This window comes from Hippopotamus amphibius, chromosome 8 (genome assembly GCF_030028045.1).
Source record: "Hippopotamus amphibius kiboko isolate mHipAmp2 chromosome 8, mHipAmp2.hap2, whole genome shotgun sequence".
Lineage (NCBI taxonomy): Eukaryota > Metazoa > Chordata > Mammalia > Artiodactyla > Hippopotamidae > Hippopotamus > Hippopotamus amphibius.
The window spans coordinates 72,977,320-73,208,100 of record NC_080193.1 but is presented as its reverse complement, the minus strand read 5'-3'; the positions used below and the strand labels follow the sequence as shown (position 1 = coordinate 73,208,100).

At 44.1% G+C, this 230,781-nt stretch overlaps 1 protein-coding gene across 4 annotated transcripts; it reads right to left on the bottom strand.

The window, feature by feature from the left end:
* Positions 1-27,956: 27,956 nt before the first annotated feature.
* IQCA1 (IQ motif containing with AAA domain 1) lies at positions 27,957-197,289 on the bottom strand. Of its 4 annotated transcripts, none has more exons than XM_057744335.1 (19): positions 196,999-197,289; positions 187,162-187,486; positions 183,663-183,782; positions 181,726-181,917; positions 179,211-179,282; positions 157,942-158,147; positions 129,693-129,777; positions 122,549-122,677; positions 108,655-108,730; positions 100,921-101,027; positions 100,659-100,757; positions 80,158-80,225; positions 77,058-77,140; positions 69,188-69,295; positions 64,959-65,158; positions 51,216-51,302; positions 40,930-41,107; positions 34,358-34,596; positions 27,973-29,171 (listed from the first exon to the last, which is right to left on the bottom strand). In XM_057744335.1, exons 1-19 carry the CDS (start codon positions 197,007-197,009, stop codon positions 29,043-29,045), a joined length of 2,514 nt encoding a protein of 837 aa, XP_057600318.1. In that variant the 5' UTR covers positions 197,010-197,289; the 3' UTR covers positions 27,973-29,042. The 4 variants fall into 4 exon arrangements, 3 of the variants coding, with proteins under 3 accessions (XP_057600319.1, XP_057600318.1, XP_057600317.1); XM_057744334.1 differs by having other exon boundaries at positions 27,985-29,171; positions 108,655-108,733; positions 196,999-197,272; XM_057744336.1 differs by lacking the exon at positions 100,659-100,757 and having other exon boundaries at positions 27,957-29,171; positions 108,655-108,733; positions 196,999-197,273.
* Between the last annotated feature and the right edge of the window lie 33,492 nt (positions 197,290-230,781).

Sequence of the window (230,781 nt, the reverse complement as noted above, 5' to 3'; positions counted from 1 at the left end):
TGGGATTATTTACTCAAGTTGAAGGGACGCACATCTAGTTACAAAAATATCTCCCTCCCAGGTAAATGCTGAACAGAGATGTGTGCACATTCCCACCAACAGGCATGTCAGGAATATTCATAGCAGCATTGTTCATAATGCCTCAAACTAGAAACAATCAAGCTGTCCATTAACAGTAGAATGGATAGGTAAACGGTGTTCCTGCAACGGAAAAGATGTAGTGATGAAGGGAATGTACTGCAGTCACCTGCAACAATGCTTGACTCTCACAAACATAGTGTTGAATAGATGAAAGTTGCCTGACACAAAAGAGTGAATTCCATATGACATCACTTACTTAAAGATTAAAAAACGGGTGAAAATAAACTACAGGGATCGAAGTCGGGATGGTGATTGCCTTTCTAGCAGAGAGAAGAGCGAGAAGTTGGGAAATTTCAGTTCATGTTTTACTTCTTGAACTGGCTGGTGGTTATGGGGGTGTTAGTGATGATTTATTGAACAGTTGTATGTGTGTGTGTGTGTGTGACGTTCTCTGTATATATCTTATACTTTGTAATATAAAAAAGATAAAAATAGACTGTTTCAAAGAAAAAAGCAACTGAAACAGCTACCAGACAGATATATCAGAGGAGCTTTTGAAGAGAGTTTCTTCAAACTCTGAAACCTAAAAAAGACCTGATTTGGGGGAGGTGTAGGATGGGTGGAGGAGTGCCCCAGACAGGTGATGAGCAAGACCTTCCACTGCGAACCTCAGCAGGCTCCGTGGAGACTGCCCCAGGGTGGAGGGTCCCTTAGCTCACCTTGCAGACCCCATGTGCAAAGGTCAGCCTGTCACCCAATGAACACCTGGTTTCAGTGATATTTGGTGTCCCCACGATTTTCCAGTCATTCTGATTTTCCCCTCAGTGACTTGTCAGTTGTGGGAAGCTCACTCTTAGTAGTCTGGGTATCCACAAGCCCACTGAAAAGAGAACTCCTACAAATCAATTAGGAAAAGGCAGGCAGCCCAGTAGAAAAATGGGCAAGAGACTTGCTGTTGGATAACGGTGTAAACAACAACAACAACAACAACAACAACAAAATCCACTTCTTGACCAAGATACAACTGGACAGAAATCAGTAGGAAATTGCCCCATGTCTTGGGAAGGATAGATGTGCTGTCCACTACTGTATAATAAACACATGGATGTAGCAGATACATATGGCACTTTGTAGCATGTAAATCAACAACATACAGATTTTTCAAATGTCCGTGTTGTACGGACACATGTTCATATCCAAGGTCATATGGAAAATATTAATAAATTTCCAATGAATGTATTTATATTCTCTGATGGCAAGTGAATAAAAAGAAAATATAGTAATATCCTCAGAGAAGCAAAAATCATCAAAGCATTTTGATATTAAAAACAAACAAAAGCAAGTTTTATGTGAAGAACTCACAGGTTATAGGAGAAATCAAATGAGTGATCAGAAATTGTTTCAAATGACAATGAGGGCCCCGCATGACAAAATTTATGGGAGGTGGCCAATGCTACCCTCAGAAGAAAATTCACAGCCTTCAATGCTTCTATTATGAAACAAGAAAGAAGATAAAGGAATTAAGCATTCATCTCAGCACAGAGAAAGTAATATAAAAATAAAACCAAGAAAGCAAGAAGGGAGAAGTAATAAATTTAGAAAATTATGAAATAGAATAATTTAAAAAATAGTTAAGATGATTTAAAAATTCAACATTATTTTGGAAAAAGACATGAAAAAATCTCTAGCAAAAGGAGTAAAATCCAAGAGAATAAGCACAAATACATAATCTTAAGGGAAAAGAGACTGTAACTAGATAAGGAATAGAATTTTAAATCTTCAAGAAAATATATTTTAATTTGTCTGAAAGTCTTCATGGAATGGGTGATTTTTCAGGAAAATAAAAAGAAACAAAAGCAAAATAAGGAAGTAGAAAACCACAGTACATTGATTTAGTCCACAAAAGCAAAAAAAAGGTCAAAATAAAAGCCAAAATAAAACATAACAAACATAATAGCAATCACAGCAATAAAAACAAACAAAGCTAGACTGGTATCAATTCCAAATATAATTGCAAAAATTCTATGTAAAACACCAACAAATCAAATCCAGCAACGTGTTAGAAGAATAATACATATGACCAAGTAGAGTTTGTTGTAGGATTGCCAAATTTGTTTAGTTTTTAAAAAACATCTACTAATATATTTTATCTCATAGTATGCCAAAACAATGTGATCATCTCAACTGATATTAAAATAATATTTTATAACATCTAACATCTGTTTCTTATTAAAATTTATAGTAAACTATATCAAAAAATACTTTGTTACATGATAGAGATTATCTTTCTAAAAATAACAACCAACCTCATATTTATTGCTGAAATAGAGATTATTTTTTACTAGTCAAGAACAAAACAGGCAAGCTAACCTCGTCTTATTACGTCTTCCACGTCTCAGTTTGGAATTAATTGAGAGGCGGCGTCAAGCAGATGGGGCCCAGAGTGTCAGCTTCATGACTGATACAGCCAGCTGAAGTTGGTGGCTTTAGATCTGAAGCCAGAGGAGCTTGCTAGCAATCCCTGAATTAGGCCACGTACCCGGTCCCTGGCAGCTCTGACCCTCCTTTCCCCACTCAGGCCCAATGAGGACTGACCCTTCCCAGGAAGCAGAGAGACCACAGGGTACCCTCCCCTCAGATAGGCAGACCCCAGATGAATCCAGAAGGGGCTAATTCTTGCTCCCAGAGATACCAATAAAGTGCTCCTAGAGTCGAAGATATGAGATTAGCAGGAGGCAGAAGCATCGCATGAGTACAAGTTCTGGTGGATGGAAGCACGAGGCCAAGAAAGCTCTAAGAGTATTCTACACCCTTCAACAAGTTTAGCCAATGTGATAAATCAGGAAAACAAATGTGAACAATAAGTATTAAAAAAAAATTAAAATGAACAGCCATTATCAGCAGATGATATGGTTATTTGGAAAATCCAAGCAAATCAACTGAAAAAATGTGAATTAGAACTTATAAAAATATTCAGTAAGCTAGCCTATGGCTCTTCCCAATAAAAAAATTAATAACTTTTCTATATACCAGCAAAGTTAGAAAATTGGACAAGGTGTAGAGGATAGAATCCTGGAAAAATAAATTCACATCAATGCTAAGGAAATTCAATGAGAGAAGAATGTTGGGAGAAAATCTGCCTCATCAGATGGCATAATACAGGGTAGAGCACCAATAATTCTTCTAAGTGTGATAGCAGAAAAAGATTCCATGGAAGATCAATGGAAGAGAGTAGGAAGCTCAAAAACAGAAACAAGAAATAGGTTTGGATTATGAAATAGTGGCATTTAATTCACCAGAAAAGGAAGGATTTTCAATAAATGGAGTTGGGACAGCTGGAAAAACAAAAAGTGAAATCTGTCGTGTTATGCACGAAAAGAAGTCCCAGATGATTAAAAAAGTAAAAAAATGAAAATAAAATCATATCACCACTAAAGGAGAATATAAACACATATTTTTATCATATTGGAGAGAGAGCTCCCTGAATATTAAAACAAAGGCAGAATCTAGAAGAAGATAGATTTGCTCAAACAAGCAATTTGAAATTTCTAAATATAAAAAAGCCCTAAAAAAATGGTAAGAGCACTTGTGAGAAATATTTCAGAGGATTGAACCTTCACAAGTAAAGGGCTTCTTACTATTCAATAGGCACAACTCCAAGTCTCCAATGGCAACAGGGGCCAAGGACATTTATAGCCATTGCACAAAAAAGAATAAAAATGCCAATAAATCTCTTAAAGTGATGTTAAACTTCACTAGTATTCAGAAGAATGCAAATTAAAGCCAGATATTAAATTGACAGTGCTTTAAAAATGTGCATTTTTGTGTGTTGAGGTGACTTTAGGGAAAGGGGTATTTACTTACGTTTCTGGCAGATTTATAATTACCAGAGGACAGAATGTTATAGCATGATTTTATTTTTGGTAAAGTATATATGAAATTATGCTCAGAGAAAGATTGGAAAGACAGATTCCAAATGTTAACAGTGATTATCTCTAAATGAGTATTTTTAAAAAATCTGTGCTTTCTACAATAAAATGATACTTTTGTAAGCATGCTGAAAAAGTACCCCCCCAAACAAGAATTCAAATATAAGAATAGTTTAGAAAACTTTGAGGAACACGTAAAAGATGGAACTTTCATAGAAGGTGCAAAGCAACGGTGATTAGTGGTGTGGTACGGGTGTGAAAAATAACAGAGGAGAAGGTCAGAATTAGTTCTCCGTGGTTGCTAGATCTGAAAATTGTTAAGCTGAAAAACTTGTATCATTTGGAGGATTGCAAGCCATTTCTGTGGTGGGTTATTTCTTTGGGCGGGACCACTTGATGAGCCCCTGCCAGTTGGAAATAACCCAAATATCCAATTAATAGGGAATTGGCTGAATAAATTATGGTACGTGGATTCAATGGAGTTCTGCAGAGCCATGCAAATATGTGATGATAGAATATTTAATGGCATGGAAATTTGTTTACAGCTTATTGTTAAGTGAAAATCTGGTTTCAGAGTTGAATGCATGTCGTTATCCAATATTAGTGAAAAAATAAATCCCTGTATTTATTTACTTAAAGATTTGAAGGATGTATTTTATTTTACTCTGTTTACTTATCTACATTATATTTTTTCTATAATAAGCATCTATTTCTTTTATAATAGAATACGTAATAGATGTAGCTTCTATACACTTTATATAAAAATGTAAAAAAGGAGAGCATGGTTTTCAGGTTAGCAAGACTCAATTATAAAATGACTAAAGGAACCAATACATCCAAGACAAAGTCAATTGGGCAAAACGCTTACAGGGGCCTCTTGTTAAAGGAAAAAGACCTCTGGGCTCTGGACTCCAAATAGTAAAGACCCATAGGCAAAACCATCTGTTTTGTGAGAAGGAAGCTTGAGGCCTCCCTGGCCAGTGCCATGAAATACTCGAATGCTTTTACTAGCTCTCTAGACTTATTCTAAGGAATTGGTCTACTTGACTGTGGAGGCTGAGAAGTGCCATCCTCTCTGTAAGCTGGAGACCCAGGAGGGTTGGTAGGGTAGCTCCGGCCTGAGTCCAAAGACCCAAGAACCAGGAGAACCAGTGATATAAGTTCTAGCCCAAGGGAAGGAAAAGACCAATGTCCCAGCACAAGCAGTCAGGCAGAGAGAACAAATTGTCTCTTCCTCTGCCCTCTTGTTCTATTTGAGTCCTCAGTGGATTGGACAAGGCCCACCCACGTAGGGGAGGGCCATTGGCTTTACTCAGTCTTCCAATTCAAATGCTAATCTTCTCTGGAAACACCCTCACCCATATACCTAGAAATAATGTTTAACCAGATACCTGAACACTCTGTGGCCCAGTCAAGTTGACACATAAAATTAACCATCCCAGGGAGAGACCTGTAATTGTGTGAGATGGCAGAGATCTGAACATGTTTATATTCTAAGAGGTAAAAGCTTATAGAGAGAGAACTATTGTCAGTACTTTAGGAAAGGGAATAAATGAGGGGCAGATGAGCTGGTCACCAGAGTGAGTTGGGGGCCTGGCCTCCAGCGGGAACAGGAACACACCTGATGCTGGAGGGAAGGAGAAAGGGACAGAGGTCCCAAAGACAGAGGAAAGGTTGTCCCCAGGTCCAGAAGAGCAAGGGAGGAGAGCTAACAGTGTCTTTTCTTTGAAATAAGAGTCAAAGTCATTTGCTGGGGCGTGGGAGAGATGATTGGGGTAAAGAGCTTGAACACAGCAGTGAAAAGTAGAAATATCTGGTGTGGTTGATGGGTGAGGGAGTTGACGACTAGAAGATCTGTGGATGGTATGCAGAGCCCATGAATTTTGGTGGCATCTGCAGTAGGGGAAGCTTCGTGCTCTGAGCGCATGCATCACACATCTTACTCTTCTCTGATCTATCTCAAGAGGTTAAGGAGAAACATAGCCTGTCTTTTATTCATCCTTAATCCAAAAGAATCATCTTGGTGAGCCCCTGTTGCAGGCTACAAAGGCTTGTAGAACAAGGTGTCTGGTTCTGGGAACAACTGGACAAGAGTAGGTAATGAGGAACTGGATCAGCTTGGGCATCAGCGGTGGTAGTGGTGGTGGGGAGAAGACTTCTTGTTGTCGTACCCAGAGAGTTCATGGGCAGGTGGCTTTTGAATTGAGTCTTAAGGAATGGGCAGAATTTTATTAGGTAGAAAGATTCCCTCCCAGATGGAGAGAAGAGAGAGAGCAAAGGGCGATGGAGGGACCGCCGGGTGTGTAGCCGCCAGAAGGAGTGGAAGTGATGCTGTGGGAAGGGGACATGGGTCAGCATCCAGGGGTTTAAATGCCATGATGCCCAACTCCTGAAGTTTTTTGGAGGCAGCTTATGAAATGACCAGGGTGGCATTTAAGGAAGATTAATTTGCCGTAGTTTATAGAGAAGCAAGGGGGTGTCTAGGAACAGGGAGAAGACTCCAGTGTCAGACATCTCAGAAGAGGGGCTAATGAGTGGCAAAACAATGAGATTAAACAATCCATGTGATTATGCATCGAAACTTCTAATTTTAAATCCAGCACCCTAATTAAGCATAAATTATTTTGCCATTCAAATGTATTCTGGCTTGTAGCTCCCTCTCCGTTGGTGGCGAGATGGGAGGAGGGAAAGGGGAAGCAACCATAAGTCAACAATCAGAATTATCTGTGGTGTCTACTCAAGAGTCTGAGCGCACGCAGCCGTTCGCAGGTATCTTGTCTTCCAGTGGTGCTCGCCATTCACCATCCTAGCCGGTTTCTCCCTTTTCTAGGAGGTTCCTGTTCCTGGAGGTGGACTGTGTTCTCAGGCGGTGACTGGTTCTCAGTGTGGCTCCCTCAGCCCTCCCCAGGTCTTCAGCCTGCAGGGTCCAGCTGGAGTACAATATGGGAGGGTTCAGGGGTCTCTGAGTCTAGAGTAAATGAGGAGCCCAGTATCACCAAGAAGAATTTCCAGGTGCCAACCAAGGTCACCTGGGACACTCAAGGCGGTGGGTGGCCATGTCCAACTGGGCAGGGAAATGAGCAACACCACTGAGCCTCCGTGGTGGTTCCCAAGGGGGAAGTTGGGAGGAATCAACAGAGGGAGCGCAGAAAGGAGGGGATGCTGGTTTCACACAGACATGTAAGAGCAGCCCGGGTGTTTGAGAACGTGTAGTTCTGCAGAGATGTCATTTTCCCTCAGAGCCGTGGGCTGCGGGGCTAACCTGTCATGCAGTGGTAATCCCATTGCCTCGCCCGTCCTGGCAGCCGGATGACACCACGACTGGGGCGAGGAACACGTGCGTGGGAAGAAGAGAGGGCTCACTCTCCTGGTACCTTGCTGGATGGCCTGGAGTGGAGGGACCCAGACCACCCATCGCTGAGGATAACTCTCCCTGAGTGGGAGTCCATCACCTCTGAGCTGGGGCCACCCACATGCGGAGGTCAGTGCAAAATAGACAGGCATCGCATTTAGTAAATCTGTTAAACAGAGAAGTGCCTTCTCTGTTCCTGGACACTAAGAGGATGGAGAGTGGAGACAGTAAAACCACGTAATTCCTCCTCTCTAGGCTTTATGTGATGGTTGACAAGACAACTAGACAACTAGTTGTGAATCTAGAAACATTTTTAATGAACTGTGTCAAAGGCAAGGGTGATCGAACAGTGGAGGAAGGTAGGGAGAGAGTCATGCAGATATCAGAGCGAAGCGCTTTCCAGGCTAACCAAACAGCAGGTGCAAAGGCCCTGAGCAAGGAAGAGGCGAGGTGTGTCTGGAAACAGCCAGACTGCCACTGGGCTGGAGTGTAGTGACATGAGGCACGGATGGGGGCTAAGTCATGAAGGAACTTAATGGTCTTTGTAACAATGTTGGATCTTCTGCTCGGGGAGATGGGAAGTTATTGGAGCAGAGAGATGACTCACCTGCCTTAGCTGCTGTGCTCAGGGTGGGCTTCAGGGGTCAAGGGTAGAGCCAGTGAGACACCTAGAAAGTTATCACAACAATTCAGGTGCACATTGATGGCTTGGACCAGGGCAGTAGCCATGGATGAGATGAGAGGAAGTTGGACTCTGGATATATTTTGAAGAGAGAAGAGTCAGGGTTTCCCGATGGAACAGACGGGACAGAGAGAAGAAGAGGAGTCAAGGATGAATCGAGGGTTTGGGGGAGGGGCAATTAGGGGATGGAGTTTCCAGGCGCTGAGCTGGGGGAGACCTGGGGAGAAACAGGTTTTAGGGGGGAAACCAGAGTTGATTTTGGGCTTGTTAAGTTTGAGTTGCCCATTATGCAAGGAAGGTGTTCAGTTGGCAGTTGGAGATACACCCACCATCTTTGGTCTGAGGAAAAGGTAAGAGATAGGAACTTGTGCGTCGTCAGCATTTGGAAGATATTTGGGGCCTTTCGATGGGATATTACCCAGGGAGAGAATGACGAGGGAAGAGAAGTCAAGGACTGGGCATCTGGGATAGGAAGACAAGGAGGAGGAAGGGAGACAAGGTTGACTGATAGGAAAGCTGCCTGGGGGAGCCGTGGGGAGAAGGGACGCTGCCTGGGGGTGGAGAGCCACGAGCCCTGGGCTGAGGGGTCGTCCTTGGTCTATTTCATTCCAGTCTTGGGGGGCACTTTGCTACCTGGAAGCTGGCAATGAGCACATCAGTCCACGAAGGCTGCTGTATCACCACTGGAAGGAACTGCAAGAGACGGTGCAGGGAATTGTTGAACCAGGTTTCTACCTGGGGATTCACACAGAACCAGGGAAAGTGAATCGGTCACCCTCCCACAAAAGAAGAAATTGCCCTCAAGTGGATATTAAAAAAAAAAACAACTCAACTTTCCTGAGGTATAATTTACATACGATTCCCTCATTTTAAGTGTATAATTAAGTTTTGACAAACGTATTCAGTCACGTCACCACACCACGACTGAGCTAGAGAACGTTTTCATCGCCCAAAAGACTCAGGGGGAAATTAAAAAGCTTCCCCACCAGCCCTCATCTGCTGCTGCAGACTACTTTTGTGTCATGTCCTGGCACCTTGGTTGGTGCAGCTTAAAGGCCATGGAGCCTGAAACCAGCGGCCAACTGAAGACAGCAGTTCACAACAATTCTGGATCTGAATAGTGCAGAAAGAAGTGGCTCACTGTATCACCTAAAGCCCACATGCAGTACCTTGCTTCCCAGGTCTGGTTCAGGAAAGCTCCCCACGGTGAACCCGAAGAGGTTGACAACCTTTGTGAAAGGACAGGCTTGTCCCCTTTGCACTGCGTACACGTCAGACCCACACACACAGAGGAAGGTGTGTGTGGTGGGGCTGAGGGTTGTTGGAGGTCCAGGTACTCGGCTCTGTTTTTGACTGACCTCGTCCCCCTCCCTACTCGGGGGGCGGAGTTGGAAACCCTCCGCTGGCTGAAGGAGAGGCCCATGTCCAGGGCTCCCTGACCAGCACAGGCCACCCCAGGGGAGCTGGGTGAGGCTGTCTTAGGGATGCTGAGAAATCTGCTCACAGGTCCTCCATCCATTCTCTGGTGGGAGAAGGACCAGCGTTGGGGAGAGGAGTGGGAGAGGTGACTTCTCAGCAGGGACTACTCACAGAACTGCCCACAGGGGCTTTCTCTCCAGTGGCGGGCTTCTCAGCAAGTGGCTGCTGAGCCCAGCCGCCCAGCAGGGGGAAGCAGTGGCCAGAAGCCCGTCCTGCTAACCTGCCTCCTGGTGCGGTTACTCCCTGGGCGCCGCGCACGCGGAGCTAAGGCCTGGTAAGAGTGACTCTGACATGGTGACAGGGCACAGCCCCCAGGATGCCGTACACCCACTTGTGAAGGAGGAGCAGGGTTAGCGGCGAGAGCTGGGAGCACAGGGAGCTGGGATTTACATTCAGTTACCCTGAGGTTGGGCAACACCTCTTGCCGTCTCAGTCTTTGGAGCTGGTCCAGGTCAGCATCTTCCAGCCATGTGCCTTGGGAGGTAATTGATTTTTCTGTGCCTCGGGTGTCTCATCCGTGAGATGGGAGGAACATAGCACTTTCTTGTGCATTGATCCACAATGTGGGCCATGGCAGGGATGCAGTCAATGTTCCTTTTGTGATTATGTGAACGTCGTTTGGTGAGGCATCAACTTGGTACGCCGAGGGTACAGCATCAGGACCACGTGACCGTGGGTGTGAGCTTTGTGAGGGCAGAACTTTCTCCCCCTTTCCTGCAGAGCACAATGGACCTATTTGCTGACAGCTCAGGCACCTGACACAGGTGAGAAGTCAGGTGTTTTCTCCCAGGGCTCTGACCGTACTAACAACCTCGCTGGGGGCCTGGACCATGTAATAAACGAAGCACAAAAAGCCCAAAGCTGGATGGAGGACAGAGGGCAGTGGCCTGGGCCTGTCCCTTCCTGCTGTCATGTGTGGTGTCTTTCCCCGATTGGGCTTGGAGTAAACCATCTTTAGGGTCCATTCTCGCTAGGAAGCCTTTGCTATCTGAACAAAGTTAATGCTTAGAACCCCCTAAGGCAGAGTCCACCAGCTATGGTGGAGATAAGAAAAAATCAGCACATCTCTCCTCTGCCAACAAGGCCTGAATTTCCATTAAATTCCTGCTCCAAAGCCAGTTCTTCCTGCTGCTCTGAAGGCGGAGGAGTGTTGCCAGTGGACCTAATCTAGCTGGACCCAGCTGCTGGCAAACAGGAAGATGGTCTTTGCTTCCCAAGGTAATGAGAACCAGTTGCCAATTTGCTACACTTTGTTCTTTCCTGGAGGTTTGTGGAATTAAAACAAGGCTGCTTCTGAGCCGACCTGGAATGGTCACCGGGAAGAGGAGAGCCAAGTGTGTCTGAAAGTAAAGAACCCATCTTTTCTTTTCCTTTTTAAAAAATTGTGGGAAAATATACATAACATGAAATTTGCCGTTTTAACCATTTCTAAGTGTATAGTTCAGTGGCTTCAAATACATACACACCATTGGGCAACCATCACCACCATCTTCTCCAGAGCTTTTTTCATCTTCCCAAACTGCAACTCCGTCCCCATTAAACACCAACTTCTCACTCTCCTTCCCCCAGCCCTTGGTAACCACCCTTCTACTTGCTGTCTCTGTGACTTTGACTCTGCTAGTGACCTCATATAAGTGGGATCATACATGATTTGTCCTTTGGTGACTGGCTTGCTTCACTCAGCTTAATGTCTTCCAGGTTCATGCATGTTGTAGCCTGTGTCAGAATTCCCTTCCTTCTAAGAACCGAGCTATGTTCCACTGCATGTATAGACCGCATTTTGTGTATCCCTTCATCCAGCAGTGGGCACTTGGGTTGCTTCCACCTCTGTGGCTACTGAGAATCATGGTGCTGTGAACACAGGTGCGCCTGCAATGAGCCGCCCTGTGCCTTTCACTGTGGACCCCCCCACCCCTGCTCAGAGGGGCTGCTGGATTCCCTAGTCCCAGTCCCGGGACGTCTCTCAAACAAAAGCAACTCCGATCTGTTTGCTTTCTGGAATGCCCAGCTGTCTTCCAGAATGCTGCAACACAGAGAAGAGAAGAAATGATTGCAGGCTGCAAAAGTGTAAGCCAGGGGCTCCCTAATGTCCATTTTCAACCAAAATAGAATCTTAGCACGCTGCTCACAGCAGCATGCATTAGAGTCAGCACTGGGTATTAGGATGTGGTCCGAATCCTAAAGGAGCTTCTAGGATGCTTTAGCCCAATTATGAACACTCCACCCCCACCTTCAAATAAGAACAGGCATTAACTTGTTGAAGAGCATTGTATGGAAATATCCTTCTGGAAGCTTCTGAAATCTGGCAGAAACCGCTGGGGCTTTGGCTTCTGTGTTTGGATGCTCTTCCTGATGATGATTGTTTCACCGATTCAGCTGATATTTATGGTCATTTCTGCAGGTCTTCCCATGAGTGTTTGAGGAGGTGGATCTCCCAATTATTATTATTTTTTTTTTGGCAAGGATGCATGCTTCCTATTCCTCTAAAAGCAGCACTGAGTCTTTTTTTGTTTAATGGTTTATTTATTTATTTATTTATTATTTATTTATTTTTGCTGCATTCAGTCTTTGTTGCTGTGCACGGGCTTTCTCTATTTGCAGTGAGCAGGGGCTACTCTTCTTTGTGGTGCACAGGCTCCTCATTGTGGTGGCTTCTCTTGATGCGGAGCATGGGCTTTAGGATCACAGGCTTCAGTAGTTGCAGCATGTGGGCTCAGTAGTTGTGGCTCGTGGGCTCTAGAGCACAGGCTCAGTGGTTGTGGTGCACAGGCTTAGTTGCTCCTTGGCATGTGGGATCTTCCCAGACCAGGGATTGAACCCACGCCCCCTGCATTGGCAGGTGGAGTCTTAACCACGGTGCCACCAGGGAAGTCCCAGCACTGAGCTTTTACTTAATCAAATTTAGTTAAAAGGAGGGAAAGTGGGCAAAAGACACGAAGAGCTGTTTCACGGAAGAGGAGACCCAGATGGCAAATAAGCACACAAAAAATTGTTTAGCGTGAGTAGCCACCAAGGAAATGCAAATGAAAGGAAATGACAATGAGATATCGCTGCTCACCTATCAGAATGGCTAAAATAAAAAATAGTGGCAACACCAAATGCTGGTGAGGATGTGGAGAAACTGGATCCCTCACCCTCGCTGCTGAGAATGTAATATGGTGTTGCCTCTCTGGAAAACAAGTTGACAATTTCTTATAAAATGAAACACGTGATTTTTCATAGACTCAGAAATTTTACTCTTGGGCATTTATTCCAGAGGAATGAAAACTTACGTTTACACAAAAACCTGTACTCAAATATTCATAGCAGTTTTTTTGGATAATAAGCCCCAACTGAAAAAAACCCAAATACAAATATTTTCTTACATTTTGTGTCTTTTCAGTTTCCCTATTTTTTTTAATAAATTTATTTTATTTATTTATTTATTGGCTGCATTGGGTCTTCATTGCTGCACACGGGCTTTCTGTAGTTGCTGAGAGCGGGGGCTATTCTTCATTGTGGTGTGCAGGCTCCTCATTGTAGTGGCTTCTCTTGTTGTGGAGCATGGGCTCTAGGCACATGGGCTTCAATAGTTGTGGCACATGTGCTCAGTAGTTGTGGCTCATGGGCTCTAGAGCACAGGCTCAATAGTTGTGGCGCACGGGCTTAGTTGCTCCGTGGCATGTGGAATCTTCCCAGGGCAGGGCTCGAACCCGTGTCCCCTGCATTGTCAGGCGGATTCTTTACCACTGCGCCACCTAGGAAGTCCCAGTTTCCCTATTTTTAGAAGATATTTTAAGGGCATTTGTTTGTCTACTTGAAAAGCCACAGAAAAGCATCAAAATGTAAAGTCATAACTTTCGAAACTTTAGATTCTTAGACCTGAGAATGAGTTGTGGATTGGTTAGATGCCCAGTTTTAGGGACAAAGAAACTGAGGTTTGGGCAGAGTGAGTCTTGCCAAATGTCTGTACACACCTATTAGTGACAAAACTGAGCTTGTACTGGGGCCTTCTTCCCTGTTCTGTGTTCTTTATCCTCATCTTTTTTTTCTTTTTGTTTTTGTTTCTTTGGGTAAAGCATAGATCAACTTTCATTTCTTACTAATTTAACAATGTTCCTTTTGCTGATAATCATTTTTTCTATCAGTGGGAAGGCTTTGGAAATGCTTTTCTATGTCTAGTCCTTTATGCAAACAATACCTTGCTTCCTGCCAGGCCTAAAATCAAAGGCTCGCAAAGTATTTTCCACTTGTCTTTTAGTGTCTTCATTGAGTTTTCACATAAGCACACATGACTTTGGCCTGTCAGGACTAGTTCCTGGAACATTGTGTTACCACATTTTGGTAAATCTACATTTTATTTTTTGGTTCATCTACATTTTTAAAAAAACCATCGGTTTCTTGCCTTTTGAAAATCAGAGAAAATTGTGGGCATCATGGCCACGTGACGAATGGCCAAATGGCCACATGATGGGCAGCATTTAGGAACCTCCGGGACAAAGTATCCAACACGAGTCCTGCTTAATCAACTGCCCACCCCTGCCCAGCATGTTTGGTCTGACAGCATCTGCAGGTGTGATGGATTTGCTTCCTGATGGCAGAAAACCAAAGGTGACGGCCCCACATGGTCCCTTAGTTGGTTTATTTCAGGTGTACCAAACCTGGGTGCTCAGGCACAATTTTCTCTGACCTGCCTTCTTCCTGATTTCTGGTGTGTAAGCAGTGTCTAGAACAAAACATCTGAAAACTTATGTACATTTGGGTCACATGGGATGTGATAAACTGCAGATTCTGATCCCCTAGGTCTCGGGTGGAGCTCTATTCCTAACATAGTTTTCAGGGACCAGCTGCATCAGTATCGTCCGAGAGCTTGTCAGAAATGCAGAATCTTGGACCCGAATCCTGACCTACAGGCAAGAAATCTGAGTATTAACAAGATGCTCGGGAGATTCAAGTGCACATCCAACACAAAGAGGGGCTGCTAAGGGATGCAGCAGTGCGGCCACTGCCGAAGCCCCGAGCTGCAGGTGAAGAGCCACAGACAGCACCTCCACCAAGGTTCTGCCAGGAGCCTTTGTGAGCACTGGTACGCGGGGAGGTTCTTTAAGGCCAATCTGGATCATTCAGGCTTTTGCCTTTCAGGCCACCGTGATGACCCACCACCGCTCCTTCCTCCTTCCCTTCCCCTTCCTGGTGGTCTGTTTCCTGATTGCATAAATACCTACCAACGCTGCTGTTGTCCACCGTGAACTCTTCCTGGTTAATAGGCATCTGTTTTGTGCAGTGGGCCTTCTCCCCACCTTATAAGCTGTGTTCTCACTGAAATCCCAGGGACGCCCGGCACAGATGGGGTCTGGCAGGCAGGGTTTGAGGACATTTTATTGACCTCCAGCTGCCTAAGGCATCCTGGAGGTGGCCACATGACAGCAGCATCCCTCCCCTTCACGGAAGTCAGGGCCTGGACTCTGGGGTTATGTGCAGGGAGAGAGGCCATTTGGCTCATAGAATCTTCGGAGAGTTTATTGACCTAATAATGCCAGCGGGACAGCTGGGTGAAAGCACCGTGGTGTCCCCATCCTGTCTCCAAGAAACCAACTTTCAAGGAGGTTTTATTGGCCCCAATATACCATCTCCTCCATTCTCCCAGTTTGGCTTCCTCTTATCACCAAGACAATCTCCATTCCACAGGGATTCACCAAGGCAACAGGAAGGAAGGCTTTGAAAAATGCATTCTATTCAAAGGGTCTTAGCTCTCCCCTCCACAGTCAATGGAAGTCATTAGGATTTAACATTCCCAAGTTACACATGTCAGCTGAGATGTGCGTGTGTGTATGTGCATCTGGATACGGCAGCGATGGTGGTTTAAGGTAAGTGTAACAGCCAAATTCTAATGTAATTGGCCAAGGCAAACAGAAAGTAATGGGCAAATACAGATTTATTTAGCTTCGGGCATGGCTTGATGAATTTGCAGTTCCGATAAGGAGAGAAGGAGAAGGAGCAGATGTCAAGTTTTCTACTTTTTTGCATTTTGTCCAAATCCATGTGAATATTAAGCCTGTCTGGTTAATATCACATTTCTTGAAATGTTGGGTCTTTGCAGCCTTAACTCACTACTATTACTCTATGTGTGAATTATCAGAGAAGTGAAAACAAGTTACATCCCCTTCCTCATTGAATAACCCCCTCCCATCCTGCATCCCATTTTCTCCACCGTTACAACTCACATGGCTGTGATAAAGTGGGAACATCTATGGGGGGATGGGGGAGTGAGCTTGCAGTGGAGTCTGCACCTGACCATCAGAACTGTTTGTCTTCAAAGGTGGGTCTTGTCCCATCCCCACCTTGTGCATGCAGGGCTGCCCACTTGAAGCAGGACAGTCCCTTAGGATGTTTGGACTCAAGGGGAAACATTTAGATGGATTCATCCATCCCTGGATTCGCTGTGCTGAAGATTTGCCTCTTCCATGTCTTGCGTGGGAATAGCCCCTATAGAGCGACTGTCTCAAGCATCTCCTCTGTGTCCTGCGGTCACCAGTCAGAAAAGCACACGGAAGTGTTCAGCACCACCCAGGAGGGAGCAGTGGGTACAGGCAGAGGCTGGTTAATGCAAGTCTCTGCCCCTTGAGCCAGCTGCCCTGTACAGCACACTCCATTTTTTTGAGGGACCCTTGCTAAAATTCTATTTTAGAGTATATTTTTAAGCCTTACAGTGCATTGTCAAGATGGTGACTTCCTATCCCTTGTAGTTTGAAAGTCCCCTCCCCATCACTTCATTTTTGAAAAAAAAATTGTTTCATTTTTGAAAGAATGCAACATGAGATCTGCTTTTTAAAGCACATGGTATAGTCTTGTTGATTATAGTTATGATACTGTGCACCACGTCCCTAGAGCCAATCCATGTTGCTTCATTGAAATTTATACCAGTTGATTAGCAGCTCCCCATTTCCCCCTCCCCCACCCATTGCCTCCTTTTGACACAAATCCAGATGTTTGCCAGCGATCCCACTCAGCGTCAGCAGAAGTGCTATCCTCTGCAACCATCACAAGCAGGACTAAGGTGTGCACACATGCCCAGCTCCCTGTAACAACCTTCTAGGGAGCCGCCTTCCAGAGGTGTCCTGCCAGTGAGTGCAGGGAATGGGAATCGGATTGAAGCACTTTCCCTGCTCTGCTCTCAAGGTATTTGGAATTTACTTCAACCCTTTTCTGACAATGGTTTCCTTGCCTTTCCTCTTTCCCTTTGTGTCTGCTGTGGTAGGAGGCACTGGGCCACGGCAACACCAGCATCATGGCCTGCCTGCCTTCCCATTGGTAAGTGACCCCAGAGAGGGCAGAGCCATGGCAGCGCTGGGGCCCCTCCGAAGGCATCTGCAGATGTGGATGATTCAGGGAATGTCTCCAACAAGGGCTAGCTCTCCCGACCTTGCTCCCACCTGCCCTCTGCCAGTTTCTATGATGACAAATGATTGACAGGCATCCTTTGCTGGGGGTGTCCATGACCCAGGGGACCTCACTCCTGGAGGGCTCACAGGAGGCCGCAGCCCTGTGGTCTATGATTTTCACTCCCCTCTACTTTCTACTTTCTATGTGGGTGAAAGTTTGGCCCAGCTGGCCCATTTTTGAGAATCTACCAAGCAGAAATGGATGAGGCGCTGAACAAAGCTATGCGTGAGAGGACAGTTGTTGTGGCATGATTGCTGTGGCCCAGAGGGTCAGCTGTGTGTGGTCAGCTGATGCTAATATTGCTGTGATGATATGTTGGTCCGTTGCAGGGGGACAGCCAGCAGCAGTCTTCAGGGTCCATCTTTTAAGCCAAAGTTGTGGTCTTCCCAGGCAGACCCCGGCCAGTGATAATGATACAATAGAAGAGCTTAGTGACTGATGACCAGGCGAAACACACAAGGAGGATGCCAGAATCTCACTTGCACTGTTTCCTGTCAGACAAGTGAGGGCTTGGCTGGGACCACAGGACCAGGCACAGTCAGCTGAGACCACCCCCACTCCCCGCCCCAACTCCGTTCTCTGCTCCAAGCTCCCCCGGCAGCCAGGATCCACCTTGGGCCCAAGTGCATCCAGTGCTCAGTCAGCTCACACTTGAGAACCGCCTTCATCACGAGGTTGATAGATGCCTGTGCCCCGCACAACATAGGTCCAAAGGAATTGCCAGTTCACTAACTGTCTCTTCTCACTCATGGTCATACTTCCCTCCCTTTTCTACATGTACTTGTTCATCCCTGAGATGTTCTGTGGTCCCAAGGGAGAGACCACCCTGTGATGGACATTGCCTGTGAACGTCTGCAGAATAGATGAGATGGCAGGGACAGGCTGAGGGGTGGAGGCCTCCAAGCAGGCAAAAATGGGCATTCTTTAAATATTTGTACATTTACTTACTGAAGGTGGTAGAATAGCTTATATTCTATTAGTAAACAAATACACTTATTCATAAAATGACATGCTGCCATCTTTATATTTAGAATAAGATTCTTGGCATGTCTTGGAGGTAACAGAGCACACTCCCAACCTGGAAGTGACCAAGAGCAGTGCCTGCAAATCTCCACTTGAGGGCACTGTGGTTCCAGTGTTGTTCTGGTGTCCCTTTCAACTGGACCCCTGGGCAGGTGCCTGACTGGTCCGGCTCTTTATCAGACTCTCAGTGTGCTCCTTGAGGAACAGGAGAAGTTTCCATCCTCATCAAGGATGAAGGCCTTAAGTCACGTGGCCAGCTCGTCTGTGCTGACTTTGCACAGAGAGCACTGGATGCCCTTGGCCATTGGAGGAGAGATGCTAGTGAGAATCTCTGCAGGGGCAGTGAGCCCTCTGCTGCCGTCCATGCATGGGTGCCTGTTCCAGTTTGATTCCTTATTGGTGGGAGAGAGGCTGGGCCCACCTTCCTCCTAGAGCCGAGGATCTGAGGTGGAGGGCCCTTGGGCGCTGCCTGAGAACAGCCTGGCCTGCAGCAAACACACCACCCAGCCTCGGACAGTGAGCCCACGAAGCAGCAGTAGAATCTGGTGTGGTCTGGTTGTCATCTTAGTGTTAGTTGACCTATCATGCCTCCTTTTCCCAGGGCCAGGAGAGACGGCAGGAATGGGCTTCACCAAGGTCAAATGTAGCCCCAATCCAGATGTGGAGCCTTTGAAGGATGGCGCAGGCCAGTCTGTAGGTGCAGGCTGAGCCCAGACAGCCCTGCAGCTCTTCCCCCACTGGACACAGCACCACGGCGCTACAGGGACAAACTCAAAACCTCTTCATTCCAGGTCCCATCAGCTCATTATCATAGCATTATTTAATCCCGGCAGCACAATAATCCCTTCCCTGTGTAGGTGTGAGCATGTATTATGCAAGATTCAAAGTCACTTGATGCCATGAGCAAAGTAAAAAAGACTCTCTGCATAGGGCAGAAATAATTTGCAAGACCAACTTGGGGTAGAGGGTTCTCAAATGAACTCCAGTGGTCCCACAGCTTTCAGAGGGCCAGGCAGGCACCCCCTTTGAAGAGCTGCGTAACAAAAGGCCCTGGCTAGGGGCATTATAATTTGCTCCAACCAGTTCCAAAGGACTTCTATTTTCAATGATGTAAAGAGAAATACTAATGTCACAGGACGTGGGCATTGTGCTTAGTATAAATACACACACAAAAGCTAAGCGAGGGTATTTTGGATGTCTTGTTGGGGAGGATGTAATTAAATTTACCTTTGAGGACCCTTTGAAGTCTGTGGCTCACTGTTTTATATAAAGGTACCGTTCCCCATCAGCTCATCTGTCACTTGTAGAATTCTTGCAAATTGAGAAAGTTGCTGAGGCAGAATCAATTAGTTTCCACTTGGAGTAAAATCTATCTTTCAGGAGGGAGGATGGCATCCCTGCTCTGGCTGAGTTGAGCATGATGGTCACCTGTGGGGGTGACGTGCTGTGTCTGGTGAGCCGTGGGAGACCCCAGGACCGGGTGTAGTTCTGGGCTCTGAGCACGGCACCCCCGTGTGTGTCACGGGGAGACCGAGGTTTCTGATTGGCATTTGCTTCTGCTCAGGCCCAGCCCCACTAGGGTACCACCCAAGGAGACCTCCCTGCCGCTCAGCCCCAAGAACATGGGAGCCTGGCCAGCAGGGAAAGTGCCACATCTCACTGGGTGGATGGCATTGGAAGTGGCCCGAGTGTGCCACACCCAGTGCAGAAGTGCTGCAAGTGGGCTTCTTTTTTTTTTTTAATCAATTAATTTTTTATTGAAGTACAGTTGATCTACAGTATCATGTTTGTTTCAGGTATAGATTTTTTTCAGGTTCTTTTCCCTTATAGGTTATTACAAAATATTGAGAAGAGTTCCTTGTGCTATACAGCAGGTCCTTGTTTATAGTAGCGTGTATATGTTAATCCCAGCCTCCTAATTTATCCCTTCCCCCCTTCCCCCTTTGGTAACAATAAATTTGTTTCCTATGTCTGTGAGTCTCTTTCTGTTTTGTAAATAAGTTCATGTGTATCTTTTTTTTTTGATTCTACAAATAAGCGATATCATATGGTACTTGTCTTTCTTTGTCTGGCTTACTTCACTTAGTGTGATTAAACCCATCCATGTTGAGCAAATGGCATTATTTCATTCTTGTTTTATGACTGAGTAATATTCCATTGTGTATAATATCACATCTTTATCCATTCATCTGTTGATGGACATTTATGCAAATGGGCTTCTAAAGTGCTGGTAACACCTCCCCTTCGTATCCTGGATGGTGAACAAAGTGCCTTTTTGTACTTGTGTCATATACCTCAATAGAAACACAAATGTGACTCCCTCTTATGGATATTCACATTTTGATAAAAGACTATTTGAAAGTTTTCTATCAAGAGAACGACTCTCTAATGGCAATTTCAGGTGGTGAGAGAGATGGGATTGTCCAGAAGGGGATATTCATTTATCTTCAGTGTTTTTGCTTGGAAGCAAAGATTCCTGACTTCATACACTTGAGTCCACAATTTAATAATTGGAGACAATTTTTCATGTTTCCATTTGTGGTAGAAGCTGGGCACACAGCTCACCTATGTTTCTCCCCCTCTCCTGCAATTGAGCATAGCCGTGTAACTGCATGGTGACCAAGGAAATAGACCTGATATATACACTGTTGCAGGCCTGGCCCCTACAACTTTTCCACTGGTCCTCTCCGCTCTCCTCCACCTGGATAAGCTATCAGGGACTTCACACAATAGAAGTTTCTTAGTCATTTGGAGTCCACTTAAAGGTGAGGGAGGACTTCTCCCTGAATTCACCCAGGTCCTCTCCTGCTCTTCTGGTGGATTGTGTGTTCTAGTGCAGATTGGGGGAGGACTGAAAACAAACCATGTCAGGTGGTGATAAACAAAGTGTGGTTAATACAACATGATGAAGCTAGGAGGACAGAGGGGCAGGCTGGGAGCTGCTGTTGGAGACGGAGTTGACTGCCGAAGCAGGGCCAGCAAGATGCTAGGCTGGTGCCCAGAGCTCACTGCTGCCTGGAGGATGCAGAGACCTTCCGGGGGGCCGCTCGAGGGGTGCCAATGTGGCCTGAGTAAGACAGGGTCATAGGCCAAGGATCAAAGACAAATATTGCCCCTGTTCTCCAAGATGAGGGCGCCCTCTGATCAGACAGGGCTCCAGCTCTAAGCTGTAACCCTGGGACATAAAACCAGCCAGGATGCTTGGGGAATCACTTGTGGAGTGAATCTGACCTCCACCTGTTTACCTTCTTCATTGGCACAGGGTCTGGTTCTCTTGGGATAAAACCCTTGGCGCTCTGCTCCATTTGCTGTGTGATGCTAAACATTTGGCTGCAGGTGGAGGAGTTTGCCTTGTGATATTTTGGGTGCTTTCTCAAGGATGTGTCTGGAGTCCAACTGTTTGGGAGTCAGGGTGACCCTGGTCATGGTTTTCTTATCACCAATGACCCTGATGACTGTCGTGGGTTAAGGCTTACAGATCCCTCATCACTGGAATGCTTCTGTCCTAAGAGCAATAGGAACTCAGAGCCAGAGGGATATTTACGAGGTTCACCCCAGATCTTTTATAGATGAGGAAGCAAGCATGGCTCCCTGGGGGTCCCCAGGACAGGCCCCACATCACCCTGTGTTCAGCTTCCTTTCCGAAACTCTGAGTAGCATGTGTGAATCTGCTGGTGTCAGGGAGCAGCTCTGTGTGACTTTGGGAAGACCGTTATCCTCTCTGAGCCCCACTTGGAAAATGGGGAGTCTGGTTTTGGTCTGCTGTGGATGCACTGTAGCCTCTCCCATGTTGCCCTCCTGCTCCACGTGCAGCTGGGAGCCCTGGGGGGTCTGCGTCAGCCTTTCCTGCCCCAGCTGGGGTCTCCTCGGCTCCCTTCCGCGAGGAGCAGGAAGCAGATGTTTTCATGAAGCACTCACTTGGTGTAGACAGTAAACACACTGCTCTGAGCCCAGGAGCACCTGCAGGGACGTCTCCCCATTTGCTGTGCCCCAGTGCTCGCTGGTCCCCTGGTGGGGAGGCCTGAGGCTCAGGGATGCGGAGGTCACGGGCATCTGCATCAGCCCTGCTGAGGAAAGGGGGGCTGTGGAAGGGTGTGTGTATAGCACGTGTGTCCATGCGTGCATGCATGTGAACATGTGCATGCCTGTAGGGTGTGTGTAGCATGTGTGTAAATGCGTGTATGCATGTGAATGTGTGCATGTGTGTGGGGTGTGTATATGTTTATAGGTGTGGGATGTACATATATGTGTGTATCTGTGCATGTGTGTTTATATGTCTACAGGTGTGTTTAGGTGTGTGTGCATGTGTGTGTGTGTGTGTGTGTATGCGTGGCTGGACTGGCCCAAGGTCGCCCAGTTCATTTATGAATTTGGACTCAGCCCAGCCCAACCTACAGGGCTTTCCAAGAAGCCACAACCCTCGTCACAGACGCTGGCTGATCTCCTTACAGACGGGCCGGGAGAGGTCCGAGGACAGGTGGGAGCGAGGCTACCCAGGGCTCTAGAGATGGAGCCAGGCGTATCCTGGCGGGATGATGGCGGTCCACCAGACCCCCAAACTCACCCAACAAGGGAAAAAGAGCTGAGTGAAAGGGTTGTGGGTGAGTGTGGTGGGGGACCTGCAGAGTCCAGGATTCTGCGCGGCTCCCCCCCAACGCCGGCTTCTCCCAGGACCATGTCCGCTGGCCCTGGGCTCCCCCCTCCCCTCCCCTCCCCCACCGCCCTCCGCCGCAGCGCTGCACCGCCATCTCCCACAGGTGGGGACCTCCCCTGTGCACCTGCTCTGCCGGTCACGGAACAGCAAGCGTTGCTCACGGAGACCTCCCTTGGTGCCCGGCACTGCGCTGGGTGCACTGGTCACTCCTCACAGCAGCCCCGCAGGGTGGAGACCAACTGCCTGCCCGCTGAAAATGCAGAGGGGGGCAGGGCCAGGAAGGGTGAGAGCTGGGGAGACTGGGCTTGGGTGAGTCAAGGGCTTGGCCCTAAGCCACTAGAATTGACTGCAGAGAGCGAATTGCTAAGATGCTTAACCTCTAGGCCGAAAGGAAGAGCAAGGCACTGTGCCTGTTGCCACGGGGAGGAACTGGGCTAGCTGCCTGGGTGAAGAGAGAATCATCCGACCACAGTCCAGTGCATGGGGGAGGGAGACGGCAGGGTGGACGCCGGAACTCCTGGAGGCAGACTCCTGGGCCCCTGTGTGCCTCCCCAAAGCCTGATGTGAAAAGTGCACTGCGGAATGTCTACCAGGCAATAAACTCACACTGAGTGCACCCCATGTGCCAGGGACCCTAAATACAGTATCTTAGGTGGTTATATGGGCCCTAAGTGTAGCCGTTTTGAAGAACTAAGGAATCAGACTGACCTGCTCTGTATTCACGGAGTCTCAGCTTCTCCATCTGAACAGTGTTCCTGCAGGGACGAAGCCAGACAGCCGTAAGCCGGATCCCTTGGACTAGGTTCTAGGTTGGGTCCCAGGTCCCCATGCCCTTTGCACAGATCTGGCCCCACACATTCATTGCGCAACTGTTTTGTTGATGTCCCCTCCCCCACTAGACTGCAAAGCAGCTCCCTTGGGCATCTCGGTGTCTGGCACGTAGAAGGCGCTCGATAAAAGACTTGGAGAATGTATCCCACATCAGTGCGAGGCTGCAACCATGTCTTCTAATCACCTGGGATGGTTAAGAGGACCACGTGTTGGCAAATGAGTGATTCTAATGGTGGGCCTCTCGGGTGCTTGGTGACACATATTTTGGGCCAAACTCCCTTCAGTTTTCCAAACCTCACTGTTGAGGTAGCTGCCAGTTCAGTTCCAAGCCCACGGATCTTTGGTGGTTCCTCTGCTTTTGTTAGTGTCATCCATGCCTCTCTTATGTTGAAATCCTCAGACTTGCAAGGACATCAGAAGCCACTTCTCTCAGTTGCTCAGGTCCCTTAGTGTTATTAATGGCTGAAAACAGTATCACTCTTGTGAAACAGCCCTGCCACACTGACCACAATTATTGCCTTCATATCACATGTGGATGGAGGATTAGGAAGAGTCTCATAAGTAGCTTCTTCAGCATTAGGGTGTCTTAAACTTGCTAGTTCCGAATGGAGGTGTTTGTTTAAGGCCTGATGGTCTCAGAAATATCTTCGAAGGGACGCTGTGTTACCCGTCAGTTGTTCTGGACCTGGGACCTGCTGGTTCCTCAGGGCACGCCGGGGGCAGAGCCACTGAGAGTTTTAATTCCACTTTAATCAGATTTCATTCCACAGAAGCTCCCTTAATGAGGGTTAATGACATTAATTACTGTCCGCTTCACTTAAGATCACACTCGAGAGGAGCTAATTGTCACGTAATGACCCAGGAAGAGCTCAGGCTCCAGCAGAACTCCCAGGAAGTGTCTGTTTCCCTTTCTTTCCCCTAGTCCCTCTGCCTTTCCACCCCCCACACACTCTTATTTTCCTTTCCTCCCATCAGGGCTGTCATTTCTCCTGTCTCTGTGTCAGGTAAGAATAGGAGTTGCAGCACATGGCTGCATCACTTTCCCAGGGGGACCTCGGGTTTTAAACACGGATCGCTGACAGACTTACAGTTTGATGAGCTGCCCAGAGGATGAGGACGTCGTGAGCACCTTCCTACAGGACAGGTGAGCGAGCGCCTGGCATTCTGGCAAGAATGACCCAAATTAAAAATGCACAGGTAGGGCTTCCCTGGTGGTGCAGTTGTTAAGAATACACCTGCCAATGCAGGGGACACGGGTTTGAGACCTGGTCTGGAAATATTCCACATACCTCGGAGCTACTAAGCCCGTGTGCCACAACTATAGAGCCTGCGCTCTACAGCCCGAGAGCCACAACTATTGAGCCACGTGCCACAATTACTAAAGCCCACGCACCTAGAGCCTGTGCTCTGCAACAAGAGAAGCCACTGCAATGAGAAGCTCTCACACTGCAATGAAGAGTAGCCCCCACTTTCCTCAGCTAGAGAGAGCCTGTGCACAGCAACGAAGACCCAACACAGCCATTAAATAAATAAATAAATTTATTAAAAAAATGCACAGGTCATTTGATCCAGTAACTTCTTTTTTTAAATTGAAGTATAGTTGATTTACAATGTTAATTTCTGCTGTACAGCAAAGTGATTTTTCACAGGATGTTGAATATAGTTCCCTGGGCTATACAGTAGGACCTTTCTATTTATCCATTCTATATATACTAGTTTACTTCTGCTAACCCTAACCTCCCATCCCACCCCTCCCCCATCCACCTTCCCCATTGGCAACCACAAGTCTCTTCTCTATGCCTGAGTCTGCTTCTGTTTTGTAGATAAGCTCATCTGTGTCATACATTAGATTCCACATGTAAGTGATAGCATGTGGTATTTGTCTTTCTGCCTGACTTATTACGATAACTTCTAGGTCCACCTATGTTGCTGCAAATGGCATGATTTCATTCTTTTTTTATGGCTGCATAGTATTTCATTGCCAGTAACTTCTTTCTCAGGGATTTTTCCCACAGGTTTTTCCCTGTACATGTCCACAAAGAAGCATGTATAAAGGTGTTCATAGCAGGTATTCATTAAAGGTATTTGATGGAATAGCAAAGGGTGGACACAATCTAAATGTCTGACTGAGAGTGGACTGGTCAGATAAATTATGTTATATCCTCCAACTGTTACATAGCTAATATAACATGAGCCCAATCTGTGTGTGCCGATATGAAACAATACCCAAGGTATATTATTAAGTGAAAAGAGCAAGGGGGTAGAACAATATATATGATATGTTATCATTTGTGTAAAAAAAGTGAAAAGTGTTTTTGTGAGCGTTTGTGCAGGAATCTACCCATCCACGGACACACACAGAACAGGAGGCCATGGTACAAATACCATAAAGCACTGTGCTACAGCTTGTCAGGCTCTTGTGCAGTTTGCAGTGACCTGCAAGGGGGCGCACTTGGTGCAGAGTTGAGGGCACCTGTGAGCCAGGCAAGGCCAGTTGGGGTGGGAGGACATCGTGGTTCTTGGTAACCGGGGGAGCTGGCTGATGGGAGCCACGTGGGACAGAGTGAAACCCTAGTGCTGGAAAGGGCAGGGAGTCACAATTTGGGAGAAAACAGAGGGACCAGTGGAGATCACATCTCAGTGTGAATGTGCCCCAAGAGAGTGAGCCTATAGGGACGATATTTAGGCCACCTTTACCAACTTTTAAGACTCAAGTTACGCCAAAGCTGCACTGTTCAATATGCTAGTCACTCTAACCACATGAGGGCATTTACATTTATTTTTAAGTTTTCTATTGAAGAATAGTTGATTTATAATGTTGTGTTAGTTTCAGGTGTACAGTAAAGTGATTCAGGTACATATAAATATATATATTCTTTTTCAAATTCTTTTCCATTATAAAACATTATAATATATTGAATATAGTTCCCCGTGTTATATAGTACGTCCTTGTTGTCTGTTTTATGTATAGTAGTGTGCATCTGTTAATCCCAGACTCTTAATTTACCCCCTCACCTGCCCATTTGGTAACCCTAAGCTTGTTCTCTCTGTTTGTGAGTCTATTTCTTTTTTATGAATTATTTTTTAATAAGGTTTACCTACACAGGGTTGTATGGCTTCTGAAAAGTGTGCTTGTCATCATACTCAGACCAAGTCAAGTGGTGGTGTCCACAATCAACATTTTTATGATGCTTACTTCTTTACAATCAAGATTTTCATCGCTTTACAATCCAGATCCTATTATTCTGCAATGAACACCAAACCGTAAAGCCCTGAATGTCTCGTCTTGGGTCAAAACCAAGGGTCTGCTCCCATGACATGTGAAAGGGTCTTGGCGGACCACCGTGGAGGGATGAACGTTTCACTGCTCTCTGAGCTTAGGGTGGGGAGTCTGCCCACCTCTCAGGCCACTCTGAGCCTTGGCTAGACACAGTCTGGGGTGGGTAAGGGGAGGGCAGACGGACAGCCTGTAGAAATTGGGGTTCCTTTGGTATGAAGAGGCAAATCTGTGGCGGGGCACTTGGAAAGCGGAGTTTGTTCAAGAGGATGGACTCTGAGCGAAGGTTTTCCCATTTGTACAGAGAATATGCAGAGCACGGGGGCCTAGGGCCATCTCTTTCTGTCCTAATTTGTGTGCATGTCCTGAACAGACACAGGCTGAGGGGTATGTGCTGCTGCCCAGAAGACAGCTGGGAGCCACTGGTAGTTTTGGGCATTAGAGACCTAACCCACTGAAAATCCCTGGAAAGCCTGGAGATCTAGCTTGGTCTATGGAGTAGGAGATTGTACGACTTTCAGTGGTGTAACCAAAAACTGCCCAATAGTTAATTTGAATTAAATTTAATTAAACTTACCCCGGTAAATTTAAGTCAGTTTGTCTCCTTCCTCTGATTGTGTTTCCCCGCCATTTAGAAGTGGGTTACTTGCTGTCTTCCACCAAGGAATCCTTCACATTCTTACAAAATCAAAATTTACCTTTTGACCCTCACCTTTCTACTCTTTAATCTTGTTCTTTCTTAGCACTTCTTACTTCTTTATTTAGAGTTTCTCCTCTCCTATTTTTACCCCATTTTTTGGGCCACGCAATGTGGCTTGAGGGATCTTAGTTCCCTGATCAGCAACTGAACCCAGGGGCCACGGCAGTGAAAGTGCCGAGTCTGAGTCACTGGACAGCCAGGGAAGTCCCTACCCATTTTTATGTTGTGGTTTTCATCTAGCCATTGGCCTGCCAATGTTCCAGTGCTTCTCACGAGCAGTAACCTGGGAACTGAGAGGCAACGACTTAGTCCCAGTGTTCCAAACATTAGCTGTGTGACCCTGTGCCTTAGTTTCCCAATCTTTAAAGTCAGAAGATTGAAAGCATTAATTAATTAATTTATTTTTTAATACTTACATAACCTTTAATATACATCAGGTATATTTTAATCATTTCACATGTATTAATTCACTTAATCCTCACAACAAAACTATGAAATTGGTACTATCATCAGGCCCTTTCTTAACTGAGAAAAAGCATGCAAAAAACAGTGGGCCAGGATTTAAACTGGCAACCTGTTTCTTTATGCCATTTTCTTAAAAACTATAAATACTTTAAGTAAAAAAAAAATTTGGGCAAAAATTCAGTAACTGAAACATTTTCTCAGTGTTTACAATAAATATCTATAGGAATTATCCTGGTAACTATACTCTAAGCATAGCTTAAAGAATGACTTAATATATTCATGTAAGTCATTAATCAGGATAATTATTCTCTAAATTTCCAAATGAAGTTACTCTCTAAACTGACCTCGTTTTCTGAAAATAGCAAAAGCATAAAGATTCGCTTTTTCTTCTTCTTTTTTTCCAGCTCTTTATTGGAGTATAATTGCTTTATACTGTCATGCCAGTTTTTGCTGTACAACAAAGTGAATTAGCTGTATTTATACACATATCCCCATATCCCCTCCTTTCTGAGCCTCCCTCCCACCCTTCCTATCTCACCCCTCTAGGTCATCACCAATCACCAAGTTGATCTCCCTGTGCTATGCAGCAGCTCACTAGCCATCTATTTTACATTTGGTAGTGTGTATATGTTAATATGAAAGCATTAATTTAAAAGATCTTTTTTAGCTCCAGCAATCAAATTACTGAGTCAGTTCAAGGAAAACAGTTTTTATTCCATTATATAAAATATATGAATAGAGGAAAGAATTAATTTATTAAAATATGTGCAAGATAATATACAGTATATATGGATTAATAAAAAGCTAGCAGTACTGATGACAGACTGAATTTACTAGTTGTCAAGTTAGAATGTCTTCTATCAAAATTTAAATCTGGCAGTTAGTACTGATGAGATGATGTGTCCGCCAACTTGGAAAGATTGTGGAGTGTGTGGAGAATGAGTTTTGGTTATATACAAACTTTATATAGACTAAGAAACAATTACGAGCTCTAGACACAATTGTTATGGACAACAAACTTGGTGGTCAGCCTACAAAGATCTGAGCGAGGGCAGGGCTGGTGGACTTGGGGCATCAGTGTGGGTCTTCAGACTGGTCTTCCCTGGCGAGTCGGGGCCACTTGCACCCCTGGCTTCTCAGAAAGGCATTACTTTTTCTTTTTCTCCTTTTTCCCTTTCTTCTCCTTCTTTTTTCCTTTGTCCTTTTCATTTTCTTTGTTACCTGCCATTAATGCCAAGGCTCGCTTTTTACCCATGGGGGTCTTGGCGTACCAGTCCTGAAATCAAACAGATGTTTAACGAAATTGAGTTATTTGTAGTGAAGTGGATGGACCTAGAGTCTGTCATACGGAGTGAAATAAATCAGAAAGAGAAAAACAAATACCGTATACTAACTCATATATATGGAATCTAGAAAAATGGTACTGATGAATCTAGTGGCAGGGAAGGAACAGAGACACAGATGTAGAGAATGGACTTGAGAACACAGAGGGGGAAGGGGAGGCCAGTACGTAGTGAGAGAGTAGTATTGACATATATACACTACCAAATGTAAAACAGATAGCTAGTGGGAAGCTGCTGCATAGCACAAGGAGATCAGCTCGGTGCTTTGTGACGACCTAGAGGGGTGGGATGGAGACGGTGCGGGGGAGGCTCAAGAGGGAGGGGATATGGGGATATATGTATACATATAGCTGATTCACTTTGTTGTACAGCAGAAACTAACACAATACTGTAAAGCAACTATACCCCAATAAATATGCATTAAACAACAACAACAAAAACAGATGTTTAGGAAAATGTCAGAATGACATGAATTCACTAGTATGCCCTTAAAAATAAAGGAAAGCTCAAGGAAAGGAAGAGGGAAGCAGCCATTTAACGCTGGGCATTTAAAGTATGTTCAATACGAATTGTTTCTACGTGGGTTTACCAGACTGTATTGCTATACAATTTGAAACTTCTAGCTCCAGGAGTTCACAGTTAAGGAGGACCACTGGCCAGATCTAACCAATGAGCTTTCCCAAGTAGGTCACCTGACTTCCTGGGACTCTCAGTCTCTCTAGGAGGTGTGGGTTTCTTGTAATGTGAAAGGCTCCCCATGGTTCAGACAAGGCCACCAGCAGCTGATTGAGGGAGACTGCTGAAAACATGGCAGGAATACTAAGCCAAAATACCCCCAAAGCACTGAATGATTGCAACTGGCCCTGTGGTGACATTTTCTCACATTTATTCCAAATCTGAAAAAGACTCTGGTTTACAAGCTCTGTGGTTATAATAGTTCATTGAATAACTATGCCATAAGTTATTTATCAATTCTCCTATTAATGGACATATAGGTCATTTCCAATTTTTTGTTATTATGAACAGTGTTGAAATTCACAATTTCTGTATCTCCTTATATACCAATGAGAAAACTTCTCTGGGGCGTAGACACAGAAATAGAATTCCTGGGGTGTAAGTCATGAGCATCTTTATTTTTACTCTATATTTCCAAACTGTGCTCTGAAGTGGTGTGTGTAGGACACTCTCTCGGTCTTTGCCTTAAAATGTCTTTATTTTCTCCCATCTCTTGGATGCTAGTTTAGCTGGGTATAAATTTTAGGTAGACAGCTGTTTTTCCTCAGTACTTTGCAGGTATGCTCTCACTTTCTTCTGGTGTCTACTGTTGCCAAGGAGATGTCTGATTTCCCAATTGCTTCTTCGCAGGTAATCTGGTGTCTTAAGACTGGCTTGTTGCCTTGTTCTTCGGTTCACAATAATGTATGTAGGTGTACATTTGTTTTCATTTGTTCTGCTGGTCATGCAGTTTGTTTTTAACCTAAGAAGTCATGTCTTTAATTCAGGAAAATTCTTAGCAAGTATTTCTTCAAATAATCGTTCCTCTGATATTTCTTCTATTCTCCTCTTCCAGAACTTCTATTAGTTGAGTATCAATGTCTTCAAAGGTTCTTACTTGAAGTTTATAGATTTTTCTTTTTATTTTTCTGTGCTGCCTTCTAGGGGTGCTCCCTGTGACCATCCTCCAGTCTGCTAGTTTGTTCCTTGATGACGTCGAGTTTAGAGTTCACACCTCTTTTATTTTTTGACTTTTTATGTTAGTGACTCTATTTTTCATTTGTAAGCTCTTTGTGATTTTTTCATAATTATCTGTTTTTATTCCATTTCTGCCTATCTTTGTTTTAAAACTTTGTGTGCATCTCTAATGGAAGTTATGCCTTCATTTTTTTCTTGAACATCTTAATTATGTTACTGTAAATGTTTTTGTTTAAACTATTGTCTTCTGATCATTTTTGTTTGAAGACTGCACTTAGCACTAGATTTCCTAAAACGTTTTGGAATCTTAATTTTCAGATAAATTTTGGTCTCTCTCATTATGCCTCCCTCCTTAATAGTACTGAAGTTGCTTCCACGTGGTTCTCTAAACCCACATCCAGAACCAGGTCTTAGAGGATGTTTAGAAGCTAATGCTCCTTGGTGATATTGGGGTATCTGTCATTTTATCTTCCACAACTCCTAATCTTTTTTGGTTTTCTATCCCTTATTCCTCTTTGTGCTACATGCCAGGCAGCTGCTTTTCCCTGTGTTTGAGACTTATCTTTGTTTCTGGCACTTGGGGATTTTCTCATTCTTCTTCTAAACGTTGGCTCACCTTTCAATGTAAGGTGAGGTGGCCAAGTACTTACGATGATGGACTCCTAATTTACTGAGACACAGTATGGAATATACTAAATAAAACTGGCTTTGGAGTGAGGTTTGAATTTCAGCTCTGCTCCTTTTAAGCTGTGTGACCTGGAACAAGTCATTTTGCCTCTTGTGGGGGTGTTTGATTTTGTTTTTGGTTTTGTTTTGGCTGCTGTAGCAAATTACCACAAACTTAATGGCTTAAAACAGAACACCAATTATTGTACAGTTCTGTAGGTCAGAAGTCCAAAATGGGTCTCACGGGGTTAAAATCAGGCTGTCTGCCGGTTGTGTTCCTCTCTGGAGCTCCAGAGGAAAGTCTGTCCCCTTCCTCCTGTAGTCTCCGGAGGCCACCTGCTCTCCTGGCTGGTGGCCTTGCCCCCAACTTGAAGTTGGCAGAGTTGGGCTCCCTGGAGGCCCAGTGTGTCCTCACACTGCCATCTGTCTGGTTCCTCTTCTCACGCCCTCTTCTAAGTTTTATGACTACACTGGCCTCATGGGGATAATTCAGGTAATTTGGCCTAAGGTCAGCTGATTAGCATCCTTACTCCATCTGAAACTTTAGTTCCCCTTTGCCATGTAACCTAACATATGCCCAGCCAGGCTCCAGGGACTTGGGTGTAGACCTCTTTGGAGAGCCATTATTCTGCCTGCTACACCTCATTATAACTCAGTTTCCTCATCTTCAAAATAGAGGAATGGTGAGGTCTAACTGAGTTAGCAGGGTGTCTGGAACATAAGTAGTTATAGGTATTAGCTAACACTATTATGACTATTACATCATTATTATTCAACATTTTCTCCATCATGTCCATGGTGCAGGTACATATGTTTGAAGAATCTGCAAGACCTCAGTCTGACACACTGTCAGAAGCACAATTAGGTGACATTTCTCAGGGCGAAAATGATAGACCTGATTACCAGCAACTGTGGCCATGGAAACACATTACTGGGCAGAGTGACAGTTTCATGCCATCTCTCCATCTGCTCAATCCAGTTGCCACTAAACAAGTTAACTGAACATCTAGTGGGACCAGGCGTTGTGCCGAGACCTGGAGATATGACAGGAAGCAGAAACGGATGCGGGGAATGGGGTTAGTGGTGATGGTGGTACAGTGATTTCATTTCCCTGAAAACTGAAAAGTGATCAAACGTGCCAAGAATGGCTGTGAGAAGCATATGCGTTCTGATCCCAGGTTATAACATGGTAGCACTTCCTCCTTTTGATTGGTATGATTGGTTCCAGTTACTGGACTTTAAGCACCTATAACAGAAAAACTTTTAGAGATCGTTTCGAAAAGTTAAAAACCCAGCTAAGAGAAAGCACAGATTTTAACACCTAAACCCAGCTCCTCAAAATAAGGAGGAACATTATTATTTTAGAAAGGAGAAAAAACCTGGGAATTTCTGAAAAGAATATATCTCCTGAAGAGGATAAATATTTGCGATGAACACTAACAGGGTTTAAACAGTGAACAAGTATGCTGATTCAGACACTTGGCAAAAACCCCAGCTTGGAGTGGAAAATATTTCTTTTGAGTTTTGCTAGAGCAGGGGGTCAAGAAACTATGGCTGACGGGCCAAATTTGGTCTGCTGTCTGTTTTTGCAAATAAAGTTTTATTGGAATTTGGTCACACTCAGTCATTTACATTCTCATCTGGATGCCTTTGCACCTTGATGAGGAGGTAAATGGTTGTGATAGAGACCGCGTAGCTCTCAAAGCTTAAAATATTTGCTCTCTGGCCCTTTTGGGAAAAAGTCTGTCAACCCTTGTGCAGATCATTATTTCGGGGGTCAATATTGTGACTTTTCAGTCTTCAGTGAAGCGTCAGCAGCAAAGCAGAAGGCAAACAGTTTCTAGAGTTGGTGGAAAAGTGACACACTGTAGAGGGGATTTTCCTAATCCCAAGCAGGCTTTTGGAGATAAGAGGCTTGAATGGGAATTCCAGCTCTTTCTGCTGATTGCACAGCCAAGATGGTGGTAGATATAGTTGCATGGATACAATTTTCCTTCCTTTCATCCCAGTTGGCCAAGAAAACTACCTTCAGGTACGGGAAGAGGACACAACTTTACTCATTCTTATTAAAAGGATTTGGAGGGGTGCCTGCTGGCCTGGGCCTTGGGGACGAGGGCTCTAAAATTGACTATGCTTGGAAAAGGCACATCACTCTGGCCTAGTTCTCTTCCTCCTCTATCAAGGGATTTGGAAGAGTTCATTCTCAAAGTTTCCTCCAGATCTAAAAAATTCTGTGAACATATTAGAGTGTGTTCAAAAATTAGAAAACTAAATTTTGGTGAATTTTCTTGTGATTTCTATCACAAGCGCACTGAAAGATGAAGTGTACCAGAGCAAGTATGGGGCAAAACCAGCACTGGCTGGAAGTACACTGTTTAGGGAATGTTTTTCTCCATGTAAAACTTGTTCCATTACGTGAATTATGAAGTAAAAACCAATAAGAAACCAAGAGAGGTGTGTGTGCGTGTGTGCGCGTGTGCGTGTGTGCGTGCATGTGCAAATCCAATGGCTTTGAAGCTGCTACTCAATTCTGCAATTTGGCTGTTCATTTATAAGGTCATGGGTCACAATTTTCCTACAATTTGGAAGACATGTGCTTTACTGCTAAGACCAGAAAGATACTGTGGCCCCCAAATTTCGAGTTTCCAAATTTTACTGGATATGGCAGAGTTCAAATGCATGAAACCCAGGAGATCGGAAGGAAGAGGTGACATGACAAGTGTCTGCTGCTGAGACCTGGCCAGACAGGTGCTGAGTTTACCTTAAAGCTCTCCTCTTCCTCTTGGTAGACGGGACTCATGCTGGTGAGAGACGCGACGAACTCGAGGGCGGTGAGCGGCTTGTGAGACTGCTGCCGGACTCTCCGCTCTGTGAGCACCTCCTTCACCACCTGGACAATGTGGCCCTGGGTGAAGCCGTCAGTGATCTTCGCCAGGCAACTGACACTCAAGGCACCTGTGATGACTCCGCCATTGCGCTGAATGATCTCTTTCCACAAAACTTTTGTGTCCAAAACGATGGAAAAGACAGAGAACAGGAGTCAGAGAGCCCAGCATTAACCCAGTTCCCGGGACAAAGCTGCGTCCCACCAGGAAAGGAGAGCACAGGAGGGCTGCTCCAATGTGTAATTCAAATGAGCAGGAGGCTATGGAACCAAATGCTTTGCCCCGAGAGATTTTCAACCACGAGGGGTGCACACAGATGGCCCTGAGGTCTACAGATCCACAAGGCCCTTGGGAATCGACAAGGAAAAATTTTAAAAGGGCCAGTATAGTTTTAGGGTGATACCTTCAAAGATGTTCAAAATCTTCCCAAATTGGAAATTTACGTGGGTGTCTACGGCATTTGGCTAAGTAGCAGTTTGACGTGTTTGAATTATAATTGTCACTTCTTATGTGATTTTTATATGTGGAGCTGGAACACAGAGTCCAATTTCCATCAGCCACTGCAGGGCTTGGTTCCCAATGGGTGTAAGACACTGTACCACACGTCCTATTAGATAGAGCAACTTGACCCTTATTCTCTGCCCCCAACAACGGCAAACATGCACAGATTCACAGATGTGCCAGATGGGTGTCCCGTTGTTGTCTGGCTCAGTGGGACCTGGGGTAACTGGGAGATTTCACTTAGAACACAGGGATGCTGTGAAGATGAATGATGAAATGATTCCTGATGTTTCCTTAACCTTAGAGACAGGATGGTCTCCCCTACAACATTTGAGACAAGATTACACTTTGAGAACTACGTCCATTCTGTCAAGAGAGGTTCCAGGGAAACAGGTGAGACTTGCTGTGACTTGTTTAGTTCTACCCAGACAGTGAGGAAGGGTGCGGGCAGGAGCAGAGCCAGCCCCAGCACTGCGAAGCTCTGGCCAGATGTCTCTAGAGCATTTTGACCTTCTTTGAGGAACATCTGAAACAATTTTTAAAAAAATGAAGATGACTGCCTGATCTGAGCACTGTCAGGTGTGTGAAATGACTACACCATCCAAAAATACTTAATGAAATAGAAAGGTCCAATGACTGTCAAGGGATAGAATGACCCGGACAGTAACTATGACCCACATCAGAGAGTCTGGTTTTGGGGCCAGGAGTTATTCCAACAATTCGCTTCCACTGTCCTCCTTGGTGGGGGATCCTTGGCCCCACGGTGAGCTGAGATGCTGGAGGGGTACATGTATCATGGGGCCTGTAGTGTCTTCCAACAGTGGAAAGTCAGCTGGCAAGGGCTGGGAGCCGCAGGGAGAACAGCCAGGGCCGCAGGGGCCCCCAAATTGGCCTAAAGCAACATCTACCCCCTGTGTCTACACTGGTACTTCCTTAGTGGGTTTATTTGAACTTGAACCCACCTTAGGCTTACCTGTAAAAATGGGGGTAAAAAGACTTACTTCTCAGGCTGCCGTGAGAAATAAGGACAAGAATGTATAGAAAGGACTTGGAAGGAATTGTTCTGGTGTGTGGTGGGCACTTTATCCTCTGTAGCTTCATTACTGTTATTCCTGTAATTTTACTACTATTAAGTCATTCCACTTTGTACCAAAGTTTCCCAATACTCACTAAAACATCAATTATATAAGCTAACACAAAATAAACTACAGAGCATTTCTAAGCATATTTGTGTAAAGACAGATTGGAGTCGGGGAGGATTACCCTTATCTAGATACAACTGTCGTGGAGTTAGGAATCAGAAAACACAACCCGTGGTAACAATACACAACAACGACCAGATGCCACCATCCCTTGGGATCTAGTCTGTCTCCTGCCCACATTTATAACACCTAAAAGACGTGTGAACATGTCTGAGTGGTGACTCTGGGAGCTGAGAAGGTAGCGCGTTTTATGGGACAGTCACAGGGGACAACCCCTAAAGCTGAGGACCCAGTAGATACCCCAGGCTGGGAACCCGGAACAGCTTCAGACTTGGGCACCCATGGACGAAATTCCTACCTGCAGAGTGGAGGGGACCAGTCAGTGGGCAAACAGTGAGGACCAAGGGCTCCCCAGTGACAAATACTCAGCTCTCTCTCCTGCCTCCCTGTTAAGCTATGAAAGTCACAGCCTCCCTATATTTTAACATGAGAACCTCTACAAGCAAAGACTCATTAGTAGCGATGCAGACATTGGGATTGACATATACACACTACTATATATAAGATAGATAACCAACAAGGACATACTGTATAGCACAGGGAACTCTACTCAATATTTTGTAAAAACCTATAAGGGAAAAGAATCTGAAAAAGGGTATACATATATACATACAACTGAATCGCTGTGCTGTACACCTGAAACTAACATGATATTGTAAATCAACTATACTCCAATAAAAAAATAGTGAGGCAAAAAAAATGACAACTACTCTGGTAGTTGTGGACGTGTGGACACCCTACTGACGTTGAATATGTATGATACTCATGTAGAGTCTTGGTTAAGATTCATCAAAGTACCTAAAACATGGATGACTTTCCCAAGCGCATCATTTTTTAATAGCAGTGCAGTCACAGCTACGGTGGGACTGGCCCACGTGCTCCGAACCATCTCCAGATCCAGAGGGCAGGAAAGAGAATAGGGCTTGACTTCCTTCTCATGTTTGATGAACTAGACTCACTAGCCTTTAAGAGGACAGCTTCTACTGCTTTTACAAAGCCACCAGATCATGGGTTCCTGGCCCTTGAACAGCTGCTCTGGGGCACAGAGGGGAGTCAGGTGCGGAGGGAGCCCCAGCCTGGTGGCTCATGGCGGTGCGAGCCCCATAGCCAGCCCTGGAGCCACTCGCAGGCTGCCAAGTCTGTGGCGCAGCAGCGCGGGGTGGGGCGGGGGGACACAGAAACTCCACAGGCTTGGGGGCTGGCAACGGGCACGGCGCTGAGGACCGGGGCCAGGGCTCTAAGACGGCCGAAGGCCGCTGTGGGGGTCTCTGGACCGAGTGCCACATTGTACTTTCCTCTCTTGGGTGCAGAGGGGTCCTCAGTTCTTCAGACTAATGTACGTCCCCTTCCCCTTCTCTGGACTGAAAGGAATCTGGTCTTTGGGGCCCCCTCTCTGCTCTTGGCATTCCAAACTGGTGCCATCCTGGTGACTGCTTGAGATGACATAGTCTCCTAACATTCATTTTCACTTGGGATTTTGCAAAAGCACAAGAGGGTGAATAATATGATTTGGATGAGCTTCTGGGCTCTGCAGTCTAGAATTCCGGAAAAATCGAAAGGCATGGGCTGGACTCCTCTGAGCAGACAGTGGTGCAGGGTGGGGGGCCTGTGATGAATTGGGTTATTAGTGGAACAGACCCCCGGGAAGAGAGGCGAGAGGAGGAAGCATCAGGAATGTGGAGAGAAGGAAGCCCAAAGGGATTTCTGGGGACTGGACACGGCATTAATCAACCTGGGGGTGGATTTTCTTTGCAGGGACATTTTGAAGGAAACAGCTTGATTTGGGAAAGGAGGTAGATATTGAATTATATTTGGTAAACCTTAAGGACCATGTTTCCTCCGGCTGATCCACCCTTCTCTTCTCAGCCCTGTCACTCCCCACACCGCCTCATGGAGTCTGAAGAGCTGGATGGTGAGGGCTGCATGCACCTTGGGCGCTCCGCTGCCCGCAGACACATGGACAAGCAGGGGCCCAAGTTACGGATTTGCAGCCCCGGCTTTATGGGCTGCAAGAGAGTATTTTGATCACTGCAAAGACAGGCATAGTCTTTCTTTAAGATAGATGTCCCGGCCACTGTGGCTATGATAACTTCAAGGTCACTGGAGGAAACGCTGGGCAGCATTTATGATGTTGGCGAGAATGGCGGCCTGAACAAATCATCCACAGAGAAAGAATTATGTGAGACGCGTGTGGCTGAGTGGACAGAGCCCTGGGCCCAAGAGGACGGCCGCTGCAGGTTTATCATCCGCCCACAGGTGAAGGGATGCTTCCTCCTTCCTTTCCCACGATGCTGCCGTGAGGGGATTCAGGTTGGAATCTGTCATGTGATCTGAGTCCCTAGAGAGGCCTGGCACTTTATCAAAAGAACACAATTGTCTTTGTTATCCATCAATAGCTTCATTTTTAAAGGGCCTGTGGTTTTGTCAAACCAGAGAAACTGTTCAATCCAAAGTCAGGAAAAATGTTCTAGCCCCCGAAAATTAACAATACTCTACCTTATTCCATTAAGACAGCTTAAAAAGTACATATGATACAGAGAGAGAGAAAGACAGAGAGACAGGGAATCTAACCACGGGGCACCAGAGTGGGAAAGCTCTGATGAGGCTGGGAGCATGGAATCCTCCACGATGACTCTCGGTGGGCAGAGAATGCTGGTGCGTCCCCATCTCTGTGCTGACTCCTTCCTTGGCTAAACTACACATGCCTGCGCCCTTGAACCCTGGTGGGGCCACGTGAGTCATTCTGGCCAATGTGGGTAGAAGAACTGTTGGCCCCTCCTGGGTCTGGTCCCTAAATCTCCTGGGAGACCATTTATACTATCTTTCTTCCTTTTCCTTTAATGCTGGCTGGTTGCAAAGAATCCATGGAGGGCTTGCAGGACCTGAAAGGTGGAGAAGCCCCTAGATGGATGGAGAAATAACCGGGCCCAACGTCTTCCCATGCTTTGCATATAACATTGATTTATGAAGTCAGGATCACACTTAAGACAGAAATGAGTGCATATTGCAAACGGAGTGGCTAATAAGCTAAGAGGTTCTAATGTATGGGGAGTAAAGCAAATCACAATAACCAGGAGCTTAAGATCAACCAGAAAGGGCCGTATATCTGCTCTGTTTTGGCGGTGCTATTGTGACTAGTGAAGGATTAATAGAAACCAAGTCTGACCTGATAGTTTTTATTATTCTCATCAGTGCTAACCGCTGCTACCACCACCTCCTCTACCATGACCACCACTGTGACCACCAGCATCTCCGTCACTTCCAGGCTGCAGTCACCATCACCACCATTTCCAACACCAACACCACCACTACCATCTCTAAACCAAATCCACCACCACCACCGCCACTGTGGGTGGCCAAGATGACCCCTCGACGAGTTGCACCTCTGGTATTCACACGCTCTGTAGTGCACTGTCTTTGAAGCTGGGCAGGCCTTGTGACTTTCTCCTGACTAGTAGAGTGCGGTGGAAGCGGCTCCACGTGACTTCTGAGGCTGGGTCACAAGAATCCCTCCAGCTTCTGTCTGAACCTCTTGAAATGTTTGCTCTTAGGATGCTCCCTCTGGGGATCTAGCTGCCATGCTGTGCAAGGCCATAGGGAGGGGCCAGGTGTAGGAGGTCTGGTCACCAGCCCCAGCTGAGCTCCCAGCTGACAGTCAGCAACGACTCCAGTTGTTGAAACACCTCGAGGAGAACTCCCCTGCTGAGCGCAGTGGCCCCTCAGAACCACGAGAGGCATACTCTGTCGTTTCAAGCCACTGGGGAGTCTGTCACAAGCAATAGAGAACGGAAACCACCACCAGCACCACTGCCAGCCCCCTGTGCCATGTAAATATTCCTCCCCTCACCACCATCACCACCTTCTCCCCCTCCCTCTCCTCCACCACCACCCATGCTCCTGGGGAGCTGAGATCGTGCTGGACATCCTAGCCATCTCATATAAGGGTCACCACAGCCCTGTGAACTAAACAGTTCTCCTACTTTACAGATGAGAAAGTGGAGGCTCAGAAGGTCAGCCGACTTGTCAAGGTCATTGGCGGTCCAGTGACAGAGCCGGGATCAGAACCAGGTCTCGGCAGAGCCCACATCTCACGGCTCTTCCCAATTTCACTGCACTGCCTCCCAGGGTCACTTTTTTATATTGTTCCCATTTAAAAATAGGTTTCAAAAGAAGTGGATTTTGAATCTGTTTATTCAGGGAAAAAAATGGAAAAAAGTAAGCTCTTGTTGTATTTAGTGTTTAAGTAAATCAACATTCTCTTGGACTAATATTTTGAAACCGGAAAAAAAATCAACCTGGTGAAAAGAAATGCTGTTGTATGAGAAAGACATTGCCACCAGGGGGACAAGATGAGTGACCCTAATCTACCTGTCAGAAGAAAAATTCGCACCCACAAGGGCTTTTGTCTCTTTCAGGGCTCAAAATAATAATCCCTGTCCAGTTTCCTTTTGTCTTGGGTAAAAGGAATTATGTTAGCAGAATAGACATGTATGTTTTGCTCTTCTGACCTGGTTTTACGTTTACAGCTTGGAGTTCAGCTGACGTCCCAGTGTACTGGGACTTACATCACCTTCTGATGGTCACTGGGTGACAAAGGCCACCCTCCTGGCTCCACACGTCTGCAAGCCCACACCGGATGGCCCGGCCTCGGTTACTGCACACTGGAAGGGGTGAGGGGTACTTGCCGTATCTGGAAGCATAGTCTGGTCTGGGAACCAAAATAATTTTTTGGTAAACTTTGCAAAAAGGTTGAAGTTCAGCATCAAAAGGCCGCTGTGTTGTCCCCACAATCAGAATCCTGTCGTCCGGTTTCAGGAGTTTCAGGATTTTGGGAAGCTGGTTTTTCAGGCGTTTAGGTTGCATCTGGAAGAAAGAGAGAGGGGAAAAAAATTTGAGCCCGCACATAGAAAAAAAGAGTTAAGAACTAAAGAAAATCTAGCTTTGGATGCACTGTGGTACACATTTGTTAAAGTGATTTCAGGCCTCTGATGAACACACTTTCCTTGAGTCTCTTCTGGGTCGGGTCTCGGGACGTGGTTCCTGGGTTGTGTGGTCTGAACTGCTGGTACTTCCTCTCCTTGAATCTGGTGTTCAGATTTGGAAAGGGGGAAGGAAGGAAGCACCTGACCGAACACTGTAGCGTCTTAACCCTGAGAATGGGACACAGGGCGGATTTCCAAGCGGAAGGAAGCTGGCTGGGATTGAGAATGTGTTTCTAGTGCATTCCTCTGAGCTGTTTTGAAGGCGAACTCAAGATTTCCTTTGCTGATGGCTGTGACAGTGAGGACAATGAGGACCAGGGCCTGGATCTCAGATCTGGAAACACCCAGTTACCTAAGAGTGTGAAACTTGTCTCTGAAGCAGTCTGGATGTAGCTTGAACCTGTATTATTTCAGTATAACCTCAGCACTTATGAGGGACAGGAGCAAGATGTGAGGTATCCAAGGGAGGATGACTTCCGGCCTCTGGGGGGGGGGGTCAGATTTGGCCATGTTGCCATGGCAACACATGGGCTTTAAATCAACCAGGACTAGTGCAGCAAGAGAAGAGGAAGCGGCTGGGGTGATGGGGGCCTCTACAGAGATGCCCAAGCACAATCGGGGCCTTTTTAGCTCCCATTTGGCTCAGGGGCAATTGAGCTAGAGAGTTAAAGATTCCACCCATCCAGGGCTTTTCTGGAACTGCCCCAGCACCTGTGAGCTACTCTATAGAGACGAGGTCACCTGTTGCTTGGCCCTGTGTGTCCTGCAGGAAGGGGCTGGTGACATCTAGCGAAGGGAGTGGGCATGGGATAAATTCCACGCTCAGGAATAAAAGTGAACGGCAGGGAACTGGAGGCGCAGAGGTGACAGAGCTGTGTGTGGTTGCAGGGCCTTTGAGACAAAACACTTGTGTGCTGGGGAATGTGTTCCTGGGAGGTCCTTTGTCTGCCCTGTGGAACTGGGAGTCAGACCTGGGACGGCCAGCCTGCTGGGCAGAGGCAGGGATGGTGAGGGTAGGAGTGCAGCCCGCAGGGCAGGTGCGAGCCCGGTGGGTGATGCCGGGGAGGGAAGCGGGAGGGAAGGGGCTGTGGCCGTGCTGGGGCCCAGTGTGAAGTCCCTCCTTCCTTCCCCTGTTTGACCAGCAGAAATGCCCAGTTCCATGTCCAGGTTGATGAGGTGCAGGGAAAATACTGGATAAGAAAGGGCAAGACCCTGGGCTGAGGGGCCATTGCCCAGTAGGAAGTGGCAGAAATCTTTGGCTCCAATGAGGCACGAGGTTGGGGGCTTGCCTTGACCTTCCGGGACAGGACAGCTTCTTCCTTCCCAGCCATCTGCCTTGCTCATGACCTCTTCAGTAGTACTGGTAGCATCTACTGCGTGCTTCCTGTGTTCCAGGGGCCTCGCTCGGTGCCTGAAGTGGACGTTCTCACCTAATCCTCGGGGCCGCCCCAGGAGCGGGACCCGTCCTCCTCCTCACTCAGGAGATTCTGGCCTGAGGCACAAGGAGGCCAAGTGAGGTCCGAGACCCAGAGTTCACGAGTGGGACCCCGGCTGCCAGCGTGGAGGCAGTGACTCCAGAACCGTGCTCTTCCCCTTCCTCTGGGGGCCCTGCCTCGCAGCGGGGATGTGCTGGGGGCCTTGCTTGCCTCCCTCCCCCCACCCCCTGAATTCCCTTCCTGTGTAGGGGCCTATAGCAATTGAGGGCTGCAGAGGAGACTTAAAATACCTATCTACTATTATTATTATATTATGTTATATATTATTATATTTATATCATCATGGTATAGATCAGCTTTACTGAGATATAACTCACATACCATACAATTCACCTATTTAACACGTATAATTCTCCAAGAAAATTAAAATACTAAAAAAATAAAGTGTATGATTCAGTGCTTTTCAGTATATTCACAGAGTTGTGCAACCATCACCATGATTAATTTTAGAACATTTTCATTTTCTTTTCCCCCCAAAGACCGTACCCATCAGCAGTCACTGCCCATTTTTCCCCAACCTCCTTCTCCAGTCCTCAGCAATCACTCGTCTACTTTCTGTCTCTGCAGATTTGTATATTATGGATATTTCATAAATAGAGTCATTCAGTACGTGTGTGTGTGGCTTCTTTCACTTAGCACACCCTGTTCGAGGTTCACCCATGCTGTGGCATGTTCTAAAACTTCATTTTAATTAATGAATGATACCCATTGTATGATTATGCCACATTTTATTTATCTGCTCACCAGATGATGGACATGTGGGTTGTTTCTACTTTTTGGTGCTTGTGAATAATGCCACTATGAGCACTTGTGTACAAGATTTTGTATGGACTAATGTTTTCATTTCTCTTGGGTATGTACAGAGGAACTGAATTGCTAGGTCATATGGTTACTCTATATTTAACTTTTTAAAGAAATGCCAGACTGTTTTCTAAAGTGTCTGCACCATTTTCCAATCCTAGCAGAGAGCAGAAGATTTGTGTCTCCATACCCTTGCCAACACTTGTTATTGTCCGTTTTTCTTATTTTCTCCTTTTATTTAGCCGACCTAGTGGGTGTGAAGTGGTACTGCATTGTGGTTTTGCCTTGTACTTCCCTGGAGGCTAATGATGTTAGCATCTTTTCATGTGCTTATTGACCATTTGTAAATCTTCTTTGTAAAAATGTGTATTCAGATCCTTTGCCCACGTTTTAAAAATTGGGTACTTTGTCTTTTTATTATGGAGATATAGGAATCAGTTACATGTTCTAGATACATGTCCCTCATCAGATGACTGATTTGCAGATATTTTCTCCCATTCTGAGTTGTCTTTTCACTTTCTCGATGATGTCCTTCACAGCAGAAAAGTTTTCAGTTTTGAGGAGGTTCAGTTTACGTTTTCTTTTGTTGCATGTGCTGATGTCGTATTTAAGACACCATTGCTTACTCCAAGGTCATGGGATTTGTGTGTCTGTTTTCTTCTAAGGTTTTACAGTTGTAGCTCTTGCTTTTAGGTCTGTGGTGCCTTTTTGGTTAACTGTGTGAGGTAGGGGTCCAACTTCATTTTTCTGCAGGTGGCAATCCAATTGTCCTAGCATTTGCTGAAAAGACTATTCTTTCTCCATTGAATTGTCTTGGCACCTTTGTCAAAAAAATCAATTTTTTGTGAATGTGATGGTTTATTTCTGGACCAGTTCTATTCCACTGGCCCAAATGTCTCTCCTTAGGCCAGTACCACACTGTCATGATTTATGCAGCTTTTCAGCAGGTTTTGAAACTGGAAAGTGTGAATCCTTCAACTCTGTTCTTTTTCAAGATGTTTTGGCTATTTTGTGTCCCTTGAATTTCCATACGGATTTTAGGATCAGATTGTCAATTTCTGCAAATAAGCCAGCTGGAATTTTCATGGGGATTGTGTTGAATCTATAGATCAATTTGGGGATTCCTGCCATCTTAATAAGTTTTTCAATCCATAAACATGCTGTGTCTTTCTATTTTGCAAGGTCTTCATTAGCTTTTTTCAACATTGTTTTTGTAGTCTTCAGAGGAGAAGTCTTGCACTTCTTTTGTTAAGTTTATTCTGATTTTTTGGATGTTATTATAAATGGAATTGTTTTCTTAATTCTGTTTTTTCATTTTCATTGCCAGTGTATAGAAATAAGTTGCTTTTTGTATATTGATCTTGTATCCTATCCTGCAACCTTCCTGAACTAGTTTATTAGTTCTATTACTCTTTTAGTGAATTCCTTAAGGATTTTCTATATACAAGATCATGTCATCTGCAAATATAGTTTTATTTCTTCCTTTCCAATATGGATGCCTTTTATTTAGTTTTCTTCCCCAACTGCCCTGTTGAGAATCTCCAATATAATGTTGGATGGAAGAGGTGATCTTAAGGCGAAAACATCCAGTATTTTACCATAAGGATGATGTTAGCTGAGGATTTTTTGTAGTTGCACTTTATCAGGCTGAGGAAGTTTCCTTTTCTTTTTCTTTTTTAAATCATGAAGGGGTGTTGGATTTTGTCAAATGCTTTCCCTGCATCTGTTGAGATGATGGTGTGGTTTCTGTCCTTTATTTTAACGATATAGTATATTACATTAATAGATTTTTGGATGTTAAGCCTGGGATATATCCCACTTGGTCATGGTGTATAATCCTTTTTCTGTGTTGTTGGATTCAGTTTAGAAGAGACTTTTTTGTAATGTAACTCACAGCAGAGAAAGAGATAGGATTTTTACAGTAAAATAAATCCCACAGGCTGGGCCTGAAGCCAGACCACCAGGCAGCTTCCAATCATTTCCTCCTGCACTCACAGGAGTCCAGAGCCGGCTCAGCTCCATCAGGAGGGAAAAAGGGCCCTGCAGGACTCCACTCAGGAAGCACTAGTGGGGTTGGGGACCACAGAGGAGCTTAAAAGAGGGCAAAGCACAGGAGAGGGATGACCCAGAATGAGACTCCCTCAAATCCCGGAAATGGGCATAGGGATGGAAACCTGCTCCTGAAGGGGCTGGTCCCCAACCCCCACCCCAAGTCTTTGCAGAAACCTGCCCTTGCTCAGACCCATGGCGCTGGGCTGCCTGGGATGTGGAGGTGTGTTTGATGGGCCTTGACTTTGCTACTGAACTTCCCTTGGGGGCCAGGCTGTGTACAAAAATGAAAAGCTCAAGGAAAAAACTCTGTAATAACAGGCAGATGATGTAACAAATGATTCAGTGCACAGGCTTTGGGTCAGACAGATTTGATCCCAGTCTTGGCTCTGCTCCTAACAGATGTGTGACCTGGGGCAGGTTACTCAACTTCTCTGAGCCTTAGTCCCTGCATCTGAGAAATGTGAGTAATCATGGGTCCTAACCTGGAGGGATGCTGTAAGGAGTATATGGCATAATGAGTCTGTCTGATAAGTGCTTGAAATATAAATGCTGATAGGAAATCAATGCTAGGTCCCTCTATTGAAGAGTAAGGTTTTTTTTTTTTTTTAATAAATTTATTTATTTTTTTACTTTATTGGCTGTGTTGGGTCTTTTTTGCTGTGCGCGGACTTTCTTTTAGTTGCGGTGAGTGGGGGCTACTCTTCGTTGTGGTGCACGGGCTCCTTATTGCTGTGGCTTCTCTTGTTGTGGAGCACGGGCTCTAGGCGCGTGGGCTCCAGTAGTTGCAGCACATGTACTCAATAGTTGTGGCTCATGGGCTCTAAAGCACAGGCTCAATAGTTGTGGCGCACGGGCTTCGTTGCTCCGCGGCATGTGGGATCTTCCTGGAGCAGGGATCGAACCCATATCCTCTGCATCGGCAGGCAGATTCTTAACCACTGTGCCACCTAGGAAGCCCTGAAAAGTAATGTTTTTAAAGGGGGGAGTCAGAAGGTCTGGGGGCTTTCCGATTTGGAGGAAACTAGCAATATTGCCAACGGAGCTGAACATGACGGTGTAAAGAGCACCCAGTTTCCATTGCACTGGATGAGACACTAATTGCTCATCTCTGAGAAGCTGCCTCCTAGGCCTTGTGCCACTGAGGAAAGCCCTCTCCTGAGATTCTGGAAGAATATTCCTTATAGGAATATCTAACCCTGTGCCAGGAAAATATCCACTGCATGTACACAAGGTTTGGAGAGTTTGGAGATATTCAGAATTCATTTTACCAGGGTGGATCCAAAGCTCTCTTATGAAAAGTGGTTATGCTAAAAAAAGTAACCCTTTGAAAAGGCAGGAGGAGGAGCAGGGTGATGTGGGAGGTGGTGATGGAGGAGGAGTCTGGACAGGCTCTGCCGGAACTGGCAGCATTGTGGGGGAGGCGTCCCATGAGTGACTGCATCCGAGCCTCAAGGGAAAGCTGCAGGCTGGGGATGGAGTGGGGGCACTCATTGGTGTAGGTGTGATGTTTGAAGCTACAAGATGGTGCCCAAGAAGGGCGAGGAGAGAGAAAAGGTCCATGGGCTTGGGATGGAACCTCAGTGAGCGCCAGTGTATTTAAGGGGTGGGTAGAAGTGCATGGAGGAGACACAGAAGAAAGTGTTGGCAGGGTCTGAGGAGACCAGGAGAAGGTATGGCCATGGAGGCTAAGGGAAGATAGAGTTTTACAAACTGGGGCTCACTGGCGAAATGGATTTCAAAGAACTTTGTGCGAGCAGTTTCCATGGCACTAGAGAGCAACAAGTGGACAGCAGTGGGCTGAAGAGTGAGTGGGGATGGAGAGAATAGATGAGCCTTTTAAGAAGCTTTATAGAGAACAATGCAAGGTCGTGGGGGTGACTAGGGCATGTGTGGGGTGCACACGGAGCTCCCCAAAGACTGCAGAAGAAGGACAGATCCCAGGACCCTGGTGAGGCTGGAGACTGCCACACTGTGGGGGCAGAGACACGCTTACAAGGTCTGCCCCCATCCCAGCAGCCTGGTTGCCATGGTGACAGTGGTGCAGTCCTGCCTGTTCTGAGGCAGGAGGTGATATTGCTGTCTGTGTCTCCTGACAATGGGAGGGATGACCGAACTTAATTAGCCTGTTTGGATAACAAATGTTGATCCTGGGCCGCGTCCAGAGTGACATGTTCGCCGATGGCGAGTCCCATTAGGAAGGGATGCAAGTGAAAGGTGAGTCCGTTCAGCCAGCACTCCCCTGCACTTGGGCCACCCCTGCTCCGGTTCAGAGCCACGTCCATTATGCACGAGACCCGTGTGCTCATCCATCATGCCAGCCAACATCCCCACCATCACCTGGCAACCTTCTCAGCTGCCGCCCCTTCTGCTGGACCTGCCAGCCCCGCACCAACCTTATTATTGTGGGCAATTTCAAATTAGTGTCTAACATCCTTGCAGCAGTTTCCATTTGCTTTTCTGCAGCCAGCTTCACCAAGCCACAGCAGCAGCCAGCGCTTCCCTCGTGGAGGCCCTATGGTGATGTGCGCAGGGCTTCTGCTAGATGGAGTCACGAAGGGTAATGGAGCAGAAAATGCAGCAGCAGCCCGGCTTGTCTCATTCCTTACTGTGCTCACCTCATACACCTCCAGCCTCGGATGGTGGAGAGGATGGCCCTCCTCCCGGGAGGGGAGGGAGTGGATGCTGTCCAGGCATCTGCCTGGTCCCTGGGGGCTAGGTGTTGAGGACAACGTGGGAGGCAAGGTTGGTACGGGGTGCAGGGGACTCCAGACCCTGGCATATCTGGCTCTAAAACCAGTGGGCGCCACGGGCAGTCTTCAGGATGCGGTTTGGAGTAGCTGGGGGTTGAGGCGGGGAGGAGGGAGGACGCAGGTGTAGTAGAAGCTCGGAGAGCAGAACAGGAAGCCAGCGCTGACACTGGAGCTGCATCCAGGTGGGGAGAGGGGTCCTGCATCTGAGTCCCAGCGTTGACCCTTGACCAGCTGTGCGCCCTCTTCGGCCTTCGTCCTCTCCTATAACACAGGGGAAGGCTGCCTCCCTCCCAGAGTTGCTGGGAGCTTCCTGACCTACGCATTGTGCCCTGGGGCCTCCCATGCCTGTTGCAGCATCCCTAGGGGTGGCTGTGCCCGGGAGCTCTGCACCCAGGAGTGATGGCTGCCGCTTGGCCTTCTCTGTTGCCTCGCTCCTTAGGATGGGCCGAGCCTCCACATTGTACCTCCTAAAGGGCCTTCACTCAGAGGTGGGGGCATCGAGGGTGGAGTTAGTCATTGCGGGTGAGAGTTTTTTTCAAGGAGTGTTCCTGGAATCCCTCCTATCCCCTGGACAGCTGCCAGGAGTGCTCTGTGTTGTGGCTGTGGGTGGTGGTTTCTCTGCAGGTGGACATTCTTCTCTAGGTCTCAGTGCCTTTGGGATCAGAGAAGCGTTTGGGATGGAGGCCAGGGTGGGTGGTAGAAAGGATGTCAGGTTCCTGGATGGCCAGGTGATGCAATGTGGAGCCGACTGTGAAGCCTCCTCGTGCCTCTTGTCTGTGGGTGCAGCTGCTGCCCTTGGCATTTGGTGGTCACCTTCAGAGCGTGGATGTCCAATGATCATGGCTGCCTCCGGTCCTGGTGGCTGAGGGACTTGGGTAAGGAGAGAAGTCAGAGACTGGGGGTGGGGTGGGGAGGAGAGGAGAGCTGGCCCAGCACTGGCCCCAGAGTCAGGAAGGCAGCGGGAACGGAACGCGGCAGCCCTGCCCTCCCAGGGGCTGGCCCGGGACGTGCAGCAGGAGGATGGCCGCCACGCGCTTCCCTGGCCGGGGCACTGGAGCCGGGGCCCCCGCACTGCGGGAGGGTGTGCGTGCCCCTTGCAGCTCTGTCTGTGCCTGGGCTGTCTCAGGCCCCCAGCTGGCCTCATGGACATTTGGAAACCCGGGACCTTTCTGCTTCTATTCATCTGGTGTCCTGGGATTTTCCCAGGTTGTGATTCAGTCTTCAGTGCAGTTAATTCCCTTGATGGATGGCAGACTCTTCTGATGCAGAAGGGGACAGAATAAATGTCTGATTTGCCCACCAAAGGCCTTCATTTTCTACTGGAATAAGACTGGTCAGTGACTACATTTGTGGGAATCAGAGACTGTGCTGGAGAGAACATCTCGGGGCCAGTAAGAAAAGGGCCAATTCAGGGGAGGGTCCTGGAGGTGCTCCTTTGTTGGCTCCCTGCCCCTTCACAGCGACTCCCCTTATGGGAGGCGTCTACTGAACCCACATTTCATTCCCTGCCGTCAGCGAATGGCAGGCCCCAGGGCCCCTCTGGCTCTCTCCCACGGGCGTGTCCATCCCTCTTACTCTCCGACTCAGATGTACAGATAAGCAGGCGTAACTGTTGGTGACAAACTGACAGCTCAAGGTGGTCGTGGGAGAGAATCTGAGAGGAGCTTCATGAACTCAGGCTGTTCTCTCTGGAGCCCTTTAATTAGATAGTTAAGGAAGTGGAGGCTCAGAGAGGTTAAATAACGTGCTCAGGGATACACAGCCAACTAAGATGAAGGGCAGAGCAGGCCTGGAACACACATGGCCTGAACTCTCATTCTCCAGGCTGACGTCCAGTGGGAGAGCCTTTGCCCATTAACGAGACTAAGCTTCCGATGACGTGGAGTGAGTGACACGGTGGATTAAACACCGCATTGCGTCTCTCTTTAGATTTATTGTAGCAACTGCCGCCTTCGAGTTCTCATGTGTGTGGACTTTTTTAAATTTAATTTTTCATTTTATTATTTTTATTACTTTTTATTGGAGTATAGTGGCTTTACTATATGTGGACTTTTTAAAATGAAGCAGCTTCGCCAGCAGAGGGAGCTACCTACCAGATCCCCAGATTAAATAATAAATGAGTCCTCAAGAGTTTCTAAAATGACAGGGCAATCAAGGCTCATTTGGGGAAGAAAAGATTGAGCTTTCATTCTTTATCCAATCATCTCTACCTGCTAAAAATGGTGCATAATACATAAGGATCAAAAGTGATTAAAATCCTTATGAACTTAATCAGAAATTCACCGTTAACCACTATTTGCTTTGGTGCAAATTGATGTGGAATAACAATCATGTGTATCTGCAAATTTTTTTTTAACTTGTGGGAAATTTGCTGGTGATTTGTGGGGGAAGTACGGGGGAGGACAGCCATTGAAAGGAGAGAAAAGGAGGAAGGAAGCAATTGACGGAGGGCTCCCCCGGGGCCCCGAATGCGGGGTGCTTGGTGGTTCTGTGGACCGTCTTTGTTCATAAATTTCAGGCCTTTTGCTGTTTATTATGATGAACAATAGGAAAGCCTAATAATAACTCCTGTGTGCCATTTGCTATAACTGAGCGGAGTTCTCTCAATTGTTTCTTATCCCTGGATCCTAGGTTTGGGTTTAACGCTCCCCTCCCCCCTTCTCCATACTTTCTTTCCTTTCTTCTAAATTACGCCTGCCTCGTAAAATCACACACTGGATCCTTTCAAATGCAGACAGGAGCTTAGGGCAGAGAGCTGGCTCCCCTCCAGTATCTTTCCTCCCTTGAGAAAGCAAGACCCATCTGAAAAATCGAGGTAGCCCCTGGTACCCAGCCCCTTCGGAGGAGGGAAAGGGCCACATTAAGAAACAACGGGGAGGGAAGCCCTCACCTTCCTTTCGGCGCTGGGGACTTTTTTGTAGAAGGTTTTCTCGGTGTCTCCGATCCACACCACGGAGGGCTGGAGCTGGCGGGCCACCTGCAAGGAGAAGGGAGAGGCTTGCTGGTAAATGCATTTCCTTCTGGGGAGCACACTTGACCCCCGGGGAACAGCAGGATTTGGCAGCCCCCAGGGCCGGCTCCGGGCTGAACCTCCTTCACGGCGGGATGGGGGCGCTGCCCCGCCCTCTCCCACCTGCGGTCGGGATGCACCGGGGGGTCTGTGCGCTCCGCTCTAGGAACCCGAGCCTCGACTCAGTTTGGCTTGAAATAGGCCAATAGGTTCCTGCTGCAAACAAGGGGAATTGGGCCACGAGTTTGAATAACAGCCTACGCCCCGCTCCCACGTCGATTCAAGTTTGCTCATCACGAGAAATAGCCGTTTCAGCACCAGGGCCCCAGTGATGCCATTTGTTCGTCTCCGTGTGGCTGCGCCTTTGTGGCCGTGGTTTCGTCTGGAAGGTGGCTCTGAGCCCCTCCAGGGCGTGTGGGGCTTCGCAATGGTGCTAGGACTTACCGTGGGCCCGTGGATAATTGCCACACACCTAACAATCTCTTCAAAGCGCCCCCATGATAGCGGAGTTCAGGTATTTTTGCAACAATTTGTGCTTTGTGCAAAATTGTGACACATAAAAGCCGTCTCCAGCTACAGCGAATACAGTGTTATGTACTCCTATTTTTATATTTCTTTAAACATCATTAAGGCAGCAGGTATGATTTTTGAACCAAGGCAGACATTTAATAAATGATGGAAAAGTCACCGGGAACACTGGCTGAGTCTGCTTCCACCAGCACTAAGTACCAAGGGAAGCAGATTATGCGCATTCAAAGACAAAAGGGGATTCAGCTTGATCCCCGTGCCAGTCCGACCCCCGGGCTGGCTGTATTCCAGTCCCACACACGCCAGGGTGTTCAGAGAGGAAACGGTACCAGCCAACTACTCTTTGGTTGGCGTTATTCTTTAGGCCCCGAGCCACAGAGCTTAAGAATTCAGAATCGCAAGTTTCAATCCCAGTACCTGAGGCAGCTTGGTGTGGAGCGATCAAAATGGTGAGCGAGCCAGGCCCTGGCCACACACGTTGTACAGGGCATCACGTGCAAGGTCACGGCCAGCACCGACCAGTACTTCCTCTGCTTGGAGGACATGACCTGTGATAACTCATTCGAGCTCACTACAACCCCACGAAGCAGGTCTCGTTATTATCATCCCTGTTTACAGATGGGGAAACTGAAGCTCAAAGACGCTACATGACCTGTCCAAGGTCACACAGCTAGCAAGTGGCAGACGCAAGGCCAGGCTGATGCCTGCTGGGTCTGTGCTGGAGGCATGGCCTCGTCCTCAGGTCCCCTCACTTCCTCACGCCAGACACTTTGGCATCCTGCCTTGCCCCACCTCCCACATCTAACCAGCCCCAAGTCTACCCATCCCCCCTCCTAATCTCTTTCAATCCCATCAGTGCATCCATTCTCTCTGTTCCTGACTTTAACCCCCAATTTCTCTCCAGTTGGCCTGCCCACTGCAGTCAGAGGGACCTACTCAAGTGCCTGAGGGGCAAGCTCCGAGGAACCATTGTTCTGCTAAAAGCTATTTTGGGTTTAAGTCAAAAGCTTCCCTACTTCCAGCTCCTAAAGAAAATAAGAAAATGAGATACTGTGTATAAAAGGTTTTCAACTTCTCAAAAAAAGATACGTTATACTAACAAAGGCAAAAATCTTATTCTTTTCAATCCCTCTTAAAAATCTTGCTTTAGAACGGAAACCAATGAAAGCGCAATTTTCACATAAACAGTTGTCTCCTGTCTCAGGTTAACTCATGTGCTCACCAAGGCGGCAGACTGGCCTCTCCTGTGTCCATCTGGCAAACAACAGATTTTCCATGGCTTCTTATTTGTGTGCCTCTATTCTCTTGATCCAGCTGTGCTTAATGGGAATTGCAGATGTGAGTACCGAGTATTTCAGTGTTCCTTTTCTCTTTCTGCTTTTAATAAGGTAAGCTATATAGATGGACTTGAAACACAGGTGTCTTATTAGCTTGTGATAGTTTTGAAAGCAGCAGTCTTATTTCTAGCACCTTATTTAAAGTTGTTTTGAAAACCTGGCTACACCATTCCACTGAATGTGAACACTAAGGATTGTTCCCTGAACTTGAGTGCTCTTTCCGAGCAGTGGGGGAATTCCGCACTTCCTGTGTTTCTAACGTGCACCTGTGAAGGAATTCCTTCCTCAGGACGGTCACCTGCTCTGGGGCTCCCAGGGCTATGTGGAGGGCCCAGGTGGCCACGTGGTTTGGAAGGGCTCAGTGATCATCAAATGAGCAGAAAACATTTCCCAGGTGAGTTCTTTGATGATAACAATACAAAAATACAAAGAATGGTTATTCGCAAGTTGCCTTGAGATCTAGGACACCACCACTACTCCCTCTCCATGTACCACATGCGGAGCCAAGCGTGTCCCACCTGACTTCCCTTTATACATAAGGTGCCGAGGAGGAGAGAGAGGCCAGTAAAATTCCTCCTCTCCCAGCACAGAAAAGTGTGGAGCCTAGAGTCAGCCCGACACCCCCCCCCCCCCACCCCGCCAGCACTGTCATCAAGGCAGCAGGCTGCCACATTGCCATGGAGACAAGATGCCTATTCCAAAGCATCTCCTTACCCTTGGCCTGTGTCCTCCTCTATCACCTTTCACTCCAATAGGAAGAAGGGCTCTATAACCATCGTCATCTTGTCCTCCAGCACGTGAATACTTCCCTGACCTGCCTCGGTGGCGAGCTGGTTAGGGGACGCCTGGTGACCCTGCTCAGTTCTGGGTGGATAAGAGAGGCACAGAAACCTGTGCCCTCCCAGGCCAAACACCTCTCCCTCCAGGAAGAATGGAAGGAACTGAGGCTCTTTTCCTTGAGGAAAAGAAGACTCAAGGGGGCAAGTAACTTGTTTTCAAATAGCTGAAAGGCTATCATGGGGAAGAAAGCCTAGTTTTATTACTTTGGGTCCAGCATGTAGAGTGAAAGCCATTCTCTCGTTTTTCATTCACAAAACATTGATAAAGGGGCTCTGATGTGCCGGGCGCTGTGCTAGGTGCTGTGGTCCCTGACTTGAAGGAGCCCACCGATAGAAGGGGAGGGCAGATGTGTGGCTGGGAGGGTGGCCCAAGGAAAATGGGGTGTCAGCAAGGACCACTGATGATAGAAAGAGGGAGAAATGGATGAGGGATTAAGTAGGAGTGGAGACTGCAGACGAAGGTTAAAGCAGATGGAACTTCCAATGGTCTCTAGAAAGGCCAGAGCCTGGGGAAGGGGATGCATCTGTCATGCTCAGAACGGGAGCCAAGGTGCAGGGCTAGGTGTGCCTGCGTAGGGCTGCTTGGGGTTGTTCTGGAAGGTGCTGCAAAGGCCTTGGCCAGGCTACGGAGTTTGCTTTTATCCTGGAAGCTGTGGAGGGGCTGTAAGGGACTTGAATCATGACTGTTGATCCTGGGTGTGTTACAGAAAGATCCCTCTGGTGGGGTGTGACGCATGACTGTTCCCCGGAGACTGGGGAAGAGGTGGGGGCGTGTGTGTGGAGGGCATGGTGAGAGGTGAGGCTGGAGGCAGGGAGGGGGTTAGGAGGCTTTTGGAGGAAGAGGAGGTGAGATTTGGAGCAGAGGAGTGGCGGGAGGGCAGGAAATGGGTGTGAGGGGTATTTAGGATCTGCCAGACCTGGTGATGGTTGGGTAAGGGGTGAGGAAACAGAGGGTATCCAATGCTGGGAGGCCTGCAGGACAAGAGGACGATGGCTCAGGAATCCAAGCAGGGGACTAGACGAGGCATGAAATGATGAGGTCAGGTTAGGCCACAGGAGCCTGAGGGCAGCTGGGTATCCAGGCAGCAGGGCTGACGGGTTTGGGGAGCAGGAGGGGGGGCTGGAAAGGGCTCTGAGGTTGCAGCAGAGCTGTGGGAATGGATGGAGGGGATTCCCAAGGAAACAGGGAGAGGAGAGGAGGCCAGACCAGGGCTGCAGAGTGGGGACCACAGGGTGAAGACGTTGAGGGAGGAGAGAAGGAAGAGAAGCCCCGGAGAGAACAAAAGGGCATAGAGGAGGGGGCCATTCCTGGGGCCCAGGGAAGGCAGGGGGCAGCAAGGGAGTGGGCGACGGTGGCCAGTGCTGGCCCAAGGGTCTGGCAGCCAGGAGGTCACTGGCGGCCCTGGCAGGGTATGGAGGGGACAGAAGCCAGGTGACAGGGCCCTAAGGAGTGCATGGGACAGAGACAGGAAACGTGGGCAGAGTTTAGAGACAGCACTGGGTGGGGAGGTAAGGCAGGAGAGGATGACCTTGAGGGTGTGAAGAACAATCTCGTGTTTGCAAGTATAAATGTCAAGAAAAATCTGTAAAGATAGGAAAGGTCTGACGAGTCGTCCTCAGTGGAGGTGGCAGGGGGTGTGTGCCTGTCTGAATATATATTCTGAAATTTTTACCAACCAATGAAGCTTTTGCATGACAATAAGATAGGACCGAATTTCTGGGCCACACGTTTCCAAGGCTCAGCCTTGCCTGCCTGATGCCTGCGTAGACGTGCTCTAACCCTCCGGCACCTGGCTGGCCCACAGCCATCCTTCCTCCTCCCCATGGCCGTGCAGCAGGGAGGGTGTCTCCCCTCAAGGTCATCCTCTCCTGCCTTACCTCCCCATGCAATTTCACTTCGTACGAAATTTCTTTCTTTGACATTATTTTAAAAAAAGGAGCTTCAACATTTATTGATCTAACCCCTGGTTTTTGAACATTTGGATGGCTTTCCACCTTCTTGCTAAACCAAACAGCACTTAGATGGGCGCTTTTCGGTCCATGAAGCCGCTACGTTGGAGGACCTGCCAGCTCTTCACGTTCTCACCCGTGCGGTCCACTTGCCTTCCTGGAGGCCTTCTGTTCACACTCTCTCCAGCCACAAACAGAGGATCTGTTTTTCTACTCTCTTTTTCTCAGCGAGTATGAACAATAAAAAACTCTTTGCCAATTTGTTAATGAAAAATGGTATCCTTTGCTCTTTTAATTTTCATTTAGCAATGAAAAGGCTTCATTTAAATTACCCACAGATAGTTTGAGGTCATGGGCAATTAAATGTAATTAATTCATAATAGAACTTTTCAAATGTTACAGGGGATAGTTTATTTCAGCCGCCAGTAGAGGGCTCTGCAGTCCTATTGAATATCATTTCTGGAATAAAAATGCGTTTCTACCAACATGTGCTTTTTCAAATTCCGGGAAGGTCTAGCAAACAGTTACTTCTCCATCCATGTGAGTTTTATGGATTTGATCTTTTGTATTCTCCAAAGAAATGCTGTCAAACATCCGCCATTGGAATTAGATTCTCTTGGGTTGGGATACAATGGCTCAACAATGAAAACCAGTTTGTGTTTGGCACGCTTGAATTACTCATTAGATCTGCCCAAATGACCCTTGGAAGCTTTGGAAGTTCTTTCTGAAAGGGTCCTATTTTGCTGGCCATAGAGAACCCCAGGAAAACCCAGCTCCTTTTTTCAGTGGTTGGGTCTTAGTTTACCAAACTGAAAGGACCATCCATCCACCTACCCATCCATCCATCCGCCCTCCATCCATCCAACCCACATAGATTTGTGGAGCATCTGTGGTGGAAGGCAGGGAGGTCTGGGAAACATGGTCCCTGCCTGCAGAGTGTGTGGCCTCCTGTGTCTGAATGGGAGCTACTGGGCAGTCAGGCAGCGCCAGCAAGGTGCTGCCACGCTGGGGAGGAGCGGGGGGTGGGGGGGGTGGGGGGCAGGATTATTGGGGGGAGGGTTACTTTCCCGAACTATAGTCACTTGGATTCTAGTTCCATATTTAATCTATGAAGACATTATGTTCTCTATTTCCACAAATGATATTTTAAAAATTTTTATTTCCTTGCATTATCTTTTATGTGATCCTAGGAGTTACTTCAAGTCCTTACTGGGTGTGAGTTGGGATAAACTGTGAATGACAATCACAGAAAGAACAGAGGTGGATTAAAAAGTCAGGAGTCTGGCTGGGCTGACCCTGTACGGGAAGGAAGGTAAACTGAGGCAGAGGAGAGGACCAGGAGCGAGCTGGGAGCACAGACACAGCTGATGGACTGTGGCAGGTGATGTGGGGGAAGCAGGCCAGTGCTGGTGGCAGAAGTCCCCTGATACCATTGCTGACTATTGGGCGGTATTTGAGGGGATGGTGTCAGGATGGTGACAGGCGTAGGCCTTACAGATCATCCGGACTCTCCCCGGATCCCCTCCTCGCAGCCCACTCCCAGCTACACTATAAATAACATTCACGCCCATCGGCCCAACTCTGCCAACTTTGTGAGCACAGGGGTTAACGCCTGGGTGCAAGGCCATGCTCATCTTCCCCAGGCACCTTCTAGCCAAATTTAGGGCACCCCCTGCTCTAAGTGTTTCCAAATTGGTTAAAAATTCTTTAACGCCTGTGACATTGACCCCGTCCCCATTACCCACCATGAACGAGAGCAGATGCAGCCATGTTTATGTGACTTACAGGCCACAGCGTGTTTCCGCACACCTCACCGCAGATGGCGCCCGGGACATCTGCAGTCAGGACCACACCACCTCCCCCAGCTGCCCATCCTCTGTGGGGGCGTGGGGATGCTTCAACTGCTGCTCAGTTTTGCTGTGGACCTAAAACTGTTCTAAAATGGAAAGTCTATGGGAAAAAAAAGGTTTTGATGCCAGCGTGCGTTCCCTTCCTCCATCTCCGCGACCTAGTGGGAGGGGACCCGGCTTTCTGACAGCAGCCCACCCAGGGCTCACCGGCACCAGCCCCCAGTTCCTTTACTGCCACACCTGACGCTGCACCAAAGCAGCTAAATTCTGTTTCTCTCTTTCCCTGTCCTCTCCCCTCTCCTCCCTCACCCCCTTCTCTCATTTGAGCAGCTGTTTTGGGGGGTCAGGTGTAGGTCTTTGCTTAACCTTATTCAATTTTACCTTGTAAAGGTGGGACTAACATATTTATTACATTTATTACACACCTGTGTGTGTTTTTTTAAAGATCATCCACGAATAGCCACGATGTCTTTGTCCGGGTTATGAACCAGGAGACGTCTCCACAGAACCGTCATCCGCTGACTCTTGGGCCAGCTGTTTACACCAGCACATCTGGGCAAGGTCCCTTGGCCAGCTGCCACAGGCCATTGGCTGTGAGCCCAGCATGGAGTCCTGGTGGGTGGTGCTGAGGCACGAGCAGCATCTCGGCTCCTTTTTGTCTGGATTCGCAGGCCAGTACAGGCCACGTCGCCTGGACACCGGCTGGGCAGCCTCATTAGCCCTGTTCTCTTAAGCCTCCCTCTGAGTCCAGCCCTCAGTGGCCAGATCTCCTACAAAGGGGGAAAGGGAGGGAGCAAGGACCTCAGGGAGCGAGGGACCGTCTCCCCCAGAGCTCAGGAGGAAGATGCTCTGCCCTGGCCTGCTCTCCGGGGCACCGCTGGCCTCCCCTCCGCCTTCTCATGGGCGGCCTGGAGGGTCGGGGTGGAGAATCAAGAGGGCGCGGGGTCCCGCAGGAGCTGCCAATGAGACGCTACAGCTTCCAGTTTCTTCACCCTCTCATGCTGAAACGTCCCCGGCTGACACTCTGGCCCAGGAATAGCCTTGCCCTCGGGCCACCACGCGGGTACAGCTCTCACAGGGCCGGCAGGACACAGCCCTCACGCCCCCAGAGGCCAGCTGGGGAGAAGGTGACGGCTTTGGAATCAGACTGAGGCTTAAATCCAGAGGCCAGCCCCTTACTTCCCTTCTATTTTTGGTCAAATTAAGCACTCTTGAGTCTCAGTTTTCTGGTCTGTAAAATGGAGACATTAATTCCTGCTGCATCAGGGATTGTGGCAATTAAATAGAAAGTGTGTCTAAAACTCCTGGCCAGACGACAAGAGTCTTCCCTCCTTCTCCACCATAAATGCCCGAGGAGGCTGGCGCCCTCCTTGATAACTTCTTTTGTCCACAAAACACCTATTAAATATTAATCATTCATCCCATGTTTCTTAGTTGTTAGCTATATTTCTAATAGTTCCTAGGTAAATAGATGTATATTGCTTTCCACATACAGCTTTACTGGAGGAAAATTTTAAATAACAATTGTTAACTTGTACCATAAAAGCGGTTGTTAAAGGAACACAGAGTTATTGTGTGTAAAATAAAGGAACCCTCTCAAAATAATGAGGACAAAATAGATTTGAATTCATGTTTGGGAAACAGATCAGAGACTCGTTTTACCAGCGTGTTTTCACATGCACAGGGTGTTGTGGGAGAAGTAAACACCTCCAGCCAGACGTGAAATTATGATGTTTCCTAAGAGTTGCATTCTTTGCTCTGCAGAGATTAATTCGGTCAGAGGAATTCTTCATAAGAAGACATGGTGAGTAATTGGGCTCTTCTGTTACTTCATCTTCTCCAGCAAATGCCTCAGGTCCACATTCCGTGGCCCTCAAGCTGCTACGGCCCCGACCCATGTAACAGGACTGCACCGGGGCTTCCTGCCACTGATTTACCAGCACAGGCATAAAATTCCGCTTTCCTTTGGTTAATTAAAAGCAAATACCTCTTTGCAATGCAGATAGCTGCTCTGTCAGTCCTGCCAGGGCACAGAGGCCCATTGCACGTGATTTTTAATTGAATGGCTTCCACTCCCGAGACCTCTGGGTCTTTCATTAATCAGTTACATACACAGTAAAGGTGAAGCTTAATGAGGTGTGTGTCAGGCCCTCCGACGTGGAGTGGCCTAGTGGACGCACGTGCTCTTCCACATTCTGATAATCCAACATCCAGCATTTAGTGCAAACGTCATGTCAGTTTGCAATGATTCTAATTGATGCAAAGATAGCTTGTCTGATATCAAGACAAACCTCTCAGCAGAAGAAGCAAGTAATTTCTTAAGAGTGAGAACATCACAATCACGTCCTTGGCTCTGTCCTAGAGGATGAGGGACTGAACCATTCGGTGGGCGGAGAAGAGCAGCTTAATTCAGAGGCTGAGTGATGCACTTAGACCTGGAGCCTGTGCATGAGACTGAGCGGGTTCACATCACGGCACTGAACCCAGGAAAATCACTTAAATGCTTTGTACCTCAGTTTTCTCATCAGCAAAATGGGGATAACAATAGTGTTCACCTCATAAGGTTGTCGTGAGGAGTGAGTGAGTTAAAACAGAGAAATGTAATGTCTGTGATATATAGATCTTCATGAAATGCCAATATTTTTACACTCGTGCTTCTTTGGTTATTTGACAATGTCAACAAAATTCAGGATTTAGAATGAGCGCATTTAGGTGTTCTTTTGGGCAAGAGGAAGGGTTTCTTTTACTTTTCCTCTAAAAAACTTAGTGCTTTGAGCTTGGTGGTGAAGTACACAGAGGCCACAAGTCAGGTTGCTGGGCTTCAAACTCCACCTCACCTTCAAATTCTTGGGTAACCCTGCAAGTGTGCATGCATGGGGGAGGATTCCAAGAAGCTCAGTGGAAAGCAACAGCTGGAAAACTAAAATAACTGATATATATATATCTTAGCTTCTGCCAAGTTAAATGAGCTTGGCAAATACCTCAAGCTTTCCTTTTACACCTCAGAGGAAAGACAAGGTTCCAGGACTAAGGGCGAAATCAAAATAGACCCACACTAACGAAATGGAAAACAAAACCTCTGCAAATTCAAGCTGATCAGCCAGCAATTTAACTGCCTGTTATAACCAAGCCTAGCATGCTTCAGGGTGTCAACAGCTATCATCCACAATGTCTAATGTACAATAAAAAATTAGTAGTCACATGAAGAAAGAGAAATGTGACACATAGTCAAGAAAAAAGCAGTCAAGTAGAAACAAACCCCAAGATGACACAGTATTGGAATGAGCAGAGAAAGACTATAAGGCAACTACTGGGTTCAAGGACTTAAAAGAAAAGACAGCTACACCTAATGAACAGATGGAGAATTACAACAGAGAAATAAAGGTCTATAAGAATAAACAAATTTAAAGCCTAGAACTGAAAAGCAAAATATCAGAAACACACAAAAATAATCCAAAAGCTACGTTTAATAGCAGATTGGAGATAGTAGAAGAAAGGGTAGGTAAACTTGAATATAGATTAATAGAAATTATCCAATGTGGCAACTAGAGAGACAGAACCTCAGTGACTTGTGAAACAATATCGAGCAGTCATATATATATATATCTCAGAAGGAGAGGAGAGAAAGTGGGGCAGAAAAAATCTTTGAGAAAACAATGGCCCAAATTCCCCAAAATTGGTTTAAAACATATATTTACAGTTTCAATGAGCACAGTGAGCCACAAGCAGTTAAAGCACAAAGAACAAACAAATATCTAGACATATTATAGACAAATGAATGAAAACAAAGATAAAGAGAAAATCTTATAGTCATTCAGAGAATACTGACACATTACACACAAGAGATGAATAATTCGAATTTTTGACAACTTTTTGTCAGAAATAATGAAGTTACAGAGATAATGTAATAACATTTTTAAAGTACTGAAAGAAAAATATGTCGACCCAGAATTCTATATCCCTCGAAAATATCCTTCAAAAATGGAGGCAATGTAAAAACATTTAAAAATAAAATGAAAGCTAAGAAAATTTGTTGGCAGCAGACCTGCACTAAAAGAAATGTTAAAGGAAGTTCTTCAGCTGAAAGGCAAGAGACACCATATGGAAACTTGGATTGACAGAAAGGAGTGAAGAGCACTGAAAATGGTAAATATGTGGATAGGTATAAAATACTAAATTTTCCCTCCCAATTTCTTTAAAAGGCAAATGACTATCCAATGCAAAAATAGTAACACTCTCTTGTGTTGCTGACATTTCTAGATGTAAAATATATGATAAAAACATAAAGGACAAGGGATAATAAATGGATTATATTGTAAGACTCTCACATTTTAAGGCAAACAGTGTATTAACTCCATGTAGACTGTGATAAGTTAAAAATGACTATTGTAATTTGTAGAGCCATCACTGAAAAATAAGAGTCATTGCCAGAAAGACAATAGAGGAATAACATGCTAAAAGTACTGAGTTAACCCAAAAGAAGGCAGGAAAAGAGAAACGGAAGAATAAAAAAGAAAAGGGACAAATGGAGAACACAGAGCAAAGTGGGAGACCTGGCTCAACCATGTGGATGGCTGTAAAGGGGGCAAACGCTCTGCAGATGTTGGCAGACTGGATAAGAAAGCAAGAATCAGGTACGTGCTATCCACGTAAAGGCACTTTCCCTCAAAAGACACTGAAAAGAAAGAGTATAAAGAAAGCTGGTGTAGCTCCATCAGTATCAGACTGGGTAGACTTCAAGATAAGGAGTATTACTAGAAACAGAGAGGGACAGTTCATGATGATAAAATGACACGCCAGGAAGACATAACGTCCTAAGTGTGGCTACATCTCATGCACACCAGAGTTTCAGCCCACGGGAGGCAGCAACCGACGGAACTAAAAGGAGAAATAAACAATTCCACAATCGTAGCTGGAGGTTTTAACACCCCCCTCAGGAACTGATAGGACAAGTAAACAACAAAAACATTAGAAAATGAAAAAGCAAGTCAGAGAATGAGAGGAGACATTTGCAATATGCGTGTCCCACGAAGAACTTGTATCTAGAATATACAAAGAACTCTTCCAAATCTCAAGACCAGCAGTCCAGTGAAAAGTAGGCAAGTGACTTGAACAGATATTTCAAAAAACACGTTTTACAAGGACAGAAAGCACATGAAAATGGTGGTGATACAGTTGTATCTATTTTTTTCAAAGTTCACACTTGAAATGCATATATCAGATCTGTATGTGTCACTGTATATAAATTTTTTAATGATTTTTTAAATTAATATTATTTATATATGTATTTATTTATTTGCAGCCTTTCTCTAGTTGCGGCAAGTGGGGGCTACTCGTCGTTGCAGTGTGTGGGCTTCTCATTTCCGTGGCTTCTCTTGTTGCAGAGCACAGGTTCTAGCTGCGCAGGCTTCAGTAGTTGTGGCACATGGGCTTAACAGTTGTGGCTTGCGGGCTCTAGAGCACAGGCTCAGTAGTTGTGGCGCACGGGTTTAGTTAGCTCTGCGGCATGTGGGATCTTCCCAGACAAGGGATTGAACCGTGTCCTCTGCACTGGCAGGTGGATTCTTAACCACTGCACCACCTGGGAAGCCCTATAAATTTTACCTTAATAAAAATAGTGCAGGAGGATCAGGAAGAGACGGGTCTAGGTTTGAACCTGGCTCAGCCACTTGATCTCGGTGACCTTGGGCAAGTTACTTAACGCCTCAGGGCCCCAGTTTCTTAATCTGTAAAATGGGGATGAGAATGAACTCTTCCCTGGGCTGCTGTGAAGATTCAATATGACGACAGAAGACGTGGGACACTTAGTGTGTACGAGGCGCTCTAGTAAACAGCTTGATGCTCGCTGTTCATTCCTCACCCTCCTTCTTCTTCTTGCCTCCCACCTCCTCGAAATTCTCTCCCCATGGTTTCCTTCAGGACAAGCAAGGGAGGAAAGCAGTGGGGGGAAGTCCTACCTTGTGCAGGGTGGGGTCCATGTGGCTGAGAGAGAAAACCCCGCTGCCATCCCTTCCTCCCTGGGGCTGTTAGAAGGAGATGGAAAAGGAACCCTTCCTATGAGCGGTTGCTTGTGTGTAACCATCTCCACTGAAAGCAGATGCAGAGCTAACATCCAGCCCCAAGTACCTGACAGTCCTTGCTATGTGTACATTTTGATACAGTAAAAGCCAGCTTATTGGGCATTCTAGCAACTAAAAGTGAACTGAACAGCCTAAGGACAACCTTTAGGGACTCAACCAAATGGAAATGAAATCCTGGGAAATTTTAATATCAACTATAAATATTCAGTATCAGAATGCAGAATGCTCTAAAACTTGGTAATCCCCATGTGTACATATGTATATTGTGTCTCTATCTATCATCTATCTATCTATCATCTATCTATCTATCATCTGTCCGTCCATGCATCCATGCATCCATGCATGCATCCTTCCATCCATCTTCATCATCATCCATCACTATCATCATCTGTACCTAAACCATATCAGGGAACCATTGCCTTTTGGGCTGACACAGCATCTCAGTATCATTTGGTTTGACTCCTTTGTTTCAGTGACGATAAAGCAGAGACCCAGGGCGGTGGGGAGCTTGTCCAAGATCATAGTACTGGGTTGTGTGTGCACCTTCCTCTAGCATTGGAATATAACTGAATAATATTTACACTATTGTGGTCACCTTAGCTTCCTGTGGGTTTCTCCTTTACTTCCTGTGAGAGACGCTGACATGCAATTCATGCCATGTGAGAAAGAATACCCCCCATTGCAAATATCTGATGCCAATACTGGAGGGAGTTGGGCTGAAAAAAGATTTCATTTTTAATGAGATGTGTGAGCATTTCAGGAGAGATTCCTGTGGCAGAAGGAGGCTGGTATGAATGGCACTGTAGGATGCTTGCGCAAAGGATGAAGCTGTGTCTGGTTGTTGGACACTCAGCCAGATGCCATAATAAAGTAATTTACAGGAGGACGCAATGGGGAAGTTTAAGAGAGATGTGCACGTCAGCCTAAGGAAATGACCTGCAAGGGTCTGTGCTAGTTGGCTTACAGAAATTAACTGCAGCATTTGCAAATGTAACTGAAAGGAGGAGGAGAACCAGAGACCAAGAAATGAGATAAATACCTTGAAGACGACATGCAGCATCATCTGGAGGCCAGTTTTGCCCGGGTACTTCCCGGCAATGTTCGTTGCAGACAGGTTGAAGAGGTTGGCTCCCGTTTCGGTACAGATGGCGTGGACCAGCATCTTCTTCCCTACCCCAGACGGCCCGGCCAACAGCAGGGATTTCACCAAAGGAGCTTTCTCATGCACTGCTGCAGAACCTAAAAAAGGCAGACACAGAGGCTCTGAGATCCCGCCAAGAAAATAAGTGGTTCTCAGACGGGGATTCCTCAAGGCCATGACTCCACGGCCTGACCCCAGTCTCGGCAACAGTGATGGATGTGTGGAGGGCATTTCTCACCAGGGGCACGCCTCCTGTCTCAGCTGGGTCGGGGACACCTTTGATTTGTATGTCAAGGTGGGGCTGTCGGGTCTCCTTGGGTGTTCAATACATTGCTTCTCTCTCACCCCTCACCCCAGCATTCCCCCCCAAACTCATAATTTTAAAGAACGTTCCTGCAATAACTAACCTCTGGCATTTGGGGGGAAGGAAGCGGGGGTTTCTCTGCTTATCAGCAGCAGCACTACACCCTTTGAAGGCTTGGGAAGAGGAATGTGAGACGGATGGGAAGATGCAGGGGGCAAAGGGGAGAAACCAAGATCCAGGTGGTGGTAACCTGGATTCTTTTTTAATTTTTATTTTATATTGGAGTATAGCTGATTAACCATGTTGTGTTGGTTTAAGGTGTACAGCAAAATGATTCAGTTACACATATACATGTACTTATTCGTTTTCAAGTTCTTTTCCCATTTAGGTTATTACAGAATATTGAGCAGAGCTCCCTGTGCTATGCAGTAGGTCTTTGTTGGTTTCTTCTCTCCTGGTTTCTAGGCTGTCGGTAGGGGCAGAGTCAACCCAACCCTTGATGATAAAGGACATGACTTATTAGGTCACTCAGAGGTCCCTGCCCCATGCTCTCAACCACATCGCCCGTCTCCTTTGAGCCCAGACTGGGACTCGGGCTTGACTTCTTCCTTTGTCCTGAAAATGAGCAGAGCACATGTCAGCACTAAGTAATTACAGAGTGAAAGGAATGAACTCCCGTAGGGGCTTGTGACCTGACCATTGGCTATCACACTACTTTGCTTTTGGTCAACTGCTGGGCTCTTTTGGATCAGCTGTAAATATATCAATATCCTAATTATTATTGTGCTTCTCTTTCTTTTTTCTTGTGTGATTGATAAGACATAGGGAATTAACCTAATCATTAGAAACAATTTTTATGGTTACTTGGAAAGTAGGTTTGAGCAAGTTCTCTCTAAAATGAAGCTAAACAGGCACACTTCCTTTGTGGTTAGTGAGGGAAATGGTAACATGTTATGGTGACGCTGACCCCATTTTCCACGACAGCAGAGAGATGCCATTCTTCCTGTCTCCCGTTCAACACCTGGATACTGAGGGCTCAGCTCGTGGCCCCGGTTGGGGGCCATTGGGGGTTCCCATGTGGGGAAGAGACAGGATTTGCTGTAAACAGTTTATGGCCAGGAGAGAAGCTAAACCTGAGAAGTAACTAGAAGGGGAGGAAAACAGTGCTAAGATCCATGAGAGACACAGAGATTCAGGGAAGAAAGGACTTCCCACTTGGGGGATGAGGGGGATGGGTGGGGGTGGCTCAGGTGCCCAGGGAGAGGGGCCATCTGAGCCGTCTGGTGGAGCATGGGCAGAGTTGAAGGGGCATCTGGGAAGGATGCATGTGAGGGGCACGCAGTGACCACAGCCTGGAATGGGAGGTCAGGTGGGTCCTGGGTGGGGGGCAAGGTGGCCGGGGTCAGCAAGCAGGTGGGGCAGAGAGTGGTGCCAGCCGCCGGGGTCCCTGGAAGGTGATGAGGGTTAGAGTGGCGGCCAAAGCCAGGGGGCCAGGAGAGGTCCCGGAGGGGGCGGGGAGGGGAGAACAGTGCTACGGACAGAACTGGGGGAGGGGCAGCAGGAGGGAAGGGGCACCGGAGGAGGAGACCCAGAGGACATGTCATCTACTCCAGGGACGTGACTTTCCAGAAGGCAAGGGGTGGTCACCAGGGTTGCATAGAGGTGGAGAGGGTGGTCCGGGAAGGCCTCTGCACTGGGGCCTCGCTGGTCTCTGGACAGCTCATCAGATGGGAGGGCAGGGAGGGGCCAGGGAGTTGCTGGGGACACAGCATCCATGGCTCTAGCTGCCCATCTTGCCTTTAAGGGCAGTTTGAAAAATTGCCTAGAATTGCTAAGAGACAGAGGAAATGTCCAGGCTTTTGTGCGTTCATCCTTTTCAACGTTTGGAGGATTACAGACTCACAAGGAAGCCAGTGTTTTGTGTGCTAAACCCAGGTCTGCCCCTTCCAACCCCGGACTTGGAGAAAGTTCCTCAACATCTTGGAAAGGCTTACTCATCTGTGAAAACAGTTTAACGTCCATCTCTGCTGGGAAATGAAAGTGCACATAAAATGCAGCTTCTGTTCCATGGGCACCTCCTCCCTTCCTTTCTCCCTCCATGCTGCGGGACAGTGATATTTCCGGGGTGGGTGTGAGTGGGTGAGCACTGACCAGATGCTTCCTGGGCATCCCTTGCCTCCCGGGGGGCTTGAAGGTTCACACCTGGTCCTGGGAGCCCTGGCTGAGGCTCCTGGAACCCTGGAGGCCGGTGGGAGCTCTGCTGCCTGGTGGGGTGGAGAATGGCCTCGCAGTATGTGCTCAGCGCCCACAGCCGAGTGGCCGCCTTGGCTAGTCCTGGCAGTGTGACCTGATCAGACCAACAAGCATGTTCCCTTTTGTAACCAGATGTATGAAATTTAGACGAAGCCCTGGTAGGCTGCCACGTGAGCATACTTCTCTGTCTGACTTGTTTGCACATTGGAAACTCATGAACAGGTCACGAGGACAAATGCCCTGCTGGCTCTGGACTCTGGGGAGGTCAGCCACTGGGGGGACTTCAGGTTTCTTATTGACAAAAGGAGGGTCTGGGAGGGATGCTTCCCGGGCTTGCTTCTTCCGGAACCCTCAAGGCAGTTTTGGACACGATATCCATCACCTTGTACCTGCCGGCCGTGGATGCAAACATACCACACACTCATTTGTGAGGATTTCCCTTAAAATCTTGTCATCTCTTGGTGCTCTTGGCACTGCTGCCTTCTATTACTCTGTGATGAGGTTTGAGGGCTAATCTGTTTATTTTACTCACATAGACCCCATTAAATATTGTACACTGATTTCGATGACCCCCAATTATGTTGACCCTAAAGTATTATATATTTGTTTATGTTATATCTGTATTTTACTCATGTTGACCCCTATTCCATTTACTGCTTCTGACATGAAGTTGAAAGAAGAATGAACTACTTCTTGCCAGCAGGTTTAAGTTCTTAAGTCAAAGTGGAATACGGAAAGAAGTGTCCAAACAATTCCCACCTCATTTTAAAGCAAATTAAACAAACAAAACGCGATTTCTAGTTCAGGATGGTCATCAGAGCGGGGCCTGGCTGGAGTTCCTGCTCCTGCCCCAGGTGACTCAGGTCATACACATACCAAAGGCATGAAAACAGAAATAAAAGATTGACATGTACATGCTGTTATATTTAAAATAGATAACCAACAAGGACCTACGGTATAGCACAGGGAACTCTGCTCAATGTTATGTAACAACGTAAATGGGAAAAGAATTTGCAAAAGAACAGATGCATGTATATACATAACTGAATCACTTTGCTGTATACCTGAAACTAATAAGCAAAAAAAAGTGAAGGAGAGCAGCAGGTATCGGTTATGGAGGGCCCTGACTTTCCTGCAGACTCTGGTCTGTCTGTCTGAACAATCATGATTTAACCTCAGTGGAAATTAGCAGAGCCTTGATTCTTTAGATCCACGAAATACACTTCCACTGACTCCTGAAGGGCTGGCTCTGTTAAGGACCCAGTGACAGAGCCTGTGTGTGAAAGGTAAGCCTAACCTCAGCCTTTGTCTAATTTGGTTACTTTGAATCACAGGTGCCTGCTTTGGCTATCATCTCTCCAGATGGCGGCTGTCAGGACCTTCAGTCCAGAACATTAACTAGACATTCAAAGGTGCTATAGAGGTACTTCCTGGGCAGTACTTTTCTGTGCTCCAGGATGCTCTAGCCCAGCAGAATGACCCTCACTCACAATTCTCAGCAGGAAGAGTTAAGCCGCAATGCACGTTGACAACAACCAGGAAGGCACAACAGGGCAGGTGGAGTCCTCACCTAGTGGCAAGATGCCGTACAGGGTGATGAGCTGTCGGACATCCAGGAGAGAAGGCATGGGTTCTATGGACAGCTGGCGGAGAGTGGTCCCCAGGTAGCTGTACTCACCTGGGGAGAAAAGAAACAGAGGACAAATGGATGGGAAAGAACACTGGTCTGAGCTGCATCATTTGGACACTTGCAAAAGTGACACAGAATACAAATTTAATATTTCTGAGCAAATATAATTGTATTATGGAGAGTCATTATGAAGAACTTCTCACATAAAGGTTTAAAGGAAAACTCTCCAGCCACAAAAACATTTCTATACTCACTACAACAACTGGGAATTATGCTGCATGATACTAACCTCCCAGTATTCTAAAAAATAACCTTTGAATGCTGAGTACATGAAGAGCAAAGGTCTTAAACACAGGACATACAAAGTAGACTAAAATATGGTAGGTTTGGTTTAATTTCTGTTCCAAGAGATTATGTCTAACATTTGCACGAACTTCAAAAATAACTTTTTTAAGATGGATGTGAAATTTGTACTGGAGCATGTAAATCTGAACCTGAAAGGCAATCATTTGAAAGGAAGGGTCTGAGTCTAATTTAGGATAAATAGAAACACCTCCTTTCGAGGGTGATATTCAGTAACATTTTTATCATTTTTAAAGGATTACCAAAGGAATAATATCGAAATAAATCTTTACAGGTTTAATTAGAAGGCATCAAAGAGCTTAATTGTAACTAGTCATAAATCTGACGCATTATTTTCTAACTAATTTAGATAAGGTCACCAAGAAAATTAGTTTGGCCGCCATCATTTGTCATGAGGATGGACTTTCACATGCTCATATGATTCTCTCTTGATTTGTACCTGAATCTGAAGGAAAAATATTCACTAAACGAATCACAATCTCTTGGTGTTTTTTTTTTCCCCTGACTTTCTTTTCATACCGTACGGATCTTGCAGAGCTTTCGATGTTATACACACACAACAAATACCTTCATGTGTGTATGAAAACACTGAAGAAATACATCTATGTGTCTATGAAATCCTGAAAATATCGAGGGCTTTAACGCATTTTCAAATGCTAAGAAAATGAGAGTTAAAAGCCAGATAATGATTGCTGTTTTGTTGTGGGGGACAGCCTTTCAAAGCCTCCATGTGAAAAAAAGTCCTTGGCAAGGGCAACAGTCTTGGTGAGGGGAATGAGTGATAATGAAAGCCTCTATTACAGCTTCCAATCCCCATGCTTTTTAATGAGCAGGTGATAAATAGAAGAGTGGTTAATTTCACCTTCACTAGAGCAGGAAGGGAACCTGCAGTCACCGTTACATCCAGCACTTATTGCTATAAACATGACATTAGAGGGGCCATGAAAGTGACCCCATTTTCCTGCTTAAGTAAATCCAAGTTAATACCCAGATGCACCATATTTTCTAGACCCAATGTGACAAATGAAGTTGAACTGGTGGACGTTGGTTCCGACAGAGGAAAGGACCCTTTGCCAAGTGAGGAGGCTCGTTGTGAAAGCGTGTTACTATGCTTTGCTATTGCCCAGCATGGAAGCCATAAGCCCTTCCCAAGGACTCGTTCAGAATTTAGAGACTTCAGGGTTCCCCGTACAGAAACCAGGTCTTCCAGGAGGGAGGGAAGAGGGAAACAGTGGATGAAAAGGCGATGGAGATAGAAGCCATGGATGAGGGCAAGGAAATCTAGGACAACAGCAGGAAAGAAACAGGACTGTGTTACAGGTCAGATTGTGTCCCCTTAAGATCCGTATGTTGAAGCCCTAATCCCTCAGTACCTCAGAATGTGACCTTATTTGGAAACAGGATTATTGCAGATGCAATTAATTAAGCTGAGGTTATCAGGGTGGGTCCTAATCCAACATGACTGGTGTCCTTTATAAAAAGGGGAAGTATGGACACAGACACACACACAGGGAGAAGGTCATGTGAGGATGAAGGCATAGATGGGGGACATAAAGCAAAAGCCAAGGATCACCAAAAACTGCCAGCAAACCACCAGGGGACAAGACGAGGGATGAGAGGATGAGGTCAGTTTAGGCCACATGAGCCCCAGGGTAGCTCAGCATCCTGGCAGAGGAGGATTGATGGGTCCAGGGAGCAGGAGAGGTGGGGGCTTGAAGGGGCTCTGAGGCTACAGCTAACAGATTCCCTCTTAGAGCCTCCAGAAGGAACCAACATGCTGACACCTTGGCCTTGAACTTCTGGCCTCCAGAACTGGCAGAGAATAATTTTCTGTTGTTTAAGCTGCCCCTGTTGTGGTACTTGTTACAGCAGTGCTAGCAAAAGAACACAGAAGGAGGAACCAATTGTAGAGAACAGGATTATACAAGCACACTTAAAAATGAGAAATAAAAAATATTTAAGAAATCAAGTTGGAATCAGCTTCTAACATTTCCATTATATCCCACACAGCATTAAAAAGAGAACGAAGTACAGACAATTTATAAAAAATAACAGCTTCTTAAAAAAGTTATCCAAAGAAAAGGAGTGAGAGAACACAGGAGACCTCAAGACAGCAGACGATGCTTGTAGGTCTTGGGGCCTCCCACCAGCATCAGGACTTGCCAGCCCTGTCCCGGGCACTGCCAGGGCTGCGCAGAGCATCTTCTGATGACAAGCACGGTGATGTGTGCTACATGGTTACAATCCAGGTTCCTGACTTGTTTATAAAACTTATGTTGGATGCAGGCTGTGCAGTTTCCAGAATGAGGCTGATGGAGAGAATTCTCAGGTTAACTTTTTGTTGCAGCAGCTCTGCCAAGGTTATGCACCATGGGGCACATGTGTTTCAAAGCTTCACTTGTTTTTCATGTCTACGTCAAGTCTTCGAAGGTGGGATTTGGGGGAACGTGTTGAATCTTCTTATTCTTCGGGCATGCACTGGATGCCAAGGAGAACATGAGAAGCACTGGCCCTGGCCTGGGTGCCAATGTTCCCCCAGACGCAACAGCTCCTGAGCCATGGGCAGCACGGGGTAGTTTAGGGGAGTATTCACTGTGTTTGTTCCCCTGTATCTTCCCCTCAAGCAGCGGCCGGCCTCGGTGCCTCATGCTTCTGCACAGGGAGGGAGGGACACAGAGGCACCAGGAAGGCACGCGCCCTCTTGCTGGCAAACCCTGAGCCAGGGGAAGGCCAGGTGAGAGCACCACCCCAGCAATACGGGGAGACAGCTAGCTGTGTCAGTGTGGCCTCGAGTGCTCCATCTCCTCACTCACTGAGCTGTCACAGCGATGCAGTGAGGCGGTTGCTCTCATTATCCCCATCATTGTGGAAGCTGAGGCACAGAAAGATTACAGAATGGACAAGCATCCCGGGGGGTGGGAGCTTCAGAAGGAAGGAGGCAGGAGACATGCTAGCCTTGGTGGGAGAGCTGGTCAGTGGGAGAGCTGGTCAGTGGGCACCAGACCTGTGTCCGGGTGGTTCGGACGATGAGGGAGCAGGGGAGAGAGCCCCTCGCTGACAGAGGGTCCTGCCAAGACATGAGTGGCCCCTGCAGGTACTGGGGGGTCTTGGAAGGCACTAGTGCCCAGACGGCATCTGGGCATCACATGAGAATTGGGGACCTTGATGATAACTGTGGCTGGGGTGGGGGGGGGCTCGTAAGAAGGACTGAATTTGAATAACCTTGGCAGTTTAGCAGTTGTGATGTTAAATTGATATGATTTAAAGAATAAGGAAATGTGCCATTTCTTGCATGTCTGAGCTTGTGATGGGAGCTGGCTTCTGGGCATGGGGCCAGTGCTGGGAGCTGGGCAGGTGTGCAGAGGCAGAGCAAGGAAGGAGCAGGGGTGGGAGGAGTTGGGGGCTGGGCCTTGGGGGAACTGGACATTATGAACTCGAGTTTCCTGTCTTCCAAGTCTCTTTCAGCCCTAAACTGCTGTGATTCTAGTGAGTGAGTGGATTTCAGTGGTGTTTATAAGAGAGGAATTACAAGTCTTGAGTCCCCCCAAACGACTCTGTGTCCCAGCAGTGCTGAGCAGGGCTGGAGGTGACTACAGGGTTCCTGGGCTGCCACGGATGATGTCCAGACCATGCGGCCACATTCTGTGTCTGAGGGTCTGTGCTCTGTCCCCGCCTAGATGGGGAGTAGGTGAGGCACGGCCAACACTTGTCCTGCCCTGCTTGTCTGCACGGAAGGTAAAAGTAGTCTGGGCCAGGAAAGGAGAAGGGGAAATGCCCAAAGTTTTTCTTTTCCCTTTTTACTTTGAATTCTGGTATTTTCATTAGAATACATCTTGGTGTTGGTCAACTGGAGTTGATATTCTCACATAGAAAGTGTGATCATTCATTACATGGTTTGCATTTCTGTTTTAGGAAATTTTTCATGAATAAAAATTGTATTTGCTCTGTTCCTTTGCTTTGGTTTTCCTCTTCAGGGATGTGTATTCCCTTTGCCTGCCTTTAGGATTTGTTACTTTCTTTTGAAACCTTTTAATCTTGTTCTTCATTTCTAGTTTTATTGAAAAAAATTTGTCTTTCATATTTCATTTCTCTTAAAGCATGGTTTGTTGACTTCCTTCATTCTTATATTCACTGTAATTCAGTTTTTTCCTAAAACGATTTTTTCCCTTTATTTAAAATATTCCTTGAATTTTTGTCCAACTCATTTTTTTTTTAAGCTCTTTATTGGAATATAATTGCTTTATACTCTTGTACCAGTTTTTGAGGTACACCAAAGTGAATCAGCTGTATTTATACATATATCCCCATATCCCCTCCCTCCCACGACTCCCTCCCACCCTCCCTGTCCTGGCCCACTAAGGCATCACCCGTCATCGATGTGCAACTCATTTCTACATTTTTCTTTCTTTCTTCCTTTTTTGAAAAAATATTTATTTATTTATTTGGCTGCTCGGGGTCTTAGCTGCAGCATGTGGGTTCTTTAGTTGCAGCATGTGGACTCTTAGTTGTGGCATGTGGGATCTAGTTCCCTGACCAGGGATTGAATCTGGGCCCTCCCCATTGGGAGCAGGGAGGTCTTAACCACTGGACCACCAGGGAAGGCCCATTTCTGCATTTTTCTAATTCCATTTTATGTATTCTTGCATATCTTCTTTAATTTTCTTAATGTTTATTAGATTGGTTTGAAGGAGTAGGTTCCGCTATGTCTGCTTTGCCGGCCTGTCTTTTCGTGATGTTACTTTGCTCCTTATTCTTTCTTTTTTTATAGACACTTTGCATGGGCTTTGACCTTGAACTCTTCCATTGCTTAAATTTATATGTTTAGAAGATAGTGTGGGCCAGGGTAGCTTTTAAAATTTCATAGACCCCCCTCTTCTGTTGTTTTCATTTGCTACCAGCATGGTGGCTTGCTTTTCGAGATGTCCTGGTTCTTTTCTCCTCCCCCAATCTATTCTGGACCTTTTCTCTCCCTCATCTCTAGTTCCTATTCAACTGTGATTCTACTCCCAGCAGCTTCTTCTCAGTATAAGGCCCTGTCCTGGAAGGGTTGCTTTCGAGAGTGTCTGAAGGTTGGACTCTTCTCGCCTGTTCATACTTTCTGATTGTATCCATTTTCATGCATCTGCTGTTGAAGTGAGCAAACCCCTCCCAGTTCCAGCTGCAGTTACCACTTTGATCTGCTGTGCTTTCCAGCAAGTGCTGGCTGGCTATTTTGGGGTTCTTCTGTTTTTTGTCCCCAAAGGCTTGTACTTTGGGCTTTGAGGGGAAACCTGGTCAATTCATTTTTGTGTAAATGTCCACAGGCTTTTGCCTTTGCTCTCTAGTTGCTTTGTCTATTTTTACGTGGGGGTCTGGGAAGACCCACTGCCATCTTTTCAAGCTAAGGATCTTCACTGGGAAAAATAAGGAAAACACAGAAAAGACCAAAGGGAGCCAACACTTGTGGCAATCTGACTGATTTTGCTAGACTGGGTCATTTCCATTTGAGGTCACTCTTAAGAGGCTGATTTCACTCACTTTGACCGCAGGCATCTTCAAGATGCTGCCTGGAAACTGACAAAGAGATCAGTGAGAAAGTCCAAGATGGGTAAGAAATCAGTGAGAAGCTAGAAATATGTCCATTAATTCTTTGAGACTCTACCATGTGCCAGGCACTGTACTAACACTAGGAATTCAATGATGGCAAAAAAGACATGATGTGAAGGGAGAGACCAGACAAGGAGAGAGAGAGAACTCAGAGATCCTAATCGTAAGTAAAGAGACAGGGTTCTGCTAAAAGTGTTATTTTTTCATATGAACAGGATTAACAGAACATAAGGCAATCCAAGAGAAAACCCTGCAGTACTTGAATAAGAAACATAAAATAAATAGAAACCCAATGCACATTCCAATACATATTCTGGTAAAATCTTACACCATTAGGAAATATGAAGGCTCCTCCAGGCCCCAAGAGGGAAGTGTGGCTTTATTTCAAAGGGATTAAAGTGATCATTTTTTGATCCAAGGGAAATGTCAGCCTTTTTTGCTCCTGCAGGCCAAAATTGGGTCACTGTAAACACTGGAATGAATAACATGGAACCGGTTATAATATAATATAAAAAAGAGAGAATTCATGCGTCTACACTGATAGATTGTCTACACTACAATTTTAAAAGGAGGGTGGGAGGGAAGTTGCTCCAGGAGAATGGCACCTAATAAATATGGAAGAGGAGATAGAAATAGAACATTCCCACTTTACACCCACCATAGCAATAATCGATGCAGGCAGAAGTTATCAGTGGATGCTAAAACCCTTAAGGTGGTTGGGAACATAATCTCCAGAGCCCCAAATATTCCCCACTAATTATTCATTGATTACAAAGGGGGAAATGGAGCTTTACGATGCAGAAACCTGGGGAATAGCACCTTCACTGTGATTAAACTTAACAGCACCAATGATGCTACAAAGCGTCATCCTGTGCCCCCAATGTGAAAGGCTGAGAAGGACACAATCTTACCTACGGTTTTCCTGTAAAAAATGTTTAACATGAATCCAGTCAGGAGGAAACCATTAAATCAATTCAGCTGAAGGATAGTCTGTAACACAGCTCAGACTCTTTAAGAATGTCAGTGTTATGAAGGACTGAAAAAGCCTGTAAATTGGTGCAGATTAAAGGAATAAAAGGGGACTAAAAAGATATGACCAACACATCCATGAGCCCTGACTGGATTTGGGACAGTTACAAGGGATGTTATTTATTAGGACTACAGGGAAAATTGATTATTAACTAGATATGACCTAATGGTAACAGTATGACATCAATGTTTAATTTTCTGATTGTGGTTATCTTTTCATGACTATCTTTTCATGAGATGTCCTCAGTTGACTGTAGATACATGAAAGTGAAACTGATACCTGCATTTGGATGGTAGGAGTATGATGAATCCTAAGCTTTAAATATGTTTTCAGGTCCCCATGGTGTTTTTTAAACATTAAGAGAAAGACATTAGCTGAAGATGGTGATAGCAGAAGTCCCTTCTCTTTCCTCCCAGCTACTCCTGTGGTGGCCCCTCGATGGAATTCTGGAAGGAATTTCTCCTGTAAGGACTCTGTGTTGGAAGAACCAGGGGCCACCCACTAGGGCATTTTGATAACCTTGAGAGCATGAACAATTCTTCATTTCCTCAATTCAGCTTAAGCCAGAAAGAATGCCCCAAGGAACCTGGCTAGTGGGTTTGGAAACCTGCTTCTACCACATTAGGGGAGAGAGCTGGACCCACCAGATCACAGTGCAGAATGAACTCAAATCAATTCAATCCAACAAACATTTACCACCAGGCGCTAAGGGTCAGATTTTAGGTTGGATAAAAACACAGATGAAACGTATTTCCAGCTGTTGGGTGCTGAAAACGCAAGAGGTGATGTGCATATGTGACACATACACACGTTATTCTTTGTGTACTTTACCAATGTAATCAGAGAGGTTGACTTTCAGAGCCTGGATCAGCAAGCCTTCTTCCACGAGTTCCTTATACAGAGATTCGAGGGTCCTGGGGATAAAGCAGACCATCTTTTCTGTGAGCAAACACATCAGATCAGCAGTGTTGATGTCAGTCATCACATATGCAGGGAACTCTACCAGATCTCATTCAATGTACTTTGTATGTTGCATATAAATGGAGTTTTGAAGCGTTTCTACAATTTGGGGGTACATTAGGTTCTTTAAAAACAATACTTGCACTCATCCATGGGTCTATCTGATGTTTCCCATTAATAAGAATTATATCTTTGGGCATCGGAGACCAGCTATAACTCCTGCAGCCTTTCCTTTCAACAGCCTCCATGATGGCACTAATATGAATTAGAAATTACCCACTAATAGTAACGTAACCGGCCCGTAATTATATATTCAGTTAGCATCTGCAAGCTGTAGTAGATCATTAATCCTTCGTGAAATTGATGTTTTCTTTTAACTCCATAGCATAATAGTTTAAAAGAAATATCTATAAAGAACAAAGGCTTATAAGGGAAATCATTTTAATATGAAAGACAAAATGTCTAAAGCTGTGAGTGTAATAATTTTTTAGGAGGATGTTATACTCTTCCATAGTGTTTACAGATGACAAAACCTCATCTCTAAGGGGGCCTTGGGCATGTAGCCAGTATGCTGGTAATTTATCCTAATTGAGGAAAAAAATAGAGATAGTATCCCACTTAATGAATGGAACTCCCAATGAAATTAATTGGGGCTCGGCTTGCTGGAATTCAGATAGCTCACGCTCAAATACTGTTCAGCATAGGCCTTCGAGATGTTTTATCTTTTCCCTCTTCATTTTTTGGGCCCTTATGCTTTGTTTCAGTCCCAGTCTTCCTTTAGATTGAAGAATTGTAAATATAAGCATGTTTAAACAAACTGTTTGACTGTTCTATGGTCCAAGTTAGTGTGATTAACAGAGACTCAAGAACCTCAGTGAGATTCAAGCCAATTACCGCTGGGATAGACGTTAATTCAATGACGCCAGTTTTTGGTTGACTGAAATTCTATTGCATCGAATATATTTAAAATAGTGTGCCCTCAGCTGAGAATTAAGAAATGTTTAATTGTAATGGAATTTGGAGTGATAGTATCTGACCTATCTCAAGGAAGTATCAACTGTAGTGTTTTAACTTGAATATTTAATACAAACATATGCATTAAAATATTAACATAGAATTGAATAAGATATTCTAAAAATAGTCAAAACTAAATATCTTAAGAAGCCTGGAACACAAACTTATATTTGGATGTATCCAGTGAAATAAACTCTTGCTACAGAATAAAAAATTTCAATTCTAAAACTATCTTATCAACTATGATAAAAATACTGATTTAAGGTTTACACTACCCAGATGAGAGGAAACAGAAGTTGTCTTACAGTGTCTCAGTGGAGAACTAGCCCACTTACTGAATCCCACTTAATGAATAACATAGAGTCTTTAAAATTAAAACAATAAGTCTTCCAGGAATGAGATGACCAGATATTTCTGTATTTGGGGCATAAAAGTGAATAAAATTCTACTGGTCTTTCTTCATGTCACTGGAGAACTGCTTGTGGCCCATTTATGACAGTTCAACTGTAAAGAAACACATGCCGAGAACACATTCATCGTCTAACAGACGTAGTTCAGGAGGCGCACGTGTGTGCTCCGTGTTGTTAGAGCAGAATTTTATTCAGTCATGCGATCCTTTAAATGCAGAGATTGTGAATGGGTAATTTCAACTTAGTGGTCAGCTCGTTTTGGCAGATTTGAGTTTAGCTCTGGGTGGTCATTCAATACGACACTTAGCAGGATCTTCTTCTCCTGAAAGACTGATGTAAGCACACAGGAGAAAAGTGGCGTATGAAAGTCGCTAAAAGACAGCTGTGGCCCCGCGTGTAGGCAGGGGCTGGACCCTGCTGCAGGGAAGGGACTACGACGTCCCCTGTGTCCCCAGGAGGCGTCAGTGTTGGTGCATCAGTAGATGGGTGCCTCCCCAGGAACAAGGTGCCCGAGTCTCAGAATGCTGCCCAGGTAGCGGTCAGCCACAGCTCTTGACCTTGAATTTTTCCCCAAACAATGGAACCTCAAGTGAGGAAGCCTGCAGCTTCTCCTTCTAGGGATGTCCTGTGGGAGCCTTTTCTCCCCAGAGCCAAAGCCCACACCCAGGCCATCTCTCTAGGATCTGCCTGCCAGGGCCCCGGGCATGTGCACCAGCTCTGGGGTGCTCTGGGCCCCACTTCTCCTGTGGGTGGTTCCAAGCTGGCTTCCTCTCTCGTGGGTCTTCTTTCAAGTAGAGTTTGGGATGGTATCAGCACACCCAAAGGGGAACAAGGGAACACCCCAAACAGGGAGCAACACCTGTTGCCCGTTAACAAATACATGGGAAAAAAGATACACGTTCAAAATGATTTCTGACATTCACTTACTAGGGATTTTAACTAACTTCCTTGAAAAGGCTTGAAAACCTAGGCCCTGCTTATTTCTAATGTTAAAGCACTGAAGGCCATTTCAGCTTAAAGATGAGCATTTACAATTATTATTGAAGTTCAGCCAATGAAGCTCAAGGAAATGGAAGTATCCCTTTACAGTGAGACAAACCCGCATCCTTTGCTTCAAGGAGCATTTATGAAGGGCCTCAGCGGACCGGGCCCAGGGACGGGCACGTAACATGAAGTGTCTCTGCCTTTAAGGACCGCGGTCTCAGTATTCCCTCAAAGGCTGGAGCAGGATGCTAGTCCTCAAAAAACACTCTTGAGAACCCCACGCATTTTAAAACTTAAAAAAGTCACATGGCCTCAGAAGTGATGGGGCCTTGAGTCCACCTTCCGGGTCCCCCACCTCTACCGTGTCTCCCCAGTGGAGGATGCCGGCCTGCGTGCAGGCCTGCAGAGAGGTCCCTGCCCTTTCCCCCGCCACACTCCTCCAGGATGAGGGGGTGTGGTGTACAGAGCTGGGGCGGGGTGCCTTTCCCAGGCCAGGCTGAGGACTCGGGCCACCTCCCACGTCTTCTCTGGGGTGCACTGCCACTCCAGTGTGCACCCCTCACCTGTCAGCCGTCAGGTCTTTATCCTTCTTCCTCATTTTCCCTTTCTTGCCTTTCTTCTTTTTATTTTTCTGGAAGAAAATGGAAAAAATCCCAACCATTTAGTAAAAACAAGCTTTGTGAAAACAAGAAAAATGACCTCTAGAAAGTAGCTAAGGAAGCTGATTTTAGGTGGTGGTGTCAGGCAATGGGAGGTTGGAAGTCAGTCGTGGTGCATGGAGCTGCAACACTTACTCATGAATAGAGGGGACTGGGACGTGAGGCCGCCACTCTGAAACCCGCATGGGCCCTGAGTCCCAAAAGGCCCTGACCATCCTGGTTCTTCTGGGCCCTGGGAGGTTTGCTACAAAGGAAGAGCACAGGCAACCAGGCTGTGCTCGTCTTCGGTGTCTGATCATCTCTCTGTTAGCATCTGGACCAAACCTAGAGCCCGAGCCAGGCAACCATCCACCTCTGGTTCCCTGAGGCCTCTGCGCCCAGATCCTTGTGATGGCTGGAGGGCAGTGCTCAGAATGTGGCCCCTTAAAGCAGTGCTCATCGCTACACTATTCTGTCTAAAATTCCACTGCACCTCCCCACTGCCCGCAGGATAAAGTGAGAATTCCTCAGCCTGGCCTTTATCTTCCTTTGCTGTCTCATCCTCTATCTTCTCAGACGATTCATGTTCCTGTCACACAAGACTCCCTCCAGGCTTTTTCCTTCCCTTCCCCCCTCCCTCCCTCCCTTCCTTCTTTCCTTCCCTCCTTCCTTCCATTTTTATTGGAGTATAATTGCTTTACAATGTTGTGTTAGTTTCTGCTGTACAATGAAGTGCATCAGCTCTATGTATACATATATCCCCTCCCTCTTGGACCTTCCACCCCCCCATCCCACCCATCTAGGTTGTCACAGAGCACCAAGCTGAGCTCCCCGTGCTATACAGCAGGTTCACACTAGCCATCTATTTTACACATGGTAGTGTATATATGTCAAACCCAATCTCCCAGTTCATCCCACCCTCCCCTTCCCCTCCGTGTCCACACATCCGTTCTCTACGTCTGTTGTCTCTATTCCTGCCCTGGAAGTAGGTTCATCTGTATCATTTTTCTAGATTCCACATATATGTGTTAACATATGGTATTTGTTTTTCTCTTTCTGACTTACTTCATTCTGTATGACAGACTCTAGGTCCATCCACATCCCTACAAATGACCCAATTTCGTTCCTTTTTATGGCTGAGTGATATTTCATTGTACGTATGTACCACATCTTTATCCACTCAGCTGTCAATGGACATTTAATGCTCCATCCTCTTTCAATCCTCCATTTCCCCATTCATTCCATGCTTTCATTTATTATTTTTATTGCAGCATAATTTATGTGACGTATACCCACATCAGGTTGATGAACTTTTTACATTTGATTTTTACATTTAACCATATAACCACCACCCAGTTTAAAATACAGGACATATATTTGCCAATCCTGAATACTCTCTCATGCTGCCTTCCAGCCTGCAAATAACCATCCCTCTGACCTCTCTGCAGATTCGCATTGCCTGTTCTTGGACATGGAATCTTACAGTATAAGCTCTTTTATGTCTGGCTTCCTCCAATCAGTATTACGATGACAAGATTCACATATGCGGTTACATGTGGCTATACTTCATGTTTTTCAGCATTTTGAAAGTTAAAAATTTTATTTTGAGATAACTGTAGATCACATGCAGTTGTAAGAACGGATATGGAGAGATGTAACCTTTAGCGGGTTTCTCCCAAGAGTAACATCTTGCAGGACTGTCTCACAAGGTCACAACCAAGATATTGATTTGATGCTGACACAGTTGAGATGCAGAACGTTTCCAATACCACAAGGATCCTTCAAGTTGCTCTGTGAGAGCCACCCTCACTTCCCTTCCACGGCAACCCCAGCTTCACTAGAAACCTCTAATCTGTTCTCTATTTCTACAACTCTGTCCTTTCAGGAATGTTCTATCAGCAGAATCATAGCATATGTTACCTTTTTGTTTTTCACTCATCATAATTCTCAGGAAATCTGTCCAGGTCATTGTATGCATGAATAATTCATTCTTTTTTTTAAATTGCTGTTTCTAGTTTGGGGCTATTATGAGTTGAACTCATAAACTCATAAATGCTCATGAGTGCAACTGCTGGGTTGTATGGTACTTGCCCGTTCAGTTTTTTAAGAAATCTCAAATTTTGTGCAGAGTGGTCATACCATTTTACACTCCCACCAATCATGTAAAAGTGATCTAGTTTGTCCCCATCCTCTTAAGCAATTGGTGTTGCCATTGCTTTTATTTTAGCCATCCTCATGGGTATGAAGTGATTTCTCATTTTTTTTAAAAAGTATTTATTTATTTCATTGTGCTGGGTCCCAGTTGCAGCATGTGGGATCTTTTAGCTGCAGCACATGGGGTCTTTTAGCTGTGGCATGTGGGGTCTTCAGCCACGGCATGCGAACTGCTAGTTGCGGCATGTGAGATCTAGTTCCCCAACCAGGGAGCGAACCCAGACCCCCTGCATTGCGAGTGTAGAGTCCCAACCACCGGACCACCAGGGAAGTCCCATCTCTGTGGTTTTAATTTGCATTTCTCTAACGGCTAATGATGTTGGACATGTTTCCTATGCTCATTTTCCCTCTGTACATTCACTTGGGTGAAATGTCTCCACGTCTTTTGTCCATTTTATAATCAGATTATTTTGCTTTCTAACTACTGAGTTTTGAGAGTTCCTTGTATGTTCTACATGCTAACTCTTCATTAGATATGTGCTTTACAAATATTTTGTCCCCATCTGTAGCCTGTCTTTTCACCCTCTTAACAGGGTATTTCAAGAACATTTTAAATTTTGATAACGTTCAAATTTTCCTCTAACACATATGTGCTTTTGATTTTAACTCTAAGAACACTTTCCTAGCCTTAGATCCCAAAGATTTTCTGCTGTATTTTGTTCTAAAAGTTATAACTTTACATTTTCCATCTAAGTCCATGATCCACCTTGAGTTAATTTTTGTACAATACCTGAGACTTAGGTCAAGGTTCATTTTCTTTTTTTCTTTTTTGTCTGTAGATGTCCAGTTGCTCCAGCCACCATTTATTGAAAAGGTTATCCTTCCTCCCTTGAATTGCATTTGCATCTTTGTCAAAAATCAGTCAGGCCTATTTGTATGAGCCTATGTCTGAGCCATCTGTTCTGTTCCACTGATCTATGGTCTAAACCTCTACTGAAAGCAAACAGTCTTGATTACTATAGCTATATAATGAAACCTGAAATTGGGTAGATGGATTCTTTTTACTTTATTGCTCTTTAAAAATTGTTTTAGCTATTCTAGATTGTCTTTCACTATAAATTTTAGGATAATCTTGTCTATGTTTATAAGCTATCTTTCTGGGATTTTGATAAGAATTAGGTTAATCTTGTATATTGAGGTGCAAAGAATGAACATCTTTGCAACATTCTGTCTTTCAATCTATGTGCACAGTATATCTATCTGCTTAGACCTTCTTTGATTTCTTTCGTCAGCACGGTAAAAATTTAACATACAAGTCCTATACATGTTTTGTTAGCATTACACCTAAGTATTTCATTTTTGAGTAATTTTAAGAGATATTGTATTTTTAATCTTGGTGTCCATCTGTTCGTTGCTAGTAAACAGAAATACGGTTGATTTTTATATGTTCCCCTACAACCTTGCTGAACACACTTTTTTGCTTCTAGGAGTTTCTTCGTAGATTCCTTGAGATTTTCTAAATAGATAATCATGTCATCTGCAAGTAGGGACTGTGTATTTCTTTCACTTCCTTTGCTTGCCCTATTGCACTGGCTAAAACGTCTAGCATTATGCTTAATAAAAGTGCAGTGAGTGGACACACTCGCCTTGTTCCCAGTCTTAGAAGAAAAGCATTTAGTCTTTCGCTGTTAAATAAAAGGCCAGCTGTAGGTATTTTTGTAGATTCTCTTTATCAAGTCATGGAAGTTCTCTATCCTAATTTTTCTGAGAGATTTATCATGAGTGAGTATTAAATTGGGTCAGATGCTTTTTCTGCATCAATTGATAAGATTATGTGATTTTTTTCTCCTTTAGTCTGTTAATATAGTTGATTCCATTGTTGATTTTCAAATATTGAACTAGGGTTGCATTCCTGGAATAAATCCCCTTTGGTCATGGTTTATAACTCTCTTTATTGTTGCATTCTATTTGAAAATATTTTGTTAAGAATTTTTGCATCTATATTCATAAGGGATATTGGCCTATAGTTTTCTTTTTTTTGGTACTGCCTTTGTCTGGTTCTCATTTAAGGGTAACACTAGCTTGTTATGAAATGAATTGGGAAGTGTTTCTTCTTCGATTTTCTGGAAATGACTGTGTAGAGCTGGTGTTAATTTACCTTTGAATATTTGGAAGAATTCTCCAGTGAAACCATCTGGCCCTGGAGATTCTACCTGGGGAATTGTTTTAATTACAATTCAACTTCCTTAATAGTTATTAGGGCTAGTCAATTTACCTATTTTATATTAAATGAGTTGTAGTAGTTTGTATTTGTAGGAATAGTCTGTGCATTTCGTGTAAGTTGTCAAATTATGTGTGTAGAGTTGTCTGCAGTACCCCTTTATTATTCTTTTGATGTCTGCAGTCAGTAATGGTACCTCGTGTTTCATTCCTAACATTGGTAATATGTGACTTTTTCTTTGTCAGACTTACTAGAGGTTTGTCAATTTTACTGATAATTTTCAAAGAGCCAGCTCTGTTTCATTGTTTTTCTGTTTTCAATCTTATTGATTTCTGCTCTCTATTGTTATTCTTTCTGCTCACTTTGTGGTTTTTTTTCTCTTCTTTTTCTAGGTTCTGAAGGTGGGAGCTTAGATGATGGATTTGAGCTTTTTCCTCTTTTTCTAGTCTATGTATTTAAGTGCTATAAATTTCCCTTTCAGGACTACTTTATTTTTGTCCCAGATATTTTTGATATCTTGCATTTTCATTTTCATTATATGTTTTGATCTCTCTTGTTTCTTCTTTGTTCTATGAATTAGAGATGTGCTGTTTAGCTTCCAAGTGTTCAGAGATTTTCTTATTATTTTTCTGTTATCGATTTCTGGTTTGATTCCACTGTGGTAGGGGAATGTACTCTTCATGATTTCAACTCTTTTCAATATGTCAAGGTCTGTATAATGGCACAAGATAAGGTCCATCTTGGAATACATTCTGTGGGCATTTGCAAAGAATATGTATTCTATTTGTGGGGGTGGAGTGTTCTATAAATTTCAATTAGACTCTCTTTGTCAATGGTGTTGTTGGGTTCTTCAATATCCTTGCTGATGATTTTCTGTCTAGTATTCTATCAATTCTTGAGAATGAATCCAACTATAATTGTGGATTTGTCTGTTTTTCTTTTCAGTTCTATTGGTTTTTGCTCCCTATATTTTGTAGGTCTGTTGTTTGGTGTATGCACATTTAGGATTAATATGTCTTTGGTGGATTGGCTCTTTTATCATATATAAGTTCTTCCCTAACTTTGATAATTTTCTTGGCTCTGAAATTTACTTTATGTGACACACGAATAGCCATTCCTGCTTTCTTTTGATTGTTTGCATGATGTATTTTTTTCCATCCTTTTACTTACAACCTGCTTATATCATTATATATCAAATGAGGTTCCTGAAGACAGCATATAGTTGGGTTATATTTTTAAATCTACTTTGCTACTCTGTCTTTTAATTGCTGTATTTTAGACTATTTACATTTAATGTAATTATTGATATGTTAGCACTTGTCTACCATTTAATTTTATTGTTTTGTTTGTTATAGGTTTTTGCTTTTTCCTGTAATCCTGTGGGTAATTTGAACTTTTTTAGAATTTCATTTGATGGTGTTCTTTGAGTGTATCTCTTTGTATACTTTTCTAGTGGTTGCTCGGTGTGTTACATTATACATGCACAGCTTATCAGAGTCTACTCATGTCACTTTTTTTTTTTTTTTAATTATTATTTTATTTTTTTTTTTTTTGGGGGTACACCAGGTTCAATCAACTGTTTTTATACACATATCCCCATATTCCCTCCCTTCCTTGACGCCCCCCCCTCGATTCCCCCCCACCCTCCCTGCCCCAGTCCTCTAAGGCATCTTCCATCCTCGATTTGGACTCCCTTTGTTATACAACAACTTCCCATTGACTATTTTACAGTTGGTAGTATATATATGTCTGTACTACTCTCCCGCTTCTTCTCAGTTTCCCCTTCACCCCCCACCCCCTCCCATACCTCGAGTTCTCCAGTCCATTCTCTGTATCTGCTTCCCTGTTCTTGTCACTGAGTTCATCAGTACCATTTTTAGATTCCGTATATGTGAGTTAGCATACAATATTTGTCTTTCTCTTTCTGACTTACTTCACTCTGTATGACAGATTGTAGTTCTATCCACCTCATTACATATAGCTCCATCTCATCCCTTTTTATAGCTGAGTAATATTCCATTGTATATATATGCCACATCTTCTTTATCCATTCATTTGTTGATGGGCATTTAGGTTGCTTCCATGTCCTGGCTATTGTAAAGAGTGCTGCAATAAACATTATGGTACAAGTTTCTTTTGGGATTATGGTTTTCTTTGGGTATATGCCCAGGAGTGGGATTACTGGATCATATGGTAGTTCTATTTGTAGTTTTTTAAGGAACCTCCAAATTGTTTTCCATAGTGGCTGTACCAACTTACAGTCCCACCAACAGTGCAGAAGAGTTCCCTTTTCTCCACACCCTCTCCAACATTTGTTGTTTCCAGACTTTGTGATGATGGCCATTCTGATTGGTGTGAGGTGATACCTCATTGTGGCTTTGACTTGCATTTCTCTGATGATGAGTGATGTTGAGCATCTTTTCATGTGTTTGTTGGCCATCTGTATGTCTTCTTTGGAGAAATGTCTATTTAGGTCTTCTGCCCATTTGTGGATTGGGTTATTTGCTTTTTTGGTATGAAGCTGCATGAGCTGCTTGTATATTTTGGAGGTTAATCCTTTGTCCGTTGTTTCATAGGCAATTATTTTTTCCCATTCTGAGGGTTGCCTTTTAGTCTTGTTTATGGTTTCTTTTGCTGTGCAAAAGCTTTTAAGTTTCATGAGGTCCCATTCGTTTATTCTTGATTTTATTTCCATGATTCTAGGAGGTGGGTCAAAAAGGATGTTGCTTTGATGTATGTCAAAGAGTGTTCTGCCTATGTTTTCCTCTAGGAGTTTGATAGTGTCTGGCCTTACATGTAGGTCTTTAATCCATTTGGAGTTTATTTTTGTGTATGGTGTTAGGAAGTGTTCGAATTTCATTCTTTTACATGATGCTGTCCAATTTTCCCAGCACCACTTATTGAAGAGGCTGTCTTTTTTCCATTGTATACTCGTGCCTCCTTTGTCAAAGATAAGGTGCCCATATGTGTTTGGGCTTACTTCTGAGTTCTCTATTCTGTTCCATTGATCTTCCTTTCTATTTTTGTGCCAGTACCATACTGTCTTGATCACTATGGCCTTGTAGTATCGTTTGAAGTCAGGAAGCCTGATTCCACCAACTCCATTTTTCCTTCTCAAGATTGCTTTGGCTATTCGGGGTCTTTTGCGTTTCCATACAAATCGTAAGATTTCTTGCTCTAGTTCTGTGAAAAATGCCATTGGTAATCTGATCGGGATTGCATTAAATCTGTAAATTGCTTTGGGTAGTACAGTCATTTTCACGATGTTGATTCTTCCAATCCAGGAACATGGTATATCCCTCCATCTGTTTATGTCATCTTTGATTTCTTTCATCAATGTCTTAAAGTTTTCTGCATACAGATCTTTTGCCTCCTTAGGCAGGTTTATTCCTAGGTATTTTATTCTTTTGGTTGCAATGGTGAATGGGAGAGTTTCCTTAATTTCTCTTTCTGCTCTTCCGTTGTTAGTGTATAGGAATGCAAGAGATTTCTGTGCATTAATTTTGTATCCTGCTACTTTACTAAACTCATCAATGAGTGCTAGCAGTTTTCTGGTAGAGTCTTTAGGGTTTTCTATATATAGTATCATGTCATCTGCAAAGAGTGATAATTTTACTTCTTCTTTTCCAATTTGGATTCCTTTAATTTCTTTTTCTTCTCTGATTGCTGTGGCTAACACTTCCAAAACTATGTTGAATAACAGTGGTGAGAGTGGACACCCTTGTCTTGTTCCTGTTCTTAGAGGGAATTCTTCCAGTTTTTCTCCATTGAGAACAATGTTGGCTTTTGGTTTGTCATATATGGCTTTTATGATGTTGAGGTAATTTCCTTCTATGCCCATTTTCTGGAGAGCTTTTATCATAAATGGATGTTGAACTTTGTCAAAAGCTTTTTCTGCATCTATTGAAATGATCATATGGTTTTTATCCTTCAATTTGTTGATATGATGTATCACGTTGATTGATTTGCGTATATTGAAGAATCCTTGCATCCCAGGGATAAACCCCACTTGATCGTGGTGTATGATTTTTTTAATGTGCTGTTGCAGTCTGTTAGCTAGTATTTTGTTGAGGATTTTTGCATCTATATTCATCAGTGATATTGGTCTGTAGTTTTCTTTTTTTGTGACATCTTTGCCTGGTTTTGGTATCAGGGTGATGGTAGCCTCATAGAATGAGTTTGGGAGTGCTCCGCCTTCTGCAATATTTTGGAAGAGTTTGAGAAGGATAGGTGTTAACTCTTCTCGAAATGTTTGATAGAATTCGCCTGTGAATCCATCTGGTCCTGGGCTTTTGTGTGTTGGGAGATTTTTAATCACTGCCTCAATTTCTGTACTTGTGATTGGTCTGTTCATGGTTTCTATTTCTTCCTGGTTCAGTCTTGGAAGATTGTATTTTTCTAAGAATGTATCCATTTCTTCCAGGTTATCCAATTGATTGGCATATAGTTGCTTGTAGTAGTCTCTCATGATGTTTTGTATTTCTGAGGTGTCCGTTGTTATTTCTCCTTTTTCATTTCTAATTCTGTTGATTTGCATCTTCTCTCTTTTTTTCTTGATGAGTCTGGCTAATGGTTTATCAATTTTGTTAATCTTCTCAAAGAACCAGCTTTTAGTTTTATTTATTTTTCTTATGGTTTCTTTCCTTTCTTTTTCATTTATTTCTGCTCTGATCTTTACGATTTCTTTCCTTCTGCTCATTTTGGGGTTTCTTTGTTCTTCTTTCTCTAGTTGTTTGAGGTGTAAGGTTAGGTTGTTTATTCGATCATTTTCTTGTTTCTTAAGGTAGGACTGTATTGCTATAAACTTCCCTCTTAGAACTGCTTTTGCTGCGTCCCATAGGTTTTGGGTTGTTGTGTTTTCGTTGTCATTTGTTTCTAGATAATTTTTGATTTCCTCTTTGATTTCTGTAGTGATTCCTTGGTTGTTTAATAGTGAATTGTTTAGCCTCCATGTGTTTGTATTTTTTGCAGTTTTTTTCCTGTAATTGATATCTAGTCTCATGGCGTTGTGGTCTGAGAAGATGCTTGATATGATTTCAATTTTCTTGAATTTGCTGAGGTTTGATTTGTGACCCAAGATGTGATCTGTCCTGGAAAATGTTCCGTGTGCACTTGAGAAGAAAGTGTAGTCTGTCGTTTTTGGATGGAATGTCCTATAAATATCAATTAAGTCGAGATGGTCTAATGTGTCATTTAAAGCTTGTGTGTCTTTATTTATTTTCTGTTTGGATGATCTGTCCATTGATGTAAGTGGGGTGTTCAAGTCTCCCACTATAATTGTGTTACTGTCGATGTCCCCTTTTATAGCTGTTAGCATTTGCCTTATGTATTGAGGTGCTCCTATATTGGGGGCATAGATATTTACCATTGTGATATGTTCTTCTTGGATGGATCCCTTGATCATTATGTAGTGCCCTTCCTTGTCTCTTTTAATAGTCTTTATTTTCAAGTCTAATTTGTCTGATATAAGTATTGCTACTCCAGCTTTCTTTTGACTTCCATTTGCATGGAATATCTTTTTCCATCCCTTCACTTTCAGTCTATATGTATCCCTTGGTCTGAAGTGGGTTTCTTGTAGGCAGCATATAGAAGGGTCTTGTTTTTGTATCCATTCAGCCAGTCTGTGTCTTTTGGTTGGAGCATTTAATCCATTTACATTTAAAGTGATTATTGACATGTGTGTTCCAATTACCATTTTCTTAATTGTTTTGGGTTTGTATTTGTAGGTGTTTTCCTTTTCTTGTGTTTCCTACTTAGAGAAGTTCCTTTAGCACTTGTTGTAAGGCTGGTTTGGTGGTGCTGAATTCTCTTAACTTTTGCTTGTCTGGAAAGCTTTTGATTTCTCCCTCAAATCTGAATGAGATTCTTGCTGGGTAAAGTATTCTTGGCTGTAGGTTTCTCTCTTTCAGGACTTTCAGTATATCCTGCCATTCCCTTCTGGCCTGCAGAGTTTCTGTAGAAAGGTCAGCTGTTATCCTGATGGGTTTTCCCTTATATGTTGTTTGTTGCTTTTCTCTTGCTGCTTTTAATATTTTTTCTTTGTGTTGAATTGTCGTTAGTTTGATTAATATGTGTCTTGGTGTATTTCTCCTTGGGTTTATTCTGTATGGGACTCTCTGTGCTTCTTGGACTTGGTTCATTATTTCCTTTCCCATGTTGGGGAAGTTTTCCACTAGAACCTCTTCAAATATTTTCACAGACCCTTTCTTGTTTTCTTCTTCTTCTGGGATGCCTATAATTCGAATGTTGGTACGTTTAAGGTTATCACTGAGGTCTCTGAGGCTGTCTTCTAGTCTTTTTATTTTTTTATCTTTTTCCTGCTCTGTGGCGTTTATTTCTTCCATTCTATCTTCCAACTCACTTATTCGTTCTTCTGCCTCAGTCATTCTGCTGGTTAGAGCATCTAGAGTATTTTTAATTTCAGTTATTTTGTTATCCATTGCTGTTTGTTTTTCTGAGTTCTTATGAACTGTTTCTTGTACTTTCTCTAATTTGTTATCGAGATTTTGTATCATTTTTACTATCATTACTCTAAATTCTTTTTCAGGCATTTTTCCTATTTCCTCCTCATTTATTTGGTCTTGTGGGTTTTTTTCCTGCTCCTTTGCCTGCATGGTGTTTCTTTGTTTCCTCATGGTTGTCCAAGCTTTTGGGGTTGCTTGTCCTGGTGATAGAGGTGTTTATAGAAGACTGTCCAAGCCTCAGACTAATGTCCAAGTATTGGATTAGACGAATATTCAGTCGGCTATGTCAGGTTCTCCGCAGCCCTTTCCGGTGTCCGAGGCCGTCTGCTGGTGTTCAGCTGGTTCTCTGTGGGAATGACTGCGTCCTGTCATGTCACGTTTTGAGTGAAGTAGAAAAATCTTAATTCCCTTTACATGCTTTTACCCTCCCCCTGTCATTTGTAATATTGTCTTAAATATTTCTTCTGCATCATTGAGAACCATGTCAAACAGTGCCATAATTTTTGCTTCAATCAAATAACATAATTTAGACAGGGAAGAAAAGCCTATTCTACTTAAGTATATTTTTGCTTACCAAGCTTTTTCTTCCTTTCTGATGCTCCAGGCTTTTGGTTTTTTTTTTTTTTTTTTCTCTTTTCTTTCCATTTAAAGAAGTTCCTTTAGAAATTCTCTCAGGGTGATTCTGCTGGTGAAAAATTCTCTTAGTTTTCCTTCATTTGAAAATATCTTGATTTCCTTTTCACAGTTGAAGAATATTTTTGCTGGGTATAGATTCTGGTTGGCAGTTACTTTATTTCAGCACTTGAAAAAGTATTGTGCCCTTTCTTCCAGTCTCAGTTTCTGGTGCGCAATCCATAGTCATTTACGGTGTTTTTCTCCTACAGGTAAAGGGTCATTTTTTTTTTCCTCTGGCTGCTTTCCAGATTACTTCTTTGCCTTCAGTATTTAGAAACGTATTTATGATGTGTCTCAGGTCAGATTTATTTGCATTTATCCTGTTTGGGATTCATTCAGCTTCTTGAATCTGCAGGTTTATATCTCCTGTCAAATTTGGGAAGATTTCAACCATTCTTTCTTTAAGTGCTTTTTCAGCCTCATCTTTCTCTTCTTCTGAGATTCTGAAGATATAAATATAAGCTTTTTTTTTAATAGTCCCATAGTCCCTGATTTTATGTTTGGTGTTTTTTTAAAGTTGATTTTCTCTGTTGTTCAGATTGGGTAATTTCTATTGTTCACTGATTCTTTCTGCTCTGTTCTGTCTGCTCTATTCTGCTGCTGGGCTCATCCAGTATTTTGGATACAGAACTTTTCAGTTCTAAAATTTCTATTTGGTTCTTCTTTATATCTTCTACTTTTTGTTGAGGATTTCTGGTTTTGTTTTGTTTTGTTTTTGCATCTAACAGCTTTATAATCATTCACTGAAGCAATTTAATCATGGCTGCCTTAACACGTTTGTCAGATAATTCCAGCGTCTCTGACGTTTCAGACTTGGCATCTATCATTGGTTTTCTTTCAGTCTGATATCTTCCAGGTTCTTGTATGATGAGTGACTTTCAATGAAACATAAACATTTTGTATTACGTAATGAGACTCTGAATTTAATTTAAATCTCCTGTTTTAACTCTGACATTGCTCTGGCAGGGGAAGGAAATAGTGTGTGTGTGTGTGTGTGTGTGTGTGTGCGCGCGTGCGTGCATGTTGTGCTGTTATTGCCAGGTGGAGGTAGAAGTCTAGGTTCCCCACTCTATTGTGGGTAAGGGCTCTTTATATTTCTGGATGGGGCTGGGAGATCTGGCTCCTCATGTGGTCTCCGCTGACACTGAGGTGAAGGTGGCCTTGTTACCACTGGAAATTGGTGAAACTCTTGACTCTCCACTAGGCCTCCCCTGATCCACCCCAGCAGGGAGGGAGAGGCGCCCTTGTTATTGCTGGTTGGGGGTGGAGTCCAGATAGATTCCCCATGTGGTCTCCACTGACATAGTGGATGGAAAAGCTTCACTACCAAGGGGCAGGGATGAAGGTCTTGGTTCCTTATTTGGCCTTCTCTGACACCACTCCAGTGGGGGTATTGGGTTGTGTCCCACATCTTCACAAGGAAAGAAGTCTAGGCTCCCCATGCAGCCTTTGCTGGTGTGCACTGGAGGTGTCTGGATGGTGCAGGGTGTTATTATCTGAAGCCTGCTTTGTCTGATATTGAGTTACACTAGCTATCTTTTGGCTAGTGCTTTGATGGTTTATAGTTTACCATCTATAGTTTACAGTTTATTTTCAACATAACTATTCTTTATGTTTAAAGTGTGTTTCTTATAAATAACATTTTTTCCAGTCTGGCAATCATTGTGGTTTTTTTTGTTTGTTTGTTTGTTTTTAAGAACATTTATTGAGATAAGTTAGCAGACAATAAACAGCATATATTTAGAGTGTAAAATTTGGTATCCCAATCTCCCAATTCATTCCCCCCCAACCCTTCCCACTTTCCCCACTTGGTGTCCATGTGTTTGTTCTCTACACCTGTGTCTCTATTTCTGCCTTGCATTTCTTCTTTCATAGTTGTTAGCATTTGCCTTATGTATTGAGGTGCTCCTATAGTGGGTGCATATATATTTTTAATTATCTCCTCTTCTTGGATGGATCCCTTGATCTTTATGTAATGTCCTTTCTTGTCTCTTGTAACATTTTTTATTTTAAAGTCTATTTTATCTGATATGAGTATCGCTACTCCAGCTTTCTTTTGATTTCCATTTGCATGGAGTATCTTTTTCCATCCCCTCACTTTCAGTCTGTATGTGTCCCTAGGTCTGAAGTGGGTCTCTTGTAGACAGCATATATATGGGTCTTGTTTGTGTATCCATTCAGCCAGTCTGTGTCTTCTGGTTGGTGCATTTAGTCCATTTACATTCAAGGTCATTATCGATATGTATGTTCCTAGTACCGTTTTCTTAATTGTTTTGTTTTTGTTTTTGTAGGTCCTTTTCTTCTCTTATGTTTCCTGCTTAGAGAAGTTCCTTTAGCATTTGTTGTAGGGCTGGTTTGGTGGTGCTGAATTCTCTCAGCTGTTGCTTGTCTGTAAAGCTTTGGATTTCTCCATGGAATCTGAATGAGATCCTTGCTGGGTAGAGTATTCTTGGTTGTAGGTTCTTCCCTTCCACCACTTGAAATATATCATGCCACTCCCTTCTGGCTTGCAGAGTTTCTGCTGAGAAATCAGCTGTTAACCTGATGGGAGTTCCCTTGTATGTTATTTGTCATTTTTCCCTTGTTGCTTTTAATAACATTTCTCTGTCTTTAATTTTTGTCACTTTGACTACTATATGTCTTGGCGTGTTTCTCCTTGGATTTATCCTGCCTGGGACTCTCTGCGCTTCCTGCACTTGGGTAGCTATTTCCTTTCCCGTGTTAGGGAAGTTTTCAACTATAATCTCTTCCAATATTTTCTCAGGTCCTTTCTCTCTCTCTTCTCCTTCTGGGACTCCTATAATGTGAATGTTGGTGCATTTAACATTGTCCCAGAGGTCTCTTAGCCTGTCTTCAGTTCTTTTCATTCTTTTTTCTTTATTCTTTTCTGCATCTGTGGTTTTCACCATTCTGTCTTCCAGGTCACTTATTCGCCCTTCTGCCTCAGCTAATCTGCTATTGGTTCCTTCTAGTGTATTTTTCATTTCAGTTTTTGTGTTGCATATCTGTTTGTTTGTTCTTTAATTCTTCTAGGTCTTTGGCAAACTTTTCGATCTTTGCATCCAGTCTTTTTTCAAAGTCCTGGATCATCTTCACTATCATTATTCTGAATTCTTTTTCTGTAAGGGTGCCTATCTCTTCTTCATTTAGTTGTTTTTCTGGGGCTTTATCCTGTCCCTTCATCTGGTACAAAGTCCTCTGCTCTTTCATTTTCTCTGTCTTTCTGTGGCTGTGGTTTTCAGTTCCACAAGACGAAATACTGCTGATACTGCTTGATACTGCTGTCTGCCCTCTTGTGGAGGAAGCTATCTAGGAGCCTCCTGTGTGCTTCCTCATGGGAGGGACTGATGGTGGGTAGGGCTGGGTGGGCGGAGCTCAGTAAAGCTTTAATCCAATTTGGTGGGCAGAGCTCAGTAAAACTTTAATCTGCTTGTCTGCTAATGGGTAGGGCTGTGTTCACACCTTGTTGGCTGTTTGGCCTGAGGCCACCTAGTGCTGGAGCCCACAGGCTCTTTGGTGGGGCTAATGGTGGACTCTGGGAGGGCTCACACCAATAAGCACTTCCCAAAACCCCTGCTGCCAGTGTCCCTGCCTCCTTGGTGAGCCACAGCTGCCCCCCACCTCTGCAGGCAACCCTCCAACCCAGCAGGTAGGTCTGGTTCAGTCCCCTGTGGGGTCACTGCTCCTTCCCCCTGGGTCCTGGTGAGCACATTTTTTTGTGTGCCCTCCAAGAGTGGAGTCTCTGTTTCCCCCAGTCCTGTGGAGGTCCTGCAACCAAATCCTGCTGGCTTTCAAAGTCTGATTCTCTGGGGATTCCTCCTCCCGTTGCTGGACTCCCAGGTTGGGAAGCCTGACGTGGGGCTCAGAACCCTCACTTTAGCGGGTGGACTTCTGTGGTATAACTGTTCTCCAGCTTGTGAGTCACCCACCCAGCATTTATGGGATTTGATTTTAACGTGATTGCGCCCCTCCTACCATCTTGTTGCAGCTTCTCCTTTGTCTCTGGATGTGGGGTGTCTTTTTTGGTGAGTTCCAATGTCTTTCTGTCGATGATTGTTCAGCAGTTAGTTGTAATTTCAGTGCTCTTGCAAGAGGGAGTGAGCGCAGGTCCTCCTACTCTGCCATCTTAATCCTATTGATCAATCGTGTTTTAAGTAGAACATTTAGTTCACTTACATTTCATGTAATTATGGATTAAATTAATTGAATTTAATTCTATCATATTCATATTTGCTTTCTTTTTATTATTTATTATTTGCTTTTCTTTTTATTCCTATTTTTCCTTTCCTATATTCTTTTCATTAATTATTTTTAATTTTTCTACTTATCTTCACTATTACTTTTCTGCTATACATTTTAGTATGATTTAAAAATTAAAAAATACATCATTAGTTTATTACAATTTACCTTAAATTAACTCCTTATGGTTCCCTGAACAATGCATTAATCTCACAAGTCCATTTCCTCCCACCCACCTTTTCTGCTGCTGCTGTTATATATTTTATTTGTATATATGGTATAGACCCTTATTCTTGCTTTAAAAACCAGAATATTTTAAGAATAGTTAGCCTTTTATATTAACCCAAATTTTATATTTTTAAGAGTTGATCATTCCTTCTTATACTTCTGTTCTCTCATCTGGGATTATTTTCCTTCAGGCTGAAGAATATCCTTTCAGTATTTTCAGATTATGGGTCTGCTGCTGGTAAGTCAAATCAGATTTTGTTTGTCTCTATTTTACTTTCATTTTTGAAGGATATCTTCACTGTGTATAGAATCCTAGGTTGGCAGTTATTTCTTTCCAATCTCTAAAGATGCCGTTTACACTTCCTTCTGGCTTCCATGGTTTCTGTTGAGAGACTTAGTAGTTTTGTTTTTTGTTATCCTGAAGGAAATGTGCCTTTTAAAAAAATCTAGTAAGATTTTGCCTTTTATCTTTGACTCTCAGCATTTTGGCTGCGATGTGTCTAGATGTGGTTTTCTTCATAACCATCCTTCTTGGACCTCAGTAAGGTTCTTGAATTTGTGGCTTTGGTATTTCACCTGATTTGGAAAATTCACAAGCATTACTTTCTCCTATATTGCTTCTGTTCCATTCTCCTCTTTTGGAGCTAATTCTAATTGCACATATGTTACAACTTTTGACCATGTCTCAAATCTTTCTTCTTCTCTGTTCTGTTTTCTAGTATTATTTTTTCTGTACTTCAATTTGAATTTCCTATTGGCTTGTCTTTAAGATCAACCTGCCTTTTGCTATGTCCACACTGTTGTTAAACCAGTTAGAAGACTTCTTAATTTTGGATACCACAGTTTTAAATTGTAGAATGTTCATTTGTTTCTTTTAAAAGCAGATTCTAAATTTCTATTTAAATACAGCATATTTTTTTTCATTTATATATGCTAGCACTCTGGGGAATGCAAAAAATAGAGCCAGTCAAGAATTTTATCCTCAAGGAGCTTCACGGCCACTTCAGGAATTCCTATGTCCTTAAACTGTTTTTGTGATTAGAACAAGAGAGGAACTTGAGACAGAGAGATGGCCTCTGAGAGACAGGGCCTCATTCAGTGATGTCATAATGGGGGTGACAGCACATCTAGGGTTGATTCACAGTCCTGCATATCTGGAAACTTGTTTTTGTCAGTACAGACTCTTTGTCTGTCTTGTTCTCTCTTGTATCTCAAATGCCTTGAACTGTACCTGGCATTTAGTGCTCAATAAATACTAATTAAATGAAACAATTATTGAAGACGATCTGTCCCCCAAGATCTGATTTTGGATCTCTAAATCACAAGAGAAGGTGGAACAGACTGCAATGTAAGTAGATTAAATTATAATGTGAAATATAATTGCCAAGGGAAACAGATTCTGTAGCCTTCTCTCTGGTAAGGAAATGAACATGAAACCACAATAACTCATCAGAAGGTTGCTTGTTGAGTATAGAATAAGCAAAGGAGGTGGCTGGATGCTCTGAATTGCTACTGATGCAATACTGTGACATCTTGAGGCACTTATTTAGCCTATGGGGTCAATCTGCATAGGATCTAGATTTGATGAATTAATTCATTCAATAATATGTGCTGAGGACTTGCTATGTGCCAGAAAAGGTTCCAACAGTGAGTAGAAAAGACAGTCACATAGTCTCTGGGCTCATGGCCCTTCAGTAGATTTGGAAAGGCAGATACTAACAAAATGATCTAACCAGTAAATATAACACTAAAACTGTGATAAAGCACCAGGAATACATAGTACATAGTATCAAGTGTATGTAGAGCAAACAGACTTACTCTGGAGGTCCTAGAAGGCTCTCCTGAGGAAGAGGGGCTTGGACTGAGATCCTAGGGAAGAGTACAGATTAACTACGCTTGGGATTGAGGGTGTGAGAGTACAGACAGTTCTTGAGAGAACAGCATATGCAAAGGCCCTGTGGTGGGAGGGAGCACAATGTGTTTGAGGGACAAAGAGGAAGGTCAGGGTGCTGGAGTGTAGCCAGGGAGGGAGAGGTAGGTGATGAGCCTGAAGAAGAGGACACTGTCGAGGTTGGTCATGGCCTTGTAGGCCTGGCAGAAGATTGTCATCTTTATCCTTGGGGGAATTGGGGTGTTATTGAAGGGTTTCAGCATGGAATGCTAAGGTCATGTTTATATTTCTAAAGGAGCACTCAGGCTGCTATATAATCTCTGACCAAGTCACTTTCTCTGGATAATGCTGGAATAATACTGCCATATTCTATCCATCTGAGTCTTTTTTCATGCTCAAGTTTTCCCATTCCTCTTCTGCTAATGGTCTTCTTAAAGAGGGGATTTAGTATAGCTAATTAAGTTTCAGCTTATGAAATTAAATCATATATATGTCTCCCAAGGTCACCTGGATTGGAATTTTGAGAACTCAAAACTCTACAGTTACACAATTACCATCAAGCTATTGGGGTACCCTGACTGCATCTACTGTGTGTTCAACCAGTTTAATTCCAAGAGGGAAATTCACAGCGACCCCACCCTGTGACATATCATGAGTTCGGATATGGTAAGGGCAGACACGAGGCTGTAAGGAGTGAGAGGGGGCAGCAGTACACTTGGGCCAGACAGATGATCAGCTGTTGGGTAAGAGGAGGAAGCCTGTTCTCAGCTGGAGGGGCACAGTCACCTCCTGTCTTCATTTCCTGTTTTGTTTGGCTTGATTTCTACATTCAGTCAATAAAGCATCACTTTTTGAAGACAGGAAATTCATTAATAGGGTCACCAGGTAGCATAAACAGGTGCTCTCACCTATTGATGAGGGAATAGCCTACAGAGAACCCTCATCAGCCTACAGTGATGGAGCCTCAGAAGAGGCCCACGAAGGACATTTGGAGTCAGAGTTAGACTGTAAAACTATAAACTGTAAAATCAACACAAAAGGTATCGGGATAGAGCCACTGTAAAGACATCATACAGCCACTGGGCTGGCAAAACTAGTCACTAATGCAGCAGGGAGTGTGACAAACTCTGAGAGCATGCATGAGTCCCAGGAAGGGTTGATGGGCCATGGAAACTCAAGAAAGCCTTCAAAGGGCAAAGGCTGCCCGCACCCCTGCCAGCTCCTCTGCCTGGAGCATCCTGGATCAAAATGGACCACATTCACAACACTTCTGACACCAGATATACGGGGGTTTCCCCCACCAAGCAATTTTCTGCAACACCAGCTGGGGGGCCCTACAATGTAATTCAATTCTGACACTGTCTACCTGTAGATAAAGTCAGATCCCACAGGTTCAGGGTGATGTTCCACCAGACTGCTCCCACTTCCCACTTCAGATGCCAGTCTCCAAGTCCAGGTTGTCACCTGTGTTTCTGACCAACTGGTTGTAAATCCTGGGTTCCCACAAACTCCTCCTCAGGTTGGATTAATCTGTTAGAGTAGCTCACAGAACTCAGGGAAACATTGACATCTACCAGTTGATTAAAGGATATGGCAACAGATACAGAAGAACAACCAGATGAAGAGGTGTGTAGGGCAAGGTCTGGGAGGGTCCTGAATGCAGGAGCTTCTGCCCCTGTGAAGTTGGGGTGCATCACCCTCCCGGTATGTGGATGTGTTCACCCACCCGGAAACTCTCCAAACCTCACTATTTTTGGGGTTTAATGGCAGCTTCCTCATGTGGGCTTGATCAGGTATTAACTCCATTTCCAGCTCTTCTCCCCTCTCTAGAGGACGGGAGTGGGGGAAGCTGAGAATTCCAGGCTTCTACTCAAGGCTCGGTCTTCCCTGCAACCAGCCCGCACCCGGGAGCTGTGCAGGTATCCACCCAGCACTGCCTCACAGTAACAAAAGATGCTTCCAGTGTGCTCATCCTTTAGGAATGTACAAGGGTTCTAGGAGCTCCCTGCCAACTGCCAGGGGCAGGGACCACACATGTGTTTTCTATTATCACACAGGACCCTAACACATGAATATCGAATACTGGGATCCAACTGGCTGCTCTAAACCACTGTGAGACGGATGGGTGGCAACTTAAAATTCAATTCATCGCATTCCCTGACTCACAGAGAACCTACTGATTGGCACCGGCCTCCCTTACAGACAGATCTACAGGGAGAGACGGGAGGGCATCTGAGGCACACGCCCCAGCTCATCCAGTAATTCTCATCCTACCTGCGGGGCTTGGGTACCACGGAGCTGCAGTGATGGTGGTGGGGAGGTTATTCCCAGACTGTTGGATTTATCCCTTTTATGAGCCCACAACCCTGAGGGCTAAATGGTGGATGGAGGTAAGTGCATCAAAGGCAGGCACGTTTCCTGGCAAAGCAGCCTGGGGCAGCCCGGGTTCGAGGGCAGCATGCCTGGACAGGCCACCGGCCGTGGGGGCCGGGCTCCTGGCTCCTGGTCACAGTTTGGATCTGCCCTCTGCCTCCCGTGTGCAAGCACCACTCACCTTTTTACCTTTCTTCCTTCCTGTTTTGACTGACAATTCCTTCTCTCTGTTTACAGCTAGTTTTAAGTTTTTTAGTTCCTGTCTCATCAGCTCGTCAACCTAGGTGAATACAAAAGACGCTACATTTAGATGACTTGCATGCCTTGTGTTTTCTTTGTGAAGTTAAAAGTAGCTTAAAGTCCGGGTAGGTTATTAACAGGAAGCTGTAACAAAGCACTGCAGTGAATGACTTACTAAGACTACAACATAAAAGCAGGTTTACCTGCACCCTGATCTCTGACTCTAGTTCTTTCCGTTTGTCCTCCTTGATCAGTTCAGGATCGTAGTTCTGTGGGAAATTCCACGATTCATCTTGATTCTTCCACAGGTCTGTACTCCAGAAGGATAAAGAAAGAGAAAGTGAAATTTTTTTCAGCTTAAAGACTAACGAATGCAGTTTTGTGAGATATAACACAAGCTCCATTTTCTACCCTATGTCCTTCTCTTCCACTTCCCAAACAGATGAATTGTGCCTGTATAACATCTAAAAAATAAAGAAGAAAACTGCTAATGTGAAAAGATCCAATAAAAAAGTATGAAACAAACAGTATTCATCCATATGATTATAAACATGTCAAAATAATGTTAATTGTGGTATATCGATACAATTATAGGTGACTGTTTTTATAATATGTTTTACATTAATTTTATTATTCAAATGATTCACTACAATAGGAGAGATTTTGTTGCTAGTTGAACTTACTAGTGACTTACCCTGGCCTCTATTAAAAGCCAACATTGAACACTCAAGTACCCATTACTCACCCTTAATTCAACAGCTGTATTTTTGTATTACTTTTTGGATGTTTTTGAAATCATACACATTTTACATTTCCCTTTGCCTTACCCTGGCAGTTAGAAGGATGGTTGGAAAAATGTGACCCTAGAGGAAATAAGGGTAATTTTGTATCACTGGAATAAATGGAAATAAGCTGTTTTCTCAGAAGGGGAATTCCAAATGTGCACAGAAGTGTAGATCACTGGGTCCTGGCCATGGGACTGGGGGATCTCCCAGGGCAGACAGGAGTTGTCTGTTTGGGAAATGAGATCTTTTCCTTGAATTTGTGTTCAGAAGGTGATGGAAAACATGCTGGAACCAGATCTGCAACCACCACCCAGCTGGGCCTCTTCACTGGGAACTCATCCCTGGAGCACTGATGCTGTTCAACTTGGGGAGGCAACTGATGCCATGGGGCCCAGGCGGGGGCTTCCCCACCTCCATCCATCTGACATCAGACCATGGCTTGGGAAGAAAGTGGGTTGTGCGGGGCCTGAACGACAGGTGGTGAGTGGCGGGACGGAAACTTCTCAAGCACAGCCTCCCCTACGAGCACCCACAGGGTTCTGAGACTGGCCGGGACTATGTCCCCCGACACAGCTGACCAACAGGCAGGGAGTGGCGCTCACGCTCAACACGTATCGGACAGTTACAGTCGCAGGCAGGCGGGTGCACAGGCAGCAAGAGGTGGCAACCGTGAAGGTGCAGGGCAGAGAAGATGCTTGGAGAGTCAAGTAAGCAAACAGACGAGCACGAGGGTGGGATCTCTACGTAAATCACGGAGGCAGGGGATGAGCAGAAGCTACGAGAAAGGAGGGGGAGAGGACAAGACGTGGTGCGAGCTGGCAGATCCTGGGGAGGCGGAGCAAAGGGCGATGAGATGCAGATGCAGATGCACAAGAACCGGTGACGGGGCAAGCGCATCTCCCCAAGGCCTCGGCCAGATGGAATCCCCGTCAGGTGGATCCCCATCCTACCGCCTTCCAGCTGCTGGTCTCACGGTCTTCCCTCTATCAACAACCTCCACCTCCCGAGGGGCGAGGAACCAGGCAGCACAGTGGCTGCTCTAAAAACACTTGTGCCCAGAGAGCACATGCAGGTCCTCGAAGTGGGAGTGACGGATGCCGAGGATCAGTGGGCCTGTCCTCTTAGAGGGATCCGAGTCAGGACCCCGCAGGACACAAGTGGAACAGGACAGGACTTGGGTACGCAACTTCCAGTTTTCCAGAAGTGTGGGTGGGGTCCGCAAGCCACAGGCTGGAGACCCTGACGCTGCTGCCAGAGGCTGGCGTGGAGATTTCTGGAAGCGGAAAGGGTCATCACAAGCTGCTGGACACACACAGGCCAGGTGGGCCCGGCTCCCTCCATGGACAGCTGGCTGGGCAGAGGGGTCAGGCTGTCTGCATTCGAGGCCCGGCAAGGGCTCTCGGGCTCAGTGGCCTCCCACCAGCCAACCGAGGGCAGTGTGGCCTGAATGGGGCCAATCTTTGGCTGGTCACAGCCTGTGCTGGGAAGGTAGGAAGGAGAAATCTACAGGTGATGCAGTTTCAGGGGCAGATTTTTGAAAATAAGGATGATGAAAGTACCCAAATCTTTTCTAGGGTGGCTACTGCGGATTTATAAGAAATAGACAAGAAATACATCATAGAGGGGATAAAACTTTCATAGAATTGACTCACCCACACACCTTTCCCCGGCACGGCGGCTACGCAAGAGGTGGTCCAGCCACTGGGGCTCAGACAACGGGACGGGATGATGGGGCAGGAGCAGTTTGGGGCTGTGCCTCCTTGGATGCCTGTCTGAGGGCAACCTCAGAGGTGAGGGTCAAAGTTCAAGGGGAATCATCACCCCGATGGGGCAGGTATTTAGCCTGGGACTGAAGTGTGAACGCCAAGGGGCAGAAGACCCAAAAAAGGCTGATGGGGACCACGTGTGACAGGGATGGGCATACAGGAAATGGCTGGAAAGCTGGGCCCAAACTTTCATTATTTTAAATAATCATTTCCATGTTGAGTGCCAGCGGGAGAGGTCTAATCTGTTCATCAGAGTCAGCGCAAGAAAAATATGCATTGGCCACGGTGTGCATATCATCCCATCGATGTGGAAAAATGATGTAAGTCATAAATATTTGAGTGTTTCTTCTTTGGCCTGAAACGCCCCCTAGAAGGGGGATTCTGAGATGAGCTTGTAGGTGTGAGGACAAGAAGGTACAGCTAGTTCATGGGCGTGAAGGCAACTGCTCCTTCTCTGTACATTTTCTGAAATTTACATAAGATTCAACTGTGGAAAACTCTGAAATGTAGGAATAATATAATGCTTCTTTTTATGGTTTAAAATAGTAAGTTTTCTCCCTTGAAAATACTATAACTGTGTTAAAACGTGCTATTTGCCAATAACAACTCTTTTCTAATGGATTTTCCCCTTGGATGATGACTAAACCTTCTCTCACAGCAAAACCCACCTGTTTCACTAAGATCTTTTAGAGCAAAACTGCTTTGTTATTTAAAGGAAGCTACTTTACTTTTTCACGGGATAGATTTAGAAGGACCAGGAAGCAATGCATTTCATAATAAAAGGAACATGGAACATTCAACAGAAAAGAAGACAAGACGTGGTTATTTATGTAAAAGCAAGGGCACCTTGTGACATTCGCATTCTGGAGCTGTAACTATTTTACAGATAAAGCAGTTCAGAGCAGCCTTTGCCAGTTTCACCTCTTGTTGACGTCGATGGACCTAGTTTTCCACTGCAACTTTGCTTTTCTCATGACACTTTAGCACAGGGCACTTCTCAATCCGCTCAAGAATTTCATGGACATTTCTAAATGCAGGAAGCTATTCATGGCTCTCAAAGGAAAACAACTCCCTGCTCTTTCCTACAGCAGAGAAAGAGCTTTTATCCCAGAATGGGGAAAGCAGGGCTGAGACAGTATTCACACGTTGAGGGATGACAGAGGAGGGAGCTTTATCTCAGTGATTAAAATGCTAATGTTTCATTTGAGAGGAAAAACTTTTGATTTTTACGAAAAGAATTCTCAGATGAAAACATTTAATTTCTGTAAGTTACCGAAGACCTGGCACGTAACACATCAAATGCCCCAATAGCCAACTAGGAAAATCACGCTTCACGTTTCCTGCTCCTGAGTGGCTTGTGTTTTCTTAGCCTTCATGGAAACAGATATTACACACAAGGCATGGGTCGTTTCAAGAGCTTTCTTGGGAGGGTTTGCAGGCTTCCCGTGGGAACATTAAATATCCCCCAGATTAATTTCTGTTTTTATCAAAATAATGCATGCACCTTATTTTAAAGTCAGAGTATGAAAAACAGTATAATAAAAAACTCTGCCTTCCAGTTACACCATCCAATGGCATTTATTCCTATATTCATTCATTCAAAAATGCATTGAATAGATTCAAATTTATTTGTAAATCTGATTTATTCATAAAGTATGAAATTCATGCCCTAGCCTCGTGGATGTGGTGCCTCCCTTGCGGGGAGACAGCAAACAGACACACGGAAGTCAGGGAGCTGAGTAAAGTGGGGTCAGGGTAGGCGCAGGCGAGGCGGGAGACTGGTACCCCACATGGGTCTCCAGGAAGGCCTGAAGGGACAAGCATTCCAGGCAAAGGGAACAGAAAATACGACAGCCCCGAGGTGGGAGTGTGAGCAGCTAGTGGGAGGAAGAGCACAGGGCCCACGGGAGGGGGTTGTGAAGCGGTCTAGCTTCACGAGGGCTCTTCTAGCTGTTTCTCTGGTCCTCTCCTAATGTCTGATAACACGCTTACACCACAGTTTCTTGATTCGTCAGTTTCAGACGTGAGCTCCGGACTCTCTTAAGGTAGGTGAGGATTTTGCTCTCTCCCACTTTTCTTTCTTTCTCCACTTGCTACATCAGAGGCCAAGAGAGCCAGGCCTTCCAAATCCTGAGTGTGAGTGCAAGACAATATTGAGATGTACCCAGCACCTCAAACTCCCCCTCCTCCCCCAGCTGCCCCTTTCAGGACACCCTGGAGCACAGGCTCCACCACAGTGAGAGAGTAACAGCAAAATGAAGGGGTGACAGTCAGGAAAGGCAAAGGAAGCCCCAAGGAGAACAGCTGGCAGGGCTCCAGAAGGGAGGTCGTCAGAAGAAAAGGAGCTGGCCAATCACCTGATGCGTTCGAAGGCCTGGAAAATTATCTCCAAGGCCGGTGACAGACACGCAGAATATGAAACAAGAGACTGTGTAGAGATCAGTACGTAACATCACGTGACAAATGGCAGCTCTTCTCTTGGACACAGCCCTGAATTCTGGGGGACCGCAGCCAGGCCTGTGGCTCTGCAGCGTGGACCACTGTGATTCCTGGCTGATGCCTCGGGGGTGGCTGCAGCCAGCCTAACAAGCCACCCAACCTGTGCCACGGTCCCCACTCATCCTCTGCCACATCCCCTGGTGTGTCCTGAGCCTGCTGGTGGCACATGCCAGCTTCGTATCTCCAGGCTGGCATTGCACCTGCACACTGGAGGCCACCAATGTTTGCTGAGTGAATACATAAGTGAATGGATGTTTCCAGAGTGAATGCTTGGCACCATTGTTCATTAAAGAGCTGACATTCTTATGTCGGTGGGAATGTAAGTTGGTGCAGCCACTACGGAGAACAGCGTGGAGGTTCCTCAGAAAACTAAAAATGGAATTACCATATGATCCAGTAATTCCACTCCTGGCCATATATCCAGACAAAACTATAATTTGAAAAGATACATGCACCCCAATGTTCATTGCAGCACTATTTACAATAGCCAAGATATGGAAACAACCTAAATGTCCACTGACAGATGAATGGATAAAGATGAGGTACATATATACAATGGAATACTACTCAGCCATAAAAAAGAATGAAATAATGCCATTTGCAGCTACATGGATGGACCTAGAGATTATCATACGGAGTGAAGTGAGTCAGAAAGAGAAAGACAAATACCACATGATATCACTTATGTGTGGAATCTAAAATATGACACAAATGAACTAATCTTTGAGAGAGAAACAGACTCACAGACATAGGGAACAGACTTGTGGTTGCCAAGGCGGGGGAGGGATGGACTGGCAGTTGGGGATTAGCAGATGCAAACTAGTATACAGGATGGATAAACAGCAAGGTCCTACTGTGCAGCACAGAGAACTATATTCAATATCCTGGGATAGACCATAATGGAAAAGAAAAAGAAAGAGTTGATATTCTCAACTTGAATGAAGGCAGGTCTTCTATCAGTATCTGCTGATCAGGGGTAAGTGATGTTCTCCTCTCCTGGTTGTTGTAAAGATAAGTGAGATGGGCATGAAAACACAAAGCCTTCCATGTCTTGGGCACCTAATCAATGTTAATTTACCCTTTGACCTCCTTCCTCCCCAGTTAAAGCAGTCGCCAAATCCTGCCGAGGTCATCCTATCCCTGTGCTTCTGCCTTCGTTCAGCATCTCAGGCAGAGCAGGGTCCTTGCCACCGGCGGTAAGTGACAGAATTTCAGGAGGTACACGGACATTCTTTTCTTTTCTTTTTTTTTTTTTTTTGGCTGTGTGGCATATGGGATCTTACTTCCCTGACTGGGGATCAAACCTGGACTGCTGGCGTAAGTCCACAGACATTCTTATTTTATAGAACCAGCATATAAAACCTGCAACAACTTTGATATAGTTGCTGAGGATGAAGCTCAATTAATTGGGGTAAAAACTGTGAATCATTAAAAATAGATATTAAGTAAGTAATAGTACCAGTGATGTCCAGGTAAGACCAGAATTAGGAAGGAGGCACACCTGTGACTGAAGTCTGGAAATATTCTACTTCACACCCTTATTGCATTTTTCAGGAATTTCCAAATAACACTAATGACCAGGGTCTCCTTGGCAGGTCATTCTGTGTTGGGATTTATATCGAGGGTGGAGTAGAACCAAAAGAACTGGGTAAACATTCCAGTAACTTGTAATGAGAATATCTCAAAGGCCAATTCATACACTTGCTGAATGAGCCAGATTACACTCTGCTAAGTAGGCCAAACACGGGACAAAAGAATTAGGTGTCAGTGTTCAGGCACACGTCTTAGTCTAATAGGATTAAAACATTTTACTGTACATACGGCACTGATTTTCTTAATTTAAACAATCCAGGGAAAATCCTTCTTCCCTTTCATTCCTAGCAAGAGACTGTTCAGCTGGAGCCTTAAGGGTTTAAAACAGAATAGAGGTTTAGATTATGTTCTCATCTTGCTCTTTTACCAGCTATGTGCCTTGAAGCCACCCAAAGGAAATTTATTTTATTTTACTTTATTTTACTTTTAAGCTCTTTATTGGCGTATAATTGCTTTACACTGTTGTGCCAGTTTCTGCTGTACAACAAAGTGAATCAGCTGTATTTATACACATATCCCCATATCCCCTCCCTCCTGCAACTCCTTCCCACCCTCCCTATCTCACCCCTCTAAGTCATCACCAATCATTGAGTTGATCTCCCTGTGTTATGTAGCAGCTTCCCACTAGCCATCTATTTTATCTGGTGGTGTATAAAAAAAGTAAAAATAGAACTACCATATGACTCAGCAATCCCACTACTGGGCATATACCCTGAGAAAACCATAATCCAAAAAGATACATGTACCACAATGTTCATTGCAGCACTATTTACAATAGCTAGGACATAGAAGCAACCTAAATGCCCATCAACAGATGAATGGATAAAGAAGATGTGGTACATATATACAATGGAATATTACTCAGCCATAAAAAGGAATGAATTTGAGTTATCTGTAGTGAGGTGGATGGACCTAGAGCCTGTTATACATAGTGAAGTAAGCCAGAAAGAGAAAAACAAATTCCGTTTGCTAACATATATATATGGAATCTAAAATATGGTATTGCTGAACCTAGTGACAGGGCAAGAGTAAAGATGCAGATACAGAGAACGGACTTGAGGACATGGGGCGGGAGGGGATGGGCGAAAAGGAAGCTGGGGTGAAATGAGAGAGTAGCACTGGCATATATACACCACCAAGGGAATTTTAAAAGAGAGATGGACAGATGGTCTTGGCTGTGAACTGCATGTTTGCAACCTCTTGTGATGGGCACCAAATTCTACCCAGCAGAGGCTGAGGCCACAATGGGTGGACAGGGACACCTCAGTCACCATGCCTATTCTGCTAAACTGACCTTTGTATACGTTATTTCCTTCCTCCATTGTATGAAGAAAAACACTCGGTGACATTTTCCACCCCTCATCTTCTTCCTGCTAAAGCAGAATAGTACACTCATTACTTACAGGCATAGTTTATCTGTTGTGATCAGACAGTAAAAGGTGCATAACTCTTGGCTGTTGTGACTGTGGAAAAGCACAGACTCTTTTCTGGTTTATGGGGCGAAGGTCCAGCCCCTCATCTGTCCACCTGGGCAGTTTCCCTGCTGACCAGTCTGAGCAGGAAGTGCTGTGTCCATTGACCAGGGCGGGGATGGTCTGGATACCTACCGCAGCCTGCGGGCTCAGTGAGAGGCTATCCTGACTCAGTCGCCTCCCTGGGGTATCCATCCTGAGTCTGGTCCTGTCCACTGATGCTCTGCTCCTTCCTGGCTCCAAAAGCTGATGCCCACCTAAGTCCTGCCACCTCCTTCACCATGTTCCTGTGACCAAGCTTCGCTGTCTGTGTTCTGCTCTGCCACTTGTCAGGTCGCGGCTTCTAGGAGCACCCGGGCTGTTCCTTTCTTTGCTTGCCTGTCCCCTCCCTGGGCCAGAAAGCCAGTCCTGAGCCCCAGACTGAGCTGGAGGTCCTACCGGCCTCCCTGCCCTAGGCCCCCACTGCAGAGAGAGCCCGGCCATGCCATCCTTGGTCCCTGCTTTCTCTGTGCAGCCAGACTGGAGGTGCAGGGACACTGATCACTGCAGGCGGAGGAGGCTCTGCCCCGACCCCCAGCAGAAGCCCCCTCTGCCCTACATCAACAGGGCCTGGCTGTTCCCAATCTTGGAGAACCAGACCTTGCAAAGCCCATCTAACACTTCTGGGCAATGATGTTTATACCGTATTAAGAGCCACACGCCCGATGACATGGTTATTGTCGCCCCACAAAGGGCAAAAGGAAGGATGCTTGTCTACATTATGTCCCTGAGGAGTCTTCCAAAGCCCTCGATGTGCTCTCTGTACAGCCGGGAGGAGGAGCAGCAGTAAGGTGGTGAGCATCTCTGGTGAGTCTGGGCACAGGACATGCCCCCAGGCGCCACATGCTGTGGTTGGCCAGTGCCCGTGTACCAGATCCTTACCTACCTCTCCTCCCCTACTCCACGTGGCAGTCGGGAAGACACATGAAACGAGAGCTCACAAGAGTGGTGAGAGCTCCCAGGAGGAAGTCAGGGTGGTGGGAGGACTCTCACTCCCTGGCGGGGCGGGGGGTGGGGGGCGTCACGGAAGACCTGCCTGAACCACAGCTCATGAAATATACAGTGGCTGCGGCAGCCACGTCAGGAGGCCACCCGCCTGGCAGAACCTGGGAGAGAACCTGGGCCCAGAAATCCAGGGCGCTCCAAGCCTATGGAGCAATTAACCCACCTTCCAGGACCCGAAGGAGATCAAAGCTCACAAGGGAAGGAGCCCCACCCACACCCACGGCCCAGGACACCCAGTCATTCGAGAAAAATCAGCCAGAGAAGCAAGAAGACCAGTATTGAAAAAAGGCATGCCTTGGAGGAAAGAAATCATTCGTGGACAGAAGGGGCATCTGAAATAGCTAATTCGTGTCCTCAGAGACATTACTCATCTCTCTCCAGGCCTCTCTCTCCAGGTGTCGCTAAGCACTCACAGATCTTTTGTATCTTTTAGTCAATGCGTTGCTGACAGACATGTTGTCACTCTTTTGGTTTTGGATACTCAGATCGTCCTCTATTTGGCCTCTGGGAGCCCCCATAGGTGATGAGTGTGTTGCCTTCATGAGTAAAGGCAGAGAGGGAGGGGGAGGAGGATGGGGAGGGGGAGGAAGAGAAGGAGGGGGAAGAGATAGGGGAAGAGGGAGAGGAGGGGGGGAGGAGGTGAAGGAGGATGGGCATGGGGGGATGAGGAGGATGAGGGGAGGAAGATGGGGATGGGGGGATGAGGAGGATGAGAGGTGAAGGAGGATGGGCATGGGGGGATGAGGAGGATGAGGTGAAGGAGGATGGGGATGGGGGGATGAGGAGGATGAGGGGAGGAGGATGGGCATGGGGGGATGAAGAGGATGAGGGGAGGAGGATGGGGATGGGGGGATGAGGAGGATAAGAGGTGAAGGAGGATGGGCATGGGGGGATGTGGAGGATGAGGTGAAGGAGGATGGGCATGGGGGGACGAGGAGGATGAGGGGAGGAGGATGGGGATGGGAGGATGAGGAGGATGAGGGGAGGAGGATGGGAATGGGGGGATGAGGAGGATGAGGGGAGGAGGAGGAGGAGGAGAGGGAGGAGTTGGGGGCAGAGTGAGGGGAAGGGGAGAGGAAGGAGTACTGCTCCAGGGAAGGGAGCACAGTGGAAGTGCTTTCGGCAGAGGGACCAGTCCCTGTGAGTCTGTGCTGGAAGGCCATGTTGCCTTTGGTAACTGGAAGTTAGTAGGGCAGGGGTGTATGGAACAGGGCCAAGCAGACAGACAGGAGGCTGGGAGACAGAGGGGATTGACTTGGGAAAGCCCATGAGCCGTGTTCTTCAGAGAATGTGAACTTGGTGTGAGAGCAGGGCAGCCACCTGGGGCAGCAGGAGCCTGGAGTGTATGAATCTGCTTGTCGGGACAGGACTCCGGCCGGAGCAGGGGAACAGGTCGGCGGGGCTAGAAAATTCTTCTTAGGTCCGAGGCAAATGTTCCTCCCAGGTCAAAAAGACTCTCCCCTCGCTCAGTAGGATTTGCTTCTCCTTCCTGGCGCCTGTTTCTCTGTGCAGATTATTGGCTATTTGTGTGCCTGTCTTAACTGCTCTCTTGGGCTGGGGGGCCCCGTGAAGGAGGATTCCATCCTGCTGATGTTCAGTACCCTGTATGGAACCAGCATCAGGCTTGTTCCCTAAACAGGTGTTCAACGCATGTAAGGAAAAACAAGATTTATACATTTATTTGTACAGCTTTATCTCTGTAATAAATATCAAGTTCTCAGGGGAGCAAAACACTGTTAAGACCAGTTTTGGAAACATCTGATCCTGACTGCACAGAATGACAGCAGACGTTAGCAGGTCCCATGACTTTCCACATGGTAATGACAGAACTGGCCATCACAGGAGACACCTTTTAACCAGAGAAAGCACGATGGAACACGTCTGCTTTCCTTTTTAGAGAAATTTCTTCTTTGGTCAATGGTTTATTGCATGTATCCTTTCCTCTGGTTGCTGTTTTAAACTTTTAACATTTTGCTCATTTTGACAATTACTGGGAGAGAGAAATTCCTTAAGGAGGTTTTTACCCTCTTAACGCCAAAGTCACTTTTTTTTCCTGAATCTTTCACCGTGAAGTACACTTGCATCTGTCATCTGCCTGCCTTGACCAACATCCCTTTCTGATGGAAACTTCTCAGCCATGCCTCCCAGTTCAGCCAAGTGGCTGGAGAGTGTTCTAAACAGAGAGACGCGTCATTCCAGGAGTAGCCTGACCCCAAGGAGCTGGACTGGCCACACTGGCTCTCCCTGGACTGGGGTGGGAACACACAGGTGGCCCGGCCAGCTGGCAGCAAGGTGAGAATGTGGGTCCCAGCCACCACACTGTAACAGGGAAGAGTCAGATCTGACTCCAGGTTGGATCTGTTTCTTTTACTTTAACCTTTACTTCCCGTTGCTTTTGTTCACTAAAAGGATACTGTCTATACATAATGGCCTGCCTCGGGGAACTCTGCCCCTCTGCCTGAATGTTAAACCAAAGTGCCTTTGTTCAGGGAAGCCTCCTGACCCAGTGCACCTGTGGATGGCTGCAAGAAAGAAGAAATGAACACATCTGCTCCCCAAAGCTGGCCATTCCAGGGGACATTTGCAAAACTCATGGCCTTTTTACTTTACTTCCTCATCTCCTCCCCGTCTCTGTGCTGTAAAAGAAACTGGCATCCAAACCCCGAGCAGGTGTTTCTTTTGAGACACTAGTTTGTCTTCTTCTCAGCCTGCTGGCTTTCTGAAAAGAGTCGTATTCCTTGCCTCAACCCCTCGTCTCTGATGTATTGGCCTGTTGCGTGGTGAGCAGAGTGAGCTTGGACTTGGTAACAATGCTGCCTTCTTTAGAGAAGGGGGTGGACAGAGGAGCTGGTGGGGGTGGACCTGGGTCCTGCAACTCCCGGCTCCAGCCCACGCCTGCCAGGCTTCGTGGTGGTGAGCCCTCCATGCGCCCGGGCTCCCTCATCATCAGCTGAGCTAAGCGAGCTGGTGCGGTTACCCTGCAGACCCAGCGAGTCCCAACGAGAAACAGGGTCTTAGATATGTCCAGCCTCTCCATTCATTCAGCAAGGTTGTGAATATCACTGAGGATCTGCTCTGTGCAGACACCAGCCAGGGATGTCCGGAGAGGCGGGGGCTGGCTTACCCGGGCTCCTCCTGCGAACTAACAACAGAGCCACGTTTCATGTGTGGCAAAAATGCTTACGTACTGTATACAAGACACGACTGCAACAATGCGATGAAACTTTTAAAAATCAAAGGAAATAATCAGCTGCATCACCATCACCTTTATCCAATGAACCGTTCATTTTTCTTTTTCCTTATTTATATACACAGGCAGTAGCTGTCTGTTACAGCATGATTCTAATGATAAATAAGTTTTGCCAGCTGAGTAGGTGAAACATAGTATTAACTTTTAATTTATATTCCTTCATTTGGTGCCACTGAACTTTATTTCGTCTTGAGGTTCTTTTTGGAGGGGGGCTTGTCTACCAACGTTATGACCTTATCTTGTCTACTTATAAGCATTTCCTGAGCACTTACTGTTTGGGGAAATTTCTAGGTGCTGGGGCTGTAAGGCTGCATCCTTCAGGCTCTTCCTCTGGGACCTGCCTCTGGGATCTCCTGTCCTGGGATTCTCAGGGTCTCACTGACCATACCCAAGGTATGGGACCCCCTTTATGTCACACCACAGTCCTTCTTCCTGATATCTGCCAGTATCACCTCTTACTAGGTGGCTCCTGGGTCCTGAACTTCCCTGTGACTGTCAGATACATGTGTTCCCCCATGGAAACTGGGGTCGCCTTCCCATCCCCCTCCTCCAGTGCAGCCCAGCCCCTTGCATGCTGGCCTCCCTGATGAGGTGAAAGAGACCTCAGCCAGCCCTGGCCCACATTCTGACACTCACTTCTTCCAGAGGCAGCCCAACTCCATTGTTAGAAAACCCTTTCTTTTTACTTAACCCAGTGGAGAGCATAAAAGAGAAGACCTCCAGGCCCCCAGCTCTACCCAAAACCAATGAAATGAGAATCTCTTCAAGTGGGGCATGGCCATCGGGGTTTCCTTTTTACTTGGAACCACCCCGTCCCGTGTGCTTCTAATCTGCCACTAGAGCGAGGACCACAGGTAAACAGAAGCCCTCCTTCCATCACCTGAGGCCTGGTTTGTCCTCCTGGGGCCGCGGAGAATCCAAACCTCCTCAAGCCCAAAGCCAGCTCACCGTGGTCTCCTTTAGAACACAGATAATTTTTTTCCTTAATCGTCATCAATGAGATAGGGATACTGAGAGAAAAATGCAGAAGAATGCTTCCACAACATTTTTCATTGTCCAATATGGTATCCTAGTATTTGTCTTGGTGAGGTTAGGAGAGTGGACAGAGGGAAAGCGCATGCCTGCCCACACCCCTCCCCAAATGTTAACCACGAGGGTCATTCTGGCTTCATGAGGGACTCAGATGAACGGAGGCGCTGCTGAAATTTTCTATTAGCCAACGTGCGCAGCTGAAGGGGCTGTGGAGGGATGGCCAGCACTTCACATTAGTGGGTAAGTGGCAAAATTCAAGTAGGGCCACATGTGTCAGGTTTTTTCAATGGGGGTGTGCGTGTCTGCATATACCTGTGAACATGGAAGTCCAAATGTCAGACTGATCTCTTGTGGCTTTCAGCTTATCTGACGGCTCCCTCAGGGTCTCTGTCCTGGGGGTGCGAGTGATGTCACCGTGACTGGGAAGAGGCTGATTCCTTCCCACTGAACGGAGAGTGAAATTATAATCCGCTTTTAGATCCAGGAGAGAAAAATCAGCCCAGAGGCTATCATTGCTAAAAACTGCTTTTTAAAATAAAAATGCATGAAAATAATGTGATACCTCATGACATTTAACGTGTGAAGAAACTTCAGCATCTCATAACCTCTTTCAAGCTTGCATTTAGATGTCACTTGCCTTTCCTGCTCACACATTCCATTGAGACTGGAGAATCAAAGTGACTCAACCTTTTTGGCCTTCCCACATAAAAGCTGTACGACAGACCTGAAAAAACCTACAACTTGAAGTCTAAAAATGTATAGCTATGTCCTCAATACATCTGTCCCAATTTTCTCTGAGGTTTAGTTTTTGTCAGAAAGAGCTTCCTGGCTATTATTAGGGAATACACCACTTCCTCCCTTGGGGCCATCCGGATGGCCAGCTGGTCTCCGTCCCCAGCCCACTCGCCACAGTCTGGGCCCTGCCCCCACCCCTGCAGCCCTTTGCTGGGAGAGCCATTCTTACCTCTGTCCACCTGGCTGACCTCTTTGCCCTTTAAGGAAACTTAGCTCAAGCGAACACTCAGCCTCCTCACAGCTTAACTGAGAGAGTCCTCACCTTTATCTTGACTGCACGTCCCGTTACAGGACACGGCAACTAACAGCGACTAGAAATGATGTATTCTAAGAAACTCCTCTCTCTTTCTATATATAGATATATGCATAAAGAAATTTCTGGAAGGATATACACCAACATGTTAATGACCGTTAACTTTGGGTCATTTGGGTTCAAGGCAACTTCTATTTATTTTCCTCTTCTTGCTAATCAATGCCCTATTTGTCCCCCTTTCCACTGAACGTGTACTGCCGGAGTGATGTTATATGTTGCTTGATATGCTAATGAGATGAGCCTTTGCGGGGAGGGGCCAGGGAAAGGAAGCCTCAGGCCAGCACAGAGATCCCAGGATCCTCCTGTCCTTAGTTCTTCCTTCTCCTGGAAGGAAATCTCTATAATCCTTCCAGAAATTCGCAATTTGGGAAATCAGGGTCCAGAGAACAGAGTCAATCCGAATCAGTCTGGTCCTGGTCCGGGCTACACCCAGCTGGTAGGGAGGGGCAGCCGTAGCAACTGAACCCCGAGGCGGTCCCAGTGTAACCAGGTTCACCACCTGCCTGTCGTCTTTTCGAGAACCTCGCTGCGTGCTGGACCCATCCTCAGCTGAGCAGTGTCACACCAGTTTCAAACTCGCTTCCTCTTGTACTGAGAAAACAGAGGCCGTTTGAATACCATGGTCCTCCACCTCTCCACGCTTTTGTCACTTCTTAAAATGCTTGTGCATCTCCCAGCTTCCCCTCCGCTGGTCTTCTCTGCAGAGAAACCTGGTCTTACTTTATTAGGCATCACCTCCTTCCTGCCCGGCTCCCGGGGCCTCCCTCCAGCCCTGACAGTTTTAAGCTCCGCCACAGCACGGGCACTCTTCCCTCTGTCCCCGCATGTTTACAGCTCTTCCCCATCTTAATTCATCAACCTACCCTATCGACCTAATTCATCATTTTGCAGCTTCTTACCTCCTGCCCTCGCTCTGCTTTCACTGAAAGAGTCTCAGGGATGTGCTCGTCACCACACCTTTTTCTCAAGCTTCCTCCTTGACTTTTCTGCATTGGACATCAGTGGTCCTCTTTCTTTTAAAGAATATCCTGACTCTGGCTCCATCATGTTCTTAGTTCTCATTTCTCATGGTGGATGGATTGAGGGAAACAGAAGGGAAACCTTCCTTTCCTCCTTCTAGAAATTCACCCAGTTGGAAAATTAAATAGGAACGTCATTGTGCTGAATGTCTCCCTGCCGCCAGGCTGTTCCCTCCCCCCTGGCTGGATTCACCTCTTCCCCCTGCCCTGATAGATGGATGTAGTCCACATCCTCCAACATGCACCCACGCTGGTTTTCCTAAAGCTCACTTATTCTCCCGCCTTCACTGGGGTTTCTGGCACAGGGTAACTCCTGCATCCACACCACGTCTTGATCCCGCCTGAGTTTGTGCTGAACCTCCAGCCGACTGCTGGACATCTCCCTGGACGACCCACCATCATGTTTCTGACATCAGCCCCTGTCACTCAAGACACTTGGAATCTGCCTCAACTCCGGGTCTCCTTCTCTTTAGCATTCGCGTGATTATGTGTTATGGGCAGGACAAAACCACTGAAAATAGTTCCAAATGGTTGAAGATATGGAACACTGAAAAGTAACAAAGAGAAAAAACTTGTAGGGATGGATTGCAGAGTGCTCTTTTTCTGTATTTTCGTTTCTAAAGCCAACATGAGGTCCAGAGTGAGGCAAATGAAATTACATTACTATTGAAAGCATATTTGCAGAGATTGCTATTGGTCTGCAGAAAATGTCTTTCTGGTGCCAGCATCTCCTCTATCAAAGCACCCCTGGATCTCCTCATCTGCAATCCTCAATACTTTTAGAGATGGATTTAAAACCAAAGTTTCAAAGAAAGATGGTTCTTTTTTCTTACTGTTGAACTTTGAGAATTCTTTATATGTTCTAGATACAAATTATCTGTCAGATATAGAATTTAAAAATATTTTCTCCTAGTCTATACAGCTTATCTTTTCAGCCTCTTTACAGGGTCTTTACAGAATAAAAAATTGTTATTTTGATGACATCCAATTTACCTCTTTTCTTTTACGGATCGTGCTTTTGGTGTCAAGGCTAAGAACACCGCACCCAGCCCTAGATCCTGAAGATCTTTTCCCAAGGTTTTTATCTAAAGGTTCTATTGTTTCATGTTTAAGTCCATGATACACTTGGAGTTAACTTCTGTATCAGGTGTGAAGTTTAGATAGACTTCCATTTCCTTCTGTATGGATAAAAGACTAGTTTTTGGAAGCTCATCTTTGAAGCTGTTTTCCCTCCCACCAGCCCCGACCTAAAGGTGAAAACTCCTGGACCGATCTATTTCTTTCCGTCCTTCAGTGTCTCTGTATAGAGGGTCTCCAGATGGATCAGATAAGGAATTGAGAACTTTCATATTTGAATGTGAATATGTTTGCAAAGTTTCTTGGTGAAATGATCAAATGAATATAAGACCGTTAGTCAGTTATTTTAATTTAAAGTGTTCTTGTCCACAATTACAGAGATCTACCACAACAGCCCTACTCTTTTCTCACGCCGCTCATCCCACAATAAATTGGAAATCCAAGCATGGGCACTGAAACCTACGAGTTCACACCCCAAACTTCCTTCCAATCATCCTGGGTTCAAACATCTCAAGACACCATAGGGACATTCATTAAGCCACAGAATCTTGATTGACAGAGCACCTAGCACCGGAGTTCTCCCTGGCTGCTCTGGGGTCAAGGGGAGAGACCCTGTGGGCAGGTCACTCTGTACAGGTTTCTACAGGCACAGGTGGCCTCAGGAAGGGGAAGCAGTAGTAAAAGGGTGAGCATGGGCCTTTGTGGTGCAGGCAAGGGGGTTGCTCCACTGTTGACTGTAAGCCCAGCTCTTTCTACCACCAGCCAGACCTGTCCTTTCCCTCTTTCACTTTCTTAGGAAAAACCAACCAGGAAAACCAAACCCACTCGATTCTCTTTCAAACTTGAGAATGATGTTTGATTTTAAATGCATAGTCCCATGAGGTTGGATGCAAACTTCTGAGAGACTCGGACTCCCAGCCCACAACTGTCCCTGGTGGGACCGTGCCTCGTACTAACCCTGCTTCTGGTCTCCCGGCAGCTCCCCCGGACCTAACTGACCTCTCTGTCTTGGTCCCCTCCTCATCCACAGTCCATTCCACAAACACAGATCTCAGACCACAACCTGCTGAACTCAGATCTGCTCAAGGCACTACCACCCCAGACATGAGTGTCCATCTCCTCTCTGCCGAAGGCTCTGCCCGGCCTTGTAAGGCATCATTCACTGCTGGCTGCAGCCTTTCTGGGCTCCACACACTGCACACCGTCCCTGGTCTCCTGCCATCCAGGCTCTGAAGCCGTCCTCTAGTTCTGTGGCCTGGAGACTGCCCGGAGCACTGTCCCCACCCAGCCTTCTGGTCCACTCACCCTCAGGCCCCTCCCAACAGCTACTCCTGGGATATTTACGCTCCTTTGCACATGCATCCCAGTTCAGCCGCACCCCCCCCCCCCCACCTGGCCCACTTCAGCTCCGCCTCTGCCCAGTTCAGCCCCTCCTCTGCCCAGTGCTGCTTCTCTCCTTCCCACCCTTACAGGTGACGTTCCCAATAAACTACCTGCACAGGCTCCATCTCAGTGTTTCCAGGGAGCCCCACCCATGAGACCACCTATTGCCCTAATGATCTGTCTGCACCCCCCCCAAATTCTAATTCGCTCCAGGAAAAAAACCCAAAACCAAAAAGACGGCTCACTTGATACAGTTAATTTTTAAAATCCTCCTCCACTTGGTAAGATAATTTTGAAGCAGTGCCTAAGAATAGGGACAACTGGAAGAATTTCAATTTTATTCTAAAGCATCTCTTCCTCTAAATATGCATGAGTGAGTTTGACACTTGCAAATTAAAATTCACTGTTAGTGAAGCTTGTTCCATAAAAATCTGAAATTATCAGCTACACAATCTGGTCTTTGTTGAGTGACAGGATTTTATTAACTAGCTATTAAAGAGTCACTTAATGATGAATGATTTTGGGCAAAAAGCAAAGTTTGAGTACATCAGCGCTTATGAAGTAGTCACAAATGATGGGGAAAATCCTTCAGAATTACTTAGAAATGAATTTATATGAAAAGTACAGGTCTACACAGTGACAATGTGGTTATTAACATATGAAATGTTAATCTCTAAGAAAACGTGATACATTTAAATTGTGTTGGTATGTTTCTTAGAGATCAGATTACCTTTTCCATTGACTTTTAACGTCTTATTCTAAAATCATTCCTAAAGAATCAGGAAGCATTCCTGAGACCAAATCCTTGTGTGGAAATTAGTATTCTGACCAGTACAAAAAGATGTCTATTACCCATCCTGGTTAGAGGGTAGGGCAGGGGACAGAGGAAACTAGTTTCGTTTAACCTGCACAGGTACTGACTCACCCTTGACCTCACCTCTAACCACAGTGGCAGGGCTGTATGCTTCTCTCTGGGTATTTTTATAACACTTGGTCACCCATCAATTGCCAGCCCCATATAAATAGTCAGAAAACTTGGGAAAGACCTCATATAAATACATTTGAATATTTCAACTAATCTCCATAAAGGGAAAATAGACCCTTTTCAAAATATCACACAGGTAACAAGGTTGAAAGCTTTGTAAGTCCATGAGATAGGGCAATATCTCGTCCCTCAGGTGGGGTTCTTAGAAGCACTGAGATGGGCCTGTGCAGGTGGTTTATTGGGAACATCACCCATACGGAAGGGAGAGAAGCCTCACTGGGCAGAGGGGGAGCTGCACTGGGCAGTGGGGAGCTGCACTGGGCAGAGGGGGAGCTGCACTGGGCAGACGGGGAGCTGCACTGGGCAGACGGGGAGCTGCTCTGGGCAGGGGGGAGCTGCGCTGGGCAGAGGGGAGCTGCGCTGGGCAGCAGGGAGCTGCACTGGGCAGACGGGGAGGTGCTCTGGGCAGGGGGGAGCTGCACTGGGCAGAGGGGAGCTGCACTGGGCAGACGGGAAGCTGCACTGGGTAGAAGGAAGCTGCACTGGGCAGTGGGGAGCTGCACTGGGCAGAGGGGGAGCTGCACTGGGCAGAGGGGAGCTGCTCTGGGCAGGGGGGAGCTGCACTGGGCAGAGGGGAGCTGCTCTGGGCAGGGGGGAGCTGCACTGGGTAGAAGGAAGCTGCACTGGGCAGTGGGGAGCTGCACTGGGCAGAGGGGGAGCTGCTCTGGGCAGAGGGGGAGCTGCACTGGGCAGAGGGGAGCTGCGCTGGGCAGAGGGGGAGCTGCTCTGGGCAGAGGGGGAGCTGCACTGGGCAGAGGGGAGCTGCTCTGGGCAGAGGGGAGCTGCACTGGGCAGAGGGGGAGCTGCGCTGGGCAGAGGGGAGCTGCGCTGGGCAGAGGGGGAGCTGCTCTGGGCAGAGGGGGAGCTGCACTGGGCAGAGGGGGAGCTGCTCTGGGCAGAGGGGGAGCTGCACTGGGCAGAGGGGAGCTGCACTGGGCAGAGGGGGAGCTGCGCTGGGCAGAGGGGGAGCTGAGCTGGGATGCAATTGCAAGAGAGCAGTAGCTACTGCTCTGATCCCACAGGGAGCCCAGGAGCTGGGAGAGCCCTTCAGAGTTGTCCCGGGAGGTGGGGGGCTGGGTCTTTGTACCCTGACATGACTATCCCTTTTTTTTCTTTTTTTTACAGATGATGCTATTTCTCCGTTTTATTATTTATTTATTTTTGGCTACACTGTGCAGGCATGTGGGATCGCAGCTCCCTGACAGGGATGGAACCCATGCCCTCTGCAGTGGAAGCGCAGCTACTTAACTACTGGACCGCCAGGGAAGTCCCTAACGTGACTGTCCTTGAAGGCAGCTGCCCCGGGTGGGGGTCACCTCACTTGAGCTCCTCCCTTAGACCTGGAACAGGTCCTGGGGAGGGACTAACCGTGAGGGGTCAGCACCACATCCTGGGTAGCCGGGGATTAAGCCCCTTGGTCCTGAAAGGGGCCTGGGGGTGCCCCATTCAGCATCCCCTACAGTGGAGTGGGCTGTGCCCAAGATGAGCAGTGAGGGTCTCTCTTCTTTTGTCCGTGCAACGAACACCAAGGCAACACGGTTAGAGAGGGTGGGGCAGTGGGGGCAGGTGCAAGGTTCCTGCTGATCACCTGAAGGGCTGAAGGGCAGCCTCGCCTGCAGTGTCGGCTGCCGTCAAGATGAACAGCTTTAAACAAGGTGCCGGCTTTTATCACCATCGCCTGTACCTTGCGTTTTTGTGGACTTTGGGTTTTGCCATTTTACATTCACCATCACCCCCTCTCCCTTGCTCACAACTTCTGCCTCCTTGGTCCAGTCACTCCTTGACTACACAGCCCATCCCGTTTCTCTCCCGCTGTGATGTATCCAGAGGTCTCAGACGCATCCACTAGACCCCAGTGAGCTGCTCCCCCCACGGAGAAATCCGCCAGTCTGAACGTCAGTGGGAACCCATCTTTCGGAGCGTGGCCACGGCTACCTGAGCTAGAGCTGGGTCTCTGCAACTGGACAGAGTCACAGAGGGACATAACCTTTCAGGATCCACTCTGATTCAGGTCGGGCTTTTGGTCATCTGTGAAGCAGTATCTGTCTGTGCAAAAAGCTACAATAAATATATTCACATTTTCCGATGATGCGGGCTTTCAGCCCGAATTCCATTTCCCGAGGAAGGAGTTGAGGAAGGAGTTGATGCGGAGAGAACCTCCACTCTGGGAGTGGCCTCCCCACGTGCTTGAGGGTGAAGAGCCCTCCGATCGCACCCAGGGCAGCCGCACCCGCCCGCCCGCCCACCACCCTGCAACCCCACTGCACAGGGCAGGCCCCGCCCGCGGGGACCCTGAACGCTGCTTTCCTTCGGGCAGTAAGAAACAAGTCCTGTTAAGACAGGTCCAAGATGTCAGCGTGAAGTGATAAATTGGAACGAACACACTTTGGTGAAAGTAGACACGATTATTTTGACTTTATAGTGGTTACTTAGTTTGCCAAGAACTTTTCCTTATCTCTACCCCCTTGAGAAAAGACGAGTGGGATCATTTATCTTGAGGAATGAAAATTCAAAGCTATCACATATATGAATAATGGAAAGTGTCTGAGTTGCTGAAACCACTCCTTATCCTAATAGGTATTTATAAGTTACAGAAAAGACGGCAACTGTCGACCAACTTGAAAAAAAAAATTGAAAAACAGCTGGTGGACAGCAAAGAAATGAGTGACTAACAGTCTCAACAGATTTGAGATTATTCCATGGATTCAAAGCAAAAAAGCAAAGAAATCCCCAATTTCTAAAATTCCAAATACCTTACCTTATTTTTTTCCTTTGTTTCTTTCTTTTCCTTTTCTTTTTTGCCCTTTTTGGGTTTCTTTTCCTTTTTCTTCTTCTTCTTTTTGTTTTTTTCCTCCTCGTCTTGGCTTGTAATGATATCCTCAATAACCTGGTGAAAACAAAATCAGTGTGGCCTTTTAGCAGAGTTGGATCAAGATGAGGGCTGTTTTTCCTGTCTTGAAGGAAGTATCTGTGCCAGTCAGCGTGTCTCCTCTGCTGGCCCTGGGCCCCGCAGACCGACCTCTCCTGGCATCGCTGGGCTTCCGCCTGCCATCTGCCTTTGGCTGGATTCACCAGCAGAGGCAGCAGTGGGATCTCGGAGCGGGGGCAGGGGCAGGTGGAGAGAGAGGCTGGACATTCTGAACCCAGTTCTCTGCTAATTCAGAGCTGCTCTGGCTCCCAGGGGTTCCCCGAACAACAGGGTAGGTCTTGGCTTCCTCAGCCTCTCAGCCGCAGCCCAAGCACCAGGCCCACCTACACCTCTTCCCCAAACCTCAGCTGAGAACACCTGCTGTTTCCTGCCTGGGCTCCAGATGTGATCATGCTTCTCTTCTCAGAGTTGGTTTCTGTCACCTGTGATTTAATTTATATTTCCTACAAAAATTCATTTGTTTTTCTAAAATTTAAAATATTGGTTAAAAAAATACTGGTTCACATAGAATTAGCGTTATTGGAGTATTAGTGGAAGTTAGTAAAAAGCTATATAATTCCATTCAATATAGCAGATATTTACTGAGCTCTCACTTGCCGTGAATTCCAGGAGGTAGGATGGGGACAGTGATGGGAGACATACCCTGTTTGACCCTCGGGCTTTGCTCATCACTGGTCATGTGACTGGGACAAGTGTAACCTCTCTGAAACACAGTTTCCTCAGCTTTAGAATGAAGTCAGGACTTCCGTCCGCAGCACTAACGATCGCCAGGCACGGTTCTAACAGCTTCACAAAGACGAGCTCATTACTGCCGAGCACAGCTCATGGGTGGGAGCTGTGATCGACCTGCTTTATTGATGAGGGAACTGGGCACAAAGTGTTTAGATACACGGTCCACACACACAGCTAGTAAGTGGCTTGAGCTGGGATGCAAACAGGTGCTACCCAGGATGACCTACATAATGTGGGAAGTAAAGAGGCAGATGCCGAATGATATCGCTAACTTCATCCTTAAGTGTGAAATGCATCCAGTTAAACAAGAAAACAATACTCGACGGTTTCAGGATGCATACATGCATAGTCAAAGTGTAAGAAATGTAAGAGAATGACAAACACCAAATTCAGTACAGTGGCTACTTCCGGAGAGCAAGGTATGCAATTAAAATAAAGGGCTAATATCATTTCACCCCTAGTGTGTTGTACTACACCATCCTCCTGGGATCAAGCCTACTTTGATTATGCCTTACCGTGACTTCCTAGAATGCTGAAGTTTATTTTCCAGTATTGTATTTTTGAATTTATAGCTATGTTGCTTTTAGGAGCTTACTTCATACTTTTAAAAGTGTTCAAAACAGCTTTATCATGAACAAAGCAGGATATTCAGGCACCATCTGGACTTAAAGAAAAAAACCTACAGTCACGTGTCCAACTCCACAGCATCCTGAGGCTCACCCACCCCCTAGGCTCTAGTGAAGATTCTGTGGCGGGGGGTGAGGGGTGGGGGGGTGGGCAGTCTCAGTGAGAGGGTGCCGGGGATGTGCGAGGTGACGTATGCATTGTGCACATTACTTGGTAATAAGAAGGGTGTCTTCAGACAGGATTAAAAGTCCCTTGTTGTCAGAATAGCAATGTTTTCCTTGGGGATCAGGCTCACCTCAACTCATAGCACCAGATCATGGCTGCCAGGACTTTTATGCTCTGGTGCACTTATGGAAAATGGACATGTTTTATTTTATTTTATTATTATTATTATTATTATTATTATTATTATTTTTTTTTTTTGGCGCACGGGCTTAGCTGCTCCGCAGCATGTGGGATCTTCCTGGAGCAGGGATTGAATCCGTGTCCTCCGCATTGGCAGGCGGATTCTCAACCACTGCGCCACCTAGGAAGCCCCCATGTTTTATTTTAGTTCATGGAAGTTTGGAAACATATGTATACACACACACACATATATGCATCTGGAAAGAGGATAAAGTCCTTGTTTGCGAAGCATGCAATTCAGTGTATCAATTGCATCAACTGCATTGTTTGTATCCTCTAGATCTTTACCTAGTTTATTTACCATTTTGAATAGATGAGACATTCACACCGTCCATACTTCAGAAGTCACGAAAGACCATGTGGTGAAATGTTTCTTCCCCATTCGTAACTTTTTTGACCATTCTCCTACCAATGGAAATTAAGGTTATTCCCAACGTTTTGCTATTACCCACAAAGCTGCTGTGAATCAGCGTATGCAAATGTCATTTTGCAAGTGTGCGAGCATATCTGCAGCATAACTCCTACCAGGGGAAACGCTGCATCACGTGCACGCACGTGTGTAATACTGTCAAACTGCCTCCACCGGGCTGTGCTAATTCACACTTCTGCCAGTGATGCAGGCATTTGCGTGTTTCCCCATCTGCTCACCGACATGGCACTTACGTTTGCCTGTCGAACGGGTGAAAAATGGCATGTCATTACGTTTGTTTCATTTTTTTTAGGTGCCAATATTGAATTTATTTTGCTTCTGCTCTTAAACTGTAGCAAAATCTCCCAAAATTAGAGGTGCGCTTAAGTGCCTATTAAGTCAGCCATCATGTTTTTGGTAAATTAAGGGGTCTGAAAGTCAAATCTGGCCTGCTACCTGTTTTCTTTTTGAAAAAATATATATAATTTTATTGAGGCATATTTTACATTTCTTACATTTACCCATTTCAAGGGTACAATTCAATCATTTTTTAGTAAATTTATCAAGTTATGCAACCATCAGCATAAATCCGTTTTAGCACATCTCCATCACCCCACTAAGATCCCTCATGTCCATTCATTGTTAATCTGTTTTCCCTCTCCTGCCCTTCTCCCCAGGCACTAGTCTACTTTCTGCTTCCATAGATTTACTTTTTTTGGACATTTGATATAAATGGAATTGTATGCTATGTGGTCTCTTGTGTCTGGCTTCTTTCACTGTGCATCATGCTTTCGAGGTTCACCCAAGTTATACCACGTACCAACTGTTTGTTCCTTGTTTTTTGCTGAATAATATTCCGTTGCAAGGAAATACCACATTTCACCCATCCATTCACCAACTGATGGATACTTACAGTTTTTTCAAAATTTTGGCTATTATGAGTAATGCTCTTATGAATATTCACACATTTTTTTGTGTGTGGACATATGTTTTCATTTCTCTTGGATAAAGTCCTAAGAGTGGAACTGCTGAGTCATTTGCTAAATTTATATTTAACATTTAAGAAATCGACAAACTGGTTTTTCAAAATGGATGCACCATTTTACATCCCCACCAGCGACATAGGGGGATTCCTACTTCCCTACATCCTCAGCATTTGCTATTGTCTTTTTTTTTTTTTGGATTACAGCCCTCCCAGTGGTTGTGAAATGTTACCTCATTGTAGTTTTAATTTTCATCTTCATAATGACTAATGGTGTTGAGCATCTTTCCATGTGCTTATTAGCTATTCATATATATTCTGTGAATTGTCTATTCGAGTCTCTTGCCCATTTTATGATTGGATTGTTTGTCTTATTATTGAGACATGAGAGTTCTTTGTACATTCTGGATACAAATCCTTTATCAAGCATAAGTTTTCAAATACAATATTTTCTCCCAGTCTGTTCTTGTATTTGCATTTACTTAATGGCGTCTTTTGAAGCCCCAAAGTTTTGAATTTTGATGAGGTTCAATCTACCAATTTTGTCTGTCAGTGTAGCTTTAATTTGCATTTCTCTTATATGTGTGAAGGTGATCATCTTTTCATATGTTGAACATCTTTTATTATGTTTCAAATCCATTTAGATCTTCATTTCTGAGAACTGTCTGTTCATATCCTTTGGCTTTAAAAATACGGGGTTATTGAGTTTTTTCTTGTAAGTTGTAGGAGCTCTTCATATATTAGAAAAATGATCTCTCATCTGTGGTACTCACTACAAATAATTCTTGCAGTGTCATCTGTCATTTGACTTTACTTGGGGCTGCTTTTGCCATGTAGGTTAAAAAATTTTTAATGTAGTTTATCTTTTTTTTCTTCTGTGACTCCTGGGTTGTGCAACAGAGGTAAAAAGGTCTTTCTCACTCTGAGCTTATGACGTATTTCTTTGTTGGCTGCTTCTAGTTCTTTTGCATTTTTGTTTTGTTTGACATTTAAATCTTTGATCCATTTGGAATCACTCTGGGGTAAAGCATAAAGAGACAAAGATTTAATTTGCTTCTTTTCCAGTTGACCACCTGGTTATTATAATACCATTCATTAAATGGTCTTTTTTTCTTTTCCTTATACAAGAAAGATGAGATGCTTCATTATATACTAAATTTCCATGTGTATTTGGATATATTTCTTGATTTTCTATTCTCTTCTATCTAGCCATTTGCCTGTACCAATGGGTTCTCAAAAAACATGTTTTAATACCTGGCAGGGCTGGTTCCTCCTCATTACACTTCATTCTCAGAATTTTGCTGGTTATTCCTGGTTATTTACTTTCTACCTAAAGTTTAGAATCAGATTAGTCACCCTCTTCATGCCCTGACTCCCCACTCCAACAAAATGCTATTGGAATTTTTATTTGGATCATATTACATGTATAGACAATGTTTGGGAGAGCTGAAGTATTTATAACGTTGAGTATTCCTACTTAAGAACACAATATGCTTTTCCATCTGCTCATTTTCATTCTTCAGAACGTTTTAAGCTTTTCTTCACATAGAACACACATTTGTTATTAAATTTATACCTGGACATTTTATCTTTGTGTCGTTGTTGCTGTTGTAAATGGACTCTTTTATTATACTTCCTATGTAGCTGCTGTTTGAACATAGAAAACCTTTCTCTTTCTGCACATTAATTTTGTAACTCCCAGTCTTACTTCTCATGCTGTTTAAGATATTTTTCAGTTTATTCTCTTTGCTTTTCTAAGTGCAGAATATATCTGCAAAAAGTGACCATTTTCCCTCTTCCATTCCAATTCTCTATCTCTGTGTTCTTTCTCTTGTGTAATAGTGTTCAGTAGTTCCTGTGGGTCAATGGTGATAATGGCCGTCCTTGTACTTTTCATGATATCAGTGGAAATGTTTCTTGTGAGTTTCATTAAGCATGATATTAACTTTTGAACAAAGAAATATTTTGTCATGTTAAAGAAGTATCCATATATTCCATTTTTCGTTTTATTTTTTAATATCAAGAATGGGACTTGAATTTGTAAAATGCCCTTTCAGCATCCACAGTGATGAGCTTACGGTTTTCCCTTTTGGATCTCTTTATAAGACGCAGTGTATTCACAGACATCCAAAACTCCAACCATGCTTGCATTCTGGAATAAACACCACTCGACAGCAGTGTTTCGCTAAGAGTTCACTCTGAAGTTTTGCATTAATATGCATAAGGAAGCCTGGTCTGAGGTGGTCTGTGTTCCCTCTTTTGGGGAGTTTGGCATCAGTGTGATTATGCTCACTTCACAAAAAGCATTTGTATTGCTTTGTTTTTTACAAATACAAATTTGACTGAATATGTGCATGTTATAATGATTATGCTTCGTCTACCTCTTCCGCCTCCGCCTCCTCCTCCCCTCCCCCCCCATTAGTAACAACTGCTAAGAATTTCTGAACGACTTCAGGGTGCCAAGCTCTGTTCTGAATACCTTACAGGTATCATCTCATCTAATTATTACATCAGCCCAGGCAGGCCGGTGTTGCCAGCATCTCCACCCACACACGAGAAAACTGAGACGCGGAGGGAACATCGCTTGCCTAGGGCTGCAGACCTAGTGGAAAATTCTTCATCGCAACGCTGCCCTGCCTCTTAAGTCATCTGCCTTTTACAGTCGTGCTGCTCTGTGGCTCCCTTTGTTTGATTCTCGTGTATTAACCAGATGTCCTCAGTTTTCTTTTGCTTTTAGTTTGACTGGGCATTAACTCTACTTTGGAGAGTTTCTGATAGACAATTTAGACATTCCACTAACATTCTTAACTCTATAATTGTTACCTTTCTAAACTGACATGAAACATGTCTGGCTGCTTGCCGTGGGCTTTCAAGACACGACTTGTGCCGGGTGATTTAGCTGGAGGGACAAGACCTAAACATGTTAAAAAGTGAAATAACATCAAATCAAAATGACAGTCACTCAAGGCAGGGCTTGAACTGCCAACGAGAGGGTGGTTATTAAGTGGTCACACAGTTCAGGGGAGAAGGACAGGAGGGTGGAGAGAAGGCTTTGGGGGCTGATGTTGGCTTCTGACGGGATTGGGAGAAGAACTCTTCCCCTTGACCCTGAGGGCTCAGGCAGGGGAGCCGAGGGAGCCAGGGACACTGACTGTGGGTCCATAGTGCTGATAAAACATCATCTACAGCATGGTTTCTAACACTGCTTAGTCAGTGCTCACATTACTTGACTAACTCCCTACTAACGAGCACTAGTCTGTTTTCTTTTGTCAATGCTGTGAACAGTGCAGACAAGAAAGCTGTTTCAATCACCTATGGCAGATATCAGCAGATCACATCACATGGGCCAAATCTGGCCTGCTGCCCAGGTTTGTAAATAAAGTTTTATTGGCACACAGCTGTGCCCATTCATTTACATATCGTCTGTACTTTCAGATTATAATGGCTGAGTTGAGTAGCTGCAGCAGAGAATATATGTTCACAAATATTTACTATTTGGCTGCTAATGGAAGAACTCTGTTGTTCCCCATCTATGGCAACTTGTCTTATTATTTCCTTAGTACAAATTGCTTAAATAGCATTTATGGGTCAAAGGGTATACACAGTAAACATTCTGATATTTACTTGGTCTATGCTTCTCAAAAAACGTCATGCTAATTTACACTTCCAGCCACAATGTGTGAAAGTGACTGTTTTCCACATGCTCACCAACTCCAATTATTACCAAGACCTAATAATACTGCAAACTCATTAACTCTAAAGTTTAAAGAAATGCAATTATGATATATTTACATTTTATTTCTCACGCATATCTGTACCTGTTGTGGGGTCTTGCTGGAAAAAATAATAGCCGAACCTCCTTCTTCTTCTTTAGGGTAGTCGGGAAATGTGCCCATTAAGTTCCTGAGGAGGAAAAAAGGCAGAATAAACATCCGTGAGCACAGCCCTCTCTGCTACATTCCCCACTAGCTGCCTCTGGTCAAGTTCACTGAAAAGAGTAATGGCTATTAGGATGGGGGCTCCCTGCCAGCTGCTGGCCGGACACGCAGTTTCTAAGAAGCAGAAGGACCTGGTGACATTCAGGAGCAGGTTTCCTTCCTCAAGGCAACTGTTACTGTGAGACAGACACACCTCTTTAAAGCAGATTGTACTTTTCTGCCTCTTTTTTTTTTTAGTTATTGAGATACTCTGTGCTTGCGTTAAGAATGAAGACAGAAGCACAAATTATTTCTTCCTGTTTAAAATTTAGGATAAACACAGGATTTTGAAATAAAACAGAAGCATGGCATTGCTCGAATTACACATTTAGTACTAGTGCATGAAATACACATGCATGCTTTAGGTTTTAGCGAGTCTAAGGCCCCATATGTTAAGAGTTCTGAATAGTAATTTTTTTCTGGAACCATATAGTTTCTATGTTTTAAAATGCAGATTTTGAAATTTAATTGTTGGGGAATTTCAGAAGGGATATGAAGTTAATTTTTCCAAGAGAAACTGACTTGGATACGAGTGTTGTATTTATTCCATATACAGAAAGAAACAACTACCAAGTTAGTTCCATTAATCCACTGAAGAACAGAATCTCAGGGTTAGAGGAGATGTCCATGCTTAAGATGACTCTGTAACAGCGGTTCTCAAACTTTTGGCCTTAGTTGCTTTTGGCACCCTTGATAATTTTTGATGATTGCTCAAAGCTTTTGTTTATGTGAGTTCTAGCTATTGATATTTACTGTGTTAAATATTAAAACTGAGACATTTCTAAAATATGCATTTTCATTAAAAGTAAAAATAACAAACCCATTATGTGGTCACATAAATAACATTTTTAATGAAGAATATATTTCCCAGAATAAAAAAATCAGTGAGAAGAGTGTTACTGGCACTTAGTAGGATGCTCATATCTGCTTCTGTGTTCAATCTGTTACAATATGTTGTTTTGGTTGAAGAATAGAAAGAAAATCTGGCCTCACACGGATGTGTGATTGGAAAAGAGAGGAAAATTTTCATAGCCTTTTAGACAGCTGTGACTATTCTGCTTTGATTCTACACCACAACTCGACAAATGGTAGCTTCCTAAAGGCTGGTGGTGATGTGGAATCTGAAAGCATATCAGGAACTTTTTCTTCCTTGTCACATCAAAGTCCACGTATCTTGTGCGCTGAATAGATCTTTCATGCAGGCGTGATTCTGTAACATCAGGTCTTAGTCATTTCAAAACTAATGGTCACTGACTTAAGTGGATCTTTCCAGTGCTGGCACATTTCACCACACCAAAAATCACATTCATCAATAACTCCACCAATCGCACACCCCAAAGCTAGGTAATGAGAAGCTCTCAAACTCACAGAGGTGACTACAGGATTTCAAAGACCGTAATTTTCACTAGAAACCCTGAATTTTATTATTAGCAACAAATACCTTCAGTTGTTTTCCTTTGGGCTCACTTGATTCATTTTCCAGAAAACATCTCCCCCAAATCTGAGTCTGAATAGCCAGAGTGTCAGTCATTTTCTCAATGAAAAATGAGATTCCATAGAAAGTGGCTGATTCAGCCTGAAACTGACAGGTGGCAGACGCCCGTCCTGAGCGGCCCTCATTCATCGGGGTGCAGCGGAAGGCAGCCAGCTCACCTCCAGCTCCCTCACGTACAATATTGAAAAGTAGTTAAGGGTTGAGTCTTATAATTATTTTTTACTGTGTCCTCAAGGATATTGTTAAATGAAATTTTCTAAGAGGCAGGTGCATGGCGGTGAGGACTGCGACGACTCTGAATTGGGGCCACGGCCTTGGGTCAAGGTCAGCAGCGGACAGCTCCCTAACCACCCCCCTCCCGCAGTGCTTTGGTCCCACCCCTTCCACAGACAGCTCTTCAAACATCTTAGGACAGTCACATCACTGTCTGGACAAAACTCTCTCAGGTCTCTTGAACCTTTCCTATGGGCTCACTCAGTAGGCATGCTATTCAGCTCCTCAGCGCTGCTTTGAAAGGAACTGAACACAGTGCAGTGTGTGTGGGGAGGGGGGCGGGTGGTCTGTGAACAAATGCACCAGCAGTGGGGACGGTGGGTGATCACATACTCTTGTGCCGCTCTGTCAATGGAGCTACCGTGACCGCAGCTACTTCGGTGGCCTCATGCACTCATTCAACCATCCATCCATCCATCTATCCATCCATCCATCCATCCATCTATCCATCCCTTCATTCACATAGTCGATCAACAAACATCTATTTAGTACCAACAAGATTCTGGATGTTGTGATGGGAGACAGTGATCTGAGGGTTAAAATGTGTCAGACCTCGCCCTCGCGCAGCTCACACTCCACCACCATAGATTTGCCCAGATCCTGCTTGTCTACGAGACTCACATCTCAAACCTTGTTAACTTGCCTGACCACGTTCTGTCTTATCTGTGCCTCACTCAGCCTACACAGATCTTGGATAAAAACCAGCAACACAACTGAATTAAAAGTTAGAGCACTTTCCCTTCTTTGTACCCACTTACCTATTCCTTTGACAACCACCTTCACAATCAATTCCATTGTAAAATGTTATTTTTTCATTGTAATGCTTGAGTGTTTTTGAGGACTCAGAACAAACCTAGAAGCTTATATAAACTAAAACCAAAAAGGACTTACATGTACCTTACTAAAGTGGATCTCTTAATTATGTTACATATTAATTGTCAGAGTAAGATTTGATAAGTTTAAAGTTTTCATAGTACTTTTTGCAAATATATTATTAAATATATTTATTTCTAATAGATAATGAACACATTTAGTTTTTTAGTAACAGTTTAAATAATTCATCATAATTTAAAACTGAATGTCTTACCCTTAAAGAATGTAAGAACTGTTGTAGGGCATACATTTAAAAGACATCTTTTAAAATTTGATGTGAAAAAATGACAGCATAACCTGACAGCACTTTATCTCACACACACTGTCTTGTGCTCACGACACCCCACGCTCTCCCTCCGTGGCAAGGGGACCTCTGTTCCCAAGCCTGCTGCACCCCTGCTTTGTGATGTCCCAAGGCCACCCTGGGTTTGTTTGCTTTCACTTTTCCAGTTAAATTTTCTTGTGTGAGTTTTATTTATTTTTTAAAATTTTAATTGGAGTATAGTTGATTTACAATGTTGTGTTAGTTTCTGCTGTACAGCAAAGTGAATCAGTTATACATATACATCTATCTACTCTTTTTTAGATTCTTTTCCCACATAGCCCTGGGTCTGCCCTGAGACTCCATCACTTAGAACTCACTGTGGGAAAACAGTTTTCAAATTCTCTTTCACGTTTCCTGGGCTGCTGGATTTTCACCCCCACGTTCTCAGTTGTGTTCTGGGGCAGAGATGGGACATGGCCTTCCCTGTTCAGCGTAAGAAAGCTGCAAGGTGATGAGTGTGTCAGCGCTTGGGACTCAGCACCGAGTGAAGGCAGAGAGCTTCGGGGCGCAGATTACTTACACTCGGAGACGAGTGACCAGAAATATTTTTTTGGCTCCCACGGTGTTGCAGGTGTAAACAGAGGTGGCTGACCACATTGACTACAGGTGACCGCCTGTGTGGGGACCTCCAGGGGAGCAGCCGAGAACCCCAAACGACATGGTGTCAGGAAAGATTCAAAAGTGGTTTCTGTTGGGCTTGGATGCTTCTGCGCCTCCCTCTCCCACTGTGGGCACTTCCTTCCTGCCTCCACCATCCCTGCAGGGTCACCGAGGGGATGGCCACTGACAAGGCATATGTTTGTCACCCTCAGTGCTGGAACACCCGTGGTGTCTGTCCAGCCCTGTCAAACCTGCCACGGGGCTCAGGGCTGACGCATCGTGTGAATATGGACATCATTCAAACAACCGGAATCGCAGAATGATGGGGTCTTGGCTCAGAAAGTTTCCTTACCCTCCCCGTCCCCCCAGGGCTCTGCCCAAATGTGGGGGGGCGAGGAGAGGGGAGCTGCCATCAGACAGGGATGATGGTCCAGCCCAGACCCTCCAGCTCTCCCCACCCTCATCAGTGGAAGGGATGCTGCTCCTGCGACCCAGGCCAGCCTGGCGGGGGGTCTCCAGGCCCCCTACCCTCTCACTCCTCCCGTTCCCCTGGGCCCTTTCTCTATCTTGACTGGATGCGTCCTGTTAATCTGAAACAAGCTCAGGCCTACCTCACTTAGAAAGCTATCATCCTCCTTTTTGTTTTATTAAAACATTTTTTTGTACAATTTCTAGACGTTACACTCATTTACAGTTATTGCAAAATATCGGCTACATTCCCAGTGTTGCACGGTACATCCTTGAGCCCATCCTACACCCAACAGTTTGGGCCTCCCACTACCCCCACCCCTATATGTCCCCCCCACTGGTGACCACTAGTTTGTTGTCTACATGTGGACACTCATCCTCCAGCTCCTCACCCACCTCCCTGCTCACCTCCACACTCGAGCTTTTCAAGTCCTTCACATTCACTGGTTCCATTAAAGTAGCTCCTACACGGTGCTTTGGACCAAACTGTGTCCCTCCCCAAATTCACAGGTTGACGTCCCCACCCCCAGGACCTCAGAATGTGGCCTCCTGTAGAAACAGCGTCCTCGCAGACGGGATTAGTTAAGATGAAGTGATGCCAGAGTTGGGGGTTCCTAACCCAATATGACAGGTGTCTTTATAAAAAGGGGACATTTGGGCACAGACACAGACATGTGGAGAGGGCAGATCATGTACAGAGACACAGGGAGAAGAGGGCATCTACGGCTTCTCCCTGCAGCCTCGTCAGGAACCAACTCTGCCGACCCCGTGGCCTCGGGCTTCAGGCCTCCAGACTGAGAGACAATGAATTTCTGCAGCTGAAGCCGCCCAGGTGCTGGTGCTCTGTCCTGGTCACCCTGGCAAACTAATAGGCAAGTTTATCAATGAGTTTGACGTGCTAACTCCTGGGTGATTCACCACATGGCTCTCTCTTGATCTCTCAGATGTCAGAGTCCTCTTTTCTGGAATGTTCTCTCTCAGCTTCCAGCTCAGGATTCCCCTGGCTTCCTTCCACCTCTCTCACTTTCTCCTCCTCTTCTGTCTATTTCGGCACCTCCTGCTCTGCCTTACAGAGAATGGGCTCACATGACGTGGCCTGGAAGCCGGAAGCAGTGAGAGTTCTGGACTCTCCCTTCCCTCCTGAAATGATGTGTTTATTGGCTCCACTCTGAGTTCTCCTCCCCCCACTAATCACCTGCTCAGCCTTCTCTGCTGGAATCTTGCCTCCCCACCCTTAAATGCTGGGGGCCCCTGGGCTCGGCCCTTGGGTTCTTCTCTTCCATGTGTGCCCCTTAGGATCTCACGTAGCTTCTTGGCTTGAAACACCCCCTGCCCACTTCATCTCCCCATCACCACGTCTCTGCCTTCGTCCCTCCCCTGGACCGCACATTCACTGCAGAAGTACAGTAAGTATTTCAGACTTAAATGTCCCAATCTCCACCCTTGTGCTCACCTCCTCTCCCAAACCTCCCCCTGCTCTTGTATTTCCCCATTTCAGAGAATGGAAACTCATCTTCCAGTTGCTGCAAGGGCAAAAACCTAGAATCCTGTCTCCCTCTTTCACACGTAAATCCACTCCATCAGCAAACCCTGTTGGTTCTACCTTCCAAATAGGTCTAGAATCTGACCACTTTTCCTACTTGCACAGATCCGAGCCATCGTTATCTTGCACTTGTGTTACTGGGATTAACTGGTGTCCCTGCTGCCCCCCCCGCTCCCGTCTCCCCTCCACACAGCAGCCAGAATGATGCTTTAAAAAAACATAAGTCATATCATGTCGTGTCTCTGCTCCAAGTTTGCCAATCCTCTCCCTCAAAATGAAACCAATGCCCGCATAATTAGGTTAACCTCTGTCCTGCTTTCCTGGGGACAGGCCCAGTTATATGTAATTAACAACAGCACCCCCTTCACTCACTCTTGGTTTGGACGGTGAATTGCCTGCTTCTTCCCTGTGGCGCCCTGCTGCCTCCCTGCCTTTCCCCACCTTCTCATCATTCCCGCTGCTCCTCCATCTACCTGGATGCTCCCTCCTCAGAGCGATGTTCACACTCAGAGAGAAAAGAACACACCCATCCGCTTTAAGATTTTGCTCAAATGTCATCATATCAGAGAGGCCTTCCCTGATGATCTTGTATAAAATAAGTGTTTGACCAAATATAATAGGTTCCCTCTGATCTCACAACCAGGTCTTGCTGAGGGATATGCATCTGGGGTGGAGAAGAGAGGGGATGCAGAGCTGTTTTGGGTGATAACATCAGTTTCTCTTTGTAGTTTGGAAAGTACTTTCAGAGATGCAGGAAGTCTTTCCTACTTAAAGCAAATTTTAACACAAAATCCTCTGCAAAATTGTTATGTGGAAAGATCCTAACTTGGTACATGATGATTATTTAAATTACAGCTTTCCCTCAATTATAGCTTGAGTCTTAATTCCACAGACATTTGATTATCTTTGAACTTTCATCATCTGGTTGATTTTCAAAGTTAATGTGCAGGCATGTGCGAGAATCCTCCCCCCTCGCCCCACCCTCACCCCCCGCCAACTAATTTCCAGTTGCCCTCAAATGCTGCAACAGGCAAGGCCAAAGCAGGTTCTTCAAACGGGCATCCAAACCACCTGATGGACCAAGTGATGAAGAAAATGGAACTCATCACATGGCGGCATGAAAAATAACTTCAACCATATACACTGCACCCAAACCTACAGAACAGCAGGATCAAGAAAGGTGAAAACCACCAGAGAACACAAAGTTTGAGGAATGGATATAGAACTTGACAAGACAGGATTTATAGATACTTCCAGAACTCTTAGTCAGCATGTAGTCACCTCCAAGCAAGTGCTGGCACATCTCAAGGGGATTACATTTTTTTTTTAAAGCAAGAATCCAGCTTTATGGAACAACATTTAATCTGTATTAAGTATAATTTCCAAAAGATAAACTTTCAAGTATTCATTAAATACACTCCCTGAAAAGTGTTAGGAAGTGCACATCTCCTGGGTTCCCTCACCCTGCAGCCCTCCACCTGCACACCCCTTCCCAATAGTCTTTTCCTTTGTCATTTAAAAAATAAAATAAAATAAAGTAAAATCGAATAGAATAAAATAAAATAAAAGTACTTAGGAAAATTTGAATAGGAACGTTGAATATGAAATATATTATTTATCAAACTTCAGATTTATCAACAAACTAGAGATTATTGAATATTTTTCAAAAACAAATGACATCTCCCCATCACTAAATCTGGATCACCCCTGGAAAATTACAAAAGAAAGAAGCTGAGAAGCCACCAAGCCCCCCACCCTACCAGGGAATAAGCCTTCTAAGTGATGGAAGGTGCCAGTTGCTCCAGGGTTGGAAAGCGCTAGTAACCTGACCTTTCTCCCAGCTTCTTCTATTGATACCAGTCTTAGTTCTTGACTCAGAAAGCATCACCTCCACACTTCGTAATCAAAGTTATCTAGGGTAACGGCCTCCAAGTCCTTGGCTCTTAAGTGGGACCGGCACCGTCTCTCCCTTAAATGAGCTTCCAGGCAGGGTTCCCGTGTGTAAAGCAATGACTCTAAATCCCCAGCCATCCCAACATTTGATCCCAAACTATTCTTGCTTAATTTCTCCTCAAACCCCCATCCAAACCCTTGGTCCATGACTGGCTTTCAACCTGCCTTTGGCCCTGCAGATATAACATGCGTCCTGCACATCCCCTAGCCTAAGTGAAGAGCTCCTGCCAAGGCACCTTCGAACCTGGGCCCCACTTCATACAAGGTCAGTAGCAAACAGACCTGCCCCCTTCCTCATCTCACACAGGAAGGTTGGAAGTAGCCCACATTTTATCTTGTACAAGGAGTGATTGTCTGGCATCTGCGTGATTTGGGCAATATTGTTGCCATTTCCTTATTATGCCTGAAAAATGGCTTCACAGTCTGGAGGCAGGAGCCCGGGCTGGGGCAGAGCAACGCTCCCTGCATTCAGATGCCGAGATGTCGGCCTGGCCCGTCTGCAGTGGAAACTCACATCAATTCACGTGACCTTAGTTCACACCTCACAGGCATCTCCTAACAGCAGCAACCTGTTCTTGAGAGTCAGATGCTCTGTGCAGGATGCTGGTGTCTCATTATTTTAAATGGGAAGAATTAAAATTCGGTATAACTACGACCCCTGCCCCAGCCAATTATTCTGGGGCCGGTGGGGGCGGGTCTGGCAGAGGTGCCGATGATTGAAGTACACAGAGAAATGCCCTGCTTACTTACTGGAAAGAACAGAATTCAAACACAAACTCACCAGGCAGTTCTGAGTGCTCCCTGCTGTCTAACCTATTGCATCAATGCATTAGCGTTCCTCTTCCTCAGATGCCTTTATGGGTTATGGGTGTAAAATGGAAACCCAATTTGAATTTGTATTTCCTTAGCTGCTACTGAGGTTGACACTTTGCTACCTGCTACATGCATCTGTGTAACTGTCTCCTTACCTCTTTTTTATTTATTTATTTATTTATTTATTTATTTATTTATTTATTTATTTTTTGGGGGGGTACACCAGGTTCAATCATCTGTTTTTATACACATATCCCCGTATTCCCTCCCTTCCTTGACTCCCCCTGCCTCGAGTCCCCCCCACCCTCCCCACCCCAGTGCTCTAAGGCATCTTCCATCCTCCAGTTGGACTCTCTTTGTTATACAACAACTTCCCACTGACTATTTTACAGTTGGTAGTATATATATGTCTGTGCTACTCTCTCGCTTCGTCTCAGTTTCCCCTTCACCCCCCGCCCCCTCCCATACCTCGAGTTCTCCAGTTCATTCTCTGCATCTGCATCCTTGTTCTTGTCACTGAGTTCATCAGTACCATTTTTAGATTCCGTATATGTGAGTTAGCATACAATATTTGTCCTTCTCTTTCTGACTTACTTCACTATGTATGACAGATTGTAGTTCTATCCACCTCATTACATATGGCTCCATCTCATCCCTTTTTATAGCTGAGTAATATTCCATTGTATATATATGCCACATCTTCTGTATCCATTCATTTGTTGATGGGCATTTAGGTTGCTTCCATGTCCTGGCTATTGTAAATAGTGCTGCAATAAACATAATGGTACAAGTTTCTTTTGGGATTATGGTTTTCTTTGGGTATATGCCCAGGAGTGGGATTACTGGATCATATGGTAGTTCTATTTGTAGTTTTTTAAGGAACCTCCAAATTGTTTTCCATAGTGGCTGTACCAACTTACAGTCCCACCAACAGTGCAGGAGAGTTCCCTTTTCTCCACACCCTCTCCAACATTTGTTGTTTCCAGATTTTGTGATGATGGCCATTCTGACCAGTGTGAGGTGATACCTCATTGTGGCTTTGACTTGCATTTCTCTGATGATGAGTGATGTGGAGCATCTTTTCATGTGTGTGTCGGCCATCTGTATGTCTTCTTTGGAGAAATGTCTATTTAGGTCTTCTGCCCATTTGTGGATTGGGTCATTTGCTTTTTTGGTTATTAAGCTTCATGAGCTGCTTGTATATTTTGGAGGTTAATCCTTTGTCCGTTGTTTCATAGGCAATTATTTTTTCCCATTCTGAGGGTTGCCTTTTAGTCTTGTTTATGGTTTCTTTCACTGTGCAAAAGCTTTTAAGTTTCATGAGGTCCCATTTGTTTATTCTTGATTTTACTTCCATGATTCTAGGAGGTGGGTCAAAAAGGATCTTGCTTTGATGGATGTCATAGAGTGTTCTGCCTATGTTTTCCTCTAGGAGTTTGATAGTGTCTGGCCTTACATGTAGGTCTTTAATCCATTTGGAGTTTATTTTTGTGTATGGTGTTAGGAAGTGTTCTAAGTTCATTCTTTTACATGTTGCTGTGCAATGTTCCCAGCACCACTTATTGAAGAGGCTGTCTTTTTTCCATTGTATACTCGTGCCTCCTTTGTCAAAGATAAGGTGCCCATATGTGTTTAGGCTTACTTCTGAGTTCTCTATTCTATTCCATTGATCTTCCTTTCTATTTTTGTGCCAGTACCATACTGTTTTGATCACTATGGCCTTGTAGTATAGTTTGAAGTCAGGAAGCCTGATTCCACCAACTCCATTTTTCTCCTTACCTCTTGGACCCACTTATTCAGCATCAATGATCATTGCTTGTGTGTTTGTTGCATGCAGGTTTACAAAGTGTTTTCACACGTCTTTCACAAATTGTTTCTCATTTCATCCTTACAGGAATTCTGTGAGATAAGCACTTTTGTCCATTTTGCAAAGCAGGAAGTTGGAAAATCTGAGAGTTTAAGCGACTTTTCCAAAGGCAAACAGTTCCTTATGGAAACCTCAATTCTAACCTTGGGCTTCTACCTAGAAGCCCAGGACACCTCTACTAATCATAGTCACTTACTGGCTTTGCATAAACCTTTGACAATGGATTCCTTAATTCTTTAGCGATCAAGTTTGTGTTATATACCTTTCACATGTACACAACTTTTAACCCAACAATTCCACTATTGGGAATCCTTACTGAAATAAGAGATATTTTATGATGCACTATTTTTACTAGCGAAAGCTGTAAAAAATAGAAACTAGTAAGAAACTGCAAATAATCACCCAATGGGGAATGGTTATGTAAAGCCCCACTATGGAATCCAGCATCTGGACTGGACTTCACCTGCTCTTCTTTACCTTTTCACCACAAGCACTTAAAAAATACTTAGGTGGATGAATAAATTCAGGTCTCATTAAGACTAATCTGCTCTATGTGCACAGAGGGGATGTTGATGATAGAATATTAAGGGGAAAGACCAGGCTGGAGAGTGATCTGGGTTACTGAAAGAAAGGGGGCAAGAGAGCCTTGTATGTGTGTGTTTATGTTTGCAGGTGCAGGGGAGACAAAAACACTGTATACCTGGATTAGCTCTGAGCGAGAGCCTGGAGGGAGGAGGCCATTCATTTTTTTCTGTATTGTATATATTTGTATATACTGTATATATTTCAGTATTGCTTTCCTTACTAAGGCAAATAGGAATCATGTTTGTAATTAAAATGATAAGGTAAAATAATTTATAATAAAAAATAAATTTGATTTTTGGTTGGCTTCCTTTTTTGTCTTTTTTTAGGGTTGAGTATTATATAGACCTTGTAATTTTTACAGCAGAAAACATTTTTGTTTCAATAGTTAGAAAACTGTGACCTTCCTCTAGGGAAGTTAAATTCACCATTCTGCTTTCTACTGCTTGTTGGCTTCAGCAATTAAGGCAATCTAGTTATTGCAAGTATATTATTTCCACTCATTACTTTTTAAACTGAATTTATCATATGATATTGATTTCCATCTCTGTTTGTCAGTTCCTGGGCTATTTTCACTGATTTACGCGTGTGCTTTTATATTAGTGTAATGCACTTATAGCAATACCTTATTTTTCTTTATAATATTCTTGAAAATACAGTGTCATTTGTCCTTCCTTATTGTTCTTATTTTAATCTTAACGACTTTAATAATTATGTTTTCAAGTTCAATAAATAATCCTGTTGGGATTTTAATTGAAATTGTGTCCTCTCTATAAATTACCCAGAGCAGTTGTGTCATCTTTTCATTTAAGCAGAAACATGGCACGTCTCACCATTTATTCATCTTTTGAAATTTCTTCCTTTTAATATTTATAGACTTCTTAAGCTTTCATATATTTCTCTTTCATACTTTATTGTTGATTTTTTAAAAATACATTTTGTTACTTTCTTTAAAATTTGTTTCCTTTTTAATTAATTAATTAATTAATTAATTGGCTGAATTGGATCTTCGTTGCTGAGTGTGGGCTTTCTCTAGTTGCAGCAAGCAGGGGCTACTCTTCGTTGTGGTGCATGGCCTTCTCATTGCGGTGGCTTCTCTTGTTGCAGAGCACAAGCTCTAGGCACATGGGCTTCAATAGTTGCAGCACGAGGGCTCTGCAGCTGTGGTGCACAGGCTTAGCTGCTCCATGGCATGTGGGATCTTCCTGGATCAGGGCTCGAACCCGTGTCCCCTGTATTGGCAGGCGGATTCTTAACCACTGTGCTACCAGAGAAGTTCATATTGTTTCCTTCTGATGTCATTATACTGACGGTAATTTATATTATGGCACTAATTATTAGGGGACAAAGTCATCTGTATTTTCCTTTCCTTTTGTGGGACGACCTATAGTGTTTTCCCTCATTAAGCATATAGCTCTCTTTTGTTTTAAAAAGTACTTGATGTTTCATTCATTCATGCACTCACTTAGAACTATGTGCCAGACACCGTATTAGGCACAGGTAAAAAACAGTAAACAGAAGACAAAAAAAAATCTTGTTTTTATTCAGCTTACATTTTCTTATGCTAAGACTTTACCCTTGTCTTTGTTTTTAAATTTTTAAAATAAGAAGTGGGCATTCCATTTCATAAGATAATTTTTCTGCATGACCTGAAATGATTATATTGTTTTCGCTGATGTACAGAATATTGCATTTTCCTACCACTGAACTATTTATATTCCTGGCAATAAACACTTGTGTCTAAATTCTGAACTACTTGGAAGCCTAAAAGTCCTATCTGAAATAACAAGTGAGAGAGGAAAATCAAAACACAAACAAGTTGGAAATGAATCAAGCAAAAAATCACGACATGTAATTTTTTGTCCTGCAGATTGGGGATGCAGTAACATAAGTGGAAACCTCTAGTTTCCCTTCTCCCAGACCTCATTAGAAGAAACAACAAAACATGCACTGAGGATAGTTGTGGGAGCAGAAGTTATGGAAGCGCATCTCCCAGGCGCTAGAATTCCTGTGGAGAAGGCTCCTGGGGCCAGGTCACAGCGATGCTCGAGAAGGAGGCGTCCCTGGGCTGCCCTGAGAAGAGCCAGGACTGTCAGGGGCCACAGGACACTGAGCCGGAACTTGCCATCCTGGAGAGGAAAGGGAGCCACTTTTTAAGTCAGGGTAATGACCTGCCTTAGGTTTTACAGGCTGATTCTTCCTCTCTGTGTCCACACACTCTGAGGCAGCCCCTGAGTTCTCTGTGTCCTGGTGTCCACACCTTTGCATCTCTCCTTCCTCTTGAGTGGAGCTGGGACCCAGGACAGGATAAGGACAGGATGTCCTTCCCTGGTGGTTCTCCGCAGCTGTAATTCCCACCACGCTCCCAGACTTGCTCCCTTGCTGGCTTCAGTGAAGCAAGCTGCCCTGGTGAGAGGCCCACCTGGCAAGGAGCTGGGACAGCCTCCAGTCAACAGCAAGGAACTGAGGCCTCAGGGGCCGAACCCTGCCCACAGTCAGGAAAGCGTGGAAGCAGATGAGATCCTGGGCAGAGGACGCAGCTAAGTCCAGACTCCTGACCCACAGAGACCATGACAGCAGCAGTGGGTGTGGTTTTTAAGCCACTAAGTTTGTAAGTCTGAATGATACTGTTAGGTACACAGCAACAGTTCGTGAATACACTGTCATCATCCTGAAAACAGATTTTGGGGAGCCCGGGTGGTTTCGGGGAAGCAGGTTCAGGGGCTACTGCATCTAGGCTGGGGCTGGTGTGGCTCAGACCTCAGGTGGTGGCAAAGTCAGAGGCCTGAGAGGTTGGTGGGCTTGGGGCATATTTTGAGGGTAGAACCAATGGGCTTTTCTGGCAGACTGCAGGCTGGGCTGAGAGAAGTGTCCTTGGGGTGATGGTGACAGACTGGACGGATGGGTTCACATTTGCTGGGTGAGAGCCTGTGGGGGGCAGGTTTGATGGCATAAGATACCAGTTTATTTCTGGATGTGTGGAGCCTGAGACCCCCCGACCCCCCCATGCATCTCGGTGGGGATACTGGGTGGGCAGTGGGGTCTCTACGTCTGGAGTTTAAGAGAGCGAGCGCTCGGGCTGGGGATTTACGTTTGGGAGTCAACCACACAGATGGGATGCAACGCCATGGGCCTGGATGAGGTTACCATGGACACTGAGAAGGGCAGGGAACAGAGGGAGGCCAGGCCCGGGCCCTGGTCCTCTGGCTGTTAAGAGGAGGGACCGGCAGTGCATTTGGGTAGCTTCTATCATATATCTCGTGTCCGAGCATTTTTCTCCTGTCTTTTCAGAGTACTGCCTTGCCATTTATATCATATAACCAAAATTAGCCTCAAGACAGGGGATTTGTTGGGCAAAATTGATGATGTCATGAGTAGCAGTGGCCACTTCAAGTCAGATGGCCTTTCCTGCTAGAAAGGGCGAGGTCCTAGGCCCCCAGTGGGCAGATTGCATTCTACGTGAGCTGCTAGTTCTCTCCTGTAAACTGAATGGCTTAAATGCGATGGATCTTTATTTAAAATGCAATGTTATTTCCAGATGACCTGATCTTGAAATGATTTGCAAAGGATCTTCCATAGTGATATTTTTTAAGCACTATGTGCTCCGAACTTGGTATCCTGGTCTTCTTTAATCCTCCCAACAGCCCTGTGAGGTGGGTGCTATTTTTGCTGTCAGCGTTTTTCAGATGCGAAAGCTGAAGCTGAGCGAGTTTCAGCGACTGCCCCAGGAAAGCCAAGCTTGGACCAACTTGAGAACCTCAGGCTTGGCTGCCCTGCCTGGCGCATTACGCAGGCAGAGCTGAGCTGATGACCATGGAAAAGCACACTGGTGGTTTAGGTTCCAATAATAGAGCATTAAAATAAAGCTGTAGACCCAATAAGGAAGCATTTGGGGGGCTAGATGTATAATGAAAATGGTATTTAGTTGGAAATGAAGGCACCTGGGTTGCTGCCACTAATTAGAGGTGTGATTTGAGCAAATCACTCCATCACTGTGGGAGCCTGGTGCATTTCCCTCTCTTCCAAATGATGCTGTTGAACTAGGTTTATTCATTTGTTATTAAAAAGTAAGTATTGTGTGTCTATCAATTTCTAAAGTTCCTTTCAGCTCTAGAAACTATAATTTATATGTGACAATGTTAATGGGGGAAGGGCAATGTTATTTCTTACAGAATCTATTCAATGGTTAATATTACTTTCTTATAAAAATACCTTCGACAGAGCTACCTGCCTTTATATTCTTCTATTTAAGGAGCTTGAGGAGAAAAACACCCAGGTCTCCTATATTTCAGTTAGCAAACGTGAGGTACAGAACATTTGGTAAAGTTACAGCTGATTAAAAATTTATGCATATTGTCAAAAATTCTTGCACAAACGTGAAAAGGACCAGCTCTAGAGTCTGCAGTGATTTAGAAAGCAGAACTACTAAAATGATAAATTTTTCCCCTGAGCTCTGACACCGAGCTTCAATGGTCCCACCGTTTCAGACGCCCAGGACAGAGATTTATATGTGTTTCATCAAGTATGAAAAATATATGGATGGAGGGGTTTCCGGCCGGTCCCCCCCAAGTCATCCAACCAGCTCCATTAATGTCAGCAGGCTCATAAATTTCTCCTGCGTTCTAAAGAAAGCAGCTTGTGCCACCGCACAGAAGCCTCCGAAAGTGTCACTTGCTGCCTATAAATTCACTTACACTCAATAAAGGCAATTGGCTACACATGGACTTAATTACCATGGCCCTCATTGGGAAACTGAGGGGCTCGCCATTTCTCGAAGGAGAGGAGGAAAAAGTAGTGTGCAAAGCAAGGTGATTTCTCAGTGGCTCATTACAAAATCTGATTTATTCATTGATGTTTCTACTTATTAGTGGGCTATTACTAGCAGTTACCACTCCAGAAGGAAGCTTCCTTCTTGATTCCAAAGTATTATCATTGCTTATGCTTGAATTCTACAGGAACCTCCCTGCCCTATCCTGTGTTCACTTTTATGTTATTAAAAATAACAATATACTACTGATGACATAATTGACTATTTAGACTCTGGCTACTCTTCTGTTGAGAAAATGATACATATGCTTCATTTTCACCTTCTGTCTTAAATATTTATCTGTCTAGCAAAACTAATACCCAGGCAAGAACAATTCACTTTAAGAAGGAATGGAGAGAGTTTTCCATTTAAATAGATGGCTGTCCATTTCTGTTCACGCACCTATAGTTCTTCTAAACCCCAGACATCATTCATCAAAATAGCAACCCTTCCTCATTTAAAGGACTGAGTCACTGCCCTTCCTAACTCAAGAGTCCAGAAAGCTTAGGGAAGAATACAAAGGAGGAAAAGTGTAAGTTAGCAAAATATCCAGATGTTCACATTTTAAACTTATTTCTTATGTGCTGCTTTCAAAATTCATCATTTATAAACAACAACAGAGTGAATTACAGAAAAGGGAAGCTTTGGAGTATAAAGGTTAATTCTGATGATCCTCTGACCTTATTCTATCAAGTGACAAATACCTATTTATGAAACATAAAGGCATGATAATTTCTGTCTGAAGCAATACATGTGTATTGACATATGTCACCATATGACACAGAAGGTAAGAGCCTGCTGAAACACACCCAAAGGCTCTATATCCAAAGAGTAGTTTGTCCTGCCTTGCAGTGTATTAAGTGCCTATAAAGGAGCTGGCTTCCAAGTCATCTAACTTTCCCAGTCAGAGTGGCTTCAGCAGAGACTCAGTGGATGTGGGGGTTTTCATATTCCCAGGGTAATACTGGTTTTAATTTTTTTGGTGGTTTTCTGACACTCCTTAAGGTGATTCCCTACACTTTCCCACCTCTCTGGAAGGCGGGCAGAGGATGGCAGTACCTCTAGCCCACGGCTACTCAAAGGTTAATCCCAGGACCAGGACTGTCAGCATCTCCCAGGAGCTTGTTAGAAATTCAAACTTGACGTCAAAAACACAGGCCACCAAAGCAAAAATAGACAAGTGGAAGCACATCAAACTAAAAACCTGTGTGCAGCAAAGGAAATCATCAACAAAATGAAAAGGCAACTACAGAATAGGAGAAGAGATTTACAAACCATACATCTGATAAGGGATTAATATCCAAAATATATAAAGAACTCCTACAACTCAATAGCAGAAGACCCCCAAATAACCTGATTTCAAAACGGGTAAAGGAAGCGAACAAATATTTCTCAAGACATACAAATGGCCAACAGGTACATGAAAAGGTGCTCAACATCACTAATCATCAGGGAAATGCACATCGAAATCACAACGAAATATCACCTCACCTGTTAGGATGGTCACTATCAGAAGAGGAAAGATAAGTGTTGACGAGAATGTGGAGAAAAGGGAACCCTCGTACACTGTTGGTGAGAATGTAAATTTTGGTTCGGTCATTATGGAAAACAGTGTGAGCAGTTCCTTAAGGAAATTAAAAATAGAGCTACCATGTGATCCAGCAATCCCACTTCTGGGTATATAGCCAAGGGAAATAAAATCGGGATCTCAAAGAGTTATATGTACACTGTGAAATAACTGAAAAATATATGCTAGTCTCTGCCTCTGGTTCTGGGCACAGAGCCCCCAAATCCCGTGGAATTTCCTAGGTGACAGGAGTATCTTCTGTTCTAATGAGGTCCTGCTGGGTGGGCTCCTGGGTGGGGGCTGGTCCCTAGAAAGACCAAGCCATGCTTAGAAGCTCAGGACTTTCAGCCCCACCCTCTACTGTCCAGGAAGGGAGGAGGAATGAAAACTGAGTTTATGATCGATCATGCCTACATGATGAAGCCTCCATAAAATTTCCCAAAGTACGAGGTTCGGAGACCTTCCGGTTGGTGAACACGTGGTGGCGCTGGGAGGGCGGGGTCTGGAACACGGATGCTCCCGGCCCCTCCCCCCACACCTTGCCCTGTGCATCTCTCCTCCCTGGATGTTCATCTGTATCCTTTATCATTTCCCTTTATGATAAATTAGTAAATGTAAGTAAGTGTTCCTCTGAGTTCTATGAGCTATTTTAGCAAATTATAAAACCCAAAGAGGGAGTTGTGGGAACCCCGATTTATAGCCAATTGATCAGCAGCACAGGTAACAACCTGGGATTTGAAATTGACATCTGAAGTCGGGGAGGGGGAGCAGTTTTGCGGGACTGAGTCCTCAACTTGTGGGGTCTGAGGTTCTCTCCAGGGAGTGTCAGAACTCCACTGAATTATAGGACACCCAGCTGGTGTTGCAGAGAATTGCCTGATGTGTGGAAAATCCACACACACGTGGTGTCAGAAGACACCGTGGTCGTAGTGTGTGAGTAAAGGAGAAACACACAGGAGGAGACGTTTTTCTCTTTACACACATCCACGTTCACTGCAGCGTTATTCACAAGAGCAAGATGTGGAAACAACCTAAATGTCCGCTGACGCACATATGGATAAGGAACATGTGGTAGTACACGCGATGGAGTAGTATCCAGCCATAAAAAGCAGGAAATCCTGCCACAGGTGACAACACGGATGAACCTTGAGGGCAGTGCGCTAAGTGAAGTGAGTCAGTACACAGAAGGACAAATACTACATGACACCACTTAGATAAGGAATCTAAAATAGCCAAAGTCAGGGAAGCAGAGAGTAGAACGGTGGTTGCCGGGGCTGGGAGGAGGGGGAAAGAGGAAGGTATTAGTCAAATGGTGCAACGTTTCTGTTACATAAGATGAGTAAGTTCTGGAGATCTACTGTACAGCACAGAGCCTAGAGTTAATGATACTGTACTGCACACTTAAATGTTTGCCAAGAGGGTAGATCTTACATTAAGTGTTCTTATCACACACACAATAATAAATCAGTAAAAGAACGGGAGGTAATTATAAAAAAAAAATAAATGCAGACTCTTAGTCCCCACCCAAGACCTACTGAATCAGAACTTCTGGGGAGGGGGGTGGGGGAGGTGAAATCCGTTTTGACAAGCTTTCCAGCTGCTTTTGAAGCATGTGCCAGTGGGAGAGGCACTGCAGTCCGGCCCAACGTTAATTACAATAGTTCGCTCTTCTCTGCCTGTGATCTCAGCTCAGCACATGTACTGCATCTGCTGAATCTCAGGCACTCTGCTGGGTTCCGAGAAAACCAGAGGAAGACATCACTGCCCTGCCCCGCAAAGGCTTGCAGTCTAGAGGGAAAGACAGAGGCTCAATGGGCGGAAGGGCACCTCGGGAGCCTGGGGTATGACCTGGAAGAGTCTATGGACCATCGAGAGAGAGTCTGGCCACAACATCTGCCAAAGAGCCTCGGGGTCTGTCTTTCAACGTGACTTGGCGCCCGGATAAGCCCAGAGAGCCTATAGCAGCTGGGTGTTCTGAGTTTGATTTACTGTAACAACTGACAGCAAAATATGCGATTTCCTGCAGGTATGTACCTGTCCCCAAGGCCTCTGTAATTAATGCCCAAGACCGTGATTTCTCACCCATCTCTTCTTATGTCTTCCATTCAACCCAATATATCTTCCACCAAAGCAAATGGCAGAAAAAGAAGTTATTCACCTTCTCATAGGAGTAATCCACACGTGTTCACATCTCCTCCACAGACCACAGCTGCTTTTGAGAATTTACTGAAAATGTCATTACACAATGAATTCAAAATAAAGACCCCTAATCGCCTCCCCTGGCCATCCCTTTCCCACTATTCTCCTGAAATCTCTTTCTTCTTTCTGAAAGTAACTCACGCTTAATGTAGAAAACTTGGGATATAAAGGAAAAGAACAAACAGAGTTGTGGTCCCACTCCCGGGAAGACATCTATCATGAACATTCTAGTGGTTTCTTTTTGATGTCCTTAAAAGTCCTCAGAACAATTCTGAACCTTCTCCTGAGAACCAATCCCAGTTTTACACAATGATCAGACTTCAGAAAGCCTCTGCTCACCATGGTTTTAGTTCTGCCCGTAGCGACCCAAGTTTTTAGCCAACTTACCTGACTTTTCTGAGTCCCCTTCGTCACCTGTAAAATAATTGGAGTCAGCCAGCTTTCTCAAATCCCACGATTCCTCTGTCTTTCTCCCTTTTACCTACACAGACCATTGCCATGCTCTGTGGAAAGAGGCTTAGCAGCAGGGACAGAGGAGGAGTCAGGAACAAGGAAAGCTCCGGGTTTCCAGGTGGTACCTAGTGAGCAATCAGCCTTGGGTGACTGCCACCTTTTCCTACGAAATGACCATTGAGTCCAAGACACACAGGACAGGGTTTCTGCTGCTGGGATGCTCAGAACGAGGACACACACTCGCTGTTGTGGGAGCATCACAGCTGGAATCAAGAGACCTAGTATGAAAGGTCTCTCATGAGTCATGAGCCCCACGAAAGCCACTCGGCCTTGGGATCCCAGAAGAGCATGCACAGGAAGCACCTGATGAGGTGCCTATTGGAGGAGCAGTAGGCAGGTATGCAGGTTCAGAAGGAAGGCCCAGCTTCCTGAAGAGTGAACGGCGATGGAAGCCGGTGGGGCCCAGGGGCCTAGGAGGTCCCAGTAGGGGACAGCACAGAGGCTGGGTGGGAGAGATGTGAATGTCTTTTCCGAAAGAGACATTCACTTCTCCGGGCTGATAGGAAACCATGATATTCTGCCTCACCCCCCTGCCCCCCCGCCATCCTTAGCAAATTTCTGCTCGTGGCTGAGAGTCTACTGGGTGGTGAGAGAGGAATCTGTACGTCTACCCAGGTCCACATACCTTAAAATGACAAAGCTTAACCTGCAGAACTGTACACGAAAGGGTGAATTTCACTGCATTTAAACTGTATCAATTTTTAAAACTGAAAAAATTGGCAAAGCATTCCAAGACCTCTTCCAGGAAGGATGTGCATTTGCTGGTGATCTGTAGACATGTCACATCCTGGCCCCGCCCTGGGGACTAGAAGCACATTCCACTCTGTCTAATTTTTGTTTGCCTGCCTTGTTATTATCCCCTCAGCTTGATCCCTACCCCCAGCCCTCTCGGCCCTTCCTCCCTGGCCAGCCTCTCCTGCGGATCAGGAGGCGGCACTTGAAAAGATGCTCATGGCTGTGAATATAAAGGCCACAGACCCAGGAACGAAAACACAGGGCGCTATGGCTACGGGAACTATTCCAAATTGCACACTGCGTGTCTGAGAACGTGCTGGCCTTCCTATACGTTTAAAACAATTATTGAGGCTGTATCTTGTGCCACACATTGCTTTGAGAGCTTTATATGTATTATTCTATGTTATCCTATCTATGAGGTCAATACTGTTAATATCCTCATTTCAAGTTGAGGAAATGGAGGCACAGAGAGGTTGAGCAACTGGTTCAAGGTCACACAGTCTATAAGTGCTGGAGCTGGGATTTGAACCCAGGCAGCCTGGTTCTCAGACCACTCCTCCTGTGTGTGTGTGAGATTTGTAATGTATTTGTTTATTATACAGAGCATGATCAATGCCAACACAGCATAAGATTAAAAGGCACTGGCATTTTACTTCCCTGCCAGGCTCACCCTGTTGAGGACGAAGATCGTTCCAAGCCCCCAGAGTGCATCCTCTTAGCCGTCACTTCTGATTGACTGTGTGTTGACTTAAGAAATGGAATATGGCTACATCATTTACATCACTTCCAGATTCCTCATGGTTACATGGATTAAAAGGAGGCTGCTAAAATCCCAGGAGAACTGCCATGGGTCACCTGGGGTGACCCCCAGGTGTCACCCCACCTGGGGGTCTTACTTCTCTCTAGATTGAAGGTGAGCAGGATGCCAGGCATAGTTTCAACAAATTAAGTTAAAAAATGCAGGTGGGAGAAACGGTCCACACAGGACAATTGCAAAGACACAAAGGCCTGGAATCAGCCTGGTTTTCAGAGCTGACACCCGTGAGGAAAATGGGGAAGAGACTGTTGCATCTTCAGCGAAAAGAGCCCACAGTCCCATGGACTTCAAGGTTCTCCTTTATCACCCTAAGGGGTCGGATGAGGTCACTTCCAAGACCCCTTTATGATACTTTATTATTTTTTTTTTTTTTTAATTTATTTTTTTTTTATTTTATTTTTTTGGGGGGTACACCAGGTTCAATCAACTGTTTTTATACACATATCCCCATATTCCCTCCCTTCCTTGACGCCCCCACCTCGATCCCTATGATACTTTAAAATGAAGCTGATCTATGGATCGTGAAACTTAGGTGACAATTCAGGGCAGGTCCCAAGTGAAGAGAAATACCAATTATAGCAAGAGATTTTCTGAAAACAAGTATCCCCACGACTGTGCCATCCAATATGGCAGCCCCTAATGACACGTGGCTATTTAAACTTAAATTTGAATTAATTAAAATTAAATTAAATAAAAAATTCAGCTCCTCAGTCACCCTACCGTCTTTCCAGTGCTCAGAGCTGTATGTGGCTGGTGGCTCCTAGAGCGGATGGTGCACATCAGACCCATCCCACCACCACAGAAAGTCCTATGGGACAGGGCTGATGGAGAGTAATACAAACTTCTCTTGTTTGGTCCTTCCTTAGGAATGCTGCCAGCAAATGAAAGAAGGAAGAGCACTTATCTCATGGGGCTGTTGAGGGTTGTGGTAGGCTGAACAACGGCCACAAAGACATTGGGTCCTAATCCCTGGAACCTGTGAATGCTATCTTACAAGAAAAAAGATATCTATATTTGAGATGTGATTAAATTAAGAATCCTGGGATAAGATTATCCTGGTGGGCCCTACATGAAATCGTAAGTGTCCTTATAAAAAAGGAGCAGAGAGAGATTGGACACACAGAAGAGGAGGAGGCATGTGACCACAAGGCAGAGATTGGAGTGACGCAGCCATAAGCCAAGGAAAGCTGGCAGCCGCCAGAAGCTGGAAGATGTGAAGAAGAGACTCTCCCTTAGAGCTTTTGGAGGGAGCTCAGTCCTGCTGAGTCCATGATTTCAGACTCCTGACTTCCAGAGCAGGAAGTAAATATATTGCTACTGGTTTAAGCCACCAAGTCTGTGCTCATTCATTACAGCAGTAATCACAAATTAATGCAAGGGTTAAATTACTTTATAAATATTTATAGAGCTGCATTTTAGAGATCATTTAATAAAAGAGACTAAGGGACAGCCCTGTTCTCTTCCCAATTTGACAAAATATTAAAAGGATAATCATAGCTAGTCCATCCATGCAATCATGAAAGACACCTTCTGGAAAATATTTTAAGGACATAGGGAAGTGTTAAATTTTTAAAAATTAAAAAAAAAGGATTCATAAAACTGTAATTAAAATATACACATGAGAGAAAATTGCTGGAAAGCAATTTACCAAAAATTTTCATAGTAGCTACCTCTGCCTACTAAAGTTACAGATAATTTAAATTTCCTTCTTTAAATTCCATCTTGTGAATTTTCTACAATGAGCATGTATTACTTTTAACACTGGAAAAAAAGACTTCCTTTAAAATAATTTAAAAATTGACTTGAACAACAACTCCTAGTATTTGATAAAATACTAGGCAACTTTTGGCAACTACAGGTATTGATTAAATGAACTAAGAATTAGCGTTCAAAATTGTGGGGGTTTGAAACTTCTAGTCATTTTTTAGTTGTCACTGTGTGTCCTGTTGGAATGTATCCTGAGGACTGATCATGTTTCATGTTTCAAAACACAATATTTGCTTTTTATTTGTCTTTGATTTAAAAAAGCAAGGAAAAGGACTTTATCAAAGTCAATCAGATAAATGTAATCCAATTATGAAAATAAATCCACCCTCAACCTTACATTACTTCAAAAGGAGGGATCTTCATGTCTCTGTGAATTATACACAAGCACACCCATGGGAGCTGATCTAACTTGGCCTCCAAACTGTCAGGTCAGTAACACCAGGATGGAATGTTCTCAAGGGGACTGGCGGGGAGGGCTGGGTCTTCAAAGAAGCCCTGAGCCCCTCCCAGGAGGCCATCAGGAGTCTCCCATGACCCTCCCAGCACCTCGGCTGGGGGGAAGGGTACAACTCAGTTACTGCCAGCCTTAAGGCGCCCTATTCTTTCATCAAAAGAGATTTCCAAGAGTGTTCTGAAGGTACTGCATCAACATACTTAAAAAAAAAAAATTAGGGTTTTTAACATTTCAGATGTTTATTTTGGATTATCCCAAATTAACTTCTTGCCCATCTTTTTCTTCTAATATATTTTTAAGTAGGCTCTTTAATTACAAAAATAATACTTTTCAAAAAAAAAAGACTTCTAACCGTACAGAAGACCATGAAATAAAAAGTAACATCACTACTCTTAGCCCCAGAGGTAGCCATGCTAGCAAAGTTTCTACTGTATCCTTCCAAAAGTTTTCCATGCATATGCAAACATACATTTAATAAATTAAATGCAGATGTGAATATATCTTTGTATATATGTATATGTGTGTATATGTGTATTTTATCTATTTTAGCTTATTTGGACTTGGTTATATCCCCTAAGAAGACATTGGATTGTAAAAGTCTATATAAAAGTAAAGAATTATTTCATTTACAGAAAATGTGGTTGTGGGCATCTGTTCTCTGAAGTCCTGAGAAAAGGGAGGAAAGTTGCTGATAAGGAAAGTTCATGAACACAGGGTATATCATCTTCATTAACTATGAAAATGAAGGTTTCAATTATAAACCAAGGTGATTTAATCAGAAGACAATTCTTTTGAAACAATGCCTTTCTACCTAAATTTGCATGACTGCACACAATCATCCTGAGTATATTTCCTCCATACACAATTACGTAATTAGACCAGAAAGGCCAATGGCAATACCGCTGGCTTGCACAGCCCACATCTTGGAAGGGAAATGTGGCCATTGCTCTCTTCTCAGCACCCGGCACTGTCCTCACAGGACCTGCCATTTATTAGGAGAGGGACACATGGATGAGCAGATGGTTACAATACGGTGGGAATAACATGGCCTGCATATTGGGGTCTGAGTCTCGAATTTCTTAATCCCATGAAATAGGTTTGAGTCTTGTTCTCTTATCACAGATGAGGAGACTGATGGCACAGAGAGGTTAAGCGACTTGAGCAAGGCTGCACAGCTATTTCTCAGTAAGCAAGGCTCCAGTTTGTGTGATTATGCAGACTGCCTGGAGGAGAAATGCGGAAGGTGCTAGCAGAGCTCAAGGAGGAACCAGAAAAGAATTGCAGGGAAGCAGTCAGGGAGGTTTCATAAACAGGCTGGACTTGAACAAGAGGTTGGTGAAGCAGAGGGGTAGGGAAAGGGAAGAGAAGGCGGACAAGTAGGACACCACCTGCGCCTTGGGTGCCACCCTCCAAGGGTCTCAGCCAAGGAGAGGATGAGTATTGAGGCCCCAGCAGAAACCCTGGAGTGGCTGAAGAGCATCAGGGACCACTTGGGTGGTACCTGTCTTCCTGTGTGTGCAGCACGTGAGGGGGATGGACGGAGCCAAGAGGAGGGGACCTGCTGGTGGAGGGTCTGAGACAGCCTGCCTGTCCCCCAGGGACTGAGCAGGGCATGAGCAGGGCACCCTGTGTGCTCCCAGAGAGCATGGGGTTCTTGAAGGAACCAGCATCCCAGCGGCATGAAGCCTGTTCAGGAAATGAGAGGCCTGAGTTGCGCTCAGTAATTGAGGGCACTTGGCAGAAACCACGGTTGCAAGAGGAGGTCCCCAAAGACCAGGTGGGCTGGTCTTGCCTCATGGAGCCCACCCCCCTGCAGAAAGCAGCCGGGGCACGGACACAGCCCGAGCCCAGGTGCTATTTACTCTGCCCTGCCCCCAGCCCACGCTGTGAGGGTTGGTAACCTGCCTTTGTAGTCAGATGCCACGAGGGGAAGAAAAACGGGGCAACATTCACGATAGGGAGCTATCTGAAGTGACTGCAAATTTACTCAAAATAGACACTTAACTTTAAAGAGACTATTTTAAACCAGAAGAGATTGTTACCTATAATTGTCACCTATTAAGTTTTCCTTATACTGTGAGCAGGAGTTTGGCAGGCGGTGGGGGCTGGGTTTGAGAACAACGCTAGTGATTGGAATACTGGGTTTTCGTATCTGAATAACAGGAAAACATGCTCTCTTAAAAACTCAAACATTAACGTCTCTGCTGATATAATATCTTTGATGTATTTCTAACAGCTTTATGGATGTATAATTAATATATAATAAACTGTTCATATTTAAGTGTACAGTTTGATAAGCCTGAGATATCTATCTACCTACCTATATATATGTATATGTATATGTGTGTGTATATGTATATCTTATATCTCCATGAAACCATCACCAGAATGAAAAGTGAGGAGGAAGCTGAGGAAGAGGGGATGTGTGTGTGTACATATATACATGTACCGCCCTCCCTATTAACATCTTTTCTCCATTGCTTTACTATTATCAGTTTTTGGTACTGAATTAATACAATGTCAGATGTTTCATTTTAAAATATTCCTTTCATTTAAAATACCCAGTTTGGCTATAAAATATCGCTGATAAATATGATATAAAGAGAAAAGCTCATAAAACTAATCAATTTTGAATTTTAAAAAATCATCAATGTTTAAAAATTGTATTTACATAATAAAGGACAGAACTCCCCAACCAAAAATATGTAACTGTTATATCAAATATTCCTAATGAAATTTTGTTATAAAATTTAAATATTATTGAGGAGACAGCATGTTAGAATCTCATGCGAAGTTAACTGCAAGAGAAGTGTACAATTGTTTAGGTTTTTCTGAATCATTGTAAAATAACTGATGTGTGTTAGATATCTGTTGCTGCATAATAACTCACCCCAAAACTGAGTGACCAAAACAACACACGTTATTATGTTACTCTTTCTGTGGGTAGGGAAGTAGGTGTGGCTTAGCTGGGTGCCTCTGCCTCAGGGTCCCCCATGAGGCTGCAAACAGTGTTGGCTGGGGCTGCAGCCTCATCTGAAGGCTCACCTGGGGGAGAATGCCCTTTGAGTTCATGCATGTGGTTGTGGACAGGATTCAGTTCTTCTTGGGCTAGAAGGAGGCCCTAGGTTCCTTGATGGCTGCCACCAGTAACCTCCCCCAGTTCCTGCTCTGGGGCCCCTCTGCTGGGCAGCAGCTGACCTCAGAGCCAGAGGGAGAAGCAGGTGAGGGGGTGAGGAGCAAGCAGGATGGCAGGGCCACCCCATTACTTTCACTATATTCTTTTATTTTCATTTTTTAATTTTGGCTGTGCCCTCGTGGCTTGTGGGATGTTGGTTCCCCAACTAGGGACTGAATCCTCACCCCCTGCATTGGAAGCATGCAGTCTTAACCACTGGTCCACCAGGGAAGACCCCTATATTCTTTCCTTTAGAAGTGAAATTCTAGGTCTACAACACACTCAAGGCGAGGGTGTCATCAGAGGAAGAGGTGGGGTCAGAGGGGGCCATCTGCCTACCACAGATAGAAACATCTTTTAATGTAATGTTTTGAGAGGGATTTTGGTTTTCTATTGCCAACAAGTTAACTTCCCTGGTCCTGACAAGTTCACCAAAGTTGGTGCCTGAGCATCTCTGAACCTAATGTACAGCAAAGAAAACAGGTGGTGCGTCTGCCTCCACAACCCTGGGACTGATCACAACCTTCTGCTCTTTCTTTCCCCTCTTGAAATAGATTTTAAAGCTGCTCTCATTGGGTTGCCTACAAAGTGTTTGTTCTACTGTGTGGAAACTTGTAGTGTGTTCTACAAGTGTTTTTTCTACTGTACTTTAATAAAGAAGCACACCTTTTGTAAATAAAAACCATCTTCTGAAAACAAGCTTTAAACTGCTTAACATTTCACTTAAGAGCATTAAAGAAGACCCTTCATACCGGCAGACCCTTAACACAGGAAGGCCTTAATATACATAATGCCTTTTCCCCAGAACTGCTCCACTCCCATTGTTTCAGGGAGGTCTGGGGGCCAGGTGTCACGGCCCAGAGTCAACAGCTGCCTCAAGGGATTATGACAAAGAAGGATCTCGAATGAGATTCTGCAACCTTGTACAATTAGGGCCAAATCCCAGGATGGGCAGCATGGCTGGATCCCTTGGATTTCAGACAGACCTGGCCTGTGAAGTTCTGCCATCTTGGGGCTGTGTCATCTACCCATGATGTTCAATTTCATGTGGTTATAGAGATATTATAAGGACTGCATTAAAAAAACACAAAAAAGCAATTTCATAAAAAAAGAATTAGTTCCTGAATTCTTAGCCTTGATATTTCGCTTTCTAAAATGAAGCCAGAAAACCACATGACTCTATGTCAACATATTTCTGCTTAAAAACATATCAGAACAACAACCACCACAGAAGAGGCTGTCAGGATAGATGCCCTACACTCACCTGCATTCAATGAACCAATGCCGGATCTGATCTTGGAGGTTCTCCTTGATGTCAGGACCTTCTGTTAGTTTCAAGTCATCCTTGATTGTAACCAAGGCATCTCTGTATTCCTCTTCATGCTTTATCTGCACCATATTTCGCAGGTGGGTCACCCTATCAGCCTGGATTATTGTGGCACTGACTTCATTAAACAAAGGAGGTGGATTCTGAAAATATAAGTGAAAAGGTTTGAGATCATAAAGGTCACAGAGCTGGTGAAAAATATTAGACATTAATGAAACATGTCAGTATCGTCAGTAGTGTCTTACCAAAGGCCCATAAGAAGGAGAAACAGAATAAAAGAATCAGATCTTGCAGAAGAACTTGAAGAAGTGATTCACCACTGTGGGGAGGAAGGATGGGGTCACTCTGTACCATTCCCCAGAAACTGGCTGAAGGGTAGTTAGCTTAAAAAATGCTTATTTGTTAAATCATTCAAAAGTCATTCAAGTTACAGAAAGTAAAACTTTTCCCAATCTTCTAGGGAGCGAAAAGAATATAGTATTAGAAAGAAGCAAGAATTGATGAAAAGAGTTTGGGTGTTCTGATTTCAAGAAAAATGACAGCAAAATCAACTCTGAAAACATCCCCTCTAGGGAACTTCCCTGGTGGCTCAGTGGTTAAGAGTCTGCCTGCCAGTGCAGAGGACATGGGTTCGATCCCTGGTCTGGGAAGATCCCCACATGCCATGAAGCAACTAAGCCTGTGAGCCACAACTACTGAAGCCCGTGCGCCTAGAGCCCATGCTCCGCAACAAGAGAAGCCATCGAAATGAGAAGACCATGCACCACCAGGAAGAGTAGCCCCCGCACGCCACAACTAGTGAAAAGCCCGAATGCAGCAACGAAGACCCAACACAGCCAAAAATAAACAAATGAATAAATTAAAAAAAACCATCCCCTCTACTGTTAAAAGACTTTCAGAGAAGGAAATTCTCAGCTGACTCCAGACCTTCACGCTGTTACATCTTATTGTGAGAATGTTCTCCCTCGACATATGCTGATCAGAAAGGCAACAACGTCTGGCTATAGAACACCAACTAAGTGTTCAGCACTGGTCCAGCATCTATGGAGGGTTGTGGTAATAGAAAATGCAAAGTCACTTTGAGACATAATTCCTGTTCTTTAGAATCCCTAAAGAAGTGAGGTTGGCGCCATAAGAGTAACGTCCACCATAGCAGGGAACAGTGTCAGATAATCTATAAGAGGGTACCTTGTGCGTTTGGATGGAAAGAACTAAAAGGGACTTGGAGAAGAAGAACACACACGGGGCTTGTGGTGCTTGGAATCACAGGTATGAGAGAGAGATACTGAGCTCTAAGGAGTTCAGATATTCAGCCCAGGTCAGTGAGCAAACGAAGCACAAATTCAGTGGTGTGCTGGAGCCAGCCTATAATGACGTGTGAGATCCAACTGATAGATTTTCAGGAATTTTGCAAGCTGGTTGTTAAGCACAGTTATTTTTAAATGCCAAATTTTATAAACTTAAGATTAAATTACGTTAACAACACAAGTTACCAACACTAAAAACTCATCGCTTCATAATTATTTTTACTGGATTTTATTGTCATCTGTGCTCTTGATGTTATGATGTCTGTCGTGTCTCAATGGTGAAAATACTGTTCAATGTTGTACTTCTGTGCGTATCTTCCTGTGTTCATTCAGATCAGCGGCTTTAAGTTGGCTTTGGGAACATGTACACCATCGAAATTAGCAAATGCTACAAATGAGGGCTTGATTTACTATTGTGATTTGATTGTGTGGACTTAAGAAAGTGGGAGAGAAAATAATAATGCAGATAAACCTAAAATGTGTCTTGTCTGTGTCACTCACATTGTGAATGGCACACAAAATTGAGGAAACATTCTTCCAGCATTCAAAAACTATAATCTGATTCAGCAAAGGAATCCCCAACTTAAAAAAAAAGGATGAATGAGTGACATTCTGGGACAGATTTTGCTGTTTCACTTTCACCTTCCTCATTAATGCAAATGAAAATATCAATCAACCTTCATACTGGAATGACATTCATTTGTCCGTCGCAACCACAGGCTGACAACAGACACAAGGTTTCAGTAAAGATCAAGGAACCTGCTCTGTAAGAATCCACGGCTGTGCTGAATGAGCAGGGAAGAGAAGTGTATATTTTACTATTATTTGTAAGTTGTGTGCACATATCCTTACATCAGTGACATGGTAATAAACACAGCTCTGAATATGTATGCATATGCTTCTTTCCAGAGAGCCATGGTCAAGTATTGCCAGCACACCCCTGGGTACATCCAAGAGCAGAACCTAGTTGACTGTGACTCATCGGTCATCTGCATCCCCCCCACTGCCCACCTTCCGTGGGCCTTCCTTCCCAAAGAGGGTATGTGGGATGGGAAAAGAGTCCTCAGAATCTAGGGCAAAGCTAACTAACCGTAAAAGATTTCTGTTGAATCAGAAGCATAAACAAATTTTCCTCTTCCTGGAAAAGGGAGCAAGATAAGCCACGGCTCTGAAGTGGAAGGACAACATGGGCTGTGGGTAGCAGTGAGGCTGGGCTGGGGCAGGGAGGAAGAATTAGCGCACCTCATAATCCTCCATACAGATCAGTGGTTCTCAATCTATTTTGTGCCTCAGACACCTTTGTCAGTCTGGGGAAGCCCATGGGTTTCCTCTTAAAATAAACGTTTTCCAATGTATAAAGGTAAAATACATAGATTTATAAGGGAAACCAATTATACGGACACATAACTCTATCTGGTAATGATTAGACCGGGATTATGGGTTATTGAGGGAAAGACCACAGAGATAGAGTGCATTTTCATCACATCACATCAAGGGAACACACTATCAACATGATTTACGGCTGGCGATGCCTCCCTGGGTCACCTGGCTGAGGTAGTACCTGTCAAGTTTCCCATCGGAAGGTAAGATGACTCTCTCCATCTCCTCACTTCACAATGTCCTCCTGGGAAGGAAGTCATGGTGCACCCCCCAGTTGAGGAGTGGGAAGTTAAGATCCCTCTCCTTGAGGGTGGGGTTTCTAAAATTATTTGGGATTATGCTGCATAGAAGATTTGTCTCGTCTTCCACGTTTGTTAATCGATTCCATCTTTTACTTATATCAGCATGGACTCATGGATATTTATTTTATACTTTGGGTTATAATCCAGTACTTTATTATTTTGTTGTTCAAGTCGTCCCAGTTTTGACCGTTGGGAGCTCTTTCAGTTGTAGTTGATTCTTGTGTCACTCTGAAAAAACTCCATCATTGTGTGTATGTGTGTGGTTTTAAAAACTATTTATTTTACACACACATAATTTTAAAACTTCAAATAACTGTCTCCTCAATTGTATCATACCCTCAAATCTAGGAACACAACAATGGGGACAGATTAGTCCCTTCAATAAATAGTGTTGGGAAAACTGGATATTCACATGAAGAAGAATGAAATTGGACCCTTATCTCATACCACACACAAACATCAACTCAAAAAGGATTAAAGACTTAAACATAAGATACGAAGCTGGAAAACAACTAAAAAATAGGGAAAAGGCGTCTTATTTGTTTTAGCAACAATTTTTTAGATATGACACCAGAAGCATGGGCAACAAAAGCAAAATTAGACAAGCCTGATTATACGAAACTAAAAAGCTTCTGCACAGCAGAGGAAACAAACAACAAAAAGGAAAGGCAACCTACAGAATGGGAGAAAATATTTACAAACCATCTATCTGACAGGGGGTTAATAGAAAAAATATAAGGAACATATTCAACCTAAAAATAAGCTGCTTAAAAATGGCAAAGGAACTAACAGACATTTTTTTTTTCCCAAATAAGACATACAAATGGCCAACAGGTACATGAAAATGTGCCAACATCACTAATCATCAGGAAAATGCAAACTGAAACCACAATGAGATATCACCTCACACCTGTCCGAATGGCTAGAGAAAAGATGACAAGTGCTGGGCAAAGATGCAGAGAAACTGGAACCCCTGTGCACCGTGGGTGAGAATGTAAATTGGTGCAGCCACTATGGAGAACACTATGGAGGTTCCTCAAAAAACTAAAAACAGAACTACCCTGTGATCCAGCAATCGCACTTCTGGGTATTTATCCAAAGGAAATGAAATCAAGATCTTAAAGAGATACCTGCACCCCCCTGTTCACTGCAGCATTATTCACAATAGCCGAGGTATGGATTCAACGGAAAGCCAGAGGCTATTTTAAATCTGAAAATCCGTATCCTTTTGCTACAAGGATTTTTTGGTTACTGTTTCTTTACAATTTCCTTCCTCTGTTGCCTTGGTTCTTTCCTTCTCGGAACTTCTGCAATTTTCTTACACGTATCTCTCATCTACCTTTTTGTCATTTTGCTATTTTTTTAGGAGATTTTCCTAACTTTTTCTTTCAACTTTATTTTTTGAAGTTTCTATTATTATCTTTTAACTTTTCAACAGCACTATCTTGTTCTTTGGTTCTCCTTTTTGGGGGTGTTGTGTTCTAATTTCTGGATTCAATAATCCTCTTTTATTTCTATAAGGTTATTACTTTTAGAATTTTGTTTATGTTTTATTTTTCCCCTCTTTTTTTTCTTCCAATTTCTTTTCTGTTGGGTCTCTGTCTTTCCTAAATGACTGATGACCCTTTGTGGTTCACACTTATTTAGGAGGGAGGCTCCCAGAGCTGTTAGAAGCCGCGTAGGTGAGTTGCTGACGGCTGGGGTCAGAGCTGCTTTGCTGGAGGTGTCTGAGTATCAGTCTTTCTTTTGAGCTGGTCTGTTTCTGCAGATAGAAATCCTCCCACCTGCTCCTGAAGAGGTATAAGCCTGGCTGCCTGAGCCAAGCAGAGGGAGGGAGCTATTGTCTCACTGCTGTGAACACAAATGTTCTCTTAATCCTTCCTTTCAGAACAGCATCTCACCTCGCTCCCCACTGGGCAGAGAACAAGATAAACACATGCTCTTCCTCTACTGAGTTAACCCAAACTCACTGACACAGCTCTTTATGTTCCTTTGTTTTGAACTTTTCAGCATCAATATGTTTGAAGTTTCTTCCTTTCAACAGCATATAACTGGATATTAAAAACTCAATCTGAGAATTACAGAAAAGAGGAATTTTATTCATTTATAGAAATAAATAAAATATTTGGAGTTAATTCTGCCATCTTATGTTTTCTATCTAACACAATTTCTTGTTTCCTTTCCTACCTTTTGTTGGGTTTATGCAGTTAGCTTTGTTCACTCTTGCCATGTAGTGATTATTTTTAATCTTCTGACAGTTACTCTGAAATTTTTAACATTATAATCACCACCTACATTTCTATTTATGTCTAGAATTCATTAGTATTTTTATCGTTTCTTTAAGCAAGTCTAGGACCTCTACATGTGTTCACTTTTCTTCCCCCAAACTTTTGATATATAATCATGGATTGTGATTAATTTTTTAAATCAGTAACTATTTAAATTTAACCATTATTTTGGTTTCTCTTTTTACTCTTCTTCTTCTTTCTCCTATTCAGTTTTCATTTTGCTGAAGCATGTCCTTGAGTATAACTTTCAGACTGGATATAGTCAGCCATAAATATTCTAAGTACTTGCATTTCTAAAATGTCCTCATCGGTATCACCTCACACCAGTCAGAATGGCCATCATCAAAAAATCTAGAAACAATAAATGCTGGAGAGGGTGTGGAGGAAAGGGAACCCTCCCGCACCGTTGGTGGGAATGTAAGCTGGTACAGCCACTCTGGAAAACAGTTTGGAGGTTCCTTAAAAAACTAAAAATGGAACTACCATATGACCCACTAATTCCATACTGGGTACATACCCAGAGAAAACCATAATCCAAAAAGAAACATGTACCATAATGTTCATTGCAGCACTGTTTACAATAGCCAGGACATGGAAGCAACCTAAATGCCCATCAACAGATGAAGGGATAAAGAAGATGTGGCATATATATACAATGAAATATTACTCAGCCATAAAAAGGAATGAAATTGAACTATATGTAATGAGGTGGATAGACCTAGAGACTGTCATACAGAGCAAAGTAAGCCAGAAAGAGAAAAACAAATACCATATGCTAACTCATATATATGGAATCTAGAAAAATGGTACTGATGAACCCAGTGACAGGGCAAGAATAAAGATGCAGATGTAGGGAATGGACTTGATGACACGGGGTTGGGGGGCGGGGGGAGAAGGGGAAGCTGGGACAAAGTGAGAGAGTAGCGTAGACATAGATACGCTACCAAATGTAAAATAGATAGCTAGTGGGAAGTTGCTGTATAACAAAGGGAGATCAACTCAATGATGGGTGATGCTTTAGAGGGGCAGAACAGGGAGGGTGGGAGGGGGCTGTGGGAGGGAGGGGATATGGGGATATATGTATAAATACAGCTGATTCACTTTGGTGTACCTCAAAAACTGGTACAAGTGTGTAAAGCAATTATATTCCAATAAAGAGCTTAAAATATATATATAAAATGTCCTCATTTGGCCCCTCCCACTTGAAAGGCAGTTTAGTAGCTACCTTGGAGGATACTTCTTGTATTGGGCAGAGCTGCCAGGAACTAGCTTGTTGGAAATTTAATGATTGTTCCTTTGTAGATAAGCTTTTCTGCTTTTGTGATGCTTCATACACAGACTTTTGAAAGTTCATCAAAATGAATCTAGGTGAGGGCATTTCTTCATTCATCACAGTCTCCGTTCGGTAGGTCTATTCAATATAAAGAATTATGTCTTCTCCTCTGTAAATTTTCCTTCTGTTATTTCTTTTTCTCCATCTCTCTCCCTGCAACAAATATTAGATAAATGGTAGGGCCCCAGACTGATCCGAACTTCTCTCTTGTGTTTTCCATCTCTCCTTTACTTGCCTGCACTGTGTTACAGAAAATTTCTTTAACTTTCACAATTAATTTGGCTTTCAGTTATGTCCATTTATTATTTGGGTTTACTGAGAATTTTAGGGGGGTTATTACTGTTTTACCTTTTTGGGCATGCTTTTATTTTCCCAAAATTCTTTCTTGTTTTATATTTGCTCCTTTCTTGTTTTTAGTAGTCACTTTGTTCAGGGAAATTATTTCAGATGCAACACATCCTCAAGTATGCTAGTGAGTTATTTTTTCCACATTCATGTTTTTCCTCAAAATTCTAAAGAGCATTTAAAAAAATATGGATTCTCAGTTGCATCCTGGGGGTTAGGAGGAAGAAACTAGTAGTTTGGGAAGGTCTTCAAGTGATTCTGATAATATCCAGGTTTGAGGGAAACACTAACTGCTCTAGAAAAGGGTTTGGTAACCTACAGCCCAAGGGTCAAACCTGGCCTACCATTTATTTTTGAAAATAAAGTTTTATTGGAATGCAGCCATGCCCACTCATTTACATATTATCTATGGCAGCTTTCACACTACAATGGCCACACTGAATAGTTGGGACAGAGACCATATGGCTTGCAAAGCCTAAAATGATGATAAAGAAAAAGAAGAGGAAGAAGGAGAAGAAGGAGGGGGGATAAGGAGTAAGAAGGGGAGAAGGAGGAAAGGGAGAAGGAGAGGGAATGAGGAGGAGGGGGAGAAGGAGGAAAAGGAAGGGGATGAGGAGGAGGAGGAGGAGTTGTTTAAAAGGGGAATCAAAGAGGAAGATGCAGCTATCACTTCCTGAGCATCTACTGCACATACTCACTCGACAGAAACAATTTTTTAGCCCTTACAACAATCCCGTCAGGCAGGTATTTTTATCACATAAAGAAATGGAACTAGAGAGGCTAATGAACTGTCCCAAATTCACACAGCTGGCAAATGGTAAAGGCAGCAAACGACCCCTAGCTTATCTGATCCAAAGCCATGCTCCAGGGTTTTGGCACAGAATGCCTGGTTCACCTCTTGGCAAGGCCACCTGTGGTTCTGTGATCCTGTACAAGGCACTGGCTCCCCTCAAGCTCAGTTTCCGCCTCCCTACGACAGGGCAGCATTTGGCTGTGAGGAATGGCTGAACCCAAAGCCCACCATGGAGCCTGGCCACCTGATCGTGCTCCGGGCAGGTTCTGGTGGTTAGCATTACACCAGGGGCAGCAACATCTAAGTGGGTGAAAATCAGGAATATTAGGGGCTACTGTGTAAAAAAAGTCCCAGGGATAGGAGAAAAACATTAAAGTCCATTTCAAAATCTGCGAAACAAGTGTATGACAAAATTCAAGGCCTTATTTACCAAAGACATTAGCAAAATTATACATTTACAATCAATTATGTGAGGATAAAAGATAATCTTAAAGACTCAATACATGTTCTATACTAAAATAAGTTCCAAATGGGTAAAATAGTTAAGTGTAACAAGTACGCACATGCAAACACACACACACACAGAATCCCCCCAAAACACATATGAACCCCTAAGACTGATTTCTCTACTTGAATCCACAACTGAGATGCTGTCAGAATACAGCATCCACTTAATGATACAAAGTCAGATGGAAAAAGATGAAAAGAAAATCACACATACAGTACTTGATGAAAAAATACGCATTAGAATGTCTAACAAAATAAGCCAATTGTCTGTTTAGCGTAATGACAACATGAGAATGTACAATTTTTGATAGGGAAAAACCCCTAAAACCACTTAAGCTAGTGATCTAAATTGCATCAATATACAAGTGCTCAAAGCCATGACTTTATATTATCTATTTTGTGTCAAAATTAAGAGATAGGAATTCCCTTTAATCATTTAAAGAAGTATCCAATTCTTATAATTTTCAGGTAAAGTCTTACATTCCTAGTGTTATGAAACAGAAGTTTGTAATTCACACAGAGATTTTTATCTGACCTCTCCAATGACTACCTTAGAGCTCATTGTTTTCGTGAAGATGATCAAATGGATCTCTGCTCCAAATGACCCACATTTCTTTGTCTCTGATGAATGTGTAAAGTTGTCTGGAGTGGCAGGAGGGAGGGGATATGGGGATATGTATAAATACAGCTGATTCACTTTGTTGTACAGCAGAAACTGGCACAACAGTGTAAAGCAATTATACTCCAATAAAGAGCTTAAAAAAACAACATTGTCTTGAAGTCTTGCATTAATGTTACAATTCTTTATCAATGAATTGTATGATATTCTCCCATTACATTGTTCTTACGGTAAATCACAGCAGATTTTTTTCATAGATTTGCACATATAAACTCTTTTAGCTGGGCCTTTTCTCCTTTGAGTCCCTAAAAGTGCATTAATGAGGAGGCGACTCTGACTGGTATTCTGTCAATAGCTCTACATGAAGTGTTCAGCCAACTTCATAACACGTCCATGATCAATGAGTGACTCCCAGCCCTTATCAGATTTTTGTAATTGGCATGATACTCTGTCCCACACCTTCTTTCTCTACATTTCTTTACTGATGTTACATCCATCTTTTGAGATAGAGGTAAGGACCTGACTATCCCACTGAACAGATGAGGACACTGAGGTCCATCACTTAATGACTCTCCCAAGCCATCCTATGTGAATGAAGAAACCGGCAACAAGGTTTCTGGATTCCTCCAGGTCTGTGTTTCTTCTATTACACCATGCTGGGCTGTTAATATGTGTGTATTCATGCGTGTTTCTTGAGATAGATTTTTTCTGACAAAAATACATTTGGGGTCATTTGTAGCTTTTTTCTCTAGTTGCTTTTAAATTTAAAGGTTATAATATATTTAGGTCTTATGTTAATGAGTAGCTTTTCCTTTGGGCTAAAACATCTTTTCCTCTTTAGCAACTTTGGTCATATGGAATTCAAATTTGTTAACTCACCACATAAACAGCAACTCATTTAAAAATAAATTACGAATGTTAAAGGGAAACAGAGAACACGATAATATACTATATATGGAAATACATCAGCTGTAGAATAATGCATCTTAATGAAGGCTTCCCATGTGAATAAACCATTATATTTACAAGCTTTCCACAGTTAATGACCCAGAACTGGTTAACGAAACCTACGTTTATAGCAAGGTCCTCCGTCAGCAAAAATATACATATTAATAATTGATGTTGCTATAAAAATAGGACATAAGATGATGCTTCCTGGGTTTGTGGAGAAATAGGACTTGATGGTCCATTAACTTAAAATGCTTATCTAATGTTTGATGGGCTTTGTCTTTAAAAATCCTTGTTCAAATTAGTAATATAAAATGGACATTTGTCTGAATGACAGTCTGTTCAATTTACCAGTCACAAATACACTTGCAAATAAGTGATTTAATGCTGGCAACTTTCTGGAGGAGATCATGGTCCTGTGGGCTTTGCTTCTTCCTGGTGCTTTGTGGTCCCTGAAGGCGAGAACGGAGCAGTGATAGGAAAGGAGACAACCACCATGGCCAATGCAGAGATTAATTAGCTCTGTGTGGCCCCTGGACACAGCCTGCGCGGGCATCATCAGGAAGCGCTCAGAGCCGCCCCACCTGCCCAGCGGCTTGCATCACACGCTTCTTGCTCTAATTTTGCATGTGGAATGCCTCATGCTGTGGAGTAAACTGCCCTTTGGTTGGTCTGTTTTAAGACTGTGCATGTGCATGTGTGTTATGTTCCCCAGGTTAGAAAATTAAGCTCTTTTGTTTCACCATTTCACTTCAGAGTAATGTATCTACACTTACATATCTGTGTTTATATAAACACACCTACTCAAAAAGACAAAGCCAGCGAGAAGAAGGGGAAATAGGTTGTGCGGCAAGTCAGAGCCGATGGTGTTCTTTTGCCTTCTGCTCATACTATGGTTATGGTAAATATTTTCGGACGCCACAATTTTAGTGGGTGCAAAATGATTAAAAATAAAGCAATTTCTAGCCTGTTAAATCTAATTTCTAAAATTTTTTTAGTAGTTTTAAAGTTCACTTAATTAAGAGCTGGACTAGAACAGCATAGTTGAGCCTGTAATTGATTAGTGGTGGGAGCTAAATTTGCTACTTTTGCATCTTACCTTCTTTAAAAGTGTTTAAAAATAAACACTTTGACAGCACTCAAAGTTTGGGAGACACTATTTTAACTGGTTTACAAATATTAACTAATTTATTCCTCATAATAAATAGCCTTATGTATGAGCACCATTACTATCTTCATTTTATATATGCAGAAACGGAGGCACAGAGAGGTCAAAGAACTTGTCCAGGGTCACACAACCAGGAAGTAGCAGACTGGGGTTTTGACCTGAAGCTTGTACCTCCAGAATCTCTGCTATTACCCTCTATGCTTTGTTGTGTCTCTTCACTGATAGGTTTCTTCTGGCTTAAAATATTTTATCTGAAAGTCGCTTTTTATGGGTACTATAGATCATACTTTAAAAAAATGTACATTTGTAATTTTAATAGACATTGCTGAGCTGCCTTGCAAAGAGGTTGCAAGACTGATTTACATCCCCCCCGCCCCGCCCCCCGCCAACAGTGTACGGAGCGAGCCTTTTTTCCCACATCTTGCCAACTTTGTGATATTAACTTTTTTGATCTTGGCTAACTTAAATAGGTAAAAAATGGCAATTTAATAAGCATTTCTGAATCATGAGTGATGTGAGCATTTAAACCATGATTATAAGCCATTTCAAAAAAATAACAGTAAACACTTACCTAGTGCTTCCTGGGTGCAGTGTGTCAGACACTTTTAAATGCTTTACAGACACCAATTTCTTTAATACTTAACACACACCTTTGAGCTGGGTGCTATCAATAGCTCCATTTTGCATAAGTGGAAATCGAGGCACTTAGAAGTCAAGTCTACCACCCCAGTTCACACAGTGAGTAAATGGTGGAACCAGAATCTGAGCCCAGGCAGGCTGGCTCCAGAGTTCATGGCCTTAGCCATTCTTCTACGCTGCATTAAAGGACTTTGTAATGGCCCTAATCTAAGATAGAAGCAAACGTCCTGCCCTAGAGTAGGGATAAAAGAACCCTGGGATCAGATGACAAAAGGAAGAGAATTGTTTTCCTCATTGAGTTTCTGATGACCTGGGGACCTGGGGCAAGAATAAAGCAGAATAAGAATAACAACAAATACTTCCCAGAAATAAACCCACGCAAATATGGTCAGTTAATCTCAATAAAGGGGGCACAAATATACAATGGAGAAAAGACAGTCTCTTCAATAAATGGTGGTGGGAAAACTGGACAGCTACATGCAAAAGAGTGAAATTGGACCCCTATCTCACACCATATACAAGAATAAATTCAAAATGGATTAAAAGCTTCAATGTAAGGCCTGAAAGCATAAAACCAGAAAACGTAGGCAGTAAACTCTTTGACGTCAGTATGAATGATATTACAAGGGTGAGTCAAAAATTATTCACAATCTGGCTGTAGAACTTACTTTAATTAACTTTTAGAAAAGACAAATATATCATTTTTTGACATCATCTCCTTGCTTTTCAATACACTTTGTCCATCTGTCAACAAGCTTTCGTATGCCCTTATTAAAAAGTCTTTTAGGCTGAGCTGCGAGCCATGAATGCACTGCTGTCTGTATTTCTTCATCAGAAGTGAATCTTCATCCTCATAGGGCTGCTTTCAGGGGGCCAAACAGGTGAAAGTCCGATGGAGCAAGATCAGGACTATAGGGAGGATGTTTTGACACCTCAAAACGAAGTTTTTGCAGAGTGTCGACAGTGTGGACAGAAGTGTGCAGACGTATGTTGTCATGCAAGATCACAACGCCCTTGGATAGCAGTACTTTGCGTTTAATCCGAAGTTTAGGCTTCAGCTCTTCAATAAGCATCTCACTGTAACAAGCACTGTTGATTGTTGAACCTTTTTCCTGATAATGTTCCAATACTGGCCCTTGAGAATCCCAGAAAACTGTAAGCATCAATTTTCCAGCTGATGGTTGACTTTTGAACTTTTTCTTGGTGGGCGATTGAGGATGTTTCCATTCCATACTTGGCATTTACTCTCAGGCTTCCAGTGATGAATCCATGTCTCGTCACCAATAATGTTTCTCCTTAAGCGACTTTCACTTTCCTTAGGGTTTCGGTCCAAATTTTGTTTGCAGATATCCAAATGGTTCTGTTTATGCTCTTCTGTGAGTTGATTCAGTACCCATCTCACACAAACTTTTTGAAACCTAAGTCTGTCATGGATTACTTCGTTTTGAGGTGTTAAAGCATCCTCCCTATTGTCCTAATCTTGCTCCATGGGACATTCACCTGTTTCGTCCCCTGAAAGCAGTCCTACAAGGATGAAATTCACTCCTATGAAGAAGTGCAGACAGCAGTGCATTCATGGCTCGCATCTCAGCCTAAGACGCTTTTTAATGAGGGAATATGAAAGCTTATTGACAGATGGACAAAGTGTACTGAAAAGCAAGGAGATGATGTCAAAAAATGATATATTTGTCTTTTCTAAAAGTTAATTAAAGTAAGTTCTACAGCCAGAGTGTGGATAATTTTTGACTCACCCTCATATTTTGTATTTGGCTCTGCAGGCAAGGGCAACAAAAGCGAAAACAAACAAATGGGACTACATGCTTTTGCACAGCAAAGGAAACTATCAACAAAACTAAAAGGCCACCTACTAAATAGGAGAAAATGTTTGCAACTTATGTATCTAATAAAGGGTTAATATCTAAAATATATAAAGAACTTACACAATCTAATGTCAAAAAACAAACAGCCCAATTAAAAAATGAGCAGATGACATGAACAGGCCTTCTTCCAAAGAAGACATACAGACGGCCAACAGAGACACACAAAAAGATGCTCAACATCACTAATCGTCAGGGAAACACAAACCAAAACCACAATGAGATGCCACCTCACACCTGTCAGACTGGCAATTATCAAAAAGACAAAAAAAAAAAATAACAAGTGTTGTTGAGGATATGGAGGGTATGTACACTGCTGGGATGGAAATTGGTGCAGCCACTGTGGAAAACAGTGTGGAAATTCCTCAAAAAATAAAAATAGAACTACCATATAATCCAGTAATCCCACTTCTGGGTATTTATCGGGAAGAAAACAAAAACACTTACTGGAAGAGACACATGTTCACTGAAGCATTATTTATGATAGCTGATATACAGAAGCAACCTAAATGTCCATCCATAGATGAATGATTAAAGAAGATGAATAAATGAATGAATATATATGTATGTATATATAAAATACACATATACACAATGGAATACAATTTAGCCATAAAAAAGAATGAAATCCTGCCATTTGTGGCAACATGGATGGGCCTGGAGAGTATTATGCTAGGTGAAATAAGTCAGACAGACAAAGACAAATACCATATGATTTCACTTACATGTGGAATTTAAAAATCAAAATACATGAACATCAAACCAAAACAGAAACAGACTCATTGTTACAGAGAATAAAGTGGCAGTTGCCAGAGGGGAGAGGGACTGGGGGGTGGGAGCCAGGAGAAACAGGTGAAAGGGATTATAAAATAAATAAGCCACAGCAGTGAAATGCACAACATAGTTAATATAGTCAATAATATTGCAATAACTCTGTGTGGTGACCATTTCAAAATGTATATAAATGTCAAATCAATACGATGTACACCTGAAACTAATATGATCCTGCATGTCAATTATACTTCATTTAAAAATACTTAAAATCAAACTAAAAGTTCCCAGTTAACTAGACTGTAAAATTTCATTTAACAGAAAAGAACACGATGAGTCTTCTTTTCTCCCCAAAGCCTCTTGAGGTGGACTTTTGAATCATAAAGATTATTCAGGGTGTCCTCCTTGGACTCTTGATTCCCGTGCTCTGCCTGTATCAGGATCACTGCTTTTCCTGGTTTGCAAACATTTTCCTGGTGCAACACACGCAGTGTACAAGGTAGGCAGCACCCGCTGCCCTAGGGATCTCCCAAATTCTCCCTCTGCAGCTGCATAAGACTCGGACCCTGTGGGCTGTTCCAATGGCACTGCTTTTCCAGATCATACTTTTAACAGATTAATTTCAAGTTCATAAATTTGAGTGAGACAGACTGGGACATGGGACCCTTTGCTGCAGTGCTTGCACCTGGACAACAAAACACAAAGAAACTTGAAGGGACTAAAAATAACTGTGTACGTGCACAGTTGAGGCCAATCATGAACAAGATACATAAAGACCAAAAACCCTACTGCCACTTCTGAGGAGCCTGGAGCAAAAGCGGGGTGTTGGGAGCAAACCCAGGGCACTGCACATGCCCCCTGCACACCACACCACCAAAGGGGTGGGCAAACCACCTAAGCCACCTCTCCAGCCAGATCCCTGGACACACCCCTACCCTCACCTCATGTAAGGAACCAGCTCGCCTCCACTCGGGAAGTGAGCAAGGGCACTGTTCCTTGTTTTCACTCCCTCCTGCTGCAGCAGGGGCTCCAATAAAGCTTTGCCTGAATTTCTTCTGGCCTCTTATCAATTTCTGTTGATTAAGGAGGCCAAGAACCCTGGTTGGTAACATGAGCAGCAAATAACAAGGGCCAAGCTAGTTTATATTTTTAAATCAGTGGCAGGCATAGGTTAGGCAACGACTTATTTTGAAATATTTTGTTTTGTTACATAGAAAAGTTATGACACGTCTTGATAGTTTTCCTTTGTACAAAATCATTCAGTTATTATGACAAAGTAATGTTATTTTCCAACATGATGAATATCAGCCAGTGTTCCTTGAAGGCAATCTGCCAAAGCTCTAGGCTGTGTCCAGAGCCCTTCTAACAGTGCTGTGGAACAGGCGGCACTCTCCTGCCCTTCAGAAGGAGAAACTGAGGCTCAGAGGGAGGGTGAGTGAGTGGCTCAAAGTGTCCTCACCCCTGACCCACGTGACCCACCCCTGCCCTCACCCCTGGCCAGACGCCTGCCTCTTCATCCACCTGGCAGAGCAACCTCTCAAAGCCCAAGGGGAGACGCGTACTCATTTCTAAGATGCTGCCGTCCCCAGACACTTAGGGAACAGCTTTTATTGCATTTAAAAAGTAAAATAAAACTAAAACAAAGCAAAATAAACCCCCACAAATCATGGCAAATCTGTTTTTTAATACATTTATTTCTAGAAAAAACCAAAGGTCATTTGAAGTCAAATATAATGAATAATGCACAGCACCAAGCTGGATGCCATGATTTGGGGTTGAAACCAAAGTGTGATTGTAAAGACGGTTTCATTTTGATCCTTCTCTCCTTTTGGCTTTGACAGCAGTTCCCAAAGAGGAGTCCAGGAGCCCTGAGGGCCCCAGACCAAGGGGAGCCTTGGGAGGGAGCTGCCTTTTGGGAGCCTTCCCTGGGCACCCAAGCTCCTACCTGGGGTTATTTGTTAATAAGAAATGCCTAATTTATTGACCAAAAAATCATCTATAATGTAGCTTGTTTCATGTTAGAATTTGAAAGTGAGTAGGGTTTTATGGTGTTTTGAGGATTTAGCTGATACATTTCAAAGTGACAGTTCTTCCTCTTTAATAAGTGTCCCCTAGTGTTCTTTATTATAATGCAAACATTGATAGCTTCAGGGTAACATAAAATACACCATGGTCATGGCTGTAGGACACATTATTTCAAAGGATCCACAGAATAAAATGTATTACATTCATTAAGTTTCCTCCTTGATCCACTCCATTGGCTCTGCCAATTAAAATAACTGCGCATGAATTTTCAGAGTGCTATTTATTTTCCTTTGTAGATTTTAGAATATAAATATTTAAAATGGCAATATCAAAAAATAATTTATGTGACAACGGTAAGGGCAACATTTGGTCAGGAACTGAGGACATAATGATGTCTTTTGCTCTAATTCTGGTTTCAGTTACTAAATAGTCACCCCTGGAAATCTGCCAAACTTCCCACAAAGATACAAATGCTGTTTTGATCAGAGAAGTCAATGGTTTATATATTGACATGTAACAAAATCAAATAATGGAAAAATGAACTTTTAAAATGAGTAGACACTATCTTAATTAGTGATATAGTGGAAAATACATTTAATTGAAAACATTCCCAGGATTTGGGGTAATGGATTTTTATGGTTATCAGCCAGCGAACAGAAGATACCATTCTTTTAAAAATTGAATCCATATATTTCTCAATGGTGTAAAATTTCACAGAACATGTAATACCAAGAGAAGACATGCTTGGGAAAAAAGCAAACTGGAGAAAGTCGCCTTTAATACAAAACAGACAAGTTGTCCTCTTTTTACTATCCAAACTCTGTATAGCTGAAAAATTAAAAAGGACTTCTTTTATTTGAGCTGAGCAGATACAAATGACAAAGTAAAATGGAAAAATTACAGTAAAAAACATTAATTCCATCTTTATGTGGTATCAGTGTAAGCCATTAAAACTTTAGGATAAAAAAATAGCATCTGGCCATTCGCTAAGTTTCTGGTGTGTTACGCATGGAAGGTATTCAGTAAATGTCGGCTGAGTTAAACTAAATGGAAATGGCTGAGTCAAAACTGCTTCTTACATAAAATTTCACATTACATTTAGATTATCTTAGATTGAATCTTCTGACTGCTAGTTTAATTTTTAAAGTAGAAAATTGGAGATAACCACTGTTTTTATCATTTCGGCTTGTATCTGTGTGTCTCTAATGGGTAGAACAGAGAAACAATCTTGTATCATAACCTGCCCTCCTATGTACGTACACCAAACAATTTGGAGATCTGAAAAGAAAAAATTGAAAATATTCTATGGCCATGTGCTTTTATTTTTAAATATGTGCCTTTTCTTCCAGTTAATGCAGTAGAATTTAAACATTTTGGAAAATATGATTGAAACAAAAAACTTGCAAAGTTCTGATATGAAAAAAGGAGCACGATATAAACTTTCATGTGTGTGTATATTTAGTTGAAATCATATTTATATGTATAATTCTAAATGCTGTATTTTCACTCTGAGCATTTTCACATTAAAAATGAGTCATATTTTTTCAGTGGTGACATATCACTACTTTAATGTAGGTCCACCATAAATCATTTAACTTCATTCCTACTCTACAAGACTAGGATTGTTTACTTCCAATTTTTCATTATTAAAAGCTACACTGTAGCAAACATCTAAGCAAATAAACCTTTATTTCTGATGATTTCCTTAAGCTAGAACTAGAACTCGGGGTGGTGAGGGGGAAGGATATATTTAAATGATTGCGTTGCTTCTTTCAGAAAAGCTGAATCAATTTAACTCATGTATGAGAATAAGCATCTCAACACACTCTTGTCAATAATTATTACTCGACCTTACATCTAGGTCTTAAATCCATTTTAAGTTTATTTTTGTGTATGGTGTTAGAGGATGTTCTAATTTCATTCTTTTCCGTGTAGCTGTCCAGTTTTCCCAGCACCACTTATTGAAGAGACTGTCTTTTCTCACTGTATATTCTTGCTTCCTTTGTGTTTTTTTTTTTTTTTTTTAAATTAATTTATTTGGCTGCGCCAGGTCTTTAGTTGTGGCATGTGGGATCTTCAGTGCTGTGTGCAGGCTCTTAGTCATGGCATGTGAGATCTAGTTCCCTGACCAGGGATTGAACCTGGGCTCCCTGCATTGGGAGCATGGAGTCTTAACCACTGGATCATCAGGGAAGTCCTTATTCTTGCCTTCTTTTTTGTAGATTAATTGACCGTAGGTGAGTGGGTTTATTTCTGGGCTTTCTATCCTGTTCCACTGATCTACGTCTGTTTTTGTGCCAGTATTATACTGTTTTGATTACTGTAGCTTTGTAGTATAGTCTGAAGTCAGGGAGTCTGATTCCTCTAGCTCCTTTCTGCTTTCTCAGGATTGCTTTGGCTATTAAATGTCTTTTGTGTTTCCATACAAATTAAAATTTTTTTTTTCTATTTCTGTGAAAAATGCCATTGGATATTTGACAGGGATTGCACTGAATCTATAGATTGCCTTGGTTATTTTGCCTCAACAACATTGATTCTTCCAATATAATTATAACTTGAAAAAACCTTTCCCCCCCAATAAGACAGATACAACTTGCCTTCTATCACCAGTTCTAACATACATATATTTTTCACAGTTTAACCTATCTGAAATGAAGGATGGATGTGCATTATAATAAGGAATGTGTTTGGTTTATTTTCCCAAATGTTTTCTTTCATTTTCAATCATGATGTATCTTATAATGAATAATATCTTGGATTCAATGAAATACAGTATCTCACTTCATTTTTTTTTTAATTTTATTTTTTTACTTTTTAAGTTTTTTTTATTTTTTTTAAGAACGTTTATTGAGATACAGTTAACATACACATTTCATTTTTAACTTGTATTTTTTGCCCATTAGTGAATAGTCATGATTCGTATAGAACCATCTCAGTATATATCTCCATGTCTCAGTGAACAAAAAAAGATTTTTAAATTGTGGTGAAAAACACACAGCATAAAATTTATCATCTTAGCCATTTGCAAGTATACTATTCAGTAGTGTTGAGCATGTTCACATTGTTGTACAACAGATTTGGAGAACTTTTTTTATTTTGCAAACTGAAACTTGATACCCATTGAACAACTGCTCGCTGCCCCTCCCCCAGCCCCCAGCAACCACCCTTCTACTTTCTGTTTCTATGAGTTTGGCAACTTTAGATACCTCATAAAGATGGAATCACAAAGCATGTGTATTTTTGTGACTGGTTTGTCTCACTTAGCATAATGTCCTCAAAGTTCATCCATGCTGTAGCATGTGTCAAGATTTCCCTCTTTTTATGGCTGAATACTATTCCACCCAGCACAGTTTTGAAATCACAAAGATCTGTAACAACTGCAGGGACTCACCTATTTGATTTTCATGACACCTCATCAGCAAAGAAATAAAAGATGGGCTGGGGTCCTGGGGGTTTTCAATTCCAAAAATAAATGTTGACTTGTTTTTGAAAGTCGACGATTAAAGGGAAACCAAGAACGCAAGTGATGAAATCAGGGTACTTCTTGAGTCTTATATGCCACTCTGGAGTGAGTCACCTATGTTTTAAGACAATAAACCCTGGACATCACAATTTAGATTTTGCACACAGGTGTGGTGAGTGCATGCCCCTTTACCAGGGGAAGATGCTCTTCTAGGTGTCTGCACCATGGAGATGAATCCCTTCCTCAAACCAAATAATTCCTTTTTTCCATTTGGTGCTGACAACAGAGGTGATGCACAGAGGCCGAAGGGCAGGTGCAGCAGTCAGGATGCAGGGCTGGAGAAAACTGTATGCTATTCTAAAACGATTTACTATTGCATCTGGCATTTAGAACAGGCCATTATAAAAGTGATGCAAGAGCAGAGAGTGAGTTCTGGGATCAACTGTAAACATGACCATTTAAATTTTCTTTTCTGAGAAAATTTTTTAGGATTTAAAGTAAATGAAAAGATCTTAATGATAATATTATATACAGAAAAAACAGCATTTGGTCCCACATTCAGAGTATTGCTCTATAACTTTCACCACTTTTGTCTTAAAAAACATAGGGTGGACCCTATGGCTCGCTGATAACCACTGGAATAGGGCAAAGGTGACACACACCACTTTCCTAATCATTTGCATGGGACTGTAAGCAGCCCACCCCTGACCCCCGCCACGAGCTCTGATGAAGCAAGTTGCCACATGGAGGGTCCACCTGGCAAGGGTCTGAGGGCTACGTCCAGCTAACAACTGGCAAAAAACCAGGGTGTTCAGTCTGGCAGCCCACCAGGAACTCAACCTGGCCCACAACCACACAACCGTGGAAGCAGATCCTTCCGCAGTTGAGCTTCAGATGAGACCCAATCCCCAGCCCAGCCGGCACCCTGACTACTGCCTGTGAGCCCCTGAGCAGAAGATTCAGTCAAGCCCAGACTCCTGACCCACAGAAACTGAGGTAACACATGTGTGTTGTTGAAGCTGCTAAGTTTGTGGCAATAACTAAGTAATATACCCTTTCAACTCTGATTCCGTGATCACCATGGAGATCACTCAAAAGAAGGCTGCTATATCAGGGAAAACCCATTCTCATGACCATGGATACTAACAGATATTAACAAAGTGCAGGGCACAGCTGCTATTGGTGAGCAGCTCACAGCCTGTCCCATCTTTGGAGCAGCCTGTGTTTTCTAACAGACGTGTAAACAGACACGACCCTGCCGTCTCTGGATCCCCCAGGGCGGGCTTCTAGATAATACAGGTGATTCCATTCACTTAAGTTACCGGTCATGTATTTTGCTTTCCTTTCTTCTCTCAAAAACTCTCTAAGGAAGACACAAGTCTTACAGATTCTATTGTCTTTAAGAAAACCAGATGCTGATCTTGTGTGTAAGAAAACTTACCATACCCAGGAATATCATCTCCTCTTCTCTCTCTCTTTCGGTTCTCTTGCACTGATGGAAACCTCGCCAAACCTAAAAACAAATAAATGGTTACTTGTTTAATACATAAAAAATAAAGAAAATGTGGTCATACTGTTTCTCCCACGTCATCTGCACATCCCAAATGATGTAATGATTATGGGGTCAAGGTTGTGCACGTGTGTGTTGATGGAGTCCTTTTTCTTCTGTGATCACAGGCAAATTTTTAAAGAAAGAACGAATCACAGAAGTGGCCTAAATCACTGTTTGAGGAGCCAACTGTGGAGCGTGATGAGGACCCTTGTCCTAGCACCGCCCCCCCCCACCCCCCACTGAACAAAAGGTACGAGGTGCAGTTCTGCCCACCCAAGGGACAAAACAGGATCCACTCTTATCCAAGACCCTGGTAGCAACTGCAGGGTCCACCGCTGACCCAGCAACAGCCTCACACTTGTTAGGATGGCTGTTATCAAACAGACAAGAGATAACAAATGTCAGTGAGGATGTGGAGAAAGGGAACCCTCCCGTACTGTTGGTGGGAACGTAACTGGGTGCAGCCACTGTGGAAAACAGTATGCAGGGTCCTCAAAAAATTAAAAATAGAACTACCATTTGATCCATAAATTCCACTCCTGGATGCTTATGCGAAGAAAAGGAAAACAGTAATTTGAAAAGACACATGCACCCTTACGTTCACTGCAGTGTTATTCACAGTAGCCAAGACACGCAAACAACCTCAGTGTCTGCTGATGGATGAGTGGATAAAGAAAATGTGGTGCAGACAAACAATGGAGTATTATTCAGCTACGAAAAGAAGGAAATCCTGCCATTTGTGACAGCATGGATGAATTTTGAGGGCATTATGCTAAGACAAATAAGTCACAGAGAGAAAGACAAATGCTTCATGGTTTCACTTATATGTGGAATCTAAAAATATCGAATGTATAGAAACAGAGAGTAGCTTTGGTGGCCCCCAGGGGCTGGGTGGGTGAAGGAAATGGGGGAAGGTGGTCAAAGGACACAAACGTCCAGTTACAAGAAGAATACGTTCTAGGGGTATAATGTACGGCATGGTGACTGTAGTTAACAATACTGTGTTTTATACTTGCAAACTTTCGAAGAGAGTTGACCTTACATGCTCTCACTCTAAGAAAATAATGGCAATTATGTGAGGTGATAAGATGTGTTAAGTAGCCTTACGGTGGTCATCATTTTGAAATACACACATATATCAAATCATGACATCGTACATCCTAAAGGTACACAATGTTATATGTCAAATATATCTCAATAAAGCTGGAGAACACAAAGAAATAGTCTATAGTTTTTGTTAGTGAGATTCCTCTACCTGTACTTCTTTAAGAGAGACTTCTAGATTGCAGGAGTGTGGGGCTAGATCTAAGGGTGGCACTTCATGGTTTTAAAAGAAAAACCTTTTTACATGTTTCCAGTGTAACATGGAGAAATATAACACAGTAACATCCAAGAATTGTACAACTCAAGCTTTGAACTCAGATGCTCATTTAAAACTTTATATCCCATAGAGAACAGACTTGTGGCTGCCAAGGGGGAGGGGGTTGGGGGAGGGAAAGATTGGGAGTAGCAGATGCAGACTATTATATATATGAGGGATAAACAACAAGGTCCTACTGTGCAGCACAGGGAACTATACTCCCTCTCCTGTGATGAACCATAAGATATATGTGTGTATAACTGACTCACTTTGCTGTACGGTAGAAATGAACACAACATTGTAAATCAACTCTACTTCAATAAAATGAATGAAAAATAACCTTTACATCCCCACAGAAACTGAAAATAGTCTTTATCTGTCTCTCCCAGCAACTCCTCCCCCCTCTTCAAACACAATTAGGGACAAGAGTCGTGATCTTCTGGCTCTATCTCATGTCCTCATACTTACTTTCTCTCTAGCCTAATTCTAATTTGTGTCATGTTGCCATCTTCTGCATTTTCCCATGAGCAACCTTAGTCACCATTTGAAAAAAGATGGGGTATAAATCGAGGTGGTCAGCTGACAAAGGGAAGGAACTTTCCAGGGCCCCCTCTGAAGGACCACCCGTGTGCTGGTTATTAGCGGTGGTCACTGGAGCTTCCGCGAATGGCACACAGTTCTGCGAGCTCCCAGGCATTAACCTTGCTCCCCTTCTGTAATTACATGTCTGTGTGTAAATGTATTTTTAAAAATTCAGTGAGGACTTAAAGAGCAACATTCTTTCCAAAAGTTATCGATGATCTTTAAAAATATTCAATAAAATGTCTGAGTTTCATACCTATTTATAATAAAATTTAAAACATGACCAAGCTTGCTTAACAGTCCCCCCCGGGAAAGATAATCAGTCCTTCTGGAACTTAGTCCAGTTCTACTAAAGGTGAGACTTGGGAATTTTGAGTTTTGGAGCTCACTCCTGTCCCTGGTCTGCATGTCCAGCTGCGTCAAGACACCTTGCCCCCAAGTCCAAGAGCGCCCCATTCACACCTTCTGGATACGCAGCACAGCAGCCCCCACGTCCGCCACTTTCTCGCTGAGTAACCTGGCCTGCTTTGCTCTGTATTCTTGAAGATAGATTTGCTTCATGAACATGGCTCTGAGGCGCCCTTGCCGTGCCCGCTCGGCGACCTGGATTAGTTTAACAGCCTCTTCTAGGGGGATAGGCTTTACAGAGTATTTCTGCAAAAACATTTAAGATAAATCAATACTTAAACACTTTCATGACATCAATTGATTCCAGAAACATCACACGCTAACACCACCCTGCTAAGTCTCCAAACTGTTGATAAGAGAGTATGATAGCCATTCAATACGAATCATTTTTTCCCATGAACTACATATATTCTGATAGCATGCCATGTTCACACTGTGGGCCCACATTTAAGGATCCCTTAAGCTTTTCTTTACCATTTTAAACAAAATACTAAGTAGCTCCACAATGTTTTAAGTTGGCAGCAAACTACACGTGGAATGCCAAGAAAACAGATTGAAATCAACTTGAAATTGCTATCAGTTTCATTAACTTAAAGTACAAACGTATAAATTAAATACACATCTACTATGAGACTTTAAACTGTGAAATAGAGATGAGGTCAAATGCTGGCTTTAGAATCAATTACAGAATGATCTAATGACTATGACTAATATTAGAATCATTTTAGGAGTATTTAACTTTATATTGGAAATGTCTGCCAGAACCTACACATTTGCATGCTAAAACATCTGAAGGTGATAGGTACTAGTGGGACTGAGAAAATCAGGCTCATGCAGTAGGATGTTATCTTTGGAGATCTCAGGCGGGGTGTGTTTAGGCAAAGTCAGGTGAGGGGCATTGGGGTTTTCAGAGGAGAGGGATGAGAGCAAGGCTGCTGGGGGTGTCCCGGGTCCTGCATGAGCTTAGGCATGAGGCCCTCTGTTGTCCCTGGAGGGAGAGAGAAACTGTGGACCTGGCCTGGCTTCACCCCAGCCTCCTGCGTGGATAGAGGCAGAAGGGGAGAGGTTGTTTGAATCTGAAAAACACCCAATCACGGGCTGAGTCCTTCTCTGGGCCTCAGAGGGCAGTGGCAGCCACCCCATAAGTGTATGGGGCAGGACACTGCGGGCGCGGGGAGAGGTGCTCCAATCCTGGGCCACAGTTTCCCAGGGTGGTCACGTCTCTGTGTGATGGGGGAGGGGCAGGGGGCAGGGGGGGATGCAGAGAAAGGAGCAAGAAGGGGAAGGACGGGCCATTTACTGAGGACCGACAAATACATTCTCATCCAATTCCCAAAGTAACTGCCAACACAGGTATTATTGTGACCACTTAAGACTTAAGAAGACTGAGGCTGAAAAGAGTAAAATAATTTACGCAGTTCCCACGATTAGTAAGGAGCAGAGCCCACTGGAACTCAGACATACTGGGGACAAAGAACTGGGCTAGAGCACCCACTGGGTTCTGCCCTTGACCTTCCAGGGGAGTCTCTAAGGATCTCCCCCCCTTTCCCCAGAGACAGTCCACTCCAGGTGATCTAAGTGCCACTCAACTTGAAGTTACAAGAGGTCAACTGGCATTTTCGGAAAGCGTCATAATTCTTTAGCTCCTGGTTATCTCAGCTTTTAAATATTTTATATGAACAACATTCGGCTTCTGACTGTAGGCTGGGTGACTTTGAGATGAAACATTAAACTGAGTTGATAATCTATTCAATCTTAGACGTTCCGATTTAACCAACAAAGTACTATTTTTTGATCTCTAAGTTCTTGGAAAAGAATGGTTATGAGTTGTCAAAAACACACCCAAAAGTTATGCAACTTCTTACTAACACAGAAGAAAGGGCGCCGTGCTCCTCTCATTGAAAACAGTCTTGTTTCTTGCACAATAAGGAGCAGCAGAAAAGGAGGTTTTACAGATTATGGAATAATGTTTGTCAAAATGATATACAAACCTTTTCAGATATACCTAATCCACCGTCGGCTAATATTTGAGCAAGGATTTTCTCTCTTCCTTTTATTACTTCCAACTTCTCCTTCAAAAAATACTTGGGTATAGGGATATCTAACTGTTGCTGGAGAAGAGAAAGAAGAAGCAAAAGAGCATTTTGGTCACAATTCCAGGACTCAAATCCATTTAAGATACACAGAAAGGACAAGGGCATCAGAGACTTGCTTTACTTCCCAGCCTTACTTAAGAGGTGATGAAGCCAGTAGCATGAAGAGGGTTCCTTCCCACTAAGAAGACAAAAATAAAGTCAAAAGGAAAAAGTGTAACCATATTCCATGTTGATCATTACTGTAAAATTCCAGTAATTCGTATCAATTAGGCCTCAATTAACTAATGATAGCTTAATGAATTTTCTTTAAAGAAATATAATATTATCTGAGCTTACCTAAAATAATAGTGCAAATTAGGATAGCAAAGAATTGAGGTATAGAGATCTTTGAATTAAACCTAATAATTTATCATTAGCACCATCGACCATTTGTACATAAATGGTCACAATTAAAAAAAATTTGGTTTTATTTTGACCTAAATTACCCCATTACAAAAATCATTTACAAAATTAATTTGCTTTATTAGGAAACTTGTTTTATACACTAATATAAACTTCTGTTCTCTGTTTGTGTACAGATATTTCAAATTAGTGGAGGTCAAATGAATGTTTACCATTCCAAGGTCAATAATCAAGATTTAGAAGTGTTATTTGAGGATATGGGTGGGCCTTTGGCCAACCCCAGAGAAACACTGTCCTAGATACTCTAAGAGACACTTCTGGTTGCCTTCTGGTAGACCAGCTGATTGGGGGGAAGCTAAGCTTCTGGTCCTTGGGATCAGCTCCGACTTTTCCCATTCTGGTGCGACTCCCCACACCTACCCAATTCAGAGAATTCTGAACAGGCCTTTCCTTGAAAAAGCATTTTAGCATAAACGGATATCTTTTTAGGACTCAGTGGAATAGGGTACTCAGGACTTTCAGGAAGTTCCAGTAGTGTTTGAAAATCAACACTTTCTTAGGCTGATGGAGTGTTTGGGGTGAACCAAGCCTGAGCTTCTAGGGTCCAGTGGGTGAATGTGGACAGTCAGAGGAGAATGATGACACTTTTATATGTTGTGATTTTATTTATTAATAAGCATGTTCAAGTGTTGTGCTTTTCTACATTTTAAGACGAAACTTTATTGGCGTGGCTCTATCCGGTCCATGCAGGACCAGTACAGTTACAGTTAGGATTCTGAGGGTGAGGAAACAGAGCACTTGAGCATGGAAGAGTAGGGACGGCAGGCATCCCTTGCTTTGGGCTTGCAGCTACATCCCATCTGTGATATGTTTTATGTCCACCACAGATGCGTTGGGGTTTCTGTTCTCCATGGGGTAGAATCAAAGAAAACTTGGGACAGAGAAACTCTCTCTCTCCTTCACATGTTTCTCTCTTACAGGGACCTAATGAAACAGTCTTCTGGCTAGTTTAGCCAAAGGGGATACTGATGGAAGGACTTGGGACCCCTTGGAACCAGGGCAGGAACACAGCTGGGTGTCTGTCAGCAGCAAAGCTGGGTCCTGGGAAGACGCCGCCTTCGGGAATCTGCCATTTCCTTCTACTCCTCTTGGTGAGCCTGCTTCATTCTCTCTCCCTATTTCTCTCCCTCTTTCTCTCTGAAGAGCAGCTTCCTCCTTTGGGGTATCTGGTGAACAAAGGCTCCAACTTCTTACAGGTTTGGGAGACTACTGTTCAGACTCTGAGATAGAAACTAGTCTCTCTCTCTCTGTCCTGGTTTCAGAATCTCTCGGGGAAGGACTGGCTGGTGTAGCCACCAAGGTGTCCATCCCTGAGCCAATAAGCTATGGTCAGGGGTGCAGGTCAAATTATAAAAACAGCTGGGTGCCGGCCCAACAAAAAACAGAGGAGCTGTGGGCTGTGTGGGTGATAGCCACAGAGGCCCAGCCACAGAGGATGCTGGTTGGTCAAGCTTCCAACCTGAAATGCAGAGCTGGGCCACACAGCTGTCCTTGGAGGCTGGTCCACGTGTGTCTCCCTGGTGAGGGCACGGTTCCCAGAGTCTGTGCTGAGGCTGTGGGATGCACCCCCTCATCACCTGGAGCTCAGCGTCATCTCACGGCTCTACCAATACCCTCCAGGGCTGGCAGAACACGTCGTTCACAGTCTCCTACACGCAGTCTCCCTGGATGATGTCACTCAGTCATCATCCCTCTCAATACTCATGACCTTCAAGAAGATGAACCAGCCAGCGCAGAGGGGCTCAGGCAGGATGAAAAGCGGGGAAAAAACTGAAGGAGCCCATCAGGTAAATTTCATAAACTGCTTACTCCTTAAATTTAGGAATATTACTTAATATTCTTGGAATTAATCAACTGAATATTACCTTATTAAATTTATTATTACGACTTAATGACTATTTGTTTCATGTTTGTCCTGAGTTGTTCTTGATATTTTCACACTGGGGGGTGGGTAAAGTTCTCCTGACCTAAAAAGTCTAGTGCTTTAACTCACGCTCTTATACATGAATGCGAGAAACATGAACGTTTTAAGACAATCTTCAACATCTTCACTCATTCCGGTTATTCCATTCTGATTAAATGCAGTTAGGAAAGTTTATTCCAGAGAGGGACATCCCTTTATACAAGGCTGAATATTTTCAAAAGGAAGAGATATTAAACCCCGCGTAGAAAACTAAACTCTTTCTCTTCCTGATTTTATTTTAGGGAAACATTCCTTTCAAAATGGAGACTGAACTCATATGACTCCTGACGCTGAAGCGGGGTGTCCAGCAGCCCCTGCAGGCCCAGCCAGAAGAGATCTGGGGCATCAGGCAGCAGTCAGAAGGGCGGCGGCAGGACAGAATGCTCACAGGAGGGCACTGTGGTTACAGGTGCCGGCAGGGAGAGCTCCGGGCATCAGAGAGAAGGGGAGGGAGCCCTTCTTTGGTGTCAGAGGCTCAAAGGCCCATTGACATACAGCTCCTGAGTCACCATTGACCCAAAGTGAAGGAGGAGCGCATCCTCTTGGGAATCAGGAGCCAGCAAACAACAGGCTGCTCATTGAGAAGAGGATGGGAAACAAAGGCCAGAGAGAGGCCCTTTGGAAACAGAAGTAGAGGCACTGCTATTGGAAACTGGGAGGATATTTGTGAAAGGGTCATCCTACTCCATTCCAGCTGGCCTGGGCAGACACCATGGTGACAAGTAAGAGCACAACAACCCAGTGTCCAGCAGACCCCGGGACCGAGCAAAGATTCATCTGAACCAAAAGCTGAACGAACCCAATCCTTGCCCATGGCAGTACGGTCTCATTGAAGGGCTATGCTTCAACTTTCAATACAACAAACAACTAGGAAATATGACTAGAAAGTCTGAAGAATATTGGTTACAGGCCTACTTATCTTATTTAAAACAAAAAGAAACTAATATGAAAAAACCCCCAAGTACTTACAGGAGCCAACTTTAGATCCTGTAAGATATCATCAAAATAATGAAACTCAGTTAATTCCAATTCAACCATCTCATTCTTCAGCTCCAGGATGCGACCCATCACCCCATCCAGGATTTTGCGGATCAGTATGCGTTTCTGTGGATGGACGATCTGGTCATAAACGTTCTCTAGGTTTCTAAAGATCTGCACATACTTTATGTAGAAGGTGGCCAACATCTCGAAGATGAAAACTTGATTTCTCTGTGATTCCATCATCTTCTGAGATTCCTTATCAAGCAGAGAATTGAGGGCTTCTTGGGTCTGATGCCACATCTTATTATACATTCTGAGGGAAGACAGCGTAGAAAATATGGGAAAAAAAATTACTTTGCAAGGCATACATATTGGGCATCTGGTATAACAAAATGTAACACACCATAAATGTGAGCAAAGAATGTCGCATGTAGTTGCAAGGCTCTTTAGACCATTTATGTCCTGTTTTGTCATGCACGTGATTTTTGGATAGGACCATGGCTATTGTTACCAAATAAATAGTTTAAAAAGCCTTTTGCCTAAATGGTATAAAGCGATCCTCACTATATCTGTAAAGCCAGTATTATTACACCCATTTAAACGATGAGGAAGTTGATAACCAGAATAGTTAATTGATTTGTCCATTTGCACAGCTGGTGGAGTACAAATTGGAACAAACACTTTGGAAAGTATCTTGTAAAGCTGAACACGGGCACAACTATGAAGGGACAACTTTACTCTGGAGAGACTCCTGCGAATCTGCATCAAGAATGATCACAGTAGCAGTTGTTTTCAGTATTTATTTATATATTTATTTTACTTTTATTGGAGTCTAGTTGATTTACAATGTCATGTTAGTTTCTGCTGTACATCAAAGTGAATCAGTTATACATATACATATATCCACTTTTTAAGATTCTTTTCCTGTATAGGCCATTACAGAGTGTTGAGGAGAGTTCCCTGTGCTGTCCCTTATTAGGAACAGGAAGCATTTCTTGATAAAAGCAAAGATCTGGAGCTATCCCAAATGTCCATCAGTAAGGGAATGAATAAACTGTAGTACGAGGGTGAGTCAAAAATCATCCGTACTCCAGTTATATTAAAACTTCTATGAATTCTGCAGCCAGAGTGCGGATAATTTTTGACTCCCCCTCGTATATTCATCAAAAGACTAACACGCAGAGTGAAAAATGAATGACGTACAGCTCTAAGCAACACCTACGAACCTAAGAACGGTAACATTGCGTGTAAGAAGTAAGGTGTAGGCGGTGGCCTGGGAGGCCGGCTCCTCGCCCTTGGCTGAGTCAGTGGAGGCTGCAGCCAGGAGGCCGGGGAGTGGGAGAGTGAACTGGAGGTGTGTCCTCTCCCATGGCTCCCCAGTGAGTCAACAAACGGTCCTCCTCCTAGCAAAGTCTCAGGGTGGTGATGGCCTTGCTGCCCCCAGGACGCCCCCCATCCCTTGTAGGTTTCCCAAGACTCAGCTCACACCTTCTGTCACCAGTCCCTTTATTAGCCCCCCTGCTAAGTATGCCCTCTTTTTCCTGCTGGGACTCTGACCAAGACACTCATGGCAGAGACTTTTATTTTCTTTCAAAATTTGGGTGATTTTTGGCTCCTATTTTATATCCAAGACCCAGTTCTGAAAAGCTAACGGGAAGTTCACTGTGTCTGGGAAGGGGCTTCTTAACCAGTGGGCTTAACTGGGTGCGAAGGGGGTGGGCGAGATCCTGGCCGCCTCCCAGGGATGAGGGTGAAACCCGTCCATGTCTGTCTCTGTCTGTTGGGTCTTTCCCAGGATGCGCTGGTGAGGGCGGCTCTAACCTCCTCCTGGGAAGCAAGCGGGTCCTGGGGGCTGCAGGCTCTCACTGCCTCTTGCTCCCACGCCCACCTGCGTCCCACATCCCGGGTCCAGGCCACCTGCACGTGCCTCTTCCGCCAGGAATGGCAGCAGATTAGCACCTGCTCTCCACAGTGGAAATGCCCCCTCTGCTGATCTCCGACCCGTCACCCCATTTCTGAAAGCCCTGCCGAGGGTTCTGCTGGCCTGCAGCCCACGCTCTCCGCCCCCCCTCTCCCCCTCATCCACGTCTGCTTTCCCTCCTCCTACATTTTCCTGCTATCTCTTGTCAAATGCTCAAGTGCTCTCTTGGCCCTCGTGTGTTTGCAGCCTTTTAAATCCCATTTCAGAGACCGTTCGGGAGGAGGTGGAGATACGTATGCTGGTCAATCCACCTTGTTTAACTGGGGTCCTTCATCTCCTTCCCGAGGTCATTCCCAGGCATCCCCTCCGGCCCTCTGCTCCACTATCTGCCCTTCCTCAAGCACGCTCCCCACTTCCCGTGGGTAAGAAAGTGTGACCATCACGCACTGAAACTGACCACCTGCTGTGCGCCGGGCTGCGTGTCATCCTCGCTGCATCCCATGGGAAAGCTCCCATTACTCCGCTGGGGTGGGAGGGAGATGATGCCCCCAGAGGCGAGGTCAGCGTCTGAACCCGGGTCTACACGATTCTGAGCTGAAACCATGATGCAAACCGTGCCGCCACCTCCACCTCCACCTCCACCCAAAATAGAAGAGCTCTCGCCACCACCCTGAGACACACCACCGTAATGTTTGCAGAGATGACAGGTAAGAAATAGGATTTCCGTGTCCTTTCTCCTGATTGCTAAGGAGACTGAGTATCTTTCCATGTGCAACCGCTTATCTGCAATTTCTCTTCATGAAACTGTTCATCCATTTGTTTTTACCTGTCTTTACGTAGGCTTGTTTTTCTGTAATTTGTGGTGCTTCTTTATGTAGTCTGAGTTTATGTGTTCCACAGCTTGCCTTCCCGCTGAGAAGCTGGTTTCCCACTACAACCCAGAGTGGCCTGTGGCCCTTCCCTCTGCCTCTGACCTGGCTGGGAAGGGTGGTCCTGCCCCGGATTCCATGGGAGTCCGGCTCCAGTCCTCCTGGAGGTCTGGTCCCAGGCCCCACAGGAGATGAAACCCCAGAACACACTGCCCATCCCTGTGCCAGAACCGACCAGGCCTCCTGGTTTGGCCTGCTCACTGCCCTGGGTTTCCATTCTGCTCCTGGTGCAGAGATTTTCAACTTGGATTTAAAAAAAAAAAATTTTTTTTATTTTTTCAATTTTAAATATTTTAGTTTGGGGACTTCCCTGGTGGTCCAGTGGTTGGGACTTCACCTTCCAATGCAGGGGGTGTGAGTTTGATCCCTGGTTGGGGACCTAAGATCCCACATGCCTTGCGGCCAAGGGACCAAAACATAGAGCAGAAGCAATGTTGTAGCAAATTCAATGAAGACTTAAAAAATGGTCCACGTCAAAAAAAATTGTTTCAGTTTTATTTTATAATTTAATATTATACTATAAAATAAAATATATATGTAATATTAGTATAAGTTAATATAAATTTAAAAGAATAAAAAATATTAAGTTTTGATAAAAAATGAAAATATTTAAAACTATTTTTCTATCTTTTTTATAATTTGATTTTTGCTTTATTGATCAAAATTCCAAATTAAAAATAAAAATAATTAACATTTACTAACTAGATGTCATACACTAGGTTATTTAAATATAGAAAGCCACTTACCTATACTCTGAACATTTTTCAAAATTAAGTACTGTGTTGTCTCTTCATTTTTTTGTACTAGACTCTATTGACCTACCTCTGCTCTCTAAACAAATCATCTTAAATTCAAAAGAAACATTTCCTTTGTTAATTTTGAGTACTTGGAATAATTTAAGAAGAAAGCAACATCCTTGATTTTAGAGAAAGATAAATATGGAAATCATAGTATTACCAAAACCTCAATTTGTTGGACTTTGAATTTCTAAACCTACTGACATGTTAGTGCTTATAAAATAAGAAAGGAACGTAAATCTGTTACTGTTTCTATACTCATTTCTACACTTAAAAAATTTTATTTTATTCACATATAGCTGGTTTACAACGTTGCATTAATTTCTGTTGTTTCTATCATTTTTTTATGTGCTTGGAGCAGAGATGGGGGGTTTTCATCTTCCCGGCCAACAGTGAAAAGCTCCTCTTGATGTGAAAAGTCTTTAAGGTTTCGGTGATGATGGCAGTTAATAGCTCATATTTACATCATTGTTCTAAGTACTTTACATACATTAACTCATGTAATCCTCTAAACCTTATGAGGTGTGTATTACTATTACTCCAGTTTACAGATGAGGAAACTGAGGCACAGAGAAGTTATTTCCCAAAGCGAGATTTAAATGCAGGATGTCCACCCAGGCAGCCTGGCTCCAGAGTTCAGGCTGTGAACCTTTACTGTCTCCAGTTCATCAGGACAAATCCCGGGGCAGAGGCGTGCTGAACACCACAAGAAAACAAAGCTTTATAATTAAAACGAAACTCTCCCTCCCTCCCAGCACTCCATTGAGACTGGATGCTGAATATTGCCCCAGCACTCCAACCCTGGGGTTCACGTACCAGATTTCTCCAAACTTGGCAATATTTTAAAAATATTGCTAGCCAAAGAGCACTCTGCTAGAAAACTTTACTGTAACAGAGAAAAGCGATTACCAAAAGTTAGAATTCCACTTAGCCCAGGACATCTTACTCATTGCATGACAAATGCGTACAAAGAAGCCGAGCAGGTTCTTAGTTTACCAAAGCCCAGATATCCAGCATCTGAGACGGGGCCCGGGACCCAAGGCGTTCACTGACCTGGCAGGTGACACAAGCCCCACATGCCACCAGGCTCAACACATGTTCCCATAAAACAGAAAACCCACTCATTTCGTGGACTAAATAGGGCTCAGGGCCTAGATCCGGCAGGGCAACATCACAGAAGAAAATTACAGGCTAATTTTGTTTGGAACTCAGATCTGAAATTCCAAGAACTCGGATCTGAAATCCCACTCAGCGCCAGATCAGAAGCATCATTGCCTCTGACCAAGGAGGGGTCACCCGGGGAGTCCGCAAGAGTTCAACGTTAAGGAAAGCTGAACAAAATGCCGCACAGGACAGTAAGAGCTGTGGGTTCTTTTCAGATGTCAAGAAGATGCTCAATAAATGCAATTTATGGCACGTGCCTTTTTAAGAATACTGTCCACATCCTCTGCAGAACAGATGATGACAACCTCTTCAAAGTGCTGAAAACCAGGGACCATAAATATCTTCGGCAGAGAAATACTAGAAAGCTAAAAAATACGAGCACAAAAAGGATGAAACAGATGGAAAAGGGATTACTAAGAAGGACTTAAAAAACCGCTTGTAAATGACACCATTGCAAAATCCAAGGAAGTCAGTACCAAAATGCAAGCAGTCAATTAGTACAGCAAAGTTGCAAGATGTAGATAAAAGCCGCCAAAACTAAATGTGGAGAAAAAATATGAAAAACAAAACCTCATTCACAGTGCTGATCAAGAACATTAACCATTCCAGAATAAATATGATAAGAGCCACACAAGATGTAGCTGAAGAATTTTCTGGAATGCTAGCTGCAGAGGATTGGAACAGGCAGAAGGCAGTCTCTCCTCCTGCCTGGAGAGACATGATAAACAGAAAGCAGACTCTTGAGATGGACAAGCAGATTTAATATTACCAAGAATTTGGTAATAATATCCAGGAGACTCTAAATAAATCTAGTTATAATCTCTACATGTAGGGGTGGAGCTGATAATAAAAGATAAAGGACATTTATCAGACTTCAAAGCATTTAATGCACTAGCAAGCATTAAGGTGTGTTATGCCACCCATGGAGGCTGCCTCCATAGGGTGCAGGGGGGTGACCTGAATCCAATAAAGACCCATACCCATCATTAGCATGGGACCATGGGTAGAGGAGGCTTCCGCCAGCGGAAACAAGAGCCAAGTTAATGGACAGGATACACTCATAATTTAAGACTGCCTAGACCCTGCTTTGGGACAGACCCAGCCCAGGGAAGCTTTGCCGTCCTAGTTCAGTGCACTCCCAGACTTCCACCCAGGTTCAAAGAGGCAGGAATCCCTCCAGGGCCAGGTCACTGCTGACTCCTAACTGGAACTTTTGGCCAAAGACCAAAAAGTCCTGGTGGCTTGATCCTTCCAAGTCCTGACATTTGGGCTGCAGCCTCGTTCGTTCTCAGCTGCTGTCTCTGGGGGACCACGGCTGGGGAGAACAGTCAAGGCTGTTGGTTGATGGGGAGATACGAAGCAGCTGTGTGAGCAAGCGACGCTGCATCCTCACACTTTCCCCTGGAGCCTGGCTTCAGCTTTCCAGTTTCCCTGCTTCCCTAGTCTCCATGTGTGTCCACTGGCTACCACCTTACCACTCCCTGGACCCCAGCCTGTGTAACCCCCACGTCCCTCGAAGCCTCAGTCCAGCCTGAGCCCCACCCCACCTTGAGGCCAAGGTCTCAGCATCCTTCCGCTGAGCCGGTGCCCATGAAGAAGATCTGAGACAAGGAATGGGGCAAGACGATGTTTTAATAAGAGCATTATCGAGATATAACTCACATACCGTAAATTCACCCTCCTGGAGTGCACAATTCAGTGGTTTGTAGCATATTCACAGAGTTGTGCGATCTTTGCCTTTCTCTGATTTCAGAACATTTTCATCACTCCAGAGAGAAACCCGACACCTGCCAGCAGTCACTCTGTATTTGCCCTTACGCCCCTTCCTCCCAGCCCCTGGCAACCACTCATCCAATTGTCTCTACTTGCGTATTTCGGACATGCCATGTACCTGGAATCACATAAGGGGTGGCCCTTTGTGACCGGCTTCTTTCGCTTGGCATAGCGCTTGCAAAGCCCACTGTGCTGTGGTGCCCACTGCGCATCACTACCTCATCCTTTTTATTGCCTAATAATGTTCCATTGCATGTATACACCACATTTTGTTTATCTGCTCATCAGTGAATGGACACATGGGGGTGTTTCTGCCTTTTGGTTCTTGTAAAGGACGCTGCTATGAGCATTTCTATACAAGTTTTTGTGTGGACCTGTGTTTTTATTTCTCTGGGGTACGGCAAGGTGGTTTGTAAAGTTATAAGTGCTCTGAATTTAAAATCAGAACCCATCTCCCCAGGTAGTTGGTCTCCGGAGGGTCACTGAACCTTGTGCCTTCACTTCCTCAAGTGGCAAATCTGGATAATGACACCTACCCTGGACACCCCACAGGATTACTGAGGAACGGGATAACAGATGTGAAAGTGTTCTTGAGATTTTAAATGTGCCTTGTAAAGAGTAGGTAGTATTGTATCCATGAGACCACTTAGAATTTTTTTTAAGTACATGATTGGTTTCAGACTTCAGCATATGACCTAGAAATGTTATAGATATTGAAGTCAGGAGGATTGTGGGTGCAGAAGACTGAATATGACAGTTGAAAAAGACCAGATTGTTATTTCTATCGCTTGGCAGTTTTCCTATAACTGGGGGTGGTGGGATGCATAGGTGTGCGGGGGCGGGGAGAAGACTTGACTCTTCAGACACACCATGTACTTGGATGGAAAATTTAAAATGGGAATTCTCCTCAAGTTATTTTACACAAGATAAACCTTCAAATTCTTTCAATACTATCTACGCATTTGTACTGTTTCTAGAATATTCCTTGGCATTCTTGCTCCAAGGGAGACCTGGCTCTCCCCTAAGGATAAAGCCTCCCCTGCAGCCCTCCCTTTGTCCCAGAGCCCTCTGACTACTGCAGGGAGTGGTGCTGTGACAGCGAAGAGCCAGATCTGACTCCACGTTGGATCTGTTTCTTTTGCTTTAACCTTTGCTTTCCACTGCTTTTGTTCACTAAAAGGACACTGTCTATACACAATGGCCTGCCTCAGGGAACCCACCCCTCTGCCTGAATGTTAAACCAAAGTGCCTTTGTTCAGGGAAGCACCCTGACCCTGTCCACCTGTAGATGGCTGCAAGAAAGAAAAAATGAACACATCCACTCCCCGAGGCTGGCCATTCCAGGGGATATTTGCAAAACTTATGGCCTTTTTACTTTACTTCCTCATCTCCTCCCCATCTCTGTGCTGTAAAAGAAACTGGCAACCAAACCGAGAGAAGATGGTTAGTTTTGAAACTTTAGTCACCCAACTTCTTGGTCAGCCGGCTTTCCATATAAAGTGGTATTCCTTGCCTCAACACCTCATCTTTGATTTACTGGCCTGCTGTGTGGCTGGCAGAGCAAGCTTGGACTCGGGAACAAGGCCAGGCCCTTGCTCCTCACTCCATTTGCAGACCATTCTCCCTCCCCTGACACCACCTAGTTTTGAACCTTATTTCATCACACAATATTGCCTACAGCCCCTCGGTGTCACCATCACCTACCATCTACATCATCTTTCCAGGCCCCACCAGGACATCTACCCACTGAGCAGCATCTTTACCAACAGCCTCTACCCTGCCTTCTCATCTTCCTGCAATAAACCACCTGTGCTCCTCTCTCTGTCCACTGGGGCCCGTGCCCCCACTAGCAAGGATGTCCCCTCACTTCTCCTTCCTCCCATATCATCCTGTTTCCTTTACACTGGCCAGTCCCTTCAGCAAACAAATAGCCTATTGTTTCCTATCTTAAAAAAATATCTGTCTCTGGACCCCATTTTCCTTGCCACCAGCCACAGCAAAATGCCTTTAAAAAGCCAGCGCTGTGCTATCTATGATTTCTCTCCTCTTCCTCTCTCCCACATTCACTCTAGTCCATCTTTCTACTCCGTCACCTCCCTCAATATCAAGGTCACCACTGGACTCCACACTGCTAAATCCATGGTCAATTCTCAGCTCTCCTCTGGCTTGTCTTGGCAGCATGTGACAGAGTCTGTTACTCCCTCCTCCGGGAAAGTTTACTTTTTTCTTCTTCTCCTGGCTTCCAAGGCTCCACAGTCTTGTTTCCTGCTCAATGATCACACCTTTGATTCCTTTACTGGTTTCTCCTCCTCCATCTCTTGCCATTGGATAACTGAGTCTTAGTCCTTGAACCCACTCTCTCTGCGCCAACAGCTGTCAAATTTATATTCCATACACAGACCTCTCATCTGAACTCAAGTCAATTGCCTACTTATGTCCACTCCATGTCCAACAGGCACTTCAAACTCAACACGCCCCAAAACTGAACTCCTGATCTCCCCCACCCACAACACTCAGCAAGCCCTGAGCCTCGCTACTCATTTCCTGGCCTGCAAAACAGGGTTAATGACAGCTGGAGTGCAGGTTGGAGCTGCAGTGCCTGGTTGACACTGTGTCCTTGCTGTATATGAACTACTTAGCCTTTCTGTGCCCAAGTCCTCATCTGTAAAATGGAAATAATATTAACAGCCCCTACATTACAGAGGGGTCATGATTTCAAGCACTCAGAACAGTGCCCACAGAGTCAGCACTACAGTACACGTCTGAGATGACCATTAAGAAATAGCTGCTGGGCTGGTGCTGTGTAAATGGTGTCACTGCCACCTGACTGGCGTTTCTTGGTGAAAAGCAAAGTGGTACGATAAAGTCAAGATCTTTCTTAACGCAAATATTGGGGCCTGGGTGTTTTCACCAAACAATGTATACTACTGGAAAAGATTAACAAAAAAGTAGGCAATGCTTCCTCAAAAATACATCCACAAAGGCTTAGCGGGCATAAGCACTGGGTCCGGAGGAGCTCATCTCTCTGCGGGGCGGGGATAGTGCCAGGGGAGTCGGCAGGTCTAAGTGTATGGCATTCCCTGTCCACAGAAGCTGATACTCTATGCTGAGGTGTATCTTTATTTGCTAAAACTGCAAAAAGAAGGGGTGGGGAACAAAAGAAATGGAAAAGAAGCTGAGCAGTCTCTTTTTGTCAGGAGAAGCCCACCCCTGGGCTATGGCCGGGCAGCGCATCACTTACGCGTTCGACATGCTAGCTACTTTCCCTCTTTCCCTCGCCCGCCGGGAAGCTCCTCTGTAGTCCTTTGAAGGGCGGCTGGCTGCAGGGGTCGAGGCACCACCAGAGGCGCTGGCTCCTTCTGGAAGGAGGGACTAGGATTGGGGATATCCTTTTACTTGGGGAAGGGAAAGGCGATAGGCAGAAATGCTCGCAGCCACAAAGAAGGGGATTCACGCGTTCTCCTCTCGACCCCCAGGCTCCGGAACCTTCTGTGGACGAGCAGCGAGAAGGCGCGAGGCGGAACCTAGCAACCGAGACGCTCGCCTGCGCAGTGCGGGTCCCCTCTGCCGGCGCGCTTCCCGAGCGCTATGCGCCTGCGCTGCCTCCTGCTGTTTCCCCGGCAACCGCGCGGAACGCCTGGGCGGAAACTATTCGGCCATTGGTGGATGCGCTGGTGGGAGTCACCGCCTCGCAGGAACCACGCCGAAGTACCCGCCTCCCGGAGGTCCCGCCCAGCGGTCCCCGGATCGGTCCCAGGTCGCAGCCACCAGCTCTTTGTTTTGCATTCCGTTTTTCCGCTTTCCCGTTTGCCCATTTTCATCCACCTTCAGATATGTAGCCTTGGATGAGGTCCTTAATGATGTTCCCATCTGTAAAGTGGGGTAACAGTCATTCGTTAGTTCAGAACCTTGCTGGGTATCTACTTTGAGCCCAGTGTAGACTTCGGTTCTGCGGGTGCAGGGCAGATGCAGATTCCGCCCTTCTGGGGCTGAATGAAAGTGAGATACGGCGACATTGCGTTGTGAATGTAAGATGCTGTGTGGTTGTTAGTTATTAACAAGTCACTGTGAGTGTTTGCCTTCATTCTTCTTTCATCATCTTTGATAACTGTTGAGGTTTATTTGCAAATTTTATAATCTTCAATTCCTAGTGGAACATTTTCAGAACTAATGCAGTTGAAAGAGTATATAAAGGACAAACGCGTAAAAATAACAGAATAAATCTGGATCACATAACCCTTCTCCCACAATTACTAATGAAATTAACAAAAGAATAATAAAAAAAAACAGCCAAAAAAAAAAAAGAGCCAAATAAAAAACTGAGTACAATTTCATACTATAAACTTCAAAAACTGTACTCAATGAAATAGAAGCCTGCAGTGTAGAATGGCAACTAATTTCATCCCCACTCCCCAAAAATCCCTCCTGGGGAGAGAAAGTACAAAGTAGACAAAGTACCAAGAATTCTCACTAATACTTTTTAATACAAAGAAGACAGGAATCTGAGAAGTGAGATGAAAGGTGAGTAGGGTAAGTGAGCCACCTGGGGAAATCCAGGTGAGATAAAACTATCACCAGTCGAAACAATCGCTACCACCCACAGGGCTCTTCCAGAACTAGAAAAAAATCACTAGGGCTTATCACTTTTTAGGACTTTACACTGAATTGAGGTAAAGATTCAAAGTCAAAGGACATTTTGTCACAAGAATAGGATATACTCCTAAGAAAGGTGGGGGATGGTGGTAAAAGAGTTCACCAAAATCTCAAAGAGAAAGCAGAGCCCAGACCTTGCAAAGATTCAGTGGATCCATCCTTATCCTCACTGTGTATCCAGGCTATAGAAAGGTGGATAAAAATGCAATATTCCAGCTCTCGAACTCATTCAGATATGGTGACAAAGCAGCCAAGGAGAATTTGCTCACATTATATTTAAGCAACTGGAAGATTTACAAAGAGCAATCCATATTACATACGAATAAGAAGCAGCATATCCAGTATCCAAATCCAAGACTTCAATAAGAGGGGAAGGGAAAAAAGGATTACAGCATAGGTGAGACAGGTGAAGAACCTAGTCTGGAAAAAAAGCAACCGAACGGAAGAAAATTTTTTACATGTGTTTTATATTATAAAATAAATTAAGAACAGAAGTATAATAGAATAAGAGCTAGGAGAAAATATAAGATAATGTAATGAGAAGCAAAAGAAGATTATGTAGCTAACGAACCAAATGAAAGTCAGAAATAGTCCAGTATAGGAACTAAATTAGGAAAACTAAGAAATCGACTGGGCACAATTCATTTGAATTACCAACTTAGAGGAAAGGCTTAAATCAATTGTAGTGAATGTAGAAGGAAAAGACAGACATTAAAGCAATTAGAAAGGTTTAGTTGATATTCCTAAGAAAGAAACCTTCAATTAATTTTTTCAGAGATATAAAGAAACATTTCTGAAATAAAAAAATGAAATATACAGATCAAAAGTTCTCACCGTGTTCCAGGAAAAACTGACATAGAGCAACCAACACCTAAGATATCCCAGATGTGTTACTGAACTTCAAAGAGAAGTGGTACAGAGAATCTGGCTGGCCTCGAGTTCCTCCACAGTAGCTTTCCACGTCAGATGAAAAGGTAGAGGTATTTACAAAGTTCTTGGTGGAAAATGTGAACCAGGCTGTTTCTACTCATTGCAGTTAATATTCTAAAATATGAAAGCTCTCAGGAAATATAGCACTTATGTAAGTTGGCATGTTTTCAAATGCAAGTAGTAGAAAACCCAATGTCCAATGGCTTAAACAATAAGAGGATTTCTAATCTCCCTTAATAACAAGAATAGAGCTGAGGCTGTTTTGAAGCTCTTTATTTCAGTGGTTCAGTGACATCACCAATCTTTGATGGTCTTTCCATATTTTGGAGCCATCATCCTTAGGATATTGGATGACTTCCCTCTGCAGTGGCTCTAGATGTTACAGCCTCACTCTGTAACATCTCATGATAGAAAAAGGACCAGCTGAGAAATGTGACTGCCATTATTGTCACAGAGTAATCAACATTTACCTGCATTAAGAGAGAGTCGTAGATAACAGAATAAAGCAGTGTGGGCTGTTGTGTAGGCAACATTTCATGTGAACCACAACCCATGAACTCTTCTAGAAAATAGAACACTTGATGATGAAATCTGGTGATCAAAAGATACAAGTCATGTTAAAAGGAAGAGCAAGTACTCAACATCAGATGTTGTAAAAAGGTCTCCCAAACCCTGCATACCAGGAGAACACGCATAGTTGTTCTCTGATTATATCCCACGAGCTTTGCCAGTTGCTACACTTATTGACCACTTTTCCTATGCCAGGGACTGTTTAGGACCTGATATACATTCATTCATTAAATCTTCCCACTAAATTTATGAGTTGAGTAATATTTTCATGCTCATTTTACACACGTGGAAACTGAGACAGAAAGGTTAAGCAAGGCCATCCTCCAGTTGATGGTGGGGTTGGTATTCAGACCATCTGCTGGTCTCCCTTTAAAGGCCACATCCCTAACTATTATCTTTGTGTTGGTAGCAACACCTATCTTAGCTGATATTTGTTTAAAAATTTGGTTTGCTTTCCGTCATTCAGTATGCTCACCTTCCCATCCAGTTCCGTGTCATCCCTCAGTTCTGATCCAGGCCATCGATGAAAATGTTTTCTACAAGAAAGCTGGGCAGCCTGACAGCACAGCACTAGAAATCTGTCCAGGTTAGCATCAATCGACAAGTTATCAACCTCTCCAGCCACCCTAGCATCTCCTTGTCCGCAACAAGTCCATGAGATAAGGATGCTGTCAAGTTCGTCACTAATATACAGCTCTCTATCTACAGCATTGTCCTTAGTAGATTAGTGGCTAGTCACTCTGGAAACTGGAAATTAGGGTGGTCTGGTGTGCTTTGTTTTAGAGGACCCACCTGTCTCTGCTTGCTTTTCTAAGAAACTACAAATTCTTTTAATGATCTGTCTGGATCTGCGTGAAGTTCATTAGACCAGAACCTGATCTTCTGTCCTTTTCCAAGTCACCGGTCCCTCCACCGGACCCTGCTTTCCAAAGAAGCATGGTAATTCAGCCAGCCCCAGGGACTCGGTTCCTCACTCACATCTGAGTCTCCAGGAAGGCTGCACCACAGTTAAAATGCCCTGGAGCCGCATATCTGTCCAAACCTCAGCCCAGGACAACTCAAGCTGCCACCAGGAGCAGGGCCTTTTCATGCCACCAGGTGGTGCGCAAGCTGCTTAACCAATCAGAATGGGGCACTGCTTCCTGCTTCCTAGGGCCACCTTCTCACTCAAGGACCCGGCCCCCTTGCCCTCCTCCTGCACCTGCAAACCCCCTTCTGCTCTTCCCAGTAACAGCAAGACTGAAACAGAACAAGACAAGAATACACTCTAACCAACGGCTGGACTCTAGCTGGACCAAGCACCCTGTCCAGGCAGGCTTTAGCTCCCAGGCAGGCAGTGCTGCTGGGGAACTGGCCAGAAGAAGCAACATGGCCCTGGGGGTGAGTCCCTTGAAGGATTCAGAGCAGTCCTGGGCTTCCTGGGAGGCTCGTGTCCTGCTCTCCCCTCCCTGACTTCTGTCTGTCCTGCCGAGTCCATCCCAGAGCCTCTTCATGCCATGCTCAGGTGTGTTAGGTTCTCTCTCTTCTGGCAAGAAAATACCAACTTCATTTTGTTTAGCGACCACACTCTGTGCTTCCCTGGACATCTGAGGCCCAAATCATTATTCTGACTCACCTTTCTGTAATTTCCTCTAAATCAATCAGTATCTTTTCCACAGTTACTACGTTTTGTCCTAATAATTGGTGTTTTGTTTCATTTAAGATGTAAATGCCTTTTTATATGGCCTCGTAGTCTGATTGCCAGCTCTCCGGGAACACTCATCGCCCTCTTGATAATGTGTGATGTCAACTGGGCAGATGGCTATTGATGCCCCTTCTATACAGAGCCCAGTACTCAACACTGTGCAGTAGAAAAAGATGACCCTGGTGAATTCTGCCTTCGGAGAGGAGAGGAGAGATGGGTCCGAGGTGCCCAAGTCCCCTGAGAGTTTAGAAGAGAGAGGGGTCGCTGTGCCCTTGGGAAAGTAGAAGGGGTGGTGCATCAGGTGGGATTTGAACTGGCTTTGACCTGAGGAAACAGAAAGAGAACGTTCCAGGCAAAGGAAACAACATGGGCAAAGGCTTAAAAGCGGGAGAAGTGTGGGGAAGACGTTCATCTATCTGATGGTCGACGTTTTGATCTGATCTGAGAATAGGTTTGGCATCCTAGCTCGCGGCCGGCTGGCGTGTGTGCTCAGTGACAGCCAGAAGAGTTTGGACTGAATTCCATAGACCCTGGCGGTCCACTCAGGCAGAGGGTTCACATGATCATGGGACAGGGAGACCAATTAAAAGTTAAGAAGTACAGATGAGAGGATAAACCAAATGAGGTGTAAGTACAGTGGGATATCATTCAGCCATAAAGAGAGTAACGTTCTGACATGTGCCTCAACGTGGGTGAGCCTTGAAATAAGCCAGATACAAAAGGACAGATATTGTATGATATGGTTTAATATGAAACATTCAGAATAGGCACATTTACAGAGACAGAAAGCAGATTAGCGGTTCTCAGGGGCTGGGGCAGGGGAGGAGAGAGTGGAGAGTTATTGCCTAATGATTACAGAATTTTTGTCTGGGGTGATGAACAGTTTTGGAAATAGTGCTGATGTTTGTGGAACATTGTGAGTGTAGTTAATGCCACAGGATTGTATACTGAAAACTCGTTAAAATGGCAAATTTCTTGCCATGTGTATGATGGAATTTGGCCTTTAAAGGGTCAGTGGAGTCAGCTGTACAACGCAGTTTGGGTAAGTCTCTGCGGGTTTTCCATAACCCCCATCCTGGGAGACAGGACATCCATCTCTAGGGACCAGCACACGTGTGTTCCTCTCCGCAGGGAGCTACCCAGTGTCACGTTGTGTCGCTTCAATCCTTTGCCCGAAAAGCCCCCAGCATGAGGATCATTTTTATTAGTCTGTAGAGCACAGGATGTTGCTTATTCTCCTTTAATACTTTAATTACTCCATCGACACTCAAAAATAGGTTACAGTGTAATCAGTCAAATTATAAGCCCGTAGTTCATTTGAATATAAAAACTGGGTGCTTTATTACTGTGAATGGAATAGCAGACAACCGGAACCATCAGAATCCCGTCCCAATCCTTCCATCTTCTACCAAGCTGACTTGAAGCAACTTGGGTACTGTTTCTGAACCTCAATGAGAACAAACCCTGCATCACTCAAAGCCTGTGCTGGGCCTCCTCCTCCAGTGGTCTTTGAATTGCCCTGCGCTGGAAAACTGGATGTTACCACTCTGGGTACTTAGGGTTCCGGAGGTTTAGTTCATGATGTTTTTCTGAAAACTCAGTGCTTGAGAGTTGTTGGCAGTTTTTTCCACTTCCCTCACTGAGTGCATAGGACAGGAATCATCTTTCGGAGGTGAGTTCCCTTAGCCCAGGAGGAGGCTGGCACGCAGGTGTCCGCAGAGTTTGGGGAGTGATGACTGTGGTCCCTCCCTGGCTTGATGGGCCTTGAAGATGCCTTAAAAAGGAAGCAGAGTGGACCTTGGTTCAATTCCCACATGTTCCTCACGTGGGCCTGCAGAGCTGCAGACAGAGGAAGAAGGTCTCAAGTTCAATTCGTATTCGAAGGGCTTCTCCTCTCAACTTAGCTGTAAGAAGCATTTTCTATGCTTCTAAGTATAAAATGTCACTCTCAGAAAAGGTGTATTTTAAACGTCAGATATTAAACTCTCTGCTGTAACACATCAGCTTTTGTGTCTGATGTTATGTCTGTACAAAAGCAAATCGATAAAATGCTAACTTGTTATGCTTGCATACATAACTGGAAATGAATTAAGCATGGGTTTCATTAGTTCATAATTATTAAAGGAAGCGTTGGTAGACCTTTCGTGTCCTAATATTCCCTGTCTTGACTCTTCCTGACCAACCCCCAGTGTCCATGAATGTTATGGGACAGTTCCAAGGATTATGAAAAGGACTAGGTGAACAATGTAGGTAAAACACTTGGCACAAGTTAGAACCACATACTGTTGTGTGACAGCGTCTTCCTTAAGCTCCTAGGAAAGCCTAGGTGTCTGCTCAAAATCCCCAACTCAGCTAGCAGTATTCCTAATTGGGGTGTTCATGGAAATCTGGGGTGTCAAAGATCTGCTCCATGGTGGGGGCTTCAGTGGATACCGCCTTCACCACAGCGAAAATTGCCAACTCCTCCAGCAGCTGAAATCGACATTCCCAAACAGCAAGAAGTTTTGGTTGTGACTCTTGGCTTCTCTCCAGTCCATTATAATCACATTTCAAAGGATGTTTTGGACTGAAAAGAAGTCTTATTTGGTAAATTTTGTTGAGAATATGCTAGTAAACTGATTTAAAAGGGATATGAGCAATCTGAGCATTACATTCTGGATGGGATTCCAAAGATAACAGAGTCTACAAACACCAAGGCTATTTTACATCACATAAACATCACTTCCACTGGGAAATGAGTCTAAGAGAGAGAGGGAGAGTGTGTGTGTGTGTGTGTATTTGTGTGTATTTCTTATAAGATGCCTATTATCTATAAATAAAGCTGCCCAGTGTGAGAAAAAATAAAAAGGAACTAGCCGGAGGCAGGATGTTTTTTAAATTATTATTATCCTGTTTTTTTCACACATGTTGGGGCAGCTTTTGTAACCCAGGTGCAAAGGAGGTCACTTCTCATTGTTTTAACACCTGCTGTCTTTTAAAATGAACACAATTTCCATGGGCCATTGATAAATTCAGCCTTAAGCCTTCCTCAAAAAGGACTGTCTCCTATATTTTGGTGCTACTTCTGAATAACCAGCATGAGTCTGTCCCATTTCTGTTTTGTTTTGTGTCCATTTGCTCTCATATGTGTTCCCTCCTCTTTTGCTATTTTATTCTCACAATGCTTATAGTGAAACAATAGTTCTTGGTACCCAGGGTGGAGAGCCCATTACAAATAACAGCTGCATTGTTCCTAAAACAAAAGTGATACATTAATGAGGCTTATTTAGAGACTTGTATTGCCAGTGGCCCTGAATACAGCAGTAAGATGAAGTTTAACAACGGAGAAAACATCTACTTAATCAATTAATTGACCATAGTACACTGCCAGACTTAATAGAAATATAATCTCGGTTTCAAAAAATCAGGCAGGAGGCTAGTAAGAATTTTTATATGCACATTTCTTCGTCCATCCATCTTGCAGACTCACAGATGTAGAGGACAAACTAGTGATTACCAGTGGGGAGAGGGATGGGGCAGGGGCAAGATAGGGGAGGGGAGTAAGAGGTACAAAGTATGGGGTATAAAATATAAGCTACAAGGATATGTTGTATAACACGGGGAACACAGCAATATCTTATAATAACTATAAATGGAGTATAGCTTTTAAAAACTGTGAACCACTATATTGTACACCTGTGACATAATATTGTATAGCAATTGTACTTCAATGAAAAAAATGAGGCTGAAGCCTAATAAGAATTTTTGTATGCACATTTCTTCCTCTATCTGTCTCCCAGTTGTCTCTCTGCTTATCCTTCTCAGTTTATCCTTTCTCCCTGGAATTGCGGTCCTCCTGAGATGTGGGACTGCCCTGTACTGGGGCTGGGACACCAGAGGCCCCACAGCATTCAGGATGGTGTCGTCTTCCCTGAAGCGTCTTACTGGTTCAGATAACAGGAGCAGCCTTAGATAAGCTTAAGGCTTAAATATTAACATCATCTTGGGCATGTGCCTGCCTGGAATATTCCCAGGGAGTTGTTTCCGTATGCTTTTCATGCTAAGAGAAGTATTTCAGACTTTTTGTTGTCTTGACAGGTGAAATGCAGATAAAAATAATAATAGTTACAATCTAAAAAATACTTTAAAGTATAATCAGTGTTGAAAACTGTAAAACTCAAGGATCCAGCTCAATGCATTTTCTCAGCTTGCTAACACTCGTATAGATCAAGACACAGAAGAAAAGCCAAGTTCCAGAGCTTCCCTAAGCCCTTCCTAATCTCACCCTGGCTCTGCTTCCCAAAGCCAACCACTGCCTAACACCGAAGATTACTTTTTCCCTTATAAAGGAAGAGTTTACATTTCATGAGATGGAATGATACAATGATGTGCATCCTTTTGGATATAGCTTTGACCTACTTAAAGTGCCAGGTTCTTCCATGTTGTTGCTCAGAGATGCAATTTGTTTCCACTGCTGTGTAGTCTCTGATAGTATTTGCAGTTTAGTTACCTGTTCTACCAGTGATGGACAGTTGGGATGCTCCCAGGCTGAGGTTACTGTGAACAATGCTGCTGTGACCATTCTCCTACGTACCTCTTAGTGCAATAGCATTCTCCTTGCTGGATTGTAAGGGTATGTGTAACCTCAGCAGATACTGCCAAACAGTTTTCCAAAGTTGTCATAGCATTTTCTTCAATTTTACCAATAAGAATTTTGATCGCTTTACACGTTTACCAATACTTGGTATTTCCTCTTTTCCTTTTTCTTTGAAATTGTGGTGTTATTATTTTATTGTGGTTTTAATGGACATTTCTCTGATAGATAATGATGTCAAGAACCCTTTTAGAAGCCTTTTTTGGCCATCTGAGCATTTTTTTGTGTGTGTGTGAAGTGCCTTTGGAAATCTTTGCCCAACTTTTATTGAATTTTCTGTCTTTTTCTTAGTAATTTGTAGAAGATATTGATGTATTCTAACAAGTCTATGTGGAATATATTTATCGAAAATTTCTCCTCCAACCCTATGGTTTGCCTTTTCTCTCTCTTACTGATGTCTTCTGATGAACAGAATCTCCTAATTTTAATGAAATCCTATGTATCCATCTATTCACTTTCTGATTAATGCTTTCTGTGTTCCGTTTAAGACTTTTTTTGTCTACCTCAAGGTAATGAAAATACTCTTCCAGAGTTTTCCTTGGAAAATACTCTTCCAAGTTTTCCTTGCTTCTTTGGGAAATATTTTTCCTTTATAGTTTCCGCTTCAGAACTAGTTTCTTAACATCTGTTCTTTTTATGCCTTAGCTGCATCTAGCTTTAAGGGCACGGGCAGTAATTGTAACATGCAGTTAATGAGAAACGGCAACACCTGCATTTGTAGTGCTGATAACCTTCCTGTGCCCGTAACTGACTGAATTGAACATCATTTCAGAAAAGTGGTGGATCATGTGGTAATAGGCTGTGAAATCATAATGACCTAGAAGTTAAATGAATGATATGCAGTCAAAATTATTTTCAGTTATTTCCTTGAACTTTTAAATGTTTCATCCATGTAGTATCGTCACTGTTCACAAGTACTCCTTCCAATCCTCCATTTCGAATCCAGAAGTTACTTAAAAATGTGTGTCCATCGCTGGTTTCCTTATGCAGAAGTGTTTGGCGTTAGAATATCCAAACTTTTAACCTTTGGCTCCTCCCAGAACAGACTTCCTTTCCCAAGCCTCTTTGGTTTGGAATCATCATCCATATTCCTCTAAAAAGGCACTAGGATGAACAAGAAAAAATGAAAGTGTCCCCGTGGCCCGATGTTACAGCTGGAAGGATAAAAGGGTCAGGTAGTTTGGGTGAGGCCGGGTCTGTTGTGATTATCCCTGTGTGGCGACAGATCCACATCTCCCTGGCTGGCGGTGGGATGTTGACTGTCTGCAGACTGAAAGAAGTTCTGGTTTCCGCAGAGTCAGGGCAGAGCACAAAGGTCTTGCCCTGTCCTCCTGCACCTGACAGGGCCTGCATCTCAGACAATCACTTAAGTTCATCTGTAGAGAGATGCTGAGATCTTTGGGATAAAAGTCTGTTTTCTACAGAACCAGAAGTCAGAATGGAAATGCTTTTATTTCTGCTTGTTTCAAGGGGTGGATGAATTAGAAGAGGAGCTGGACTCAGGTCACCTTTCCCTTCTTTGTGATTTGGAGGTTGTATTACTGTTAATATCACCGTCTCCCTTGGTCAGAGGTCCCACGTGGCTTAGCAAGGGGTCTCCGCTCCTGGTCGCGGAAAGCTGAAGGTGAGTGCTGGCAGGGCTGCGTTCCCTGCTGCAGCTCTGGGTCTCCCTGCGAGCTCATTCAGCTTCTTACAGAATTCAGTTCCCTAAAGGGCGAGACTGAGCCCCAGGACTCAACTCCTGGAAGGCACCTTCAGGTGCCAGCCCTGGGACTCTCTTACAGCACAGACAGCCCATTTCTCCAAAGCCAGCCAGAGAGGTTCTCTCTTGTGGGGGCCACAAGGGAGTCTTATACCCTCTAACCTGACCAAGGGGGCCAGCCACTCTCAGGGGAGGGGCTTATAAGGGGGCAGGACTATTGAGGGCCTTCTTAGAATTCTACCTGTCATAGGCTATGAAATCATGTGATTTTTAAAAAACCATTTTGACAACAAGGACCTATTGTATAGCACAGGGAACGATAATCAATATCTTATAATAACCTATAATGGAAAAGAATATGAAAAGGAATATATATACATGTAACTGAATCGCTTGCTGTACACCTAAAACTAACACAACATTATAAATCAACTATACTTCAAAACCCCCACCACTTTGGCTAGTAAAGAAAATAAGTAGAAGACGCCATTGGGAGTTAGGTCTCTTAATGTCCATCCTCTGTAAAAGGGAGACGCTACCCCAAACTTTTGTCCCACGTGGAGCTGTTGCAAGACTGACTGGACTCCTGCCTGTGAAAAGCTCCCGCAAATCGAAGAGAACTGGGGCTCGTGTGTGCATCCGCGCATGCACCTGCAGTCAGGCAGGCTACGTCCCCTGCCTCCCCTTCCCCATCCAGAAGCCAACCCATCACCTTTTCAGCTCCCACTGCACCCTTGCTTCTTATAGGAAGTTAACACATGCCACCTTCTCTTGTCATTTCATTTGGACTTTATATCTGTTTCTTACCAGTCTGGAGCCTTTCCAACTGTAGAGTTTGCACCTTAATCATTTTTGCATCCACTTTAGCGCCACCTTAAAAAAAAGGGAAAAGAATCCACCCTAAACGCAGCACGTTGTAGGCTGAGGGCAGGCATCGTGCAGGGGGAGGGGCTGCCGCCATCCTGGAGGGTCCTGGTGGTTGGCAGATTTCACTGGCTTCCTTTATGGAGCGTTTACTGAGTGCCCTCAGTCAGCAGGAAGAATGTCATCAAAGGCAGCGACTCTTCAGGGTCTCTGCCTTCTTAGAGACGCTTCTGTGTTAAAACAAAACAAAGCAAAACAATACGCTCTGAGTAGGAGTAAGTGAAGTTTTTATCATGGCGTAAAATACCATTTTGAACCACTTTTGCCTTACTGTAAGAAAGAGAAAAAAAGATACTGAACACAGACATACTTTAAAAGTCCACAGTAGTAACCGGTGACCTTTAGGGTGACCTGCACTAGCCTGGATCTGCCGACTTCCCAGATGGAAGTGAATAGTTTGTGCGGAAATCAGGCGGTTAGGTGGGCTTTTGACAATCATGTGCTGTGGGACACAGATACCATTAGCATCCTTAGGGCTGCTGAAATCAGCTCAAAGAGGGCTGGCGAGAGGGCTGTTTCTCATGGCATAAAATAAATACCAGTGGTGGAGCCACACAAATCTGCTGGATGAAGGAATTATGAGTGGCATGTTGACCTGGTATGAACTTGTAGCAAGTTAAGAGGGTATTGAAAGCCTCTCTTCTTCTCCAGGCTCAGAGAGAGTCACCTTTCTCTTAAATGTAGGCACACGAGACGTGCTTTCAATAACAATCATCAACCACATCTCAGCTTAGACTAAAATTTTCCACTTTGGTAGGGTATTTTTTTGTTTTTGCTCTTTTTGACATTTTATTGTAACATATCTTATGCAACTAAAAAACTATAAAGAATTACTTAATAAGCATATAGATTCCCACTCCAGAATTAAAAAGTCATTGCTAATTCAATTAAAGACCCCAATGAATCCTCCTGGTCATCTTCCCTCCCTTCCCTTCCCCTAAGGTAACCACTGACCTGAATTTTCTACTTTTCATTCTTTTTCTTTTCCTTATAGTATCCACAAACTTTAGTTTTCAAGATTTTGGTTTTTATTTAAATGATATCATAATGTAACTATTCTTCTGTGACTTTGCTTTATCATTCAGTATTATGTTGGGAGCTTCATCCAATATTTGTCTGGTTCAGTCATTTTTACTGCCATACAGTTATTTTAAAATACATCCAGCCATTCTTTATTCGTTGGACATTTGGATCATTTCCAAGTCTTTCTAATATAGGTAATGCTGCTACCAACATTGTGGCCCATGATCCCCTGTGTATGTGTACAAGATTTTTTTTCTGATTGGATGAATATACGTAGATGTGGAACCACTCCACTAGGAGTGGAATCAAAGGATTTACTTCTCTTCCATTTAAGAGAGCATGCTCAATTGCTCTATTTAGTAGCTGCGTTGGGTGGGGTTTTTTTGGTGCTGTGCTTAAGACCAAGCTTATCCCATGAATTCTCACAACGTTGAGTATTTGGAATCTCAAGCTATTTATCAGAGCAGGGCTGCTTCTCATCTCCTCAGTTAAAGAGTAACCAAACCATTCACCAGAACAACCACATTTGTTTTCTTAATATTGAAGCTTTCTGGAGAACAAAATTTTAATTCCCTTTCTTCTCCACGAAGTTGAGACCTTTTACTGAATGAGGCCTTCCTGGCCAGCGTCCCAAATGATCTCACCCTCCCCTTTCTTCACCTAACCTCATTCTTCCGTGACCTTCAAAGACCAGATGATTCCTACCCGCACTTGCCACAAAGCTTTCCTACCAGCCCAGCCACAGCAATCTCTCCCTCATCTAAACTCCTGCAAGGCTGTTGTTTATTTTTTTAGGCTGTAAGTGGCAGAGAAACCAACCCCAATGGGCTTAACAAGAAGCGCTGTTTATTGGCTCACAAACCTGAAAAGCCTTGGGGTTAATGCCACCTTCATGCAAAGCTGGGTTGCATTTTGCTTTCCCTTTTGCAAACACCAACATCTCATTCTCTCAGGCCAAATTCTCAGTCCTGCCTGGTGGCCTGGGATGAACCACTTCTCTAGCTGATCCTGTCAGCCATGCTTCTGCCCCTGTCCAATAATTTAAAGAGTTACAGGGCCTGTACTATTTCCCCCGATCACTTCTTCATTTCTTTCTTTTTGTTTGTATATGAATGGGCAGACCTTGCCCCATGTATGATTAGAAGGTCTGACTACTGGAGCATCTTTTCTGTTTTTCGGGCCCTGAGAAGTGTGGTAATGATTTATATTATTAATGACGGAAAGTAATATGAATTGATGGACAATGAGAACTTTTTTTTTTACTACTTATGGCAAATGAAAATGTTTTATGTTAAATTATCATTGCATTTCTTTGAGGAGGGGCTAATCTCTTACTAAATTGACTTAGTGGCACAAGAATAGCCTTCGTGCTTCTCACCTTGGAATCATCCTAAAGCAGCATCACTTAGTCACACGTGCATGGTGTTCTTAACAAATATAGCGTGATGTGATGACTGCACAGCAACGGACTAGGGAAAAGCCGCAACAATCTAAACAACACAAAATCTGCTTGAAATTTTAGTCTTTGCTGTCAGTTTCATTCAAAACTAAAGATGGGTGCAGTATTCGCATTGCAGCCTAGGATCTGTGATGATGATTGCCTATTTTCTTTCCAGTTTACAAGGAGGAAATAATCCATTTTGCTGAATTTTTGTAAACATTCAGTGTGATGAAATGAGTTCAAAGTTTTTGCCAAAATAGCGTCTTTTTTTATGCCACTAGAAAAATGAAACTGACAGCCACAATTCAAATAACTACATTATTTTCACTAAAGTCAAAAATGTGTCTTTATCAAGTAAACTTAGTTTGAGTAGCAAAAGACAGAACGGTGGGTGTTCTTTGTTTTCTGAGGGTGCCTCGGCCCTTCCCATCCTCCTTTCTTGAGATGGGGCGCCTTTCATGGGACACCTCCATCTTGGAGCCTGTTCTGCTCTTGGCCTTTGGACCTCTCCAAGATGAGAGGAAAAAGGAAGAAAGAGAAAGTAAACAAAGAACAAGATGGCAGACTCAACCCGACCATGTCAATAATTGCACTGAATGCCAATAGTCTAAAAATGCCCTGGCCGGGGACTCAGTGAGAGATTCCTGGAAATGCCTTGGCTCTCTGCCTGGAACGGTCTGATGAGGGAATCTGTTGCCATGTCTAAAACCTACTGTTTAGATTTGTATTTTCTCCAGAAAGAAAAGCCCCAAATCACTTCAGACTACTCATTTTCTGAATTGCCTCCTGTCCCTCCAGTGTGGACCGGTAGAAAATAGCCTGGACCAGAGCCTGGCCTGGGGTTCAGCCCTCGTGCTGCCCCTTGAGTTTTAGTGGAACAAGCTCTGGGCTGGGCCTCCTGCTCCACATCACTTGGGTCCTCACCCAGATAATAACTGGGAGGGTATTTTCCTTACAAAACAGGATTGTTTTGAGGACAAAACATTGACAGTAATATCAAAGGGCTATGTAGCATTTTATAGCTTATGAGCACTTTTCATATATATCTCAGTCTTCATACCAGTGAGGCAAGCTTACTATTATTATTGTATAAATATGCCAGTGAAGGTCATATGACTTTCTCAAGGTTACACAGCTAGCGAGGAGTGGAGTTACCCCAATGCTTTCATACTCCAGAGCCTCCCACAGCAAGAGGTGACATAGACAAAGCCTTGGAAAGTACATTCCTATTGGAGCCACACAGCAAAAAGCAAAGAATCCTGCACAAACTCACTTATACAAAAAGAGAGGTTTGTTATGACAAGTCAACGATGGCCCATTTTAAGAAGAGTGATCATGAACTAACAGTGCAATAAGAGTTACAGTCTAAAGTTAGCTATGTCCATGCCACTGCAAGTTATTATGGACTGTCCATCTAGGCTTTAAAACAAGAGAGTCGGCTTTTTTTCCCCTTAAACATTTGTCTATCAGTGTGAAACAGTGTCTGGCATAAAGTGGGCCCTTAATGTTGGTTTGGATTTGGATTTGATAGTTTGATGAATGTGATCACCAGGTTCTAAGGTCCATGAGTGCTGGGAGGTAAGGAGAGACAAGAATAAACTATTTTTTCCTGAAAAAAAAGAAAAAAGAAAAAGAAAGAAGATACAAGGACATATCCAGAGTCCAAGGTTAGTTGGACCCAACAAGGGCCTGAGTTCCAGAATCACTGCCAGAGTAAGGACAGGTGCCCTCCCTACCTGCCCCTCTCCACGAGCCTCTTTCCTCTGCTCATCTGCTCTGTGCTTCACGCGCTTCTCTTTTGTCAGATTTCAGGTCATAAACTCTGAGCCTCCTTGTCCATCGCTTTCACCAGCAGGAAACATAGGCTTGATAAAATAAAATATACTTTCTAATAGATTATTTACTCATGAACAGCACCAGGCTATCAGAAAGGCCATTATTATATATTAAGTTTAAATTGCAAATGATTTTTAAACAAGGTGAAATTGTTTTTTACATAGTGCATCAGATAAATTTCATATATACGTCGCCATCTGTATTAAACATTTTTGGCTCCTTCATTTTCCTAATAGAATCTTCTCGATATAGGATTTTTAGTACAGAGAATTATTACTGATCCTCAATAATGAATATTAAATTTAACCCACACATTAAAAATGGGTAGATCATGTTTTTTTTTTAATAAGACAAAATACAGTTAGTAAGTAAAAACGAGGCTATAAAACAGCAATGATGTTGTTTAGAAAGTTCCATGCTGGGCATCCAAGAATATGGTGAAACAATCATCAGCACCAGGAGCCTCGACTCCCAAATTTCTCGGTTGTATGAATGAGAACATCTGAACTCGGCCAGGAGATGATGAACTTGACTTGCTTCAGGCCTTCATGGGATGCTCTTATGCAATGCTTACCATAGAGATGGATCCAGAAATAGCTCCCAAACTGGAAAGTCAAGGCAGATCTACAATCACAACTTACACGAGAGAAAGGATTGCAGTAAATATCCCTGTTACATTAACATTCACACAAATGGATAAAAAAATACATCAAGTAGTTGGTGAATAAATGGGCAGAATTATGAGTATTAGTCACAAGAATAAATACAATTAGTAAATAAGATGGAAAAAATGTTCCCTCCCATGAGTAATCAAAGGACATAATTACATCCCCTACCCCCAAGGGAAGTGATTTTGAATATTATGATCTGTTTACTCACTCCTGGGAATTTCTCCCAAGAGAGGAGGAACCCTCGGTACAAGTTTATTTTCAGTAAAGAAGCAACATTCAATATTAGGAAAATGGCCAAATAAATCACAGTAGCAGCCACAATACAACCATTATACAGTTAATGTTGAAAATTATTGGCAAAATGAAAATACTTAAATCAGAATTTCAACCGAAGGTACAAAAAGCAATCAGGAACTCAGAGCTGAACAGGTTCTTAGATATCATACCATCCCCAAACCTTCCACATAAAGTGAGGACAGCCCACGGGAAACATGGCCAGGCTTCCTCTAGTCCTCGGCACAGGTTCTGAATTAAACATGGATCTGGACGTATCAGCTGAGAAAGACTCATGGGAAGTTGATTTTGAATAGAGGCACAACTGTAAGAAAATCGACGGAGAAACGTGAAGAGTGTGGATTCTCTGTGAGAGAAGGCAGAGATTAGTGAGCAGCTTGTTGACACTGGGAGTGAGTTGAACACCTGTTGGCATGAACAGTAGAAAACTCACCCACAGCGCTTGTGGGGTTGTGCTGAGTCACATCCCAACCATAGGGGAGTGAGGCAAGGAACACACCAGCCTGAGGGCAGGGGCCGCCTTTGCCCTGCCTGCTGTGCTTCCTGGCCTGTCCTCCCAATGCTTAGAGGTCTTCCCAAAGGGGACGGAAAGCGAGTCTCAGCCTCAGCAGGGAGTTGATTTGGTGTCTAGAATGGGAGGATTGGGAGTGATGCAGGAGTTTTGAAGCTGTGTCAGGGAAGACTGTGGCTTTTTTTTATTACGCTGCTAACAATTCATGCGCGGAGCTTGGAGGTGCATGTGAAGTAAACATGGCAGATACGGGCCTGGCATTGGAGCCGCCGGCCGGGATGAGCAGACCTTGGTGTGGGAGAGTGCGTGGGGCTGGGATGCAGCTTCAGCGCCTTTTGGTGGGTCCAGGTGTCGGGACTGAGTAGCCCCTTGGGTTGTCACGAACTTCGCTGGTAGCATGTGGATGACCTGTGTGTTTTTCTCTAGAGGAGGGAACATCGGTGACTTCAGCCCTGGGTTTCCGCCTAGTGGTCCGGTTCTGGAGGAACAAACTCACTTATCCTGAGACTTAGCTTTCTCACCTGCAAAATGGGAGCATTAATCTTGAGTTTTCCTATCCCATGGGTGTTGTATTATCAGTAATGAATTTCCAATGGAGATGCTTTGTAATTTGCAAAACACTGTCCAAGTGGGAAGCAACACTGATAGTTAAGGCAGACATCAATGTATCTGAACTATGTGACAGCTGGAATAGACAGTCTCTTAAACTTCTTGGAGTGCCTGCTGCGTCAGGCATGTTTATATACGTAATGTCGCGTCATCCTCACTGCAGCCCCTAAAGGGGTCACCATCATCGTCCTCATTTACAGATAGGGACACAGAAACTCAAAGAGACCAGGCATTGGCCCTGGGTCACGTGGCGAGTGGCACAGGGGGCTTCTGCTGCCTCTGTTCTCTCTATATCTTGGTGTCCCCTGGCAGGGTACGACTGTGGCCAACATCCTGGGGTTTGTGATCACATTCTAGGAGCGCTAGTGGTGGGAAACCGGAACTGCCAGCTGCTGAAAGGGAGACAGAGGGGGCAAAGGGCAGCCCTGCGGGCCGTCTGCCTGCGCTCTAAGTTCGAGAGGCCGCGTGGGGTTCAGCCGTAAGGAAGCAGGGAATGGTGAACGCGTGGGTTTTGCTGAGCACAGGGACTCTTGGCCAGGGCTCAGTGAATGAATTCAGGGGCAGAGTCTGAACCTCTTGAAACGGTCTGTAAAGCTGTGTGCACACGGCCGTGCGTGCACTTTCCCAGGAAGCAGGTTCATAATTTTTATTAGAGTCTTAACGATCCATGACCCCAAGTTTTAAAGCCACTTCAGCTGGGCCACCCCGACATAAAGGCGCGGGCCCCTGGAACACCTCTGGCCACAATGAGAAACTTACATCCTGTCCTTCAGAATGGCTTAGATTCCACGAGTTTTGCTTTTTTAATGTGGCCTGCTTTTAATTTCACATCTTCATCTTTTTGCTACTATTATTTACGAGCCAAGGTTGTGATTTTCTACAGAGGGAAAATGCATAATAATTTTACCATCAAAGCGTTCCTTTCTACTACGTTTATCATTATTTTTTGCACTTTCCCCACAAGGTATAATTTCCTCATCAGATTTAGTTTCTTTTCTTTCACTGACACATATTCATGTTCTTTCAAGCAAGTGAATGTGCTTCTTTTAAAGAATCAACTCTTGCAAATTACACCTCTTTTAGTTTTCAGGCTAGGAAAATAAAAATAACCTATTAAGAAAGTGTTTATGTCCCAAGTAGGTCGTCTTTTAAAAAATGGTTCTTTTAAAAATCACTCCCCGAACCGCTCTTAACAGACTTTGACTCAAAGGGCTCTTTTGTCCCTAGTATGAAAAGCAACGCAAATAGATGAGACCCCCCCTTTCCTTGTGTGCTGTGGTTAATATCCGGGCACATCACACCTGGTGTCTGACTTCTTGGAAACTGGCTAAAAGCCTTGTGCACTGCAACCCCCAACTTGATGAACTGTGATTGAGTGTGTCCTGCAAAGTAGCAGGAGTTTAGCTGTCCCACTGCAAAGAAAGGCAGAACGGGCAGCAATGATCAAAATGAAACAGCAGCATAGTAAATGATGCATTTTCACAATGTGAAATAACGAAAATGTGGTCAGAGGATGTATTCAAGCCAGAGACTGGGCTCTGTCCTTGGCCACAGGGGACGACGCCACATGCCTTCCCTGGGCGGGCCCTCCCCACCCCCGACCCTTGAAGGGATGGCAAGCCTTGCAACTCTCCACCCTTTGAGAAACCAAGGGCAGGGACTTCCCTGGTGGCAAAGTGGTTAAGAATCCGCCTGCCAATGCAGAGGACACGGGTTCGATCCCTGGTCCAGGAAGATTCTACATGCTGCGGAGCAACTAAGCCTGTGAGCCTCAACTACTGAGCCTGCGCTCTAGAGCCTGAGAGCCACAACTACTGAAACCCACACACCTAGAGCCCGTGCTCCGCAACAAGAGAAGCCACCACAATGAGAAGCCTGTGCACCACAGTGAAGAGTAGCCCCCGCTCGTTGCAACTACAGAAAGCCCTTGCGCAGAAACGAAGACCCAACACAGCCAAAAATAAATAAGTAAAGTAAAAATTGTAAAAAGTTACCATAAAAAAAAAAAAAGAGGGAAACCAAGGACAGAACTGGCACTGAGCATGGTTGGGGCTGGAAAGCTGGAGGGGCCCGGGGCAGGCTTGTTTCTCTCTTCTCTGAGGAGGGCCTGGTGGGGACTCTCTGTCAGTCAATGGCTTGCCTTTAGAGAGGCCACAGGAAACCATAGTGCAGGGTTACCAGATAAAACATGGGATGCTTAGTTACATTTGAATTTCAGGTGAAAAATGAATTCATATTTTAGTATAAGTATGTCCCATGCATGTACACGCCACCCATGTCCCACATAATTGCATGGGGGAACTTATACTAAAAAAATTATTTGTAGTTTATCTGAAGCTGAAACTTAACTGAGCGTCCTGAAATTTTATTTGCTGAACCTGGCAACCCCAGCTCAGGGCAAAGGACATCCCGACATGCTGTGCTGGCCAGCCTGTCTTTACAGGCCTGTGGAATCCTTCTCGGGCTCTCAGCTTCTAGAGCTTTGTGGAGGTAGAAGCAGGCAGAGATCTTGTCTGCGTCTTACTTCTTCCACTCAGTATGGTTTTGAGATTCTTCCCCATTGTTGCCTCTTTCAGGAGTTTGCTGCTTTTTTATTACTGAGTCATTTCCTGTTTAACGAAAGTACCACAGTTTGTCCATTTACCTCTTGAGGGACCTTTGGGTTATTTTCAGTTCTCATCTGTCATGAATTAAACTGCTATGGGTTTCAATGTACACATTTTTTTGTGGACATACATTTTCATTTCTCTTGGGTGAAACCCTAAGAGTTAAGCTGCTGGATCTAATGGTAAGTTTAGCTTTAAAAATAACTGCCAAACAGTTTTTCAAAATGGTTGTACCATTGTACACTCTTACCAGCTGCTTTAGTCTGTCCAAGCAGCTGTAGCATGCTATCACAGGCTGGGTAGCTTGTAGACAACAGAAATTTTTTCTTTTGCAGTTCTGGAGGCTGAGAAGTAAAGTAGAAAGTAAGGGTGGGGCTTCATTTTCCTCCCACATAATTGTCCAGTTTTTCCTGTACCGTTTACTGAAAAGACTGCTTTCCTATGGAATTACGTTGGTGTCTTTGTTGACAATTAATAGAGCACGTCTGTGTGGACCTATTTCTGGGCACATTCTGCTCCTTTGAGATCCGTCTGTATTTGCAGCACTACTGAGACAGGCTGGGACCTGGGATCTGGGACTCTTTGCTGCAGTGCTTGCACCTGAACAAACATCTCCTATCCTTGAGCAACAGTATACAAAGAAACTATAAGGGACTAAAAATAACTGCATGCTTGTGCAGTTGGGGTAAAATATGAACAAGATACAAAAAGACCAAAAACCCAACTGCTATTTCTGAGCTGTTGGAGCAAAAGCAGTGTCTCATGCATGGTCCCTGCACACAGCACCTGCACACAGCACCACCAAGGGGGTGGGCAGATCATCCAAACCACCCCTCTGGCCAGAGACCCTTCCCCCCAATCTGCCCCACCCTCATCCCATTCAAGGGACCAGCTCACCACCCCCTCACCCCCACCTTCTGCTGGAGCATGAGTCCCATTAAAGCCTGGCCTGAATTTCTCGTCTGGTCTCTTATCAATTTCTGTTGATAAATCCAAGACCCCCCAGTTGGAAACACATGTGCTGTAGCTAGGATTCCACCCCATTTTCTCCTGCTCAGATGTGTGCATCTAAAGGAAAATGACTGAGTCACTTTAGTATAGGGAAAATCTCTATTTTTCAGTGGTCAATACTTGTAAACTGTGGTGTGCTCCAAGGACAAAGAACAAAAACTCAAAGGGCCAATATTGCCAGAACAAAGAGTTATAGGACTCCTATCACTCTGTACAATATAACAATTGCGATGTCCCAAAGCCCTCCCAAGCAGCATGCCATGTCCCTTGCCCATCCCATATAAGGAAAGATATTTGCCCCCTTTTTCTCCACCAAGCACGCTAAAAGTATACATATTCTGCCCAGTCAGCAGATAACTGCAGGTTCCCTGGCTGTAAAAACAGGCAAGCAACCCATGTTCACTGTCGACTTTCCCTGGCTACCAGGAAGTCGGCCCGCTGTTCTTGCAGTGACCCTTCTCTCTAATAAACTCTATCTTCCTTGCATTCTGCCTTGTGTCTGGAAATTCTTTTCCAACCCATGCTCAGACTACAACATAAACCTTGATACTTTCTTGTGAGAAACAGTCTGCTTGTGTCCCAGCACCCAGCGCAGATCTGCTGCTTTGTCTTTTATGTGACTCAGCACAGCACCGTGACTTGGCAAGCGCTTAGCGCTTACAGGGTAGATGCACAAATAAGCAACAGGCTAATCCTGGGTCCCTCTCAGGGGTGAAGATGTAGGGTCCAAGTAGCTTGTGCTGCTCTTCCCAGCTCCACATTCAGTGACCAATGCCATGCTGGTAGCTTGCCATCAGCCATGATGGGAGCGTTTACACTATGGAAATTGGCAAGAGCTACAAATTAGGACTTTCCCCCCAAGGAACGGATTATTAAACATTTATCAGCACATCATGGGGCATAGCTTCCCTGCCGGGGGGCAGACAGAGCAGTGATTGACTTTTCACAAGTGCTGTTGTGTGTAGTGAAGAGGAGCTCATGATATTAGGGACAGACATCTCACTGCTTTGGCCAGATTAGCCCAAGGATCCTGTTAATGGACACAGACAGACATGCAGAGTGTTATGGAATCTGGCCCCAGGACAACCTTAGAGCCAATCTCCAAAGAGGGCTCCTCTGGAGAAAGCACCTAGTTAGTGGGCGAGACCAGTGGAGGGATGCCCTGGGGCCGTGCATCCTGGTCCACATCTGCCTTCCAGCCACTCATTCACTCCAGCAATTGCAAATGATAAGGATCCCATTTTTAAAATTGCTACACCTACTTATGCAGAGGCACATGGCCTTAAACAGTGTTGGAAACTTTCCCAACTGGCTGTAGTTCAATCATTACCCTATAGCATTTGGACTATCTCTTGGGTCTTTCATGCTATCAGAGTAAATTGGCAGCAAGAAACTTATAATGCTCTTTACACGTGTTTTGGGTTAGGAAGGAGGGGTACAGATTTCGTTCTGAGCAGCATTGTGGTATTTCAAGAGAAGTTGCATTTCAGTTTGAATTAAGTTTACATATAAATGAAAAAGTATATGACGTTTCTTACACACAGGATATACCTTGAAGGAAAGCAGTAGTGATCTGGGACACTGCTCATGTAGGAGAACCCAACCTGGAATTTCTTCCCCTGCATTTCGAGAGTGTCTTTTAAAAAACTCAGAGTACGCCATGACGCTTTAGTACTTTCAGTCTTAGTTTCTGTTCCCTCTGGGGGTCTTTTAGTTAAGTTATCCATGGAAAACTATTTGTCTAAGACCTACTGTGCTGAAAAATTTACAAGGAATATGGTTACAAAAAATATGGTTCTTGCTGTCCAGGAAGGAATACAAATCTATCATGAAAGACCGAGAAATAAAATAATGACAGTATAGTGTGACAAATGCTTTCCTGAACCTTAAAGGAGATCAGGGAGTGTTTCTGGACAAGGTGCTATTTGAGGTATAAAATGATGAGTGGGACTCACCATGGTGGATAGGAAAGCAAGGTTGCTTCTGGCAGATGGAGAAAGTGCATAGGAAGAGCCATGTGCTTTGGGGCCCAGAGCATTGAGCAGCAGTGGGCGCCAGGGATGGGGTTCACCTGTTGTTGGCCTCAGAAATTGTGTGGCGCAGGGTGTTGAAATGGAACTACTTTGTTTCTGTTTCAGCTGAGACCCCAAGAAATGGATGCCATGATCCAAAGTGGAGTCTGAGGCCCTGTTCAGGAGGTGGTGAAGACAAAAGCTGTTTTTAGCTAAACAACAAGGTCCTCCTGTATATTGAACTATATTCAATATCTTGTAATAACCTATAATGTATAATGGAAAAGAATCTGAAAAAGAATATATATGTATAACTGAATCACTTTGCTGTACATCTGAAATTAACACATTGTTAATCAACTATACTTCAATTAAAAAATAAAGGTAACAAACCTATTACATATAACCATAGATGACATATTTTTAATGAAGGCTATCTATATTTTCTAAAAAATAGTGAGAATATTGGCATTGTTTTCCATTTTTGCAAATCTCTTTAATGCCTTCCTTAAAGAAGGCAACTGCATTCTCATACCTACTTATACATTTAATCTTTTGTAATATGTTTTGATCAAAATATATGAATTAAAATCTGGCTGCACACAAACGTGTAGCTGAAGAAAGGATTTGATGGGCTCCTAAAAGAGCCTCAGGGACCCCTAGGTGTTTTTGGACCACATTTTCAGAATGACTAATATAGATGTAAGTGCTAAAAACACCTTGTTCCCATAAAAACTAGATGGGAATGGAGAGAATGGTTATAACAGTTATGCATCTAAAAATTTTCTTGTATATGTTCTCATTATCAAGTATGATTTTTAATTTTCTATTAGCTAACAAGTAAATCAAGCCCTCCTTCAATTTTGTTGAAAATAAGTGATTTGAAATCACACACACAATAAAGACAAAAGCTTTTTAATTACTTTTTTTTTTTTATTATTTTATTTTATTTTTTTGGGGGGTACACCAGGTTCAATCAACTGTTTTCATACACATATCCCCATATTCCCTCCCTTCCTTGACGCCCCCCCCTCGATTCCCCCCCACCCTCCCTGCCCCAGTCCTCTAAGGCATCTTCCATCCTCGAGTTGGACTCCCTTTGTTATACAACAACTTCCCACTGACTATTTTACAGTTGGTAGTATATATATGTCTGTACTACTCTCCCGCTTCTTCTCAGTTTCCCCTTCACCCCCCGCCACCTCCCATACCTCAAGTTCTCCAGTCCATTCCCTGTATCTGCTTCCCTGTTCTTGTCACTGAGTTCATCAGTACCATTTTTAGATTCCGTATATGTGAGTTAGCATACAATATTTATCTTTCTCTTTCTGACTTACTTCACTCTGTATGACAGATTGTAGTTCTATCCACCTCATTACATATAGCTCCATCTCATCCCTTTTTATAGCTGAGTAATATTCCATTGTATATATATGCCACATCTTCTGTATCCATTCATTTGTTGATGGGCATTTAGGTTGCTTCCATGTCCTGGCTATTGTAAAGAGTGCTGCAATAAACATTATGGTACAAGTTTCTTTTGGGATTATGGTTTTCTTTGGGTATATGCCCAGGAGTGGGATGACTGGATCATATGGTAGTTCTATTTGTAGTTTTTTAAGGAACCTCCAAATTGTTTTCCATAGTGGCTGTACCAACTTACAGTCCCACCAACAGTGCAGGAGAGTTCCCTTTTCTCCACACCCTCTCCAACATTTGTTGTTTCCAGACTTTGTGATGATGGCCATTCTGATTGGTGTGAGGTGATACCTCATTGTGGCTTTGACTTGCATTTCTCTGATGATGAGTGATGTTGAGCATCTTTTCATGTGTTTGTTGGCCATCTGTATGTCTTCTTTGGAGAAATGTCTATTTAGGTCTTCTGCCCATTTGTGGATTGGGTTATTTGCTTTTTTGGTATGAAGCTGCATGAGCTGCTTGTATATTTTGGAGGTTAATCCTTTGTCCGTTGTTTCATAGGCAACTATTTTTTCCCATTCTGAGGGTTGCCTTTTAGTCTTGTTTATGGTTTCTTTTGCTGTGCAAAAGCTTTTAAGTTTCATGAGGTCCCATTCGTTTATTCTTGATTTTATTTCCATGATTCTAGGAGGTGGGTCAAAAAGGATCTTGCTTTGATGTATGTCATAGAGTGTTCTGCCTATGTTTTCCTCTAGGAGTTTGATAGTGTCTGGCCTTATATGTAGGTCTTTAATCCATTTGGAGTTTATTTTTGTGTATGGTGTTAGGAAGTGTTCTAATTTCATTCTTTTACATGTTGCTGTCCAGTTTTCCCAGCACCACTTATTGAAGAGGCTGTCTTTTTTCCATTGTATACTCGTGCCTCCTTTGTCAAAGATAAGGTGCCCATATGTGTTTGGGCTTACTTGTGAGTTCTCTATTCTGTTCCATTGATCTTCCTTTCTATTTTTGTGCCAGTACCATACTGTCTTGATCACTATGGCCTTGTAGTATAGTTTGAAGTCAGGAAGCCTGATTCCACCAACTCCATTTTTCCTTCTCAAGATTGCTTTGGCTATTCGGGGTCTTTTGCGTTTCCATACAAATCGTAAGATTTCTTGCTCTAGTTCTGTGAAAAATGCCATTGGTAATCTGATCGGGATTGCATTAAATCTGTAAATTGCTTTGGGTAGTACAGTCATTTTCACGATGTTGATTCTTCCAATCCAGGAACATGGTATGTCCCTCCATCTGTTTGTGTCATCTTTGATTTCTTTCATCAATGTCTTAAAGTTTTCTGCATACAGATCTTTTGCCTCCTTAGGCAGGTTTATTCCTAGGTATTTTATTCTTTTTGTTGCAATGGTGAATGGGAGAGTTTCCTTAATTTCTCTTTCTGCTCTTCCGTTGTTAGTGTATAGGAATGCAAGAGATTTCTGTGCATTAATTTTGTATCCTGCTACTTTACTAAACTCATCAATGAGTGCTAGCAGTTTTCTGGTAGAGTCTTTAGGGTTTTCTATATATAGTATCATGTCATCTGCAAAGAGTGACAATTTTACTTCTTCTTTTCCAATTTGGATTCCTTTAATTTCTTTTTCTTCTCTGATTGCTGTGGCTAATACTTCCAAAACTATGTTGAATAACAGTGGTGAGAGTGGACACCCTTGTCTTGTTCCTGTTCTTAGAGGGAATTCTTCCAGTTTTTCTCCATTGAGAACAATGTTGGCTTTTGGTTTGTCATATATGGCTTTTATGATGTTGAGGTAATTTCCTTCTATGCCCATTTTCTGGAGAGCTTTTATCATAAATGGATGTTGAACTTTGTCAAAAGCTTTTTCTGCATCTATTGAAATGATCATATGGTTTTTATCCTTCAATTTGTTGATATGATGTATCACGTTGATTGATTTGCGTATATTGAAGAATCCTTGCATCCCAGGGATAAACCCCACTTGATCGTGGTGTATGATTTTTTTTAATGTGCTGTTGCAGTCTGTTCGCTAGTATTTTGTTGAGGATTTTTGCATCTATATTCATCAGTGATATTGGTCTGTAGTTTTCTTTTTTTGTGACATCTTTGCCTGGTTTTGGTATCAGGGTGATGGTAGCCTCGTAGAATGAGTTTGGGAGTGCTCCGCCTTCTGCAATATTTTGGAAGAGTTTGAGAAGGATAGGTGTTAACTCTTCTCGAAATGTTTGATAGAATTCGCCTGTGAATCCATCTGGTCCTGGGCTTTTGTGTGTTGGGAGATTTTTAATCACTGCCTCAATTTCTGTACTTGTGATTGGTCTGTTCATGGTTTCTATTTCTTCCTGGTTCAGTCTTGGAAGATTGTATTTTTCTAAGAATGTATCCATTTCTTCCAGGTTATCCAATTGATTGGCATATAGTTGCTTGTAGTAGTCTCTCATGATGTTTTGTATTTCTGAGGTGTCCGTTGTGACTTCTCCTTTTTCATTTCTAATTCTGTCGATTTGCATCTTCTCCCTTTTTTTCTTGATGAGTCTGGCTAATGGTTTATCAATTTTGTTAATCTTCTCAAAGAACCAGCTTTTAGTTTTATTTATTTTTCTTATGGTTTCTTTCCTTTCTTTTTCATTTATTTCTGCTCTGATCTTTACGATTTCTTTCCTTCTGCTCACTTTGGGGTTTCTTTGTTCTTCTTTCTCTAGTTGTTTGAGGTGTAAGGTTAGGTTGTTTATTCGATCATTTTCTTGTTTCTTAAGGTAGGACTGTATTGCTATAAACTTCCCTCTTAGAACTGCTTTTGCTGCGTCCCATAGGTTTTGGGTTGTTGTGTTTTCGTTGTCATTTGTTTCTAGATACTTTTTGATTTCCTCTTTGATTTCTGTAGTGATTCCTTGGTTGTTTAATAGTGAATTGTTTAGCCTCCATGTGTTTGTCTTTTTTGCAGTTTTTTTCCTGTAATTGATATCTAGTCTCATGGCGTTGTGGTCTGAGAAGATGCTTGATATGATTTCAATTTTCTTGAATTTGCTGAGGTTTGATTTGTGACCCAAGATGTGATCTATCCTGGAAAATGTTCCGTGTGCACTTGAGAAGAAAGTGTAGTCTGTCGTTTTTGGATGGAATGTCCTATAAATATCAATGAAGTCGAGATGGTCTAATGTGTCATTTAAAGCTTGTGTGTCTTTATTTATTTTCTGTTTGGATGATCTGTCCATTGATGTAAGTGGGGTGTTCAAGTCTCCCACTATAATTGTGTTACTGTCGATGTCCCCTTTTATAGCTGTTAGCATTTGCCTTATGTATTGAGGTGCTCCTATATTGGGGGCATAGATATTTACCATTGTGATATGTTCTTCTTGGATGGATCCCTTGATCATTATGTAGTGCCCTTCCTTGTCTCTTTTAATAGTCTTTACTTTCAAGTCTAATTTGTCTGATATGAGTATTGCTACTCCAGCTTTCTTTTGACTTCCATTTGCATGGAATATCTTTTTCCATCCCTTCACTTTCAGTCTATATGTATCCCTTGGTCTGAAGTGGGTTTCTTGTAGGCAGCATATAGAAGGGTCTTGTTTTTGTATCCATTCAGCCAGTCTGTGTCTTTTGGTTGGAGCATTTAATCCATTGACATTTAAAGTGATTATTGACATGTGTGTTCCAATTACCATTTTCTTAATTGTTTTGGGTTTGTATTTGTAGGTGTTTTCCTTTTCTTGTGTTTCCTACTTAGAGAAGTTCCTTTAGCACTTGTTGTAAGGCTGGTTTGGTGGTGCTGAATTCTCTTAACTTTTGCTTGTCTGGAAAGCTTTTGATTTCTCCCTCAAATCTGAATGAGATTCTTGCTGGGTAAAGTATTCTTGGCTGTAGGTTTCTCTCTTTCAGGACTTTCAGTATATCCTGCCATTCCCTTCTGGCCTGCAGAGTTTCTGTAGAAAGGTCAGCTGTTATCCTGATGGGTTTTCCCTTATATGTTGTTTGTTGCTTTTCTCTTGCTGCTTTTAATATTTTTTCTTTGTGTTGAATTGTCGTTAGTTTGATTAATATGTGTCTTGGTGTATTTCTCCTTGGGTTTATTCTGTATGGGACTCTCTGTGCTTCTTGGACTTGGTTCATTATTTCCTTTCCCATGTTGGGGAAGTTTTCCACTAGAACCTCTTCAAATATTTTCACAGACCCTTTCTTGTTTTCTTCTTCTTCTGGGATGCCTATAATTCGAATGTTGGTACGTTTAAGGTTATCACTGAGGTCTCTGAGGCTGTCTTCTAGTCTTTTTATTTTTTTATCTTTTTCCTGCTCTGTGGCATTTATTTCTTCCATTCTATCTTCCAACTCAGTTATTCGTTCTTCTGCCTCAGTCATTCTGCTGGTTAGAGCATCTAGAGTATTTTTAATTTCAGTTATTTTGTTATCCATTGCTGTTTGTTTTTCTGAGTTCTTATGAACTGTTTCTTGTACTTTCTCTAATTTGTTATCGAGATTTTGTATCATTTTTACTATCATTACTCTAAATTCTTTTTCAGGCATTTTTCCTATTTCCTCCTCATTTATTTGGTCTTGTGGGTTTTTTTCCTGCTCCTTTGCCTGCATGGTGTTTCTTTGTTTCCTCATGGTTGTCCAAGCTTTTGGGGTTGCTTGTCCTGGTGATAGAGGTGTTTATAGAAGACTGTCCAAGCCTCAGACTAATGTCCAAGTATTGGATTAGACGAATATTCAGTCGGCTATGTCAGGTTCTCCGCAGCCCTTTCCGGTGTCCGAGGCCGTCTGCTGGTGTTCAGCTGGTTCTCTGTGGGAATGACTGTGTCCTTCCGTGCATTCCCAATGCATCTGTGGAGAGGGATGCACTCCACGTCTCTCTACTTCGCCGCCATCTTTTTCTCCCCAAATTTCATTTTTGAGGTTGGATAACTGGGGGCTTTGAGGTGGAGAAGGTGACTGGCTGCTCACTAGCCGATGGATTGTTTGTTTTGGGCCTTTTTAATTACTTTTAATTCTTCACACACACTGAGGTTGCAGAAAAGCCAGCCTGGAGGCAAAGAGAAGATTTCGGGGGTCGTTGATGTGCTGTGTGTCCCAATCTTATCCCCAAGGGGTGAAGGGCAAATGTGCACTGTGGGGAAGGGGAGATGAAGCCTCCACCCTCCCAAGCAGGTGCCTGGCCTGTAGCAGACAATGAGCTGGCTAGGAGGAGTACTCTTAAATGAAATCACATATTTTATTATGTCACTACTCTAGACCTTGTCATTCCTGACCAGTATGGGCACTTTAATGGTTGAGAGTGACCAGAACAGTGATGGGACATGACCCAAACTCCATCCCAGGGCAAGAGAAGAATCTGCCTATAAGAGTAATTTGAAGGGACAATGGAACCCCAAGTAAAATTAACAGATGATTATATCCATGAATTGTGCTTCTTCAACATAGTGGTTACAGATCTCTCCAATTCTTTTTTTCCCTGAAAAGAGTCATATTAAATAGCTTTATATGGACACAAGGGGCCCAGGATTCAGAGAGGTCCTAACTGCTGCTGTAGACAGTGGGAAGCTGTTGTGTTGTGGGTCGTGACAGGAGCAGCCTTGTTGTCTCCATGGCCCCTTTGGCGGCTGGTGGTCTGTCTGATGGGGTGGTCCCAAGTTTGGAGGCAGGGCGACAAACAAGGCAGTCACTGCAGGAGCACAAGGTTTGCATCTGGGACTGTAGAGCTGCCAGCAGATTCCAGAGTGATATAGAGACTGGATCATAGGCGATAGAGGCTGTGCAGATGAGGAGGGATGACTCCCCACAGAGTTCTGGATTGACAAGCTGGATGGGTCCTGGTGTTATGACTGAGCTGGGGACATATAAGGGGAGGGGCAGGTTTTAGGGGGACAAGGATTGGCTCAATCCAGGAATTCGAGGTACATCTTGGAACGTGTCAAGATAGCTTTGACGCTTGGAAAAGAGATCTAGGCTAGATGTGGAAGAAAGTAGAGGTACAAAGGGTAGGCAATTATTTTAAGAAAACTAGAAAGCATGGCAGAAATCTAGAAGACACAACATAGGTTTTATTTTATTTTTAATTGAAGAAACTTGAACATCTTTATATGGGAACAGGGCCACTGGTTTTCACTCCGAAGGAGAGAAATCTGGTTTGCAGATGGTGGTGGGCAACCAGAGCAGAGCGGAGCAGAGGCAGAGGAGACATGTGACCCCCCAGCAGCCTCGCATCTCAGGGCGCTGGCGTTCCCTGTTTACTGCAATCCCTCGGGATGCTGGTCTTGCTTCCTTTGGGTTCTCTGGATTGTCCTGCATCCTTTCTATGCATCCTTCATTGATGGAAGTGTAAGTGAGGTTGAGAGGGCTTCTGTTTCTAGCAGCTGAAAGATGTGAGACAAACACCTTGACCTTCAGGGCTCTGTCACTCAAACACATTTGGGAATTTGTGCCCTTGGTATCATTCACAGCTCTGAAGTGCCCTGTTGCTGAATGTCCACAGCCCATCCTTTTGTTACCCTGCCTAAGAATACAACGTTTATGTTTCCCTCTTTATTCACCATCTCAAAGCCATAGCAACACTCAATACTTATACTTGGGTATTTCCGTAGCATTTGTGCACACATCTAAAGGTCCTTGGAACCCTCCATCCGTGCTGTATTTAAAAAGGGAAGAGGCTAATGAAAATGTTTCACTCCTTACAATCATGGAGCCAGGGAGCCACAGGCATATTTCCATGATGATGTTCAGGACATGGTAGTGAAAATGGCACAATATTGGGATTCCAGAGAGGACTTAGCGCAGGCAAACAAGCGGACACAATCGATTTCTCTCTTGAGTGTAGTGCAAACCAATAAGGCTCAGGAAGTTTAGCTGGGCCTGATATTTTACTTTCCCTTCCTCCACAGACACTTTTGTCTTCAAGGGTGAGCAGGGAATGGGGGGTGTCGCATGGATTTAGTCTCAGTACAGCAACTGTTTAATGCTCTGCTTTGCATCTTGGTTATAAAACAGGAAGATTTCATGGTATGTAAGATGGGATCGCTTTTCTCTGGGGTTGTAAAATAAAACCTCTGGGAATTTACTTTATAGCTGTTATGGGGAGAGTGTATTGTGTTTTCAATAAATACTTTTACATTACTAGAACGAGAAGTCGTGTTTATTTGTGAAATTATTTGCATAATTTAGCCTGTCGTGGTTGCTGTTCACATGCCCAAACACACAGTAGGGTGAGAACTGAAAAGCCCCGAGTTTATAGCATGTGGGAAAGGAAGTGAAGTTACAGAGCAGCTGTTCTCTGCCTTATTCTTCACCCTGACTACAGAGGAGGGAGCCATCTTTCGACCACAAGGGTTTTGCTTCCTTTTCAGAGATTCATCACGTGTGACTGCAGAAAATACACAGCAGTGCTTTGTGAATTGCAAAGAACTGAACAACAGAATTTTCCTTCTGACTTTTCATGGTCCTGTGAGAAACTAGATAACGGGCTAAGTTGTTGAATTTGTGATATAAAGGTTGTTTCTCAGTTGTAAGTAAAATGGAGACTTTGATGACTGGCATGCCCTTGAGGGGCCCCAGCCTCCTTCAGGGCTCGCTCTGGAAGGACGTCTTCTCAGGACCGCCCCACGGAGGCCTTTTGGCATCATGGACCAGTGAAGAGTCCTCTCTGTCTCTCTTTGTCAGTCTCCCGCTGCACAAGGGTAGGGCCCCTTCCATCTCATTATTTTAATACACAGGTATTTTTCTTTTTTTTTAAAGAATTTTATTGATATACAAATGACATACAATAAACTGCTTATATTTAAAGTATACAATTTGATATTTTTTCTTATTAGTAATGCATCTATGACAATCCCAATCTCCCAATTCATCCCACCCCAAACCCACACCCCCACCCTTGCTTTCTCCACTTGGTGTCCATATGTTTCTCTCTACATCTGTGTCTCTATTTCTGCCTTTGCAAACCGGTTGATTTGTACCATTTTTCTATATTCTGCATATATGTGTTAATATACGATATTTGTGTTTCTCTTTCTGACTCCCTTCACTCTGTATGACAGTCTCTAGGTCCATCCATGTCTCTACAAATGTCCCATTTTCATTCCTTTTAATGGCTGAGTAATATTCCATTGTATATATGTGCCACATTTTTTTTACCCATTCATCTGTTGATGGACATTTAGGTTGCTTCCATGTCCTGGCTATTGTAAATAGCGCTGCAATGAACATTGGAGTGCATGTGTCTTTTTGAATTACAGTGTTCTCTGGGTATATGCCCAGTAGTGGGATTGTTGGGTTATATGATAATTCTATTTTTAGTTTTTCAAGGAACCTCCATGCTGTTCTCCATAGTGGCTGTATCAATTTACATTCCCACCAACAATGCAAGAGCGTTCCCTTTTCTCCACATCCTCTCCAGCATTTACTGTTTGTAGATTTTCTGAAGATGCCCATTCTAACTGGTGTGAGGTCATACCTCATTGTAGTTTTGATTTGCATTTCTCTAATCATT

Bases quoted from the DNA above. Each gene is read 5' to 3' on its own strand.
- IQCA1 (XM_057744334.1), bottom strand. The intron at 179,283-181,725 runs GTGTGAATGGGG...ATTTGTTTTTAG, and splicing joins CTGTGCTGCGTATCCAGAAG to GTTTGGCGAGGTTTCCATCA. The intron at 69,296-77,057 runs GTAAAGTACACA...TTTTCTCCCCAG, and splicing joins CAACCTCTCTGATTACATTG to GTGAGTACAGCTACCTGGGG.